The sequence below is a fragment of the Chelonia mydas genome, chromosome 25 (genome assembly GCF_015237465.2).
Source record: "Chelonia mydas isolate rCheMyd1 chromosome 25, rCheMyd1.pri.v2, whole genome shotgun sequence".
Lineage (NCBI taxonomy): Eukaryota > Metazoa > Chordata > Testudines > Cheloniidae > Chelonia > Chelonia mydas.
Genome location: NC_057858.1, coordinates 12,491,585 through 12,763,110, shown reverse-complemented (window position 1 = coordinate 12,763,110; position 271,526 = coordinate 12,491,585). Strand labels below are relative to the sequence as shown.

The 271,526-nt window shown below is 51.1% G+C and overlaps 6 protein-coding genes and 1 long non-coding RNA gene across 23 annotated transcripts; 3 read left to right on the top strand and 4 right to left on the bottom strand.

Moving 5' to 3' along the window:
• Positions 1-2,051: 2,051 nt before the first annotated feature.
• MAP1S (microtubule associated protein 1S) lies at positions 2,052-26,110 on the bottom strand. Of its 3 annotated transcripts, none has more exons than XM_037885565.2 (7): positions 25,918-26,110; positions 17,657-17,758; positions 11,554-11,636; positions 11,031-11,171; positions 6,524-9,881; positions 5,350-5,567; positions 2,052-4,440 (listed from the first exon to the last, which is right to left on the bottom strand). In XM_037885565.2, the coding sequence occupies exons 1-7, from the start codon at positions 26,069-26,071 to the stop codon at positions 4,285-4,287; spliced, it is 4,212 nt and encodes a 1,403-aa protein (XP_037741493.1). In that variant the 5' UTR covers positions 26,072-26,110; the 3' UTR covers positions 2,052-4,284. The 3 variants fall into 3 exon arrangements, with proteins under 3 accessions (XP_037741493.1, XP_043391919.1, XP_027690154.2); XM_043535984.1 differs by lacking the exon at positions 25,918-26,110 and adding an exon at positions 24,725-24,857; XM_027834353.3 differs by lacking the exon at positions 25,918-26,110 and having other exon boundaries at positions 17,657-21,991.
• Positions 26,111-33,125: 7,015 nt separating this feature from the next.
• Positions 33,126-41,572, top strand: LOC102945012 (zona pellucida sperm-binding protein 4). Of its 2 annotated transcripts, none has more exons than XM_043535994.1 (12): positions 33,126-33,360; positions 34,280-34,401; positions 35,527-35,603; positions 35,996-36,156; positions 36,503-36,690; positions 37,507-37,604; positions 37,930-38,057; positions 39,080-39,269; positions 39,353-39,500; positions 40,014-40,101; positions 40,701-40,817; positions 41,397-41,572. In XM_043535994.1, the coding sequence occupies exons 1-12, from the start codon at positions 33,177-33,179 to the stop codon at positions 41,549-41,551; spliced, it is 1,656 nt and encodes a 551-aa protein (XP_043391929.1). In that variant the 5' UTR covers positions 33,126-33,176; the 3' UTR covers positions 41,552-41,572. The 2 variants fall into 2 exon arrangements, with proteins under 2 accessions (XP_043391929.1, XP_043391928.1); XM_043535993.1 differs by having other exon boundaries at positions 33,127-33,360; positions 35,527-35,611; positions 36,001-36,156.
• Positions 41,573-43,970: 2,398 nt separating this feature from the next.
• LOC102939826 (cocaine- and amphetamine-regulated transcript protein-like) lies at positions 43,971-51,503 on the bottom strand. The gene is made up of 3 exons (XM_007072062.3): positions 51,276-51,503; positions 48,304-48,387; positions 43,971-47,271 (listed from the first exon to the last, which is right to left on the bottom strand). Exons 1-3 carry the CDS (start codon positions 51,396-51,398, stop codon positions 47,164-47,166), a joined length of 315 nt encoding a protein of 104 aa, XP_007072124.1. The 5' UTR covers positions 51,399-51,503; the 3' UTR covers positions 43,971-47,163.
• A 6,036-nt stretch (positions 51,504-57,539) lies between these two features.
• LOC102945459 (survival motor neuron protein 1) lies at positions 57,540-64,436 on the bottom strand. 3 transcript variants are annotated; one of them, XM_027834392.3, is made up of 10 exons: positions 64,253-64,436; positions 62,637-62,708; positions 62,139-62,255; positions 61,742-61,939; positions 61,033-61,227; positions 60,414-60,539; positions 59,534-59,602; positions 58,765-58,887; positions 58,296-58,374; positions 57,540-57,830 (listed from the first exon to the last, which is right to left on the bottom strand). In XM_027834392.3, exons 1-10 carry the CDS (start codon positions 64,298-64,300, stop codon positions 57,739-57,741), a joined length of 1,119 nt encoding a protein of 372 aa, XP_027690193.2. In that variant the 5' UTR covers positions 64,301-64,436; the 3' UTR covers positions 57,540-57,738. The 3 variants fall into 3 exon arrangements, with proteins under 3 accessions (XP_027690193.2, XP_027690194.2, XP_027690195.2); XM_027834393.3 differs by having other exon boundaries at positions 58,285-58,374; positions 64,253-64,435; XM_027834394.3 differs by having other exon boundaries at positions 58,289-58,374; positions 64,253-64,435.
• A 14,441-nt stretch (positions 64,437-78,877) lies between these two features.
• GADD45B (growth arrest and DNA damage inducible beta) lies at positions 78,878-81,030 on the top strand. Its single transcript, XM_037885932.2, has 4 exons — positions 78,878-79,199; positions 79,326-79,427; positions 79,715-79,931; positions 80,213-81,030. The coding sequence occupies exons 1-4, from the start codon at positions 79,156-79,158 to the stop codon at positions 80,324-80,326; spliced, it is 477 nt and encodes a 158-aa protein (XP_037741860.1). The 5' UTR covers positions 78,878-79,155; the 3' UTR covers positions 80,327-81,030.
• A 58,859-nt stretch (positions 81,031-139,889) lies between these two features.
• GNG7 (G protein subunit gamma 7) lies at positions 139,890-263,778 on the bottom strand. Of its 12 annotated transcripts, XM_037885414.2 has the most exons (9): positions 263,580-263,704; positions 252,934-253,023; positions 252,229-252,317; positions 237,454-237,530; positions 187,959-188,053; positions 187,106-187,131; positions 164,054-164,113; positions 149,512-149,551; positions 144,723-144,771 (listed from the first exon to the last, which is right to left on the bottom strand). In XM_037885414.2, exons 3-8 carry the CDS (start codon positions 252,263-252,265, stop codon positions 149,544-149,546), a joined length of 303 nt encoding a protein of 100 aa, XP_037741342.1. In that variant the 5' UTR covers positions 252,266-252,317; positions 252,934-253,023; positions 263,580-263,704; the 3' UTR covers positions 144,723-144,771; positions 149,512-149,543. The 12 variants fall into 12 exon arrangements, with proteins under 12 accessions (XP_043391580.1, XP_043391576.1, XP_043391582.1 ...); XM_043535640.1 differs by lacking the exons at positions 252,229-252,317; positions 252,934-253,023 and adding an exon at positions 241,648-241,741 and having other exon boundaries at positions 263,580-263,661; XM_043535645.1 differs by lacking the exons at positions 164,054-164,113; positions 187,959-188,053; positions 252,229-252,317; positions 252,934-253,023 and adding exons at positions 139,890-140,480; positions 208,769-208,895 and having other exon boundaries at positions 144,653-144,771.
• Positions 263,659-270,683, top strand: LOC122463805. Its single transcript, XR_006287417.1, has 4 exons — positions 263,659-263,789; positions 264,460-264,685; positions 267,085-268,293; positions 269,532-270,683. It is a non-coding gene; the product is annotated as an uncharacterized LOC122463805 (long non-coding RNA).
• The last annotated feature ends 843 nt before the right edge of the window (positions 270,684-271,526 follow it).

The following is a 271,526-nucleotide window of genomic DNA, read 5'->3' as shown; positions in this document are numbered from 1 at the left end:
AGGCCAACTCCCCCATCCCTCTTGCTCCTGCCCCCAGACTCCCACCCCACCCCAAGCCCTACTCCCCACCACCACTGAAGCAAGAACAGGCCTGCAGCATGCAGCCCCCCCAGATGCCCTGCTCTGTGCATTGGGCCTTAAAGGGCCCCCCCCCCCAATTACTGGGGAGGGAAGCAGTTACAGCTGCAAGCCAGGCACCCCCCCCCCCTTCTTCCCCAAATGCAGGGATCTCAGCTTCAGAAGTTTCCCAGCCAGTTGCCATGGCAACTCCTCACCCCATCCCTGGCCACGTAGCCAATGGCAACGCTCAGGCCCAGGCTTCGCAGGCCTGATTTCCGCAGCTCTAAAAACAAAATAAAAAAAACCCCGAATCAGGGATTTCCACCCCCCGCCCCAAACTCCTGGAAGGGCCCGTGCTCCCCCCAACCTGCCCAGCGCCAGGGCCTCGGGGCAGTGGCCTCAGCAAGCGGCGATGACGGTGCATGCAAGGCAGAGCCCCAGCCCCGGCCCCCCACAGCGCGTGGGGAGGGCAGCTTGACCGTACAGCCCTGCCAAGATACCCAGTGCTGCCCTGCTTGGCTCCCGGCAGCCACACCAGGACGGGGGCGGGGGGGCAACACCCAGCTGGGACAGGTCCTTGGGAGAGCTAAGCCTCCCACCCAGTCTTAGCGAGCCTCGCCCCTCATTTAGCCAATGCCCCTTGCTGCTGGAGATTCACCCCACGGGCATCTCCCAGGGGGAGGTGAGGGGAGTTCACTTGAGCTGAAAGAGGAGCAGGGTTCTGGCTGCAGCTGCATCAGGCTGCTGCTGGGCCACAAGGGTCCCAGCAAGGATCCCCCACTCACTCAGCCCCTGATCTCCGACAGCCGGGGGTGCAGGCCAGGCTGGCCTCCAGCAAGGGATGCAGAGGCAGCGCCCCCTCCTGGAGTCACAGCGATTGCCCGGCCTGGTTCTAATCCAGCCCTGCCCCATGTCGCCACAGAAGAGGGACAGGGGGAAATGCTGACTGCAGGCTGCTCCTTCCCCCATCCCTCCCATCCAGGATCTACTCTTCCCCTAGGATCAGGAGAGGCAGGATGGCACCCTAGGCTGCTGAGCGGCTACATCCCCCGCCACCAACGGCTGCCCCAGAAAGGGAGCCCAGGAGTAGCCCCCAGTGCGACTGTTTGAACCCTAGATACAGACACAGGCTGGCTGGCCCCTCCCAGCGGTATGACACTGCAGGGTTTAGCATGCTCTCACAACCAGGGCTAGCGTGGGTGGCTCCTCAAGCAAGCAGCTACACCTCTAGCGCAGGGGGAGAGAGGGCCTCAGGGCTGAAGCATAGCTATGTGCACGAGGCAGGGGGGGAAATCCACAGCCATGCCCTGGCGTAGACAGTGCTACGCGGCTGGAAGAATCCTAGCTCCTGCCCCTTGGGGAGGTGGATTAGTTTACAGGGAAGGGAGAAGCCCTCCAGGCTCTGTAGTGAGCAGACACATTGAGTGGTACAGCAGTAGGGTTGCTGCATTTTCACTGTAGATGCACCCAGGGGTGAGTTTAGCACCAATGACCCCAGCTAGCTCTGGCAGCTGCATGGTACAGGCTGCTGCTAGCCGTGCTTACCTGGCCCTACCCGGGGTCCTCACATTGTGGCTTGGAATAGTTAGATCAGAGGGCAGTCGCCAAGGCTAATTCAATCCATCATCCCCCTCTGCCGAGACTGCAAAGCACAGGCCACTTCCACCAGGGTCCGACCTGAAGGACCCAGCTTGATGTCTGCACGTCCCAGGCTTCGCCCAGCGAGGGGAACTTGGTGATGTGAGAGCTGCACCCCCATAGCCTGAGGCAGGAATTTACATCAATGAAAACCAGTGCAAGAGTCTGTGTGAACAGCTGCAGCCTGCTGCACCAGTTTGAGTTCTCGGGCAGATCAGCCCCTGAACTTTCACTGGCCACCCCCAGGTCTTGCTCCAAGAACCCCCACAAACCCCACTGCCTCCCCCTCGTTGTGCATTTGGAACCAAGGCCGCCTGGCCCTGCTAGGCAGCCACAGAGCGCACGGCAATTTGTTGGGCTAGTGTTTCTTTAATGCTTGTTCAATACATTTACCAAACCATAACATCGTGTGTGCAACATCGTGGCGCGTGTGTGTCGGTGCCTAAAACTTCTAGCGAACCCACCCCCTGCCCCGGCCTGGGAGAAGTCACAAAGGGGTGGAGAAACAGGTGGTTACCACCCCCCACATTTTGAGCTATAAGAAGGTGGGGCAACCTCATGAGCTCCTTCCCTCACCCCCTCTTTAAAAACATCTTCTAGCTAAGAAAATATATAAAGCACTAAAAGGTGTAACATTCAATTCCCCTTTCCCCACCCACCCCCCCCAAACATCTCCTAGACACATAGTACAATACAATCAAATGTAAAAAGGCCTCCAAGCCCAGCCAGGCGAGCACTGAGAACAGGATTAAACCCTTCTGCCATGGATACAAGAGGGGATGAAATCTGCAAGGAGCTGCAGAGCCCCCCTTCCCAGCAGCTCGCCCGGGGGGGCGCACTGGTGCCTCACAGTGGTAAGCAGATAAATAAGAACCTTCTGTGTGTAGCAGTTTTGGTTTTTTTCTTCATTTAAAAAAAATTTACAAAAAAGGTAAGTTGCAAACTTACAGAACAGGTTAGTGTCACATTCTCTCCCCAAACTTGCTCTTCAAGATGAGTTAGAGAAAAAGAAAGATGCGAAAGCTGTGGAGAAGCTAGAACGTGGCTGGGGATTCAGGCCCCCCACAAGTTTCATGCCCAGTGGTGCCCCCTGAGATCTGCTTGGCCCACGCAGACGGCTGGGGTCAGCAGCAGGGATGCAGGGTACGGGAGACAGGAGCAGCAGGGTTTGCAGAAGGGGGATATTAGCTGAAGTCGGGAGCACCCCCGGTCAGTTTTGACACAGGGATTGGAGAAGGGGAGGGGGGACTGTTACAAGACAACTACAATTCTCCTCCTCCCCGGGAGACACTCACACCCCCCATCCCCCCACACCCAGGCCCTCTGCTCCCAGCGATCACACTTAACATGAACTTTCAAAAGGCCCGTGAAATTTGGCTTTAAAACATTTACAGCAACATTAGGGCTTCTGAGGTCCGCCATGGGGTGGGGCTGGGGTTGCCAGCCCAACCACCCCCACCAGGCAAGGGAGACTGGGCTGGCATGGGAAAGCTCTAGCAGGGTGGGGTCACAGTTCCACACCCCATGCAGGGAGAACCCACTCCATGCTCCACTGCTTTGGAAGGCAGGAAACCATCAGCCCAGTCCAGCCCCCCCGCCCCAATTCAGCTTCCAACCTCCCTTAATCTGGGTCAGAGAGATCGTGTCTACCTGAGAACCTGGCATCTCTGTGGGGGCAACAGGACAGTTGGGACTTTAGTTTTAAGGGGCACAAAAAGGAGACTAATAGCAGCTGGGGGAAGGGCAGTCAACTGGGATACAGCCCCCCCACCACTATAGCAGCCCCCCTCCCTGGCACATGGTCATGCTGTCAGGGGCATCACTGGGGTGTATGACTCACAGACTCGTTTCACTTGTGCCCTCAGCCAGAGGATGAGACTCCAACTGGTCGCCACACAACAGGGAAGCGACTGGATGCCACCAGCGATTGGAGCCCCAGTCCAGGCTGCCCTTAGGAGCCCTGGGGCGATGCTGCAGTGGGGTGGCCATTGCTGCATCACCTGACCAGTGTAAGGTACCTGCTTGACATCAGGGAGAGTAGACTGGTCCCGTTTCCATCACTGGGGCGGACAGAAGAAGGCCATGCCTGTCCCTACACAGAGGCTGTGGGGGCAGTGGCTGGGCTGGGGAGGGAGGCGAGGAACAGCTATCCTGTAGCATGCCTCGGCCCCCAGCCACAGAACCTGCTCCCCACCTCTGCCAGCAGTGGGGATTACAGACCCTGCCAACCCACGATCCAGCCCCCCCCGCCCCCTGTAGGGATACAGAGCAAGAGGCTGGGGCCTGTGTGCATGCAATAACCAGACGGTGAGTGGCTGTGGTGCACAGGATGGGAGAGGCAAGCGCTCAGTGTAACCCTTTCCAGTCCAGGGGAGATTCCCTCCTATCTTGCAGGAAGCTGGCCATGCAGAGTTCATTCCAATCTTACAGTGCCTCTTCCCAATCACCCATGGCCAACGGGGCCTTGCCAAGCCCTCCCCCCTTCCAATGGGTTGCAATGTGATGACGACTGTGGGCGATCTCCCCTCTGCAAGGTCCAAAGCACCTGCTCCAAGTCTGGCTGGAAAGGGTTAACGTGGGCTGCCTTCAGAACTCCACTTTGCATGCTGGGAAGGTCTCGTCCTGCATGGCCACTGTACTGTTGCTGCCCAGCACTGTGATGCCCAGCTCCTGCTGGCGCTCGTGGGTTTCCTGGTACCATTCGTGCATCACCAGCGAATCAAACGTTGGGATCAGGGTCACCTGAGGAGACCAATTTGAGAGTCACTCGGAGGCAGCAAGGTTTAGTGGGTCTGGCCCTGATGGAGCCAGGGCACCAGGGCTTCTATTTCTGCCACTTCCCTGCTGGGGGACCCTGGGCATGTCACATCTCTGCCTGTTTCCCCTCTCCCCTCCTTTGTCCCATCTGTTTCAGACCCCAGCTCCTTGCAGTGCATCTGTGCAGCACCTGGCCCACGGGGCTCTGATCTCACCTGGGGACGGGGCGCTGCTGTGTTAGACACTCTGGTGGGGCAGACGGAGGCCGGAGCAAGGGGAGGTTCCGCCTCCCTCAAAATATGGACACAAACAGCCTCACCACGTCTCCAGCTGCTTCTGCCCCAGCCGCCAACACTTGTGCCAAACAGGGACACTGAGGCACACCAGTGACCACCCCCGAGGTGAGGTCACAGAGTTAACAGTTCAAAGGTCAGGGCCCCTCCTGCCTCAGGAGAACCCAGCCGCCCCATCTCCAAGCCATGGCTATGTGGCCAAGCCCCCTACGTCGACATGCACAAGGCCGCGGCTTTTCCGCCGGCGTGGTACCGCCACCTCCCCCACCGAGCCGTGCCATGCTAACAGATGCAGCTGTGCCCCGAGTGTAGGGTGACCAGATGTCCTGATTTTATAGGGACAGTCCCTTTTTTGGGGTCTTTTTCTTATATAGGCTCCTATTAGGCCAGCAGCATCCACAGCCAGCTGGATGGCACAGCCCATGCAGTGGGGCAGCACTCCCGGCTCCCGCTCAAGGCAGAAACACTCCCCCCAAGCAGAGGGCTCGGGGTTGGAGCATGGGGCAGGGATATGGTTACCCGAGACCCCAACCAGGCCCCCCCGCAAGCCTGCCTGGCCATGCTCAGCGCTGCCCCCTGCTGCCCTCCTGCCAAGCCCCACCTGGACATCGCTCCCCCAGTGACGTTTGCCCGCCAGCAGCGCGTCCAGGATGGGTCGCATGACGCCCTCTTTGACGTGGTCGTCTCCGCTGATGACGTAGCAGAGGGAGCGGATCTGCCGGAAGAACTCCTCGTCCACCGTCCTGGCGCTCCGGGAGCCAGGGATGTAGGCCAGGTCCAGGTAGATCGGCGGCTCGGGGGGAGAAAGGGCCTTGGAGCCTGAAATCGCAAGACGGGGGACCTTTTAGACACAGGGGGCAGGGCCAGGGCTCCAGCAGGGAATGCCAGGCGGCCTGGTGCACGAGGGCCACACTATTGAAACACGATCAGTGATTTTGGGAACCTGGATTTCGGGCATCGCAGAAGGGCTCAATTTGTGCCCAATACTGAGCGCCAGCCCACAGCCTGGCCCTTCCAGGCATCTCCCGTTGGGACACCCAACAATGGCCAGTCACTTGACACATTCGATCCAGGATCCCAGGCTCTCTCTTGCACACCCACACCTGCTAGGGCACTTCCAGCACTGTCTCTTTATTGGAGTTTTAACTAGATTTTAAATCCAGCATCTCGCTCCCTTTGCTATTAGGGATGGTCACTCTCTGCATCTGGCTGAGCCTGGCCGTGCAGGGAATGGGTCACTAGCTCCCTGGGTCTGCAATGCAGCAGGGGGGGCTCCAGAAGCTTTGCAAGAGGCTCTTCTGGAATCCACACATCTGGGCCCTGAGTTACGTGGGACTCGGGCTCACCAGCACGCAGGAACACCAGCCTTTTAGCTCCTACGCGCTGCAGGATTCCCCAGGATCCAGACAGCCCAGGCCAAGGCCCCCCCCCACTACCGTGCTCACATGCCTCAACTCAGCCCCGAAGGAGCCAACATCTGGAGCATGGCCACCCAGTCTCTGTGGCACACTCCCCTGGAGCCAGAGCAGCTCCCACCTGGCACATGCAAACTCTGGTGGTGCCATGGGCACCGACAGCAACACAGCTCATCCCACAGGCCAACACACACCCGCAGTGACTGCCCTGGGCTGCAAGGCCCCCATCCTCCACCCCCCGAGCCAGCCAGTCCCCTCGGCCTGGGGCTGGGTTAGCATGGGCGTGACAGGCCCGGCTCCTGGCCTGGGATCAGCTGGACTCTATGCCGCGGTCACACTGAGTGGGGATGGGGCGGTTACCTGCGGGAGACGATCTGCCGGCTCCCGAGAGCGGCCTGGCCCCAGCGCTGCGGCTCTTGAGCGATGCTCTGGTGTCCCCGCCGGCCCCGAGGCGTGGGCCCTTCTCCATGGGGGTGCCCTTGGCTGGGGGAAGCGTCCTGACCTTGTCTGCTGAGCCCATGGGGCCTCTGGCCTTGCTGCCCAGGGTCGAGTGTTTGGGGTTTTCGGCTTTCTGGGACATGGGGGCCGAGCCCAGGCGGGAGGGAGTCCTCTTCACCTTGCCAGCGGGCTCCTTCTTCCCTGTGCGGGCCTGCTCTGAGGGCACAGCCTCTGGATCCACCATGCAGATGCCAGGTTGGGCAGGAAGGGGGCAGGGGTCTTTCAGGGGGCCAGGAGGAGGGTCTCTGGCCCGGGCAGGGCCCCTGGCCAGGTGCTCCGACTCCTCGTCTGAGTCCAGCCCGCCGTCGGCCGTGATGGAGGGGCAGTCGTCGGTGGCAGGAGGGATGTCTGAGTCTGAGAGCGTGGGGAGGGACTCGCTCCCAGAGGTGGGGGGGGTCTCCGCGGCATGCGGCAGCTGCAGCCGGCGGCCCTGGCTCCTCAGGCCTCTCCTCTGGGCCAGGGGCTTGGCCAGCTCCTGGGAGAGGTCGCTGTCATTGGACAGGTCCCGGGGGCTGACATTGAGGGAGGGGGGGCGCTCGGACTTGGGGTGCTCAAACTCGCAGGGCGACACCAGGCACAGGTCCACGTCGTGGGGGGAGTCGGAGCGGCGCCCGTGCTGGCGCAGCCCGTCTGCCCCGTCGCTGCCCAGCTGGGTGTGGTGGCAGGGCTGGATGGGCAGGGACAAGCCGCCTTTGCCCACCGAGGCATCTGGCTCCGGGGTCAGCCCGCCCGCCTGCGGCCGGTTCAGCTCCTCTTGGGGCGACTCGCTCACCGGGGGCAGCACCTGCTCGAAGGAGACCGACAGCGACTCATCCACCTCAGTGGAGTGGGGGGAGCCCACCTCAGCCGGCAGCGAGGGGGTGGTGATGGTGGGCGAGACGTCAGGGAGCTCGTCCTTGAAGGGGCTGAGGGACAGGCAGCCCGCCTGCTTCTCCTGGGAGGAATGACAGGAGTTGAACTGTTTGTTGTCGTTGGTGCCCGACGCCAGCTCCTCTACCATGACTGCGTTCTCCACTGGGGACTGGTGGAACGGGGTGTGCCTGGCACTGGCCGGCCCCGAGCTGGAGGGGGACATCATCTCCAGGGTCTTCTCCTCGGAGCTGCCGCATGGGTCCTCGGCGCCCTCCTGGCAGTGGTTGAGAAGCCCCGTGGGCGTCAGGTCAAAGTCCACACTGTGGTCACTCTTGGGGGTCTTGGCGAGGGGGGAAGGGGGCCAGATGGGCTTGAGTGGGCTAGTCTCTAGGTACCGGAACCCCTGGGGGCTGTCCAGCTCCTCTGGGTCGAGGCCGTTCTCCTGGCAATCCATGGGCCCCAGCCCGGCGCAGCCAGCTGGGCCCTCAGTGCCAGCACACTGCCCAGCCTCCCCGTTCTCCAGCGGGGACGGCTCCAGCTCGCTCTCCGCTGTGGTGATCCCCTCGTCTGTTGACTCCTCCTTCTGCCTGGCCTCGGTGCCCGCCCATGCCGCCTCCCGTGTCAGGGCCTCCAGGGACAGCGACTTGGAGCCTTCTGACCCACCAGCCTCAGGGCTCGGGGGCTTCTTGCCAGCTGCACCTGCCTCCTTGGCCGCTTTGGCCTTGGGCTTCTCCGGCTCCTTCTTGAGAGTGGATTTCTTAAGGCTCCCTGTCCTGAGGGCCAGCTTGCGGGGCTCCAGCCCAGGCAGCTTGTGGGCAGGCAGCTTTGCAGCCTTCCCCTCAGCCTTGCTCTCCTTGGCATCCTTCCGCAGCAGCTCGGCTTTCCCCTCCCTCTTCACGGTCTTCACCTCCTTCCTGCCATCTGCCTTCCCCTCAGCACCATCTTCCTTCTTCAGAGGCCTCTTCTCCTCCTTCCTCACTTCCTGGGGCAGGGACTCTTTCTTGGGCGGGGCCTTCTCCTTGCTCAGCTTCAGCCTCACATCTGGCTTGAGCTTCTCAGCTGAAGAGTCGAGCTTGGCTCTGGGCTCCTCGGCTCTCTCCTCCTCTGGCCTTGCCTTGGCCACCTCGCCCGGCCCTCTGGCCTTCTCCTTGGGCACTGGCTTCACCTCCCTCTTCTCTGACTTGAGGGCTTTCTCCTTGGGAGCCGGGGGCCCGGCCTCCACCAGGCTCAGTCTGGAAGCGGACCGGAGGCTCTCCTTGGACGCCGACTTGAGGCTCTCCTTGCTTTCCGCCCTCTTTGGCGTGAGCTGCTTCTCGGAACGGGGAGCAGCCAGCACCTTCAAGTCCTTCTCAGTGACCACCGGGTGTTTCAAAAACTCCAGGTGCTTCACCTTCTCCAGCCCCTCCAGGATCCTGCCCTGCGGGGTGCAGCCTGGGAACAGGACCCGGATGATCTTCTCCAAAGGGCTGGCAGGATGCCAGACCAGCAGGGCGCAGATGGAGGTCAGGCACTGCAAGGGCAGCTCCTGCTCGCTGGGGTGGCCGTTGCCGGACCAGTGCTGCAGCAGGAACTCCAGCTCCTTGCTGCCCCGCACCGGGTTCAGCACGTACATGTCCAGTCTGCCAACGCCCATCTTTTGGAACAGCACCGTGGGCCCCACCTTGGGGCCGCTGTCCCTGCAGAGTGGGTTGGGCCTGATCCCCAGCTTCTCCAGGTAGCGTAGAGTCAGGCTGGCTTCATCACAGCTCTTCAGCACCCTAGAGTTTCCCTCAATACCCTTCAGCTTCTCGGACGCGTTGAGGAACATGACGCCCAGCTCGGGGGAGATGAGGTTCTTCACCCAGTCCCCGTTGCTCTGGGAGCCCTGTGAGGAGGGGTCCTCCTCCAGCTCAGCAACCTTCCTCTGCAGCAGGCTGTTGACCCCCGGCAGGCTGTCCGTGCCGATGTGCGTCACCAGGATGGAGTCAATCCGGTCCAGGTGGCGCACCAGCTTCCAGAAGGAGGATTTGGGGTTGGAGCCCCCGTTCACCAGGACGTTGAACCCGTTGACAGCAAAGAAGGCTGTGTCCCCCCTCCCGCCGGGGAAGACGTAGCAGCACGGCTTGGAGAGCTTCAGGAAGCCCACCATGGTCGGGGGCTCCAGCAGGTCGAAGGGGGACTGTGGCTCCAGGGACTCCGAGAGGTATTCCACGAACTCCTGCAGCCCCTCCATCTCCGGCAGCGTGCAGCCCGGGTTGATCCGCAGCTCAATGAAGTCCTGGAGGTTGTACTGCTCCAGGCTGGAGTCCTGCCACTCCCCAAAGTCAGGGCAGCTGACGGTCAGGCTGGCCTTGGCCGAAGGGTCTGCAGAGCTCAGTATCTCCCCAACCTAGAGAGAGAGAACCCATGGTCAATGCCAGCACCTGGCTGAGTTCAGTGTAAAGCGACGGGCTGTTGAGTCATCCCTTGTCAGCCGATCCAGAGCTCCAGCCCGGCCATCCCAGGGGTTAGACACTCCACCTCCGACCTGGACTTAGACACGAGTTCCCAGAGGGGTGAGGCCAGTCGGCAGCCACTAGACAGCCCCACTCTGCCCTCCTTCACCAGTACGGGGAAGGCCATCCCATAGCAGGCTTGGCCGTCACACCGCAGCGTCGCTCGGCTCAGCATCGTTTCCCCTGTGGTCTGTGCTACCAGATGATTGTGCATGATTGCAGACTCTTCCCTTTGCATCCTGGGAACATGCCCCACGAGCACCGAGGGCAGCAGCCCACCTACCCTGCACCCGATCCTCCAGTTCCCACCCCTGCCACTTCCTAATTGAGCAGCCCTGGCTGCTGGTGTGATTCAGAGCGCGCTCCCTGCTGGGGAAGGAGAGATGCTACTGCCGAGCAAGGCCACGTTTGCACAGAAGCGTGGGCCTGGGATGGGGAGCAGTTCCAGGGCTGCTGGAGAAGCAAAGCCTTGGCCACGCACAGCAAGGGGACCTGAGGTTGCCAGACTTCCAACAAGACTGAAACTGCTGCTACGCCTGCTAGATGGTGGGGATGAAGAGGCCTCATATGGACAGTTCTGGATGCAGCACTGAGCAACAACCCAGCTCTATCAGCACCACTAGAGAGATGGACTCCGCCAGCCCCACGCCCTTCCCACAGGGCTTCCCTGCTGGTGCCTGGAGCTGCACATTCAGTCAGTTTACAGCCAGTCCAGCTGGGGCTCAGGATCCATGGGGCTAGTGAGAAAAGAGTGACTAGGGTCCAGAGGGGCCCACACTGGAATCACCTTCACTGCTAGCAGCCATGTCAAGGTTCTGCAATGTTTCCTCCTGCAGCCAGAGGTGGAAAGGCACACGAGCCCTGAGCCGGGAGAGAGAGACACGTCTGTCTCCGCATCAGACAGTAACGGGATTACCCAGGGCTCTCCCCCAGCCCCATTAGGAGCCAGAGCTGCCTGAAGGAAGGCGTTTCCTGGCCCAGAGCTCACGGCCACGAGGGTTAGCCACCAAGGGACGGATCACGGGCACGGTACCAGGACACACCTCTTTGTCTGTGAAGATCTGGATGAAGTCCCGCAGAGAGAAGCAGCCTGTCTGCAGCATCAGCTCCCCGGTCTCCTCCACGCAGGGCCCGGCAAACACCAGCAGCTTGTGCTGGGACACGTCCGTGATCAGGTTCCGCAGCTGGGGACCGAGGGCTCGGGGGAGTGAGAATGGTTGAGTTCAGTTGTCCCCACCCACCCCCACCCCGCTCGGGCCTGCCACCCAGGCACACCGGCCTACACCAGCTCTAGGGGATCTTTGCTGCCACACAATGGAGCAGAGACCAAGCCCCGGGGGGGGAGGAGGTATCTCGGGGGGAGGCGTTTGGGCTGGGGAGGCAGCAGGCGCCTGGCCTGATGAGGGGGAAGGGGGACAGGATGTGAGAAGATCATGGAGCGGAATGCAACCCCTACACTCCATCCCTGCAGGGTGCTCTTGTGGCCAGTGGCCTGGCACCTCCTTGCCCCCCCCACCAAGATGGTAAGGGCCTCATTGGAACCCAGTTCCCTCCCCACCGGCTCACCTCATCGCACAGGGACTTATCCGAAGGGTTGAGCAGCACCAGTGTCTCCAGGACATCCCCCCGGTGGTGGAGGGTCCGCTGACCTGTCCGGGAACAAGAGGCCTTGGCGTTGAGACCAGCTCCCCTCCAGGTTTTGGCCCCCACCCTCTTCAGAGAAGGGCCAGGCTGGCCCGAGAGCTGCACAGAGGGTGGCTGCCCAGGGCACAACGAACTCATGGAATGGCGAGAGGCCGGGCAGCAAGGAGCCTCCAGACAGGAGCCTGGCAGCATGCCATGCAGCACTCAGCTGGCACGGTCTGCCCCAACGTCTGCAACCCGTCCCAGAGCAGGGAACCCCAGGCAGCTCTTGGCTGACCCAAGAGGCTGTTCAGAGCGTGCACAGTTCACCTGCCTTCTGCACCACCGCTCCCCTCTGCAATGCCGCAGCACTGCCCCCCAGCACCTCTGGGACCCTGGGCACGGACCGCACATCCGGGTGGCGTTTCAGGGAGATGTCTGTGCCGGATAGTAGCCAAGGCTGGCTAAGGAGACAGCTGTCAGGCAGGGTGCAGGGAGGGGCAGAGGAAGGCCGGTCTTGGGGCTAAGGCCCTGGAGCCAAGAGATCTGGGTCCCTGGCTCTACCGCTGAACCCAGGTACGACGGGGAGTTTGCCCAGCACAAGCTCCGGCCATCCCCAGGCAAGACCAGTCATTCTGGCAGCAGGCAGCCTGCCCAGGCAGGGGACACAGGCCCATACACAGACCCCGCTGCTGCATGCCCCCTTCCCAGCCTCCCCCACCCCTTTCAGCCAGGCTGAGGCAGGAGTTCAAGGCTGGAGCCACGGCCGCTGCAGGACCCCACTGGCCGGAAAGCAGAGCTGCGAGCCCGGATGCCACAAGAGGCCAGCAGATCTGCTGAGTCGAAGGATGAGACACCCCTCTCCCCCACACACACACTTCCTTCCCACTGCGGGGGGAGGGAAGGAAGCGGAGGGGCTGACTCAGCCCACGAGGGACCCCCCCCCCCCACCCCTGTGCTCTGCCCCCAATATGGCAACAGCACAGGAGCCGGACAGGGATTGTTTTTAAGCTACGAACACAACCCTCTGGGCTCCCTTACCACTCCGGCTGGAATGGGAAACGTAGCAGCCTTGCTAAGTGGCCAGCTCTGCCAAGGCCCCATGGGTACCTCGGCCCCTTGCCCCCATTACTCTCAAGGCCCTGGGGGTCCACAGATGGGGGGAGGGAGGCCCTGGCCTGAAGAGCTTAAATGGAAAGCAGAAAGAACCCACATCTTACTGATGGAGCGGGGCCCGTGGAGGGGAAGTGACTGGCCAGGTCACCCAGGCATCAGCGGGAGAGCTGGGAGCCACACAGACCCCCTGGGTGATTGACCATAGCGGCCGCTCCAACCTCCCTTCCCCCACTGGCCCCCCCACCAGAAGATAGGCCAGGCCCAGAGCAGCTAGATGACTTGGCCCTGCCAGTCCACTGCAGGGTTGGGAACAGACCCTGGGAGCCCTCTCCCTAGGCACACCTGAGCGATTCTCCCCTCCACGAGGAAGGTCATGGGCCAGCAGAGACCCGGACCCACACGGGGCTGGCCCCTTGCAGCCCCAGCTGGAGGGCAGCGTTATGGCCACTAGCGTTTCCTGCTCTGTGCCCGGACGATGCGGCCCCAGCTCAGGAAGGCCAAGGGGACAGAAGCTGCCTTCCGGAGGCCATCAGCACACCACCACCTCCTCCCTGCAGGCATGGGGGGGGGCAGACTCCACCTTTATTTGCTGGGATTGTGGGGGTGGTCCAAGGCAGCACAAACTGCTCCCCCAGCCCCATTTTCCTGCCCAAGGGTAGAGCTGGGGCATGGAGCAATGCGTGTCCAGGGGCCACTGAGTACCGCTTCTAAGCCCCTCCCAGCCAGCAGTTGCATGGGTCTCAGCTCACCCGACCTCCCAACAAGCCAGAGACCCAAGCTCTGTGCCCCCGGGCATGCAGTTGGGCACCATGCAAATGGCATCTAATGCAGACAGCTGCACTGCCCTTCGCTAGAGGGCAGCAACGGGGCAGAGAAACGGCTCAGTGCGGAGGAAAGGAAAACAAGCAGGAAGCCCAGCCCTAGTGAACCGGGCCGGAGGCTCAACGGGCAGCCACGGGCACGGCTCCTGCTCCTATGTCAGCTGGGAGCTGATGTTTAGTGCCCCAGGAAGGGAACCGAATTGGCTTTAACTCCACACGTGCAGCGTACTCCCAGAGCATGGAGGGAAGTGGTTCCATTGGGCTGCTAACAATCTGCTCTGCATGCCCCAGTTCATGGGGCTCCAGGCCCACGAAGGCCAATTTACGGTCCGGGGGGGCAGGAAGACAATTAGGCCACAGGGCACCTCAGGGTGTTGGTGCCGGTGAGCTGAGTGGTTTACTGCAGCTCAGTCCCAGGAACGAAGAGAATTCACAAGCCTGCCAAGCACAGGCCTGTCGGGGGTTAAATTCTGCCTCCCTGAGCCAGCTGCCTGCTGGGCTGAGTGCCTTGGGGTCTGGAGGCCTGTACCCAACAGCACAGGGGAGCTGAGTCGCTAAGGGCTGGCCTGGGACTCAGAAACCCACGTTCAATTCTCTGCACTGCCAGAAACTGACCCTGGGCAAGTCACTGCCTCAGTTTCCCCATCTGTACAACCAGGGGGGAGTGATGATTTCCCTGCCTCACAAGGGTGGGGGATGGGCCGAGGGGCTCAGACACGAGAAAGCTGGACCCATTTAAGCCAGCCCAGTATCATTAGAGCAGTCCAACCTCCCAGTGCCGACGCAGCTGTATCGGCGTGAAGGCATTTCACACCCCGCTAGCTATTCCCACAGGAATGGTCTTAAACCTTCCTGGCACGTGGCACCTTTATAGCACCATCCCATTGTAACGGGGGCCACTGTCCATTTAGGGACGTCCCATCCCAACCCAACCCACAGTTAAATCAGAACAAAAACGGTTCAGTCCAGGCCTGAGCAGGGCTGGAAGCTGCAGCCCCCCCGGAGCGGTCCATAGTCCCTTCCACCCTTGGCCTCCCCCAGAGCAAAGGCTGATCGAGCATCTGGACTGGGAACGGGACACCCCTTGCCACACCCATGTCACAGGGCCACCGAGCAGCTGCTGGCAAGCAGCGATTCCGTTACTTCTGGTCAGTGCCGCCTCTGAACCAGCAGCCTGGGGGTGAGCGGCTCCCTATCTGGTTACCAAGCCCCCGAGCCACCCAGCCCCTGTGCACAGAAGGGGCCTCTGAGTGCAGCCGCCCTAGTTTCCAAAGAGCTCGTTTGGAAGAGCAAACAAACGAACCCTAAGGGAAGTACCCGGGGAGGCTGGTCTGGCCGGACTGGAGGAGCCAGCCGGAGACACCTGGGCAGGAGGGAGAGCAAGGCGAGCGCAGCGCTGGCTGCCGGGAGCCCATTTCACAGCCAGGGCACCCAGAAGGGATTTTAACCTCACGGCTTTGGGGTGTAAGCCAGCCCCTTAGACCTTGAGCAAGCCAGACACAGGCGGATGTGGGACACCAGCCCACAAGGGTATTTCTTCCACCTTCCTCAAACGCATCCAGGGCCAGCCGCTGCCAGAGACGGTCCCGAGGAAGGGCTCTGTGCAGGCGCCTGTATTCACAGCCCAGCTCTGTTACACGCAGGGCAGCCTGAGCTGGTCAGGAACGAAGGCATTTCTACTCTCCCATGGCCAGTCACTTCTGCAGAGAGGCCCGTAAAACCCTCAGCACTCGAGTTCCAGCAAGGAGACCCTGCGCTGGGCTGCAGGCTGTCGGGACCCCTGTGCACGGCCCAGCGGCTCTTCCCAGACCGACAGCGAGGGAACGATGCCACACAGCGCTAGCCCACGAGCCTCCTCTCCCTGCGCCGCGGTCACGAGACAGCCACACCAGCAGGGAGCAGAGCCAGGGATCTCCTGGCAGCTGCCCCAGCCCCTTTCCCCTCCCAGCCAGCAGCTGCACGGGTCTCAGCTCACCCCACCTCCCAACCGGAGCACGTGCCACAGCCCAAGTAGATCACAAGGCAACAGATGAGCCCTGACGCCCGGCCGGAGGCTGCAGCTCCCAACCCCGACCTGCAGCGAGAGCCAGCAGCTCAGCAACTAGCTGCACAGAGCCGGCCTGTTCCCCGGCGGGGGAATTTACAGGACCGGGGATCAGACACGTCCAGCCCCAGCAGCAGCCCGGGGCGGTGGGGACAATAGGGCTGATGGAGCAACCCTAGGCTCTCCCCAGGCTGGACGCGTGGAATACGGCAGTGTACGTGCTGGTCTCTCGCTCTCCGGCGCCCCATTGGTAGCCAAGGCTGGGGGAGGGTTTTACCCATAGCAGCAGCACCAGCTGGCGCCCACAGTGTTTGAACCCAGCCCAACCGGTGCCTCTGCTCTCCCTGTGCCACAGGAGAGGGATGCTACCAGCACGGGAGGCTCTTTAAGCTCCTTGGGGAAGGGGCGCTGTTCTGTCTGTACAGCGCCTAGCACCCCCCGCAACAGCCACGCTTCTCCCCACTCTGGAGCACAAGGTCTGGCTTCACCTCAGCCAGCCTCCGGGGGTTATGCTAGGAAAGCACAGCCAGGCCAACGTCCCGCTCCACCCATTGGGGTCCTCGAGCTCTTCAGCCCCCCCGGAAAGGGGATAGTCCACAGGACCCAGCTATGCCTGACAAGCAACAGGGAGCTCAGACCCTCATGCAAGAAGCTCCCTTCCTTGGATGCCTTAGAGAAGGGCATAGGGGAAGCAGTACGAAAGTGGGTTAACCCCACACAGTGGAGCAGCAGGGACACCCCCCCACGTGTGTCTAGGCACAGATGTGGTGAACCAGCGGTTCCCCCCCACAAGATGGGCAGAGGAGTATCTTGATACAGCATGGTTTTGACTTGGAGTCAAGACGTCCCACTGCGAGCGAGTTAGACGGAACAAGCCCGTCCCTCCATCTGGGAGGGCCGGCCCTGAGTCTAGGCACTGCAGCTGGAGGCGGTGGGGCAGCGCAGCCGGAAGCCAGCCTGGGTGTGACAAGGCCTCACTGGAAGGCGCGTGGAGAGGGCCGCCGGCCCATCCTCCCAGCCCGGGAACCCCTCTGCAAGCCGCTCCCCAGGAAGAATGAGCGCGTTTGTCTGCTTGGAGGGGCCAGGACAGAGGCATCAGCTGAGGGAGAGCACACGCAAGCAACTCGGCACAAAAGCAGCTTTGTAGCCCTGGCTAAATGTTTGCCCAACCCAGCAAAACACCATCAGGAGAGGACAAGGTCCGGGTCTGCAGCTGACAGGCAGCCCCCGGAGCGACCCCTCCCCACACAGCAGGAAGGACTGCGCTGCCTCCGTGTCTATTTCCAACTCCCTGGGCAGCCTGGCCTGAGATACAGATTGCAACACGAATTAAACACCCAGATCCAGGCCGGGCATGCGTGGAATGGGTCACGCGAGGTTTCTGCTGATGCCGAGCAGAACACGAGCTCCCAGACGCTGCGTCTGCTGCTGGATGTGTCCGGGCACACGTTGCCATCTGCTCCTGGTGGGCGTAGCCAGCATGGATCCGAGTGTCATACAACCCCGCCCTCCCACCGCAGCCCCCCAGAAACCAGAGCAAAGGGGACCAGCCCTATGCACCCCCTGCCTCACAGGGAGCAGTCAGGAGTTGAGATGCTCAGATACTGGGGGCACTGGAGTATCCCAGACAGGCTATTTCCAGTGCTGCTTCCACAGCAGGGTGGGTGTTTGTGAAACCCACCCCCAGCTCACGGCAGGGCCCACTCGGAGCAGAGCTGCTGCCTCACTCCAGCAACGTTCAGACAGTCAGTTGGGTTTGCAATAGATTCCCCCCGACACCAGAGCAGGGCGAGTTCTGGGCCAAGCAGCCTGGAGAGCTCCTTTAAATACTCCAGGGATGAGTGAATTCCCAGGGTGCAGGGACAGGACAGTCCCTGGAAATTCACACTGTGGAGTACCCACCTGAAAGCAGCAATGTGCAGACAGGGGGACATCTCCAGCAAGGTGCCAAGCCCACTACAGCTGGGCTGCTGTTCCCGGCAGAGGGCTCGGCCCCTCACAGCCCCCTCGGGGACTGCACAGCTGGGAAGGTGGAGACAGGAGAGGCCTGGCAGATCGCCCTTACCTTTCACGATGCTGGAGAAAGTGGCCGAGTGCCGAGACACAAACAGCTTCAGCTGCTCGTCCAGGTTGCAGGAGGCGAGGTCGATGTCCCAGCAGCGGATCCCTGGGGGGGAGAGAGAACAATCAGCACCCACAGTTCTCAAAGGGGTGCAGAGCCCACCCCACCCCAACGCTGCCAGGAGAGGTACAAGGCTCACGGAGACCAGCCACCGCTGGGATTCCCAGGGGCTGCTCTTGGCTGTGACACTAGCCCCGGCTGGGCAAATAACTTCACCCGCAGCGGCTTCTGCCTCCCTGCCCATCCGTGGAACGAGGCCAGCTGCCTTGGCACAGGGGTGAGCAATCGGTCTGCTCCGAGGGCTTCACCCCTGGGAATGCAAGCACTGGGGACCCTGCGCGAACTTGGCTACAGGGGACAGGGAGAGGACATGCCTGGCTGGCAGGGCAGATTCCTCTCCAGCAGCACGGACAGCGAGTCCTGGGGAGGAGGCAGGACCTACGGGACATCCTGGGCTATCAAATGGGTCAGCCCCCAGCCATCCCCTACTGAGCCATTTAAGAAAGAGCTTTCCCAGCCCCCGGAGCAGGCCCCTATAGGGCCCCCTTTGCCCAGGCAGCTGCAAGGCCAGGACAAGCCAGGGAAGGGGAACCAGGATCAGCAGAACTGCCCCAGGTGAGGAATATGCTGCGGGGGAATGGGTCAGAGGGAGCCACCTAGCAGTGGGTCTGCTCTTGCTCTCCTCTTGCATGTGGGGGGAGGATCAGTTACCAGCCAGGTAAGTCAGGGGAACCAAGCCCCCCTGTCAGGGTCTTTAATCCCTGGCACGGCACCGTCTTGCGGAACAATCCGGATCAGGCAGAAAGGGCTGAAAAGCAGCCGCAGGCCCTGTGACAGCCTCCGCCAGAAGGGCACGCTGCACCCAGCCCCATCCGGAGAGAATCCTGCCGCCTTACAGGGACCTTTGTGCCCCACGCCGGGGGAATGGTGCCCTACTCAGCTAGCAGCCCGAGGAGCAGGGATGGGAGCTCTGCCCAGGGGTCACTGGCCCCTCATGGCAAGTTACAGGGAATACACAAAATGGACCAGAGGGAAGAGCATGTGCCCCTGCACTGTAAGCCCTCAGGGTCACACGAGCCACTCGCACCCAAGGCGGGTGCTACCCCCCGCTCGGGGACAGAGCGGAGGGCCAGGTTACAGCACACGCAATAGAACGACCCTGCCATGCACACAGAGCCCTCCCCACCGCCATGCAGGGAGGGGAAGGGGTTATGCAGACACGTGCTGGACAATACGATGCACTTGCCATCACTTCTGCAAGAGCGCGAGGGGGAGATAAAGTGACTAGAAGCCGCAGCCCCTGTGCTAGGCCTGCCCCCAAGGGCTGATCAGAGGGAGTGGCACTAAAGGCTTGTGCTGACTCCCCCACCCCCAGCCCTGTCCTCATTCCCACAGGCAAGCATAAGCGTTCCCAGGCAGGGCCCACAACTCGTCTGGCTAGTGTCCAGCCCTGCAGGCGCGGCCTATACACGTGAGCAGCTTTTAGGAGACCAGAGAGTTCCTTCAATAAAACGCAGCATGATCCGGGCGCCCTGACAGCTCCGTGCAGTTGCCCCAGCCCAGGGCACAAGCTGCTGCCACTGGCCCCCCATTGCTGGAAGCGCTTCAGGTTCCTCAGCCTCCCTCTCGCCTGGCAGGGCGTGTCCTGGGACAGACAAGTCTGGGGGCCTACGAACAGCCACGGGGGAGGAATGGGCTTCCGGCTCTCGCAACAGGCCGTTTCCCTCTGCCACTTGGCCAGTGAAAGGGAAAAGCGCCGGCAGATACCCGCAGCGGCCGGGCTAGTGAGAGCCGCTCCCAGCCTCATGAGGGAGAGGTCAGCGCAGCGCAAAGGTAGCAGGAGCCCCCCCACGCCAATCAAGGGAGCGTTGAGTCAAGTGCTGCCCTGAACCCTTGCCAGAGAGAGAAGAGACCTGTGTCCAGCAACGGGCAACCCAGCAAGCCTGGCCTTTGGAGCAACAGCTATAAGGCTGTCCTGGTGTAACGGGGCTGTGTCGATGCTCTGCAGCAAGGAACATGGATCCCGACTCCTGGGACATTCAGCCAAAGGCAGGTTGGACCCAACAGGCCAGTGCTGTGCCACCCGACCCTGCCTCAGCGTCCTGAGAACCCAGGCCTCAAACAGGAGTCCAGTCGCTCTGGTGAGGGTCTGAGCCGCTCCCCTCCTCAGTAAGTGAGGGAGTCGGACGCTGCCGTGCTGCAGCTGACAGAGGAGGAATTGCCCAGTCACGCATGGCCCCCCAGACTGCTGCGGTCCCAGTCCACAAGGCAGCTGCACGGCCTGTGCCTGCGGGAGCTTTTGCCTCCAGCCTCTCTGCAGAACCTGTCTGGCAGAAAAGAGGTAGTGAGCAAAGGCACTTCTACCTTCCCTCCTCCCACCACCACAAGACTACCGGGCTGGCTGGCGCAAGACACAGCCTCTTCCATGTCTGCACAGACTGCCCCTCTAGTCCAGCCCAGGGCGCCTCTCGCCCCCTACCTGCAGCTGCCCCAGTGCGATTCCCAGACCGACTCTTCCTCGCAACCCAGAACTGGAGACATGAGCAACAAGGGTGGCCCAGATCCCATGCAGCCCGACCAACCAGCTCCAGCTGCGTTCCAGGCTAGGAGTCAGTTTCGCGGCCTTCTTCCAGAGTGACAGTCCCTCAGTTTCCTTCCCGGAGGTCACGGGTTCAAACCCTGGCCCAGATGAGTAGCGGCTCAGTCATTACCAGGCGCTGTTTGGTGGCCCCCATGGGAGTTCAGTTGCTCACAGGCAAGCTCCCCAGGGACAGCTGTTCACATCACAGCACCCTTGGGCCGTTCAGCCCTTGGTCTCTGCCACCAAACAGGAGCCCCCCTTGCCTCTAGTGCTGGCCCTTGCCAAGCAGGGCTACAGTGTGCTGGCAGGGCAGCTTAGGGAAGCTGGCACAGCACCAGCTGTGGCTAAGTAAAGCTCAGTGACGATGGCTGTCACTTCACCTGCATTTGGAGTCACTGACTAGTCCCTGCTCACATGCACTGACTGGGTTAACATGGGTCTCTTGCAACGAATTCAAGTCACATCCTGCTGCAAAGCAGGGTCACTCTGCAACTGGCTCCCACACCTCCTTCAAGCAGAGTCTGGAGGCCAGGCGCCACACAGCTGGGCTCTGTGCTGTTCTGCACCTCAGCATTTACCAACCCATCCGACCTGCCCATCTCTTCTCCCCAGCTCCTTACTGCCCGGAGACTTACTGGAACTGCTCTGATCTCCTGAGCAAGGCAGCAGAGCCAGGCTGCCTCATTCAGCACCTGCGATTGAGGAGGCCCCTTGGGGGCACAATACGAGGATGGCCCTGCCTTTCCCAATGAGAGCCTACGCTGCCGAGACCTGCGCAAGCCGGGGGTGACCCAGCTGCATTGCATTCTGCCTCCTCGGCCACCCATTCCAAGCAGAGAACTTGCTGGGGCAGGGTCCGGCCCAAAACTCACACCGCAATGGTTTTGCTGCTACGTGAACTCAGCCAACATGCTAGGAAACGCCCCTGACAGACTGTAGCAACAGCCCAACGGGGCAGGAACTATCGCCACCTCGGCTGTACACAACACTTGACTACAATCCCTTTGTGGCTCGCTTCCTGTTTGGTGTCAGGAGAGAGGCCTGCATGACAGGGCAGTGTGTCAGCCGGAGGCTGAGCTCATCATGGGGCCCGGAAAACGGAAAGCAACATCCATAGCAAGCCAGATAAGAACAGAGCCAGTGCTAATAGTGTCACCCAGGCTTTTAAGTAACTTAAGAGGCTTCCCCTACGTTTGCATTAGAGCTGCTGGGTGACTGCCCACCAGGCCAAAAGAGGGACAGCTGGACCACCGGCACAGTACACAATGCTAGCTAGGAGTGCTATCAGTGTGCTTGCAACAGAGAAGAGATCCGGAGTCTGCCCCCAACCCCGTCCCTGCTACTTTTGTCCATGGAACTGAGTCTCGAGGCCTGTAAATAGTCTCCGGTGAAATCATCAACCCTATTACACTGAAGGGAAACTGAGGCATGGATGTCCAGTGACATGCACTTGGGACGTGAAGGTCAGTTCCTGGCAAAGCCAGCAATACAGCCCAGGGGTCCCAACTCCCAGACTCCTGCTCTAAGCAGAGTCCCCCCACCCCTCCAGTGTGGGAACAGAACCCACTGGGATGACTGCTGAGTGAGGACAGGTCTGGCTGCCGGCGCCGGGGGCGGGCGGGGGGGGGGGGAGAGAATCTGCCATTACATGATGACGACCATACTAGGTCAGACCAAAGGTCCATCTAGCCCAGTAGCCTGTCTTCCGATAGTGGCCAGTGCCAGGTGTCCCAGAGGGAACGAACAGAACAGGGAATCAAGTTATCCATCCAGTCACCCACTCCCAGCTTCCGGCCAACAGAGGCTAGAGACACCATCCCTGCCCAGCTTGGCTAATAGCCATTGATGGACTGATCCGCCATGCATTTATCTCGCTCTTTTTTGAACCCTGTTGCTCCCGCTCGGGTAGGGGACAGGACACCAGCAGGGGAAGAGCCCATGGCAATTTGGACAGTTCTGAGGTGTGGGTCAGATGCAGGGTGACTAGGGCCCCCGGAGCAGCATGGTGGGGAGACTAGGTCCCAGTAGGCTGCCCCGTAGACAAAGGGGGACCTGATAACATATCTGGAGACAGCTACGGGCTGTTACAAAGAAGATGGTGATCAACTGTGCGCCACGTCCACTGAAGGTAGGATGGGAAGTAATGAGCTTCATCTGCAGCAAAGGAGACGTAGGTTAGATATTAGGAAAGACTCTTCAACTCTAAGGATAATTAAGCTCTGGAATAGGCTTAATTAGGCCCATAGAGTCAGAGCATCTATGGCATTTGCCACATTTCCTAGATGCCGGGACCGGTGACACAAGCCGATGCCCCAGCTGACCCCCAGCCCCAGCTGAGTAACATCCTTCTCCAATTCAGGTTTGAAAATGAAAGGTCAGAAGGGGTCACAGCCCAACTCCCTTCAGTCACTGGCTCCAGAACAATCACGGTGAGTCAGCTCGAAGACACCAGGATCAGATCCCCCTGCTGTCCACAGACAGCTTTATCCCAGGGCTCAGAACTCCTGACCCTCACCAAGCGGCTCCTCAGGGAAAGGAAGCCAACCTCTTACTGTGGATCTGCATTTACTGCATCTATATATATTTAGATATATATTCCCCCTCGGGCAGCCTCCCCAGAGAGTTCAGTGAACATTGGTTTATAGCTGCACGCTCCCTGCCCCAAAGGGCTGGTGGAAATCTTCACAATTAGACTTCTGCCCCCTTCCTTACAGGCATCCATTTTTAAGCATCCATGGCCCTCTGAGTCAGCACCAGGTGAAATGAACAGAGCAGCTCACTCCTCAGCTGCTGCTTCAAGCTCCCTTAGACGTCACATGCTGTTGGTTTCTTTGCAGACATAACTGCCTGAGGCTTTGGGGTTCAGTCTTGGCTCTCCATGCGCCCCCACTAGCCCTTCACAGCTTCCTCACCCCCTGGGGAGGACAGAGCCACCCCGCAGGTCTGGCTGGGACATGCCTGCCTCATACGGGATGTTAACGGAGGTGGGTCAGGAGCATCTTTAAAGGCAGCACCAAAGACGTGCCTTCAGGTTCCCACCACATTACAGATTCCTTGACGTTCACCACTTAAGACAGGTGCACGCTTGCTTCCCCTGGAGGCACGCACCTTGCAGGAGTGACTCAGCCGCGCCGGCCTCAGCCAGACAGAAGAGCGTTCCCTCCGGCTGCGAGCGCAGCCGCCTTCCCGGGCTGCTCTGCAAGAGGCGGCACGTACAGCCATCAGCTGCGTTAGAAGCGGTGTTCCAAAAGCCAGCGACAGTCACTGCGTGTCTCTGCGCTCTGCCGCCCCAGCTACCAGACGCCCTTGTACAGCAGCCATCTGTTCATTCCTGTCCCACGCTGGCCAGTCACACTAGCCAACTGGGCTCCCCTCCCCACCCCAGGAGAGTGGGTTTGATCCCTGCGGCCATAATGCTTCAGGAATTCTAACCCCAGCTCAGCAACAAAACACAAACCCCAGGCCCCTGTGCGGGGATTACAGAGAAGCAGCCTGTTTCACTCCCGTCATGTCGAGTCCCTGGGAAGCAGGCTCCTGAGTAGTGATTTACAAACCGGCTTAGCGGGCAGGCCTCTTGCCCATCGCATGAGCCACCAAGACAGCAAATGAGGAAAAATACCGATTCATTCTCCCACCATCCCCCAAGTCTGTGGAACGGTTAACGATCCTTCCAACCAAAGGGAGATGGTGCAAGATTAGGGCATTAGAAGCGATGGGGGGGAAAAGATGCAGAGTTGCACAAACCTTGCTCAACGTAACTGTTTTGGCCTTCTCAGGCTGCTTCCTCAGTTCATGCATGGTAGATATATATATATTTTTTTAAAGATCACTTCCAAATTTGTGCCCCCTTCCCGGCCTTGAAAGCACCTTCCGCAGAAGGAGACACGAACTCTCACCCTGCTCCCAGCACCTCAAGTCCCCAGCATTTAATACAAAAAGAAAAGGAGTACTAGTGGCACCTTAGAGACTAACCAATTTATTTGAGCATGAGCTTTCGTGAGCTACAGCTCACTTCATCGGGTGCATTCATTGGAATGCATTATGCATCCGATGAAGTGAGCTGTAGCTCACGAAAGCTTATGCTCAAATAAATTGGTTAGTCTCTAAGGTGCCACAAGTACTCCTTTTCTTTTTGCAAATACAGACTAACACGGCTGCTACTCTGAAACCTAGCATTAACACAGTTTATGTCAGTGCCATGCTAAGAACGCAGAACCCCTGCAGCCAGCCAGTTCCAAGACTGGAATTCCCTGACTCTCAGACATCCCGTTCCAGGCGAAGGTTTTAATCACCGGTTCGTTAACAGTAAATGCAGATCCACAGCAAGTCCTTGGAGGAAGCCATGAAGCAGGTTTAATTATAAGTCATCCCTTCCTAGTTTCAGCTGGCAGTTTCCTCAATCCATGCTGGCCCACTATAGCAGAACACACCCGACAGACCAGAGCTCCAGATCACTTCCCGATGCCAGACAAGCTTCTCCAGGCAGGCGGCTCCCGAGGCCCAGTGCAAGCCAGCTGCCCCATCCATCATGTCTGATACTCCCCCGCCCCGCTCTAATTTCTTGAGTTGAAAACAGGTCCCAGCCCATCCCAGCGTTAACAAAGCAACCCCCAACCTTTGTCTGTTGCTGCTACGCTCAGCACCACGGGCCTCCATGCATAGGGTGCTGAGGTGAAAGTCTAGAGGGGGAAATGGGATGGAATTATACATATGCGCTAAGCAATAAAAGCGTGCAGAATTCACGCAGTTGGGGACAGACCTGCTATCACCCCCACCCATGTTAAAAGCACCATGAACTGCCCCCCCATAGGAGAGATTCCCTTTAAACATAAGCAATAATCGGGGGGGCAGGAAGGGGGGAGAGGAGGGCTGCACTAGACCACCACAACTGGACTTTGCATACCTATCCCTCACCTAGTCTGAAGTATCAATCCCCACCCCCCCACCCCCCGACCATGCAACTCAGCAAGGAAAGGAGATGAGGTGGTGCAATGAATCGAGGGGCGCTACACCCACACACAGGGCACGGCTACATCTGGGGGTGTTGCACCTTGCAAGTACGTAAACCAAATGCAAAGGGGGAACTGCCCCAGTGCATCAATGCACACAGAACAGCAGAATATGCAGCAGGGCAAGTGTAAGATCCGGGCCACGCTGCTCAGGGGGGTGGGAAGCAGGGCCACCCACCGGCGCATAAAACAGCACCCCAGGGGAGAGCCCTTGCGGAATTAGGGCATGGGGCACCAAAGCAGACAAGAGCAGCAGAGGAATGCTGCATGGTGCACAAGTGCGGCCTTATACCCTGGCGCATGGGGGAGCCCCGGGAAAGCGGAGGGGTGCCCTGGACACAGGGGTTGCGCGCACCGGTGCAAAGGGAGCCCCGGGAAAGCAGGGGCGGGGGGTGCCCTGAACACAGGGGCTGCGCGCACCGGTGCAAAGGGAGCCCCGGGAAAGCGGGGGCGGGGGGTGCCCTGAACACAGGGGCTGCGCGCACCGGTGCATTGGGTACAAGCAGGACAATGAATGGGGCCCGCGGCGCCTCGGCCCGTGCTGCCTGGGGGCTGCAGCGGCGCCCGGCCGGGGGTGCTCGGCGCTGCGCGGGCCAGGGCGGGGCCCTGCTCACCTCTCTCCAGCGCGGCCAGCACGGCGCCCAGCAGGCCGGGCCGGTGGCAGCCGCCGCCCACGATCACCAGCAGCGAGTAGCGGCGGGGCCCGCGGGGGGGCGGTGGCGGCTCCCCCCCCCGGCTCGCGCGCTCCGCGGCTCCCGCCGCCGCCATCTTCCGGCCCGGGCTCCAGCACGACTTGCGGTGCCTGGCCCCGCCCCTCCCCGCTTTTACGTCGCCGCGGCGAAAGCCCCGCCCCGCTGATATCATCGCCGGCCAATCAGGGGGCACGGAGAGGGGCCAGGCTGGGCGGGGCTCTTAAAGGGGCCGGGCACTAGGAGGGGACAATGGGGGTGGGGGGTGTCAGAGGGGAAAGACCAGGGACCAAAGTGGGTGGGGCTGGGGGCAGCATAGATTGGGGGCTGGGGGGCTTCAGGGCTTGGGGGACCTGGGGGGTATTGGGGTTGGGGGGTATCGGGGTTTCGGATATTGGGGATGGGGCATCAGCACTGGGGGCATCCGGCCTGGGGGTATCGGGGCTGGGGGTATCAGAGGTGGGGGCATCGGGGCTGGGGGTATTGGGGGTGGGGGTATCCGGCCTGGAGGCATCGGAGGTGGGGGCATCGGAGGTGGGGGCATCCGGCCTGGGGGTATCGGGGCTGGGGGTATCGGAGGTGGGGGTATCCGGCCTGGGGGTATCAGAGGTGGGGGCATCCGGGCTGGGGAGGCATCAGGGCTGGTGGTATCAGGACTGGGAGATCAAGGGGCATTGGGGCTGGGAGGCATCAGGACTTATGGAGACTGGGGGGCATTGGGGACTGGTGGGCATCAGGGCTGGAGTTTGGGGAGTATCAGGGCTGGGAACTGGGGAGGAAGTGGCGCTGCTCCCGCAGGGTTGCCATAAGTATAGATAAAAAGCACTTAAGTCTAGATGCCAAGTACAGCATTACAGAAGTACATAGGAGTACAAGTATGCGGTGGAGATAGTATTTATGTGTTTAAAAGTATACGTGCAAGTATTTCCAACTCCTGTATTCCCTGCGATTGTCTGGTCAATATATGGACAACTACGTAAACAATAAAAGCAAATAGTGGAAGAGAAAGAAAAAGAGTAACAATGACTTTTTATTCATCTACACAAGTCAGCACGGAATAACAATGAAAAAAATCTCTTACCAATGTAAATAAATGTATAAATTTCCTTTCTGTTACTTACAGCTAGGTAGCTTCAGATGCAGTAGCTTGATCATTATGCTTCAGTAGGTTGTCACAACAATCCAGACCTTATTAAAAAACCCAGGTCCTTTACATTTTTTCTCTAATCCTGATTCTGCAGCCAACGCAACTTAAAAAATGTCTGGGATACGGAAACAGCAACAAATGACTTTGTACTTCTGTTACTCACGGCTGTATCACAGACCAAAATATTCCGAAACCGTTTTCTAAGTCCTGCCTTCATGTTTTCTACCAAGCAAGAAAAAAGCCCTGGCAGCCAGAATTCAGGGCCTGAAGCTCCCAAGCCAGGTTCTAAGGACCAAACAGAATATGGGATAGTGGGGAGGCAGTTGATTGTTTCCAAAAACTATTTTGAAAAGGTACTCAGAGATAAAAGAAAGTTATCCTTTCCGTACTTTTAGAATGTATTGAAATACAAGCACTAAGTACAGAATATGTAAAGTACTTAAGTACAAGCACGTAGAGTACTTTAAATACTTAAGTACAAATGTACTTACAAACAGGTGAACGCAGGGTTGGGAGCAGTGGGGGCGTCAGAGCAGGGAGCTGGGGGGGTGGGGGGAGCATTGGGGCAGGGACATTTGCAAAGAGCAGTACTCCCCACTGTGCCCATCCCTAATGACCTCTGACCTTCCCATAGCATCTTTCATTCCCATGCATCCTGACTGTCTACTCACAGCCCCACCAAAATGCAGCCACTTCTGGGGGAAAGAGTGGGACATGCTGCACAAGGCCGGCCCCATAGTCAAGTGAAACCAGAAAACATACAGGTGGAGTGATTTCTCTACCATCCCTTCAGAGACTTGCATTGAGTAAGTCTTGAATACAGAGCCATATTTACAGACTCAAAATCTGACTAGAGATTAAAAGTTTTGGCTTGACATTCTCCCAACCAACCCTTCATTTAAAGAGGGCCTTTCAACACCTTCTGTTTAACAGGATATGAAATTCCCATCAAGCGAAACTACCCCCTTTATTAATCACACGTCATTCATAATAATACATTACAGCCTAAGTTTACAGCCACAACTCCATGAGGGTGACTATTTCTCCTCCGCTGCTGGGGGTTGCAGCCTCGCCAAGGGAGGACCATCTGAGTGGGAGTTTGCTATGTTGGGGGTGGATTCCCCTGCCAGCCTCTTTTCTGGGAAGCAAGTTGGAGCATTCGACTTCCCATGACTCTGCTCGAGGAGCTACAGCAAAGGTCATCCGTTGTGAGCTTCCCCCCACCCTGTCATCACGTTGCCTGGCGAAGATGCCCCAGCCCTGGGAACTGCACGCTCCCCCACCTGGCTCTGTGCATTCCTCCCGGGAGGGGTGTGCAGCCCAGGTGAGCACCCACCCTCACACGCAACCTAGGCTTCCTTAATAATTCCCCTTTGCCCTACTCAGAGCACTAGACAGCGGCATCAGGACAGGCAGACAGCTGCGGCTGCCACTTCCCCCATGTTCTGCTCGTTGGGCTTTTTGCAATCAGGACAGTTGAACTGCCACTCCCTCCAGGCTGGCCCTGCTTCCCATGCCCAGGCCAGTTTGCATCTTGCATCCTCACCCTGCACAGGCTGGCCAAGGACAGGAGACAGCTTTCCTGGCTGGCAGCCAGCCCCACGCTCTGCTGGGTGTGGAAGGTGGAGAAAAGCCAGTCTGAAAAAACCACCGGCGTGCGCGTGTGTGCGTGTGCTCATGCTAGGGGTGCAAGTCAGTCTGCTCTCAAAGGTCACCTGCTCCTTGGCCACTTCTGCATTCCCAGTGGCACCCAAACCACAACGTGTTTGCAGAAGCGGGGCTGAAAGTGGGTTATCAAACCTTACCCCACACCTGCTGCTGCTCTGGTGCATTCTCCTTGGGAGGACGCCCCAGCGTGCACAGCTAGGAGCCTGTGTGGGTTTCTGCCCCGTGGCAATTGGTGGATTAGGTTATACACTCCCAATATGGATTTGGTTATCCTATAGCCCCAGCCCTAACCACAGGAGCCATTAAACACTGCACGGAAACACACCCACAGAACTGAAATACCTTTGGGGCTAATGCAGCCCCCTCTGATTTTGAGAGGGTAGCCTTCTGCTTTGGGAGCCCCGAGACCTGGGGTCAACTCCCGCTTCTGCCATCTCCCCGACTGTGTGTCCTCAGGCCAGTCGCTGAACCCCTGTGTGTCTCCGTTCCCCACCTGCTCAATGGGGATTTGTCTCTTGCACTAACAGGGAGCGTCGCTCACGATGTGAATATCCAGCATCAAGCACAACTGCTCCTTGAGTTCAGAAGGGGCCTGGAGGTGCTGCTGGAATATAAACCGTAGATGTGGCCTTGGGAGGGGCCAATGTGACGTCGTGATGCTGGTGTTGTCACAACGTGACATCCTTGTCCCAGAGGATGACATTTGAAGAGTTGCAACCCCCAAGGTCAGGCTGGCAGTGGCCAAAACTTGTGACCATCCAGTGGTTCTTTGTGAGTTAGGTGGGTCTTGGTCCAGGTGGGCACCCATGACACATGGCCCTCTGATGGCAGGCTCAGCAGAGAGGTGAGGATGAAATAGGCAGTGGAGTTAAACTCCCGCATCTGACTCTGGGGAGGAGCCATGGCACAGGGAAGGTGCTGGGGGAAATGGACGGAGCATTCATTGGGAAAGTCAGCTCCAAGTGAGTCCCCTCTGTGAGATACCTTGGCCACATTCTGTGCAATTCTATTTTAAAATCTAGCACCTGGGAAAAGGGACTTGTAGCCATTATCCCAGGGAAGTTGCCCCTGGGCAGTGAAACTGAGGAGATGAAAGCTATAGCTAGTTACAGTCCATAACTAACATCTAAAGGTCTGTGCTGAAGTGAAACTGATTTCACTGCTGCATGCTAGAGCCCTTCACTGGGAAATTACAACTGACAGCTGGCACCTGCTGATTTGACTGAGAAACGAAGCACAAGACTGGATCTCTAGTACACACATGCCCTCATGCCCACACACACACACACTCACTCAGCTGCCCAACTGCAGAGGGGATTTGGTGTGCTCTGTCCCTGTCTGATCCGTCCCATTTTACCAATGACAAAACTGAGCCACAGAGCAGGGACGTGACTTGCCTAAGTTCACCCAGAATGGGATAGGCCCCAGGTCTCCTGCAGCAGAGCATCTGCTTTCACCCATAGGCCCCACTGCTTCCTTTCAGAAGTGAATGAAAATGTTTCCTGATGTGGATTTTAGTCATTTCCCCGCACCTGTATAACCCACAGCATGAGTCAAACACCGGCTAACCTTAGGATGTAGCTCAACATCATTAGCAGAGACAGAACCATATCAGCAAGGCAAAACCCTGTATATTTTTACTGGCATGAAATGTATGCAACTTTGCATAAAATGCATAATCCGCATGGATTTACATAGCTGAATCCTGAGGTGCCAAGATGGGGTGTTATAATAAGGGAAGCTGCCTGCCAAAGGACCTCCCCTTTGGGATGGAGCTTGCAGTGGTTTAAGGGCTATAGACGATAGCCTTGGAATTATTGGAAGGTCTTTTTCCCTTGAAGAAGACTCATGGTGGGAGCTCCTGCTGGAGAATTGGGACACGGTCTGCTGGGAGCACAGGTGGGCTACTGCTGAGGTGGAGGTTATGGCTGGTTGAACACTTTCCATCAAAACTTTGAAAAATGCACCCCGTGCATCTGGAGAAGTGGGGTTTTTACCCACAAAAGTTTATGCCCAAACAAATCTGTTAGTCTTTAAAGTGCCACCGGACTCCTCCTTTTTGAAAAATTGGGTTTTCCACCACACACTTTTTCCGAACAAGTGCCTGTTTTCTACAGATAATTTTGATTTTTCATGAAAAAAGAAAAAAACCCTCCAAACACCTGACAACCAAAATATTTCAGTTTGGCTATGCTGCTGCAATGCCTCCTGGGAACTGTAGTTCAATTACTCCACATCCCCATTTTCCTCTATGGGCCAGGCTCCCTGGCTGCACTGCATCTCCCACAACGCACCATGGCTATGGAGTCCCATGATGCCTCTCCTTTCCAAGATTTTGAGTTTTGGCCGAATTTTTCAGTTTTTAAATTTTCACCCAAAAATTGAAATTTTTACAGGGGGAAAAAAAAACATTTTTGAGCAGCTCTGGCAGGTCCGGCCCAGCCTATAGGAAACATGCCTGTTTTCCAGGCAAGTCAAGGCCCTGATGCTCACGAGAAGTTGGCGTGAGAACCTTCCATCGTTGCCATGGTGGCTGATGGTGACCCATGGGTAAAGAAGGGATATAAAGGAATCCCCAGCAAGATTTGCCTTTTTCACTTTGTATGTTGGTGTCTCTCCTTTTTCTTATTTGCTGCTCTGCAGTGTGGGTCTAGTCACCATAACACCCAGATCTCATCCAGCACATTTCATCCTTTCATCTCAAAGAGCTTTACGAAGCAGGTCAACCACCATTTTACAGACTGGAAAACTGAGGCACAGAGAGCAGAAGTAACTTGCCCTAGGTCATCCAGCAGGTCACAGCTAGGAATAGAGCTGACATCTCTAGTGCCCCAGTCCAGGGTTCTGGCCAATAGGCCACACTGCTGCCAAGCCACCTGAGTTGCAAGCCCTGGTGTCTGTCAGGTTCGGGTGATGGGCCCCTGCCATCCTGCAGGAGGCTCCTGCCGGCCAAGCTCTGCTGAGCCTGTCAAGCTGACCTGCCCTCCAACCTGGCCCAAATGGCCATGAATAGAGGTGCCCCTGCCCGCCCCGGAGAAGGTGCCAGTCTACAACCAGCCACCTGTATCTGCCCATAGCAGACCACGTGTCTTTCCCTTTGCCCTCCCCCCGGCTCTTTGCCGGCTGTCTGTCTGTGTCTGCTCTTTGCGGGGTGGGGGGGATTGACCTGACAAAATCCCAGCTGTGCCAAGGAGCTGAGATCATTTCAGTCGCGACCCGCTGAATGGGATCAGCGGTGCCTCGGTGATGTTCCCCTCACAAGCTGGGCCAGGCCGGCCTGGCAGGCCGAGAGGCCCAGGTCCTTCATAAGTCGCACTTTCCCGGGAGCGCCTGGCAAAGGAGGGAGGTTTCTGTCCCCTAGGGGAGCAGAGGGGGGCCCGGTGGAGGAATTGGCGTGAGCCCATCGCAAAGTCAGGCCTGGGCTAGTGCCGTCACCACCACGGGGGTGTGGAGAGACACAGGCGCACGTGCAGGGAGGGGCAAAGCGTGGGGCCCACAGAGGGCACGTCTCCACAGACCACAGCCAGCTTTGATCTAGCTAGCGTGGGTACCAACAGCAGCAAAGCTGCCGCAGCAGGGGTCTCAGCACAGGCTAGCCCCCTGAGGAAAAACCCAGGGGCCCAGGCAGGCTTGGACAGCCCATGCCACATGGCTTCGCTGCTCCCGTCCCCGAGCTAGCTGGGGTACACCTACGTGTGCTGCAGTCACCCCCCTGGATTGCAGTGCAGACGTAACCTGAGGGGGAACAGGATGAGAGGAGAAAAGTGATCCCGTGGGGGAAGGAGAGGCTAGGTCTGGGGAAGCTGCAATTGGATTAATTTGCACAGATACTTCTCCCATGGGAGGGAGAGATAAGACGGGGGCTCAGTTTACCCCTCTATAAATAATAAAACCTCCTAGCACTTTATAGTCATCTGACTAAAGGAGTTCTCAATCTCCAAAGCATTCTGGCTTTCCTCCCTTTCCACACTTGTTTTTTTTTTTCCAGCCAATAAATAGCCCCTCACCCGCTAAGTACCTCTTCAGCCTTCAAACACTTTATTTCCCTTTTTCAATGTTTCCTTTTGAATTAGCAAAACCTGTACGGGTCTTAACAAGGGCTTGGGGATGAGAAAGAATCAATAAAACACTTTAGAAGGGGGGGTGGGATGGTTTTGATCCATTTGGAGCAAGTGCAGTGAGTTTCAAATCAAGGCCCATTGGAAGGTGTAAACTGACTGCTGGCCAGCTGGAGTCACACCTGGTCCATATGGGAATTTAGACCTCAGTGCTGGCCAATCAGAGCTCCTTGAAAGGTATAAGACCCGTGCTAATGGCTTAGAAAGCAGTGAGTAGCTGCATAGGTGGGCTAGTCTGTGAAGTGAGGCTGATGGGTACCATGATGTTTTGGCTCTTTTGTGGCCTCTTTTTTCTGATTGGGGGAGCTCAGGGTGGCTTTAGGAATGGGGGGGTTCTTTGGGATATTAGCTGGCTGACCTGTGGGCAGAGAAGCTTGGTATTCACCCTGCTCCCAAACCAGACTGAGATAGCTCCCCTTGTGCTGAGAGCTCTGGGTAAGTTGAACAAAGCTTAAAATCCTTTAGTCTCTCTAAGGTGTTGCTGGGATTCTGGGAGGGAAGTTTCCCCTAGCAGGTAAAGCTGAGGTGGCACTGTGGGTCTTTGATTACAAGTAACTTCCTGGGGTGTTGTCCTCTCTGCTTACCTCCAATGAGGGTACAAATGTAATGCTTATTGACTGTCCCCAAAGATTCTAGATGCTAGACCAGGGAATGCCTTGGGAGTAATTAGCTCAGTTACTTGGCAGAAACTGGCAAGTACCCAAAGGGGGCTAAAACCCCTGACTGCTGGTACACAAGAACATAATGGTCAGACCAGAGGTCCATCCAGCCCAGTATCCTGTCTGGCAATAGCGGCCAATGCCAGGTGCCCTGGAGGGAATGAATACACCAGGGAATCATCTGGTGATCCATCCCCTGTGTCTGCTGGAGACCTGGCTCTGGGGTGAGGTGCATTGGATGCTGAATGACTTGAGTTGGCTAATATTACTCCTTGGCTACAGCTGTAGGGGGGGAACCTCCTCCCCCCCACCCTGAATATGGAGGATGGATGCCAAGCTGCTGAGGTGGTGTGAGGAAGTGGCAGAGTGGCCTTTGTGAGGCCAAATGGAGTGAAACTAGCCCTAAACCACATGGGCTAGCCCATGGCATTGGCCTGTCTCTGAACAAACTCAGTCTGTTCCCTGTAAGGAAGGCTCCTACTCCATCCCCTCCCCAACCACACTGCTGACATTTGAGGCACTGCCAGTTAAGGTCAAGTGGTAGTAGAAGGGAGGGGTCAGTGGCTCCTCAAGGCCGGTGTGACTCCTCTGCAGAGCCTCCCTGCTCAGGGTCTGGCAATGGGGGGGGCAGTGGATCTGGGACTAGGAGGAACAGGGCTGAAGGTGCTTTGTCTGATGCTCCTCTTGGCCTCCAGATGCAGAAGGCAGGCCCCGTGTTCTGCAGAGCAACCCTGCCTGTGGGACGCGTGTCGAGCAGCAAGCCAATAGCTCCGTGGTGGTTGAAGCGTCCTATGCTGGATGTTATGTCAACGAGAGAGTAAGGCCCTGTCTGGGAACCCCCCTGGTGTGAATGGGATGGGTAGCAGTGCTTATGAAGGGGGTGTGAGGAGACCATGGTTGGATCTGTCTGCAAGGGCCTAGCCACTAGTGCACAGAACTGGGAATTGGGAGACCTGACTTCTAATCCTGCCACTAACTTCCCATATGGGGCAAGTCTCTTCACATATGTGCCTCAGTTTCCACATGCCCAAGCCTGCTCCTGAGCTTCAGGAAGGCTGAGGCTTGGCTGGTGTCCACACAGCGTCCTGAGAGCTTAGGCTGGCCAGCGCTGTGAACATGCAGTGTTACTAGCTGGGGGGACTTGACGTGTTCATGCTACTCTCCTTCCCCCACCCCTGCCTTGGAAACACTTACACTGGCCTGGCTTCCATCCCTGGAGCTGGGAGCTAGTGATCTCACTGCTTCCAGTGTGATGTCATTGCAGCTGGCTTGTCTCGCCCTTGGATCTGCTGCTCTGGCCAGCAATCCCTCTGCTGGCCTAGCTCAGAGGGTGGAGTCCCCCACACAGAGGGAGAGCTTGGCCGCAGCAATGCGGGGAGGAGGACGACCCCAGTCTGTACTAGAAGGCCTGAAATCTCCCCCTTGTTGCTTCTCTCCCCATAAAGCTGGCTCCATCTTGGTTAGACCATGGCTCAGCGCCTGCCTGTGCGGGGAGTGGCCTGGCCTAGCAGCTAGGTCAGGGCGTGAAAGTCAAATCTTGGTTTCTTGTCTGATCTGCCACTGAGATGCTGAACCCCTCCAGGCCAACTAGTGCTAGGGTCAGTGACACAGGCAATGCCAATGCTCTCCCCTCGAGGAGCCGTGGTACCAAAGGCAGAGTGTCAAGGCTGGGGAGGATGATCTTGGCTTTGCCGTACTCCCTCCCCTGAAACTGAAACCTGCTTTAGTGTTGGCTTAGTGGCTGCCTGCTCGTGTCTGCTGCCTGCAGCCCTGGTGAGACTTGTGGGCCCATGTGCCCACCCAGGGGATAGGTTGGGCTGCTGTGAATCCTGCTGTCCCCCTAAATCATTCATGCTCCTGGCTCTCCTTGAGCACATGGTGCTGGGGAGGGACTCTGAGTACTTGAACCATCACTGTGGTGTATCCTCTCCTTCCTGCCTAGGATGGCAGCTTTGTGATGACAGTCCAGATCGAAGGCCCTGTGGCTTCCTACAAGGAGGAGCTGAGGTGCCCAAACCACCTTCTAGGTAAGGGCATCCATGCCTTGGCCAGGGATGGGACTGCACCATTGCTGGGATCTTCCTGAAGGATACTACTTGGTGTGGCAGGAGGCCTTGTCTCTGGGCATGCTGTACCAGCTGCCAGGAGTTATCCACCTCCCTGAGGAGGGACTGGGCCATGGGAGATGCTGTTGTCTCCTGGTCCGTCCTTTGGGGTGGATAACTGGGGGTCCAGGCACTGACAAACCTCTCCTGCATGGCTGAAGAGAAGCAGGAGTTCCAGCCCATGGTGCTGCAGGAGGAGGCCAGGCCTCTCTCAGCCACCCCATGTGGCTTCCTCTGCCCATGGACAGGGTCTGGTGGTTTGGGGGGAGGGCAGCTGTCTGAGCAAGCACCGTCTTTGCCTCTCTCCCTAGCCCGGGATGCCCCGAGCCCTAGTGTGTGCTCTGCCATCCAGGCCTCGGCTAGGCTGCCGTGCGCTGCCCCACCCATCACACGAGGCGACTGCGAAGCGCTCGGCTGCTGCTACCAGCCCGGCGACAGGCTGACTCCCTGCTACTATGGCGACAAGGGTGAGCGGGGGCTTTCCTCTGCCCGAGGGACCTGCTGGGGATCTCCACAGCAGACCGATACTGGGTGGGGGAAGAACCCTGTTGGGGCCTAGGGCCACCCCAGGGCCTTGGTGGGCTTTAGGACCCAGTGATGGAGTTCCTGTCCCTTGGCACTCAGGCCTGTCCTGTCGCTCTCTCATCCCAGTGACTGTCGGGGCAGGACTAGTTCTAGCAAGTCTCCTCCCCTGTGTCTAGAGACTCCTGCTTCACTGGGGTGCTAGCCTGGAGTTTTTGGGGGGGTCCCCAGGCAAATGGCTCCAGCAGAGGCTGCAGCTCCCTGCTGAGAGGCTGTGTGGCTCTCCCCCAGTGACCGCACAGTGCACCCCAGATGGCCAGTTCTCAGTTGCAATCTCAAGGGATGTGACCACACCACCCCTGGACCTGAGCTCCGTGCACCTGGTCAGCGCTCACGGCAGCAGATGTGCCCCGGTGTCTAGGAATGAAGACTTTGTCGTGTACCGCTTCCCGCTCTCGGCCTGCGGGACCACTGTCCAGGTAAAGGAGGGCACCTGTTGGTCAGTCCACCCTCCGCTGGGCAAGGCACTTCATGAACTCTCATCACTCTCTGATGCCAGCTGATTGTCCTTGAGGTTATGGGGGGGGGGTGTCACTAACGGTCACCATGAGGCTGTATTTGATGTGTCCTGAGACCATCAGATTTGTCCCTTGCAGCCTGGGGTTCTGAGCCTACAGCCCCTGCTTATGGGTGGTCTCCCAAGGTTTGGGCCCTACAGCTCTGAGGTGGAGTTGTGGTGAGGCACAAGCAGCCTATCGACCCTGCTCCCCAGTGGCTGCTAATGCTTGTGGTGTAGAAAGGCCAAATAGCCTTAGAGCTAAAGGGGACCCATGGGCAGGAAAAGGAGGGACATGGCACCCATTGATCTGCCTAGGTCCTTCCATGGAACAACCTTACGGTGTCTCTGGTGTCGGCTACAGACTGGCCATGAAACCAGCCTGTTCAGTGTAGCTGGAAGTCTAGTGGCTTTTGAACACTGGGGGGTGTGCTTGTCCTGGAAGGGGGTGGGGACTGGCATATTGACTGGCTTCTGGTTGACTTGAACTTGAGCCAAGTAAAGCTGGGCTGGGTCTCTCCTATGCAGACTGGCTCCAGTCAATCCTCACAGGACATGACTCCTGCAAAAGCATGGCGGGGCAGGGAGGGGTGTAGCCTGGGCCATTAGATCTCAGACCTATTGTCTGTGGAGGTCTAAGCTGCTGACCACATGTGAATTCTCCCTTGCACAAGAACTCGGCAGCTCCAATGGGAAGGCCTTACTGATGCCTCCAGCCTCTCTTCTCCCCCCTGTGCAGGCATCTGGTGACCAGAGGGTGTATGAGAATGAGCTGGTAGCAGACCGCAAAGTGCTTACTTCCCATTCTGGCTCAATCACTCGGGACAGCACCTTCAGGTAACAGGCCTGGCAAAGCTTGGAGGCCTCTGCTGGAAACAGGGTGGGGGGGGGGGGCCTTGTCAGCCAAGCAGTGTTTGGGTCCCTCTCCTAGGGGGGCACCTCCCCTGCCAGGGAGGGCTAGGGGATGTGCACTGGCTCTGTCAGCCCACTGCTGAGCTCCCTGCCTACATCCCCCTCCTGCTGGGGGAGGCCACCTGATCCCCTGGAATTAAAGAGAGGGAGGCACTAGCCATTCACTGAGGTCTCAGGTCTCCCCTGTCATCTGAGTATGCTCTCTGGGGGAGTCCAGAGGTGACCAGCTGTCTGGCCTTTCCCCACCCAGGCTGACCATCCGCTGCAGCTACTCAGCTGAGGACTTCCTCCCTGTGAACGTCATTGTCTCCACCCTTCCTCCACCCCTGCCTGCAGTTGGGCAGGGACCCCTGGCCTTGGAGATGAGGATTGCTACAGGTGACTGCATGCAGGCCTACCAAGCACTTGAGATGCTTCTGAAATGTTGACATGTCTGGCCCACTTCCATGCCTGGCTAGCTCCAGAGCCTTGGGCTGCTGAGTGGCACTCAAGACTTGAATCACTGCTCCTTGGGAGTGGGGGGGGCCACCTACCTGGATGGTGGGGGTGACTCTGCTCCTAGAGCAGCTGGTACCCACTCGGGGGGAAGGAAGCTTGGCTTGGTCATGACCTAGCCTGGGTGGTCTCTCAGCATGGCTGCACTGGCCTCTGGCCCTTCAGGGAGATCACTGCTTTCTGAAATGACTTTCCTGGTCTGCCTCCTGTAGTGTCCGAGGGCACAACTGCCCTTGCTGATCATGGCTCTGATATTATACCAGTGGGACCTGGTCACCAGGAGACAAAAGCCTCACCCCATGCTCCTAGAGAGTGAATAGGAACCAGGGGGAAGTGGGTGATTCTGCCCCAGTACCTGCCTTGCAAAGCACCCCATGAAATCAGTGATCCTTCCCAGGGACAGGACAGAACTTGGTCATAGAATCATAGAATATCAGGGTTGGAAGGGACCTCAGGAGGCCATCTAGTCCAACCCCCTGCTCAAAGCAGGACCAATCCCCAATCAAATCATCCCAGCCAAGGCTTTGTCAAGCCTGACCTTAAACTTCCAAGGAAGGAGATTCTACCACCTCCCTAGGTAACGCATTCCAGTGTTTCACCACCCTCTTAATGAAAATTTTTCCTAATATCCAACCTAAACCTCCCCCACTGCAACTTGAGACCATTACTCCTTGTCCTGTCCTCTTCTACCACTGAGAATAGTCTAGAACCATCCTCTCTGGAACCACCTCTCAGATAGTTGAAAGCAGCTATCAAATCCCCCCTCATTCTTCTCTTCTGCAGACTAAACAATCCCAGTTGCTCAGCCTCTCTTCATAAGTCATGTGTTCCAGCCCCCTAATCATTTTTGTTGCCCTTCACTGGACTCTCTCCAATTTATCCATCTCATTTCATTCTTGCTGCAGATGAGCATTACAGCACCTACTACACAGACCGTGAGTACCCAGTGGTGAAGCTTCTCCGGGACCCAGTGTATGTGGAGGTCCGTATCCTCCAGAGAATGGACCCAAGCCTGGTTCTGGTCCTGCATCAGTGCTGGGCCACCCCAAGCACCAACCCCCTGCAGCAGCCAGAGTGGCCGATCCTTGTGGATGGGTGAGTCTGGGTGGGTGGGGATGGGAGTGGGGCAATCTCTGCCAGGTGAGAAGCCTCAACCATCACTGCTTGGCCCCTTCCAGGTGCCCTTATGAAGGCGACAACTACCAGACCCAGCTGGTGCCTGTGGGCGAGGCCTCAGAGCTGCAGTTCCCATCTCACCATCAGCGCTTCATTGTCAGCACTTTCACCTTCGTGGACATCACCTCCCAGAGAGCGCTCTCAGGCCCGGTATGGTCCCACTCCCCAGAGGATTAGCCCTGGGACTTCCCCTGGCCAAGCCAGGGGGTCAGGGATCCTCCTGCAAATGCAGCTGAGACTGACCTGAAGCTGCTTTGCAACCTCCCAATGCAATTCTGCCCCTCTCCTGATAGCTTGAGTGGGGAGCACCTGAGTGGACAGATTCTAGTCTACTGTGTGGCCTAGAGTGACCAGCACTGGCTTACCTGGCCTAAAGGAAACCCCATCCAGGGGGGCAATCATGACCCTGCTGCTGTTCTCATGGCCTTAGGCTGCAAAGCCCCATGCTGGGTCATGCCTGTGTAGCCACATGGCAAACTAAGTTTTTCTGCTCTTAACAGCTCTGCAGGAGGCAAAGAATCCCATTGCTGTAACTGGCTGGAGATGTCCCTCTCTGTGGCCTTCACAAGAGCTGGAAGCCATCTTAGGGTGGAGGGAGGCGGCAAACCTCTGGTGCAGGTCCCCTTAGTCCTTCCTTGCCAAGCATGAATTCTCTGCTTCCAGGTGTATTTCCACTGCAGTGCCTCTGCCTGCATGCCCTCTGGGCTGGAACGCTGTGTAGTCCAATGCCCCACAAACCTGCAGGGGAGAAGTAAGTCTGTTCCTCCTTGGCATCTGCCTCTGGCTCTCAACAGGTCTGAGACCCTTGGGTCTTTCCCATTCACCCCCTCCCTTGGCAAGTGCCAGCTCTAGAACCCAGCACCCCAGACCCATGGGGTGCTGGTTAAGACAGGCCATGGCAGGAAGGTCTCCACTCTGTAGGGATACACAGGGCATGAAGGCTTGGATGCAAGCTGTCAAGCTACTTGCTAGATTGAAGCCACCTTCAGGCCTCCTGCAGGTTACCCCTTCAGGGGATATGACCCTGTTGGGAGGGCACCTCTAAGACCCCCCCCACAGATTGGTCATAGGCCTCTGGCAAGGCACCCAGGCACTAGCCAAGGGACTTGAAGTGAGACCATGGATCTCCCCTTCCCTGCCTGTGTGTACAATGACCACTTGAGCCTCTTCCCCCAGCAGTGACCCTAAGAACCTGAGTGTCATCTGGACTTTCCCATGGGGGCTGGAACTGGGCCACAGGCCTTGCACTGGAGACAGCCTGCAAAACCCTAGCCCCATGGGGTTGGGGGGATTGGCTCTTCAGGGACTGGGAAGAGAACTGTATTGACAACACTTTCCTCTCTCTCCTAGTGAGAAGAGCCTCCCAGAGCCAAGCCTGGGGGGAGGAGCCCCTGAGCCTGGTGACAGCTGAGGGGCCTGTGGACTTCCAGGATGGCCAAGAAGCAGAGGATGACCTTGCCCAAGAAGGTAATGGAGCAGGTCCTGGGGGTGAAATGGGACCATGGCACCTGCCTGCCTCATGGGGTGGGTATTCATTAAACTGGGGGATTGAGTATTCTGGGAATGGGGGGGCCAGCTCAGTACCTCTCAGGTCCCCTCTCCTGGAGGGGGGGTGATGAGGATCAGTGGAAGGAGGGGCTTGTCCCTCCCTCCCTCCATCCAGTGGTGAGGCAGCTGAGCCAGGGAGGAGGCAGAGAACAGCCCCCAGGCTGCTGGTGGCACCATGAGGCAGTGCTTAAACCTGACCAGAGATATGAGGAGCCCCTCGCTTCCAGTCAGGGCCTAGTGTAAAGCCACTTCACACTTCAGCAGCTCCCAAGCAGCCAGTCACCCCTGCCCTGGAGATTATCTAAGGGAGCCCCTCAAAGCCAGTGCACCTCCTTTGGTAGAGATGGCTGAGCTCTGGCAGGCCTAGTGTGGAATGGAAGGGGGCTGTGGGGGGTGAGCCCCTGCAGGGCAGTGGGGAGGACTAGGGCAGGATCTGGCAGTGAGCACTGATGTCTGGCTTGCTGTGTCCTCACTCCTAACCAGCCCCTCCCTCCACAGGTTCCCATGGACTCAGGCCCCTGCTGGAGTGGGGAGAGGTGCTGGTGCCCCTGGCAGGGGCTGTTGCTGCTCTCACGGTTGCTGTCTTGGTGGCTCTGGGCCTGAGGAAGCACTGGGGCAGGTGGGGACATGCCAGTGGGACCGCAAGTGCCTAAGGAATAAACCAATCAAGTGAATGATGCCTCCTGTCATTACTGATGGTGCACAGTCTGCTCTGCAGTGTGGGTCTGCCGTTGTGCACTGGGGAGGGGGAGAAGCACAGAATCCAGAGGGAATCAAGGCACTGGGGACCCATAGCACTGGGCAGTCCTGGCTCATCACACCAAGAGGCAGCTCAAGGGTGCAGGCCTTGCTGATGAGGGGAGTGGTGCAGAGGGGGACCTGCAGGGCTGGTAGCAGCTAGTGCTTAAGGGAGGCAAATGCCCTGCACACAAAGCAGAGACCCGGAGGGAGAGGAGGGTGGCAGCAGGCAAGACCTTGACAAGATAAAGCAGCTGGTTCCAGAGCTCTGCTGCTGAATCTCCAGCTCCCTAGGCTCAGCAGGTCCCCCTGTGCCTGGCAGCTTGGAGGGTGGCAGAGCTGGGACCAGATTCCTGCATGCTGGTGTCAGCAACCAGGACATGTCTTCCCTCCCTAGAACACACTAATCAGCTGTTATATGGGGAAGGTTAATGGCCAGGGCACTCTGGTGGAAATTAAACCCTCCACCTACAGGAAGGCAAACAGGGGCTGCTGTGCTGGCAGAGTCAGGGACCAACCCCAATTTGTCCAGCTCTTCCTGCTGGCAGGGAAAACACTAGGTCAAAGACCCAGCAGGCCTGGGGCTGGTCTTACTGCTCTGAGCCATGTTCTGCTGTTGTGATTGCCACTACGGGAACAAGTGGACTCTGTCCCTCCCTATGGGGTGGAGGGGATGTGTGCTCTGGACTCTCAGCTATAGGTCTATGCTGGGGCCCAGTCCAGGGAAAGGGTGTTTCTACCAAAAGATAGACCCTTGTGCAGAGGGTCTGTGGTGGGAACTCCACCCTGCCACAAGGCAACCTGTAGTACAATTTAGCTCTAAGCTCCTGGTGGCAGCTGGGGCCATCCCTGTCCCCTGGGAAGGGGAAGTCAATCACCTTCCCAATTCACTGGAGTGCCTGTGAGTAGCTGCAGGGATGGTAGAGGATCAAGCATGTGCTGCCCCAGCGGCAGTGGGTTTCCCATAGAGCACTGCAGTGCCTTGGCTAGGTGTAGCACAGTGAGTAAAATAACTGGCTACAGGGGAAGTCTGGCCAAAGCCTGGCCTGTACAATCGGACAATGTGGTGCCAAGTCTCTCCCACAGCTCGGGCTTGAGCCAGGGCACAGGTAATCCACTGCTGGGCTGAGAGGAAGGGGAGCAGGCCCAAGAGGGAGTCTCTTTGGGCTGGTTCTAGGATACATCTGTCCTCTAGATCACATTGGGAGTCTCTTGTATGCATGGGTGGTGCTTTTGTGCTCATGCTGTATGATTTAAAAACAGCCTAACTAGAATTGGAAACCAAGTTGAGCAGATCATGTAGAATAACTTTACTATTATGGACCATTGACCTTCAAGAAATTCCTGTTATTTATCAGGGCCAGATCCCAGTGGTAGATGGGGCTAAAAACTTACCAGGGAACTGATCCATTTCAAGATTGCTGAACGGTCAGTTTCAGTGTCAGCAAAAAAGCATGCTGAATTTTCTGTATTAGTGTTGGGATATCTGTGGCTGTAGTTCTGGGTCCACAGAAGCAGTTTAGGCAAAGGAAGTTGTGTTTTTTATATTTGCTCTCCAATCATTCTCTAGTTTCCTGCCTTGTAGGACCATAAAATAGTTTGCATAGTTTAACAAATCATGTCTATCCTACTTGTACTGAAGGACTCTGTACCATTTTGCACAGCTCAACCTTTAGCAAGTATGTTCTTTTCAGCTGAGGCATTCTGCAGTAAAACAGTAACTATATTTAAACTTAAAAAAAGGGAGGGGGGAGCAATTCCCCTTCCTTACACCAGGCCCAGGGCTAGGCTGCTCAAGTAACCTGGCCTAGGGTCAATACCCCACTTGGCCTGCAACAAACAGCTTGCAGGGGGTGGCAGCAGAGGCTGGTAAGGGGCAGGTAATCAGTGGTTTCTCTGGCTACATGGGAGCCGGTTGAGCCTTGAGGGTGCTACATTAACACTGGGGGAGGCAAAGGCTCATGGGTAGCCCCCTGTTACTTGGTGGGGGGACCAAAGTACTAGTTGGGCAGTGGTCTGCCCATTCCACAGGCCACATGCTGGTGGGGACAGGGCTCCAGTTGCCATGTGTTGTAGGATTCTTAGGACCAGCGTGACCTAGTCTCTCACCCCACCAGCTGCTGCACGCTGTGGGGTTTCCGCCATGGTGGGACTCTGGCTCCTGGCCCATCTAACGCGCACAGCTCAGCTGCTGTATGTCACGTGACAGAGAACTGCAGCAACTGACCTGCATAGCACAAGAGCAGGTTTGTTTCTTCCCCCGGGGTGCATTAGGTCAGCTGTGTCATGCCGCTGTGAGGAAACACCCTTTCCCCTCTAGGGCTAACAACCACTGTGGGGTGTGCTGGGTCCTCTTGTGATATGACAGACAGCAGGGCCTGGGCTGAAGAGGAAGGAGAAGATGGCCGGAAATGGCTGCTCCCAGCGAGGACTGAAGGCTGGTGTGACACTCCCCCAGGAGACAGTGTGGGGATTTTTCTTTAGTGTGAATTCCCTTTGCTGCTGGTGCTGATTCTGAATCCTACCTTGGGGCTCAGGAGTGAGGCGGGGGAGAGAGAACCTTCCTTCTCCTGAGCCCAATCTAATAGTCTAGGGCCGGAGCAGGAGGCTGGCCCTGTGCATCTGGTATTTGCATGATATATTCCCTCTGTAACGGAACAGAGCTGGTGAGGGCAGGGTCCCCTGCCTCTCAAAGTGGCAGATCCCTAACGAGTTGCAGAGAGCTGGGGGGAGAGAGGATCATTAGCATTTCCTCCTCAGGCTGTCCAGACCAGCTGGTGCCTAGCCACTGAGCAGGGCAGGTCTGTGCCAGCCGCTGTGGGATGTATACTGCCAGGGCCTACACTCCCCCAAAGCCAGCTGGGCTGGAGGCCGCTCTGGGTCTGCACCCCGTTTGTTACCCCTGCTCCTCTCCCAGGCTAGGCTCTGCCAAGCTCCCTGTTCCTCTCGCGGTGTTTCCCAGCGTGTGGCCGGAGTCTGACTGGACACGCAGCCCTGTGTTGATGGGGCTAGACCCTCCCCATCCTGCAGGGGTCACTTGGAAATTCTCCACGGGCCGGGCCTGTGGCAGGGTTTGCCCTGGCCGACAAGGCCCTGATCCTGAGCAGTCCCTGTAGGAGGTGCTGCTGTAAATACCGGCTGACCTAGGAAGAGTTAGACAGAAGCTTTCAAGGGGCATGTAGGTATCATGGGCCCACTGTGGGTCAACGCCTCTGAAAAGCGCCTCACCGTGCCTCCAGGGCTGACAACGTGAAGCGGTGCCCCTGAGGCTGGTCTAAATACACGCTGTCCTGCTTTGGTGCTGTTTGTAGACACCCCTACGCCACCCCAGGGTGGAAGTGGGGCTTGTACCTTTACGGGAACAAGGTCTACGTTGTATGCTGGGTCGGCCCCACCTTGTCTCTGCTAGAGCTGTCGGTTTTACCCCCACCCATACGCTTCCACTGGTACAAACTCTGGGTAGAGCAGGCCCGGGAGGACTGGGAATCCTTCAGAGCAGGAACAGGGTCCCCTGAAAGCCCTGGGAGGTTGGCGGGCAGGGAAGCGGAAACGGCGCATCACTGAAAAGAGGAGGCTTGAGGCAGGGGCTTGAGTACAAATCATTTAATAGGAACCCCCATCCTTGTCCATTACTGTTTGGGCTCCCCACAGGCTTAATGTGCTCTGGAAAACGAAAGGGGAGCGGGGTGGAATTTCAGGGCAGATGCAGCTTTTGAAATAAACTGACCCCTTTAAGGGCCACTGTCACTATTTCTTTCCCATCCCCCTTTTCGCTCCAGTCCCTTTGGGGCCTGCCCCTTGTTTGGCCATTCACACAACCAGGCGAAGTGCACAGCAGCTGTTTTACCAGGCTGCTTCGGGAACGTTTCTCATACCCAGCTGGCACCGGGGCTAATAAACACCTGGCGAATCAGGGCCTTCAGTGTGACGGTTTTCCTTCTGCTCCGGCACTGGGAGCTCTGATGGTCATTGCAATGGGCGCGTCTATGTGCACACTTCATATTGTGTCTGGGGAGGGGGCGGGGGGCAGGTTTCTTTGCTGCCACTACAGGCGGAGAGCACAGACAGGGCAGCTGCCCCCTGTATCTCCATGGTGCACGCTGCTGATGTGGCATGTCTTGGGCTCTGTTTATTTCCCAGTGTCAGTTTGAATTGCAGAGATGGGCTAAAGCAGTTAAGATCTGGAAGCGAGACAAAATCCCCACATGCATTGACTGCTGCCTTCGGGGAATGCTAGAAGATTACCTGGAACCAAGTCTGATTCTCTAAACAGGGATGGGGGCCCTGTTTTCTGGGTGCTGCGCAAACACAGAGTCTAAACGGAGCTCACAGTCTAAACAGACATGATGGGCCAAGGAAGCGTTGTTATCCATGTTACCGGGGGTCCGCGAGGTTGAGTGATTTGCCCCGGTCACACCAGGAGTCAATAGCAGATCTGGGGCTTGAACCTGGATCCCAGCCCTGTGCCTTAACCTCCCAGGCCAGCCTTCCTCTCGTTACCTATTGCCTCCAGCTCTCCCCCTTCCCCCACCCCATTTGCTGCCATGCTGCACAGCCTGGCTCTTTGCCTAGTGCCAGGGTGAGCGGGTTTCGTGCAGGAGCCGGGGAGCAGGGAGCATGGTTGGCTGTGGGGAGGTTTTAGACATGCATGTGGGGGACGTTCCTTGGGGGTCTGCGGATCTCCAGTGTTTGCATGCAGCATGGTTTGCTCAGGTCCCCTCTTCCTGCTGCTCCTTCCTCCCCTGGAGAGACAATCCAGAGCCACCCCTACTGACGCTGCAGGGATGCCCCTGATGCTCAGATAACAGAGAACTCGGAGACCATGCCTCAGCAGCCAGCCCCTGGGAGCAAAGCTCTTTCGCCTGCTTCCCCTCCCCTGGCATGAGGGATTCCCAGAAGGTGCTGAAGTCTCCATAGCTGGCTCCTATGCTAGCCTCCTCATGGCCTCTTGTGCAGGAGCCACGGCAGGGTGAGATGGGGCAGGAGAGCAGCGTGCTCATGGCTGGTACCTCAGTGCCATGTTAGAGCAACCCCCAGGCTACTCTACCCACAGCCAGGGACCAAGCAGAGACACGAGAGGCTGCAGCCAGCAGCCTCCCCCTCTGCACTGAGCAGAGAATCTTTGGTCACGTGTCTCCAGGCAGGGAAAGCAGGAAGAAGGGATGTGGGAAATGTAAGTGAGGCTGGAGGCTGATTCTCAGAGCTGCTGAGCCCCTGCTGGCCCCACTGAGATCAGGGGCTTGGCACCTCAGAAAAGCAGGCCAGGCTGGCTTCTCCTAGCATCTTGCGGGACAGCAAGGGATCAAAGCAATTACAAACTGTGCACAGAGAGCTCCTTCCATCACAGGCACTGGAATGAGGGGGGAGCCTTAAGGGCCGTGGGGGAAGTGACGAGCTACATTTCCTAGCACAGGAGAAAAACCAAACCCACCTCCTGAAACAGGCAAGGTGGAGATATTAGGACCAGAAGCTGCTCCCCAAGCCCCCTCTCCCCCTGCCCCGTCCTGTCCTGGCGTTCCTGTCCTCCTCACAAGCACTTGAGGATGTAGAAGTTGCAGGCCGTCCCGCGGGGGCACTTGCAGAGTCTCCCGATCCGGGCTCCTTTCCTCACGGCACACGGCTCGCCAGCGTCGCACTAGGGGAGAGAAGGGCCACTTGGGTTGGAACAGCTGGTCGAATGCCCCGGCTCAAAGCTGCCGCCCGCCTGGCTGACAAGCCATTCCCAGGCACCGATCTGTCCTGTCAGGGCTTACACAGCGCTGCAGATGTGCATGGCACACAGCCCCCACCCCGAGAGCTCACAATCAACTCCCTGTAACACTAAAAAGAAAAGGAGTACTTGTGGCACCTTAGAGACTAACCAATTTATTTGAGCATAAGCTTTCGTGAGCTACAGCTCACTTCATCGGATGCTGTTACTCTGAAACCTCCCAGTAACACTGCAGCTGAGGCTGTCGGGACAGGACCTTGGAGTAAACGGAACCGTGAGACTAGAGGATCACGAGGGACCCTGCTGGCCTGAGAAACTACAAATCTAAGGCTGCTGAACAAGGAGTTTATATGGCAAAACCTTGTCTCGGGGAGCCACGTTGGATGTTGCATTGTTTGCATTTGGGTTACTGGGCGTTGTCCCTTTAAGAAGTGAGGGGGGCCCTCTGGACTGTGGAGTGTGTTTGCAGAGAGCTGGGAGATGGCTGGCCGGCTTCCAGAGCATGAGAGCGTAACCGCTGGCAAGGGCAGAATGCGTGTGTGGGGGGGGGAGGGGGTTAACCGTATCTTTCAAGGAGCCAAATACCGGGGGACATGGGGCTGGGGGAGCCCCCATTGCTCATACTGGTGGGGGAACACGGGGGGGGCCGGGGGAGCCCCCCCTTGGTCTCACTGGCAGGGGCACACAGGAAGTCTCCATTGCTCGCCATGGGAGCTGCTGGGGGCTGGGCCCTACAGAAGATTTGGCCTCGTCATTCAGGCTCCCAAGTGGGAGCTGAGCGCAGCAATCTGGCGGTGGCCGTGCCAAGGTGGCACTCGCAGCTGCAGGGAGATACTCACCACCTCCCCAGGGCAAAGCGGCCAGGTCACGTTTACCCCCAGGCCTTCGTTAAAGCCTCGGCCCTGAGCCAGGCGTGGGCGGAGCAAGCTGCGAGGGCCCGAAATAAAGGCTCCTTACCGAAGGCACTGAGCCCAGCTTCTTCTCTATGGAGGGCAGCCTCTCCGTCTTCAGTTTCTCCAGCACCTCTTGGAGAGCTTCAATCTGCGGGTGAGAAAGAGCGAGTCGGGTGGGCACCAGTCGGGTGAGCAGGGCGCCAGGGTCCTTCTCCATCCACAGCCAGCACTGCAGCCCGCCGTGCAGCGGGGAGCTGAGATTGGTCGCACCAGCTATTAGCGTGGCAAGAGGATCAGCTTGTCACAAGCACCGGAGTCTTCAGCCATGGCTACGCTATGGGTGCCATAGTGTAGATATTTCCTGCCGCGGCTGAAGGGGTTTCCCTTCCACCTCCCCGAGCCGCAGTAGCCCGGTTGATGGAAGACTTCGCCCATTACCCTAGCAGCGTCAATACAGGGGGATTGGGGGGTGCGGGGGAAGGTTGTCTTAACTCCATCACTCAGGTGTGAATTTCTCACGACTCTGACCGAAGGAGCTAGGGTGCTAAGAATTGTCCGTGTAGCCACTGTGAAAGTCAGTGGGGCTTAGGAGCTTACGTCACTGAGCTGGGCTGGAAAGCTTCACCCCGCATGGGGCTGCACAGATACGCACGGGACATCTGCATGGACAGCATGGCTTGGCATACCTGTGCCAGCTTAAATCTAGCTCGTGCTGGTAACAATGGTAGTGTGGACGTGGCAGCATGGGCTGGCAACTGGAGTACAAGCCCACAGGGGAGCCTGGGTAGTCTAGCTGCCCCGGCTACCCTCCTGTTGTTACCCACCCTAGCTAGATCAAGGCTAGTCCGGGTGTGCCGACCTGCGCTGTAATCACATTTCATTGGCAGTGTGGATGGACCCTGAGCGAGGGATGGTCCCTGCCCCAAAGACTATTTGCACCCTGAGAGATTCAGTGAGTCCCCCGAGGGACTGACCCCGAAGTGCCAGCCCTGCGCCATGGCCACAAGCCCGACCGCTTTACTTTCAAAGCCCCTGAGTCAGTGTCTCGAGGGGGTCGTTTGGGTGACTGGAGCAGCCAGCGGCACCAACAAACCAGGACTCGCGCTGCCTGTGTTCTCTTGATGCTTTAGCCTCAACCCCCCTGTCCCAGCAGGGAGGCACATTTATTCTGCGGGTCCACTGGAGTTTTCCTGTCGCTTAGGATTTTAGCCATTGCTCCACAGAGGAGGACAGTGAAGGGCATGTAATCAGAATGCCTTCTGGGGTCTTTTATGGAGAGAGGTTGTTCCATCTTCCACCCTCTGCGACCCCTTTACTTTAAACACCGCTGGGCATCTCATGTATCTGTGCAACCTTGGGCAAGTCGCGTGGCAAGGCCCAGATTTTAAGAGCCACTTAGGCAGCTAAGGATGGAGTTACAGGTGAAAACCCCACTAGTCACCTGTCTGCACCTTTGCAAAGCTGGGCCTCACTTTGTAAAAGGGAGAGGATGAATTGTCTTTTCACCTCCCCGTTCTCTGTCTTGGCTGCTTAGACTGGGAGCCCTTTCGAGCGAGGACTGTTCTCAGGGCACATCTGTGCGGCGTGTGGCCCAATGGGGCCCTGACCTTCGTTCCGGATTCTAGATGCTGTGACAACACAGTAAGTACCCTCCCTCTCGCTCAGTACTTTGACGGTCCCTATTACTGCAGTATCCAAGCGCCTCTCCAAGTCATATTTCCCATTCTACTACCCAGGACAAGCCGGGACCTCCGTAGAGCTCTCTCAGGTGGTGAGGAGGGATCTTCGTATCTTTCCGGCCCTGTCCACTATTGTTACGGTAACTCCTTGAAGCTCTACCGCCTCTTGCTACTGCAACCCTGGATAAAAGGTGGCCCAAAAAGGTGCGTTAGATTCACATGCACTAGAACTGCCGTTTGCTGACAAACTTTAAAAAGGGAGACCCGATAAACAGCATGAAAGCTCAGAAATTCAGAGCCCTGGTCCATATTTCTTGTTCCAATAGCCCACCTCGAGCACTGGACTGCTAGTTAAAAAGTTTAAAACATTCATTAAAATACCAGACCCAGAAAAAAATCACCCACTCCGATACATTTGCATCCAGGTCAAGAAACAAAAGGACAGTAAAGCAGTGGGATCCATTCTGTTTCTTTATACACCAATCTGTACGCAGAGGCTGGGTGTGTTTTAATCTAATCATACCGGCATATTTAGGGTTTGTTTCATGTTGCTTTTAACCAAACAACATCTCTAAATCCGTGCCATAAAAACCAATCAGCTTTTTAAAGAAAGTGCCTGGTTCTCATTGGACAAACCTTTAGCAAACCAACAGCCGTGACTGATCTCTGGCTGGGCGAGAGCGGAGTCCGGTTGTCACTGTTACTTCGCTAGACCCTCTTCCTAGACTCTTGCTGGCCCGTTTGTTCTGGACGTAGGAAGCCCCTTTCTAGCTAGCTGAGCTGATTGCAGTAAGTGGCATGCCAGCGCCTCCCGAGCATCGGTGACTTTATCCTTGCAATACCCAAGCGTCACCCTGGCTCAGCAAAGGACCTGCGCCCATGCGATTGACCTGGGGCGTGAAAGAGACCAGAGCACAGCTACCCTTGGAGCGGGAGCTGTGGTTGCCAGCTGGGGTAGAGGTGCAGAGGCGAGCACCGATGGAACTAGCATGCTAAAACCAGGGGTGTTGCATACAGAAAGCTACCTCGGGTCCCCGGCAGGGCGGTGCTCGGGGCAGCTGGCCCGATCAGAGCTAGCGCGCCTAGGGCCGCGGGAGCTGGAAATAACACCTCCAGGGGCGGGGGCGGCGGGACCCACTGCCAGGGGTTTTCAGTGGGAGCTGGGCAGGGCAGCAGGAAAAAAATCTCAGCCTAAGCGACTTGCCCAAGGGCACACGGTGTCAGCGGCAGAGCCGGGCAATGAGCCCAGAGGCCCAGCTGAGTGTCTGAGGCACGCGTCCACCCTCCCACCTAGCCCTTGAGGAGACGGGCAGCCCCTTGCACGCTGCCCCCAGTCCCAGCGTCCTTCACCCCTTACCAGCTCCTTTTCTTCTTGGCTCTTGCTCGCCGGGCTGCCCGCAGCCCTGGGCCCCAGGGTCTCCTGGCCGGCGGCCAGCAGGGAGAGCAGGGCGCAGAGCAGGCAGAGCCGGGAGCTGGCCATGGTCCTGAAGTTCAGGCGTGACCCCCTTGGCTCGCCCCGGTGCGGCAGCTCCCCGGCTGCTCCATCGGCTGCGCGCGGGGGGCGGCCGGCTTTATGCAGCGTGTCGCCGGCTCTTTGAATGCGGAGCGACACCTCCGCAGGCGCCGGATTGGTGGAGACGGGGCGGGGGCGGCCTTGGGGGGCTGGCCGGGGAGCTGGAGCTGGCTGGTAGCAGCAGGCCTCCTGTGATGGATTTTGGCCTCCTGGCCCCAGGGCGCCCCCCCTTGGCCTGCCACCAGCCAGCTCCCCGCAGGGCGCAGTGACCCTGAGTGCCAGGAGCACCCTGCCAAGGGCTGAAAGGCAGCAACACCGCAGTGCCCCTGGGCCCCGGGCCCGGCCCTGGGCTGCCAGCACACCGCCAGGCAGGGGCCCTTCCGGGGGCTAAAGCTAGCCCTGGCAGCAGGGTAATTAGGCCTGGCTCAGCGGGAGCAGCACAAGCCAAGGGGCTCTGGACCAGCTGGGTTCTAATCCCGTTACCACCAGGTAACTGAGCCAGTCCCACTTTTCCTGCCTCAGTTTCCCCAGTCTGTACAATAGTTAATGATGCTTGAGCTGCCTTTGCGAAGAGCTGGAGCCTTGCAGCCGGGAACCCCGAGCGCCAGAGCCAATTGTGGGGAGGCAAAACCCCTGTTTCATTTAGGCCCTAAGCTCTGCAAGGAACCCGGCTCGACAGAGAACCGAGTGGAAGGGGCAAAGGCTGCTTGAGAGACAGGCAATAACTCAGGCTGCCTGGCTCAGAGAGTCTTAAGTAGGTGGAGACAAGGCCCAAGAGCTGCGCTTAGCAGCTTAACTCCAAAGGGTGGAAAATCAATGGATGAAACGGGCCAGGGCTGGGACCCCGAGAGCCTCATCACAAAGCAATTCCGCCTTGTCAAGAAGCATCAGGGCTGATCCGCCAGGACGCTGCGTCCCTGCCGGTAAATCACTGGAACTGTCCAGCCCACACACACTAATGGGCCTGTGGGGACCAGCCAGCCCCTGGGCGGCCGTATGAGGCCGGAGCCCGGGATTTCCTCGGTGCATGGTGGGGGCTGGAAAGTGGCAGACAGGCCGGTGAAGGGATTTCTCTTTGAAGGCTACATCCTGGCTCATCCCTCAGCGCTGAGTGATGGGGCTCTGGCTGTGTGACGTCACCCTTCAGGGGCTCACAGACGTTAAGGTCCGAAGAGACCATTGTGATCATCTAGTCTGACCTCCAGCACATCGCAAGCCACAGAACCTCGCCCACCCACTGCTGTAATAGACCCCTGGCCCCTGGTTGAGTCACTGACGTCCTCAAATCACAGTTTAAAGACGTCAAGTGACAGAGAATCCACCATTTACACTGGTTTAAACCTGCAAGTGACCCGTGTCCCATGCTGCGGAGGAAGGCGAAAAAAACCCCAGGGTCTCTGCCAATATGACCAGGGGAAAATTCCTTCCCAACCCCACATACGGCGATTAGTTAGACCATGAGCATGTGGGCAAGTCCCACCGGCCAGACACCTGGGAGAGAATTCTCTGTAGTAACTCAGAGAGTAACTCAGAGAGTGTCCCCAGCTAGTGTCCCATCTCCGACCATTGGAGATATTTGCTGCTAGCAGTCGCTGATCGGCTACACGCCATTGTAGGCCGTCCCAGCAGACCATTAGACTGGGATCTAGGGGGAAACTGTGAAAGGGCTAGGACATCCTGTCCCCAGGGGCTAGACATACTCCTGCTTGGACCACAATAGGTGCGTCTTCACTAGAGGGGGAAAGGGCTTGCAGGACTCACATTAACACCTGCAAAGTAAAATCCGAGGACTGATATGGCAGGTTATAGTTTTTACATGAATTAGTAGGTTGAAGTACAGACACTGCGGGAGTGAAAGGCCTCTCCCTTCAAGGGCTCTGGGCCAGCTAGTCCTGTTTAGTCAGCCCAGCCTGCCACCTCTGCTGGGCAGAGGCCTCAGGAGGCAGCCCGGTGTACGGGCTGGCTGCAGAGGGGAGCCATGGGGCCAGACTTGGCTGGAGAGCTGAGCTGCCAGAGTGGCACTAACTCCTGGGCAGGGCCTTCCAAGAAGGGGCCAGGCCAGTGCTCGGTGTCCCCAGGAGGAGAGAGACCGTCATGGTCCATGTTGTACTTGGTGTCCCAGCGGGGAAAAGCCCAGGGAGTCAGAGCCCCACCTGGAGCAAGACCCATGAGCTGAGTCCAGGAGGGCCAAAAGACCTTTGGTTTGTTGACTGTGGACTAATGGCAAAGTCGGGGTTTGCTTTGGGAGCTAGACAGTCCATCCCTTCCAGGTACTACAACGCTCCTTCTACACTACGAGTGAGGGGTGAATCCCCTGCTCGGGGGCACATGCTCTCTCCATGCTGATCACGCAAGCTGACGAGCTAGCGTGAGTATAAATAACCGCGTAGCTGCGGTGAGCCATGCTAAGCGTGTATCTACCGGTGCCAGGTGGACCTGTCCCTGGCATGGCTCACACACTGTGACTTATACTCCTGTTTGCTCCACGAGTGCATCCGCACACGAGCAGGGGGATCACGCCGTAGCGTAGATGGAGCCTGAGCCACCTGGGCCAAGGGTGAGACCAGGGAAGCCCCAAGAAGGTGCAGGCCAGGGAATCGGTTCTGTGCACGCGGGGCTTGAGCCGGGGCTGCCAGGGAGCCGAGCGTCAGCCTAGACCTGCAGAAAGAACGAGGAGGACTTGTGGCACCTTAGAGACTAACAAATTTATTTGAGCATAAGTTTTCGTGGGCTACAGCCAGACCTGCTAACTGAGGAACTACAAACCTATCAGGCCTCACTAGGATTTTGCCTTGTGTAGTTCCCACGGGTGAAGACAAGGCCCAGCAGCCCGGCGGGAGGAGAAACGTTCCTCCAAGGCGGCTGGTGCCGGGCTCTGCTCCAGGCTGAGTCCCGGGTTCCTATCACACCTCGCGGGCGCTGAGGATGTACGTAAACAGCCCGTGTGCGGCCACCGAGCCGGTCACCCCGCAAAGGGCCCTGGTGCTGCAATGAAATTAACCAGCCAGGCTCCCCCGCCCCAGGACATCCCGCAAGGAGCGAGCAGCATCCGCCCCGCACCTGGGACTGGGCAAACAGTGAGGCAGGCTTTCTGTGCAGCCGGCAGCCACGGGAGCAGCCAGGTCTGCGCACACCCCCTCAGCCGCCGTCACCCTCCCAGGGCAGGGGCAGCCAATTCACTGAGCCAACATTACTCCCCACTCCCCAACACACGACTTCTCAGCCTCCTGCCCCCTCCCCAACCAGGCACAGAGCTGAGCCCAGCAGGTCCCCGCAAACAGCAGATGGCTGCAAGCTTCAGCCATGCTGCGGCCAGGGAGACCGCGGCTGAGTAACTGTGTTTCTCAGATGCTGGCAGCGCTGCCTCGTCTCCCCTGCCCCAGGGAGACCTGTGCCGAGAGCTGTGCTTGGCCCTCTGCTCTGGCTGGGCAGATCAGCCCAACCTAGTGGCAAGGAGTTCCCCACACCCAGCTGGTTTCACCCAGGCCAGTGTTCGGGAAAGGCCGGCTGGAGAGCAAGGCAGCCCTTTGTGTAGCTAGGACAGTTACTTTGCAAGTGGGCCTGGGTGGGCGTCTTCCAAGGGGGAGCTGGTGAGACTCAAGCAGCTGCGGGTTTCGGTTCCTTTGCAATAGATTTGATGATATTTTGTTTCACTCTTCGGGGGCAGGGGTGGGGACTAGCGGCTGGGGTTACAAGGCCTGAGTGCGGAGCAGGGAGAGCAGGCTCCTGCAGGGCCAGGCCCCGTGAGTCATGGGCAGGCACGCCCAGCCCCCCGGCCGGCTGTAAACACGATTTGTTTTGCTGAGTCCTTATTGGCACCTGCAGCCGGGCCCCGAGCCATAAATCCTGGCAGCAGGAATAACAGCAGTTAGCCGCTGAGCGCCGGAGGAATCAACTGGCCATCCCCGAGGGGGGCGGCTCCGTCAGCCTCTCACGGCTCCAGCCCCCGTGTTGTGGCTGAAGGAACCGGGGCAGCAAGCAGGGGCTGAGGGCAGATTCCCTGCTGGGCCCGCAAGCTAGAGCAGCATTGAAGGGGAGCGACCCAAGGCTGCTGCTTGCCAGTGAGGATGCGAGGCTGGGAGCGGGGAGGACGTCACCTGTCAGCTCTGTGACTTGGGGAACCAGGGCGCAGTATCCAGCCTGTCTGACTCACGAAGGACACCCCCGCCCCCCCACAGCCTGTTGAACCAAAACCCATCACAAGAAAAAGACTTACCAAAAGCAACGACAAGGCCGTGGGAGACACCTAAACCCCTGGGACAAGGGTGACAGGATTAAGGGAGCTCCCCTAGCCTCATTTGCATCCAAGATGGGACAGGGAGGGATCACCATTAGCGCACAGACTGGAGAACAGAGATTCCAAGGCAAGAACCGCTTGGAACTCAGGGACCAGAAAGGCAGGGAAGCAGTGCATGATGGGGGAATCTCTGCTCCAGATGTTAACGAACCCACCTCTGCACACACCCAGCTCCCTAGTTATCAGACCAATTCCAGCAATAAGTCCTTTATTGGCATCCAGAATACTGAAGTTGCCGAATTGCATTGTGAGCTCCCTGGAAGGAACACCGCCCATAGCCAGGAATGAGCAGTTCCTATTGTCTAGCCTGAACAAAACTTTGGTATTCTCCCTTGAGCCATCAGTTTACCCACAAACAAATCTAGTGTTCTCCCCTGAACCATTGTTCTTTCCCGACAAAAACCCTGACCTACGCTCAAGTTCTCTGATGCCTGGATCCAAAATCTGTATCAGTTCCATTGGGACTTCATCTTCTCCTGAGTGATCGTGCTGGGGGCTCTGCCTGTCTCCACCCCTCCAGACCCTCAGCTACCGCCACCAACTTGGACCCCCGACCGATTCCAAGGAGTGGTGAGAACCCAGCTCTCTCGCTCTCTCTTGGTGCAGCCTTCTGACCCTGACTTGTGGGATCAGTTATAGTTTTCTAAACCTGATTTTGTAATCAAATTTCAGCTAGATTTACTATTGTAACTGTTTTGTTTGTTTGGCTCCCCTTGTAGGATTATTACCTGGCAATAAATAACTTTTATGGTTAAACTGGTTGCTTCCCTCCCTCCCTCCCTCACTCTCGTGTTTTTGGCTTCCCCATTTGCTCTGCAGCAACTCTCCTCGTACCTAAACTAAGATCCCTGCAGCGCCCAAAAATCCTGTGGGGTTTGCTCATCAGTGGGTTATGACCAGAACAACTGTAACGTGGAAGTGGGGATACGGACGTGCCGAACCTGGGGCATAGGAGGGCGGCAGCCTGGAAGTGCTGCTCGGCGGAGCCTGCTGAGTCCAGGGACGTATAAGGGGTCAGTCAGCTTGAGAGTGCTGCCCGACACACTCAGACACGCGCTGTAAATGTGTGCGTGTGTTCGTCTGATTTGGGGCTGCAGGACCCAGCCCTGGGGGCCCTAGGCCCTGCAGGATACCTCCGCTGGGAGGGAACTTGCAGCAAGAAGAAGCAGAGCTCAGTACGAAAACACAAGTGACGCAAGCAGGACACTGATAGAATTACAGAACCCCGCCACCCTCCAGAAGAGTAACCCTAATAAAGGAGCATAGCCCAAAGTAACAGGCAAATCTGGTAACAGGGAGATTTAAGGCACCAGGGCAAATCCTTGCATCTTCTAAGGGCTCATGACTGTACAGGCAGGACAGGGACTTTGGCTTCACCTCCAAGCCAGGCGCAGAGAGCGTGCGGCCCAGGCCTAGGCTCACAGGCCCTAGCGGGGCGAGGGGCCCGGATCTGACCCTGTGCTGATGCGGAGTTGCACCACGGCAGCTCCTTGAGGCACTGTGGCCAGGACTCGAACCCAGGACTCACAGGGACCATCTGATCGTCTAGCCTGCTCCTTGTGTGTGTCACAGGCTCGAGAACTTGTACCCAGTGACCCCCCCATGGCCTCTCCCCCGAAAAGCCACCCAGCCTTGGAGGGGTGCGAACTCCTACGGGCGTAGGGCACAGCCCAGCACCTTAGCCCATCTCGGTCACAGTGAGCGTCTTTCAAACACGGGAGTCCACTGCCATCCACCGCCCCCGGTCCCGCTGATGGGAAAACCCCTCTCCCTCCACCCGTCCAGAGCAATAACCTCCCTGGAGCCCAGGGTCTGACAAACACCTTTTATTGGAAACCACCGACGGGCACCAGCCCTCCCGTCTGCACACGCCTGCCGCTGGGGAGCTGTGCCTCCACACCCAGGACTCCAGCCAGGCTCGGAGCCAGCGCGGGACCAAGGCTGCCTCCGTCCTCTCCCTCCCTGGGGTGCACGGTGAGCTGGTACCCAGCACTGCAGAGTCCCGGTCCTCTAAGCATGAGCGCCGGCGCCAGCGTGGAAACCTCTGGCCGACGGTGCCGCTGTCTCCAGCCTGCCGGGGCGGAGCAAGGAGCCAGAGCCAGCTGCAAGGAGGAACGGGGGAGGGATGAGGGGGAGGAGACGAGGTGACGCTCCTACCTCCTGCTGGGGGGCTCCCCCAGAGCTTCCCCGCTGACGGGAGGAGCCTGTGAAGGCAGCAGAGGGATGGATTGCCCTGGAGATCCCTGGGGTGCAGGGGCTGCCGTGCGTGGGGCAGAGCGGGCCACAAGGACTCTTCCGCTCCCAGGGGTCTCGGGGGAGGTTTATCCACATCACGGCGCAGCTTGGCACAACTGGCCACGTCCGCAGGCACCTGGTGGAATAGCCAGCTGGGGGGGAGGGATAACGACTGAGGGGCACTGGCGGATCGGGGGGCGAGGAAGAGCCCTGTGCCACACGGACCCGCTCACTTCCTGCCCCACAGCCAGGAGCCAGTGCCTGGTAAACACCCCCAGCATCTCAGCTCCCCCCCCGATGTCTGCACAGTGCAAACCCAACCTGCCCCTAACTGCGCGGGGATGACTTCTTCCACCGTGGTCCCTGCTTTGCAGGGGGGACTGCCGCCTCCGCCCGGCCTTGTCTGAGTCCCTGCAAGGCACAAAAGGGTTAATGTGTAGCACTCAAAGGCTGCCAGTTCGAATCCAGCCCCAGGCACGCGCCAGCTCAGCACCTGGACGCACCCCCGTTCCTCTGCCCACCAGCCCCACCCCAAAAAGCCCCCTACAGTGAGGGGAGCCCCTGAGGACATCCAGCCCGTGTCCCAGCAAGCCGCTCCCCCATTTAGCTCCGTCCCAGGAGGCTAAACGCAGAGCTGCAGGCCGCACGGCTCACGCCCAGCACCGCCCGCCACCCTCCGCAGCGAGGGGGGGTGGTACCGCAAGTGGCCGGTGCAGCCCGGCCCCCACCCTGCAGCACCGGGGAGACGGGCAAGACAGCCCCACTGTCCAGGGGGCAGATCCCCACCCGGCCAGGCCTTACCATGTAGAAGCCAGTGTGGTACCCGCTCATGTACCAGGCCAGGAGCATGCAGGCCAGGGCGCCCCCCTCATCGTCCTCCGCGCACAGCGGGTCCAGAAGCAGCGGGGGAGGGGGAGGGACGACCTGGAAAAGCAGCAGCAGAGTTCCTGGTCAGGGACCTTCCCTAGCAATAAAGATGCTTGCAGAGATCCCCCCTCCCCTGGGGGGGAGGAGGGGGGGGCCCACTCACCCGGGATGCACAGGGACCTAGGAGCTTTACCTGACCCCGCCCCGCCAGGTGTGGGCTCTGCCCCCCCCCGCCAGGAATCCTTCCCACAGTGATGCACAAATCAACAGCCCGCTGGCGCCACCTAGTGGCTTCTTTGTGCTCCAGCCTGCGGGGGCTCCCCGCCTCCCAGAGAGGGCAGGGAGAGCCTGGGCAAAGCTGGGGGTGCCGCAGCGCTGGGCTCCTATGCCAGGCTCAGGGGGGTGGGCTCTGGCTTCATAGCTCATGGGGCTGGCAACCCTGAGATCGGACGCTGCAGGATGGCAGCTCGCCCTGGAAGTCTGGCCAGAGCATGGACTACCAGAGATGGCAGTGGGCTACCAATACTGCCCTTTAACAGCCACCAGGCTTTGGGTTCTGCACTGGTTTGCCCCCTCCTCCAGCCCCGGGGGGAGGGCTGGGGCAGGAGATCAACAGCCAGGGCCCTTTCCCGCAGGGCGGGAGTCGCGGAGGCTCTGGGTTTGCCATAGAAACAGGTCCCCGACGAGGAGCGTGTACACTCACCGGGGGGCAGGCGGATCTGCGGGGCCGGGGGCCGAAGGGCAGCAAGGGACCAGGCCACCAGGAGCCGCTCTGAAAGGGAGGCAGAGAGAGCGCCCAGCGGGCATGAGCCCAGAGAGAGGACGGGGATGCGACCGCAGCGAGCCAGGGAGGGAGACGGCCCCATGGTGTGATCCCAGCATCTCCCGCCAGCTGTTCCAAAACCCCAGCAGGACATGGGTCACTAGCCCCCAGACCTTAATGGGCTGCCCCTGTCCTTCCCCTCCCCTCCCCCCACTCCCCTGGGTCTGGGCTAAGCGGGGAGGGGACCCTGTTACAGGGCCATGACATTTAAAGGGCAACCAGGGCGCTCGAAGGGACTAATCCCACTAGTCCCCGCTCGAAGGGCCATGGGCCCAGGCCCTCCATCGCGCTGCTCCTCTGTGATGGCAACACTGACACAGCGCCCCCTACTGCACGGGAACAGGAATGACTCCCAGGGACAGTGACCCCCCCCGCCCACCTACCACCAGCACAGCACCCCCCAGCTCCACCCTGACTGCCAGGGGAGAGCGCCCCCTAGTGCCATGTTGGGCACTGGAGTCAGCACCCACTCCAAAGGGACCATGCCCCCTACTGGGCCCCCTGCCCTGCTTCCTGCAGCCCAGTGCCCCCTAGCACCACCCTGGGGTAGTGGGGTCAGCACTGACCCCCGGGGAGAGCTCCCCCCTCTGAGACACCTCGTTCCCATGCAGCAGCCAGGGCTTTCCCCACAGACTCCCCCACAGTCTCCCATTCAAGGCCTGAGCAGACCAAACCCTGCTTAGAGAGGACACGTGGGGTGGGGGCTGCGGCTGAAGCTCCCCCAGGTCACTGTCCCGCTGGGGCAAGCCCAGGCACTCACCTTGGGCGGCGGGGGGAAGTAATGAGCCCACTCCCCTTTCGTGCTCTGCCTCCTCCAGCTGTGGGGCGGCTCGCGGGGGAAGCTGGGGCTGCATCCCCTGGGCACTCCAGGGGCGAACGCTTCAGCCTTGCCAAGGAGACACAAGGATCAGAGCAGAGCGTGCCCCTGGCAGTCAGGGTGCCCCTGACAGTGCCAGACCTGCAACCCCCCTCGCCTGCCCCAGGGGACCCCACAGAGAAAGGGGGAGGCACAGAGCTGGCAGGGGATCAGACAAGGGAGAGAAGAGGGGACACTAACTGCCGGGGAGAGCGCCCCCTACTGAGCCCCCCCCACCCCCTGCAGCACACCACCCCCTAGCATTGAGCTTTGGGGGTAATCAGGGGGGACAAAGGGAAGGGAAGAGAAAAACGGGGTGGGGGAGGGCGGATCAATGGGCAGAGTTAAGGGGAAGGGAAGTTAATGAGGGATTCGGGGCTTCTGCAATGATTACAGCCAAGACCTCCCCTCCCCCAAATCAGTCCCTCACTAACAGAGTCCCCTTTACCCCCCCAGCCACTCAGTCTTGGGGTGGGGGCTCCTTTAATGGCCCTCCCTCCCTGTCCCATGGGGGGCCACTCACCCTCCAGCTGCCCAGGTCCCCATCCATGGCCCCGCACGGGGGCAGCAGCTCCTCCAGCGCCTGCTGTTCCTTGTTCCCGTAGCCGACAAACTCCACCAGGCACGTCCCCGCCGCGGCGTCCACCGACCGCACAGTGGCCGGGTAGAGCAGCCCGTCCTCCGACCAGATGGCGCTGCAGGCGTCGCCCGCCTTCCACTGGGGAGCGGCACCAACCGTGGCTCACACAAGAGCCCATCACACAGAGAGCCCGGCTGCTAGGGACCCCACGAGGCCCCAGAGTCTGTGTCTGCCCTGGGGTCCCGACCAAACCCCAGCTCGGGACAGCACCTTCCACCTCCCCCTGCAGCGTCAGAGGGAGGCAGAGCTCTGCTGTGTGTCGGGAATCGGACCCAGGTGTCCTGAATCCCAGACCCGGGCTCTGGTCATGAGGCCCCGTTCCCCTTCCCACACTGGGAACAGAACCCAGGCATCCTGACGCTCTCCCCTGCTCTAACCATTCAACCACACTCCCCCCACCCGAGAACAATCCTGGCTCCCAGTCCTGTGCTCTAACCACCACACCACACCACCTCCCATTGAGACGGGTGAATCTGAGAGCAGACAGCTCCCCCGTAGGGCGGGCCAAGTGCCCAGGTTAAGGGGAGTGAGCCAGGCCCCTCTGGCTAACCCTGCCAGCACCCCCCCGCAGCCCCACCCCACAGCATCTCACCATTCTCCGGGGCTCCAGTGAGTCGTCCGGGCTCTCGTCGGGGGGGAAGAGGTCCCGCAGCCTCTGCTCCTCCCGATTGCCGTAGAGCTCGTACTCCACCACGCAGGCGTCCCCCTCCTCGCTCAGGGAGACGACGTGAGCCGGGTAGAGAAGCCCGTCTCCGGACCAGACGGCGCAGCACGTGTCACCCACCTTCCACTGCGGAGACAGAGGAACAGGGCCTCAGGGCTGCAGCGGGGACACGCGCCAGCACGGGTAATGGACGGGCCGTAGCCCACGCTACCCAGCATGAACCATCATTGTGCAACGCACGTGCTAGTGCGGCATTTGCACTATTCCACGCGCCGCCCCGACTCCAGCGTTGGATCCCGCAGATCTCTTCTTGTTCTGTACTCACCTGGGAGCCTTCCTCCTCCTCCTCCTCCTCCTCATCTCCTTCACTCTCGGCCCCGCTGGAGGCTGAAGACTCAGAGCTCTTGGATGCCTGGTCCTTGTCGCCAGCTCCCAGGGTGTCCTGCAATGTTGGAGATACTGAGGCAGCTGAGAGAAGGAGGGGGATTTGGGAGGAGCAGCTGCTCTGTCCCCCCGCCCCGCTGAGACAGGCTGGAAGGACCAACCTTTCCCCGCAGGGCTGGGGGAGCATCAGACACGGAGAGGGAGGGGACATCCCAGAGCAGGAGGGTGAAGGCAGCTCCCAGACCTGTGCAAGCAGCCAGGTCATTGCCCCATAGGCAGCACAGACTGCAGCCTCTGCCCCAATCCCCAGGGGGCTGGGGTCAGCAAGACCTGGAGCAGGTGGCTCGTGGGGCACATCCAACAGGCAGGGAACAGGGGGAAGCATCCCCAGAAGTTCAGTTTGGAGAGGGGCTCAGCACAGCCCCCCCGAGTGCCTCACCTTACAGGAGCGGACGGCTCGGTCGTAGGAGCGGATCAGAGCGCGGTCGTCGGACGCTGTGCAGTCGGCATTCTGCAAACAGCAAGCACCCCGTCACGGAGGGTCGTCTACACACACGACATGGGGCTGCATCCTTCAGCTGAGCCCAGCCACCAGAATCAGCTATCCCGAGAGCATGACATACGCTGGCAGGCAGAGGGGCAACTGCGAGCCCCGATCCTGTACCGGGACCTGGTCACGCCGACCCACGCAGAATCGGGCCCTTAGCACAGCAAGTAGGGACGTTCTCTTTGTTCCCTGGCACGCTGCTCGGGCGTAACTGTCCGGCCAATTCGCATGATTGGTTTGAAAGCTCCCAAGCTTTTGAGATCCTGGGATCACAGGAGCATCTTGGCTTCCATTTAAAAATCCAAACCGTTTCTAGCCCACCGAGTTACAGAGAAAAGCTTGAAAACATGACCCTAGAAATCTCAAGCCTCAGAAAGCCAAAAAAAAAGGACCCCAAATCTTATTATTTTTAAGGCAATCACACGCTTTCTGATCCATGATTGTGCATGCTTGGGGTTGGCGATGCTGAGATAAGAAAGTAAAGGCATGCCAGTGGAAGTTCACCCAAACCAGCCGGCACCTCCCTCAGTTCTTACCCTGAAAAGCTACAGTCCTGATTAGCCTGGACACATTAAACCATCCCCCCCGGAGAAACTCTGATCCACAGCCGGAAGTGGATTAATGACCCCTCACGCTTCGGCATGCGGTACAAGGCAGGGCTGTGTTTCCCCTTTTACAGATGGGAAAAGTCCAAAGTCACACAGCGTGAAACCGGTAGCGCTAGGAATAAAAGCCCAGTCCGCTGCTCTTCCCACTAGGCCATGCTGTTTCCCAATCAAGGTAAATACGAATGCTGCCCGAACTCAGCAGGGGCTACTCACAGGCTTAAAGTTAAGCACCTGCTTAGTTCTGTGCAGGATCAGGGCCTCCTGTAAACAAATCACAAAGCAAGCAGAGCTGCAGTCGCCCCCCACCCCTACCCCATAATATGGGGCAGGGGCTCATTCACCCCTCTAAAACCCAAGAGAGGGAAAACCCCACAAGTAAGGAGGTTTGGCACTGCTGAAACCTTTGTAACAAACCAATCACTCTCTCTGCTGTAGTATTAAAACCCAAAAAAGTATCCGGGCATGTCTACGTCGTACCCAATCCTGGGGGTAGGAAATAAATACTAAAATGACACTCACAAAAGCCACCAGACTTCTGCAGCGGCTGGTTTCCCACTTCTCCAGGGGGTGCTAGCACCCCACAGCTGGGGCTGGATTGCAGGGTATTCTAGCCAGCCCCCCCGCCGCTAACACCCCCTTGAGGGGAGGGGGCAGCCCCCGGGCTCTCATTTCCCCCCTTTGAACTTAGTGTAAAGCAGGGAAATGAACCACTCCAGCTTTTAAGTGCAGATTCTTCACCTGGTTTTGCAAGTGGGGGGGGAGCCACAGTGAGTCCTATCCCCCCAAAAAAGGCCTGGGGAGGAAGCCCCCCCCCCCCGGGGATTTTAGAGGCCCAGTGGGGTCCTCCAGCAGCTCCGGAGCCGGATGCATCTGGGTTGCAACCTGCCCCCCATGGCTCACCTGGTGCCCCTCCTTCTGGTACACGATCTCCCCCGCACAGTCGGCCATTGCACGCGGAGCCTGCACCCCCTAAGGCGCCATCGCAGGGCAGGCGCAGCCCGCAGCCCGCACCCCGCACACAACTTCTCGCACCGAGCCCAGGCACGCACGCGGGGCCCGTCTCCAGGCTCCCTGGGAAATGTAGTTTTCTTCGCCCTCACCCCTGGCTGCGTGCTACTGCGCAGCCGGGAGGCTTGGACTACAGCCCCCAGAAGGCATTGCTCTCCAGCCACAGAGTGGGGGGGCTGGCAGGCGGAGCGCCGCTCTGCTCTGCACAGCGCCCTCTGCGGGTAGGAGGTACAGGGCGCCGCCTAAGGGTGGCAAATCTTCACAGGCTGGGCAGTGGGGAGAGGGTCCACCGGTGTGACAAGCTGTGTCGGGGCTCAGCTCAGGCTGGGTTAGCCGGATTAGGACGTGATCTCAGGCTCCACACAGGGAGGCTGAAAAACAGAGTTCCCCCTGGGATGCAGGCTCCTTTGTGGTTCGGAGACTAGACGGAACCCAAGAGACTGGAGCCCAGGTCTGCTCCGGATTTCCTGGGCAAGTCACTGCATCTCTTTGTGCCTCAATTCCCCCTCTGTGAAGCGGGGATCATGATCCTGTCCTGTCTAGTTAGATAGCAACCTCTTTGGGGCAGAGATTCTCACTCACTCCGTGTCTGTGCAGCACCCAGGACGACGGGGCCCCGGTGGACTCTCTAGACCCTCCTGGAAAGGTAAATAAAAATACTAAACAAATTCTAGCTGCCGTGAAACAGGACAACTATTTAATACCATGCAGCTGTGACCACTGCAGCCCCTCCGCAAGGAGAAGGAAAAGCTCTGGCAAACAACGGTTAAAGCTGCCAAAACTCTGCAACACCCAAGGCTGCGTGGACAATTTCTCCAGGAACTAAGGCACCTCTGTGTGGCCTTCGGTCCACTGCTCCCTGGGATGGTTTGTGCCGGGGGGGGGGGGGGGGTGCCTCCCTTTCTCCTTGTCTGAGCAGCACCGCCTGCTATCGGCGGGCCACGGACGGGGCTCCCAGACGGCTGTAACACTGACCCTCTTGGTGGTCTGTTCTTCTGAGCGACCGCTGAGCTCTGAATTCCTCAGGAGTGAAAGGTCCACAGCCCTGATGAAAATCAGGCCCCAGGTACCTCAGCGCTTCCCACCGTTCGAGTGGCTAAAGCAGGATGCCTTTAAAAAAAAATCAGTCGAGTAATTCCATTCTGGGGAAGGTTTGGTAGAGCAGCTATTATAACAACATGTTCAAAATAGCAAAAGAAACTAAGCCCAACAAAGGTCTTTCATAGATTCATAGATATTTAGGTCAGAAGGGACCATTATGATCATCTAGTCCAACCTCCTGCACAACGCAGGCCACAGAATTTCACCCACCACTCCTACAAAAAACCTCACACCTATATCTGTGCTATTGAAGTCCTCAAATCATAGTTTAAAGACCTCAAGGAGCAGAGAATCCTCCAGCAAGTGACCCGTGCTCCATGCTACAGAGGAAGGCGAAAAACCTCCAGGGCCTTCCAATCTGCCCTGGAGGAAAATTCCTTCCCGACCCCAAATATGGCGATCAGCTAAACCCTGAGCATATGGGCAAGATTCATCAGCCAGATACTACAGAAAATTCTTTCCTGGGTAACTTGGATCTCACCCCATCTAAAACCCATCACAGGCCATTGGGCCTATTTACCATGAATATTTAATTACCAAAACCATGTTATCCCATCATACCATCTCCTCCATGAACTTATCGAGTTTAATCTTAAAGCAAAATAGATCTTTTGCCCCCACTACTTCCCTCGGAAGGCTATTCCAAAACTTCACTCCTCTGATGGTTAGAAACCTTCGTCTAATTTCTAATCTAAATTTCCTAGTGGCCAGTTTATATCCATTTGTTCTTGTGTCCACATTGGTACTGAGTTTAAATAATTCCTCTCCCTCTCTGGTATTTATCCCTCTGATATATTTATAGAGAGCAATCATATCTCCCCTCAGCCTTCTTTCTGTCTGTCTTCACCCCTGGCAAATTCTGAAACGACCGTCAGCACCCAGATTGATTTTGTTAATGAATTTTACAGCCTGTTTTGCTAGAACAAAAGTAAGTGTTCACCCCAGCAAAAGAGCAGCTTCTGTTCCTCTGCAGAGTGTTCCCGGCGGGGGGACAAACTGATCCATGCGGCAGGTTTTGCAGCTCAGGTGAAGGCTGCTGCTGCTGGCACTTCATATGGGAAAAGATATTTAGTTTAGCACAGAATGGAAAATACGTCTCGCCCTCGTCCGAACTAGCATCCAAAGCACCATATCAAAGGCCTTCGATCGCACAAGGTTCATTTGCAAGTGCTCTAGGTGTGACTGTCCCTTGTATAACAGGGGTCGCTTCTGTGGACGCACATGCCTAGCTCTCAGCAACTGGGGAGTCTGGGAGCAGCGTTTTAAAGAAAGGACTAACATGGTCACTGCTAGCACGAGGGACGTTATGCTCCAAAAGACATTCTGTAAATCAAATTTCAGCGTTGGTGATGCGATCACTCGTTTTTGACCCAGCAGATGGGAGCAAAGTTGCCCATGATTTTGACTGTCACAGCCTTGGCACCGCTCGCATGTTTCTCCACAGCAATATGTCTTGAAGTATCTTTGTATTCGCCATGACTAGCAGAAAAATCAGATCTGCAACGCTCACGAAAAGCAGACGTTCGCCCTCACCTAGATTTTTGTAGAAAAGGGTGCCGGGCCTGCCAAGTGTCTTTAAACAGACAAAGACTTTCACTTTTGTCTTGGGCCAACCCTCAGTGTCTTCATCAGTTATGGCTGTTGCTGAGTCTTTTGGGGGGTAATTTTATTTTTATTTATTTATTTGATAATCCTGCAATTTCTGGCCTATGCTCAAGTTTCAGTTTTAATCATGCGAGACTCTGCTACCGATACGATAACCCAATCCTGGCTCTGACTCATTTTAACACTCGCGCGGTGTGGCCAGCTGTGGCTCTCTGAATTCCTTCTCACATTACAACTCAACTCCTCCTGGGCATGGCGTTCCTGGCGGAAGTGGGGGGTTTAATGACTCAGGGAGGGTGAGAGTCATAAAAAGAAACATGAGCGTAACCACCCAGTAGAAACACGTGGAGTTGTGACTTTGCACAAGCGAAATACCGCTTTGCGGCTACGATTGCACACTCAGTTTTACTTGTATTTTCATTCAGTCATAGTAACTGATTCTACTTTAACGTAGCAAGCTTAATGCAGGAAAGGTTCTGCTTCAACCAGGAGAGAGGGTTGTGGGGGTCAAAGTGGGACAATCCCTCAAAACCCAGGACTGGTGGGAGGAACGGTGTCTCAAGTAAGGCTCCCTGAAATCAGCAAACAAAAATGTCTCTGTACTTGTACACTAGAGACAGGCCTAAAATGTGACCCGCTAAACTCATTGCACTTGTGACCCAGACAGGATCTGAATCCAGAGCTTTAGAGAGTAACTACCCCATCACATTACCGACGCCTCACCTGTCTCACACCGATGGATGATGAGATGATGAGGACATTTGGGGATCGCTAGCTAGATTGGGGCCTCTTTCTCAATTTCCTTACACCTTGTGTAGTCACTTACATTAGTGCAAACTGGCTCACTGCCAGCGTGTCACCTCCGTTTTGCAATCGTGTAAATACTCGCCCAAGGTGCAGGTCATCGGAGAACCAGGCCCAATAGCTCTGATTTGTTTGGTCTCCTGTCTCCACAGGAGCCCATATTTTAGATGAGCTTTCCAGACATACACAGAAACTGCAAAATTTGAAACGACTGCTCCTCATTAAACTCCACTCCATGTGCTAGTCAACAACTAATTTCCTTTAACGAGCCGGGGACAGGTTTTTCACTCTTCCCTGCCAAAAAATAATAAGTCATAAATATTTATTTCAAGTGTAATTGATTAGAGTCATGATTTTATCCTTGCCTGCCAGGTTCTGAGCAATGAGAATAACTGCAGATACAGCCAGGAGACAGCTTATGGAGCACATGGCGCTGTCCCAGTCTTTCACCCTGGAAAGAACAAGACACAAGGACTGAAAAGTGACGGTTTTTCAAATGCGGGAAGTTTCTAAGTCCATATTTGGCCACCTGAATAAATGGCCAGATCTGTCGAGGCCCTTTAGAAGCAACCTCAGTGGAAATCCTGGTGAGCAGCCGACTTATCTCAATCCCTAAATCTAGTCTCAAAGGCGCCTAAGGGAATTCGCTACTCAGCCCCCAGGGGGATCTGGGCACCCAACTCCTTTCGGAAAACCCCAGCCTTAAGTGCCTATTCATTTTAGGCATCTTTTGAAGTGATGGTTTCTGAAATTCCAACCCATCAGCCGAGCTGCCCCCACGGCCTTTGCATGAGACACCTTGATTCCAGTCTCACCCCCTTCCCCAGATCAGCAATATCCAGATCAGCAATACTGCCCAGTGCCTCGGTGTGTCTAGTTTTCAACCGACTGGCAGGAGCTGGATTGTCCCCATGTTCCGAGGACTCACTGAAGTTCCTGGAGTGCCACCCAAGGTCCTCAGCGTGATCTTCCCCAGGCAGCTGCAGGTTGCTCCCACTGGTCTCACAGCTGGCTGTGCCCGTCTGGCTTTGACATGGAATCCGCAGACGGCCACACTGATTTGCTCTCCAGTCGTTCAGTCCTTTGGGCCAGATGCTAATCTCAGTTAGGCTGGACTCCCTCCAGGGGGGTCAGGGGGTGACTCTGGCTTTGCACCATTGTAACTGAGATCAGCCTCCGGCCCTTTACCAAGCTGCCATGCGAGCCGTGAATGATATTTTCAGTTCCTCTCTGAACAATGAGTGTTCGGCTCAGGAGGGCCTGGAAGAGGTGTGGAACCAGCCTTACTTTCCTGGAGACAAGAGGACGCTTTCTGCCAGACACACTCGGAAACTGGAACTGAGGCAGCCCCGCGCTGCAGGCAGATTGTTCTTTCTGCCAATATTAGCAAAGCTGAACGCAATGAAGAGAGGGTGGCTCTGGCTCTAGGCTGGGACCCAGGGTAGCTGGGTTCCCTTCCTGGGTCTGCCTGCATGACTTTGGCCAAATCCCTTTGTCTCCGCTTCCTTTCTTGGAACTGGGGATAATAATCCATCCTTTCCCCCCACGCTTTGTCCGTCTTGGCTAGTTAGATCACAAACTCCTCAGGGCAGAAACTGTCTCTTACCATGGATCTGTGTAGGGCCAGGCACACCGGGGCCCTGATCCCAATCAGGGCCTCTCCACCCGGCTCCAAGATAAACAATAATGACTGAAACTTTGACACGTGCTGAAAATGCCTTCTGGGGCGCTGGCCCGTTCCACAATCGACACCCAGGGGAGGGAGACGTCAGTTCTGCTGGATTTCAGGCCCACCTGAAAAGCTTAGGGTGAGAAGCTTGGAAATGTGGGTCCCAATCAGCTCTCACAAAATACAAGAGACCAAGCTGCTGCTTTTAAAAATCCTGGGCAGGGTCCACAGCGGGAGGAATTCGCCAGCGCTCTGGGGGTGTCAATGTTGCTATGCTGGTGGTTTGCACTGATTGGTCCATTTCCCCGGCTGCCCTTGCAACCAGATGGAAATGATTTGCATCCACATCACAGAAGAGAATCATAGACATGCAGGGCTGGAAGGGACCTCAAGGCAGCATCAAATCCAGCCCCCTGCGCTGAGGCAGGACCAAGGAAACCCAGACCATCCTTGAGGGTGTTTGTCCAACCTGGTCTTAAAATCCTCCAATGATGGGGATTCCACAACCTCTCTAATGCTTAACTAGCCTTCTAGCTAGAAAGATTTTCCTAATACCAAACCTAAATCTCCCTTGCTGCAAAATAAACGAATGACTTCTTGTCCTGCTCTCGGCGGACATAGAGAACGGTTGATCCCCACCCTCTTTATCACAGCCCTCAGCATAATCGGGATGCCCTTTCCCATTTGCATGGAACAAACTGCCTGTGGGATATTGTGATGATTAAAGTATTACTGGGTTCAAACAAGAGCTCCATCAATGGCTATTAGCCCCGGGGGTCAGGGATGATCCCATGCCGGGGGTGACCCTCAACCTCTGACTGCCCGAAATCAGGAGGGGAATTCAGGGGTGGATCTCTCCAAAATTGCCCTGTTCTGTACACTCCCCAGGAAGCTCTGGTACTGGCCGCTCTAGGAAACAGGAGACCGGGCTAGATGGACCATGGGTCTGACCTAGTACGGCAGCTCTTATGTTCTTATGAGTCAGAAATTCCCTTTCCCTTGGAAACCAAAGTCAAAAATGAAGCAAATAAGTCTGAGACCCTGGAAAACCCCTCAGCTCTAGTCTTTTTTAAGGTGCCGGTGTTTTTCCATTCATGAGCTCTTCTGGGCCCAAGATTTATCTTCTAGTCCGGCCTCGGGACAGCTTTATGAATGGCAGCGTGTACCGTGCAGCATCCTCAGCACCCCGTGATGTGCCGTGGAGAATGCTCATGTGGAGGAGCCGGGGGCTGAGAGAGAGGAGCAGAGACAGAGAGGGAGAGACGTGGTTACAAGAAGAGACGTTAAGGTGGAGCTGCAGTCAGAAAAGTGGCTGTAAAACTGGTCCCTTCTTACCCAGCGGAGACCTTGGTGATGTGTAAATGAAATAAATATAATGGTCAAAAAGACGTGCCTTCCTGCCACAGACACACTCCCTTGTACACTCGCGGTGTGCACTGTCCCCGGCACACTCACTCTGTGCACCACCACACTGCACACACTCACCCCGTGCAGCCTGGCCCAGCACAGCCCCTCGCACACGCATGCTATGCACCACTGCACAGCACACCCTCCTGACACATCCACACGCTGCAGAAACACATCTACAGTCCTCCCACCCTCAGTCCTCCCATTCTCGCACCTTCTCACATGCACACTCCATGCCCTCACACAGCACACCCTTGCACACTCGCACCCCCCCATCCTCCACCGCACGCTCTCCCCTTGCACACCGTCACCACACACATACATGTAACCGGAGAGAGAACCAGCCCTGCCGCCTCCCCCAGACACCTATAAATACCCACGACTCATAACCTGTGCTTTGCCAGCAGGTGCTTCCCGCACAATGGAGCACGTCTGTGCCTCGTGTCCGGGCTGGACGCGCACACCCAGCCCGGCAGCCTTGTCATCACAGCCTCCCCCCTTCCCCGCAGCTGCTCACACTCCTGCCACGCTGCTCCTTGGAGGCGCTGGGGAGTGAGCAGCTGCCTGTCGCTGCCCGTGGAGCCCATGTGCTCGTTTGTCCCTTCTGGCACATGGCAGCAAGCATGGCTGGCCACGTGACCCCAGCAGCCCCCCCCCGCCGGGAGGCCTAGCTCAGAGCGAAGGACTCAGGTGGGGGGGGACATGCTCTCTGTCTCCATAGCAAGAGGTAGCGGGTCCATGCAGCTGCTCCCAATCCCATCTCCAGCCAATCAGCCCCGGGAGCCCTCTGGCCTGGAATCCCATCCCCAAAGCTCTCCTCCCTGTAATGCCCCTAATTCCGCAGCTCCATACGCTGATGGGCGGGAGGAAGTTCCTTCCTGAGCCCTGCCTGCCCCCATCTCACACCCTGACTGGTGAGCACCGAGAGCCCACAGCTGCAAACATTCTGGCCCCCAGCCAAGGACCCCTCTTCTCCAGGGCTGTTTGCCTGGCTCAACCCCTGCAGCAGCGAGTTCCACAGGTGAAAGCGACAGCATGGAGCTGAAAGTCACGATCCACCTGGTGTCAAGATGGGGGAAGCCTGCTGGGAGCGGCTTGTTTCATTCCTGCACCTCACTTGGCTGGGGTGCCGAGCAGACTGGTGGCCTTTCGCTCCAGGTTGTGGGGTGGCAGACACAAGTTCCTTCCGGGGCTAGCATCTGTTTCTGCCAAACTCCTCTTCCTCTTACACCAGCTAAATGGGCCGGGCCTGATCTCCCAGCCCAAGGTTACTGTCAGCAAGGCTGAGCTGGTGCCCGCGGGGTCTGGCTGATGGAGCCGCGCTGAGATGGCGAATAGGATCCGTTCGGGGCCTGGCTGGCCCATGACTCCTCGGCAGGATGGCCACTGCAGCAGCTCATCTCAGTGCCGAGCCGGGCAGCCAGGGTCAGACACCCAGGTGAAGGTGTTTCTCTGAGACGTTCTCTGATGCCAGCATCTGCAGACATGTAACACGTGGACATCCAGGAATACGAGAGGCATGTACAGAGCAGACACAACACACACAGCTGCACCCTGACCCACAAACAACACAAACGCGCCCATGCACACCCACAACACACACAGCCTGCACAGACAACACCCAGAGCGCACACAACACATACACCTGCCTCCAGCCATGTGCACCCCGCACACAGCTGCCCACCCAATGTGTACACAGCCCCGAGTACACATAACACACACACGACGTGCCTACTCGGCAACTGCCCACACCAACACACCTGCATGCAAGCATGCACGCTCCCCCACCCACCCACGTGCATGCGTGTAAACACTGCCTGCCCCCCACCTCCCTGACCATTCCCCAGATCAGCCCCTCAGTCCCTGGCCCTGGCAGCCCACATGGGCGCCACCTGGCAGCCCAGAGACACGTGTTTCCGGCAGGCACCTCAAATCCAGGGATTAAGAACAAGAATGAAGCAGCCACAGCAGAGCCGGTTGCCTAGAAAATCTGGGCGGGGTCAAGAGGAGAGCGGGGAGGGGGCTTCCCCCACATGCCCCACACATCACCTGGTCCCAACACATGCCGCAGCTGGGACTGACACATGCCCAGCACGATGCAGTCACTCAGGCAGCACCAGCTGCCACTCAGCCAGACACGCATGCTGCTAATCAGCCCCTGCAGCTGGAACAAAGCCAAGTGAATGGCCCCGGGGCTGGATCCACCGCTGGGGTCAGCCAGCCTCGCTCCGATCCCCCAGATGTTCCCAGCTGCTGGCTCTGAAGTCCCCTCTGTTAATCTCCCAGGGCCACTGGCTCGAAGGTGTTTGCTGCTCTGGGCAAGCCAGGAAACAGCCGCACCTCTCCCTGGTGCACCCCGGCTTCCCACGCAGGGAACTGACAGGTTCCAGGGCACCCCTTCCCTCGCCAAGCCCCACCTGCAGCTACAGCAGAGCCAGCCCTGGGCTGCCCCCCTGGCTGAGCTGGGTAAAGGCTGCCCTGGGGTCCAGCCCACCCTCACCTGCCAGCCAGGCACATTCACGCTGGTTCTACCTGCACCATGGAGCCAGAGCTGCCTGGCTGGCGAAGCTCGGGGGCTTTTGCATGTGTGTGTCTCCTGCAGGCGAGGGCCAGGTGTCTGGGGGTCGCTAGTTTCACGTACTGCAGTGATCAGAGATAGCGAGAAATGTGGGGGCCGGAGAGAGGGTGGGGTGTATATGGAGAGTAGATGGGGGGGGTGGACAGGGATAGTGGGAGGGGTGACATGCTCCAGCCTCTGTCCTGACCTGCAGAGGACATGGCTGGAGCTGGGGGTGTCTCAGTAATTACCCCCCTTCCCCAGCATTGCCATGGCAGTAGCTGCCTCCAGGCCCATCTGGCTGCCCAGACCAAGTGGCAGCCTCCCACGGAAGGCAGGTGAATGGAAACTCTGTCGCCCTGGCAACCAGGTAGGAGCCCCAGATGCCACCTGAACGCCGCATGCAGGGAGCACCGGGGCCTCCGGCACCAGGGGAGCAGGCCCTGCAGAGCAGGCCTCACGCAGGGCTGGTGGGAGCCAGGCCAAGGCCTGGGAGGAGCGAAGGGTTCTGATGCGCCGGGATCAGAGTCTGTCGCAGCACCCCAAGCCTGTGGAAGCAGCTGCCCGGAGCTGCCTCCTCGCAGGAGCTGGGCTCTGGCTCCAGACAGCACCTCCCAGGGAGGGCTGAGGGCCTCCTGCCGCGGCCAAAGTCCCCTGCTCACGTGGTCCCCACCTGGCTGTTGATGGCAGCTGCATGCGCTGACATCCCAGTGCCCACGACCCGGCAGGCCCACTGCAGCATGCCTGCACCCACCACTACCCTGCCCCCCGCCATCCCTCTGCACCCAACACCGGGTCCCAGCCCAAAGCCCTAGCCACAAGACCAGGCTGCACCCCTGGCATCCTGGGGAACCATTGGCTGACGTCAGACACACGCACCTCCTGCAGCCCCAGAAACACGCCAGCTGCAAACTGCGTCCCCAGCCCCGTCTCTGCAGCTCCCGGGCCGAGTTTGCTGCAGGATAAATCCCAATCAGTGTACAGAAAACCACTGTGCTGGCCAAGCCAGAGCACGGCTGGCCTGTGGCAGGGAACAGGGACCTGGCAGGGTGCCCTGCTCCTACCCTGGGCCGACACAGAACGTTCTCTGACTGCAGCCGGAGGGAACAGAGAACAACAGGATGGGGAGGCTGGGCCTTAAAAACAAGCCGAGCAGAGAGGGAAATCGGATCCGCCTGGGGCATGCAAGTAGAGGCGGTTTCAGTGGGTCGCTGCCTGCCTGCAGCTCGTATTAACCAGATAATACAAACACCCGGACATGGCTCGAGCCAAGCCCTTCGATTGTTCCACCACCAGATCCCAGCGCGCTTTGCAGAGCCAGTTTCATCCACCCCGTTGCACAGAGGGGGAAGCCCTCGGATACTCTGGCAAGCAGTGCGGTACCCAGGCCTGCACAGAAGAGAACTGCACCGAGAGCAAAGGTGAGGCCAACAAGGGAGGCTTTCTGAGTCCCGCAGTTCTGAGGGTCACACCTCAAGACACCTTGAAGAGGGGCACCTCTGAAAATCAGGCCCCTTTCAGCTGTCTCAAGTTGCACCCCCACAATCAGCACCCTCTTTCTGTCACCGTATCTTGCCGTGACCGTCTGTGAGCTGTCACCAAACCGGGTCAGCGGGTGGCAGCAACCGACCACAGTTCCATCCCGGTGAAATGCCCTACCCGGGCACCCAGCCCCCCCACTGCAGAGGATGGCGCTGTCGGGGTGGGGGTCGGGACCGACACACGGAGATGCGTGGCAAACTAACAATACATGGAAACAACAGGAGGTTTAAACTGGAACACGGCCTGGAGCCTTCGCTGTTTAATAGACCTGGGGCTTGAAGACTCAGGGACGCACAGATCCCAAGGTGAGGAGGGACCGGCTTGATCCACTAGTCTGACCTCCTGCACATCGCAGGGCACAGAACCTCCCCAGCCCACACCTGGAACCGCCCTCAAATAATTCCCGTTGGAACCAGAGCAGATCTTTTAGGAAAACAGACAGTGTGGATTTTAAAATGGCCAGCGATGGAAAACCCACCATGATGCTTTGCGAATTGCCCCGATGGCTACGCTCCCAGTACAAGATGCATGTCTTATGTCCAGGCCGACTCTATCCGGCTACACCTGACAGCCATGCGACCTCGCGATACCATTGTCTGCGAGAGGGGAAAGCCCATTAGCAAAGGTTTGTTCCCCGGGTCGGTACTCGCAGACTGTGATCAAGTCACCCCTGAGCCACGGGAAGGAGGCTTGTCGTGCTCAGGGCAGGGGGAGCGTTCCGAAAGCTCCCATCGGCAGGAACCACCTGGTCACCTGAGAGTCTCAGCTTGGACCTTCGTAGCCCAGAGAAAAACTCAAACACGTGGCCCCTGCAGGCTCCCAGACCAGGAGCCAGACAAAAAGGATCTTGTGATTTTTAAGTTAATCTCGTGATTTGTGGGGGGTGACTCTGATTTTGGAACGCTTGGAGATGGCGGTACTCTGTGTCTGCCCAGCGCCTAGCGCAACAGCGGCCTGGCTCAGGAAAGCAGAGGAAGAATGCTAACGAGGAGCATGGCTCATCAGCAGGGGTAGCCATCCCCGAGCTAGGATTTAGGGTGACTTTCCCCTATGCCCACTACAGCCCAGCATACCAGCGGGGCTGTCTGCAGGGCCGGGGATGGCCAGCGTGAGCCCCGTGGGACCTGCTGTTAGCTCCTATCCTTGCAACCTCCTTATTCACATGACCCAAAATGCTACAGCCTTCAGCTAGGGCCACTCCCTACCGCCTAGGATCTCACAGCCTCAGTTTCCCCGAGGGCAGCAGTACTTATCCCACCGGGGGAGGGGTTGATTAGTTAATGTCTCTAAGGCACTTTCAGAATAAAAGCACCATGTTAAGGGCTACATGTGATTAACTTATTGTTATAATTGCTGCAGTACGGTTACTACGGCGTCTGGCTCGATCACCGTATTTAGCTACCTTATCTATCCATCCCATATACTTCCCTCTGTCTATCCATCCAGCCCTATACGCACCCCTCTATCTATCCGTCCATCCATAACCCCATACGCACCCATCTATCCCCATATACTCCCCTCCGTCTATGTATCCATCCATCCATCTCCATATACACACATCTACGTATCTATCCCCATTCACACCCTTTGTCTATCCATTGATCTCCATACGCACCCCTCTATCTACCCCTATACACACCCAGCTATCTATCCGTCCATCCATAATCCCATACACCCCCATTGATCCCCATATACACCCCTCTATGTATCCATCCATCCATCCATCTCCATATACACCCCTCTACGTATCTATCCCCATGCACACCCTTTGTCTATCCATTGATCTCCATACACACCCCTCTATCTATCCCCCCACACCCATCCAGCCCCCTACACACCCTGTTATCCCTCCAGCATACTTCTAGAGTTCCCATCCCAGCTGTCTCTCAGGCCCAGAGCCTCCAAGGTACTTAGGGGCCTCCCCAGCCTGGGGGCTATGGGCGGATGCCCGCGGAACTCCCACCGAGATCAAGGGAGGGGGTTTGGGGGGGTTGCAAAGCCCCAGAGCCGTTTGCACTTCAGCTCACAAGCCGAGCCGCCAGCCTGCTGTGCACGCCGGGCCCGCTAGGCGGCGGCCTTGCCCGCCGCGAGCGGCCTCCGCCGGCTGGTTTGGCCGCTGGCCTGCCCGGGGCTGCTGGGCGCCGCCCGGCAGCTACCGGCCGGGTTTGCAACGACAACACACGACCGCAGGGTGCAAAGCAGCCACGCCCGAGCGCCCCGGGCAGGAAGGGTCAGAGGGGGGAGAAACTCGGCCCTCTGCAGCCTGAACCCCAGGTCCTGAGCACCGCCCCCCTGCAATGCAGAAATGTCATTCATTGCACCCCCCTCGGCGCTGAGCTGGGGGCGCTCCCAGGAGCCAGGTGACGCGCCCCCCTGCCCTGGGCCTGCGTCTCCGGAGAGACCAGCCGGGCAGCAAGCTGCCACTTGCACTTTCTGGTTTTTTGCAAATCCACCTGGGGCTAATCTCCCCCGAAACGTGAGCCTCGAGCAAGCCTATTGCAACACGCCCTGCTTTGCACCGGGGACCTTTTACCTCTGCAAAAGTTCAGGCTCCAAGCTCGACCTCCCACGTGCTTTGCAGAGCGGGGCGTTATGCGAACCTTGCAGCTCCCCCCCCCCCCCCCCCCCCGCCCGGTGCTCGCTTTGGAAAATGCATTCAAACCCAAGCTGAAGGCCAGCCCAGCAGCGCTCCCTGCAAGTCCCCTGGCAGCTCCGCTGCTCGGGAAAGTACACGGTGTCTTGTTTGCGTTCCCGGGTTTGTGAGGGACCCGGAGATTTGGAGGTTGGTTAATTCTCGGCCTGAAATCAATCTTGCCACCCAGGCAGCTCCCATCACGAGCGCGAGTCTGAAGCGAGTATTGTCTGCAGCTAGCAGCGTGTGTATCCCAGTAAAGACTGAACGCTTCCCCCCCCACACACCCCCTGGGGTCTAAGGTGCGTTGCAGAAGAAGAGAAGAGAGGACCCCTAGAAGGTCCAAGCCAAGGAAACATGATGCACGCTGCAGGGGTTGTTGTGAAACGAGTCACCAAGTTTTTGCAAGCTGCAGAAACCATGACTGGCTCTAAAACCTCATGATTAACTCACCCTTTCCCCTCCGCCGCCTACACAACACTACACTTGGTGCGCTTCGTTTTCTGCCTACGAGGTGGAATGGGTACCGCCCTGATCAAATGGGGGTGCGGGGAGGCAACGTACCCCTGCATAGCAGGGAATTCACCAGACAAGCTTGCTTTTTGCAGCTCCAGAGCTCAGTCCTGGGAATATATACACCTCCTCCCCTCCCACCCCCCAGCATCTCGGAGTTTGCTCCGGAGTGGAAGAGAATACTTGTTTTCCCTTTGCATAATGTCCCTGCTTTTCCTTTGCCAAATGCATCCTCGCCTGGACGTGGCTTTTTGGTCCCTGAACAGACCCAGCGCGGGGCAGGGTGGCCGGGGGCTTCCTGGGAAAGCGGCGCGGGGAGGGGGGGGGGATTTCCAGGGGCATGCATTTCCATGTAAACCCTTGGGATAGTTATCTCCTCTGAACATAGCACGGCTTCCAGCCCTGCCCCCACGGCTGCAAGCCCAGGGCTCTGTGGAAATCCCACGCCTCTGCCCAGCACAGGAACAAAACCTGCTGAGAAATGTCTATCGAAACTCTCGCTCGTGTGCTGTGTGTTTTGTGTGTGTTTTTTTAAGCAAATCCCTCCCTTGGAAAACTTCCCCCGCCCCACGTGGGGCTACTCGCTATTTTCCCCCAGCGGGAGAACCAATCAGCTGGCACCGGGTTTTTTCCCTTTGTGGCCGAGGAACCAATAGGAAAGGAGACGCCCCGCCCCTTCTGCAAGGCTATAAAAGGCGCCCGCAGCGGCTGCTGTCCCTGAAACTGTTTGGAGGAGCCGGGGTGTTGGATTCGGAGTGGCGCCGGATTGACTCGCAGCTGGAGCGTCTGACGTCGCGGGGAGATTGCCGCCGGGAGGAGCGAGCCTGGTTTCTCCAGTGGATTATTGCACGGCTCCCGCCGGCCCTCTGCGCTGCGGCTGGGGCCCTTGGGCTGAGGGTTGCTGCTTCTCCCCCCCCCCCCCCGTCTGCTCCTGACTCCAAGCCGCTGTGGATTATAATTGCAACATGACCCTGGAAGAGCTGGTGGCTTGCGACAACGCTGCCCAAAAGTAAGTGTCCCCCTCCTCGGCGGCACTGCCGGAGCATGCGGCGCTCCCCGCTGGCCCTGCGCCGGCCGGGCTTTGCGAAGCGGCTCCGCATTAACGCCGTCCCCCCCCTTGTGCCCTCTCCCCAAGGATGCAGACCGTCAGCGGAGCGGTGGAGCAGCTGCTGGTGGCGGCCCAGCGGCAGGACTGCCTGACCGTCGGCGTCTATGAGTCGGCCAAGCTCATGAATGTGTAAGTGGCGCTGGCCTGACGCGTGCAGGGTCTGATCAGCTGATGGGGCGGGGGGGGGGGGGTGCCCAGGTTTGGGGGGGGGTTGCTCAGCTCACTTAACTCTGCTGGGGGGGGGGGGGGGTCTGGGTGTGACAGATGCAAGAGAGACGCACTCCGGCATCAGGAGCAGCTGGGAGGTAGGGGGGGTATGGCTGAGACTCATTTCCTTAGATGGAGAGTCGATTTGTGGGGCCTGTCTCCCCCCCCCCCCGATCCTGACCGGTCTGCTTCCTCCCCGTGCCCTGCAGGGATCCCGACAGCGTGGTGCTTTGCCTCCTTGCCATTGATGAAGAAGATGAGGGTGACATCGCCTTGCAAATCCACTTCACCCTCATCCAGGCTTTCTGCTGCGACAATGACATCAACATCCTGCGGGTGTCCGGCATGCAGCGGCTGGCCAAGGTCCTCGGGGAGAGTTTGGAGGACAACAGCGAACCCCGGGACCTGCACTGCATCCTAGTGACGGTAAGTCCCCTGTGGTGCTGGGGGCGAGGGGTTGGGGAGGGTGGCCATCACCTGGGAGTCAGTCCCATCCCTGGAGGGGAGGGCTTGTATTATTCAGTGGTGCTGATGCAGGGCCATGTGACCTGGGGCTGAGCCAAGGTGCTTCAGTGATGTGTATGTTACCGAACAGCAGGGGTGTGGGTCACCGCTCAAGTATGTCTCGTGAATGGGCTGGGGTGACGTCCAGGAGGTTTGCGTTTTGTTGTTGCTAACGGTTGGATCTGTGTGTCCTCTCCCACCAGAATCCCCACACCGATTCCTGGAAGAGCCAAGGGTTGGCGGAAGTGGCCAGTTACTGCGAAGAAAGCCGCTGTAACAACCAGTGGGTCCCCTATGTCTCGCTGCTGGAGCGTTGAGCCGGGCACTGCCTTCTCGTTTTGTGCTGAATTCATGTTTTTTAACAAAAACGACAACATTTTAAAAAATAAAAAACCACCCCATCAAAATAAAAGCTAAGGAGTAACGGAGAGGAGAGAGCCTGGGCCGGCAGCGACAGTGTGCGTGGAAAGGGAGGAGCGCCGGGGGACTGGCGATGGCAAAGGGGCTGTGACAGCAAAGGGGCTGTGACTGCGTGGAGACCGTTAAAGGAGGAGCAGGCGGGCAGGAGACATGCTTGGGGGAATGGCTGAGTCAAGGCGACTGACTCCTCAGATGTGAAGAGCGCTCGAATCCTGTACGCAAGGCACGACGTGTTTCTCTGACGTGTTTCTCTGTCTGCGTGGGGTGTGGATGCCACTGATCCATGGCAAAAGACTGGATTTCCCTCCGCTCCCTTTCTCTGCAGCAGGAGGGGGCATGACCACATTTTGCTAAGGACTTAATGTGGCAGGGTGGGGAAGAGACTGGATTTTTATTACATTTTTTGCATCTGCTTTGTGTTGTGGATGGAAGACGCGAGGACTGAAAAGGACAGTTGCAAATGAACTCTTTATTTTTCAATGGACAGAATGTCTTATATTTATAAACTCAAGATTGCAATTTTTTTTCTTTGCACTCAAGCCACTAAGTGAGTCTATATATTCTTGTACAATGAACTTGCAATAAATTTCTGAAAGCTAAATATCACTTCCTCTTGCATACTTTTTTATTTTTTTTCCCCGTCCAGCTGTGACACTTCCCGGTCGCTGCGTGTTGCATCACGGCACGTCCTGTACTCTGTGATCGGATCAGGATGTAGCTGTGTTCTTAAACCAGCCTCCGGGAGCCAGCCCTGTTCTCGCTCTTTGCAAAACACGGTGGCTTTCTGGCTCGATGGCGCCACCACTTCTGTAAATTGACAAAGAGGCTTAAACAAGCAGCAATTAAGGGCTGGCCTGTTGCAAAATGCCATGTGAGCTCCTGGCTGGTGCAGCCTCCTGCCTACTTGCAGCTAAACAGGATTTTGTCTGGTTTCGGGGTGTGGAGGAAGGAGCATGGGCCAAGTTTGGAGAGTGGGGGGCTAAAGAGAAGTGCTAATTAGGTCCTTAAATTGACTCACTCAAAGGCCCCCCCCTCCCATTCAGGATCATGGATCATCAGTGTGTAGGTTTGACTAGTCTTACTGAAGTGCATAAAGTTTGTTTTTTTTCCTGGCATCTCCCAGCCCCTCCCTTTCAGCTCAGCCTTGTGGGGGGCACCACCATTGAAAGCCCCCCTTGTTGGGTGTGCGTTTCCTGGGCCTAGCTGCCCCTGGGCAGTGTTTGCCAGCACAGCTGCTGCTGCAGACCCATTTCGACCTACAAGTTCTTTTGACAGGAGCCTGGTTCTGCCCGACCCCAAGAAGCAGGGAGCACCGACAGAACAAGCCCCTAACTCATGCTAGCCCCTTTCTGTTGAGCCTATCAGGGCGGCTTACCCTGCGCGTGGCACTACCGGGGGCGAGTGCTGGCTTAGCACAGGCTAGCTGGGCTGTGGCAGGGGGTCCACACTATGCTCTGGGCCCTCATGGGGCAGGGTTAGATGGGGCTCCAAGTGTCGGTGGCAGGGTTGGTTCTAGGGCAAGACCATTCCCCTGCATCCAACCCCTCTGGGGCATGCAGAGTCCTTATGCCTGAGGCTTGCCTAGGCTGGGGCATTCCTAGCCTGGGATCGAAGCGTATTTTCCCCTCCAATCTGCATGCCTCTCTTCCTCCTCTGAGCCTTGTGGGCAGAAAAGCCCCCCATGGCCCTGCTGCAGGATGGGGGCACCAGCTGTCCTGTGCTAAACCAGCCCCTGCCTGTGTAGTATAAACAGGGAACTAGACATGGGGGGGGGGGGGGGTTTAGATGCCAGGTATTTAAAAGGGCATGAGCCACAATTGTGGGCTACAGCCAGCAATGACTGGCTGGCAAAAGTAGCCTTTAATTCGCACCAGCCATGCAGGCAGGCTCAGCTAATGGGAGATCTTGCCTAACAGCACCGGCTGCGTCAGCATAATGGGGGGGGGGGGGACCATCCCACCCGTTCAAGATCACTCTACTGCTTTAAATCTAGTCTGCTGGATTGCTGGTGTCCCATTTTACAGAGGGAGAAGGGGGGAAACTGAGGCGCAGAAAGGGGCTTGCCCAAGGTCGCACAGCAAGATTGTGGCAAGTGGAGCCTGGGTCTCCTGAGCCTCACGCTAGCTCCTCCTGACTGGCTGAGGTAATCGGTCAGGAGGACATACAGGAGTGACCTGCCCCATGCTTTGGGGGCTTGTTTGACCCAGGGGTTAGTGGGGTGGAGGAGACACTAGGGTTGGCTGCCCGGTGGCATCCGCCTTGCAGGTAATCCCCTTGGCTACCAGTCAGCGGCTTTGCACTTGCAAGCACTCCTGGGGCTGCAGAAAATACGCAAGTATGGAGAGGTGGGCCTGATTCTTCCCATGGGGGTAGGGAGCCCATGCCCTGGACACTCTACACCCAGTGGAAGGTGCAGAGTCCGGGCTGCTGAGAGCTGCCTTCAAGTCCCATCTCCTATTACGGTGAAGCCGACCCGCGCAGAGCTATCGCTTTCAATTCTGGAGGGTGACCTGCCTCCCGAGAGCGAAATAGAGGCTGAACAGCTGATTTCCTGTGGTCAGGGCTCCCCCTGAGAGCCCTGCCGCAGGGAGTCAGGTGCCGGCTGTGGGCTTGATGGGAAATCCTGTTGTTTCTGCAGGGAGCAAAGCGTCTGAGAAGACCTAAGACAAGAGGAGGCTTTTTGGGAAGCCGACATGAGAGAATCTAATGGAGTCAGGGTTCTTCTGCCCAAATAATACGCTTCCTGCAGCTCCCCCCCCCCCCCCCGCAACCTGCAAAATTTGCAACCCCCCCATCCTTGCAGCTTTGTGCCAGAGCTTGAAAATCTGGAAATGCAGCTGAGTGGGAACTGCAAGAAACAAACATGAAACTGATGAATCTCCCCAAACTGGAAGAATGTAAATAAATAATATGGAAGAAGGGTGCGGGGGGGGGGGGCTGTTTGGGGAAAAAGGGCAGGTGTATAAATTGCACATGCAGATAGCCGGGGGGGGAGGGGTCATTGCACACACACACAGCAGTGGCAAGTGTGCATGACGCACCTGTTTGCAGCCAGAGGCGGGGGGGGGGGGCATCCTGTATGTGTCTGTCCCTGTGTGTGCTGGCCCATGCATGTTCCTGTGGGCACACGTGTGGGTGGGTGTCCATGGGCGGGGGGGCTCACCTTGTGTGTCATTGGCCTTCAGTCTCCACTGCACCTGCACTCCTGTTATCAAGGCCCCAGTCTGTTCTCCCAGCTCCACCCCCTCCCCAGGGGCTGGGAGGGTTGGGAATGGGAGATGGAGCCTTGCCCCCCTCTTAGCCTGCTGGTTAGAATCCAGCCAGGGGGACTCCAGAGGGTGACCTCCCAAGCTGTCACCAACCTCCCCACCAGAGAGCTGCCCATGGTCCCGGCAGGGCAGCCCCCGGCTCGTGGGTGTGGGGAATGAGGGGGTGGCATGATGGGCGCTGCTGGGGATTTCGCTGACATGTAGGAAGCTGCCCTTTGAGCACAACCTCTCCCCCCTTCCCCAGGTTGCGGGGGCGGGGGGGTTCCTTAGCCTTGCCAGGAGCAGGCTGCCTCAGCCTCCCTGGGCCAGGGAACCCCCCCGGCTCGTGGCAGACCTGCTGTCTGCTGGGCAGCCACATGCCCACCCCCTCCACGCCCACGCTCTGTGCTGCGGGGGGTCTTCTCACAGCCACACGGGCTCAGCAGAAATCCCCTGAGCCGCCTCCAGCCGGAGGGACTCGGAGCCCAGTGTCTCCGTGATGAAGTCACCACAACCACCAACCACACAGGAGGCAGCTGAGCGGGGAGTGATGCTCACAACCCAGAGGGACAGAGCGGAGGCCGGGGGCTGACACCCAGGCTCCATCTGATCCTCAGGGGCCAAGCGAGGGAGGGACAGAGGAGAGGGGGATTCGGCACCCCCCTTACAAGAGACACATCCCCGCAGCCTTATGCCCGTCCTAGGCACCTGACCCAAAACCCATCACGGCAGCCGACAGGAATCTTTCCACCCGGGATCAGGCCCCCTTAGGGAAGCAGCCACTCAGGAGCTGTGCATCCTCCGGCCCTGCCCGGGGTCTTGTTAGAAACAGGGCGGGGAGCTTTGTTGGGGGTGGGGAGCTGAGCCCTGGAGCCAGAGCCCCTCCCCCCTGCCTTGGCCCTACGGTGGGGCGTGGCGGGGGGAGGTGTGCTGGCATGCGGGGCTGAGATCCACCAGCACCGAGCAGGCTATGAGGGATATCTGACCCGTCACTGCCCGTGCCACACCCATTCTGGGCCTAAAGAGAGGATTTGGGGGGAGGGGGAAGTATTTTCTAGTGGTCAGAGCAGGGGCCTGGGAGTCAGGAATCCTGGGTTCCAGGCTCAGCTCTGCCACTGACTCACTGTGTAACCTTTGGGGATGTCCCAGCCCTGCTCCGTGCCTCAGTTTCCCCATATCTGACATGGGAGTGATAACCCTACCTAACCCATACACCCTCCCTTCTTGCTGGGGAAGGAGCAAAAGCTGCTCGCTGCTCGGAGAGCCTCAGGCTCAAGGCGCTGGCAGCCCGGGCAGTGTAGCTATTTAATGACTCAGCCACCAGGGCTGCCGGTTTCCCAGAACAAACTCCATGGCCAAGGCCGGGTTGGAAGCATTCAGGAAGGGGGAAGAGCTGGGGATTCCCCTGGGAGAACGCAACAGCCGTGAAGCATTCTGCGTCTGGCCTGCCAGCCGCTGCCGAACAGGTGTAAAGGGCTATGCAAATAAAGCCAGGTGGCCAAACAAGCCAATGAGGAAGTGACGCAGGTGATTCCAGCTTAGCTCTCACCCGGGAGGCCCCTCTGGGTTCCAGCCCCACTCTTTCTGTTCAGACACTAAATCCTCACTCACACGTGTAACTAGGTTTGGTGGGTCTCAGCCTATCCCCCCTGGTGGACACATGCCCACAGCAACTGGCCTGATTAGCCAGCTCCCCCCGGGGACTATCTTGGGAGCCGGGGTGGGTGCTGTGGGTCAGGAGCGTGGTGCAGCGGGGAGCCCGGGACTGGACAATCCCAGGGTGGGTGGGTCAGGAGTGAGGTGCAGCGGGAAGCCCGGGACTGGACAATCCCAGGATGGGTGGGTCAGGAGTGAGGTGCAGCGGGGAGCCCGGGACTGGACAATCCCAGGGTGGGTGGGTCAGGAGTGAGGTGCAGCAGGGAGCCCGGGACTGGACAATCCCAGGGTGGGTGGGTCAGGAGTGAGGTGCAGCGGGGAGCCCGGGACTGGACAATCCCAGGGTGGGTGGGTCAGGAGTGAGGTGCAGCGGGGAGCCCGGGACTGGACAATCCCAGGGTGGGTGGGTCAGGAGTGAGGTGCAGCGGGGAGCCCGGGACTGGACAATCCCAGGGTGGGTGGGTCAGGAGTGAGGTGCAGCGGGGAGCCCGGGACTGGACAATCCCAGGGTGGGTGGGTCAGGAGTGAGGTGCAGCGGGGAGCCTGGGACTGGACAATCCCAGGGTGGGTGGGTCAGGAGTGAGGTGCAGCGGGAAGCCCAGGGTGAGGCCTAGGATAGCAGCTCAGAAGCTAGGTCTCTGGGGAGGCCCAGTGGCCCCACAGCCAGCACATCCGATAGCGCTGCTCACGCATGCTCCTAGCCCTGCTAAAGGAAGGGTCATCTCCTATTCATGGGGTGTCCTTGCCCCTGGGACCCCGCTCTCCTTTGGAGCAGGGCACAGGGCAGCCGGCTCGTCACATACCGCCTCAGAGAGCCCTGGTGGACTGAGATGGGGGGTGAGAGCAGGCGGTAGTGTGCAGAGGCACGAGCCTAGGCGTGCACACATTTTCACGTGCACCTCCGCCTGCCGTCTCCCCTTGCACATGCACAGAACATGCATGTGCATCCCCAGTTTGTGCACAAGCCTCAGGGGCTTGCACACCTGTGCAGGCTGCATGCACGAGTGTGTGTGTGTGTGTAGGCTTCTGCCCTTGTCCCTGGGGCTGTCCCCTCCTGCAGGGGACGGCAGTGAACAAATGCCGCTGGCATTTCCGGGGGGTAGGGAGATCGGCAGCTTGGATGACATGAGTTTGGTTGGGTCTCAGCCCAAGTCCGAGCAGCCATGTCATTGAGCCTTGTCGCCACTTTGGCCCCCGTCATTGGCAGCCTTGGCAGAGACCCCGAGGACTGAGTGGGCCATGGGGGCTGAAGTCCCGTTTCACCTCTAGTCCTTCCAGGGCAGGGGTAGGGGGCAACCTTTCCCTGCTGCCGCCCATACTTACAGGGACTGCCGGTTACTGGCTGCCCATTGCCGGGGCATCAAGCCAGCCCCTGTTGTCAATACCCTGCGGAAAGAGATGGGTTAAATAACCTAACAACCCTTGAGCCACGTCCCCTTATTTCACAGGAACAGAGGTATCCAAAGCTTTGAAGCAGTCAATGGAGCGACACCGATTTTGTCCTCTGGTGATCTGGACCATTGACTCCAATGGAGCTGGGCCGATTTACACCATCTGCGGTTCTGGCCCCAAGGTCGGTTTCCAGGGGTATTCCAAACACCAGTCTTCCTTAGGGAGCAGCTGTGCACTTAATGGCATGTTCGCATTTGCAAAGGCAGTAACAGCTTGCACGAGCAACAACATGTCACACGTTTGCACCATGGCTCTCAGAGCAACTGACAAAGGTGCCATTAGCCTTAACTTAAATGGGGAAACTGAGGCATGGGGTAGGATTTGTCCAACATCACACAAGGAGTCAGTAGGAAAGCCAGGAAGAGAACTCTCCCTGCTCCAATCTCTAGGCAACATCATCCTCCCAGCATCCGGGGGCGAACCCAGGATTCCTGGCTCCCCATCCCCTGCTCTCCCTCTGAGAGCCAGGAATAGCACATGGGAATCATGAATTCTAGTTCCCCTGCTCTAACTATTCACGCTCATTCTTCTACCAGAACCCAGGTGTCCTGAAGCCCACCCCTCCCCCGCGCTAGTTATTAGACTAGGTGTCTGAGCTATAACGGCCCGTTTGCCACTTGTCCACCTGCAGGAAACACGCAGCTTAAAAACCCTGCCCAGCTCCAGCTCTGAGCTGGCTCTAAAGTGTAGCACGCGAGGTCAGCACTTCCTCCTCCTTGGTTTCACTCCTGCATGCACAGCTTCCCTGCTCACCCCCCCCCACCCCCCGCCACACACACACTCACACTCACACCTTCCCTTCCTTGCTTGGAACGCTGTCTTGCCACCCTCAGTGCTGCTGATGACAATCACCCTCATCAGCAAACAGCGTGAAAGTTTGGTGTGGGAGGAGGGAGAGCGGGGTCCGACAGATACTGACGAGGCATGTTCGTTAATGACACCCCCACCCCTAGCACCTTCCAGCCAAGGATCTCCAAGCACTTCCCCAATAGCAACAAATGAAGCCTCACAGCACCACTCAAGAAGTATTTCACCTTTTTTTTGCAGATGGGGAAACTGAGGCGCAGAGCAGTGACGTGCACAAGGCCACACAGAGAAGCAGAGCTGGGCATAGAACTCAGGAGTTCGGACTCCCAGTCTCCCCCTCCAGCCGCCCCAGATGTGGCGGCATTTCAGCGCTGTGGGGGTGCATTTATTTTGGGCTCCTCACCCCCGGTGCACAGCAAATTGGGAATGCAGGATTTCAGTGAACGCCCGGAAACAGAGCCAGCTTTCTCTCTGCGTCTCTCCACTGTGCACCATGTCCCACAGCCAGCCTGCTCTCCGCCACCTGCCGCTCCTCGCTTCCACCACACTCGCTGCCTCTGTCACCCCCACACCGACCCGTGATGACCCCGGGCCCTTGGGAGGGAAGAACATTGTGTTCCAAAGGTGGCACTAACCAGCATCTCTGCAGCTTCCAAAGGCAGGGGCTGGAGCGCTGATAAGGACTCACACCCTGCAAGCTGCTGCAATCAGCTTTCGCCAAAGCAGAGGGGCGAATCTAGGAGCCTGCAAAGAGCTCTGCTGGTTGGGCCTCTCGGAGCCGCATGGAACCAGCTCTGGCTTCCCCCAGGACCTTGTTTTTGGGGTGGGGGGTGAAGCTGGTGCTGCTAGGATAGGCCATGCGGTGCATGTCAGCTTCACCCAGGGGCAGGGAGTTAGTCCCAGCTGATCAGTATGCCCCCCTCCTTAGCCCTGTTTTGAGGACAGAAGGGCTGCAGGAACTCTTGGGTGAATTTCACCTCCAGTGGCTAAGCGCCAGGGGCACGCGAGGCCCTGCAGCGAGCCCTCGCTGTTCAGGAGACTCCCTGTCTCGCTGCCGGTTAATGATTAGTTACGCACTGGTAAGGCGTTGGTCCTGCTCGTCCCGTTCCTCCCCCTTCTTGGTTCACTGTTCAGCACAGAAGCTGCCTCTGCCAGGTTCAAGCCAGCCGGGAGGGGTCCCGGTGGCGGGCGACGGGCACGTCCTGGGGCCGGGATGCAAGCAGCCTTGGCAGGCCATAGCCTGCCAAAGGAAAAGGAAAAATCTGGTCACCAGGCTTGGTGCAAAGTGGATGGGCCCCGGCACAGCGCCATCCCCAGAGCCCCGCCAGGTGGGACCCAGGACTTCTGGCCCAGCCCGTGACCTTAGCAAGCAGGTTGGTGGAGAGGAGAGTGTGATCCTGCTCCCAGCACAGGGCAATGGCAAAGACCTGGTCACCCTGCCGCCTGGCAGAGCGGGCAGCGGCTGTTTGCATGGAATTCCTGGCTGCCTGGGCACAGAGCTGAGCAGCCCCACCCCCAGAATAGAGGACCCCCCCCAGCAGAGAACAATGGAGAATTCCCCCCCTGGCTCCATCAAGAACAGGGGGAGCCTGCAGGGTGCTGGGCACCTTGGGACTCTGTTGGAGGGGAGGGGTCCATGGTTTTTGCACGTACATGGTTGTGCTGGGCTCTGGGTGTGTCTGTGCATGCACGGGTTTGCGTATGCGTGTGTGCACGGGGGTTGCACATCTTGGCTAGCTCAAGCCCTGAGCCTCCATTGCTCCCCACGAGCTCAGCTCCCAGTTCAAGCAGCAGAGAGGGAGACGCTGTTGGCGCCCTGACCTGATTTAACCGGCTGCTCTGTTCCAGCTTCACCCCAGGGCTGGGCTGGGAGCAGAGGCAGCTTTGCACATCCACTTGATCACAGGCCCATGGCACCTCTCTGCATCAGCCCCACCAGGCCACATGCACAATACAGCCCCTCAGCGGGGGGAGGAACTGGTCTGCAGTCGTGTCAGTGGGAGGAAAGCGCCTTCCTGGCCCGTGGGTTCAGCTCCGAGGTCCCTGAAAACTGAGGGCTGCATCCTCAGCTTGTCCTGGAATCTGAGCAGGCAGCTTGGCTTGGGCCCATTCCACGCTGCACGGCCTGCGCCTACCTGAATGTGGCTGGCTCCTGGTCACGCTCAAACGCTGGCACGCCCCGGGCGCGTGAACACTGCGTGCCGCTGGCATTGCACACCCTGGGTGCTGCACAGACCCGGCCCTGGCACACCTGGGCTCTGACACCCCCGGGTGCTGCAGCCACTCTGCTAACCCACAGCCCAGGACTCTGCTTGCTGCCTGGACTGCGGCGCCCCCCTGGAGCTTCCCGGGCGTGTGCACCCCTCTGTGCCTCTCAGGGCCCACCGCACACTTTGTTCCCCTGAGCGCCGGGGCTCAGGCCTGGACAGTGCCGGCCCACCACTCAGCTGCAGAAGCTCCACGGCCAGAGAGGCCAACCCATTGGCAGTGCCCCGGAGACCGGCTCTGGGGTCCCCTCCCCGGGCCTCGGCCCCAGCAGACGGATGCAGCCCTGAGTGCCTTGTTGTGGCTGCTGCTTTTCCTGCCCTGGGACGGATTCTTTCCCATACAAGGGTAAGAGGCTGGCCCTGGGACAGATAAATAGATAGCAGCAGGGTGATTCGTCTGGGACAGGAGGTAGCATGTCAGCTCTGCCAAGCCTGAGGCAACGTTCTGGGGCCTGGCCTGGATGTCCCGAGTTGCCAAGGAGGTGGAGGAATCCCGAGGAGGTCACAGAGCCCGGGGGATGCTGCCTTGTGCCCTTCACTCTCCAGGCTCCCACACTGCCCCAGAGCCAGCTGAGGAGAAAGGGCTTTGGGAGACGGAGGGGCCAGTCAGCAGGACCTGGACTGGACTTTGTCTCCCAGTCCCCCCTGCGCTAACCCCTAGACCCTTCTGTCCTCCCAGAACTGGGGCCAGAACCCAGGATGCCTGAATCCCAGCCCCTCGCTCTACCCACCAGATGAGTTTAGTGCTCTCGCACGTTTCACTTTAGTTACCCCATGATTACAGACATTCTGGGGGATCCCTGTGCTTAGTAGAATTGCCCCCTCTTTCCCCCCACCTCGGCAGCCCTGGCTCCCAGCCTAAGCCTGTTCGCGTTCCAGCCCCGAGCAGGGTCCCACATGGTTCCACATCTTGTATCTAGCCCAGTTTGCAACCGTTCCAGGTGGCTACAAACTCCCCATCCTCCCCATGCCAGGCGCGGCGGGTTGGAACCATCCCCGGCCCACTGCCAAGTTAAACCCAGCTGTGATTTCTTCTTTGTCTCAGAGGCTAGGGGCTGGCGTCCCTGTGAGACGGGCTCTGCAAACACCCCAGCGGGAACACAAACACTGAGGGCTCACCAAACCCGGCTGCCAGGAGAACAGAGGCAGGGTGCACGTAGCCGGGGTTGTGTGGGGTGAAGAAGGGGAGTGGCTGCACGCGCTGTACAGGGACAGGTGCCCCAGGGAAAGTGGGGGACCGGCACGCAGAAGAAAACACCGTGTCCTGTCTGCCAGTGAACCATGCTGCACACACACATGCACATGCATCCATGGGCACAACCTGTGTACACGCTATTGATACCTGGATCCCCCCCCTGCACATCCCCTGCAGCCCTGCCCCCAGCGTCCCGTCCCTGGCCCTCCACACCCCCGCCTGGCCCGCCCGCCCCCCTGCCCTGGGCATGGCAGGTTGGCACTCCCCTGTAATTAGGCTGCATCGTGCCTCGGTGCCGTTTGGCAGGCGGGGCGCCGTGCTGGCTCAGCCATTACTCAGCCCCACTTGGCTCCTGAGCAAGCGGGCGACTCGCACCCACCACAGACAGAAAAGGGCTTCACGGGCCGCAGGCACTTCCGGCTGCCCCGCCCTGCCCTCTGTGATGGGGCGATGGAGCAGGAATCGGGGGCTTTTGCCCTGGCTGATTGCTAGGGAGGCCCCGGACCATGGAGTCAGAGCCGGGCAGGAGTGCATGGGAGGGGCTGCTCGTGACCGGCTGCCTCAGTTACCCCAGAAGCAGTGACCCGGCAGCCGGTGGGGGTGGAGTCGAGTGGGGGTGGGGAGAGAGGGCCTGATTCTCCTCCCGCTTACACTAGGAAACCTGACTCACTACCCCTTCCCGCCCCCAACCACTAGCCACACACTCCTTGCTGAGCTGGAAGCAGAACCCAGGAGTCCTGACTCCCAGGCCCCTGCTCCAACCACTAGACCCCACCCCCCTCCCAGAGTCAGGTGTATTACCCAGGCAAGAAGTGGCTTGGACACCGCACAGGAGTGCCCGGGGGTGCCAGCTGCAGGGCAGTGAGAAACCAAGCCCGTCTTGGCTCAGCTGGGGGCTTTTCACCAGTCCAAAGCAGGGGTAAACGCCACTGTTCGGATCTGCCGTGGCAGGTAGGGGGGAGCCAGGCCCCTAGCACCTGCAGGGAACCACTGCTGCTTCACACCGTGGGGCGTGTGAGAAGAGAGCCAGAAAGCCAGGGTGCGTGTGAACGCCCGCGCTGGCTGTTTCATGCTGCAGGAAAAGCGGGTCAGTGCGGGAGGGTCAGCCCAGCCTGAGTAAAGGGAGAGCACGCTGGCTTTTGCAGAAGTCAGCTCGGAGGCAGCGTGGACTGGTGGGTAGGGGGCCAGGCCAGGACTCAGGACACCTGGGCTTTTTTCCCCCACCATGCCTCAGTTTCCCCTCCTGCCCTTTGTCTGTTTAGACTGGCAGCTCTTTGAGGCAAGGCCTGGCTCTGACTGTGTCTGTGCAGCACCTGGCACAATGGGATCGTGACTTTGGCTGGGGCCTCTTGGTGCTTCCAGAATAACAGGGGGCAGGGGGTTTCAATGTGCCGGGCCCTGGCCACTGGAATTCTAGTCAATGACAAACCAGCAAGCAGCCCTCCCCCGCCTTCTGGGGCTGAAAATTCCCATTTATTTAAAAAATGAGGAACCCCCTTCCCTCCCCCACCCCACGCGGTGCCCCTGTCCTCTGCTGCCCCCCTGGATCTGCCCAACGGGCAGGGGAGACGGGGCTCCGGCCCAGCAGGCGTGAGATCAGGCCACGGCGGGGGGAAGGAGGGGAGCAGTAAGGTGGGCTCCAGATAAACCAAAAAAGGGCAGGAATGCCGGGCCAGATCTGCCTCTTCCTGTCCCTGACAATGTCTCCGTCCTTATCTCAGCCTCTCAGGAGCGAGGGGGCCGCAGCTGGAGAGGCGCTCGGGGCAGCTCCTCCTGAGATGTTTCCAAAGCATGGGGCTCTGAGCTGCGGGGCACAGCTCGCCCCAGGGAGGAATCCCCTTCAGCCTGCCCTTTGCTGAGCCACTGACACTAGTGCAAAGTGAGTGTGAAATGCCGGAGGCAGCCCCATTTTGCACTAGTGCCACCGACTGCGCCCAGTGCAGGGCCCTGCAGCCACGCCACGCAGGATTTGCTGGGCCTGACGCTGACTTGCGTGGAAATGCTCCTGATTTGCACTGCCACAGTCAGGCCCATGAATCCGTCCCGCCTCTGGGCCTGAGTCTCCAGCGCCCTGCACCTCCTGCTGCTGCACCAGTGCACAGTGAGCCCAGGGTGGGTGTGAAACACCACGGAACGGGAGCGGCAATTTCGCCACCGGGGGCAAAGAGCGGGAGAGCCGGGTCCCTCTAGCCAATGCGCTGACCTAGGCCAGAGGGCCTGAATTTCCACCGCCCGGCCTCGTGTCATCATACACACTTGTGCAAAGTGAGTATGAACCACTCTCCACTGGTGCAAAGCACACTTCTCACTTGACAGCCTTCACAGCCCCCATGTATGTCGCAATGACCCCCCCTGCATGGTAGCTGCGTGAGCTCACTCCCTGCTTCATACCTCCAGGCCGCTGAGGAGGGGGCTGGGCTGTGAAGCCAGCACGTAAGACCCCACCCGGCTGCTACTCTTGGGATGCCATTCCCTGAGGACGCCTTGCTAAGCTCATCCCTGGCACAAGGCGTGCCCCTGTCCCTACAGGCAGCAGCCATCATTTCTATGGGACCTTACAAAGGGGGGAAACTGAGGCAGAGAAGGGCTGCGACATGCCCAAGGTCACTCGATGAACTAAAATCCAGCTGAACCTGCTCTAACCACTAGCCACCACTCCCCTCCCAGAGCTGGGGATAGACGCAGGAGTCCTGACTCCCAGCCCTATCGGCTCCAACATGTTCTTAAATCCCTGGGGCTGGAATACTTCACTTGGGTGCTGACTCATGTACCAGGTACCTGCCAACAAAATCTACACCCCCTCCCCCCACGGCAGCCCTTGGTACCAGGTAGGTCACGACCCAGGGTTTGTAGGGTGTTGCTGAAAGAAGGGGCTCAGCAGCGAAGGGGTTAAAAGGGGCCAGGGGCTGCGGCGAAAGGGGGAGCGGAGCCCGTGTCCGAGCCCGGGGCCACGTGACGCTCGGCTGGGGAGCTGGCAGCCACGCGCCCCGGCTGACAGGTTCTGTGGCCTCGTCCCTTTGAAGCGGCACCTCCCAGGGGTGGGGAGGCCCATTAGCTGGAGGATGCCGGGGGCAACGGTGGGCTGCCGGATTTCCGGCTGCGGTGGGAGCGTGCAGAGGCGTACGGGCCAATCCCGGCAGCCGTGGGCAGCGCCAGGGCAGCCGCCGCGGGGGGGGGGGTGTTATTCTCTGCAGTGTTACTCCTGGTTTCCTCGCCCCGGCTCTGAGCAGCTGCCAGGCGCAACGGAACCAGCTGGGGCTGCAGATCAGCAAGCTCCCGGCGTGGCCGCGGCCCGTCAGCTGGTGCAGCACATGGGCACTTGTTGACAGCCTCTCCCAGCTGCACCCGGGGCGCTGGGGCTGCTCGGTTGTTTACCTGGGCCAAGAGCACGAGGCATGTTCCGGCCTGATGCTCTACTCAGCCACTGCAATCAATGGGCCAGATCCTCCACGTAAGCCCTGTGAGGTCCCAAGACAAAAGGTGCTAACGAAGCCCCAGTGAGGAATTCATTGTCCTTGAGCTGCTGTCCACCACACAAAGGGGCTGGTCAAATAGACTTGGAGGCTAGGTCTGGGGCAGGCGGTTGAGAAGGGCATGAAGACACTCAGCCTGGTGGAGGGGGCAGAGGGACTGCGCTGTGTTCAAAGCGGAAAGGAATAATTAGACTCTGAAATAGGTCACCTGGTTTTCACAGGAGCTCAGCACCTTGCACTTCTGCTTCTCCCCACCCCCATGCAGTCAAAACTCACAAATACAGCCAACAAAAATCACAAGATTGGCTGAAAAATCACGAGATCTTAAAAAGAGTCACACATTCGGGTTTCACGTTCTTTGCCTTCTGGTTCCTGAGCCTTTAGGGCTGCATTTCTCCATGCCCAAGACGGCTAGAAACTTTTTTTTTTTTTTGGTTCTCAGTGGAAGCTGAGAGTCAGGTCATCCCAGGACTCTAGGGGCTGGTGATTTAAGAGAAAACACCCAAGCATTGCAAGACTCTCAGTAAAATAACTAGAATAAAATTGTGTGGTGAACACTTGAGAAACCTCTGGCCCTGAGCGGAGGCTCGCCTTGAAAAATCTGCCTTTTCAGTTATTCCCATTCCCCCGCATCCTATTTACACGCTACTCGGCCCATAAAGCTACCCAATGCTAAGTGTCTGCAGGCTGGGGCGGAGGGGAGAGGGGGGGTCCTTACAAAACACCAGTGGGAGCCAATTAGACTGTGCTGCAAACCCGGCTGCAGATTGGTAATTTAGCCGTGAGTGAGTTGCGTAATCCAGCACCCTGGGGCCCGCCAAGGGGCTTGTGCAAACGAACCGCAGCCTTTGCTAACAGCCTGGTTATTGTTCAGCAGTGCAACAGTAGGAAGGCTTTCCCAAAAGAGAATTACGTCCTCGGGGACACAGTGTTGTCTCCTAGAGCACCACGTCGGGACTCACAAGACCTGAGTTCTAATCCCAGCTCTGCCGGCTGACTGTGGGCAAATTGTTTCCCCAGGCCATGCCTCGGTTTCCCCTCCCACTCTATTGAGACGGAGTTTGTCAGAGTGAGGTCTGTCTCTCATCATGTGTCTGTGCAGCACCTGACACAAAGGGGGTCACTAGATGCTACTGTAATAAGAGGAACTATGTGAAACATTGGAGGCTCAGGGAGCAGGGAAAATTACCTCCTTCCTGAGGATGAAATGCTAGTGGGCGTCCAAGCTGGTGTGAAGCTGGGGGGCCAACAGGTGGCAGCTTCCCCAAATTTCAGATGGGCCCTGAGCAGTGAGTTCTTTGCCACCGGGAGGCAAATGACGAATTCTCACTTATTCCACCTGAGCAGCGCTCCATCCAAGTAGGGTTTTCTTGGCGCTGTTTCATCTAAACTCCCCAGTTCTGCAGCGTTCCCAGCCGCAGAAGCCAAACACAAGCCCTCTGCTGCCGTTCTAGGATACGCGTCGGAAAGGTTCTGTCCACGTGGCCTGGAGAGCCAGGCCTCGGTCTTGTGGGGTCACGGCCGTCCCCATCCTAAATGGAAAAGGCAAGAGCTCAGAAGTTAACAAAACCTGACCAGATTCTTTCCACGGGGATGGGCACCCATCGCCGATGGCATGAAGTGGCCCCTCACTGGCAACCACAGCAGAGGAGGTGAGGGCTGAACTGGCCATGAGGGTCCCTCTCCGCTCCCCGGGCGAGTTCCCTGCCTTCACTAGGCAAAGAGGCAGTGTAGCCTAGGGGATAGAGTACTGGATACAGAACACCTGGCTTCTACCTGCATCTGTGCTCCTTGCATTGCTGGGGAACTCTGGGCAAGCCACTGCCCTGCCCTCTGCCTCAGTTTCCCCATCTGAGGCGAAGGAGGCTAGAAAGCGCTTTGAGATCTATGGATGAAAAGCACTGTGCAAGCCCTAGGTATTATTATTAATTTCTCACTGACTATAAAACCACTGTGCCCCAGCTTCTGATGGCAACAACAAACCCGGCTTAACCTCGACTTTTCCCAGCCCCCCCATCCCAGTCGTCCCGCACGGATCAAGTGTTGCTCATTTCAGTCCTTCTGTGTAAACATGAAACCGTCAGCTGATTCCTGGTAAGTTACAAGGAACCCAAGAGCCATCTGGCAAGCAGCACCCGGCTGGGGACGTCGATCCTCTCCCTCTGGCGTCACGGCCGCCCTCCCCGCTGTCAGAGAACAGGCTGGAGGTCAGAGCCCTGCAGCCGGACCAATGGGGAGCGGAGCGAGGCTTTCTTGGCAAGGCCTGGTCAACTGCACAGAGCTGGGGTCCGTGCACTGAGAACACAGCGAGTTCCTTCCCATGGAGGGAGCAACCCCGGGTCCCCCCTGCGCGGCTGGGAACCCGCATCCAGGCCTGGCCTGCTCCGGCACATGCCCCTGACCTGCCGGGAATTGCAGCGTAAAAATGACTCTGCAGCATTCCCAGTGCCCTGCCAGTGACCTTGGGAAGGGCCCTCGCCTGCTTCCTTGGTGCAGCGTGGGAAACTGCCTGGCTCCACCTGCACAAGGAGGCTGCCTGGCTGGGCATCTCCACGGGGAGACGCGCCCTGGGCTGCCGAGGACCCCGCAAGCTCTGGGGGTCTCTCCGCCTCCCCCCTCGCTCGGGGCCCCCAGCTCCCATCCCTGGTGCAGCTCCTCCTGCTTTACGTAGCACCCCATCCCTAGTGCAGACCCCCCTTTCTGCCACTCAGCCCCCTGCATCCTACTCAGCGTTCTCCCATCCCCCACTCAGCTCACCCAGCACAGGAGCCAGACAGACACTTTCTGTTTTGCTTTTTAAAAAAAAAAAATCGGCTGAAAAAAACACATTGAACGTCAGCTGGAGCCGCCCCTCCAAAATACAAACAAACAGAGAGAGAGAGATGGACCCTCCCCTGCCCCACAGCCAGACACCGGGCCCTGCAAAAATGAAAAGAAAGAAAGAAAAGAAAAGATGCAAAGGATGGTGCAAAATTTCCTTGCATTTCATTTTGGTTAAGAGTTGGATATGCCTTTGCCCTTTGTGGAGTAAAGAGAGACAGAGAGAGAGAGAGAGAGAGCACTTGGAACTAGGTCTGGGATAGATAGATAGATAGATAGATAGATAGATAGATAGATAGATAGATAGATAGATAGAGGGGGTATATGGGGATAGATAGATAGATAGATAGATAGATAGATAGATAGATAGATAGATAGAGGGGGTATATGGGGATAGATAGATAGATAGATAGATAGATAGATAGATAGATAGAGGGGGTGTATGGGGGTAGATAGATAGATAGATAGACAGACAGACAGACAGACAGAGGGGGTATATGGGGATAGATAGATAGATAGATAGATAGATAGATAGATAGATAGATAGAGGGGGTATATGGGGATAGATAGATAGATAGATAGATAGATAGATGGGGTATATGGGGATAGATAGATAGATAGATAGACAGACAGACAGACAGACAGAGGGGGTATATGGGGATAGATAGATAGATAGATAGATAGATAGAGGGGGGTATATGGGGATAGATAGATAGATAGATAGATAGATAGATAGAGGGGGTATATGGGGATAGATAGATAGATAGATAGATAGATAGATAGATAGAGGGGGTATATGGGGATAGATAGATAGATAGATAGATAGATAGATAGATAGATAGATAGATAGATAGATAGACAGAGGGGGTGTATGGGGATAGATATAGGAGGGGATTGCATGGAGATTGATTCAGATCCAACATTCCTCTTGCAGAACGTCTCTTGGGGGCTGTTGCTGGGTCTGTGGCTCTGGTTTGGGGCTCTCTGGGGGACCCGTTAAAGAAAGGACACCTGGTACGCCAATGCTGGGGCTCTGTTGTGATCCGTGCTCCAGGCCCTCGTCGGGTGCTGATGGCATGGGGCACTGGTGCCGTGCAGGATCAGGCCCAAAGGCCAAGTTCGCCTCCTCTTGGTCTCCCCCGTCTGTGCTGTGCAGCCAGAATGGGCATGGCAGCATCCCGAGCCGAGCCCTGCTAGACACACCAGCGGTGCCCAGGCCGTCCAGCCGCTTCGCTGCCTCCCACTCTGCCCTGGCAGGCGGTTCCCTGGTGCTTCTCCCTGCTCCCGCCAGCAGCCCGGTGAGGTCCCCGCTGCTCTCCTCTGCCACAGAGCTCCCCAGGGACACAGGCCTGCTCCTCTCCAGAGCTCTCCCTGCTGACAGCCTCGGCCCGGTGGCAGGATGGGCTGTCAGAGCTAAGCTGGGCCCTGGCGTATTCGGGAGGTGCCTGCCTGGAGATGCAGAAACTCATGAGCCCCCAGGCTGCCCTAGCATAACCTCCCTGCCACCCTGTCCTGACGCTCTGCCGTTGGCCAGCGCCTCCACTCCCCGCCCCACGCTGTCTTCTGCACAGATAGCCGCCTCTCTCGCTCTGTGGGCTTCAGGATCCAACGCCAGTCAGATGGCCCTGTCCTAGCCAGTTGCCTGGCAGGGAAGACGGCTGGTTGGAGACACATGGCACCATTGTTATTTACATTACAACAACTCTTAGAGACCCCAGCTGAGATCAGGGCCCCATTGTGCCAAATGCTGCCCACATATGGTAACCGAGACCAGGGCCCAGTCGTTCCAGGTGATGCCCGCACACGGTAACTCAGATCAGGGCCCCGTTGTACCAGGTGCTCCAAAGAGCTCTCAGCCTATACAGACAAGGACTGGGAGGATTACTAACCCCATCCTACAGGTAGGGAAACTGAGGCAGAGAGTGATTAAGTGACTTGACTGAGGTCACATGGGTATTCTGTAGCAGAGCCAGGAACTGAAACCTGACTTGAGGCCCAGCTCACAGCCCTAGCCTGAAAGCCAATTCAAATTGCTCTGCACTAAGCCAGATCAGACTTCTGGGATTCTGTGATCCCCAATGCCCTGGCTGGCTCCAGGCTCGTTCCTGCCCCCAATGTCCCATAACACTGGCCACAAAGCCCCAGTCTAACAGCTTCTCTTACTGCAGAGGTAACTGTTATAACTCGTGCTGGCCCAAACTCGAGTCCTGTCCGCACACGACTCCTTCGCTCGAACGTGACGTGCCGCTTCGCTGTGTGGCTGGTCTCACTCGAGTGACCTCTGCAGGGCAGATCCCCAGTGAGAGCGACTCCGCCTGTAGGAGTGCAGTGGCCGTCTCTCGTGGCTTTGCTAACCCCGCTGCCCTCCAGTCCTCTGGATCTACCCCCGAACTCTACAGCCCAGGGCTAGCTGCGTCACTGCGATGTTGCTTTAACCCAGTTTCATAAGAGCAAGCAGGGAAGGAAGGGTGAGAACATCACTCCGTGCAAAGAGGGGAAAAAATACGACACCTGCTGCTAGCAGGGGCTAATTTATTCCCCTCTCCGGAGAGCGGAGAGCTGTGATCTCCCCAGGACATTGCCTTAAATCAGCCGTTTTTTGACATTATCATGGGAATCTGTCTGGCCCGGAGCCAAGCTTGTCTCTGAACCCGGATGCAGGTCCCACGTAGGCCTCAGTGAGAGCAGCTGCAAAGGCCTGATGGGGGGTTCTCAAAGCTCCGTGGTGCAAACGGGCAGGGATCCGGGTCCCCAGGGCAGGGGCTTGGCGGGGCGGATCCTCCAGTGTCCTGCCGTCATCGACACCAGTGCAACGTGATGTGAATCGTCACTGCTGGGTCGGTGGCGTTTGCCCTGGTGAGGGGCAGGGCAATTTGGCCCCAGACGATTAACCCCACAAGGGCCCAGTCTGACCTGCTGCAGAACACAGGTCATGGACAGTCACCCAGTGCTTCCTTTATTGAGCCCAATGGGGCCGGCGAGGGAGGAGACCGGGGGAGGGAAGGGTTAACAGAACCTTCGCTGAATTCACACGCCCTCACCCAGTGCCCACCTGCTGTCCCATGCCCATGGCATGAGGAGATGCGGGCACAGTGGGCTAAGGCCACCCAACTCACTTCACTTGTGATCTGGTGCATTCACTCAGTCATTCCTGCCAGCCGCATCATGCCCCAAGGTGGCGAGAACATTCTGTGCTAGCGCTGAGCTGTGGATGGATGTAACAGCTGGAAAATTCACCTGTGTGATGAGCTCGTCAGGCATGAATGACTCATTGCTGCGGCTGGCTCAGAACGCCTGGTTCCCAAGCTGTCAGGGCGTTATATAAATAATAACAACCCGTCTGCTGCCAGCTGGACTCTTGGAAGGCCAGGCCAGGTTTAGTAGGTGATGCACTTAATTCCCCATGAACCACACAGGAGTGGAGGAGCCTGGGGCTGAACCTTTGACCAAAGCTCTAACCAACCCTCAAACTCCATTGCTATTAATTATAGTCCAGTAACATCTGGAGACCCCCAACTGAGATCAGGGCCCCCATTGTGCCGGGCGCTGCACATGCACAATAAGAGCCAGACCCTGCCCCAAAGAGCTCACAGGCAGAACAGACAAAAGGTGGGAGGGGAAACCGAGGCACAGAGCAGAGGTGGGACTAGAACCCAGAGCTGCTGCCTCCTATCCCAGAGCCATGTCTACTGGACTAAGTTGCCTCTTAGTTACAGCACTTCAAAGGTCAGGTCTAGGAAAGTTGGGTTCCTGTGTGTCAGGGCTAGACCTGGCCAAGCACAGCAAGGCTGATCCCAGGAAACGGCAGCACAAGTCCCGCGGCGCTGCCAGCTCGCTAGTCTCTTGGGGTTTGGTGGTCGGCGTTTTCTGGAAAGCTCCTGTTCTGGAGTTGGGCAATGCCGCACGCAGCTCAGGACGTTTCCGGCTCTGGTGGCTAAGGAGAAAACCGGTCTGGAGGGACCTGCCCAGAAACCACAGAGAAACCACCCAGACTGATGATGTTAACACGAGGGGGGGGTCAATAAGATTCAATAAGAACAAACTGGACAGATTATTCATTAGGACAATTACAATTTATTATTTGTAGCACAGGAGCAGCCGGAAGACCTATTAATGGCCCATTGTGCCAGCTGCTGCAGAAACACAGACCAAAAGCCAGTCCCTGCCCCAGAGCACTTCCAATTTAAGATGCGAGGCTACAGATGGAGCCAATCAGACGGGAGAGTAAAAGGAAACAATGAGACCATATTGGTCAGCATCAGAGGCAGGTCTCAAGCAAATGTTGGCTCCAGATTTTGCATGAAAATTCCCATACGTTTCTATTTCAGGCCGTTTCTCAACGCAGAATTTTTTGCGGCACTGGCCCCAAAACAGCCACTTGTCTTGCAGAAACCGGTGGCTTTCCAAAGGCCACCAGCGCTCCCAGGATTGTCAGCCCCAAACCCAAAGAGATTATTCTTAAAAATGTCCTGACAAACTAGCGCGGCTTGTGAGGGGGAATCGGACTCGGTTTCACTCCAGACCTGGCCGGCATCTTCCCCCCCCCGCCCCCCCGTGAAACTGGACCTTTTTTGAAAAAAACAACCCAACCATCACAAGCCATGTAGGATTTTGAAGCTCTTCAGACGGATTTTTTATTTTTTGCCCCAGTAATAACCAGCTTCGGGGGCGGCTGGATCTCAAAGGGGCTTTGCGAGGGTCATCCAGCCAGTTTGATCATCTCCCAGAATACAGCCCAAGACCCAGCGAGGGGAGGCGGTTTGGCTGATGGCGCTCGGTGGCAGGAGAACCCAGGAGTCCTGATGCCCCATCGCATGCTTTGGCCACTAGATCTGAGTGTGAGCAGATGCCTACATTTCAGTGGGGTTCAAATTCCAGCCTCGGTCATGCTCTCTCATCCACGGCCCTTCTTAAATTCCTCAGCTGACTTTGATCCGCCTCATCCTTGAAATAGCCTGGGGGAGGGGTGGAAACCTCTGACTGGTGCAAAGGAATCTAAATAGAAAGCAGAGTTGCATGGGGTTGCATCATGGCTGCTGTGGTCTTGGTGAAATCCTGCTGAGTCCAGGGTTATTACAGTCCAGGGCCCGGAAGGGGGTAGGGTCTGGGAAGCCCTGGAACCGGGTGGGCTGCAGAAGGGGCCAGACACAGGCTGGGGTCTGACCTCAGGCCCTGATCCTGCCAAGCCCCGTTCACCACCTCGCCCTACAAAGCCCGAGGGCATTAACGGGGCTGAGTCAGCGTTTGCAGGATCAGGCCCGCTGTGGCTCCCAAGCGTTGGGCCCCCTCCCAACCCCACACCCCCTCCCTTCCCCACCCCAACTCTGGGTGCCCCCTTCCCCTCCCTCCCCCACCGCATCTCTGAGTGCCCCCCCGTGCAGCCTCACACCCTCCCTCTCCCCCGTGCAGCCCCTCGCTCCCCTGCTCCCCCCCTCCGGAGCAGTGCCCCCGGCTGGCGGAGCAGCCCCTTGCCAAAGGCGTTATCAGCTGCCCCATTGTGCAGGGACCCGCAAGGCTCCTGGGAAAGCTCACCGGGGGCTGCTGAGCATTGAAATCCAGACACAATGAGGAACGCCCTGGCCCTGCCAAGGCCAAGCCTGGGCCGAGGAGGAAAGGAGCAGGAGGGGAGGGGGCCGGGAGCATGGAGGATCCCACCGCGGCCGCTGTGCTGGGAAGGGCTCTGGATTTCCTGTCCTGTTGCCCTCCCATGCAGGAAGAGCACCGGGGTTTGTTCTCAGCCCCTGCCTTAGCTGGGCTGGCCCACCGGGCTCTGGCTTGATGGCACCTGGAGTGTAAGGGGCAGCACAGAGCCTGTGGGACTGGGGGCAAATGATAAGCTGCTCCTGTGAGAGAGCAGGGGGCTGGGAGCAGGGACTCCTGGGTTCTACCCCTGACCCGGGAGGGGGGTCTGGTGGGTTAGAGCAGAGGGGCTGGGAGCCAGGACTCCTGGGTTCTACCTCTGGTCCAGGGAGGAGAGGGGGTCTGGTGGGTTAGAGCGGTGGGCTGGGAGCCAGGACTCCTGGGTTCTGTTCCTGGCTCTAGGTGGGGGAGGGGAATAGCATCTAGTAGTTCAGAGCAGGCGGGTGGGGTGGGAGCCAGAAGTCAGGACTCCTGGGTTCTAGTTGTCTATTCCCTCCTTTGGGAGGGGAGTGGGGACTAGTGGTTGTGGGGGTTGACTGGGGTCTATACTTGGCACTGTCACTGACTTGCCATGTGCCTCAGTTTCCCCCCACTCTATAGAACAGGGATGATGATACCGACCCACCTCCCCCGCCCACAGGGATTAAACAGGTGGGCCCTGGCTGCATCTCTGGGCCCCTGTCAGAGCAACCCTCCCGCACTGGCAGCCAGGCCCCGCCCAGCTCCCCTTCCCCTGAAGGGGCATGAGAGGGGAGCCTGTCACTGACACCCCTCTGAACAGCAGCACCAAGGCCCCAGCTGCAGCAGCTTGGTGCTCAGTGGGAGGAGGGCGCCGAGGCTACGTATGGGCATCTCGGATGGCGCCGGGAGCCGCACTCAGGCTGGTGGGCACATGCCAAGCAGCGTGCCAGCTGTACACCCCCAGGCGGACCGTGTGTGCAGCGTTACCATGGTCCCCATCCAGTAACACACGCAGGGAAAAAGCTCACCATCGCTGAAACACGGGCAGCCCTGAATAGAAGCACAGCTGGGTACAGGGCCGATTGCAAACACCTGCCCCCCCTGGCGCCCCAATTACAGACAGGCATGACGACCTACCTGGGCTCGTGCACGCGCACTCACACCACAGACAAGCACAACGGGACGCGTGGTGTTGCGCGCACATACGCGCATTACTAGACGCACACACCTGTGCAATTCGACAACGCACGCCACCACAAAGAGAGGCAGAGACTCCTAGCCTAGTGCACACAGTCATCGGTACAGCCAGGCGCAGAATGTAACACGCTCACAGACCCCACACTTATAACACAGACACACAAGCCTAATTATAGCCATGGCCATGCGAACGTATCCACAGGCACATACACAATCATCTCACACACACACAGCCACCATCATGATTTTCACTCACACGCAAAATCAATCACAGCCCTCAAACCTCCTCTACATCCCCCCACAGGACCATGCATTGTTCACGTCACACACACACTCACACACACTCACACACACACTTACTTTCCCAGGGTCTGCGGAGCCGCTCTGTGATCTCTTCTCCCTCCATTTAGGGTTGGTAACCACCATCCTTTGTTCTTTTTTAATTGTTCATTGTTCCTTCTCTCCCCCCCCCCCCCAACCATCCCAACCCCTGAGGAACCAGGCCAAAAATAACCCTCTCCCTAACCCGTCCCTGCGCACACACCCTTTGGATTTTGAACGCCAGGGGCTGCAGCCAGCCAGCCTGCACTGGCTGCCCTGGATGGTAGAGGAGTAGGGGGGAGGTTGGGAAGTCCCAGCAGCCCCTGCAGGGTCTGATCCTCCAATCGCTCCCTTTGGCGTAAATCAGGAGCAACAGCCTGAGTTACTCCACCTGGAGGAAGAGGGGATCTGGACCCTAAGTCATCCTTGGGGAGGGGGTGGGGGGAAGGAGGGTTGGTTCATTAAGGCCTTGTCTAGACTGGGACAAAAGGTGGTTTCTGAACGCATTAGCTAGCAAGGCTCACGGCCCGATGGGCCGGGTGAGCTCGGCTGCCAGGGTGAGCCAGATAGGTAGGTAGGTGTGTCTGGGGATAGACAGGTAGATAAAACTCCCAGCATTTAGACAGTACTTCTTAGCCCTAGATCAGATGAAACAGCCGGCCCGCAATGGCTGCATCCCCCGGTCCTGACCCAGTGCCCATCCCCAGCCCTGCCCGGGAAGTGGCTCAGCCTCTCGGATCCCAGGGCCGTGGCAGGCTGCCCTGAGCCAGCCGGGCGTGCAGACAGACACTGTGAGAACGCAGCCGTTTCCCAGGGTGGAGGCTGCGTGTGGCTTGGCCAGCAGCAGCAGAGCAGAGCCCCCCTTCCCCACTCCCGGCTGGGCCTTGCCCCTCCTCCCCGGTGGGGAAACCACATGAGAAAGTGACATCAGGTGGGGTCCCCCCCATGTTCCCTGCGGGCCCCACGGGACGGGGGAGTGCTCGGCAGGGACGTGGGAAACGGCAGCTGCCCTCATCCTCCAGGGGTTGGAGGGTCAGGAAATGATCTAATGGCACATGGGATCCAGGAGTCCTGAGTCCTGTCCTGGTTCCCCATGGGAGTCTCGGGGGGGGGAATGGGGTTCATTGCCCTCCTTTCAGGGGGTCTCCCTGATGCTCTTGGCCTTGGCCTCTGGTCTGGGATGTGAGCCCCCCAACCAGCCCCCTGCACTGGGTGACTGATGCTCCCCCAGGCTGGGAGGAGGGTGGGGGGGTCAGGAAAGGGATAGGAAGGGGGGCTGGGACCCTGGTGCAGGCTGGTCTTCACAGGGATGTTAAAGGGGGACAATTCCCTCCTGCAGAATCACAGGGCTCAGGGGAGGGGGGCGATGAGCCAGCCCGACAAGCCACGCACCCTCCCAGACCCCCACTCAATAGCAGGGTGAGGTGGTAGATGCCTGCCCTGCCCCCCAAAATAGCTCCAGCCCCTGATTCAGTAGCGGGCACCCAGCCCTGAGTCCCTCACTCCAGCTCTGTACACTACACAGGGGGGCTGCTCTGGGGGTGTTCACCGCAGCTCAGGAGGGGGCCCCTCCCGGGCCATCCCTCAGACATGCCCCTTCCCCCCACCCCAACCTCCGGTTGGTCCCTGCTGTCTCCCTTGCCGTCTGGCTTGGAAGCGTCTGACTCAGCGGCTTTTGGTGGGTCCTTGCCAGGCGGTGGGGCGGGACGCGGAGGGTATCCCTGCTGGCCTGTGAGCTGGATTTTCCAAGCAGGGCCTGCTGGCCCAGACAGTGATTCTGCTTCATGGCTTGTCTGGAGGCTTTTCTGGTCTGGGGCACGTTAGCCAGATCTTCCCTGCATGGATTCCCCCTCCCCTCTGGGTCCATGCACCACCCACCGGGCCCGGAGCTCACCCCAGGGTGGAGAAAGGGAGCGGGGCCGGTGGCTCAGCAGGGGAGGGATGGAAAACAGATGGCAGAGGAAGAGAGAGGAGAGTGAAATAGAGGGGATGGGGTTAGAGGCAATGCCAGTTCCCATGTCCCACACACAGCCTGCCAGAGTCCTGTGCTGTACACACACACACACACAGAGCCATGCCAGAGCCCTGTGCTGCACACACACACACACACACACACACACACACACACACACACAGAGCCATGCCAGAGCCCTGTGCTGTACACACACACACACACACACACACACACAGCCATGCCAGAGCCCTGTGCTGTACACACACACACACACACACACACACACACAGAGCCATGCCAGAGTCCTGTGCTGTACACACACACACACACACAGCCATGCCAGAGCCCTGTGCTGTACACACACACACACACACACACACACACACAGCCATGCCAGAGCCCTGTGCTGTACACACACACACACACACACACACACACAGAGCCATGCCAGAGCCCTGTGCTGTACACACACACACACACACACACACACAGAGCCATGCCAGAGCCCTGTGCTGTACACACACACACACACACACACACAGCCATGCCAGAGCCCTGTGCTGTACACACACACACACACACACAGAGCCATGCCAGAGCCCTGTGCTGTACACACACACACACACAGAGCCATGCCAGAGCCCTGTGCTGTACACACACACACACACACACTCACAGCCATGCCAGAGCCCTGTGCTGTACACACACACACACACACACACACAGCCATGCCAGTGCAAATGCCACACACACACACACACAGTTCCCCTGCCAGTCCTGCTGCACCCTCTGCCAGGCGCTGGGCAGGGGAGGGGGGCCCTTGCCTGGGGCCAGCTGAGGGGCAGATGGGGAAATTTGCAAACAGACTGCGCAACGTGCTGGAACCAGAACCCCCAGCTCCCAACCCTGGGGCGACCCAGCGGTTTACAGACTGTTCCCTTTCCCAGGCAGGGATCCCCTATACTTGGGATCCCCCCGATCTGCCTGTGACCCCTGCCCCACTCAGCAACCTGGGCAGGCCAGAGTGCTTGTGACCCCCTGGGGGAGCCCATGCACGGTGCCTGTTGTGACCCCTGTGCTTTATGCCTTTCCTTTGAGGCTCTCAAAGCTTTGGGGGGTTCAGTGAAGAGCTGGGAGGAGCAGGTTCAGACTGGGTGATGCTCTGTCTGAACTGGTTGGCCCCATCCCTAACCATAACCACGGGAGCCCCAGCCAGCCCCGGAGCGCCGCTCCAGTGAACGCCAGACAGACGGCTCAGTGACTGTCCCAGCCACAGCGCTGCCCACCCCGTAACAGACGTCCCCCGGGCCAAGAGAACAGGCCTGACCCACACATGGCTCACCTGACCCCACACCCCTCCCACCGCGTGGCCACTGACTCCTCCAGCCAGCCAGTGCTGAGTCAGAGCTTCCTGGCACTCAGGAAACCAGTGCATGCTCGAAATTCACTCCCTGGCCAGGCTGGCTGACAGGGCTGGGGGGGGCGGAGCAGGGGAAGGGCCTCGCCTGGGGTTGCCCAGGCCCGGTGCTCCTGGCACCACTCCAGTTCCCACAAGCAGAGGGCACCAGGCTGGAATCTCAGCTCAGCCTGATGCAATGGGGCACCGTACCACGGGCGAGGGGCTCACCGGGGAGAGGTGGTGGCCCGGGCAGCAGGACGGTGACCCCAACGCACGCTGGACGGGGCAGCCGTTGAAAGGCTTTGGGCGACATAGCTTATGGCAGCATTTGCCAAGTGGTGGGGCATGCCCTGCTGCTGGGGGGGGAGGGCAAAAAGCACTGGCTGGGGGCACAGAGACCCCCCCCCACGCAGCCCTTATTCTCCACTTTCATGGTGAAACGTCTCCAGCTGTTCTGATTGCAGAGCGCAGCGGGTGGGCCCTGCCTGGGGCTGCGAGAGCTGCATGGATAGCGCCGCGCGACGGACCCCGGCCTCCTCCTTTCTGTGGGTGCCAGCGTGGACCCTACATTCTTGGGCAGCAATGTTAACCCTTTCACTGCCTGCCAGCAAGGAGGGGAAGCTTTGCCTACCCCACCGACTGCAGCCGGGCGAGAGGCTCTAGCGCCTCATGGCGGGGCTGCCTGCTCCGTTTCAGCTTCCTGGACGGGGGGAGCTCAGCCTGGGGTAGGTCAGCTGGCTCCCGCTGCTCCCCACCAAGCCTCATGCAAACCCCCATCCTCCTCCTGGCCCACCCCCTGCCTGCTGAGAGCCATCGCAACGGGGGTCAGCCCTGGGACGCCACCAGGCTCCTGAGGGCAGCAGCTCGTGTGGGGGCTCCATTTGCAAAGGACACCCCTGGAGCAGTCAGGGGAGGGGAGGATCCCTCCAGACAGGCTTGGCAGCCCACCCTCCGCTCTCTCTCTCTCACATCCCCAGGCGGAGGAAGGCTGCCGAAAAGCCCCCGTCTGAAGCACACAGGCAGCTCCCGCCCGCCCCCTCAGGATCTCCTCTCCTGGCCTTTCCAATCTTTCCATGTCTGTCCTGGCCCAGACGCGGGGCGGTTGGAAGGAGCCGGTTGCAGACACACACCTTTTATAAACAGCGCGGCTCACAGAGGCCCACTGTCTGCACCTCCCGCTCAGACGCCGGGAGCCGAGCCAGCTGCCGAGCAGCCGCCAGGCGTCGGTCGCGCTCGGTGACAGTTACGGGGCGGTAGGCCCTCGGGGACCCAAGTCAGTCAGGATCGGGGCCCGCTGTGCCGGGCTCTGTACGTACTGCCAGGGCTCCTCGCCTGGAGGGCGCCTCTGGCACCGATCCACCCCCCCACCCCACCCCCAGCAGAGGAGCGGGGTTCGGCGCTTGTGGTCCCAGCTCGGGCAGGAGAACAGAGGGGAAGGGGCAACGTCCAGGCAGTAAGGAGCGGATTCTGCCCTCCCTTATTCTGGGTAAATCAGGAGTGTCTCCGCTGAGAATCAGGCCCTGGCTGGTTAATCTCTCAGAGGTCGGGGCGGGGAACGTCACACCAACACTGACACTTCTATTGCACGTGCTCACACGGGTGCATGCAAACCCTGGCGTGTCCGCACACACGGACCTGGGAACACACGCGTGCTGCGGATACCTGCGCTCACATGCACCACACAAATGCAGGCCACGGAGCTAAAGCTGGGTATATGGATACATACGCGCGGGGGGCACATCAGTGACACACATGCCCATTTCCACACGGGAACATGTTCGCAGGGACCTGAATCGTACCATGGAGCGCAGATACCTGTAACCACACGCACACGCACACGCACACGCATCCCCCATCTCCTTGGAGCCCATCTCTCTGTTGTCAGGGCCCTGCCCACCCATCCCTGCACTCGCCGGTGAACCTCCCTGTTGTCACCACCCCCTTGCCAGGTGGCTTCTCCCCCCCACTCCCACGCATGCTGCGAAGGCCCCAACAGGTAACTCCGGGCACCGCCTGCATCCCGCAGCCGGGCAACTGCCAGGATTACTCACCGAGCCGGCCTGCTCCTTCCCGCAGCGTCTGGGGAGCCGGTGCCCCGGTGGGGGTTCTCCTGGGATGAGCCAACCCGCCCGCTGAGTCATTTCACAGGCGGGACGGTGCCCTAGCTGGGCAGGCACAAAGCCCCTGAGCCCGGGCACAGAACACGCAGTCCCGTCCCCGACCGCGCAGCGCCGGCTCCATCCCCCCACTCCCAGCTCCAGGCTGGGACCTCCCACTCTCTCGGGGTGGGGGGGGGCCTGGATGTTGCTCCCCGCCCGTCTCCATCTGTCAGTGGGGAAGCAAAAGTCCAGCAGACGGGAGGATCCCGGGTTCCAGTCTAAGAACCGCCCGACTCACTAGGTGACCCTGGGGCAGGGGGGCGTCTGGTGCGGTCCCAGCTGCAGCGTCTGGTTGTCCTGCTCTAGTCAGAGGGGCCCTGGCCCCCGGGTCCGATCCTGCTGCCGCTGGGGAGGAGATGGAGGGGTCCAGAGTAGAGAGGCCTCAGCTGGGAATGCCCCCCCTTCCCCCCCAGCTGTGTAACCCCTGCACATGCCCCTGTCCCAGTGGAAGCCAGCACAGCCAGGCGAGTGTCCCCTGTGGGGAGGGGGCCTCATCTGGGACCCAGATGTTACAGGGCTCAGTTCCCCCACAGACACACACTGGGCGGGGGTGGGAGAAGGGAGGGGAGAATGAAGAGCGTCTGCTCCGGCACAGGACCCCCCTGGGCCAGCCCAGCTTTGGGGCAGGAGGGGAGGGCTGGCATCACCCCTAACCAGGACGATTGGTTCCCCCCACCCCGCTCCCAGTGCGGCTCAGGCCAATGCGGACGCCGAGAGCTGGGCGGCGGGGGGGGGGGGGGGGGTCACTGCCCCAGCAAGACACTCCATCTCCATGGCACCGTCCCGTAGCGGCTCCCTCCAGGCCCGGGTGGCTGCGCAGGGACCAGCCTGCTAGCCGGCTGGGTTGCCACCTGTCTAGGATTCCCCAGGATGGTCCCTCTTTGGAGGGAAGCGTCCTGAGAAATCTGTCCAGATGCTCAGGCCCTGCTGCCCGCTGGCCAGGGGGATGGGCTCAAGGTGGCCCGGCGTTCTGTACCTCATGGGTAGCAGCCCCAGTCCAGTTCTGTCCTGGAGAGGATCAGGACAAGGCCCCCGCCCCAAAGGACAGCTGGGAGCCCTGCCTCCGCTCCATCGACCCCCAGGCTGAGCCTCCCACCCCCAGAGCAGCTGCAAGCCAAGCTTTCCGAAGCCCATCATGGTCATGCAGAGAGACAGTCACATGTGCATCCCCAATCACCTTGCCAAAGGGCACGAGTCTCATGATCCCCCCTTTCATACATGGGGAAACCGAGGCACGGAGCAGGGGCTTGACTCAGCTGAGGTCACACCCAGTGAGTCAGTCACAGAGGCAGGAAGAGAACCCAGGCATCCTGCCTCCCTGTCCTTGGATTTCTCCACTCAACCACACAGTGCTCACAGAGGGGGCACCAGACGCCAGGCACCCTGGCTGCCAATCCTCAGCCCATACGCCCCTGTGAGTGCTGGCCCCAGGTGCCCTGACCCCCAGGCCTCAGCTCTCTCCCTTAAACCATGTTACCCCCCTAGAGCTGGGAAATGGAACCCAGGAGTCCTGGCTCCCAGTCCTGAGCTCACTCCGGTGCGCCCCAATTAGTGTCCCTACAACGCCGTGGGTGCTCCAGGTGCCCACCGGGGAGGCAAAGGGAAGCAGCTGCCTTTGTCTCCTCAGGGACCCACCTTCCTAGGACAGCTCCGGCCAGGAGCAGGGCTGGGGAAAGCACACGCCCTACGGAGAGCGTGTTAGCGAGAACAGTAAACATCGGGAGCAGGCCCCGCTCGCGTGACAGCCCAGGGCAGGGCCCAGCTGCCTTCCAGGGCTCAGCGCTAGGGGATGGGGTGAGCCATCCCGGTGGCCACTCGATTCTGGGGCATGGCCTGGGGGCAGGAGGGTGCGGCGGTTACGAAAGAGGAAATGGGAAACTTAGCAACAAGAGCAGGGAGAAATGGGAACAGCGGGCGGGGAAAGCGGGCACCGTCCCATCCCTAGACTCATGCCAGACCTTGCCAGGGGCAGGCACCCTGCTGGCTCCCAGCCACAGCCTCCTGAATTCTCACAAGACTCCTTTGCCCTCTTCCAGAGGCTTTCGATTCAGAGCCCCGCCCCACCCGCAGGTGCCAACTTCCTGTGGCTCCCAGCGACGTCCATGCCAAAGGTGGTACCTGGCCCCGTCCACGAGAGGGGAAACAAAGGCACAGACTGGGGAAGGGACTTGACAGAAAATCAAGGGCACACTCGTGAATAGAAGTCAGGGCCCCCCACAACTCCTAGGGCTCCCTGCTCTAACCTAGACCCCTCCCCCCCTCCACACCTTCCAGAGCAGGACTAGAACCCAGGAGTCCTGGCTCCCAGCCCCACTCTAACCCCACTATCTTTGCAGGCACAAGTTCACCCTGATCTATTCCCCCGGGCATATCAACCCTTACTGCACTGGGTTAATGTGGTGGGCATTGGGGGCACCCAGAGAACAGCTAGTCCCATAACCAGGACAGCGACCAGAAGGGCCCCTGCTCTGACCCACAGCAGCTATAGGGGCTTTCCTGCCACCATCCAGGCAGAGAAACTGAGGCACAGAGCCGGGAAGCAACTTGCCCAAGGGGACAGTGGCTTGAACCCGGGCCAGCGCGGTCAGCTGCAGCCCTGGGGCACGCAGCAGAGTTTGCGGCCCAGGCAGGAGATCCCATGGGCAGCCTCGGCCTGCAGCAGGGAGCAGTTTCCACCTGGAGCAGGAGCTCTTGGCCCAGGTGTGGGCCACACGCCGCAGAAGGCGGCTCTTCAGTAACGCGCTCGTGACGCTGACTCATGCTCCCGGCCCCTTGGGCACGGCGGCTCCAGCTCCGCCCGTTGCCCCAGGGCGCCCTGTGGAACACACTATCCCAGTGGCGGGCAGCAGGAAGGCAGCGGTGCCCAGTGCAGGGGCGCAGACCGGGGCAGGGCTGTTTGTCTCTCTAGCTGGGTGCAAGGTGGCTGCCTTGAGCAGAGGGCCTCACCCTGCTGAGCAGGTGCAGGAATGTCTGGTGGGCGGGAACCCGGCTTCCCTGAAACCTGCTGAGTCAGTGGCCCGGCTGGCGTGTGTCCCGGGGCACTCTCGGCATCCCAGCGAGCCACGTGGCTGGCTCCTCCTGAGCTGGGGCATGTGCAGCAAGCATGGTGGGCATCAGCCATTGGGCACCCACCCCAGTGTTTTACCTTGTTAACGGAGCCTCATCACCCCCCTGCCAGCTGGGGAAGTGAGTGCTAAGTATGCCACAGGTAGGGAAACTGAGGCAGAGGAAAAAGACTTCCCCAAAAGTCAAACCGCCAATGACAGAGCTGGGGACACAGCCAAGAGACCTGACTCCCAGCGTCCCACCCTGCTCTAACCACTAGACCCCACCTCCTCCCCAAGCTGGGACCAGCCTCCCCTGCTCTAGCCATCACTCCCCTGCCAGAACTGGGGCTGGAGCCTGAGTCCTGAACCCCCACCCTCCCCTGCTCTTACTACTAGACCCTACTCCTCTCCCAGAGGCGACTTGAGCGGCCCAGACTCAGCTGGTGCCTTGGCACTCCCTTCGAGGCTTGGCCTCTGGCTCTCAGCCCTGGGTACCAGGAAAGAGGCCTTGGGGCAGAGATTAGACAAGCCTGGTTCTCCCTGAGATCAGGCTGCCCCAGTCCCATCACGCTCTCTGCGTGCCCTTGGCCAGGCGGCCCATCCCATCCCGCTGCGGGAGATGCTGCTGCAGGGGGACCTGGGCCCCCTCGACTGCCCACTGCCCCGAGAGCCAGCGCAGCAGCCTTGGAACACGGAGCCGGCTTTGCCGCAGGCGCCAGGCTGGCCGGAGATTAACAGGAATGCGGGTCACGGAGATCAGCTGCACCCAGGGCAGTGCAGGACAAAGGACAGCGGCGTCCTGGCAGCAGCTTGGCGCGGGCCCCTGGCACAAGGTCCAGCAGAGATAGGGGCAGGAGTGGCCTAGAGAATGGAAAACAGATTAAGGGGACGTCACCTGGAAACGCTGTGCATGCTGGCCAGGCACCAGGATCTGGATTTCGGGGGTGGGGGGGGAACAAGGGGTTGTTAGACAGGGAGCAATAGACAGACGTCTGAGGCTGGAGACAGACAGGATCTAGGGATGGACAGACAGACAGAAAGTTTAGACACCACCCCTCCCTCAACCTGTCTGAGAAGTTCACCATGTTTTTGGTAGGCCCCACAGAAACACATTGTTTCTCCCTCTCGTGCGCCCCCCAGCTGGGAGGGGTGGGCCAAGCCTGCTGCGGGTTTGGAGACTCGCTGGGGCATTCCCAGCACTGTGCCCCTGAGCGTGCATGTGTGTGTACGTGTGCACCGCACGGGGCTTTCCTCAACTCTCCCACCCCCACTGAGTCCCCGTCCCAATCGAAGCCGGGCCGGTATCTGAGCTCCCTGGTTGGATGCGACATCAGCAGGTGATTCCTGTTCAGAGAGTCACGTAGCAGAGGCCACGCATTCTGGGAAGGACTAGGAGTCAGGACCCCTGGGCTCCATGTCCAGCTCTGGCAGGGAAGGAGGGTCTAGTGGTTAGAGCAAACATTGGGAGCCAGGACACCTGGGTTCTCCTCCCAGCTCTGGGTTCATTCTCCAGCTACAGCCACACACACACACACACACACACAAAGTTCAGATGTGATCCAGTCTCTAGAATGGGGCTAAACCAGGACCACAATTCCCACCCCCCGCCAACGCTCTGGGGACTTGGAGCTTCCGGCATGAGAGATGCTGCAGGAACCAGGATCTCTCTGGACCGTCCCGCCTGCCCCTGCAGGTTGCTCCTATCGGAGGAAGCGGGCCAGCCAGCACCAGAGGCTGCCGGAGGCTGCTCCCAGCCCTGGCTGGCCCAGCCCAGCTGCTTGTTTATTTGTCCTTTTGCAGCTGCGACGGGAGCGGAGCAGGGCTGGGATGAAAGGGCCCCGCTTCCCAGAACGCAGCGCTTGGAAAACAACCCCTCTCCCCGGCCCACCCATGCCTGGCATCACACCCGGGCTGGGGCGGAAGGAGTGGGCGGGGGCTGTGCTCACATCAACAACAGCACACAGCAAAAGCTGGCTTCCGGAGCGACTCGGCCACTCAGCACCGAGTCCGGCTGGTGGTTGGAGCAGGAGCGAAGCAAACCAGGTGCCAACCATGCACCGCTTGGGCTGGAAGCCCGGGGCCAGGCGTGCCCCAACCCAGAGGGCTGGTAAAAGCCTTCCTCGGCAGGCCACTTCCCCAGCAGTGGGGAGAAGCAGAGACTTCAGGTTACTGCGGCCCCAGGCACAAGCAGGGACAGGTCTGGGCTGGCGCATTGTGCGGGCACGCTGCACGGGGGCGCAGGCCAACTCAAATCAGGCGGCTCAGGGGGCAGGCGGAATGGGTCAGTTCCGGGGGCCCAGCCAAGAATCACTCTCCATGACAGAGCTTTGAGTTGGCAACAGCCCTGGAGTGCCAGGTCCCTGCGTTCACCTGGTCTAACAGCCCCCAGCTTCCTTGGGTAGCTTCTGCCCCTGAAGGATCCCAAACGTAGACTGCAGTACCCAATATCCACAGGGAGGGCTTCTGCCTGCCACTGAAGTGCAGCCACCTCTGGCTTGTAACACAGCAGCTGGTGAACAGGAAACAATGAACGACCACCAGCGGTTTAGCTGAATGGTAAGAATGTGCGCTTCTGGCACGGCCCTCGGGGCACAGTGGGAATTAACAGCTCCCTCGCATTTGCCCCCAGAGCAGTGCTGGTTGCTGTACAGACGGACTGAAAAGACAGGCCCCACCTCAGACCGTGCCCAGCGCAGAGGCCTCGGCTCGTAGCGAGCGAGGAGGGGACGGAAAGCAGGGCCATGATACCTAAGCCCATCAACTGGGACTGCTCAGGGCAACCTGCTTTATTGGGGGTCGCCTCCCTCGCCCCTCCGGCCTGGCCTGGCCGCCCCTCTGGAAAAGGGACTGATCATTCCCTGCCAATGAGACGGGACAGGCTAACTCTCTTCCCCCATTTGCAGATCTCATAGTGAATTCATCCCAACCCTCCCCCACCCCATTAAAACCCCTTTCACCAAGGCGGACTGATTTGCATTGTTATTAGTCAAGATAATATCAAATAGCAGCTTCTGCTGAGCTGCCCAGGGCATCTTTTAACCCAAGGCCTCTCTCGGGCCAAGTACAGGAAAACCACTTCCTCCCAGCCGCTGCAATGCAGCCGCCTCTGGGGTGGAGCTGCTTAACAACGCACAACAACAGTGAAGAAAGGTAGATCCTGGCCCCAGAGGAAGGGAAAGTTTAAGGTCCTGGAGGGTTTAATCTCTCCCAAGGCTGAAAAAAATCCCCAGAGTAGCACCCCCAAAGAGCAGGATTTACAGCGGCAGCTCAGCCCGGGGCAAGAGACCTTTGAAGAAGGGGCACAAGGCAGGCAGGACTCCGGGGTCCGCTTCCCTCTGCAGAGCTGCAGCCTGAGCCGCCTCCCACTCCGCACTCCCCTCCCCCGTGCGTGCTGGCACACTGCAGGGTTGTTCCCGGGGCTGGGGAAGCCGCGTGTCTCAGCGTGGTGCTGCCCATGCCTTGGGTTAGCGTTGTTCTGTCTGCCAGGGGCTGGTGCCAAAGAATGACGAACTAAGACGCTAGCAGGTTTTGGCTGAGTTTTCTCTCTGGTTTTCAAAGAGGGGGAGGCACCGGCTTGGCAGCCCCAAAGTGTGCAGGAGCCTGAGCCTCGGTGACCCCATTCCTGGCTAGGGGGCAGAGGTGGCAGTGAGCTAAGGTGGCTTTAAGCCCCCTTTATGCAGGGACCTGCTTTGTCACTGGTGTAAGTTAGAGCTGCCCCGATGCTGTTCTAATTCACACTCTGTTCCCCATGGACCCTGGGCAGAGCTGGTAAAAATGGCACAGGGCATTACCTGGCAAGAACCACTGCACCAGCCTTCTTTGCTACGTTTAACTGGACCTGACAACCAGAGGCTGCTCCAGCTATGGGCAAGCTGGGGGGGGCACCGCAGGTGGGATCACGCAGCAGTGGGGTGACAGAAGTTCTGTCTTTGGGAAGTTTCCCCAGGGGCACGCAGCCCTGAATCTGGGCATCCCAGGGATTGGGGTGACAGACAACCTGGCTGTACAGTACGTCTGGGCAACAGCTCCAGGGATTATGGGGTGGGGGAACGGGGCTGGAGAATGAGATGCCAGGCCTGGGCCGCATCTGCGGGGACTATGGGGGCGTGTATCATTCAGTGCTTGGGCTGCAAGTTGGAAAACTTCCTGACCCCAATTGCCCCTCCCTGCGCTGCTGCCATTCCCTTGCCCCGAGCCATGGCCAGGCCTGACGGCTGCACCCACGCAAGGCCTGGGGAGATCCCTACTGTGCCAACCCCCGGGGAGAGGCGTAGGGTGACCCAGAGCAGGCTGGCAGGCGTTGGTGCCACAGGGTAGCCACTCCTCAGCCTGGACTCTCAGGGGGAAACTGAATCCAAATCTGGCAGAGGACCTTAGAGAGATTCCCAGCCCAGGACCCTGGCACTGAGCCAGTGCAGCCTGCCCACTGCCCCCGCTCCGGGGCTGGTGTCTCCAGACCCACGCCGGCGTCGGCAGGGAGAGGGGGCGAGGAACCATGCAAGCAGCTCTGCCAGCCCCTCAGGCTGTGGCATGGAGCCACAATTCCTGGCCGCCAGCCCCTCAGCGCACACAGAGCCCGCGGGGCTGGGGCCGGGATTTTTCCAGCCGCTCCAGCCCGCTCAGGTTCAAAGAGAAGGGCTGTAGTGTCAGGGAAGGGCGGGCCACAGGTGCCCTGCCCTGCTCGGAGACAGGCTGTGATCTAACTGCCTGTTTTCATCTCCGACTGCCCCGGCACACCCCACAGGGGCTGACCCACCTACCAGAGCGCAGGGCCCCTCCTGCCTTTCCCATCCTGTCCATCCCGGGTCGCCCAGGGGCAGGCGTGTTTGGGGAGGGAGTTTCCACTGAAAACATCCGACCCCTCGGCCCGGGTGATGCGAGAGCACGTGCCAGCTTTGACCAGCGCTGGGCGGGACCTGCACCCCCCTCATGAACCCCATCAGTCCCGCTGGGGTCAGAGCGGCCTGCTGCTGGAGGGGGCTGCGGGGTGAGAGAGACGGGGGGCCTGGGGGCCTGTGCGCTTGGGAGGCTGGGCTCTTTCCTGCCTGGGAGCACAGGATGAGCCATTCCCGACCCCGGCTCTGGAAAGCTGCTTCCAGCCGCAGGGACCGTATTTCACTGCCCAGGCCTAGCTGCCCCCACCGGCCCTGGGGCTCAGGGCACAGGCCCAGCGCTGCACCCTAAGACCACAGCGGCGGCCGGCTGAGCCTTGATCCCACGAAACCCCCTGGGGGCAGGGGTGGCTGGCTGGGCCCGCTCCCATGTCACCTCTGCTCTGCCCAGGCAGGTGCTGCGACCCCACATGGCCCACTGGGGTGGTGCGCCAGGGGGCTGAGACCGGGGCAGGAACAGCAAAGCCAATAGCTGGGCACTGGGAGGGGGCCGCACCCCCAGGCATGCACCCTCGGGGCCCTGCAAAGAGCCTTCAGCTCCCTCCTGGGGCTTGCATTAGCCACCAAGAACAAGAGACCTCCCCCTGCCCCCTTTGGGGAGGGGGCACATCTCATTTACTGGCTCCTTTCACAGGGTACAACCCCCTAACCGCCGGTCAGCCCCTCCAGCCCACCCATCTTCCGGCCCCAGCGCAATGCCGAGAGTCCTCTCCCGCAGGCAGGGCCCCAGATTCTCAGGCAAAACAAATTCACATGCCTCAGAGCAGGAGCCCCCAGCTGTCCTGCTAGGGCAGGGCCAGCGGTAGCCCTCGGCTAGCTTCTGCCAGGCCAGCCCCCTTCCACTCACTCCTTTCTCCCGAAAGCTTGGCAGGGCCACAATAACTTCGGAGCCACCCACCGCCCCCCCTCTACAGGCATCTCCTCCAATGCCACCCTGGCCCAGGGGCTCTCCGTCAATTAGCTGCCAAGCAGCCGCCTAGACAGTTAATTGCTTACAGGTGGACAGAGATGGGCTCCTTGTCCTTAACACAGCCCCTCGCAGGTGGACTGGGGCCACAGCTCCCCTTAAAGGGACCACACACACCGGGGCAGTAGCCAACTCTCAGGCTTTTGGGGATTTTTTCCTCTAAGTCAGGTGAATATGTGAGACTCTCAGCTTGCGTTTAAAAACCGACACCAACAAAACCAGGACTGCGAGCTCGAGCGGCTCCGAGGAGGACTCGACAGTCATGTTCTCAGGATATCTAAGTCACGCTCAGGGGAAGGCCTGCTGGGGTCATTCCCGGGCACTTGGGGGTGGCCGAACAACAGTAGAAACAACAGCCGATGAGCACAACAAACCAGACCTAAGCTGCAGGGACGACGAGGCTGCTCCTGCACTGCCAAACTCCACCCAGGATGCAAAGTGTTAACAGCACTGAGGCAATGACTTGGCGGGAAGGGAGACTGTGGGGCTAAGGGCACTAAGCTGGGACTCAGGTGACCTGGGCACAGATCCTGGTTCTGCCACTGACTCATGTGACCTTGGTCAAGTCTCTCTGGGCGTCACTTCTCCAGCTGTAGGATGGGAGAGAAAGATCCTTCCTGCATCTGCTTAGACTGGGAGCTCTTTGGGGCAGAGCCCACTCCCCTGCCAGCGCTGGGGCTAAAACCCAGGAGTCCTGGCTCCCAGCCCCCTCTGTTCCAACCACTAGACCCTACTTCCTGCCAGAGCTGGTGCTAGATCACAGGCGTCTTGACTCCCAGCTTGCTGTTCAAGCGACTACATCCGATTATATTCTCTCTCCCATATAAACTGTTGTGGATGCAAATAGAAACACCCCCTGAACCAAACCCAAATGAAATGTTCAGTGGGTTCAGAAAGTGTCTTATTTGTTTTTAACTGGGGTCACTTTTGCTGCTGCTTCTGCCCCCCCCCGCCCCCAGACCAGAGAGGCTGTTAGCATGTGGCTCGCAGGCCGGATTGGCACAGCAGAGAAGGTGTATGGGGGCTCCACTAATGCAAACCCAGAGCCCTTTGTACATTCTCACCACACACACACACACACACACACACAGACCTCTGCGAGTAGTGCTAGAAGAGAATCCTCATTAGCTGTCAGCAGTATAGGGCATATGACACATAGCTGAACACTTCTGATTACATCCTGCAGAGGGCAATGGTGTGCACTCACACACACACACACACACACACACACACAAATGTGCACATCCACAGACATGCATCTACAGGTGCACACACATGCACGGCCATTGCACATACAAGCTACGCAGCTACATTCCTGTTGGAAAATCCCAAATCCCCTGTCCTCCTGACTGGCACGGACCCCCCACCCTGCAACTGATCAGTCATGCCCACGAGGATGGGGATAGGGGTTATAACAATTGTTTATAGTCACGTTTTCTCCCCTTTTTAAACTCCCTTTCCTTTCTCTTCAGCCAGGAGAAGGGCGGAGGGGTTCCGGGGGCTGGCGCGTGTGCTGGGGCCTGGCTGCGTTGCCCTGCACAATGCAGGCCCCACAAACAGCTGTCAGAGCGGGGAGCAGGGTGGGGGTGGGGTAGTGGGTAGCTGCCTTTTGTATGACAATGCGGGGGAGGGCAAGGCACAAGCTGCTCCGGATGGGCTGGGATCTCCCTGGGTCATGGGTGGGGGGAAGGGGCATATCACAGGGAATTCATGGGGAGTGAGTGAAGTGACAAAGGGCTCAGGGGGACAGTGCCCAGCGTGGGGACCCCCCCCCAACAGAGCCCAGGGCACTTGGGGGCTAGAGAAAGATGCCCATCTGGGAGCGGGCAGCCCTGCCAGACACAGAGAGGCAATGGGGGGGCAGGGATGGGATCAGAACCGGTCCAGAAGCCTGGGCCTTGGCCCCATGGGGGGGGGGGGGGGGAGATGGGGAGATGGGTCCCTGGCTTATTTCCACTGCAAAGGACTGATCTGGCCAGACATAAAGGCCCTGTTGAGGACCCCCCCCCAATCACACAGATGTCCCCCCACCCCACCCCCATCTGGCGTGTGCAGCGTTTAATGTGCTTCCAGCCCGGGGCACCAGCTGTACGGGGTCAGGGGGCCCAGTGCCTGGCGGCAGCGGGAGGACCCAGGGGCTCATTCTCATGGAGACGGCAGCACAGGCCACCCGGCCCGGGGCGCTGGGCAGATGGCTGCAGGCAGCCGACAATGGGAGCCGTGACCTGCCTCGCAAACACCCCCAGCTGCAGCTGAAATGGCAGGCGCAGCAGCTGGGCCAGGGACTCCCCTCGCCACGAGCCGTGGCTCCCACTCGCCCCAGGAACGGGCAGGGGCCAGGCTGGAGCCACACTGGGCTGGCACATCTCCATTCCCAGCCAGGGAAACGAGGGCGGGTGGCTAGGACCTAAGGCTGGGAGCTAGGACTCCTGGGTCCCATTCCTGGCTCTGATGCCAAGTTGCTGGGTGAGCCGGAGCTCGTCACGGCCACGCGCCGTGCCTCAGTTTCCCTGTCTAATACATCGCAAAGCATGTTGTCATTACGGTCGTGCCTAGTGACTCCCTGTTGTGCCTGCCCAAAGAGAACAGAAGGGGAAACGGCGGGACAGCACCAGCACGGGAACCCAGGCGTCCAGAGCCCTCCAGGCCCTGCTCTGAGCCACGGGAGGCCAAAGGAGGTGGAGAAGCACTGAGCAGGGCTAGATCTCAGGCTCTGAGGCCCAGAGGCTCAGTTCAGGTGCCTAAACCCCCTGGCTCTCAGTGCGAGGTGGTCTTGAGGCTCTCGCTCTCCCACCCCTCTGCCCTCCCCCTCTCAACTCACACCCCACCCCCACAGGGCCGGCTCCACGGGGTGTCTTACGGGGTGATTGAACCCTGGCTCCCCGATGGTGGCTCCCTGGGCAGATTTACTCACCACATTCCTCAGGGCCCGGGGCTCGATTAGGGCTTGTCGCGTCCCGCTGCACCGATGCTCTGTTCTCCCATCCCCTGCCGGCCAGGAGCGCAGGACACAGGATGCTGCTCCCTGGGTCCCGGGCTGAGCAGGGCCAGGTCTGGGGGAAGATTAGGGCACTGGGGACAGAAGCAAATGATGGGTTAAAACATACGAAATAAACTGGAGAAAGAGGTGAAGGACCTATCCTGGCTGGAAACAGGAGCCTTTGTAGGAGCCTTGGGAGATGGGGGGGCTGTGCCCTGGCTTCACACACCCCCTTCTCCTCCCGCCATTAACAGTGGGTATTGGCTAGTTGTTACACCAGGAAGGCTGAGAGGCAGGACTCCTAAGTTCTATGCACGGCTCTGTGAGGGAAGTGGGGTCTAGTGAGTTGGGGGGGGGGGGTTGGGAGCCAGGACTCCTGGGTTCTGTCCACGGCTCTGTGAGGGGAGTGGGGTCTAGGGAAATAGAAGGGGATGCTGGGAGCCAGGGCGCTGCAGCTGTCATTGGGTGGGTAGAGCCATGGCCCAGCCCCCATTGTGCTCGATGCTGTACGAACGCAGAGATGGTCCCTGCCCCAAATCTCGCACACTGAGTAGGAATCTCTTTGCTGCACTGGAGTGTCTGGCTGCTGCTCCAGCTCTACCCTGGCTCTACCCTTTCGGCATTTGAGTGTCCCCCCCGCCCCCTGTCCCCCCCGTCCTAACTGGTGCGCTTTGGGTGGGTTTCATTAGCCGGCAGACATCTGCCCTCCCCCTTCCCACAGCTCCAGCTCCGGCCTTCGATGGCTCTCCAGGCCCCTTGCCAGGCCGGGGGAGCAGATCTGGGCTGTTCTCTCCACTTACAAGGGAGGTGAAGAGCCTGGCCCAAGGCGACGTGGCAGAGGTAGAAAGTGAACCCAGGCATCCTGACTCCCAGTCCCCTGTTCCAAACGCCAGTCCTGCTTCAGACCTCTGGGGGGACTTTGCTACACTGAAGCTTTGAACCAAGGGCTGAAAGACCCCTCCCAGCTGGGGATGGACTCCAGAGATGGGATTTGAACCTACCGTTTATGCCATCACTGCCGCAAGCCTGAACCAAGAACTTGGCCATTCCTGGATGTAATCGATTCCATTTAACCAGTTCCCGCTCTCAGCCATGTCTTTTCCCTTTATGAATAAACCTGTAGATTTTAGATTAAAAAACCCCCTTGTTCTGAACGCAGGACTCCTGACTCCCAGTTCTTACGCTCTCGTCCAGAGGCTACTCCCCTCTCAGAGCCAGACCTCCTGACTCCCTGTCCCTTGTTCTATCCACCAGGCCACTAGAATATGTGGCTCCGGGAGGGGGGGCACGTCCCTGGGAGCACGCAGGGGCTGGCAGATTCCCCCAGGGCTCCCTTCACAAGCCGGAGCAGGAGGGGGACCATTGGCGTTCCTGCACCCCAGCCGGGCTGGGGGGGCTCTCCCGGCTGCTGGTGAGAGGCGCCCGTCTGGCCCATTAAGATGGAGATTTGGCACACGCTGGCGGGGGAGCAGATGTGCGCAATGGAGACACAAAAGGCAACATGGGGATGTGTGGTCACAACCTGCCCCCCCGCCCCCATTCCCTAAACACAGAGGCATGGGCTGGGGGGCTAAGGGCAGCTCCCTCCCTGGGGGCTGAGTGGGCCCAGCCTTCCCCCAGCGACAGGGTGTCAGAGGGGGGGAGGAAGGGGATGGGAGGTAGCAGGGCTCAGAAGGGTTTGCTCATCCCACAGGAGGGGAGGTTTGGGGTGTTTGGATCCCCTCGCCCCGGGCAGGCAGAGAGCAAACCCAAACTTGCTGGCTTTTGTGGACCTGAGCATCTGCAAGGCCTGGAGAAGGCGATGGGAGCTTGGCATCAGGGGAGTTGGGCAGCACCTTTGCAAACCAGGCCCCTAATCCTTCCCCCGATTTGCCTCACCCTGCCCTGGCTAATCAGTTAACCTCCCCCCGGGCCCAGTCTAGCAATGTTTGTAGCTCTGCCTGGCATTTCTTCTAGGAAAGGGAGATTACAAACTCATCTAATTACCAAGCTCATGCCCAAAATAACCACCACTGAAATGCAACCACCTCTGGGGCAGCACATGGCAACTGCTTCTATAGGGCTCCCTTGCCCATTGCTGAAATGCAGCTGTCTCTGGTGTAAGGCCTGGAGGCTGTTTATACCAAAATCCCTTGTCCAGTGCTGAAATGCAGCTCTCTGGGGTAGGGAGCAGGGGCTGTTTATAGGGGTGCGGAAATGCAGCAGCCTCTGGGGTGCAGCACGGCAGCTGTTTAACAGGGCACAGGTCCAAGGCACAGCAGTGTGGGCCAGGCTGTGAAGGAGAGCAGTGTGCTGGTTGTAACGGCAGGGTGGGACATGAGGGTTACAGCGACTGCTCCTGCCCTGGTGGGAATCCCAGCTTTCCCCACAAGGCAGGGCCTCGGGGGCTTTGCCCCACATTGGAGAGGGTCCCTGCAGCCGCACAGCACCCCGCACCCCTCGCGGCTCAGCACCGATGCTGAGCGGTCCCAGAGGAGTCACCCACATCACTCCCTGCAGCACCTGGCGCGGCCGGCAGCCTCCCGTCCATGCACTGGCCCTGGACTGGCTCGGCAACTCAGGCACTGAGCTACAGACTTAGCCTTAGGGGATTCCCTGGCCAGGGCCCATCTCCTGGGGCTTCCCCCATGGGGGTGGGGGGGTCTCTCCCTATCTGCCCCAGGGAGTGCTCAGGCCCTGGGCTAGAAATGAGCTCAGCAGAAACCTCCCCGGCACGGCTCCCAAGGGCCAGCGCTGCAAAGGACTTCCCCCCGGGGGGTTTCTGGAAGGAGGGAGAGCCCAGAACTTGAGGCAGGGAAGTTCCTTTAATCAGCCCTGACGGGGGGGACCCCGACACCCACCTCTGGCCACTGCAGCCTCAGATGCCCAGGGCACTGTGACTAGGACCCCACCAGCCTGCACCCTGACGCCTTCTTTGGGACTGGTCGTTTTCATAGAGCAGCCATTCAAATGAGGGGCATTTGGTACCTCGGTATGGGAGGAACCCAGGGATCCTGGCTTCCAGTCCTCTGCTCTGACCACTAGCCCACGCTGCCGCTGAGTGGGCAGACACACAAGCTTCACTCAGCAACCAGCCTGAGAGCTGCTTCCACCCCAGAGCTCGGGCCCCATGCTGCCCAGCCTGGGGGGGCGCGGACACAGATTGGTGGGTGGTGTGTGTAGGGGGAGAAGGGGGCTGTTTATGGCCCCGATCCCAGGTGGGGATGAACTGGGCAGGATCAGGCCCCAGGTGGGTGTCTCTCTGCAGCATGACTGTCGCTGTCACACGCCCACTGAGCCCTCCCCGCCCCCAGCAGGAAGTACAGTGCGCACGGGGAGGGGGGGTGACAACTGGAAGTCCCCAGCCTTCGGTGGCGTCACGGGTTTCACCAGCCCTGAGCTGTTCCAGTGCGTCGTGGGAGCAGCCTCACGCCAAGGAGACCCGGCCCCTGACGGCCACACAGCGTCACCCCGGGGGAACGGACGTGATCCCCTCACCACTGCTGGGGGCAGCTCCGACCGCGGCCTCCCCCACACCCATGTGTGGTTCCCGGGCCCCAGGGATCCCCCTTTCCGCAGCATGTGGGTGATTCACAAGCTCCCGTCCCTCGGGGATACCAGGGGAGGAGAAGGGGTTGCCCAGAAAAAGAGGGTGGATCAAGATATGCTGCCCCCCATGCAAGGGCAGGCGATGCCCCACCCCCGAGGATCTCACCCCTCCCGAGCTCTGGAGATGCCCCCATCCCGCCCCTGATAAAGCCTGATCCTTCTTGCACAGAAATGGCCCCGAGTAACATGCTGCCAGCCCCGTGGCACCAGATGTATGCCCAACGCTCCTTAACAAGCTGCAGGAAGCTGGTGGAGATGGCATCACGTGTGCTGGCGATCCCCCCCGCACAGCCCCCTGTTCCAGGGCCCAGGCGCCTGCAGCAGCCCCGGTGCCTGCCCGTGTGCGCCGTGCCCCCGCCCGGCTGGTGGCCTCTCGCCCGCTGGGCAATGCAGGGCACAGAGGGCAGATTGTCTGCAATGCAGGGCACGTGCCCGAGAGACAAGGCCGCAGCCTAGGGCGCGTGTGTGTTAAAAGACTGCACATGCCGCACCCAGACCTGCCCAAACACGAACCCGTCTGCCCAGGGCTGCAGATACACACACGCACACACCAGGATATGCTGATGCAGGCACAGAAATACACCTGCCCAGGCAGCGTGTGTGTGCGTGCACACACACGCACGCACACACACGCACACGCACACACACACGCACACACACACACATGCACGCACACACGCACGCACATGCACACGCACGCACAGACACACATACAGTCATGTGCTAAACATGGACACCAGCAGCTGTGGACAAATATCTGGGATTAGGGAGCATCAGCAGCGTTTGTGGGTGGGGGGCAGGTAGAAATCCCAGGGCTGGAATAGCAAGCGGGGGGCATGACTGGGGACGGGTGCAGAAGGGGGGCTGGAATAGCAGAGGACTACGCCTGGGAACTGAGGGCCAGGCACAGAGCTGGCGGGGGGGGGGCGGGCAGGGCTGGAAGGGCAGGGGGCTGTGGGCCAGGCACAGAGCTGGGGGGTGGGCAGGGCTGGAAGGGCAGGGGTCTGTGGGCCAGGCACAGAGCTGGGGGGGGGGGCAGGGCTGGAAGGGCAGGGGGCTGTGGGCCGTGGGCCATGCACAGAGCTGGGGGGGCAGGGCTGGAAGGGCAGGGGGCTGTGGGCCAGGCACAGAGCTGGGCGGCAGGGCTGGAAGGGCAGAGGACTATACCTGGGGGCCAGGCACAGAGCTGGGGGAAGGGGAGCCGTTTGCCCGCGTTTCTTTCCCCCATCAGCCCTGGGGCAGCAGAGCGGGATTTGGCCCCTTCCAAGAGGTGACCTGGGGCTCCCCACAACCCAGCAGGGCTGGGAAATAAGCGGGCGGTTGCTGGCAGGGCTCCCTGCACGTGCCCCCCCATCCCCGTCCCTCTGCAGCCCGGGGCGCGGCTAGTTGCAGAGCAGCCCGGGGTGCGCCGAGGCTCCTGCCTCGGGCAGGCCGGGGTGCCCGGAGTTTCCTGGCCTCTGACGCCAAGGGCCGATCACTCTAGCCCCGGCACAGCTAAAAATACCTCCTGGGGGGAAAGGGAGGGTTATTTTTAGCAGCAGCTCAGAGGTTTTTTCCATCAGCAACTTTCCCGACCACGCAGCGGCCAGTGCTGGGGTGGCTGCCAGGTGGGCCCGCCTGGCCCCTCGCTCTTGGCCACGCGGCACCCAGATGAGCCACCCAGGCATGGGGCTGGGATCCCTGAGCCACCCAGCTCCCCCAGGCTGGGTTCCCCTGGCGCCCCGCGGGGCGGGAGGGGGGCCGGAGTTTCTGTCATACTTTGCCAGCTCGGGCTGTGGCTTTTTTTTGCCTTGCCTTGCGGTTTCCTTTGAAGAGGGGTTCCAGGAATCCGGGAGCTGAGCCGGGGCCGGGGGAGGAGGGGGATAAAAGCAGCAGGGTCGGCCCCCGGGGCCAGTCTGGGTTTTATCGGAGAAAGATTTTTTCATTTGAAGTGTTTTTCAGAACGAAAAAAGAAGGAGGGTTGAGCGGGAGGGGGTCTAGTGGGACTGAGAGCCAGGACTCCTGGGTTCTCACCCCGGTTCCGGGAGCGGGGTCTGTTGGAGCAGGGGGGGAAGCGGCTGGGACTCCTGGGTTCTCACCCCAGTTCTGGGAGTGGAGTCTAGTGGACAGAGCCAGGATTCCTGGGTTCTATTCTTTGTTCTCACTCAGTTTACCTGTGTAGAGCATGGAGTTGATTGCACCCCACGCCTTTTCCTGGTTATTTGTAGCATCCTCTGGCTCTCAGGCCTCCCCCTCCCTCCCAGGTGTGGGCACAGCCCCTCCCAGCAGCAGGGCAGAAGCAGCACTAGCCGCGGGCACAGGGCCGCTGGCAGACGCTTGGGTTGGGCCCTTCCTGCGCCTTTCCCCTGCGTGGCCCCCGGCAGGGCCCCGGCCCCTCGGCTGTCTCAGCGTAGCCCTAGGGGTCAGTTGAGGCTCCCCCCAGACCTACTGAGGGTCAGCAGCTCCTTAGCCCCGGGAAGCCCCACGGGGGCAGATGAGCTGAGGCTCCTGCTTGTTGCTCCATGGCAGCCTGGACCAGCTGGCGGCTCCTTGGCCAGCAAGTCCCAGCCCAGGGATCTTGGTGAGCACTAGCCACTTAGCAGATGCTGGTAGCCCAGCTGCTATTTTTAGAAAGGCCCTAGGGAGACGGCCAGGCGGGTAAAGATGCTGATTCCCGCAGAACCAAACCCAGTCCCCATTGCCCACTTGTTACTCAGCAATAATGCACCGCTGCCGGGCTTGGCCACAAAGACACCGGTCACACAAGGAGCCTGTTCCAAACCCATGGGCTCCCTGCCAGGGCTCCCTCCACCGGGCCGCCAGGCAGCGTGAGCGCCTCCTGCTGGCCAGGCCCCAGCGCGGCTTCGCTGGAATTCCTGGGTGTTGTGTGTGCGGGAGAGAAAAACCTGCCCAGCACCCCGGGGGCAGGGCCAGATGCTCAGAGAGATTCAGGGGCCTGCGCCACTTATGGCCAGCTCGTCAGGGCCCTGGGTACGGGACACAACCAATGCCCCCGCTTCTCTCTCACATCAGGTACTTCCCAGTTGGCCCCTGCCCCACCAACCGTGTCATTTTATTCATACCCAAACCCACTGTGCCCAGCTCCCTGGGGCCAGCCCTGCCGGATCAACCCTCCCCAGAGCCTCTGCCGCCCTAAGGGTCAAAGGCTGGGTGTCAAAATAGCCTTTGCGAGCCCTCTCTTCCCCCCCAGTGCCGAGCTTTGTGCTGGGTTCCCCCAGGAGGGGGTGGGAGGGGGAGCAGATGCAGACACAGCTGGCCCCAGAGCTAGCCCAGCTGCCTGTGATTTGCAGCAGGACACGGCCCTTGCTAGGCGAGAGCAGGTCACGGCTGCTGCGACCCTGGCTGGAGCCACTGCAGAGGGGCCCCTGCCCCCAGCAAGGGTGACTGGTGCTTGCAGCCAGCCGGCCTCTGGCCTCGCCTGGGAGGAGCTCCACCGTTTCACGCTAGATCCAGGAAAGGGCCAGGCTGCATTGGCTGAGCGGCTGCAAGCTGCTCCGGCCCCACTGAATCACTGCCAGGCGCTGCTTCATGGCATCCCGCGCGCGGGAGCTGGGGAAACAAGCTTGTTAAATGAGGCAAACGGCTTCCCAAACGCGCCTGGCTCGGGGCCTGAATTCCTGCCGGTGCTGGTGAGCGCCCAGCAGAGAGAGCAGGACTGGACAGTCACCCTCATCCACCAGCCTTTGGGCCTGCTGTGCAGATGGGGGGACAGGGGCACCCCACTGTGCAAAGAGACCCCCCCACCCCAGCTCCGGTTCATGCAATCTAGGGTGGATGCTGAAGCCCTCGGCCACAGACGCAGGGGGACGACCGCAACCAGGCTCCGAGCACATCTTCACGATAGCTGTTCAGCCAGGCTTGGAAAGCAATGACAGGGCCCCCAACCCTGCTCTGCCCAGCCTGGGCCAGCCCTCTGTGGGGACGTGGGGCAAGCTCGGGGGGGCTCCCCCTTCCAAGCTAGGTTTCGTATAAGCAGACAGGCAGGTTTAGCTGGACACGGGCCGAGGGTGAGGCAGCTAAGCCTGGCATGGATGCAGTGGCCAGGGCCCTGTCTGTGCATCTGGGCTCCAGCAGGTGGGTCCCTCTCAAGCCCGGCTGCATTTGAGACCTTTGCTTTGTCATGCAGCGGGCGGTTGGCTCCAGCTCTCCCTCCAACCCTCCCTGCTCCGTTTCCAGCTCAGCAGTTCCGGGCAGACACTGAAAAATCCCAGCTATTCCAAGCATCTGCAGGAAGCTCCAGCCCCAGACTGCCTGTTCGCAAGACACATTCCTGCCTGGGCCGGGCGGGCGGGAATCCGCTCCAAGTTTTTCCCCACACCCGCCGGCTGAGACTTGGCTTCCTTCCAGGAACTCAACCTGGCTTCACCTTGGCAGGCGTGGCCAGCAGGAGGCCTCCTGCCACACGAGGGGCGATTGGCCAGAGGAGCAGCGAAGGGGAACCGAAGGCAGAGCCAGGCCAGGGAGCATCACACGCCCAGCAAGCGGCCCCACGGTGCACAGAGCAGCCGGCACGGGCCGGGGAGAGGTGCTAAGGGGACCTCTGAGACCAAGGAAGCCAGTGGGGGTAGCGGGCTGCACTGCATCACCCCAAAGGCCAGCCCCACCGTGGCTCAACAGCTGGGGGGAGAGGGGGGTGTCTCCCCCTTCCCAGCCCCACTCAGGACGAGATGTGCAAACCTGCCTACAAGCCGAAACCACACGCAGCTGGGTGGTTTGTACGCGATGCAGCCCACAAACCAGGCCCACCGTGAGACAGCTGCAGCCATCTCGCTTTGACTTGAGCGAGCGGGGACACACAGGGAGCCCCGGGGCAGAGCTGGGGGCAGCGCCCCCCACTGGCTCCAGGAGGCCTGATCCTGAGCGGAGCCGAGCGCACACAGTGAAGGCAAAGGGGGGAGGCGTCGGGAAGCAGCAGGCAATGGCCCTCTCCTCCTCGGGGTGCCAGCATTGCACTCAGTGAGATGAGCCAGTGCTCGGGGTGGGGGGGCCTTAGCACACACCTTCGGGGGGAGGTTGCAGTGCACGGGGCTGCCAGGGTTCCAGACAGAGGCTTGTTTAAGGAGGCACCAATGAGCGAAGCAGCCCCTGGGGTCTGACTGCCACTTAGGGTCCGTCCCTGCTGCAAACCTCAGCAGCAAGGCCCGAGCCTGGCTCATCTGGCTGGCACTGGTGGGGATCATGGTACTGGACTGAAAACAGCCATGTAGGGGACCCACCCCCGTCACCGGGCACCGCCCGGGCAGGCAGGTCCGTACCCCAGGCCCTGAGAGCTGCTGATCTGGGGCTGGTTGGTTATGCAGTGTAGACACACCCTGGCAGGGCAGAGGGCGCCCCCTGCTCGGGCGGTGCTGCTGAAGGCGGGGGAGACCGGTGCAGGGGAGGCCTAGCTGTGCCCTGGAGCTCCTCCGCCAAGGGGGCTGCAGCTGGAGGCTCTGCCAAGGGAGATAAGGCCTAGCAGCCGCCCGTGCCCAAGCAAGTTCCCTGCAGCCTGCGCCCCCAGCAGGCAGCACCCGCTGCACCCCAAGCCTGGCTAGGCGGGTTTAAAGCCAACACATACTTCCGGTGCGGCAGCCAGGCGGAGATCGGAGCCTGCCGGTAAATGCAGCTGGTGCTAACAGGAAGGGGGAGCTCAGCCCAGAGTCCACTTCCCCTTTCGGAGAAGAGGAAAGGAACCGCGTCAGCCCTGGGAAGAAACGAGGCTCTCGCTTCCACTCCGGCTCACGCAGGGCTCTGCCTGCAGCCTCCTGGCCCCAGCTTCCCAGGAACGCATCCAGCTCAGCTGGTGCAAGCGGCGGGCAGCACGAGGCTTTTATCTGACTCGGCCACCACGGGGCTCTCTTCCAGGCTGCCCCGCCACCAAACCACCCTCGACCCTGGCCCGTGGCTGCAAATGGAGCAGAACACGAGCCCTTTGCACCCATGGCCTAGCCACCCACCCTGGTGGTGTGGATGTTTGTGTGTGTGTGGGGGGGGGGGGGGGGGCAGATGTGATAATTGGTGAGTCTTGTCACTGCAGGAGAGCTGCACACCAGAGCTGCATGCAGCCATCCCCACCTCCATGGCAGGAGAAAGGGACCATCGCTGTTACGCTGGCTGGAGCCGGCGGGGACTAACACAGGCCATGTCCTTTGCACTATAGCAGCATGAGAGCCGTGCCCCAAGATCGGGGTGGGGGGGGCCTGCCCTGAGGGGTGTGCAATAGAAAGAGACGAGCCAGGAAGGATCCTCATCCCCATGTGACTGCTGAGGCCCAGGGAGTTTTGCTGGAAGGCCACAGCAAAGGCAGGTGCAGACTGCAGGTCCAGGCCAGAGCCAGGCTGCCCCTCCCAACCTAGCCCTTCCCGGACTTGGATGACCAGCGCGAGGGGGATTTTCCATATCATGTGCTGGGAATCCTGAAGCTTGAGGAGTGAAACAACACGCGTTTGGGGGGGGAGTGGGGGGGATTTCCAGAGCTGGCGTATGGCATGTGGCTATTCCTGGACGCCAGGAAAGGTGCCAAGACGGCCGGTCCTAGGGAACACAGAGTGGCAGCGACAGAGAGGGAGAGGAGCAACGGGCAGGGCAGCTTTCGGAGCCCAGACTCACCCCAGAGCTAAGGCGCCCGAGGCTCACCAGAGATCCGTGGGTGGGACCCTTCGTTTGCAGGAGCTTTCCCTACTTGCAGCTCGGCTTTAGCCTTCTGCTGGCTGGGTGCTCTGGCTCGGCCACCCACTGGGACCTTGGTGCAGCCGCGATGCAGATTCCCAGGGAGCACCTGTCCGGGACCAGGGGGAGGTAGAACTCGACTGCAGCAGCCGGTGATGAGCCAGCGGAGAAGACGGCAGGAAGAACTGCCCTTCGTTCCCTGCTTCAGTGGCATCCCTGCTCCAGCTCTGATCCATCTTTACTTAGGAAAGGGTCGGGGGGGGCGGTGGAAGATGGGACGCTTCAAAGCTTTAGCCATCCTTGCCAGCTGAACAAACCGCCACCCTGCTCTACTGGAGCAAAACAGCTGGGATTCACCCTGGTGATGTGTCACCCCTGGGACACGGTTTCCACTGTATCACCTCCCTTACGTGCTCTGTAACCTGCACACTAGAAACCTGCTCCCTTTGTAATTGCCTCATAAGGGCAATTTCTCCCTTACAGGTTACAACATTGAGAGGTGCAAGTGAACGTAGGAGATCTTCGAGAATTCTTGCTCAGATGCAGTATAATCTAGGGAGAGTCAGGACGCCTGGGTCCAACTCCCGCTTCTGGGAAACCAGCTTTGCCTAGCAGACCAAGTGGGGGCTGGGAATCAGGATTCTTGGGGGTGTGCTCCCAGCTCTGAGAGGGGCAAGGTTCTCTGGCCGTGTTCTCACCCCTGTTCCAGAGACGCATTGCTGGGGCAAGTCACTTCACTGTAACTTTCCATTTCCACGGTGGTAAGAAGTGGGTTCAACCTATCACTGCCTCCCAGGAACTGGGTGGGAAGGGGTTGGAGGCTCCCTGCGTGAAAGGTGCTAAGCACAAGTCAGGCATATTCTGCAAGGAAGTCAATCAGTAACGGGACTCAATTGCTTTGATTTGCGGTTATTGAATATACTCTCCAAATGCTCCAACTCTTGAAGGACCCTGACTTCAGAACTGGGCACAAGTGGGAGGGGTTGGCTACCATGCTCCAGCTGTTTCTCCCCCAGGGAAACACACACTTGGTGTGGATTATGTTGTTCGACGATAATCTGACAAGTGACTTTATAAAAGAAGGAAGCCCAAACCAATTAAAAGTAGGTTAAAACCTGCATTTAGCAGCATCCAAACATTTTGCCCTGGTGTAAATGATTGCAGAAGGTGCAGATCTGGCCTAGTGTCAGCCCCTTTTGGGAATGTCTCATCTCAGTAATGCCTGGTTATTGGAGAATCCCAAGTAAGTCTGATTAGCTGCAGTGGCTTTGGAAAACTTACAAGTCATTGCAGGCCATGCTGGGCCCCTCTGGACAATCCTGGGAGGTCTGCAGAGTAGGAACCAGCGTTTATAAGAGAAGGAAATGCCTGACACTATTTGGTTTTTAAGCCATTTGCTGCGGGGAAGGTGCTTAACCAGAAATAAAACCCGATTATTTTTCTCTAGAGAAACTGAATCAAATCCTGGCTCGCACCACAAACAAGCACTAGCCCAGTAGTTGAAGTCTCTCCTGGGGATACACCCACACCAGAGCATTCGGCACAACGTAGCCCTCCCAAAGAAAACTGGGGGCTGGAATAGCAAGGGATTGAGATGCAGTGTCACACTGGTTCTTGGATCTCTGGACAAGAACAGGAAGAAGTATTGGAAATCAGGGCAGAGGCGCTGTGATCCAAGACTGCACTAGTTGTGGGGGCCGGGGGGAGATGAACTATACGATGGAGTTCAGGTCGCCTTTGCTCTCTCCAGTTTCAGGGATGCTAGGAATAGTGCAGCAGAGGGTTGCTGCAGGGAGCTCAGCACTGGAGTGCAGGGACGCAGCAGGGTCTGAGGAACCTCCCACTGCACTTTCTAGGCTATTGCCAACCCACATTTCTCCTGCCATTTCAGTTAGAAGATGCGGTTTCACTTCCGCCCAGAGCTGCTGCGATTCCACAGCAGGGGAAGAGATTCCTGCATGTAAAGCACTTTGGGAATTTGGGGCTAAAACCACCACAATACAAATGCAAAATCGTACTGGCTAGCCATAGCCAATAGTAGCCCTCTCTTCAATTTTGTTCATACTGGGCCAGATCCTCAGCTGGCGAAAACTGGGACTGAAGTCAATGGAGCTGCTCTAATTTTCACCAGTTGCAGATCTAGCCGGCTGTGTTTAGTCGCTGGCACTCGGGCATTCAAGAGAATACTCTGCTCAGTCTTCAGGAACTGCAGCTGGCTAGCAGAAATGGCTTCTCAGTGCAGGTGGCTGTACGAAGGATAAACAGCATGCCAGGTAAAATGAAAAGTGAGCCTCTTTATTGTGTTATCAATTCACTTTTTAACAACAATTCCACAAAATATTAAACACTGTGCAAGAAATTGGTCTATGGCACACCAGAAATAAAAACCAGAGATCCAAAAATGCAGACATTCTGAAGAACCTACATTACAGACACTGATTACTTCCTAAAATACAGTTTTTACAACTCTTGATTTGCATTTGGCAACAATATCAGAGTTTGGCAAAAAAATTAATCAGAAGAAGAAACCAGAGAGAGAAATGAGGAGCGCAAAGTGCCAGATGCGTGGCTTCCCGTTTTGATGACGGAAATGCGTTATTTTTACTCTAGTTAAATAAAGTTGACTTTTTAAGTTCTCGTAAAAGGAAGAGGGATTTTTGTTTCTCAGAACTGGGCAAAGAGTGATGAGTTCCCCATTAGCACTTCCAAAGAGCAACGTGGAACACCTTAAAGCCCCTCCTCACACAGCTGGAAGGTGAATTGAAGGATATGGACACAGTGCTTGAGGCCCAGAGATCACTACAGTATCAAAGGGGTTGGCTTTTTAGAAGCACCTAGAGCACAGTGCTCTTGTTGGTCACTGGGGCTGCTGCGTGCCAGTGCACCAGAGTGCAAAGGGGACATGGAAGCAAGCACTGCTGCTCTGTCTTGTTGCCACGTGCTCAGCTGCCCTGCTCTCCTAATGGATAAGCCTGGCTCAAACAGGTAAGGATGCTGGTCAGAGCTAGGTAAGGAAAGCTGCCTTTATTCTAAGAGGAACAGGACCAAAGATGCCTCCTGGAGAGGCAGAGCACTGGAGTTACATTTATAACGAGGGGGCTGTTTAAGGGGGGGTTGGATGGGAAATACTCCCAAATCCTAGGCAACCATATACCTGGTTTCAAGTACAGAGACCATCTATGGGGAAGGCTGTAAGTAACGTGATCTTTCCAGCTAGAGGCATCATGCAGCCTTTGTCCTTGTGTAACCTGTTTGTTGGGGCCCAGATACTTGGCATGCAGCAGGATAGCCTCCTGGCTACTTGCTAGCCCAGCTGGAAGCTCTCCAAGAGCAGGGGGAATAGGCTGGCCTAGAGATTACATCCCTCACCTTTCTATTTTGGGCAACAGCTTCACCACATGCTAAAGAAACCTCAGACAAATTTGGACATGTGTTTGCCACCCAAAAAGGTCTTTGTGGAGTAAATGCTGAGCTGGCACTGGCTGTCTGGCCACCGATTCAGCTCATAATAGAGGCACCACTACCTTCCTCCCCCCTTTACATTTTGGAGCACTTAAAAAGTCCTGAAAGTGTCTTTTTTTTTTTTTTTTTTTTTTTGGGCAAATGCACTAACAAAGGACAAGCAGCTACTGTAATTTGCACTTATATTTATGCTATACAAAAACATCTACAATACGATCACCCATTTACTCAGACAAGGAAAAACTAAAAAAGGTTGAGGATTTTTCCACCTAGAGGCAAGTCACCAGTTGAAGATACATCAGATACCCAAGTGGCAAGGCTCCTTCCAATTCTCCCGCCCCACTCGGAAATAGCTGTTCAGACCCAGCTGCCTTCACCCCACCCATTCCCCTTATATAGCGCCAAGGACTTCCATTCGCCTCTATCTGCATCCGTGGAGACCAAGGAGAGGCAGGGACTCCAGACAGCACATGGCATGCATTTGTGAAAGGTTCATGAAAACATGGTCTGGATCAGTGGGGCCTGAGCTGCCAGCTGCCCCCAGCTTCCCTCCTCCCCATATTCTTTGCATAGCTCTTGTGGGGAAACCACAAAAGCATCAACTGTATGAATCAAAGGAATTGGCTCTTGCTTGGCACATGGATCCTGTCCCCTCTCCCCTGACCTTCTCAAATTGTGTCCTGCACCAGAAGACCATTCCACCCCCAGCCCCTCTCCACATGTTGGATAATATGGCACAGTCTAAACTCCACTACCGGTTCATAGTGTAAAGGACCACCCTCCCCGGTTATCAAACCGGCTGGCATGTTAGAGGGATTCAGACAGAGAGAGATTAGGTGAAGGTGCCGAACTGGATATGCCAGGCAGAAAAAAAGAAAAGGAAGATCGACACCAATTTGCTAAACTATTAAGTGACTGGCTGGTGGAATTCAACAATAGAATGACCTGTGGGGGAACCAAGTGTCTGGAGTTTATATGATTACTAAAGACTAACCCTGCAGACACGGTACAGGGGGTGAGAGCTTGACCCAGGGACAATTCAAAAGAGCTTTGGGCAGGAGATGGCAGTTGGCGTGGGACACGAAAGGGCTGCTGGAAGTAGAGAGAGGGATGGCATCAACCTCAGAGGGGTAGGTTTTGGGAGACTCCTTAGGCTGTGCGAGCTAATGACACTGGCCTGTCCTTCGCTTGGGTCTGGAGTGGAGTAGAAGTGGATAGCTTCTGCAGTAACCTCTGCCACTAGCTTTCTCCTATGCACGTGAAGAACCCAGGTCTTCTGGCTGACCTGGAAATTCATGCATCTGCCTAGATTGCCCACCATAGCACCATGCACTGTTCTCTAACGTAAAGGAAGAATCAGCAATGTGGAGTAGAAAAATAAGGCTGGAACCACACTAGGTTAAGAACAGAAGGAATCCTTAATCTACAAGAGAAAGCCCCTGGGGAGAAACCCAGACACCCCTTGGGACAGCGTTAATTTCCCACGACAGGAGTAACTTTCGACAGAGTTTTAAATCACATTGGACAAAAGAGAACAAAGGTATTGCTTGCCAATTTTATGGGAATAGCTCAGCCTACAGGAAACCCCAAAGGCAGCTAGCTGCCTCGGGAGAGGCCCATTGGGTTTCTTGGCTGACAGATCAAGTTTAACACTGCGCACTGGATGGCCTACAGCAAGCCAGCAGTTCACAGTGCAAAGGAGAGGAGCGCGAATGCCGTGCCGGCCCAGAGGCGTTTAATGAGCATGCCCTGGGGAAGGCTCATCGCAGAGGGAAGCAACACTCTCCCCTCTGCCACCCACTTCCTGTGGCGCACAAGCAAAGGCAGGGCAGGAAAGGGAGTTGGCAACTAGTTATGAGGCTCCTGGCTGATTTCAGGATTGGAACCCAGGACCCTTGGAAAGGCCAGTGGAAGGTCGAAGCTCCCTCAGCTCAGCACAGGGCCCCAGAAAGCCAGGTGAAAGCGGCAGCCCGACGTATGGTATGTGCGGCAGTTTGCAGTAGTGTTTACAAATGTGATTGTTTTAAAAAATGGTTTAAAAAGGCAAATGATCATGTAATAAAAAGCTGCCGGCAAAATATCTGGAACCCACGAGATCAACAGAGCGTGTCCCTCCTGCATAACAGGCACTCTCGTCCTGTCAAAAGCAGCCCTGTCAATCAGCTGCATGAGCAGGTAGAGTGGAGTGGCATTTAAGAGAGGCAGACTCAGATTATTAGGTCCCCTCCCCGCCCTCCATCTGCCACCCCAGTAATAAATCTCACGCTGAATGGATAAAGATCGAGTGTTACTCCCCATGCAGATAGGCACTGTGCGTGCACTGAGCTGGAAAGAATCGAAGCTAGGTTTCTGTCAAAGGGCCGGTGTCAATGACTCAGCTATTATCCCTATACATTTTAGCCTGGATTGTGGCACTAGCTCCCCCTTCCCCCACCTTTCATTTCACTCAAAGTAACTGCTGTTGGATGGCATGCCAGGATCACGAATCCGGACAGAGAGCACAGCCTGGGCTCCAGAACCGCCTTCGAGAGTGTCACACTGCAACACTTTTCCCTTACGGGAGCGCCAGGAACGTAACCGGGGAGCAGTGCCTGCCTGCCTGCCTAGGCTGGGCTCCAGGCAGATCCCCCATTGCTCATTTTACTATTAAAAGGTGTGTATAGTCTCCATTATTGATATGCAAGTCTTCCCTCCCCCAAACTGCACCTCAGAAGAGCCCAAATCCTCAGAGTTCCCATGAAAGCTCAAACCCAGGTTCTCCTCTAGCTTTTCTTGTCTACAGCACAGAGATCGACCTGGCGACAGGAAGCATTCTCTGGCTTTGAGGGTGCCGAAAGTGCAAAGCACTGGGCTTCTATTAAAGGCCTAGACATTTCAAACAGACCCAAAACGCTGGGGAAATGGCTCAGTGTGGCAGGCTTCCTAGGATTCCATATTGGAGGCTTTTGTCCTTCTCATCCTGAACACAATCTGGACCCAAACGTGGCAAGAATATGTACAAATGGACACCCTGTGTGTCAAGTGAAAACGATTAGTACTTGCACCTTGAATTTGCCAGTATTCAACTCCCATTTTACCTCAGAAATGAGAAATTACTAACTGTTCTGCTGCCTCAGAAGCTTGCTCGTCCCTCAGAAGCGGGCCACTCCCTGGCTTCTCCATGTTCTCCGTAGAAAGCTGGGTATTCTCTTGTAGGAAGAGATCTAGGCCTGACCGTTTAGATCAAGTGGACAGTATTGGACAGGTTCTCTTATAAGCTGGTACGCAAATCTGCGGCGGTGCCAGAGGACTGTTCAGAATTCTGCGTTCTTATAAAATGTTCCCAGGATGCACCCCATGGTGATAGATCTAACTACCAGGGAGAGGCACCAGTACTTCCCTGAGCTCTGACCTTTCTCCCAAGCACCATTTGGGTTGCATTGCAGGGGAGGGGGTGCTCAGAACCTGCATGCTGCAGCAAGGATCCACAAAGTAGATTAAAAGGCCCTGCACTACCTTCAGTCCACCAAGGAGCTGTTATTACTGTCGCTTACATCCTGCAGCAAGTGACACAGGCAAAGAAGAAGCGACTACCTCCCTTCCCCCTTGCCTGCTGCTGTGTGTCGTTTGTTCCCAAATGTGCAGTGCCCGTAGTTATTTTGGTAAATGAAAAATTAGTTAATTTTCTTATTTCCAAGGGATGGGAACTGTTGGGAGTTAATACTTCTTCCTGACAGCCTTAAACCACCCCCCACTCCCAATGAATAGGTTTGAATGCAACAGATCCACGTTAATGACTAATGAGAGGGAAGGAGAGCTGGGAGGTTAATGGTGGCCAGTTCTAGTGTTTTGGACCTAGAATCTCGGAAAAGCCAGGATAGAAAAGTGTCAACAGGATACTGCAGAACAGAGCGAATCCCACCACCCATCAGAAAAAGGCAGAACAAACCCAACTCGATGCCTTCAACATCGCAATTCTGCTAGGAAAATAGTGGTAACAACACACAGAACTAAAAATCCAAATTGTGACCGGAGGGTGTAAACACCCACATCTCCTTTGCCTTGGGGCCAAGCACGACTTAAGGAGAGTCATTTCAGTTTTCATGGCTGATGGGTTACTCTACGAAGTATACTCCCCACAATTGGATTCATTTGTAACAAATACCGTAAGATCATATGATGCTTCAGAACCACATGCCACATTTCATGGAGAGAGAAAGTTTCATGATTTCGTTACACATTACAATGCAGCTGCCAAACACTTTGCTCTCCCTCCCCCACCACTAATTCTGAATTTACTAATTTGTAATATCCACTTTTAATGTGTTTGTTTAAAAAAAAAAACAAAAAAAAAAACAGCCACCACCACCACCCCTCCCCAAGAAACAGAGCAATCAGACTGAAATTCTTTGAATACGTCAACTGGAATAACTAATTGAATCAAAAGCACACCCAAAAGCTTTGCCCAAATACTTTAAAAGGTCAAAACTCCATCTTTTTAAGAGGCCATGAATCCCATTGGCAAATGCAATTAAATTCTTGTTTCTCCCACCACCCTTGAAAACAGAATTAGTATTAATAATGCGCCCGCCCTCCCCGATGGTTTTGTAAATTGAAACCCCACTCAGTATGCAAACTGCCCAGGAGCACCCGAGCCCCTTTCTGAACACTTCCAATTTGAGATTTTAAGTTCTATTTGAATCCAACATTTAGTGTTTATCCCTCTGCGCAGTTTTAAGTTTGGGACTTGGTTTAAATCGATACAGAACGGTGCCCTGCCTGAGAGAGAGTGTGCACGCGAGAGCGAAGAAAGCTATAGGATGATACAAGGCTTTTTGTCCTTAAAAGGATTCTCCGAGGCGGGTACTCCAACCAGCAGTGGGTCATTCCTGGCATTTTGCTCACAGTAATTCATTAGTTCAGAAGATGCTTTGGAGACCTAAATGTTCAGAGAGAAAGAACAGGTTTAGTGAGAATGCCTTGGATATCCCCACAAATTCCCCTCATGGCCAGCACTCAACCCACGCGGCCTGCACCAGACCAGCTGCTTTTAAACGTTTTTGAGTTATACAGATGTGCAGCAAGTGTTCTAAGGAGGGGACAGAGACTGGAATTTTAGGGGTGGTGAAGTTACAAGTCCAATGTTTCACAATGGGAACTCTACAAAACTGATCACCAGAAATAAAAAGGGGAAATGAGCGTGGAAAGATATGCTTAAGACTCAGGTATAAAAATAAACTGAAGCGCAAGGGAAAACTCTCTCTTTACTAGAACGAGAGCGCTTTTAAAATTATATTCCCCCACCCCATAAGTAATTTCTGTCATCTTTCAGGACTTTAGGAGAGAATGCATGCCTGGAAGTGGTGATTCTCTGCTGCTAAAAATGGAGGTTTTGAAAACCACAGCACTGAAAGCATTAGAAGCTGTTACTTAGGGTCCTGCTTATTTTAGTTCAAAGATTTATTCTGAGAACTTGGAACCCAGAGTAACAACCCAACCAAGACACTAGATGGAAGGGGAGGCTAACTTGGATGCACCTTTTAGTAATTAGAAGCCTGGTACACATGGTTAGGTTAGGTTTAAGTCAGGGAGGTTTCGCTAGCTTTGGAGACTGTACTTAACGCTGTATCCTTTGCTACTGATTTAACAGCTGGTTGTACATAAGGGCTAACACACAACATACAGAATCCTCATATCACAGGGAGGTCTCTTCTGGTCCCAGATGTGAATTATTCATATTTAATAGTTTTATTCTAGGTTTCTATTTCAGCATCAGATCCTGCCACTGCAAACCCTACCTACAATCACAGACTTAAGAATGAAAAGACCTATTCAATTTAATTCCATCCCACACCCTTGGGTAGCACAGAATGGTCCTTTAATTTGCTTTCTAGTGCTTTGTCCACACCATGTACAATTGACCTAAGCAAAGGGGCTTCCACTATTGCCCTTGAGAGAAGATTTCAGTCAATTACTCCTACCAGTGAGATCTATTAAAGTAAATAATGAGGAGGAGGAGGAAGACAGCCTACACGATACCCTCACTCCAGGATGCAGTCAGGATGCAGTACAGCCTGCAGAAGGAGAGCTTACATTGGAAGATTCAGCAATTTGGTGCATTTCAGTTTCTGAACCTTCTAGCAACAACGCAGTATACAAAGAGCCAGAGGAAGGCTGGCCTGGTGCTGGAGGCACTGGGCTGGGATTCGGGAGATCTGGGTTCAGTTCCGGGCTCTGCCACAGACTCGGACTTTGGGCAACTCACTTAATCTGTGCCTCACTTCTCCCGCTATACTTTCTCCCACCCTCTGTCTTACTATAAGCTCTTGAGGGCAGGGACCATCACTGTTTATTTGCACAGCACCAGTACCCAGCCATGGCTGGAGTCTCGGAGACTAGTGCAATAATACAAAAAGCACTGAAACCCTAGGAGTCATGGCAGGTTTCTAACACCAACTGTCACTAGCCACCCTGACCAAATATGTGGAGGGGACAGTAACTCTCTCTCCTGCAATCAGTGACAAGGTCAAACCTCCAGCTGAAACCAACTACTCACACGTGAAGCTCTAAGGAACAGTAATGACTCCTAATTCCAGAGCAAAGGGAGGGGAGAGAGATTATCTTGACAGGAGTCTGACAGTAGGTGGCTTGAAAGTCCTGGCAGTGATCCTAAACCTTTCAGCTGATCTATAAACAGTTTAAGTGAACTGAATAAGGAGGAGGACGAGAGACAACGGGGATAATACTTAGTCCTGCCACGAGTACAGGGGACTGGACTAGATGATCTCTTGAGGTCCCTTCCAGTTCTATGATGCTGTGTGATATTCTGTACTAGAGGTGTGCAAACTATTGAGGCTGGATGCCTCAGTGAGTTATTCATGAACAGGAGAGACATGTGCAGTCGATCAACATTGTGATGCACTGGTGGAGCATAAAACTTGCAGTGTCAGGTCCAGCTGAAGTCATTCACTGCCCAATTCTCTGAGCCCAATTCTAATCCTCCATCCTGCCATTCTCCTCTCCTAACTTGTTCAACAAAACGTTGGCAGTGGAGCGTCAGAGGACTGGCATAGGATTTGCATTTATTTTCACAGCTGACGTTTTAGTAGTCACTCCTCTAGGAAGCCCACCTTTTTCTCCCATAATAGAAACAGGAGTTCACCCACGTTTATTTGCAATGCAGAGAGACATTTCACTCATTTTAGCTGTGAAACATCCAGAGAAGAAAGGAGGATGTAGAAGGAAAAAAAAAAAAAAAAAAAAAGACATGGGGGAGGCGTCTGACCCACTATCTCACAGGACCAGGAGATCGATTGCTTGGACAGGGCTTGGCTCGTGGCTTTAAAAACCAAACAAACCAAAGCTGACCTAGACAGCACATCTTCTCCATACATGCTACATAGTGGTGTGGTTGCAGTCCCGCCGTTGTTGTTCTTTCCCCCAGCAAAGGCTCTACAATAAGCACAAAGATAGGTAACTATACCCACACCCTTCTTGCTCTTCACCACACATGGTTTTGGATCTGAAAGTTAGAGATGCTTAGTAATACTTGGAGACTCAGCAATGCCTGTGCAAGGGAGACCTGTAATTTGTTGCGTCTTCCCCAAACTGGCCTCTCAGATCAGTGCATCACTGGAGTCTGGAAAGTGGTGCCCCTAAAAACAGCTACAAAACCTCAGGCTGGATTTAAAAAAGAAATTCCAAAGTAGTAGCAGCTCCCCCTGCCCATCAAAAGCTCAAGATGATGAATCTATCCCTGCAAGCGTTGCTGAAACTGGCCGTCAAAGAAAACATTCTTCAACCAGGAAGCATTTAAATCTTAAACCAGGAGGAATTAATGTATATTTAACCAATATTTTAGTTTTTGGATGGTGATGAAAGACACAGTAAAGGCTTTTTTTTGCTCTGCTTGCTGACAGGAAGTGATTTTTCATGAACACTTCTTTGCAGTTACCCAGCCACCCACCCACTTTCCCTCCACTCCCAGGGAGCTTCACTTCAAGCCACCAACAGCAGAAACATTACAACCTTCCTGCCCCTAAAAACCAGTGCATACAAAGCAAGTCTTTTTCCAGATTAGAGCAACACTGCTGGCCTTCTGGCCAAGTGCAGTTCTTCCAGGGCACAAGAGCCCAGGGTTCTAAGAATGACCTTGTGTGTCTTGTTCTTTGGGGTGGAAAGGTCAGGAGAGTCACAGGAGATGACTGAGTTTGTAGGCAACGAGAAGGAATGACTGCCCAGTGGGGCCAGTTAGTACAAGATGCTAATGCACAAACTAGCACCTGTACCCTTCAGCAGAAGCTGCCCACTGGAAATCACATGCTCAATGGAGATACTGCACCTCCTGGAGGGCTAACAGGAGCATGGATCCCAGAACAGAGTAAAATCCTTAAGGATCCACTCTCCAATTTTCAGGAGGCATGGTGGGTGTGAAAGAGGGCGCAAAGGATATATTCCCTGTGCCCAGAACAAACTCTTCAAGAATGCCATGATAAAATGCCTCAAATCAGAGCGTAACGTGCGTGTGTGTACAGAGATGTTGCATTTATTTTGTATTCTAAGACACAGCAATGACAGAGAAGCAGCAGTACACCAGAGACCCTTTGGCGGAGGTTGTGAACGGTGTTCAGGCAGGGTAGGGAGAAATAAAAGTTGAGATGGTTTGTGGGGTACTCATTTAGGAAGCAAAATTCACTTAACAGGTGCTGCAAAACCCAAGTCCACTAGAGAGGTTACAGCAGCATGTGCCTCTGCTACAGGGTACTTTTAGTGCAGAGTTGAGAGAACTGGTTCTGCCCACAGCATGACTGTAAAGGTGACTGAATGTTTTTCCAAACAAGCATTAACAGAGCAGTCTATAAAGCATACAGCACTTTATCCAGAGGGGCAATATGCAGCCGTTCCGAAACAGTGTCTGTCCACAGGAGTTAAAGGAAGCTTGACAGCAAAAGGCCATGATTCAATAGCAACATGGAGAGGGCCTAATTTATGTTTTCGTAGCCCATTCCGGCACAGGTGAACAAGCATTGTACATAGAGGCCCTCTCTTCCCCTCCTCATAACCACTGAGAGAAAGGTTACTCGTGCATGCTACTCCTGATCCCCTTCTCACCTTGATCCTCTCAATTCCAGCCTCGATACGGAGTTGCTCCACCAGCTTCCGGGCCTGTGCTATGTTGTTAGTCGTTGACATTGTCTGCCATCAGTTCTAGCCCCCAGCACTTGAGAACGCTACAACAAAGCAAAACGAGAGAGAGAAAAGTTGGATTTAAGAATCGAAAGGTTCACTCTGCGCTACATCCTCTTGGAAAGCTGGACAGGGAGAGTCCTAAAACAGCAGAATTTCACCTTCTTGTCCACTTCTTGTCTTCTTCACACTGACCCTAATGCAACACATAAGATGTCATTGTTCAGAACTGCAACAAGACACCCATGTAACCATTCTGGAAGAGATCCCATGTAATATGTTCTGATTTTTTCCCAAGTTCCCTTTATTCAATACCTTTTATTCAAAACGTAATTCCTGTGCTCCTATTTATATATTATAAGGGTCTTTTCAGCAAGGGAGAAGCTTACTAACTACAGAGGAAAGTGAAAAGACTATACAGAAAGTGCTGCCAGATGCACAAATTAAACAGACTGAAAAATTAACAGGAATATTTTTCTGTTATCTTAGGTGAAACATTTTTAGTTAGACGAGTCTCATTGTTTCCTGAGGTTCCCACTCTTCTTGTCTGTTTGTTGTATTTACCAGTTGTCTCATCACACACTGCCTCAGAGCTTCCAGTCTAAGTAACTGTTTCTCTGCTCGGTGTGTATGGTGCCTTGCACAGTGGGGCCCTGATCCATGATTAGGGCCCCTTGGCACTAGTACAATACAAAACAACATACATTACCACCACCACCTCACCCCCTGCAATTTTTAAATGGGTGTCTTTGAAAAGCAGAGTAAGATGCTCAAATGGCTCCATAAGGGAGAAGTCTCCAGTGGGATCTGAATTTAGATGGATAGTCAAGGAGCAGAGGAGACCCAAGGAGGTTCTTCCAGATTGCAGGAACAACAAAGGAAAAGGCTCTCACACCAGAAAGGAGGCCAGTGCTAGACAAGGAGCAGAGAAGTCAATCAGATGAGCTGATGCAAGGCAATTACAAGGATATTTAGAGCATGCGTCTCAGATGAGGTCTTGCAAAATAAGGACATGAGTGCACGTGAAAGCCATGGCAGCATGGTTCAGAGTCACAGACAGCAACATGAAGGGATTTTATTGTCTGTTTTCTGAAGTATGATCTGCTCAGCTGCCCTGGATGGAGGGTCCAGTGCAGAAGGGACTGAGACCTGGGTACCATCAATGCTGCAGAAAGTCAAATGCACTGGGGGACTCTTATGACATGGCGAGGCTCCACCACAGCTCATAGTGTTTAGCTGTGCAGTGCAGACACAAGCAAGGTTCCAACCATGCGACCGCCTTGGATTTTAAGAAGGCTGTAGCCTGGCTCAGAACAAACATGGTTCCAAGTTGCACAGCAAAGCAGAGGCAACAATTTAACACTGTCCAGGACTACTACATTTGTCCCGTGAATGAATTTGCAGAGCAGAGGCCAGTAAAATTCAGGGCAATCAAAGCAGAGTAACTGAATGCCATTTCTTAATGGCCAGAAAGTAACAAAAACAATGTTGGGTGCGATCTACTTATCGGCAGGTTTATTCAAATTAAAATAAACCTCTGCTACTGCCTTCCACGTCTGTTGCTGATGAGCAACTTGGCAGTCCCCTGGTGTACACTCATGGACGCAGCATGTGATATGCAGTAGTGTTAGCCTCTGCCACAGTTTCAGCCTGACCCATTTGGCAAATTCTGCTCCCTGATACCAGCCGCTGAAAGGTCCCACAGAGTGCTGCTACATTTGTATTATAGAGGGGTCATCCGAAAGAGCCTCCTGGGCATCTCCTGACCGTGACTTACCCATGACCTGAAGGAAACTGTAGAGAACTGAGACAAGAGGGAAGGATGGTGTCAACGCTACCTCCCCTCTTGCAACTCCCATGCCGATTGCCAAACCCCCGATAATTGCAACTGAACTTAAAATCAGACCAAACACCAGGCTGGAGATGAACCACACTCCCAGATCTCTAGTCAGCCACGTACGGGAATCCTGGTGTCCTAGCTTTAATCCACAATTTTTCCAACTCAGACAGCTTCAAAGCAGACACTAAAGTGCTCTTTTTAAGAGGGGAAAACAGGCATCTGTCCTGCTTAAAAATATCTCTCTCAGTCTAAATATAGACATTAAAAGGGTGTATTCTAGACCAGAATGGCATGCTCTGGGCATGTTTTGTTTGGCAGAATTGTGCAATCCTCATTGAACTTTTAGATCCATGACAAATTCTACTCATGAATTTCGTTTTGTAACATCGAACGCTGAAGAAAAACAAATGGTGTTTCAGCCAACATTACTAATTCTATTATTAGACTACTCCCTAACGCAGTAGGGAGGAATTTATTTGGAAGTTTCCTTCCCTATACACTGGAACATGTTATCATTATCAGGGCAAGGTACCAACCCTTAACATACGGTTACTGGAGGATCTGTAGTCAACAACATTTTAAAAGGGCAGGCAAAGCTTTTTTTTTTTTTTTTTTAAGCTGGTGGAGGCAAGTCGGCTCCTGGAGAATTTCTGGTTTCTCAAGAAAAGAAAAAGCCGCAGAGAAAATCCAGGTGGTTTACAACAGAAAGTAGGTCTTGCCCGAAACTGGTGGCTCCTGCAACTACTCAAATCCAAACTCAGAGAACTCTGCAGATCAGGGCATAATGGTATCTGGAATTAAAAAGGGATGGGATCCTACAAAAATCTTAATCAGCTGTCTCAGCACACTACCCTCACGAGACCCAAATGTCACAATCTTAAAACCTTTGCTTCCCCGCAGTACAATCTGCCTGCTTGAGATTGCCTCTAAGGGTGCTTGGCACAGCATTAACTTCTATGACTCAGCACTTTTCTAGACCCAGTCTGACTAGGGAGAGCGCGTGCGTAGGACGGCTCCAAGATTTGATCTTTTCCCATGATAAAGCAACCACGGTTCCACCCCCCGCTCACACATACAGAGTTTTGAAAATAGTTGCTTTAAAAAGTAGCGTTTCTAGATTGTACCAACATAAGCTGGTAGCTGCAAAGGGCAGCTTACCTTGAACAAAGTTTGCTATTGTCGTGTGAAGAGCTACACAAGAACTGCTAGTCTCCCTAACAAATACTGACAAATTCAGAAGAGGAATGCCAGTGGCCTGTGATGTGACCTTGTATCATTTATAGGAAGCAAAACTTATTTAGCACTGAGCTCTTATACGAAATTAAGCCAGAGTTAGGTATTAATTAGTAGACTGCCAACGTGTCTGTGGCATTAACAGTGCAAAAGGCAGGCTAGTTTTCTCCTGCCCCTTGCTGGTTTTAGTGCAGCCAACAGTGTGTCTGGATCAGTGATGTCTCATTTACATATCTAAAGAAAGTAAGTTATAGCCTGGTGAAATAGCCTATTAGGCAGCAGGACCATTATTAAAAAGGCAGCTACAGCGGAGTACTTCCTACAGCATATGCAATGGTATTAGGACCAGGGAAGAGAACTGGCAAGACCTTATTGCAAATAAAGTAGCCAAATAGTCATTGTTAAAATATTAATTGTTCATCCGGATAGGACTTATCACAGAGTTGGAGGGGGAAAATACAAGCAAACAGCACAAGTCACCTGCTTGTATCTTTACAGCTTTCTGTTTATGGAACGCCACCGGTGAATCAGCCAAAGCCTGTTTAATGAAATTATAGCAATACCCTGAGCAGTGCATTGTACTAAGAAGTGCAAGATCATGCACAAATTTGAGCTTATTTACATAACATTCAGCTTAGTTTCCAGATGAGGGACATAAATCTGACACAGCAAAGGACAGATGCACCGCACCGCAGAGTTATCTGCCTCTCATGCTAGCTTTACAATTCCTAAGCCAATAGTCTAAACCTTTTGCAAAGGGTAAGAGTCCTCACTCCTCCCTCGCCCTGGCTTAAGAGGGTCTATCTGCAGGTACACACTGTCCATCGACAGCAATAGTTTGCAACACAGAATTAATGAGTGTATGTCCTTCACTTTTAACCCATAAATGATGTTTCATTTAGTCACTCAGGAAGTGCAGAAGAAATCCCTCTAATGGTTAATTTGGGAAAAGCCCACAAATAACTCATTCTTTTGAAGGTAGGCAGATTTCCTTCCACTGCACTGTACTATTTTGTGACAAAAAACTCCCCCAACTGATGGGTATAGTAATAGGACATACCAAACAAACAACATTAAAGAGCAACGTACTCCACGTGCTACCAATTTCAAAGCAGACCATCACTAAGAGCCATTGCTGGTATGTTTATTAATTTTATTGCAACAAAAAGATGAGGTAGGCAAAACAGCCCTGCCCTAGAGTTTCCAATCTAAGTTTTAGATGGGACACCAAGCAGGGAGGAAGGAATACAATCATAAGGATATTCTGCTTAGATAAGTACATGAAGTACTGGCCCATACCAACATCTGCATTCTTCTGCGATTTAATGGTTTGAGAAAGTGCAGCCTAAAGGTTCCCTTAAAATAAAGAATGGAGAGCAATATAAACCCATCTTTGAAACTATTCAACACCAGAAGGCAGCAGGCTAGGCATGAACTATGTTACTGTAACACTGTTGAGAAACTGATGCTGAAGATCATATTTCCCTGGGAACGTTCTTCTGGTAAGTCCCAAATAGAGGAACAGTTGCTAAAGATGGAGAACACCCTAATGAATATGGTAAACCTTGCTTTGCTTATTCAAGCAATAAAGACACTGAAATAATAACTAGAAAAGGACATGAAAAAAAGACCTGAAGAGCTCTGTGTTGCTCGAAAGCTTGTCTCTCTCACCAACAGAAATTGGTTCAATAGAAGACGTTATTTCACCCACCTTGTCACTCTAGAATCCTGGGACCAACACGGCTACAACACTGCAAAAGAAAAATAAAGATCAAGCATCTTGAAGATCAATACAATGCATGCAACCAAAGGACCCTGTATATTTCTGCGCTGCGATGGCACCTTGCAGCGTTCTTACGGCTGGGCTGTGAAACGGTCCATGTTGCCTCGGTACACCCAGGAATGCAAGCTCAAACAGACTGGCGTTTGAACCAAGTTAACCCATGTTTAAATGACAAGCCTGGTTTACAGTTATCATGGTAGAAAGATCATTTTTGCAAGTCACTTTACACCACCTTTTTATTTTGCATCTTTTCTGCTTCACCTGTTTTTTCATAGTCTAACTGCATTCCTGTGAATGAAAGTAAATCCATATGCCTCTCTACGTGCAATGAAACCAGTTGCCTATTGTAATGGGATACAATTGCCATCTTAACTGGGATTATGCAGCTTCAGGGCTGAAAGGAGGATGCTGAGATATAATCTGCTCTGTTTTGGGGGGAGGGGGGTACAGTATCTTTGTATTGTGAAATGTATATGACAGAACTAAGACATGATTCCAACAGCAATAACCACGAATAGCAACATTTCAGTGCCCAAGAAACATAAGTCAGAGTAGAGACGATGCATTATATGCCACCAGTGATAAAATGTTTACAGATCAAACTACATTTCTATACAGCTTTTCAGCATAAAGGCTTCCAAAGTGCATAATAAAATAAACGCTTACCATGACTAGAGTACTTTGGAAACAAAAAGTGCTATGAAAATATCAACTAGGCCTCACAAGAGGACTGTCGACCAAGAGTCAAATTGGGGGGGGGGGGGGGGGAAGGAGTGGGACAACTTCTCTATCTAAAATAATTCCAGAATAGCTGAATGGTTCTGCTAAAATGATCAAGGTAGCACAGTTGATCGTTACTGTACATTTGTCATAATGAGGCTTCAGTGTTAACTGAGATTAATTGTCTTGCTTTATCATCTGCAGAGTCAAAATGACAAGTATTGCATGAGGTCACATTTGGAGAGTTTTCTTCACGGTCATAGAGGCTAGGAAGCTTTTTTAAATGAAAGCTTAAATTCTGCACAAACTAGCGGGGCCCAGAGAAGTGCTGGCAAAGCAACTACACCAGACCAGACCAATGTTGCTCAGGTCTTGGTCAAATAGATGATAGCCCCATGTTTCAGATGGGGAAACTGATGTACAGAAAAGGGACTTGTCCAAGGTCACACACAAAGTGACAGAGCATGGATTAGAAATCTGACGTTCCCTGGTTCCCAGTCCTGAGTACAGTTCACTGCCTTAATATATAGGGATTACAATCTACCACTGAAATTCTCTGCAATGGAACGTGGCAGTTGCTTGACAGTGCAGATCAATGATTCACAACTGTCTGGACAAGATGACAGTGAAATTTATATACAGCAAGGAAGTCCAGGCCTAATATGCAGTGGCACAGATTGTGAATTAGTGTAATAGATCTTGATGCTCTTTGTACTGACAAGGTGTGCAAGGCAAGCAGCGCTCCTAAGTCAAAATAATGGTCTCTTGAGAAAGCTAGCACTTGTCTAAGGAAGAAAACCTACCCACAAAATGCCAAGGACCAGTCTGATTACTTTAGTAGCTTCAAAGAGTATTCCAGGTACTTATGATTGTTATATTGTTTAAACAGACTGAGAAGCAGCCTGTCTTGTCAAATGATAGTAGTGAAGGAAATATGTCCACGCATAAGGGTATGGGAGCTTACAGTTGCATAGTAAAGGAGATAAAACCTTTGCCTTGTTACAGAGCAGTTCTTATAGTAGTTTGACACGTCATATGAAGCTATATCCGAAATGGAGGTGCTGTAAACATAAAAAACGTTGGTGACATTCACCAAGTAGGAATAGTAAGAACTACCGTTCCCCAGCAGCATTTGCAACCCAAACACGACAGTGCTGAGCTACTGCATGAGAACCAGAAAGTGACTCAGCTAGTTTGACTGTCCAAGCTGAGAACGAACACACACATGTAAGTCACATGATTAGTGAAAAACAAGTTAGATTTTTAAAAGTTGTGATGTTTTTCTGTAGCTTGAATACTAAAATTAGGTAGAAAATGGGCTTCACCTATGATTTTGTCACTTGAATCTGTCCCTTTATCTTTTGTTTTCTGGAGAACAGAGTGGCTACTTTTGGCTAGGAACATGGCATGAAAAGTGAAAGAACACAGTCTCTGTGCTCTACAGTCATTAAAGCCTGATCCTGAAATCACTGACGTCTGCAGGAACTGTGTATGCACAATGGGTATATCAGGTAGATAAGGGTGCAAGACTGGCCCATAGTTTTTATAGAGGGGCATTCAAATAATTGTTCCCCTCCCCCATCACCGCCATACAGACCTCCTTTACATACAAAACTAACTCAGCCATGTTTGGTTTAGCTTGAGTTTTGGACCCTAGTAAACTGAAGTTTTCACACATGTTTACAACAGAGTTGCACTAAACTCATCACCACAGGTTGACAGTGCAGTGACTGAGCTTTGAACCCCCCAGATTGCTGCCCCCTGTATCTCTTAATGCACTGTGGTCATGTATTAACAAAGAAGGGGTAGATAGTTATATCTAGTAGGACCATGGGTGAAAAACTACAATCCTAGTTTCACTTGGGATTATCTACAGATAATCTGATCAAAGAGTTGCTTTGTAATTCTCATCAGATCAGTGCAGAACATTTAGGACCCAACTCTGCAAAGGGTCAAGAGTCCTCAACTCCCATTTTATGAGCATGGGCTCCAGTTTGTAGAAACCCAGCTAGGTTTCCTTAATACGAGTATGCAAAGGGACTTTTTGAAGCTATTTGCCATCCTAATTTCTGTTAACTTTTGCCAGTTTCTGGGGTTTGACATCACTACTTGGAACAAACACACCCACTGGAGCTCTGACATGCATAACAAAGGGAGACAGGCATCGTTCATGCCTTTGAGTGTTGATTGTGTAATTCTTCAAAGCCCAGATTCTTTTTGTTTTAAAAATACACATTTCCACCATCAGAGTCTCCTCCCCAACCCTCAAAAGAGTAACCATTGAATATTTCTATTATATAAAACTACTTCAGATGCTACCTCTGGCCTTCGTGCACAACATGCATCGAACGTTTCCAAGTGCACTTAATACCTGTACTGTATCTGAATAAAATGTTCAGATTAGCCTCACCTGAAAGCTCAATATGTTCTGGTTCACTCAAGAAGGTACATTTGAAGTACACTTGAGAAGCAAAGGCCCCTCTACATTTTACTTTCACAGCCAGAAGAAAGGGAAAGTTAAATTTCACTGACCATTTTCAGTTATCCTGCATTTAGCTTCCTTCTAAATTAACTTCATTTTCATTTCTAACCTAGCAATTGGAGTCATGGGGACGGGATGATGAAACTTCATCTCAAAGACCCAGCCGGTATTCTAAGCCTGGATGGCATTTCAGTGCAGGTGCACCAAGCCATTGTTAAGATATGGAGGTATGAAACTGAATACCTTGCTTCTCTTGTCAAGGGAACTACATGCCTTGTTATAATCTAGCATGCTTTACATGAAAAGGCTGACAAATGCAAAAATTCAACACAGCCTATGGAAGAACTGGAACTCTGGGAGCTATGCTGTAGATCAAGATATCCAGGGGTTGTGTACACTAGACCGATTTTTCTGATTTCCTACCATTGCTACCACTGGACGTGGCACTGAGAGAGCATAGACAAGGTGCTGGCAGTCAGCGTGTTGTCTAGACCTGCTCTGGGGAGGGTTAAAGGACAGTTGTTAGAAGGCTGGCAGCCCCAGTTGACAGTAGCACTCCCACCAGCCAACGTTACCAAATAGCGTAGCTGCTAGGGGCGGGGAGCTTGTATGGACTCTCCTCTACGATTAGAAAGAACTCGGTGGGACCACAGGCAAGTCACTTAACCTGCCCAGGCCTGTTTCTTCATCTATAAAGTGGAAATGGAAATACCTGCCCATCTCATAGGGATATTGAGGGTTAGTTAAATTTTTTTAATGTGCTAGGATGATAAAGCCATATTAACCCACCTCCGTAAAGCCCTCAGAGCTATGGAGAAAAGGTGCTGTAGAGAAGGCCAATGATGATTTCTTACTGCTGATTCATTCTAAGTGTAGGGAAGAAATAATTGCTTAGACATTCGTTGTTTGCTTCCAGACTTTATGGTCAGCCAGCAGCTGCTCACCTGGGCTCCTCTGCAGGAACAACTACAGCTGCTGGAGAAGCAGCAGCAGCACTGGAAGTTAAATGAAAAGGAGCTTTGGAGGGAAAAGAGGCAGCCTAAGAAACAAGCACTGCAGCTGGGTGCATTTCCTCGGCTGCATTGCATGGCTTCCAAGCCCAATTTCTAGTACGGCATTGTAAACAATTCAATGAGACAGCTAGTATTTATTTCCACATCAGGTAGACTTACATTGGAGATTTAGCCAAATAAAAAATCCCTCAGCTACTGGAGCATACAGCAGTTATGCAACTCAGATTATTACAACGCATATGTGCTGCTCTTCCATTGACCCAACATGCACCCATTCAACACACACATTGCACCCACCAATTGCAGTCCCCTTTTGTTAAGCAAGCTAAAAAGGCTGCTATAACTACAGATCTGGTCATGCATACTTCCAGTCTGAGCTGCATGGTAGCAGTGTGCTCCCAGGCTTTAAGAACATCTCAATTAGTTTCTTTGAAAAGGTGGAGGATAGTTAAATTGCCTCTCAAATTGAGATTGCTGGAATGTTTCAGGTAGCCAAGCTATAATACCGGTCACATTCCAGGACTGATTTGCCAGACAAGTATTGAAAAAAAGATTTCCGTTACCCTGGTAAATAATTGACTAAACGCGTCATTAGCAACTGGAAACCATGAACACAAAAGATCCAGCAGCTTGCTGCATAGCACATGAAAGGCTTGGATTACTGTTTCAGGACCTTTAAGAAGCCCAAATAAACTTTTGAAGATGTCATCCATAGATTTATAATGGATATGTAAACTCCCAGCGTGAAATCCTTTGGAAGAGGACCTTATGGAAGTATGTTTGAGCAAAGCACTTTTGATCCTATGATAGTTCATATCAGAATGAGGTTTAGGCCACATCTGATCCTCCCTCTTTTTCCCCCAAGGAGAACATTTTTAAAGTGTTGTGTACTTGGGAATACAATTTTAAAGAGAATAAAGGGAACACAAAACAGTCAGGACACCTGGGCTGTTCTCAGATCTCTGCCACTGATTTGTGGTATGACCTTGGGCAAATAATTCTCCCACCCAACGTTCCTCACCTGTAGGTCAGGGATGATACATTACAAGAATATAGATAGAGGCACGAAAGAATATTTAGACTTGTCTAGGAAGACCTTTCCTTTCTGTGTCATCTCTATTCATGACTCTGCAAAGGCAGAACAGAACTGAAGACTGTTCACATTCCATAGACTGTTTTGCTTTTGCTGAGAAACAAGGTAGAGGAGGGAATATCTTTTATTGGACCAACTTCTGTATCAGGTTTTCTGACTTCCCGTGTATGGGAGCATGTGGTGATTTCTTATTTGAAGGGGTCCCTTCTGAAGTATGTAAGGTGCAGGAGATGGTTCCTCAGTTTTTCTGAAGTCCTCCTGCAGAGCTGTGCAGCATATTTGAAGTTGTATCGAGTGGTCAGAGGGATACAGACGGTAAGTCCTCTGGGGATGATGTTTTGTTTCTTGCATCAGGAAGCAGATGTTTCTGTTTACTCTGACTTCCTTCTTCATGTTGTGAAGTTTCCATTTTAAACAGCAAAATTCAGTATCTTTCATGTTGTTTGCAGCACTGTAGCTGTGTCGGTCCCAGGATATGACACACACAAGGTAGGTGAGGTAATATATCTTATTACTACTACAAAGGCAGCCATTGAGAGAGATGGCAATCAATGCAATTAATAACGTGTATGTAAATACAATGTAAGTATTGCACCAATAGAAGATATGACCTCACCTACCTTGTTTTTGATAACCTGGGACCAACAAGGCTACAACACTGCAAACTGCTTTCCATTCTGTTTTTCCATTACATTCATGACTCAGCAAAGCGATGCTATTGGAAAGAAATCTCTTGCCTCATTCCCCCTTTGCCTAGGCAGGTTTTAACTCTTTGGAGTCCTGGGTCAGAGAAGGGAGAGATGGAGTCGGAAGACAGTGCTTCTGCAGGGAAACAGCCTGAGTTTCAGAAACGTTGCATTAGTACATGCAAAGTTAAAACACTCCTATATGTATATTCACGTGGTCATGTGAGCAATTACAGCACGATTAGAGTCATAAGCTTCAGAAAGTTAGGCAGCCTTGAAGTTCTCTGCCTATCTCCACATTCCTCTTCCAACAGCACAGCACTCTGAAGACTTGAGAAAGGGAACAAACTACAGGTCATGATCACCCGGTCATTGAAAACTCCACGTTGACGAGGTGATGTAAGCATAGGACACATGCTACAGCAACAAGGTAATAACACTTCCCACATAGCAGCAGCAGGACAGACCTGTGGAAAGAACAGCATTGCTGCACACTCCTGAATGCAAGCAAAATACTACAAAGGCAGCTGCTGGGAGAGAAGGCGATCAACGAAATTAAGAATGTGTACGCAAACACAACACAGGTATTGTACTAACTGGCAATGTTTGGAATCTCTTTAAGGAAAGAAGTGTTGAAAGCAGTGAGGAAGGACTGCACAGTTTTGCAGCAACCAGGCAGTAAATCGAGAATGGGGGTGAGGGACAGAGCAGCAATAAGTAAGAAGCAGGAACAGAGCAGGCAAGCAGAAAGAATTTTGATATGGGGAGGGTTGCATGAATTCCAGGCAAAAGATAACAGCAAAACTGATCATGAAAAACAAAGAGCAAGTCCCAACAGCAAAGCTAGATTGAGTTGTGGGAAGGCCAGAATCCTCTGTTTTCAATTAACAAAATATGCAGATCAGTTAACTGAAACCCATCTCTCACACAGGATATAAAACAATCTCATTGGTGTATAGAGGCATGTGATAGTCTGACACCTCTGCCCCACAAACCAGTTCTTTTGATCTAATGACTGGCTAGCAGTTAGCTGGAGAAATCCTTGCAGAAACGTTCCCATGTAATTGTGACAGAAAATCAAGTTCCATCAATAAATCAAACAAAGTAAAGGCTCTAAATAAGGCTGATCTAAAAGCAGGTTTCTCTATTTAAAATACATAAATTCCCTTTAAAGGGTTCAAAAACCTAACAGTTTCTTCAGAGTTTAAGTTCTGATCAAATGCTTTGCACAATGTTTATTACTGCTTACACACTAACATACATGTTGATTTGTGATCCATAAGTTGCAATGCAACAAACATCTGAAAAATGATATTTAGTCATGAAAAAACAAGAGTCCCCAAAGCCTGGGATCATTTCAAATTTGTTTGGTTTGTTATTCCCATGAACTATAGAGAATCCTCTGAGTTTCTCACTACAGTTTCCCTATTCCCAAAGCAATTTTTCATGCCCAAGGTAGTTTACAATTCTAATGATTTCAGAGTTTATAGCAGAATGATTGCTTTGCTGAGTCACAAACAATGCAGGGATACCAGTGATTATTGCACTCAGCTGTGAGAAATCGTGACTCAGTACATTAGAGTACTGGAGTAGAACACAAGATTCAAAAAACACCCTCGGACTCCATCTTAATTTGGCTTTTAAGGATTATTTGCCCACTTTCATACCCCCGACTCCTTTCCATCAAAACACCCTGCCTGTCTGAATATAGTCTTCAAAATTAGCTCAGGAGCAAGAGACCTGAGTTCAGTTCTCTGTTCAGTACTGTAACATCACTGTGGTGGCAAACGTGTTAAGTGGCAAATTTTTCTGCATATCTTGGAGTCTAGTTTTCCCATTCCTCCCCCAACATCAAGAGCATTCAAAGTGATGCACAATCCTCCTGCCAATCCTCCTGGCATTCTCTTGATGTAGTGCAGTGTTTAATATACAGCATCCAAATTAAGAGGATGAGCTGCAACACTCAGAAGCATACACCGAAAAACTACAGAGAAACCTGACTTGTCCTGACATGTTTTTGTCTGCAAGGTATGAGGTGACATTCAAAGCAGTTTAATCATTTACCTTGTATAAAATGGAATGCTCAACAACAAATCCCTTTCTCTTCTATGCAATCAGTGCCACCTCCACCCTCCCACCCACAGGGTGCTCTCAAGCTAAGGACAGGAAGTATTACAGTAGGAAATAAATATGCATTGATCCCTCTGGTTTCGGAATTCTTCCCATACTTCTCATAGCTGGGAAGTAGCCACTCCTAGCTGGCTACATAAACAAGTTAACATCTGAGTTAACTGCTGAAGCTATGTTGGGGTTTTGTTTTTTTTAAATATTAAATAAAAATAACTTAATTCTGATAGATGTTTCTGGATGTCACAGAGTTCAACATGCTACATGAAAAGCATCTCAAGAATGCACTTTGTGATGCTGAGGAAGCTTTGCTTTGGTTTCACATCCCAAATCTCTGAAACTGACTGAACTGTCTCCCACACATCCTACCATCGAGAGCTGATGGAACTGGCCAGGGCATAAGCTCAGCATTTGCACCCTGGGGAGTCTATTTATGAAGTAGATGTCTAGAGAAAGAGGTTTGAGAGAGAAGAACATATCGCTCCTTCAGGATCTCCTTTGGCTACTGCCTCTAATTTACTGCAATTTGTAAGCCAGCTGCTGCATGTAAGTATTACAGCAGAGTGTGTAATTCCACCTCAGGATAGGAAAACTCTTCAGTACAAAGAAAAGGAGGACTTGTGGCACCTTAGAGACTAACCAATTTATTTGAGCATAATGCATCCGATGAAGTGAGCTGTAGCTCACGAAAGCCTATGCTCAAATAAATTGGTTAGTCTCTAAGGTGCCACAAGTCCTCCTTTTCTTTTTGCGAATACAGACTAACACGGCTGCTACTCTGAAACCTATTTAGTACAGGTAAGACACTATTACCAAGTTGTGGAGCTATGTAGAAGTGTGCACACTCACACACTCAGACATAAAAGCCAGTCCCCCATGTGAACATCTTTCTGCATCAGTGACCTAGCACTGCTTTCATCATCAGCACTGCACTATAAAAGCAATCTTGTCTGGGAGTCTGAAGTAGGTTCTATACTTCATTTGTGCCCAGCAGGGGACAACCATCAGGGAATTACAGAAAAAGGGTACCTGCAAATTCAGCCCTGTTCCCTCCCTTTCCCTCTCACATTCTAATTGCAGATAAAAAGGGCACAAGCTAAAAAGGCATCAAGACTATAGGGAAGCATATAGCTTAGTAGTTTAACAGCTAGGTTGGGGAAGCCTCTGACTCAGTGGCTAGTTAGGATTGACACCCTGAAAAGACTAATTCTCATTTTAAAACATCTTAATTTTGCAGTGTTCAATAGAGGGGACAGGCCAGTTTTATAGCTCAGAACAAGTCTGAGACGAGGCACCATCAAATAATGCTACAGCATGTACATACACCCACCCACTTTTACCTTCTTAACACATTCTTAGGGCCAAGCTTTTCAATAGCAGAGCCCCCACAACCAGGGCCAGATTTTCAAGAGCTCAGCTTCCATTTAGATACAAATATAAGTGGATAGATTAGTTGAGCTCTTGAAAATGTGGCCCTTAATAAGGGCCAAACAGGAGTTTAACTCTGGAAAATCTGCCCCATAGTTGAGGATATGGGGCACTTGAAAGTCTGGCCCTGATTGCTGCTTGCTGGGACTACTGTGGAGAATTTGAAAATCCTCTCACATCTAGGAATGGTTTCCTCAGAACGTTGTTTAGAGCACATTACTCCTACCTACAATTCAAGCTAGGAGAAGGGTAGCACATAGAGTGAACACAACGCTCCTTCCAGACAAAAACAAAATAATCCACAGATCTATGGTTCAGGAAGAGCATACTGAATCACTGGATTCTGAAGTTCCCGTAGTTCAGTGTAGATACTAGAGCAAGGAGTACTTGTGGCACCTTAGAGACTAACAGTAGAGACTGGGAGTGGCTAAGTCATTATGCAAGGTAGCCTATTTCCCCTTGTTTTTTCCTACCCCCCCCCCCCCCCAGACGTTCTGGTTAAACTTGGATTTATGGTCTCTGTGTATATAATGTCTTCTGCAGTTTCCACAGTATGAGCTGTAGCTCACGAAAGCTCATGCTCAAATAAATTTGTTAGTCTCTAAGGTGCCACAAGTACTCCTTTTCTTTTAGTGTAGATACTGTGTCCTGCATCTCTTGAAAGATAGCCAAAGCACTAGGTTATCCACCAATCCTTCCCTATACACCACCACCACTCAGAATGACAGCATAGCTACCTGCCTCAAATATTTACAAGACAATGGACAGCCCTCAGATATCTACCCCAAACACACTGCCAAACTCATCCATTTCATCCTTGCCCATAACCATTTTAAATTCAACAACAAAACACTTTGTCCAAACCATGGGAACAGCCACCGGTACTAGGATGGTTCCCCAATATACCAGCCTCTTCCTGGCCACCTTGAATAGGAATTTCTCGCCAAATGCACCACAAAACCAATTATATACCTGAGATACATCAATGGTATTTTCATCCTCTTCACAGGTGTTAAACTCTCATAGATTTTCACCACAACTTCAACTACCACCACCTGTCCATTAAACTCTCTCTAGAACACTCCCACACCAGCATCAACTTCCTGGACATCACAATCAGCTTCAACAATGGAACACTACAGACAACTATATACACAAGAAACCCACGGATCACCACACCTACCTTCATAGATCCAATAACCGCCACAAACACACCAAGAAATCTGTTATCTACAGCCACGCACTCAGATACCACAGAATATGCTCTGAGGAGAAGGTCTCGGATATACACCTTAACACACTCAAAACTGCCTTCGCCCCTAGTTGTCATTTACCACCCTACACAGGAACCCATACAGGATATCAAACAATTACAATCCATACTCGATGGGGACCCCATCCTGAACAAAATCTTTCCTGAATCCCCTCTTCTGGGCTTCAAATAACCCCCCAACCTCATCATCAGAAACAAGCTCCCCACAGACCAGGACACACCAACTCATAGCAGCAACAGACCCCGCCAGAACAGATGCAAAACCTGTGGACATATCTCCATGGGTCCTACACATGGGTCCTACACCCAAGATCCATGGGTCCTACACATGCCTGTCAACATGTGGTGTACCTCATGCAGTGCACTAACTGCCCCAACAACTATGTGGGTGAAACCAGACAATCACTACGCTCTCTAGAATAATCCTAACACAGGAAGATGATAAAAGACAAACACCGTATCACCTGTGGGTGAGCACTTTTCACAAAGCGATCACTCTGTATCTGACCTACCCATCCTCAAAGAAAACCTGCGCAACACTTTCAAAAGGAAAGGAGTACTTGTGGCACCTTAGCAACTAACCAATTTATTTGAGCATAAGCTTTCGTGAGCTACAGCTCACTTCATCGGATGCATACTGTGGAAAGTATGCATCCGATGAAGTGAGCTGTAGCTCACGAAAGCGGATGCTCAAATAAATTGGTTAGTCTCTAAGGTGCCACAAGTCCTCCTTTTCTTTTTGCGAATACAGACTAACACGGCTGTTACTCTGAAACACTTCCAAAGGATGAGCCTGGAAGCTTAAATTCATAACTTTGCTAGACACTAAAAATCATGGTCTTAAGAAAGACACTGGATTTATGTCTTATTACAACACTCTATAACCCACTAACCCACCTTTTGTCCTGGGACTACAGAGGTGTTAACGAGCCACTTCACCCTAAATGGTCCCTTAGAATATGTGCTAACTTCTTATGCTAAACGATCTGTTTGAACTTGTCTTTAGCTGTGACTCTCTTCCTCAGGACCTGAGGAAGAGCTCTATGTAGCTTGAAAGCTTGTCTCTCTCACCAACAGAAGTTGGTTCAGTAAAAGGTATTACCTCACCTACCTCTTCTCTCTAATAACAACAGGGATTCAATCTGCTTTTCTTATACATGTTAAAACTATTTTTAATCACAGTGTCTCCTAACATGGTTTTTTTTTTTAAAAAGTGAGGACAGGTCTCCAAAGAAAATCCTTGCTTGCAGATCACTGACCTGCACTGACCCTGGAGGAAAAAAGTGCTCTTCCCACACTGCTCCTGGATGACAGCCAGGAGTGCACTGGCAGCAACTAGAGAAGCAGAGCGGGACTTGACATGAGGTAATGCACATGTTACTGAACTGATTCTTAGCACCAGTCTTAACCCAAAGCAAGGCTGGTGTTTCAGGAAAGGAGGAGGGGGATGGAGACTGGTAACCGAGTGTACACTCATTTGGTGGTTATTTCTTTTAACAATGACCTCATGCTTTTTTGGAACAGAGAGTGGCTGTTGGGTGATGGCTTTTACTTCTTGTCTCGGGAGAACAAAGCAGGCTCCATTTTTCTTTTACACTTCCTGCATCAGTAGCTCAACAGCTGAATGAGCTATTGAAATTTTTCCTGAGTGCTGTAATTTTTTTTAAACCTCCAAATTTCTATGGTGTGACAAACAATACACGGTGAGAGCACTGCAAGAATCTCTGCAGACAGAGCCATATTTTGGGTTGGAGCACATAGCCTTAAAGGGACAGTGTCAGGTAAAGATAAGCCCCACCTCACCCCCCCCCCCCTTTTCACTTTTGTTTGTTAAGAGGATTTAACAAATGCAAGAGACGTGCCTGCATTTTGGTTTGGGCTTAAACATTTCCCCGCAGCGTTTACAGCCCAAACGCTGCAGCACAGTGCTCATGCATGAGGACTAGCAAGTGAAATTAACCTAGTCTATTTTCCTAATAGCAAATATTTTATATTCTAACCAAGTGTTCCATCTAGGGTGAGGTTTCAGAGTAGCAGCCGTGTTAGTCTGTATCCGCAGAAAGAAAAGGAGGACTTGTGGCACCTTAGAGACTAACCGATTTATTTGAGCATAAGTTTCATGAGCTACAGCTCTTCAAATAAATTGGTTAGTCTCTAAGGTGCCACAAGTCCTCCTTTTCATCTAGGGTTAGGGCTCCATGGCACTGGGCACTGAACACCTCCTAGAGCAGGGGTTCTCAAACTTGGGGTCGGGACCCCTCAGGGGGTCGTGAGGTTATTACATGGGGGGGTTGCGAGCTATCAGCCTCCACCCCAAACCCTGCTTTTCCTCCAGCATTTATAATAGTGTTAAATATATTAAAATGTGTTTTTAATTTATAAGGGGGGTCGCACTGAGAGGCTTGCTTTGTGAAAGAGGTCACCAGTACAAAAGTTTGAGAACCACTGTCCTAGAGAATCCCATCCCAGAAGACTTGCAATTTAGAACTTGCAATTCAGAGCAGCTACACAGGAGACCTTACAGCAGGGCCTAAATTCAATAGCCGAGCCACAGGAGCTCGGCTATTGAATTTAGGCTCTGCTGTGCCCCTGTAAGGTCTCCTGTGTAGCTGCTCTTTGCTGGCAGGAGAGAGATCTCCTGCCGACATAGCACTGTCCACACCAGCACTTTTGCTGGTAAAAAGTATGTCAGTCGGGGTGTGTTTTTTTACACCCCTGACCAACAAGAGTTTCAAGATGAGTGGAATCCAAGCAATAACTGAGTATCTGAGGCTGGCTATCACTTTTCCTTTTGGGGTTGATGGGTATATGGTCTGACACACAGTTCTTGGATTAAAATAGAGGCTAGAACACGGACTATAGTTTGAGGACCCCTGCCTTTGGTATTTGCTTTCCATCATGATCCCCCAGATCCAGACACTAGTGAATTTCAGCCATCATTTATTTTGTTGCTTTGAGTTTGATTTTTTGGGTTTAGTTATGATTTCGATTAGTAGATCAGCAAAATAAAATAAGCAAGTGACTTTTAGGATCGATAGGATGAAAAAATAGCTTTCTAAGGATTTAGTCAATATGCTGAAGATATGTGACTTCACATATAGCAAGCTGGAAAAATATCATTTCCTGTTATTCTAGAAAGCAAATAAGGGCTTGCAATGCTGAACTGAGGAGTCAAGGACTTCAGTGAGTAAGGGGCAGACAGCAAACTGACTATTTTATACACTTCCCCCGTAAACACGTGGCTAGCGGGAGAGGAGCTTGTAGAACCATCTTTGCAGTGAAAGTGTGTACTAACATGGTTGCCAAGTTACAACTGTGCAACCCCTGTAAAAATGCCAAACAGCTTTCTCTGATGTAAACAAGAGCTTCTGTGTTGAGGGAAAGGGAGCGTTAATTGATACAAGACTGTTGAAAGGTGTACAGATGGGCATTGTAGTTTACAGATAAAGCCCAAAGTGTTAGAATGGCACTACCCCAGTCTGACATGAGAGATCAGAGGCTAGTCTACTGCTGACATCAGAGATCTCAATGTAGCTACTGACTGAAATGAATGCTCATTGCCTGATTTAATCAGCCAGTAAGCACAGGTGAGGTCATGCTAAAAATACAGGACTGAGTGCCATTATGCAAGGTCACTAGAATATTTACCCAAAAACATGTGTTTCTCTCCTCTTCTGGGAAGCAGTATAAGCTCTGTTCCTGGCAGCACTGCCCATGGAGAAAAGGGGGATTAGCACATTTACAAGATGGGGAGGGGAATACAATTACACAAATCAGACCTATTCTCTAGCTTCAGCTCCATGGAGTTCCTTTTAAGCTATCCAGTGGATTTTTTTCCTCTTTCAGGGCACTAATTTACACATCAGCATCAATTTAAGTGATAATATGTGGAAAAAGCCCATGTGGATCAATAGCAACTGCCCCATCTATAAGATCCATTACTTGCATAAATGTTTAGAAACTGGAGCAGCTCAAGAGACTGGCAAAGGATTCTGGGAGGACATTACATCTTAAGAGGTCTATAGCTCCATTTCCTTCCCATTAAAGATGTTACTTGCTAGAGAGAATATGAAATTCTTTAAGACAGCATCAGGGCACTTAAGACACAAGAATTAAAAGGACTCCTTTTCTTTTTGGGGATACAGACTAACACGGCTGCTACTCTGAAACAAGAATTAAAAAAAACACAGATTTGGAATTGTACTAGAATATGATTATTTGCAAAATTACATGGTAAACTTGAAGATTCCACAGAAAAGAGTAAGATTAATGCACATATGCTACTGCAGATAGGCCTGGTGTTAAAAGTAACACTCCCTCCCTTTTCATTTTATCATTAAAAAGCCCTGGGTGTCAGGTAGGTGGGGACTTCTGGTGACAATGCATTTTCACACAATCATAACCTTTGTACTATTGAACTCAGTGCCACCAGGTACTTCTCAGTGTTACAGCAGTTATACTTCTATCCAATATATATATATTTTTAAAATCAGCAGGAGCAGCAAAAGCATGAAGCTGAATACGTGCACAAGTCACTACCTGGTTTCACCACCCAGGAGCTCTTTTGTAACTAATCACGTAAATGCAAGAACAGAAGCAACTGCTGGCTTCCGTTTTGCATGCATGTTCAACATGGGCTGCCTATTTCAGCCACCTCCCAGATACCTACAAGTCCTCCCATGCATGAAAGCCACACAATTAGAGTGACAGGTTTCAGAGTAGCAGCCGTGTTAGTCTGTATTTGCAAAAAGAAAAGGAGGATTTGTGGCACCATAGAGACTTACAAATTTATTTGAGCATAAGCTTTCGTGAGCTACAGCTCACTTCATCGGATGAAGTGAACAATTAGAGTGGTTATCATCATATCTACTCCTTTCCTGAAACCAGCCAACACAGTTCCCTCATCTGAGTAGATAAATTTGATTGTTTTTCTAAAAGATCTGAAGCTACCCCCCAGGGTTTTTAATATTAGTCCATGGTGTAAGAGCTAGTTATATTATAAATGCTCCACTACATAATTTAGGCTAGACTAATACCTAACCTGTGCTAAAAGTCTTTGATTTCAAGAAGTTGAAGGATTCGGATTTTGGAAGAGGTATAGTCAGGATCTGAGAGCAGAGCAAGACTTTCAACATTAACATCTTCCCTTGTGTGCATTTTAGTTCATTTCAGTCAAGGGATATGTATGCTGAAAATCAGGCCACTTGTGCACAAAGTGCTAAGTACCTGCAGCTCCCACTAATTTTAATAGGAGCTGCATGTGCTCAGAGCCTTTGAAAATCAGGCCACAGCATTCCTCCTCATTCTCCTTGTCCTTTGGAACAACTGCAGAACTAGAGGGTCTTGGTCAGTATTAATTACATTTTTCTCTGGGAGGGAAGGGAGAAGAGCAAAAAGAATATGCTAGAGAGGCCTGTGAGTTGAGTGGTAATGGCTATAACGTGGCAGCTCAGCAGTAACAGGTGCCTTGCAGATCAGAGAAAACTACAACATGGCTATGGCCACACAGTCTGCAATGCTGTGTAACCAGACATAAAAAAGGCTTCACCTCTAGTAACGGAGTAACTCCTGCTTTAAATCTTCTTACTTTTGATCGCTTGTGGTTTATTCTCAGCTACTTTCCCTGTGCCTTATACAATCAGATTTTGGGGTGAAATTCGCCCATGTGCAGAGGGCCATTACAAGGAATATGAATCACTTATGTCCCACTTAGAAGTACTATTTTGAGGGCTTATTAGCGTCTAGGGCTGAATTTCATCCATGGTGCTCAAGAATCCATACCACAGAGAGGAGCAGGATAGTTTCTCCTTTTCCCTCTGATTCAGTAAATTCCCTGAATTATGCTTACAGACTTGCTCATGGGATATAATAAACTGCACAACTGCTCGGTAGTTCTGTCTGCTAAATATTAAACCGTCTTTTGCATAAGGGCTTTTAAAGCTAAGGACATTTATGACCTTTGAGCAATACATACGGTAACAGCATGTGTAACCTGTAACCAAAGAAATCTGTGACTCTGCCTAAAGGAAAAGGGTAATAGTCTTTATGAAAATAGATACACTGTACAAAGAAGGTTGGGTAGTTATTTTTAAACGTTGAAGAGGAGCAGTAATTTTTAAGTAAAGGAACATTTGTACAGGTTTCAGAGTAGCAGCCGTGTTAGTCTGTATTCACAAAAAGAAAAGGAGGACTTGTGGCACCTTAGAGACTAACCAATTTATCTGAGCATGAGCTTTCGTGAGCTACAGGTGTTCATGCTATTGTTAAGAGCAGTGCTTGCCAGATACCAGAGTGTTAGCATTAGCCAATTACCACACTGTAATATACTCTGAACAGGAAGTAACAATGAATTAGTGTTGATTTTTTAATAACCTGTCCTAGATACATGTTGCAAAACATTTTATTAGGACAGTTCTATACAATGGCATAACTAAATGATGTATTGGATCTTTCTTTGAAAGTCCTACAAAAACTTAGTCTTCGTGTTCTGCAATGACATTTGGAGGTACAGCAAAACACAGAAGTGGATAATAGTATATACAGAAAAGAATCCATTTTAGGAAGAAGGCAACAATCCATGTTAGGAAGAAGAAATAGTACTGCATCCCAGAAAGGCAGCTCTATACTATTTAGCCTATTACATTCAAGCAGACTTCTCACTTTGATGCACCACAGTTACAAAAATGATCCTGCATAAGTCATTATACCTTGATTTAGGAAAGCAACCCTGTTCAAGATCGTAATTAAGCACATGCTTAAATACTGTCCTGAATTGGAGCCCAAAAGGAGGGACTGATTTAAGTGGACAGATTGAGAGCTGAATATGTACAGCTTGGCTCAGCCACCATGGAGGTTGAAAATTGGGGGAGGGAAGAGGAGAGGGGCACTTGATAGTAACTCTGCAACTATCTATCTGTCATGTGTAAACATTAAGCAGGGAGACAGAGAATTTGGGAATTTTTAGAGTGGTACAAGGGGGTATTGCTAGAGTTATAGGACGAGATTAAGGAAAAGGAAGTTTAGGCTGAACATCAGGAAACTTCCCTTGGCTTTTTCATAGTCTACTTGACCTGAGTCGGGAAATAGTGGAAGTACCTCTGAGACACTAAAAGAAAAGTGGTAAGAACAAAGCTTTGAACAATGTGCTGGACTGAACATGTCTACATACAATGCTGCGTTAGGAGAATCAAGAGGTCTGTGATTTGTACAGAAGGGAGGCAAGTTAAAAAAGTGTACTATGCAAAGAGAAAAGTAGGAGATTTTACAAAGCCATTAAAAATACAAAGCTGCCACCACCTACTAAAATTAATAATTCTGCTCCACGCTGCTCTTAGAGTCTTTTGTCCCAGATCTAAATTGGCACCAGCTCAAAAACAAAATTTCATCTTTCCTTCGCTGCTCTGCAGCTCCTGTGCATGCTCCGAGTGGGTGGAGAGGTTTTGAAATGAATCTTGTTTTCTGAAGATGAGCAAGTGCACCAGGAGGGGAAAACCCCGCCAAACCTAGTAGCCACATTTGTTTTTCTTCCCTAAAAGGAAGGTCTTAAATGGAGGCCAATGTTAAATGTCATGCATTTGCAAAATTCTCACCTTCAGCAGCCAAGCAGCAGCCTAGCACTACATTGCACCTGAACTTGTGTACAATGTAAAACTGGACAGAAACATACACCAGGCATAACATCAACAAGACCATTCTCTATCCACCAAGAATGTGATGGATCCAAAATGGCATAAGACTGAACATCACATTTTGAAGCCAAACCCTTACGGAAGAAGGGCAATGCCCGCCTGCACTATTCTTTAGATGCTAACACATCATTACTCGTGAGCCCTTAGAATAGCTGGCGTTTGGGAGATTAAGAAAAGTTTGGCATCATTTTACCAATTGGAGGGGAGAGGGAATGTATGGATGAAGGCAGTGATTCAAGACACTGAATAAGATTGCTGTTCTTCAGGTGTTTTTTTGGTGGACTTGATGCAGGAGTGAAGAGAAATACCCAGGTAAGTAACATGCCATTTATAGTAACAGAGCAAAAACTAAGCTATATCTGTTTATGTCACTGTAGCTGGAAGATAAAGGTTATCTATGGTCTGTAAAACACATCTTTCCTTATATCAAACTAATTTGGCTTATCAGAAAAAGCAGCTACCCTCATATATAGCAGATCTATGCAAAAAATATTTTACATGGTACGTAGGCATTGAAGAATTAAATGTCAAGTATCTTTGCTCAGCATCTGTAAGCTGAATGCTTTGCTTCTCACAAAAAAAGCTCCACAAATTTATTCTCTCCTAGAAATAGGATCATACTGTTACAAAGCAAGTTAGCCACATATTAAAGAGAGAATATAAAAATACCCTGTACAACACTCAAATAAGTCAGAGCAACTACTGTGAGGAATACACCAGAGCGCATCATTCTTATTATAGCACTGATTTACAAATGGCACGGACAGTCAGAGCTCTGGAGAATAAATATACCACAAGAAAAAAAAAGGGAGGGGGCATATTTACTGAAACTTTGCACAGCTCTGTATGAGAGGAATGGAAAGGCTAAGGCGTTTGGTTTCATAGGATTTTAAGTTGACTGTGGAAAGTGAGTTTGCTGGGAATGACATCAGAATCACAAGTTATAATATCCTCATTGTATGATTAGGCATAACAATCTTTTGTTCAGTCATTGCTACGTGAGATGCTAAGACTACTGGTAAATACTCGAGGTAACGTAACCATTAAAACTTTCACTGGCACAATATGCCTATAAAAGCTTTTTTTTTTTTTTTTTTTTTAAATAGTTACTGGAAGAAACCTTGGCTTCTGTATTATATTGCACTACAGGTACTAGGCCAGAAATACCCTTACTCTGTTTTCTAAGTATCAATTCAGGAGGAGCATAGCTGTGATAAAATGTTACTGAAATCCCAGGATAGCTGACCCTCTCAGAAAGACTTCAAAGTAGCAAAAACATGTTTTTTCCAACTACTCTGTTACAGTAAAATGTTAGTAGTACCCAAAAGCTTATTTGTTCTCTACTAGCCTGAAGTTATTGTGCTTTCAGTAGTGATCTATTAGGATATCCCACTCTAATCAGGATCAGGCTTGGTCAGTACCGAGATTAGAGATATCCAGGGTGCTACATGAATCAATACTGGTGGCTTAGTGAGCAACAGTGTTCCCTCCAGATCAGTGCTGAACCAAAGTCCCTATGTGGTACTGGATTGCTGTAGGTACCGTCTACATACAGCCCTCCAAAGCATCTAGGAGGGCTGGTTCCTCTGGACAAGGTACCAGGAGCCTGATCTGCAGAAGTACCCACAGATCCACAGTTGAAGTCAGTGGGAACTGTGGAGGCTTAACCATTTAATAAAAGACAGGTCCCATAAACTTAAGAACAAGCCACGTGACTGCTGGTTGCCTTCACTTGAAATCGGAGCCAGATACTTCTTACTGCAAGAATATTTTCCATTTACTTTGTAGGCAAGTCTACAAACTGATCTATAAAGACTTAAGTGGTTAAGAACCAGGAAGTCATCATCTCTGAGTTGTCCCAGAAGTTGGCCATCTACCAGTTTTAAGATTAGGCAAACAGATGCTTGGTGACAAGATACTCTTCACAGAGGAGTTCGCTACATCTGGTCCAGCACCGCTTTAACTTGTTAACCTTTAGGGCACAGTTCAAGACATGTCTTTTTTCAGGTGTTTGTCTATAAGTGAGCTGAGGGTAGCCTGCTCTGGGACTTGTCCTTCGCACGACTAGTGTGCACAGAGATGTGCAACTGAACATATTTTAGTAAGTAAAGAGTCAGTGCAGGGTGGAGTCTTCCCCCTTTAACACATTTTCTGCAGCTTCCAAAATAAAAATGTAAGCAACAGCCTCCTCTATAAAATCATGACAATCCCATACAGTACACAGATTAGATAGATAAACATAATCCACTATAAAACCGTTTGGACATCACAGATTCAGTCTTTTACAAATACCTGTGCAAGGAGGCTTCTGGCTTAGACATCTACCAGCAAAAAGTTTTCAAAAATTGATGTTATGACAAATATTTATTTCATATGAAAAGCCCTATGTCTCAGTTTAGGGCAAAATAAACTACCAGCTTGACACAATTGTTCTCAGTCAAGCTTCACATTATTGGGAACCAGCATTCAGCTGATGCTACGCAAACAAAATACCGACAAGCCCTTGGATGTGCCTTGGTGAAGTACACGCCCATAAAAAAGTTCTCCAAGAACATGAGTACCAAACATACACTAACCTCTTCCATGTGCTTTGACAAACCTGATATACAGTCAGCTACACCAGCTCTAAACGGACTTTTTTTTTGGGAGGAGAGAAGAATATAAATCACAGCATGTTTTCTGCTGGTCACAGATAATCCTTTGAACGTTGTATGTTCGTAAGGAGTATTTATGACCACAACACTACATTTAAAATACGAAGTCTGAACACTTTGCTCCTAATGACAGAGTGCTTGCCAGGAGTACAGTGATGTGGAAGGTCAGACCGGCCAAACCAGCCAACATGGTTTGCACAATCATAGCAGCTAGAAACTTTTTCCTTTTGTTTTCTCTCTACTCCATTTTAACACCAAGTGGGGTTTCTCATTTACTGCTTCTTCGGAAAATGTTTGTCAGTTGCAGCAGATAAAAGCAGACTCTAAAGTGCAGAGCTGGGACCAGCCAACCCAGAACTATCAGAATTACTAGAATTGCTTCCCCTGTTCTGCTTCACAGGAAGAATCCAAGGAGATGTCTGTCTTGGAATGTGCAGCTATGGCCCTTCGCTGCCAAGCAATCTAGTGCACATCAGTGTAATCTGATGTCAACATTTTTACCAGACTAAGTGATATCTATAGTGGGCGGATGTACCTAGGAGTCAGACAATCTTCCAAAAGGGCCTTTTTGGTATTAATTCCCAATACCTTTCAATTGAACAGAATATTTAATGTGCCCGTGTGAATTGGCATTTGCTTTAATCTGGCACAAGCACAGAAAAGCTAGTTTTCCAGTTTCATACAAGAGATATTAAAGTGTGAACTCTGACCCTTCATGAGAACATTTTCCGTTGCTTTACAATGCAGCTGTAGTCAGAGAAGTGACTATAAAAACGGCACCTCCTTATTAATCATATCTGCTATATGCGCGTCTGGGTCACATCTGCCAGCAGCACTGCCAAGCATACAAAGTTTTGCTGCAGATCCACTACAGTTTTGGAAGAATGAGCTGCTGAATTCTATTGTTAGCTCACAGCTTTGTGTGTGGGTAAATTCCCATTAGAGAACCTTTATTACTGGTAACAATGAGAGAGGCAGAATGAGACCAGTTTGGTTTGAAGATCCAGGGTTGAATTTGCAATACTGACTGTTAGAGAAATCTCTTGAGTCAGGGTGAGCAAGTTAGATGCAGAAGTGTGTGTGTTGTTCTGAAAGTCACTGACTAACTGCACTTTCACCCACGTCAGTGGAAGAGGGAGACAGCAGTAACAGACCATGCACTCAGGCCCCTCTAGAGTTACATCACAAGTACTGCAGGGGGTTAAAGAACAAAAGGCTGTTCCTGGGACAAGTAGCCCAGAGTGTTTTTCTCTCCTTCACTGAGCATGCATCAGAATGCACTTCACACGAAATGTGGGACAAAAACCTGACTAACTGCAGAGGACAAAATCCTTTTTGTTGAAATCAAGTGTCTGATATGACAATCTCTACTGAACCATTGAACGGTGGCTGAATTCTCACACAAAGAAGTTTCTATGAATTTAAATGCGGAGTGTGTATTTGCCCACAGATTACATGATTTAATTTGGCGACACCCACATTTCTTCACATTCTAAAGGACAAATGTTTCACAGTTAATATTGACAGCCTCTATTTTTAGAAGTAGATTTCATTCTGACCAGTCAAACTTACACAACCACCAGGAGTATATTTCTTTTCTCAGAATCTTTGACTTAGATTTCTCATACAGAAAGGGTCCTTTTTCTTCATCTCACGGACTGCAGTGCCTGATTAGAACAGTCTAAGCGCTCAGCCTCAAGTTATATTACAAAAGTCTTTGAACAAATGTCACCAATTCTTGTCCCGTCACTGCTCAGCCATTATGTTCTTGTGTCTCATTGTCCTGCTTTAGCAAGACGATCACTTACAGGACCAAAAAGGAGAACAGAACATTGTGAACACTTAGCATTTGATGCTTCCTACAAGAGTAGGCACAGGGATTTTGATGCCACTGTGCATTGCAGTTATGGAATTTAATATGTTTGACATGATGGAGGAAGGACATTACCATTGGTAAGTAACTGTCTCCAACTCACATCCTGCTACCCAAGGTAATGCTAGCCTAGGAAGTGCGGCCTGTGAGATTTTGGGACTTCATTTCCCAGCATGCTATGCTCCCTGCTGCTCCTCCTATTTGGTAGATGGCAGGGTGGATTAAGGGAAGATCCATGAGCTCCACCATTTGACACTGCTGGGTCTGCCATGAGGCCAGGGGAGAAGGAAGCATTGGCAAGGTATGGAGCCAGTTGTGCTATGAGCTCTTTTGCCGGATTCAGGCCCCATTCAGCCTTAAGCCATGCATGGCAGCTGATGGCCGCCTGGAATAAAAGATGGGGAGAAGAAGAAATGGAATTAAGAATGGATCAGGGTAGGAAAGAGTGCAGACATGGGGAAGGAGAGAAGAGGGGATAGAAAGTAAAGGCATGTAAAGAACTGAAGTGGGAGAAGCAAACTAAAGCCAGGACACAACATTCTCTATCTGTACAGGTTTCAGAGTAGCAGCCGTGTTAGTCTGTATCCGCCAAAAGGAAAGGAGGACTTGTGGCACCTTAGAGACGAACCGATTTATTTGAGCATCAGCTCTAAGGTGCCACAAGTCCTCCTTTTTTGTCTGTACGGTTTATCCATTCACACAGGGTGTGACATTTCCCGTTCAGAAGAGGGGAGCTGGAAAAAAACGGTGCTGTCCTCGGGGCTCTGGAAAGGTGCCACGTGTCCCTGTGCCCTGCAATGTTTGGGCACCTCTGCACAGTATAATTAAGGTAATTTCCCCTTCCATTAACACCACCTTCCCTGTTAATTACAACTCCTTGGACGTTTGCAATGTGAGCTGTTCCCTTACATTATGTGTGGTTACTTTGTTCTTGTGAGCTGCTCTCATGCGTGTGGCATTGACTTCACTAAGAAAAGAACAAGGAAGGATTTTCCCTCCCCAACAAATAAGTACATGTTTTTTCTGATCAAGGAAACCAGAAAAAAAAAAAAAAAGCAAGCAAGATTTTGGGGCCAGAAACCTTGATGCTGTATCTTTAATATCACACCTTTTAGACCAGCGGTTCTCAAACTTTTTGTATTGGTGACCCTTTTCACACAGCAAGCCTCTAAGTGTGAGCATCCCCCATAAAATAAAAATGGGGGAGAATTTTAATGGGGACTCAGGGCTGTCAGCCCCATGGAGCCGACAGCTCGCAAGCACCATGTAGCCACGTTGCGACCTCCCTGAGGGGTCATGACCCCCAGTTTGAGAACCCCTGGTTTAGGCACTGGCCAGACTACCATGTTATGGGATTTTGAGTTCGTTGAAAGGAGGTTTGTATGAGAAACTAAGGAGAGCATGTATAGTATACATAGGAATTAGGGCTGTCAAGCCATTAAAAAAATTAATCAAGATTAATCATGTGATTAATCGCGCTGTTAAACAATAGAATATCATTTATTTCAATATTTTTGGGTGTTTCCTACATTTTCAAATATATTGATTTCAATTACAACACAGAATACAAAATGTACAGTGCTCACGTTAGATTTAAGATTACAAATATTTGTATTGTAAAGACAAATAGTATTTTTCAATTCTCCCATTACAAGTACTGTAGTGCAATCTCTTTATCATGAAAGTTGAATTTACAAATATAGAATTATGTACAAAAAAACCTGCATTCAAAAATAAGTATGCATCCGATGAAGTGAGCTGTAGCTCACGAAAGCTCATGCTCAAATAAATTGGTTAGTCTCTCAGGTGCCACAAGTACTACTCTTTTTTTTAAAAAATAAAGCAGGCATTTCGCATAGCACTGTTGTAGCCAGCATGGCAAGATATTAACATGCCAGATGTGCTAAAGATTCATATGTCCCTTCATGCTTCAATCACCATTCCAAAGGACATGCTTCCATGACGTTGACTGGTTATGTTCGATAACTATCCAAAACAGTGCGGACTGACGCATGTTCATTATCATCATCTAAGTCAGATGCCACCAGCAGAAGGTTGATTTTCTTTGTTGGTGGTTTGGGTTCTGTAGCTTCCACATCAGAGTGTTGCTCCTTTAAGACTTCTGAAAGCATGCTCCATACCTTGTCCCTCTCAGATTTTGGACAGCACTTCAGATTCTTAAACCTTGGGTCGAGTGCTGTATCTACCTTTAGAAATCTCACATTGGTACCTTCTTTGCATTTTGTCAAATCTGCAGTTAAAGTGTTCTTAAAAATGAACAACATATGCTGGGTCATCATCCGAGACTGCTAGAACATGAAATGTATGGCAGAACGCGGGTAAAACAGAAGGGGACATACAGTTCTCCCCCAAGGAGTTCAGTCACAAATTTAACTAAACGCATTTTTTTTTTAAACGAGCATCATCAGCATGGAAGAACGTCTTCTGGAATGGTGGCCGAAGCATGAAGGTGTATACGAATGTTTAGCATATCTGGCATGTAAACAACTTGCAATACTGGCTACAAAAGTACCATGAGAACAGCTGTTCTCACTTTCAGGTGACATTGTAAATAAGCAGCGGGCAGCATTATCTCCTGTAAATGTAAACAAACTTGCTTGTCTTAGCAATTGGCTTAACAAGAAGTAGGACTGAGTGGTCTTTTAGGCTCTAAAGTTTTACATTGTTTTGTTTGAGTGCAGTTATGTAACAAAAAAAATTTACATTTGTAATTTGCTCTTTCATGATAAAGAGATTGCACTATTGAAAAATACTATCTTTTATCATTTTTACAGTGCAAATATTTGTAATAAAAAATGTAAAGTGAACACTATGCACTTTGTATTCCTTGTTGTAATCGAAATCAATAGATATGAAATGTAGAAAAACATCCAAAAATATTTAATTTCAATTGGTATTCTATTATTTAACAGTGCGATTAAAACAACGATGAATCACAATTTTTTTGAGTTAATCTCATGAGTTAACTGCCCTAACAGGAATCCTTTTGATAAAATCGACTGCTTCAGAAGAGTTTCCTAGAAGAGCACATAGAGCAAATGTCACTGATTTCTCCAGAAGGGCACTGATTTCAAACTTAAGAACAGTCTCTTCATACAACACACTGTTTCTATGACAGCTGTGCTTGTTTAAGTTCACAGCATTGCTCAGTTAAAATACATGGACTGTTTCCTTAATATTGACCTCCTATGCAACACGGGACACTCCCATATTTTCAGGTGTTCACTTCACAGGCAGTGAAACTAAACTAAGAGGGTGGTAGAATCATATCAGAAGGCATTAAGAAAAAAGACTAATTGCTCAACTAATGGAGACTTCTAGCTTAAGCCAGAACAGTTACACGTATATCCCATGTGCCCTTTGGGTGCCGTCATCCCCCTCCCCCACCCCTTGACATGTAGACACGAGCTCTTTTTCAATCTATGTGAAGCAAAGACAAAGAAGACGGGGATATGTGAGCGCACAAAAAATTCTCTGAAATTCTCGCAGATTTCTAGACAAGCAATTTCCAAGAGGAGCAACATACTAACCTTCAGGGAACCATAAGAATCAATTAAAAAAAAAAGACCAGAGCAATATTCTCTCTGTGAACACTGCTGTGCCATTGACAATGTATGCAGCATGAATTGAGGTGACCATGTCCTTGAAAATAGGATACCAAGACAGTCTGTTTGCTAAAGAAAGCTAAATATTGCAAAACAGAATAAGTAAAATACCAGACATTACTGCAAAGCCATGGGCAAGACATCCGGACACCAACTAAAATTACTTTGAGCAGTGAGTTAGGCAGTTTCTACTTTCTAACCTAACCCTGAGAATCCCTCAGTGACCCTGTGTCAAGACAATTGCAATCCCTGGTAGATTCAGCATCTCATCTGGTGGCAGAGTGCTATTTAAAGCTCTTAATTAGGAAGACAGTGATTCAAGAGAGAATTAAGCAACCAGCCTGCTCTGGAAATCATTAAGGCTCTGTGCACACTGACAGGGAAACTGTGTTAGCACCTCTAACAAACCATATTTGAATACTTCTTTTGCTAACCTATTTCCCTGACTTGTGCAGCTGACAGGGCTTTACAAAGGCAAGAGAGAGAGTCTTCATAAACCAGAGACTGGGGCCTTGTCTACACTGGGAAAAGTAGGATCCATAATTCCCCATGGATGCTTTTGAAAAGCCCAACCTATAGCACAGTAAAATTCCTAAACACCTTCCCCAGTATGAATTCAACAGCTGTCTGCCCAAAAGAAGCTAGGAAAGGAGGAGTGGCGCTCAGCATGCCAGAGAGGAAACATCATTTTGCAGGAGAACATATTAAAACGGCTACAGACTTAAATAAAAAGGAAGACAAAGGATGACTGAATGGGCACTTTTGCACACCAATGACTATTACCTACAGTGAGGCAGAGCCACACAGTGACATGTCTGAGTAGTGCCAATAACCTTTTATTGCTCGTAAGCCGAACCAAGTGAAGCAGAAAGGAAGAAAGTCTTAATGCTAGTTTCTTATAAATATTTCATTTGTGATGCCATCTTTGCGAGGTGACCTTTGCTTATCAGGTTTCAGTCTCACTCAGCAGTAATCATTACTAGAGTAAAGTTCACACAGCAACAGCAATCAAGATGTACTAAAATATCCTTTTCAATCCATCTGCTCTTGTTCCTTTATGTGCTCTCTTTTCACCCTTGCAGATCTGACTTCCCTCTTAATCCATGCTTAAGCCTCCTACAGTTGATTCCACTCCAGGCCAACACAACACTCCTGAAGCCCTTATATTAAAATTAAGATCTTACAAGGAAAAAAGTGAAGCTTGTATAAGTAAAGCTAAGCAAAGGAGAGCAGCACCTATCCTAAAGATGCAGTTCAGATTGTGTTTTACCTTTCCCCCACCCAGCGTCTGTCTTGTTTAGACGGCAGGCTCTTTGGGACAGGGACCATCTACTACTCTGTTTGTACTGCACCTTGCGCAGCTGGGTGCCATTCTTCGTTGGCCCATAGGTAGTACAGCAATAATAATAGCAGTAATTGCCCATGTCATAGGAAAGTGCATTTATTAACGACACTGAAAAACCAGATCACCGATAAACTTAAGTTCCTATGCATGTTATTTCTTTGGAAGTGGCTGGAGATTTATGGTATCTATGACATCTTTAAGGAGAAGCAGTGGTTGGCATCTCCCCCAAATCATATGACAGGGATTCCAAGAGATTTCTTTTAATATTTGTGTTCCGGTCGTGCCTACAGGTCCAAGCTGATACCAGGGCCCCACTATTCTACAAACATACTAAAATGACGGTCCCTGCCACCAGCAGCTTACAATTTAAATGAAAAAAGAAAAGGTGGGCGGGGACATGGAGGGGGAGTGACCTGGCCATGGTCACCCACCAGGTCAGTGGCAGAGCTGGGAAAAGAACCCAAGGACTCCTGAATCCCAATCCAGTGCCATAGCCACTAAATTGTTTTGACATGCCCCAATTAATACTGCTTCAATAATGGAAAAGCAAGTTTAAAATGAATGGTAAGCAAGATGCCCCAGAAGCCTGGCAATAAGTTGCCAGCGGAATAAAACAACTCTTTCACATGCTAACTCCTCTGCCAGGTTCAATTACTAACATAAATTGACTGCAGAAAAGATTTCTCATTCATATTTTGAAACTGCTTCACTCCCATGCATAGACAGCTCCTGGTAATTTCACTATAAATGTGCTTGACCTTTTGTAGTGGTCACATCACATGAGGACAGTAAGCGCTAATGGCTTTGTTCACGTTACATAAAACAAAACATACTGGTATGAGAGCAGTCTTGTGACTATCGCTCTCACTCCCTTTCCATACACTAACCTTGTTTTCATTAGGGCTATGTCTGCAGAGGGCAAAAATGAGGTGCCCACAAGGGACTCAAAATAGATTAGCAGTGAAACCAAGATCCCTTAATTAAGTTAGCAGCATGCAAGTAAAAATGAGGATACTTGTTCCCTAAACCAGATTAAAATGCAGCTTGATTGACTCGATGACTACTTTCCACTTGTTTCATCTATCAAAGTAATTACACTCCAGCATGTGACTGCAGTGTCTGTGTAGATGTTTTCACGGAAGCCTGGGTCTTTCAGTAATGCTGATGACTGCACCATCATGTGAGGATTTGCAACTGAGGAGCGACTCCCACATGGGCCATGGAATCTGTTAGGCAGGGAAAGGAAGCAGAAGGTCGCTTTCTTTTGTCTCTTTTACAGGAAGTCAAGTCACGTTGGCTTGGAATAAGTTCAGGAGTTGAGCTAAGGACTGGGTAGTTGTTACTAATTTGAAAGAGTTCCAGGCTAGAAAGATAGGGAGACCAAAAAAAGAAAAGTAACTGACGAATTACACAACAGGCTATACAATTACTAATTTTTGTAGAGCTACACGTTTTAGACGATTAGTACAGACTAGAATATAAATCCATTCAAATTTCTCCCAGTTTAGACAACGTATGTTGTAACAGCTGCTGTTTTAGTCGTTTGTCCCACAAAACTAAAAAATGAAGAAACAGTCATATTGATCTGACCTATAAACTAGTAGTTTTAGAGATTTGCTTTTATAACACACTGTGCCTTAGACTTCAGCAATTTATCTGTATATACAGAAGTGCATGTCGCAAATGAGACGTTTCATACAGCACTAGATATAGAACAGCTGCCAGCAGCAGCATGATAAAAAGGCCAGCAGGATGTTATCCTGGAAACAAACAACAGACCTCATTCCCCCTCCCACCCCCAATTTCCTCCCCCGCACAACCTAACCTGAAAGCACTTAATAGGATGCTCTAGATTAGCACTATTTCCTTATTTCCCAGCATTGCATCTAACTCAGGTGAATGCTCAGTTTCAGGTAGAAAGAGAAAGAAGGTGGGGGGGAGGGGGAAGAGAGAGAGAGAGCAAGAGAGAAGATAAAGGAATAACTAGGGTGACTAAAGCAGGGGAGATTGAAATCAAATTTAAATCAGTTTTCTGTTTACTGATTTAAATCATGATCAGAATTGCTGATTTAAAAAAAATCCATCTAGTTCTGCATTTGTACTTTTAAGTCTCCTAAATAAAGACTCATTCCCATTGGTCAGTAACCATTAAAAAAAAAAATGGTTAGTCTCTAAGGTGCCACAAGTCCTCCTTTTCTTTTTGCGAATACAGACTAACACGGCTGCTACTCTGAAACCTGTCATTAAAACATGTTTTATTTGCAACCAGCTAAATTTGGTATTTTTTGCTGACACCATCTATACACATTTATTTATGCAATTACATGCCTGGAATAAATTGATACATTTATCAATTACATGCCTGGAATAGGTCACCAGGACCATGGTATTCACCCAAGAGTTCTGAAAGAACTCAAACATGAAATTGTAGAACTATTAGCTGTGGTATGTAACCTATCACTTAAATCACCATCTGTACCAGATGACTGGAGGGTAGCTAATGTGATGCCAATTTTTTTCAAAAAGGTTCCAGAGGCGATCCTGGTAATTACAGGCCAGTGAGCCTAACTTCAGTACCAGGCAAATTGGTTGGAACTATAGTAAAGAACAGAATCATCAGACACAGATGAACAAGATTTGTTGGGGAAGAGTCAACACAGCTTTTAAAAAAGGAAATCATGCCTCACCAGTCTACTAGAATTCTTTGAGGAGGGTCAACAAATATGTGGACAAAGATGATCCAGTGGATAGAGTGTACTTGGACTGTCAGAAAGCCTTGACTAGGTCCCTCACCAAAGGCTATTAAGCAAACTATGTAGTCATGGGATAAGAGGGAAGGTCCTCTCACGGATCAGTATCTCGTTAAAAGACAGGAAAAGAGAGGTAGCAATAAATAGTCAGTTTCAGAATGGAGAGATGTAAATAGCAGTGTCCCCTCAGAATCTGTACTGGGATCAGTTTTGTTAAACATATTCATAAATGATCTGCAAAAAGGGGTGGAGAGAGAGGTGGGAAAGTTTGCAGATGGTACAAAATTACTCGAGATTCCAGTCTGCTTTGGACTTAACTAAGAGTTACAAAGGAATCTCACAAAACTAGATGACTGAATTCCATCTGCCATTTTACTGCAAAGTAATGCATACTGGAAAACATAATCCCAACTCTACATACAAAATAATGGGCTTTAAATTAGCTGTTATTAGTCAAGAAAGATCTTGGAGTCATCATGGATAGTTCTCTGGAAACATCCGCTCAATATTCAGCAGCAAACAAAAAAGCTAACGTTGTTAGGAATCAGGTAGGAAAGGGATAGATAAAACAGAAAATATCATAATACCACTATATAAATCAATGTTACGGCCACACCTTGAATACTGCGTGCAGTTCTTGTTGCCCCGTCTCAAAAAAGATTTTAGAAATGGAAAAGGTACAGAGAAGGGCAACAAAAATGATTAAGGGTATGGAAGAGCTTCCATATGAGGACTTCTCAGCAGGAAGAGACACAACTAAGGGGGAATATGATAGATATCTATAAAATCTTGACTGGTGTGAAGACAGCCAATAAGGAAGCGTTATTTACCCCTTCATATAACACCAGAATCAGAGGTTACCCAATGAAATTAATAGGCAGCAGGTTTAAAACAAACAAAAAGAAATATTCCCGTCACACAACACACAGTCAACCTGTGGAACTCATTGCCAGGGGATGTTGTGAAGGCCAAAACTATATCTGGATTCAAAAAAGAATTAGGTAAGTTCATGGAGAATAGGGCCACCAATGACTTAACTAAGATGGCCAGGGATGCAAACCCATGCTCTGTGTCTCTCTAAGCCTCTAACTGCCAGATGCTGGGACAGGTGATAGATCACTTGACTATTGCCCTGTTCTTTCTGTTCATTCCTTTTGAAGTATCTGGCATTAGCCACTGCCAGGAGACTGGGTACTGGGCTAGATGGACCACTGGTCTGACCCAGCATGGCTATTCTTATGTAGCTTAATATGTTTATTCAGATTCTTAATTTTTACATTATGTCAGTAAATAATGCATTTCTTATTTCATAGATTATTTTACTTGGGATTTGTGTCAAGTTGCATTTGGATGCAAATTGGAATTCAATTAAAATGTACAAAAACAGGCCTTTTAAAATTGTATTAATTAGTTAAAGAAATCTATTTTAAGTGTGCAGGATACATAAAAAGTTTATCAAAACATGTCTTGTATTTAAAGAAAAGAAATATTAACTTTAGTAAGTGAACTGAAGATTGTTTCTGTTCCCAGTGGGGTCAGATTTTCAAAGGTATTTAAGCGCCTAAAGCTGCGGATAGAGGCCTAGTGGGATTTTTAAAAGTGCTTAAGTATAGGTACTTTATAAAACCCACTAGGTCCCTATTCTGCATCTTCAGGTGCCTTTGAAAATCTGGCCCCAATGTCCTTCAAGATCTTAGAATTAGAAGACCTCTTCCTCTCGCCCCTGATTTTAATTCCTAGATTTGAAGAGGGAAAACGAGCTCTCCTGCTTCAAGTCCCACTCTGTTTCTTAACTTTGAATGAATTAGTCCAAGTGAAGGAAATATTCTCTCCACACCCATTAGCAGCCAAAAGTAATTAAGATAAAAGCTTTTCTGCACTTCAGAAACTCAAAGTACTTAAGTTTGAAAAAATGTTAATACCAGCGTTCACTCCATTGTAACAACTGAAGCTATAGATGCTTAATGCAGTATGTGACATTGTGACATTATTTACAATGCTTGAGTTGACCTCAAAAGTTAAAGATGCCCCCCAAGCACATATTCTGTATAGAGGAGCAGCACACTAACTTATTTTAGCAGAAAAAAGAAAAGGAGGACTTGTGGCACCTTAGGGACTCACAAATTTATTTGAGGATAAGCTTTTGTGAGCTACAGCTCACTTCGATGAAGCTCATGAAAGCTTAGGCTCAAATAAATCGGTTCGTCTCTAAGGTGCCACAAGTCCTCCTGTTCTTTTTGCAGATACAGACTAACACGGCTGCTACCCTGAAACCTGCTATTTTAGGAGGGCTCACTGATGCAGCACATTTACATTATTTTGTTGAAGTAAATTTAGGCCTTAACAGCGCTGTCATAATTTCAAATTGAGTTTTAAACAGGTTTACTTTTTTTTTTTTTTAAATCTCATTTAAATAAAAAAATCTGATTCAAATAAAACTCACGGATTGATTTAAACAGATTTTTATCCACCTTGGACCAAAACACTTCAAGCCTCCTACACCTTTTCTGGGAAACCTGTATCTCTCAAATATACATATTCACATGACAACCACTGTAGAAAATCTAGGCATCCAGTCTAGCCCTTGGTAAGAAACAGTGACGCATGACCTCATGTCAGTGTCACAACCCAGTGCCACAGTACGGTTTCTACTGAAGACTCAGTGTTGAACTACCAGAAAAAGGACTGCCCTCCGCCTTGGAAAGGTGAGCCTTTCAGTACAAATAAGACTGATCAGCTGCAAATGAGTTAATTAATACAAGCTTGTCTAAACATGGAGTTGTTTCAGATTCACTGTTTCTGATTAACCCCATGTGTGAACATTTATTCCAAAATCAATCTATTTCACTTTAAATTCACATGCTACCTTAGTAAGAAACAATTTTCAAATTTAGCTAAGCCCTTGGACTCTGCCTACCCATCCTTAAATCTGCTGAAAATAATTATGTCCCACTGCCTCAACTCCAAAGAAAGTTTACATAAGAACAGACTGATGTAGATTTAAATGTGTTCCAAAAATTTAAAATAGCTCTCTTAAGAAGTTACTACAAACCCACCAAATGTAGATCCTACTTTGCCTAGCAAGTGACTGGCTTGAGGCAAAACAATTAATTCTGCATTATATTTGTGTTGCAATCACTTCCAGTTTAAGTAAAACCTGCCACAATGGTCCAATTCCAAGGCTGCAGGCTCACATTTATAGCATTGTTACCTTGATCCAGTTTGCAGGGAGTACGTTTCACATCATGATCAATGCCCCCAGTTTCAAAAACAGACACTTTAGACTGGTACAAGTGTAGGGTAACCACCCAGTGCACACAGAATCCTGTGCTTATCTAGAGATATTCCCAGATGAGTGCACATTTGGATGTACTACCAGAAGGTTTTTCAGTTTGAATTTTAACCAGTCCTCCTACGCAAGATGCATTTTTGTAAACTATTTATATATAATTGAACTTCTCTACATCTCTGGAGGTGGATGTCAGAATCTTATTATGTTACAAATGTGAATGTAAAATGCAAGGAAAATCTGGTTAAAAAAGCCTTAAGCAAGTTAGCTTTTCTTTTGATCTTTGCCCTGCCTGTTAGGAATAAGGAAGGAAGTTCCAATTTTCATGTATTCAATATTGTGTTGATTAAGGAAGCTTATTTCTTTATAAAATGCCTCTGCTGTTTGAGCAAAATATGCAAATCATGACAAAGGCATGGTACCTGCCCCTTTGCTGGCTTGAAGAGATCATGCGCATTTCAGGACACCACAGTGGAAGATGCATTTTCAGAAATTGTAAATAATGAATGAATGGCTAAAAAAAAGATACTGAAAAATGTACAGAATACACCGCGTCATATCTTATACAAAGGATGATCAGTATTTAAAAATGGGCAACCTACAATCACCAATCCACATTCATTCACTTCATATTAGAAAACTTTGAGTGTATTTGTAATTTACTTTTTCTGTTCTGTTCCATCCTCTCTCAAGGGTTTCAGTGCCTCTATCATTCATTTTAAGACAGGGAAATGACTGATCATGCTGTTTCTACTCATCCCTGTTCCGCACTTGGAACGCCAATTCTTTAGATTTCACAATAAACCTGATTCGAAGTTGGAGAGTCACTCCTTTGTACTGTGGTTTATAGATTGCCCCATCAGGGCAGTGGTTTATATTCTGAAGTCTGGCAATTGTCCTGAGAGAAATGTAAGCTTTATTCAAGTATAAATACAAACATATTGGCCTTTTTTTTTTTTAAAAAAAAAACAACACTAATTCTAGCAACTAAGCCCAGCCAAAAAAAAAAAAAAAAAAAAAAAGCGTGCACTTCAAGGTGTAGAAATCAATTATTAGGGGACAACCTTATTCGAAATCACACCCAGGAATATTCTGAATGGCATATTTACATGAGCCAGGAATACCAATCCCATTAGAATTCTGTGCTTTGTGCCACAGAGAATGCTGTATGCTAGCATGCTTACAGTGTTAATGACAGAGTCCGAGCAAGAGAAGTGCTTGTGTTTTCACGTTGGTTGGTTTGCTAATGGAAGACAAGGATGTTTTTAGGTTTCACTAATAGGAGTCAGAGTTCTGGTATGTAGAGCACTTTAAACTTAGTGCCACCTTCCAAAGACACCTAGGACAGGGACTCTCAAATTCTTCCACAGTGTGGACCACATGTAGTACAGAGCACTGGCTTACAGCACCTGCCTTTCCAGTCATAATTACACGACAGCCTGTGGAACACAGAACTACGGAAACTGCCACACACAGCAAGCTAGTGGCTTATCAAATAAAAATGATCAGTACCAGATGTTTCAGTGCTTCAGAAGTAGAAGGGAAGAAAGATTTATAACCTGCTTTGGCGGGGCGGGGCGGGGGGAGGGGGGAAGGTTTCTTACTGATCCTTGTAATTTAATTGTTGGTTTAAGAGCTGACACACAAGAGTGTATTTATCCTTTCTGAAATATCTTTTCCTTTTCCCAAAGGGACTGCATACATTCTTGTCGTCAGATCTTTTTCTGAATCTACTATGCCAGGGATGGACAAACTTCTTGGCCTGAGGGCCACATTTGGGTAGGTAAATTATATGCAGGGCCATGAATGTAGGGCTGGGGCAGGGGCTTGGGTATGGGAGGGAGTGCAGGGTGCAGGAGGGGGCTCAGGGCAGGGGGTTGGGGTGTGGCCCGGCGCCGCTTACCTCGAGCAGCTCCGGGGTGGCAGAGGTGCGCAGCAGGGCTAAGGCAGGTTCCCTACCTGCCCTGATCCTGTACTGCTCCCGGAAGTGGCCAGCATGTCTGGCAGTGGCTCCTTGGGGTGGGGTGGGGCAAGCGGCTCTGCCGTGCGTTGCCCTCACCTGTGGGTACCACCCCCGAAGCTCCCATTGACCGCAGTTCCCCATTCTCGGCCAGTGGGAGCTGCAAGGGGGGGGGGGCAGTGCCTGCAGGTGAGGGCAGTGCATGGAGCCCTCTGCCCCCACCCCCCCAGGGACGTGGTGCTGTCCACTTCCGGGAGTGGCATGGGGCCAGGGCAGGCAGGGAGCCTGCCTTAGCCCCGCTGCACCATAGGGCTGGCAATCCCACGGGCCGGATTGAAAGCCCTGATGAGCCAGATCCGGCCTGTGGGCCATAGTTTGCCCTCCCCTGTACTATGCTCTTGGCTTCAATGACAGCCAGGGGCAGCAAGTTCTTCAGGTGAAGTGCGTGGTGTAGAAAAGGAGTTCCTTTCATTTGTTTTAAGTTTGTGGTCATTCAGCATCCTTGGACATCTCCTTGTTTGTGAATTTGTGGGAGAGGATAATTAGGAGCCCCCATTTGCACTCTCTACGTTTCTTCATTTTGTATACCTATCGTGTACTACCCCCACCGAATACCAGTCTTCTCTTTTCATATGGAGCTTTCCCATGCCTCTAATCATTCTTCTTATTCAACCCTAACACTCTTCTATATTCTTTTTGAGGCAGGGAGATCAGATACCCACACAGTATTTCAGGCAAGGACACGCTATTACTTATATTTGTGCTTTCTGGCATGTACTGCAATGTCTGGGAATTTGGCAAGATCTAAAAAAGCTATTTCAGTGTGCACTGCTCGTCCTGCTCAACTTCTTACTGCAACCTAATGAATTCTAAAGATTTCTACAAGAATTTAGCCAGCCTGTGGCCAATAAGAGATTTTGTGCAATATGGATCTTTTGCAATTCAGCAGGCATAACCACAAAGGTAACTTGACGGAAAGGAGATAAGAGACAGCTTGGTCATAAAGGCTCAGAAGTGCCACATCCGGGGTGCTATGGATGTGAAGGGAGATAAGGGGAAAGCAGATACCCTGCAATATAAAATATGAGCCAAATAAATTTAGACCCAGTCCCACAATGTGCATTATGTGCCACAAGCAAGACTAGGGCGCCAGTGAGCTGCCTCCCTTTCCTCTTGCAGGAGGAGGAAAATAGCTGATCCATGCAGTTTACATGTGAGGCAGGACCACTCAGCAGTAACCTGCTCTGCTTGTTAAGAATAGTCCTTTCAAGACCTCTTTTGAAGAGAGCTGTGTATGGGGCACAGAGCAATTCAGCGAAGGCTTGTCCTATAGGTGTAATGATATGGTCAGTTTAAGGTTCAGTTCTGTTTGAACTATCAGAGTGGTTAATGCTGAGCAGTACTACAGACCAGAAACCATTCCTATCAGACAGAGCTGTATGCCATGGAACAGCATGCCAATTTTAGTTACATAGTTTTTAAGGAAAGGGCTCAAAATGGCCAGTGTGTACATACCTTTCCTCACTGTTCCTGGATTATTCCTGAAAGAAAAAACATTGGACATTAGTTCTGTGTGATCATTTCAAGATAACACTCGTTAGCATCTAGTGCGCACTTACACCCTTCACAATGGAACTCAGAATGTTGCAAAATGTTGCAGTCTGCAACATCAGATACTGGAAGTCCCTGAGGTTATAGAAGCCTAATGGTATCTGACAACACAAACTAAAACTTCCATGAAGAAGGGTCACTTCAGTTGTACAGCATTCAGTAAATCACTTTCTAGCCAGGGGCTGAAAGTCAAAATGATAGAAGTGATGACCAAAGCTGAAGGCAGGAATGAGACATCCAAGGGCAAGAAGGTATTTGGGCATACAGCAGGGCCTATGCCTGAGGCACTCCATGTTGGCAGGGATAAGGGGGCAGATAAAGGACGTCACCAGCATGGCTCTGTAGTACTGTGCATTTTTCACATAACCAGCATTCTTTAAGGAGTCAGTCTTTTTAAAAATTTATTCTGCTTCATAGTTTTAAAAACACAAGGGGGAGAAGAATGAATCAAGTTTATTTACCCACAGCTCCGAGTAAGATATTTAAGCAAACTCAGGTTGGCTTTGCATGGCATTAAAGATGCTTAATGAGACTGTACTATAACTTCTAAGCAAAACTTTTAAACCAGAAATTTCCACTTGTCAACAATGACTGTGTCAGATACCTTTACAAGCTAAAAAGCTTTGTGTACTTCCAACTTTGGGCTCTAGTGTTAAAAAAGGAGGAGCAGAGGACCTGGAGCAAGCTGAAAGCTGGAAAACCATAACCTCCCTATCAAGCAAATTAACCGAAAACGGAACAAGTGACAGGAAACCACCTGATTTTCTGGCATGCTGTTTTATCACAGAGAGTAGTGGGGGCAATGAGGGCAACAGGAAATTCATATCCCACGATCAGCTCACTTGTCATGACCTAGGAAAAGGGTGGCCGTAGAAGGGTTTAATGGAATTTTACCAGTTTACTCAAATCATTTACACAAAATACATTTCAGAAACACACCTGTATTACTGAACCTTATGAACTTATGTCAGAAAACCTTAGCTTGCCATCCTGCTACAGGTTCAGTAGGTGCAGGAGCAAGTTTAATACCCCATGCATTCTCGTACATCCTTTTATGTGCATCTTACATTAAAGCATCTAATTTATCTTTCCATCATTTTTACCGGTCTCTCTTTTAAATTAGGAAAATCTAACTGACTGATCAGTTTCATCTGAGCTGCACATTCTCATGCACTAGCTGAATTCTATAAAGTTTAGGTTGTACACACGGCACAAGTGTCACTTAAAAAACCTTTTCAATATAAAACGTGTTATGGAAAGATTTCTATTGGCTGTAGGCTTTGCAAAAAAAACCCCACCTAATTTCAAAAGAAAAAAGTTTGAGACCAAATTTGACCTGGCCATGTCCCTTTAATCCCCAATTTGCACTCTTGAAATTTAAAGTTCTAATTTAACTTGTTAAAAAAGAGCAAAACAGACAGGGTTTCTATCCCATGGAACAGAATTTTGCAATTGTCACAGTGTTGCTAAAGTGACAAACTGAAGGCAACCAATGGTCTATCTACTACAACAGTGTCTAAGAGCAAGCAGTGCTGGGTAAATTGCCGAGGAAGGCACGAACTCCCCCAGAATTCACCTAGCTTTGTAATGCTCCAAGACAAATGAGCATGATCATTGGCTACTGAATTTTTTCATCCGGGAGAGCAAATTACAATGCAAAAAGTTACCAGTGCATTTTTACAACTGAAGTACTACTGCCATCTGCCAAGATGATTTCAACTAGTGTAATGAACTCTTTGTTCTCACAGCTGATGGAAAATACAATCAATACCGGCTGTTACAAGAATACAAGATATGGACAGTCCAGCATTTTCTCAGGAACTTTAAAATCATTTTGATTCTATAATCCCACCCACCCTATTGCAGCTTACATCTTAAAACCTGATGCACAAGCATATGAGAAACACAGCCAGCAGTGTCAGGTACATGTGCTAGTACTCAATATTTTAAAACCCTCTGCAGTCCAGTTTCAAGGAAGAGCAGCTGTTCATTTCTTGAGGATACACCTTCAACAATTCAGCAGGTTGAGAGTGGTTGGAGATGAGGAAAATGTATTACATTAGGTAAAAACAGCCAGATATATGTTTAATTTCTGTGTGGTTCAGTGTCAAAGTTAATTTGTAGCACTGAAGTTAGTTGATCAAGATTGCTCAGCCTCTGCCAGTGAGATGAGGTTTCAGTTCTCTGGAGAACTACTGTAAATCTCTGAAGAGAAGGGTGGAGGGGGGAAACAAAAAGATTTGTAAAAATTAATGGAATTCTTTCCACAACTGCTAGAGAACGTTTTTCAGGCATTTAGCCAACACTGCTTCAGAGGGTAAAAAAGCATGTGGGCTTTTCACAGCTCTGTACTTGAACATTAAAACAAAAAAAGGCAGGCTCAGTGAGGCACCTAGGCAACAGTCACTCTGATGCAGGAAAAACTACGTCAGTGGGCTGCATCACTGCTGAGGCTCTGGGGTTGGGGAACCCTCCTACAGCATATCACTACCCACACAGTGAGTTCAGTTTACTGTTCTTGTCCTCAGTTCTATAGGCTCAGCGAGGAGGAGGAGGAGGAAGAGCAAAAGCAAAGCACCACTTTTCACTTGAGTGAAAGGACAAAACTGACTCACACACTTACACACACGAGTAATAAGGCAAACCAGTGTGTTTGTAAGGTTAAATAAAAAGATAACACTGCAAAGGACTGAACTGTCACATGCTAAGTTAAACAGAAGTTGAACACACTGCAAGTTATCATTATGTACAGGTTCTTCTGAATTCCACTTTGAGACCCCAGGGGGTGGCCACTGAACAAAAGATACAACAAATCCCACATCCCCTTCTGCGTCTACACAATACAGTGGCAACTCTGTTGAGACTCCTGGTTTAGTGTATTAAAATTAGGCAGGATGATTTTGGTCCTCATGCTGGTCTGTCCCCCCCCCCCGAGATTTCGCCAACTTGCACTCACAGGTGACTATTTCTATTCAAACAGAGCAAGCCAGAAAAGCACATTTACAGCATAAATACTTGCTTTAACACCAAGCTTTTCCATACAATTTCATTTTACTATAGGACATTAACTACCTGTTAGAGACTTGTTTTGCAACTGGCTCCTGACTGTCTGCAGAACTTAACTTAAGCATACAAAAAAGACAGCACTTAACTAAACCAGAAGTGCAATTTCTAGCAATCATGTTTTACTCAGAAAACTGATTCTCAGTGCCTCAAATTTCAATAATTAGTTAAAACAGGAGTTAAGTCTCATTTCCCCCCCTCTATTTTAACCCTTTCCGATCTCCAGAATGAGTCTGGGGATAGCCTCATGGACGCAGATCTAAAGTTCACCCCACTAGTGTCATAATGCAGTAATGACTTACACTGAGTCATTCCAGGACAGACTTTTTTCTTATTCATCCTGGGAAAATGAAGAAGAACAGCAGGAGAAAGAGCAACCACTCAGACAAGCAGTGTGTCACCACTCAGAATACTGCTGCACCTTAATTTGCTACAGGTACCCGTATCCGATGTATCCGATTCCAGAGTATGGACCATGTTGATTTGTTAGTGGCGTTTTTTCAATAGGCCAGAAAATCTGAGGTTGCTAAATGGTGCCATAGGAGATTATTACTGAGAAATTCACAAGTTATTTACATCTGTTCAAGGAGTTTTGCTATGAGAACATACAGATGACTTTAGTCTTTGTCTGTGTGGCCACTGGTCTCATGCAACAGATCCCTTACATTAAAAAAATGTGATCCTGACAGCAGAATTGCTTAACTCCCAAAGCACATGGACTCTTCTATGCCACTGTTTTGTTCCCAAGAGTAAGCTAGAATCAATGTTGGTATCTACAGCACAAATAGCATAATTAGTTCTGAATATAGTCCCCAGAGTGGAGAAAGCTTGAATTTAATTTAGGGACATTTAAGGTATTTTTCCTACCACAGTTCAAAACAAAGAACTTTGTTTCTATAGTAATTGGAAACTGTACTAAAACAATTTCCTCTCTATTGGTTGCACAGTAGTTTATTGCTGTAGGGTGGGTCGTTGATGTTTAGTGATTAAAAAGACATCTGTTTAGGGAAAATATCTGCTTATAAAACATTATTCTGGACCCTGCAAACAGGCTAATCTTAGCAGTGTCTTACTGAAGAAAGTTAATTCATAAGATTCAGATTGCACTTGTTTTAACTAGAACTGTTTAGAGAAGACAATGCAATATCAGCTGGTCTCTTCAACATGTGTTTTTAAACAGCTTTAGACAGTGAGCTCTTCAGGGTAGGGACTGTGCATTGCTCTACCCAGTACCTAGCACAAGCTGGCCCTGATCATGCTTGATCCATAGGCACTACTGTAACCATGATTAATAATATCTGACATGCTTACAGAATGCTAGAATGAGAAGTGCACAGTTGTTAGCAGCAGTAGTTCATCTCAGAAAGAAAGGATTCCTTTATATTTAGAGATAAAAGCAGGGCAGCCTCTGTGGTTATTTGCTCCGTCACAAAGCATTACATAACAGTCTCTGGAGAACAGCCATCTTTTCAAAATAAGAATAATTATGAATGTGTGAAAGCTTAGGGGTGCGCCGTCTTGTCGGTACCGAGTGGAGATTATGGTCAGCAGCTTGCAGAAGCAACAGTACACAGAGGAGCCATCATTTAAAAAAAAAAGTAAGTAACTGCACAGGAACCAATCATAACACTGCAATTTTAGACTGGATGCAAAAATGGGCATTCGCATTTCACCTCAATTTGAGTCTTAACTAGATTATACTTTGAACGTCCAATGTCTGCAACATTAAAATTAAAACAAAGGGTCAGCAAAGGGGCAGACTGTGTGTTTTGAAAAGATCCTGTATATAGGTGCATTGGAGGTGGCTGACAGCTATTTTGACATTAAGTATTTCTAGGGCTAAAAACCATCAGGAAGAACATGCATAAGTCTTCAGTGTCTTGCTCCCTTCCTCCACACTCCCACTTTATCCACCCCCTCTACAAAGTCACCATCCTGCTCAACTTCAGAGTAAAACTGCCACACATTCCACTCAGAGTGGGCTGTTTGTCAAACTTTGCCTACATTTGTCAGCTGAGCAGCTGAGGCTAGTGAGTCGCACTGCCTACTCCCCTGGCGTGGAGGAATCAGTGCCCTGTGTGCAAGCCTCTCTCCACTGCACGTGAGGTTTTGTTTTTGCAGCAAAAGGTTCAGAGAAATAAGAAAATACATCCTCTGAGATTCATATTTAATACACCCGCAGACAACAAGTGCGTGGCAGAGCTGAGGGGAAGATTTAAAAAAATCCACTGGGATGTGCTTCTAAATCCACTAGGTGCCTTTGAAAATCTAATCTTAATCCATGAAGCTACTCTCCTAAATCAGACTCATTCAGATCTCAGAATCCTGAAGGAGCAAGTTCATACAAAAAGCTACTTAAGTCTTTTCAGGGAATGCTGTATTCTGACCATTTACAGAGTGCTGTAACTGTTGTGGGTTATGAACTATAGGGTTCAGCATCCAAACTTGAGGCAAAATCCTGTGGGGGCACTGAGTGCCTTCAACTCCCGCTGAGGTCAGTGTGGGAGGAGGGTACTTGGCATCTCACAGGATCAGGCCTTTGGGCTCATCCAATGATTTTAAAGAGCAATTACAAGCAGGGTGGAGGAGAAAGGTTAAAAGGAGAAAAAGGATGCTATGCGTATGGTAGTTTAGGGTAATTCTGGATTAAAAGAGCAAAAGGATTTTACCTGAAAGAACAGAATAGGTCACAGCAAGGGGTAACTTTCAATTAAGTTTAAGTATTACTTAGACACACTGATGATCTTTCAGGGAATCGTTTAAGATTAGTTAAATTCTTTGCCTGGGATGACAGATAAGGCAGCAGGATGCTGTAGCTCCTCCCTGCTTCCACCCTGTGTCAACACCTAATTTAGGACAGAAACAAGTGCTGTAATTTAAAGTGTGGGTAATTGCGATGGAGGGGATGTAATGTGAATGCCCCAGATACCATTCCTTACTCTTACACAACTAGCTTGTAGAAAAGGTAAAAGGAGACGCAGAAAGCTAGGATGAGAAGCCAGGTGGGATTAGTCACTGAAGACTTAAAACACAATCAAAATATATTTAGTGCATGCATCCATTCGCCCCCCTCCTTCACCATGTTCACACAAGGGATTTCAATATTCCACAGACATTAAGTGCATAGCAGCCCAGCATTAAAGTAAATGAAGTAAAACTAATTCTCTGCTGGAGAATGTAATTGCTCTAACAACAGACAAGCAGCTTCCATAGAATGGAATTGACGATATGAAGGCAGATGATCAGGTCACTAGGAAACTGCTCCCCAGCATGGTAGGAAGAGAATAATGGCCTCACAGCAAACAAAATTTTCAATCTGGAATAATGGTTAAACTCCAATGATAGGAATATTGGTCTGTTTTTATTTGCCAAGAAGGAAGGAAGCCCTAGCCAGAAATAAAAGGCAAGTTACAAAAATCAGTAGTAATGAGATGTGTCTGTTCTGACCCCTAGTGTTTTGTCATCAAATGTAAACATCCTTCAATTTTGCCACTAATGGGCGAAACAGCCCCTGAAGCTCCCTCTGTGCAAGGTCAGTTTCCCCTTGCCACACTAAAGGTAGGAAGATCCTTCCATAACCTCCTAAGAAACAAAGTGAGCTATGTTAATTTCCTCATAGAAATATTCTGGGTTTGAACATTGGTTTTGAGCACAATTATCAGATCCACAGCTCAACTCCCGAAAGAGTTCAAGGCATCTAATACGGGAAGTTACTACTAGTTCCAGGCCAACAGTTCAATGGCCAGCCTGGAAGGGTTAACAAGGCTGCTCTTAATCCTCCTCTTCAGTTTTCTGCAAAAACAAATTGTCGCTTGTAACAGATATTTAGACTAAAGGTGCCCTATGCACCAACTGCCTCCTTTCAACCATACTTCAAAGAGATTCTAGATGCACCAGACCACCAGCTGCAGAGAAGTTACTATATTAAAAAGGCTTGAGCACCTCCCCCTCCTCTTCCCATTCAGTAATTCTAGGCAAATAAAAGATCAGAAATTCCAGCCTTATCTACACTGGGGATTTACCTTTGTTACACTCAGTGAAGGACAGCAACAGTTGGGTTTACACTGGTACAGCTCTCTTATGTAGGCCTGGTCTACACTGGCGGGGGGGCGGGGGGCGGCGCGCGGATCGATCTAAGATACGCAACTTCAGCTACGAGAATAGTGTAGCTGAAGTCGACGTATCTTAGATCGACCTCTCACCGTAGTGGAGTTCCAGAGTCGACGGCAGAGCGATCGGGGATCGATTTATTATGTCTACACTAGACGCAATAAATCGATCCCCAATAGATTGATCACTGCCCGCCAATCCGGTGGGTAGTGTAGACATGGCCATAGAGAGGCTATAAACCACTTATGAGCACCAGAGTAAGCTTATGTCAGTTTCAAGTAGGGGTAAACTGCCTCTGAGGCAAGTTGTGGCCTACAGCATCTTAGCCTTTCTACACCAAGGGTTTGCCCCAGAAGAAGCTATGGCTAAAATTCCCAGCATATACAAGGGCTCTGTAGAATACTAGTTGCTCCAATTATGGTAACATCTGCAGCTATTTCTAGGGTGCTTGCCCATAACATTAGCTACTGAGAGCTACAGGTGATGGCTAGTAATCTGTAAAGAATTCTGACAGTAGCAAATTTGCTGCTTACAAATGCTCAGAGAGCATTATGCATTCTTTGGCCTCATTAGTTTACAGATTCTGCAAGAGTGACTAATTACACAATCCCCCACACTTAAAAATACCACAGGCTAGTCCATCTGTAGCATCACAAGCTTGGGCACGAGACAGACTGGGATCAAGACTGGGCACAAGACCATAGCACAGTGAGATAGCTAGGAAGCAGTGGATGTTGAGCTGGGCAATCATGAGGAGTCATGTGACATCTAAAGTGGCCTCCAGTTGCCGTGCATTGCTTCTCCTGTTGAAGATCTGTTCGAGGGGGACAGCTGAATAGCAGGATTTCTGACTCAATGCTCCTGCAAGCTCATTTTATGCTGTGGATTGTTCTACAGCTGAACCTTGTGGGAAAATACACACCATTTGCAAATAAACACCCATTAGTACCAGATGAATCAGTGTCAGTCAGCTCAGTCCCTGACTACTCCGATGCAGCAGAAATCTGATTTTCTGAAATGTCAGAGTAGGAGTTTGAAGCTTATTAATGCCTCATCAAGTGCTCGAATAGTCAGAAGAGCGAGGTAGTGTGCCATGTGTAAGTCATGTCAGTGCCAAATTTAGAGGCTGGGTGAGGATTCTGTTAGAGTCTCTAAAAGAGGATTTGTTAAAAATAAAAGTTCATTTGGTTACAGCATAATAAGGCACAGTGCACTGTTCGGAGCCTTCCCTTAGGTCCAGTTCTACACTATTTTGTGTCATGCTATGAAAAAGAAAGACAGAAAGCGTCAGCTAACCCCATTCCAGTGGGATGCATGGGGCTAGATGACGGAAAGATCAGCAACCCACTGGCTGAGAGGTCAATTCAAAACATGATTTAACAGAAAAAACATAGGGCAGAGAAGGCTTCAACGGGGAGTTCATGGCAAACCATGCAGCAGCAGTGATTGTTTAAATACTACAACTAAACTGAGTCACTGAAATGTAGCAATGGACAGCTGAGTCCAGGTTTGGTTTTACTGGGGGGACCCTGTCAATGTGCCCCCCCCCATACACACACTCCCTCTAAAATCAGAACTAGACCCAGGCACCCTCTCCCAAACTCAGCAGATTAAACAAAAACAAAAGCCTATTTATTTAAAAGTCACTTTAGAGGTAGGTATCTCACTTCAAATGGGGCGTACTCTAAACCTGCAAGAAGTGAATCATCACTGAAAGCAGAAGAACGCTTCTGTACTCCTCACCAAAAACAAGTCAAGATCTGATGCCAACTAAAATTGGGGGAAATTTAGGACCTGTGCTGCAACAGTAAAATAAGATGCATATTTAAACCCACACCTGCGTGGCTCAGAACTGCAGACCAGCAGTAAAGATATTCTGCTGCAAAACTAAACACTCAGCTTTATATGATACACTTGCTGGCAGAGTGAATCAAAGCCAAAAAAAAATCTGATAGAAGCTGAAGATCTCCTCACACCATTGCCAAAAAAAAAAAAAAAATCATCCAAGCAAAACCAAGCACTGCATGAAGCTCTGGGCTTCCGAATGGTCTACAACAGGGGCAGGCAAACTTTTTGGGCCAAGGGCCACATCTGGGTGGGGAAATTGTATGCAAGGCTGGGGCAGAGGGTTGGGGTGCAGGAGGGAGTGCGGTGTGCAGGAATGGGCTTAGGGCAAGGGATTGGGGCAGAGGAGGGGTGAGGGGGCTCAGGGAAGGAGGCTGGGATGCAGGAGGGATGCAGAGTGCAGCAGAGAGCTCAAGGCAGGGGATTGGGGTGTGAGGTGCAGGCAGGGGGCTTAGGGCAGGGAGTTGGGGATTGGGGTGCAGGAGGGGTTTGGGCTCCAGCCTGGCACTGTTTACCTAAAGCGGCTCTGGGGTGGCAGCGACACGCACCAGGGCCAGGGCAGGCTCCGTGCCTGCCTGCCCCCATGCTGCTCTGGGAAGCAGCCAGAACCACGTCTCTGCGCAGCCCTGGTGGGGTGGGGTGGGGAGCCACAGGGCTCGGCACGCTGCCCTTGCCACACCTCCAGGTACCTCCCCTGAAGCTCCCATTGGCTGCAGTTCCCGGTTCCCAGCCAATGGGAGCTGCGGGGGGTGGTGCCTGGAGGCAAGGGCAAAGCACAGAGCCCTCTGCCCCCCCGGGCCGTGGTGCCGGCCACTTCTGAGAGCAGCACGGGATCTGCAGCACTACTGGGGGCAATCCTGCAGGCCAGATCCAAAACCCTGAGGGGCCGGATCTAGGCTGCAGGCCATAGTTTGCCCACCCCCGCCACACAGCATGCTAGAGTCCAGACATTTAATTAAGAGAGCGAGCAGCCATGGGACAAGAGGGAAGGTCCTCTCATGGATCAGAAACGGGTTAAAAGACAGGAAACAATGGGTAGGAATAAATGGTCAGTTTTCACAATGGAAAGAGATAAATAACGGCATCTCCCAAGGATCTATACTGGGACCAGTGTGGTTCAACATATTCATAAATGATCTAGAAAAGGAGATAAACAGTGAGGTGGCAATGTTTGCAGATGATGCAAAATTATTCAAGCTAGTTAAGGCCAAAGCTGACTATAAAGAGTTACAAACGGATCTCACAAAACTGGGTGACTGGGCAGCAAAATGGCAGATGAAATTCAATGTGGATAAGTGCAAAGAAATGCACACTGGAAAACATAATCCCCACTACACACACACAGAAAGATCTGGAGTTACTGTGAATAGTTCTCTGAAAACATCTGCTCAATTTACAGCAGCAGTCAAAAAAGCTAATCATGTTAGGAGCCGTTAGGAAAGGGACAGATAACGACAGAAAATATAGCACCACTATGCAAATCCATGGTACACGCACACCTTGAATACTGCGTGCAGTTCTGGTCACCCAATCTCAAAAAAGGGCATATTAGAATTGGAAAAAGTACAGCAAAGAGCAACAAAAACGATGAGGGGAATGGAACAGCTTCCGTATGAGGAGAGATTCAAAAGACTGGGCCTGTACATCTTGGAAAAAAGAGATGATGGGGGGGGGAGGGGGGATAACTTTTACAAAGGTCAATAAAATCGTGACTGGTGAGGAGAAAATGAATAAGGACGTGTTATTTACCCCTTCACATACCACAAGAACCAGGGGTCACCCAATGAAATTAACAGGCAGCAGGTTTAAAACAAACGTAAGGAAGCCCTTCTTAACACAATGCACAGTCAACCCATGGAACTCGTTGCCAAGGGATGCTGTAAAGGCCAAAAGTATAACTGGGTTCAAAAAATAATTCGATAAGTTCAGAGGATAGGTCCATCAATAGCTATTAGCCAAGATGGTCAGGGACTCGATCTCATGTTCTGGGTCCCTAAACCTCTAACTGCCAGAAGCTGGGACTGGGCGATAGGAGAATGGATCACTCGATAATTGCCCTATTCTGTTTCTTCCCTCTGAAGCATCTGGCACAGGCCACTGTCAGAAAACAGGCTACTAGACTACATGGCCCGTTGGTTAAACCCACTATTGTCATTCTTATTCTTATGAAATTACTGTAGGGAAAAAAAATTATGCCACTTCATAGCTGGAGCCGCTAAAGTGAAGCAGAGTTCACTGCTCCAACTTTGTTTTCCTTAGTGTGTTCCACATTCCTTTGACAACTGCAGTCCATTAAAGTAAATGGAACATTCCACTGAACCATTCCCCAGCATGTAAAAATAAAATTGACACAAAGGGTGGCCATAGTAACTGTTAAAGGTGGAAAAAAAACCAGAGTCAGTCTGCCTTCCCTTTGTTTTCAGATTTTTTTTCCAATTAAAGGACTACTGTTAGTGAATGGTAAGAAATTAACACTCAGATTGTGGCAGGCTCAGATGTGCATTTATACAGACAGATTTTTTTTTAAAGCCTTCAGAATGCTTGGGGCTAAGGTGCTATTCAATGCAAAGTGTCTAATATACCATGCTTTAATCAAGCCTTGTATCATCATTGGGTTAGGTATTATCACTATTTCACAAAGGGGTAAAACTGAGGCCAGTTACTCAAGGCCTCATGAAAGTCAATAGCAGAGGAATGAAACATGCACGTCCTGTTTCTCAGGCCTCTAGTCCCTCACCTCCAAGCCAGATAAACACGGTGCTGTTCAGTGTGCATGGTGTCAAAAAGACTAGGCACTCAGCCCTTTTTAAACAAAGTGCCAATACACAGGCGCACCAAGCCTATCTTTAGCACATAAAAATGTACTAAGCCACTTAAAGCTGAAACTTTGCAGGAGTTGCTAACGACACGCGCATGGTTTGTCAATGTTAAGGTCATAGAATCATAGAATATCAGGGTTGGAAGGGACCTCAGGAGGTCATCTAGTCCAACCCCCTGCTCAAAGCAGGACCAATCCCCAACTAAATCATCCCAGCCAGGGCATTGTCAACCCTGACCTTAAAAATATCTAAGGAAGGAGATTCCACCACCTCCCTAGGTAACGCATTCCAGTGTTTCACCACCCTCCTAGTGAAAAAGTTTTGCCTAATATCCAAACTAAACCTCCCCCACTGCAACTTGAGACCATTACTCCTTGTTCTGTCATCTGCTACCACTGAGAACAGTCTAGATCCAACCTCTTTGGAACCCCCTTTCAGGTAGTTGAAAGCAGCTATCAAATCCCCCCTCATTCTTCTCTTCCGCAGACTAAACAATCCCAGTTCCGTCAGCCTCTCCTCATAAGTCATGTGTTCCAGTCCCCTAATCATTTTTGTTGCCCTCCGCTGGACTCTTTCCAATTTTCCCACATCCTTCTTGTAGTGTGGGACCCAAAACTGGACACAGTACTCCAGATGAGGCCTCACCGATGTCGAATAGAGGAGAACGATCACGTCCCTCGATCTGCTGGCAATGCCCTTACTTATACATCCCAAAATGCCATTGGCCTTCTTAGCAACAAGAGCACACTGACTCATATCCAGCTTCTCGTCCACTGTAACCCCTAAGTCCTTTTCTGCAGAACTGCTGCCGAGCCATTCGGTCCCTAGTCTGTAGCGGTGCATGGGATTCTTCCGTCCTAAGTGCAGGACTCTGCACTTGTCCTTGTTGAACCTCATCAGATTTCTTTTGGCCCAATCCTCTAATTTGTCTAGGGCCCTCTATATCCTATCCCTACCCTCCAGCGTATCTACCTCTCCTCCCAGTTTAGTGTCATCTGCATCCTTACTGAGGATGCAATCCATGCCATCCTCCAGATCATTTATGAAGATATTGAACAAAACCAGCCCGAGGATCGATCCTTGGGGCACTCCACTTGATACCAGCTGCCAACTAGACATGGAGCCATTGATCACTACCCGTTGAGCCCGACAATCTAGCCAACTTTCTATCCACCTTATAGTCCATTCATCCAGCCCATACTACTTTAACTTACTGGCAAGAATACTGTGGGAGACCATGTCAAAAGCTTTGCTAAAGTCAAGGAACAACACGTCCACTGCTTTCCCCTCATCCACAGAGCCAGTTATCTCGTCATAGAAGGCAATTAGATTAGTCAGGCATGACTTGCCCTTGGTGAATCCATGCTAGCTGTTCCTGATCACTTTCCTCTCCTTTAAGTGCTTCAGAATGGATTCCTTGAGGACCTGCTCCATGATTTTTCCAGGGACTGAGGTGAGGCTGACTGGCCTGTAGTTCCCAGGATCCTCCTTCTTCCCTTTTTTAAAGATGGGCACTACATTAGCCTTTTTCCAGTCATCCGGGACCTCCCCCGATTGCCATGAGTTTTCAAAGATAATGGCCAATGGCTCTGCAATCACATCCGCCAACTCCTTTAGCACTCTCCGATGCAGCACATCCGGCCCCATGGACTTGTGCTCGTCCAGCTTTTCTAAATAGTCCCATGCTGGAGTTAGTACAGAATATGGGCAGGGGAAAGAATGCTGCCCTGGGATTCTAGTTAACACTAAGGCCTTGTCTAGACTAGGATATGAACGTGAGATAACATGTTACTGACAGCTTTCTCTAGATGAGGATTGTCTAGTTTAGTCTCCTGGGGTTGGTAATAGTTTGGCCTGATTCTGGCTGTTGAGTGTTGTGTGGTAGTGGCTGGCGTTTGACCTCCAGTATAGCACAGCCCACTAGACAATGAGCTGGTGGTCCCTTCTGGCCTTAAACTCTATGACTTAAACATGTGTTAGGATATGTCTTCATGGCAGAGTGTAGCTAACTGGAGTTAAGAGAAGGAACTCAAGTTGAGTTAGCCTAGCTCAAGTGAGAGCACCCACACCGTGAACAACACTCGGGCTGCTGTGTCCATCCTGGAGTGATCTCCACTCATGTGTGGGTGCCAAGACTTCTAAGGGCATATCCAGTGGTTCTTTGCACTGCGGTAAACTGAGCCCCTCTATGAATTATCTTTCCCAGTGAATTATGGGATAAACTGTCTGAACTTTCTGGGCACAGAGGGGAAATTGTTGGAAGGAACTGGAGAACTAGCGGCACTCAGGTAGAGCTGGCCTGCGTCCACACTGCAGAGTGGTCATGTTAGCAGCTGACTTGTGCTAACTCAAGCTTTTAGCCCATGCCTCCTGATGGGCCAGCCAACACGAGTTAATAGCAGCACCACTAGAGTGAAGAGTGTGTGTGTGTTAGGACAGGACTCCAGAATTATAATTCAGGTTAACTTTGCAGTGAAGACAGACCATTAGACTAGTCAAAGTTAAATTTCAAATCCACCTTCACTCCACCCTCCCAGGTTTAAAACTTGTGCCTTTTTAAGGCACATTAAACTGGTCACTATCTTGCTTACTTCTATAGAAGCAGAGGAACAAAGACACTGAAAAGTGGTACAAGGTTTGAGAACATTTCTCATATCCCAAGGCCTTAGGATAGAAGGCAAATGGACACTAAAACAACAGGTTTATGGATTGGAAAATCCAATTCCACTGTAAAGACTTAATCCCCGTTTTCACTTCTGCTGAAGTCACACAAATGCTTGTATATTCTTAACTCCTATGAGTCCTAGTATTAACTAATTTCACATTAGTGGCTTTTAAGTTTAACAGCCATATCATCATGCATTTCTTGAATTCAGCATTCCAAAGAAGATTTCACTTGCTCAGCGTGATATTCAGCCACAAGACTAGAGAAGACTTTCTATTAAAGTCCACAATTCATAAAAGAAAACTATTCTAAAGAGAGACTGAAATTCAACATCTTCAAAAGTGAAACTGAATAGCTTGATTTCATGCTATCTATTCCTAGAAGGGTCACCTGTGGGTAAATCCCCCTTAAGCAAACACCAGAATTAATATTTCACTTTCCCAGAAACATACTATAGACCCCCTTCTGGTGCTTTATTCCCCACCCACATCCAACAAGGCTGTTAGATACTCAACTTCAGCTCAGAATATGAATCAATATGGAAACTCCCCTGTCTGTCCCCCATTCTCTTCTGGAGGCTTTTAAGTTTCAAAAGTTGGCCACCTAAGTGCTATTTAACACAATGGGTTCCTGTAGGGGCAAAGATGTACTCTCCATGTGCCTAACTACAGACTGTTGCAGCAGATTCACTGTACTCCTTTGGCAACAAGAGCTCACCTGGAAAGTGGCTGTCTGCAGAGAATTTTCAGCAATTCTTTACCATTTGTCTGGAATCTGAGCAGTATTAAAATGCTAGTGCAATGGTGGAAGACTGGATAAAAAATTTCTGTGCAGAGATGATCAAAGTGATAAAAGCTTATTCATGAATAATTAGTCACTGCATTGGGACTTTGTAACATACTGTTATCTTGCCAAGATCTCAGATCATAGCATTAAAGAACTTGTTTCCAAGTTGTCCTATTCTTCCTAGCCCCCATATATAAAAGCTACCTGAAAGCAGAACAGCATTTGTGAATGCTGTTGTACTTAACATGGCCACATTTCCACAATGTGGAAGTTGGCTATAAAAATTTTCTCCCAAAGTGAAAACTTCGGCTCCACAGCGTTCTGTTTTGAAAGATCACAGCTCGAAGATCAATGCACCAGATCCTCAGCTGGTGTAAATCTGTAGAGCTCTACATACATGACATCAATGGAGGAACATCAATGTGTGTCAGTTAAGGACTCATTCTGGTGTGTTTACCATTCAAAGTAGAAGGCAAACCGCCATTATACTTTCTGGCAGTGGCTAAACAACAATTCTCTGCCCAACAGGTATGAAGAGCGTCTCAGATTTATGCCACAGTGTGTAGAACAGAGGATCAATTTAAGACCAAACTGAATATTTAGGAAGATTTCCAATGCATCAAGAGCATAAACATGTCAAGATCACCAGCTCCAGGCCTTTGCTGTCAGGTGTTCCGAGCGCCCATACCATGATAAGTGATGGGAGAAGAAGAGACATTTAACCAAAAGGACTGGGTAACCAAATTGCAAGGATGTAAAGCCATGATTAGAATCAGCAGAATTAAATTCTGCATATTCCACACATTAATATATTTGAGTGAAAATATCATACATCTCACTTATAGGAGGACACCAGGCAAGTAATTGAGATGTGTGGTTCAAGAACCCCCACACTTCAAAACTTGTCATATCTGAGAAGTGTGTCCAGCCTTGCTTAGATTTTCTAGGCGAGGTTTACCATCCTTCAGACATCAGACATCAAAAAGGTCTGATTTTAATTTGATCTTTGGAACAGACAGAGCTCAACTGCAGGGTGGTGGGACTGATACACCTGAAAGGTAATTTAGCAGCTCATTTGCCTAGTGCAAGCCTCTTCACCCTAATAATGGAAAAAGCTGCCTCCAGGTCCTAGCAACTTAAAGAAAGGACACTTGCACCTAAGGCGTCACAGCTGAGAAATACAGCCCTCCAGCCACAGCACTGCTATGGAATCTGACTTGATATCCGGCAATTAAAATGCTGTTCAAATACATAGGCACTGCACAGGGCAGGTGCATTGCAGGAATTTCAGCTAATAAACTGACTGACAATCTTTGATGTATTGGGCTGGGAAGCAGAGACTCTCTATAGCCTCTTAACAGAAGTAACGTATTTAAGAGATCAGTAATCTGTATCTTCTATTTATACCTGACCTGGTGCCACTGACTGAAGTAGTTTGGTGCCAAAGGGGTATTCCCCTTTCTGTCAGTACCTCTGCTGGAAGAACAGGAATGGTCTGTGGGCTGAATCGTTTGATGTGCTACTTGCTACAGTGTGGTACATTAAAATTCTGAGCTGAGAGAATCAGCCAAGTAAGGACACAGAGCACACAGGATATCCTCAGTTACACTAAGAACATTTCAGAGGGTGCTGAAAAGAACATGTGGTGCTTCACAAACATTCAAAGAAAGGTCCCTGGGCCAATTTCCGATCAATTCCCCCTCTGCAAACTACCAGCCTCTACTAAGTGGGACCTCAACCCCATAGGGTTTTCCATCAACGAACAGGATGGTCGTCATCAACTCCCGTCCCCTACCACACAGGCTGCAGAATCTAAATGAGTGAAAAAACTCATTCCTCCACTTCAGGGTGGTAATTATTAAGAGTACTGCTAAAAAGGTCCTTCCAAGATGACCACTGTCTCCTTCCCCCTCTGTAGAGTGCTCATTGAGCCAAGGGAGTTGTTTGTCTTTGCTCTCCTTGTGTCATTCTCACTCAAAGAGCACATGAGTCAGAGGCTGTGCACCACAGATGCCACTGATAAAAGCATACTGCATTTGGGAATATTAGCAACCCCGCAGAACAAAGAGGCAGCTCAAAAACCAAACCAAACCTCCATCGACTCCCAATCAGCTTCTCCAGTAAGTGCCTGGTAAATGTCACTGGCTTTAATCTTCACATAAACATCAATTTCTAGTTGTTCCAGATTAACTCCTAAACTCCTGTGCATTAAAGCAGCACCAGCAAAAATTAAAGGTCATCAGCAATGCAAGCTGTGAAATACCTTTGACATTAAATTGTGTTCTTGTCAGCTCAGCCCATGTCGTTATTGTGAACAGAAAAAGTAAGATTTAAATTCTTCTCTTTTCCTTTTTTTCTCCTAAGCAATATTAAATAGCCTACTCAACACTGCTCCACCGGATTTTTTCCAGGGGAAGGAAAAGTCACTTATTCGTAACAGAACAGCTAGTAAAAACAGAACAGCTAAGAAAAGTAGAACACTCACCAAAAAAAAAGGCTTTCATCCAATTTTGAGGAGTCAGTAGGTTGAAAGCTTGACCTAGTAACAGAAAATTGGCCTTCTAATCTAACACTTAACTGGGCTGACTTTGTTCTGTGTGTGGTGGAACAAGGGGTGTTATTTGTACCTTACAAAAGTCCAATATTGTTACTGTATAAGGTGCAATGGGGAGTCCAAGTTTCTAGCTAGAATAATGTAGCAGGTTGTCTCTATACAATTTGCACCAATTTAGCAAAAATCTGTTTACAAAAATAGATTAAGTCTGTGCAAAGCCATTGTGTGCATATTCTTAAAAACAGTTTAAAAGTGGCTCTTTAATTAAGTTGGAAGCAACCCTACCGCTTAATCCCACAAACACTTAAGCACACGTGTAATTTTGCTCAATGGGGCTACTAGCATGATTAAAGTCAGCCACAAGCTGTGTTTACACATTCAGATTCTTAATGAAGCTGCCACCTCTCTAAGCTACTGGACAATACAGTGCAGGCAGTTTTTAATGTGGTTTATAGATCTGCGTCTTTTTGACCAGAGATGTTCCAGAGCTGTGAGTGTTTGAGCCCCTCTAGTAAATCAGACAGACAGTGTGACCCACTTTGAATGAGAAGTACAACGTGTCTATTTTGGTACAGAAGAGAGACAGCTGCAGAGCAGCCTGTGTTCTGACCAAGGACAGAACGGAAGTCTTCCTTTGCAGGCACACAACGCTGTGAGTAGGGCTGTAGTATAGCCAGGCAGTTCACAATGAGCAACTGCTAACCCAACAAGCTTTGCTTCTGCAGCAAAGCCATATTTTGTATAGCATTAACACTACTCATGAAATGGTCAAAAAAATCTTATACACAGATTAGTGAAGAAGGATCAGATATAGCATCACTGCAGGAAGTTACTTCACTAAGTCTGCGAACACTAGTTTATTTAGCCCTGGCAGTTTTAAAACATTTATTCTGATTGGGGGGTTGCAATGAGTATACCTGAAAGAAGAGTTCTATGAGGGAAGGGGCAAAAACTTAACAAAAAGGTAGCAAGAAGCATGGAAGACATGCAAAAGCATGCTGTGCGCTTACTAGGCCGCATGCAGCCCACGGGTTGAGAACCGCTGCTCTGGACATAGATAAAACCCAGTTTGCGCTTGCAGTGTATAAAGGACTGGACTATACTTTGTATATTTTGTATCCGATGAAGTGAGCTGTAGCTCACGAAAGCTTATGCTCAAATAAATTTGTTAGTCTCTAAGGTGTCACAAGTACTTCTTTTCTTTTTGCGAATACAGACTAACACGGCTGCTACTCTGAAAACAGTCTCCCTAGGACCTTTGTAGCTCCCACAGCAGAGAGGAATGCAAAGAAGTCCACAGCAGATTTGCAGTTTTGTGACAGACCGACCAAGGTCAGGACAATTTTCATCCACGCAATTAACTGGAGAGATGGGCTGTAAATCCAGAAACTTAACTGCTTGTTTGAAAGCGTGCACAGCTGAGACTTTAACTTAGTGTAAATGGATAAACTTAAAAAACCCAGCAGCAGACTAATTATAAACTTTATCACTTGGATCGTGGGAACAACTAGAGACCCCATCAGGATTGGGACCCCAGTGTGCTAAGTCTAACAAAGAGCAACAGACGATCCAAGCCTCGATGAGCTTACATTAATGCATATTTCTCTTTGCAGACTCTGGCAGGAGAATAAATCTCTCTCTACATTACAAAATAACTCCATGATTTTGGTAAATTGAGCTCCTCTGCGAATTTATGGCCCTGCTAACAATGTGGGGAACTCGTTACCAGAAACAAACAAATGAGGTGTTGGGTGTCATTAGCCACCTCTTGCCTACCCCAACAAGCGGCTGTGCTAAGCAACTTTCCAGCTGACTCCTGCCTTATGTGGAAGGTGCTAGTTTGGCTCCAAGCCTGAGAAACACAAAGGTGTGTTCAGACTAGGTCAGCAGTCTGCTCCCAAAATATACCCTATGGACTTGTCTTGTTGCATAGACAGTGACTGGATTTATGAAGGCAAGCCCATCTATATGAACAAGAACAAAAATGCTTTATCTAGTCCCTTACTGCTGCTCAGCCTTAATGATCCACTAGCTCCTCACATTAAAAACCTAGAAGCAAAACTTTGCAGCCGTGAATCTGTTTGGCTGATTTAAGTGAAAGCACATAGCACAGTATTTGGAAAGCCAAAAGGTGATCATGCACCACTTCTGCCTACCCAAAATGATTGGAATTCTTCTCTCCCCCCGCCACCCCACTCACACAAGTACCAGAAAAGAACCTTGTACTTTCTGGTACACCAGTGCCAAAACATGCCATCAAATGCAAATGATTTTCTCCCCTTCCTCAATAGGCCTAACCTGTAAATTTTAGGTAAGTTAGTTTGTAGCTGACCATTCAGCAGTACACTGTAGTTCTATTTCTTGCATGCCAATCTGCAGACAGTAGGGCAACGTTTGGAGAGCATATAACAAACATCACGCTCTATCTGGGTTCCTGGAAAGCTGCCTTCAGAGTCCTTCAGGAAGCGAGGACACATCAGCTGCGCCTTTTTGCAGTACTAGAAGAAAAACTGCACTTAAGTTCGGAACTTGCCACCAGAACTAGTGTAACTAACTTACATTCAGGCTAATTAAAAGGCAAAAACAGCACCTGTCCTTGTTGAAATAAGAATTTTGTTTATTCTCCCCCACACCCACTGGGTTGTGAGCAGATGTGAACACACTGGCACAGGACAGACTACGGTTATCCAAATGTCACATGCTTAGCACTTCCATTTGTCAGCAGCAAAAGCAACAGGCCACAGCAGAAAGCCATTTCTCAGGCCCTTCTTGGAAGCCCATCCATTTGCTTTATTTGTTGGTGCTAAGCTGAGAACAGCAGCCAATGTATACAGGCCTGGCTCTGAACTGTTCAGCAGTGGCTGTGATGCCGAATATTTTTGCTCCACTTGGGACTGCTCATGTACTATATTTGTTTGCCATTAATTCTTTTGTACCTGCAGTTCCCAGAGTTACCACTGATGGGAATAGACTTGAGCATCTTTTTGAAAACCCGAAGGATTTTCCACCCCCAAAGACCCAAGGGCAATGCTGAATGCAAAAAAAAAAAAAAAACCAGTCTAGAAAATAACCACATAATGTCGCTGGAAGGACACTAGACACGGTGAAGGCATCCAAGGTTATGGAGAGGAACCAAAAGGAAAGAGCGACAGGAGACAAACTATTGCAAGGCTCTGGGTCTGGACAGGGATAATCTTTCCAACAAACAGAGCTTTGTGGCTTATTTATTTACAAGCCACAGGCTAAAAAAAGATTCAATGGGCTTCTTTTGCATTAAGACAGTCTCTGCAAATCACAGAGATGCTCAGTGCTACAAGTTTTGCTCAGGTGTGTACTCCTCAGAGAATGGGGACCAGCAGCAGACAGAATCTTGTAAGCATGAACTTAGCATATTAGTGCTATAAACATGTTAATTTAGCTACTGAAATAGCTGGAGGAAAAAAGTTTAAAAAGGGGGGTGGGGCGGGGACTACTGTGCTTGATTAGCTCTATCCCTGGGTATCCTCTGCCCATTTAACTGCCAACTGAAGTATTAAGACAAAGCATGCTCAGAGCAATACCACTCCAACAGAAGTGAAGCCCTGAAAAGAACCTTTACAATGTAATTCTAAACTAAGAACAAGGTAACAAAGGAAGAGAGGGATGCGGGTTAAAACAAAGATAACATTAGCTGAACTGTATCATGCACAAACCTTATTAGTTCTATTACTTGTTAAATTTCTTACCTCCTTGTTAAAGGAAAGAACTAGACAGCACAAAGGGGACATCAGTGGAAAGCAAAGCTCAAGTAGTGCATTTCTGGAGAACAGATGTCATACTTTATGAGTACTGAGAAGAGGCTGCTGGCATTACCTAGTGGGAAAGACCGAACAGTAAGCTTATTTCTTTTAAACACAGTGGACCAAAGCATGGTCAAGGGATACTCTAATACCTGAAAGGAAACTAACTATTAGCATTGGATCCAATTTTAAAGCCAGAAGCAACTGGCCTAAGTTCAAACAGGGTAAAATTTGCTTTGATTAGGAAAAACTGACAGCAAAGATAATTGCACAGTGGAACAGTTTTCAATCAAGACAGTTGTGGCATATTCTCAGCTATCATAAGGACAGGAAGCATTTTGTCTTCAATTTCCAAGCTTGCCAGAAACTCAGAGTAGCACTCCACTGCTAGAAAAGCCTATCTGTGTGTGCTCCTCCAGCCCAGCTCTGTACACCAGCATCTTTAAAAGAGAGGGCATAAGCCAGAATTAGTGAGTGACAGCACAGTGAGCATTGGTATTATGACTGAGTGTATTAACGGTGTCACTTAACTACCAAAAAGAGGGAGGAGAATGGGTTAGACAATTATATTTTTCTGTATGTCCCAAATGGCTAATCACAAATTCATAGCCATAGAGGTTCTGCTCTGTGGGGCTGCTCTTACCAGGAGGGCCCGATTGGCACATTCAGGGTAACAATAGCTAGCCTGACAGATGTAAGGAGGCTAGAGTACACAGACCAGAGGCTGGCCTTAGCTGCAGTGATGTGCCTATAAATGTCTAGATAAGAAGTTTATCTTTTGTTTCAGAAGGTTTGTGTGTACTGAGCAATATTCGTTCTGTACTGTACATTTCTATTTCTATCTCCCATTCTCTAAGAATGCTTGCCATGTGATCACGCTGGCGAGTCCTCCACAACTGCGCTTCCTAGACCACTGGAATTTTAGACTGCTCAACACCTGTTCATATATGTACATCGAATCAGAGTTTGCCAGTTAACCATACTTCCTCAAGATGCTTGTATCTATGACTGAAATTGGCAAACTGACCCCCCCCCACACACACACACGCTCTCTTCCCTCCACCCCAACAGGCCAAATTAACAGCACAGAGATTAACAAAAAGAATCCATATTTTCTTTGAATTATGCATCCACTTCCCCTGAAAGGATGTTCCATAAAGGCAACTAAAACAGAAGCCAGGCAGGAACTGTGAGGAGACACTTGCTCCCCCTCGAACTGAAAACATTGAATGTATTTTCAGTCCACAGAGCGTTACGGTAGGTGGTGTAAAAGAAATTCATTTCACCACCGGTGGTGACATTAGGCTCCACCCCTGGCATTCATTCTTAGAGTCCAGGAGACTCATGGTTTATACTCAGATGTTTTGGCACACGTCAAATCTTGTGTGTCTCATTCACAAAATAAGCCACGCTGGCCAGATGTTTACATTGCAGCAAAAGTTTGTTGCTTCACATTAAAGGAAGAGTGCTAGCTCAAGACTCACTGTAGAAAGTGTTGCTCCTTCAAAAGTTCTGTGCATAAAATCTCTTGCATCACAACTTTGCTAGCTGCCTGATCTCTAGAATTGTATGCTAAACTTTTTTGTTGAAGTCTCCCATTGTTACAACCCCCCACTGGCAGAAGACATGTCAGGAGTGATAGTATAGCCAAGGCGCTGGTGTTCATAACCAGCGCATCATTTAACCCCGCTCAGAAGAGGTCTGGCGAGTATGGTGGTTAAATGCTGGTGGCTGCTTAAGGCCTCCCTAGTCATTGCTACTGGAACTGCAGCAGTGGGGGCACAATGATGGGCAATTTCCCCCAAAAGCGGTGTAGACAAGGCCATGGAGAAGGTCTTTTACTCTATGTCTACACTGCATACCGCTGACGACAGGGTGTAGGATACCTGTAGCTGCGTGCCATAGCGAAAAGCTGGTTGTGTCCACACTGCGGTATGTAACCTTTCCTGCTGCCAGTCTCTCCCCACTGCTGGAATCTTTCTCTGTGGCGGGGAAAGACCCCTGCAGCACGATGCTACACTGCAGTGGGGGAGACACTGTTTGGCAGAGTGCGGTCCATACTGAGGTACATCCCCACACGGTTTAGGAATGTCCTTACTCTAGTCACCAAAGCAGTGCCTCAGTGTCTACACTGCTATTTACACCTTTTGTGGGGAGGGGTGGTTTAGTGTACGTACTCTACACACTGCCAAAAGAAGAGTACGTCTACACTGCACACTGGTAACCATTTTAAAGATACCTCCACTACTGAAGTGCTACATGAAGCCAAAATCTGCAAAGACGATTGTTTACAACATAGCTTGGAAGTGGCCCTTTTAGCCAAGGGTTATGCTAGTTTTAGTCTGGGAGTAAACCCTTTCCCATTAATGCATTTTCCAGATGCAAAGTTCATGATGGTAAGGGGCTGGGAAACGGCTATGGTGAAAAGAGAACTGTCAAATTTAGCACCTTGCTGTGGGAAAGAAGGGCCATTTTCCAAAGCTAGTGAAAACAGAAAGGTGTAAACTCATTTGAAGAGGTGAGTAGATGGCCTGCACATACTAAAAGGATAGACTGATGGACAGCGTCACTTCTGGGAGGTTCTAGAAGGTAATGATCCCACCAGATAAATGCCAGCTTTGAAAACATTCCCACGTACAAATAAATGCACTGCATGGATTTCCCATACGGAGTCCAACAGTGTAATACACACACCCTTACCACTGGAATTCGGTACCCTTCCAGCATCTGGTTTTGTGTCTGCCGATTTCCCCATAACACAGATTTTTGATTAATGTTCAGTTGTGCTAAGTGCTTCACAGAACACACACACAGAAGATGGGTCTCTGCCTGAAAGGTCTTACAATAGAAAAGCAGGTCTACAACTGTTCCAGCGTGTAGAGTACAGACACCGTACACCCACCTAGCAAGGGTAAATAGCTGTTTAGATGCTAAGGCCCTGCTTACGCGAGTAGAGATACAGCAGAACCTAGTGTATATACTCTACACGGCTCTCTACATGCCCAAGAAGCACCTCCCATGTCTACACTGCTATTTTTAGGAGCATAGCTCCAGCAGCAGGACACCTTTCCTCACTACAGGGAAAGACTCCAGCAGCAGGGAACCGGCAGAGCATTTCTCTGCAGCCTCCCCATCACGGCCAGAGCCTTGCACTGCAGTGGGGACACAGCCCGCCTTTCACTGCGGTGCACAGTTACACATACACTACATACCACAATAAGAGCAGACAAGTACCTCCCTACGTTTATTTTAAACCTGCTGCCTGTTAATTTCATTGGGTGATCCCTGGTCCTTGTGCTCTGTGAAGGGGTAAATAACATGTCCTTATTCACTCTCTCCACTCCAATCAATTTTTATAGATGTCTATAAAATCATCTCCCCTCTTTAGTCGTCTCTCTTCTAAGCTGAACAGTCCCAGTCTTTTGAATCTCTCCTCATACGGAAGCTGTTCCATTCCCCTCATCATTTCTGTTGCCCTTCGCTGTACTTTTTCCAATTCTAATATGCCCTTTTTTGAGATTGGGCGACCAGAACTGCAAGCAGTATTCAAGGTGTGCATGTATTATGGATTTACATAGTGGAGCTATGATATTTTCTGTTGTTATCTATCCCTTTCCTAACGGCTCCTAACATGATTAGCTTTTTTGACTGCTGCTGTAAATTGAGCAGATGTTTTCAGAGAACTATTCACAGTAACACCAGATCTTTCTGTGTCTGTGTGTGTGTAGTTGGGATTATGTTTTCCAATGTGCATTTCTTTGCACTTACCACATTGAATTTCATCTGCCATTTTGTTGCCCAGTCGCCCAGTTTTGTGAGATCCCTTTGTGTAGTGGCCTAAGGGATGAGCACAATCTCCCATAGCTCCAGATCCCAAGAGGGGTTAGAAACACTGAATTCAAAGCACAACTAAACTTCCCAAAGCTCACATCAACCTCATCCCAGAGTCATTAAACAAAGTAAATTACGTTTTGGAGCCCTTTGGTTCTTGCATCTGGTTTGTACTCAACACGATTCAACAGTAAAAGAAAAAAATGTATTTCTTTGGCGCTGAAGGGATAGTTGCTTGGATGCTAGGTTGTCCTACAATCAGAAGAATTGTTTGAGACATTTTTCTCAACTAGTGAAAGACAGAGTTAAGTAGTACAGAAGCATGCCTTAGTTTGCTTTTACAATCCTTTGCTTCTGCAATGTAAGTGACCCTAGGCTTCTTTATATTGAGGATGGCAAAAGGGGTGTTAAAAGACGCTGCCTCAAAGGTTCTCAGGAATCATGTCGTTTTGTTTTAGGGCTGTCTGAAAAGCTACTTCTGTTGCTGCTCTGAATGGCTACATGGTGGGTGACATGCACCCTTTGATAAAACATTTTTGTTCTGCAAAATCCTGGTGTTATTCTTGAGTTTGTAGACATGAGTTACAGAATCTGCATCTTGCAGACATCTCAGCAATCTCCACACAAACCTTACTGCCAAGGGTGTGTACTTCACGTAAACCAAGTCTTTACTGCCACAGAGAAAGGAAAAAGGAGGGGGAATTACTGGCAGTACGGACCACTCATGCTGGCAGTGTTCTGCAGCCCCACCAACACTTTATAAGGAAATATCTTGGATGATCTGATTACTGCTCCTGTTGCTAAGTTTTCTGCGTTCTATGTCAGAGGCTCTCTAATGAAGTGACTTTAGTCGGCATTTCTGAGGACAATTTGCAGAAATATTTATCCAAACCAGCACCTCTGAGGAGCAGTTCTCAGCACTACACCCACCATTCACTTTGATGGGAGTTGGGAGGTAGTGAGGGGGGTTACGCTTCCTGTCTCTGCTATGTGCCATTCATAAATGCAGAACCACTGCCCTAATTAACAGGAAAAAGGAAAAGCAGGCAAAACCTGGGGATTCATCAACATGGCTGCAGCCAGACTCTGACCAACCTTTGTTTATTAATGGCCAGAAATCTGTTGGAATCTACCAAGTGCTGTGATCCAGTTAGATCATGGCAAAGGGGCCTTCGAGGAAAGTGAGGTGCTGCAGAAAGCAGCACTCATGTGGGAGGCACTACTTCCTCAGAATCAGGACCAGCATGGCACTGAAGGGATTAACGACACTGAGGAAATGCCATCTTTCTTCAATAGAGTGGTCCTGATTACTTGTGAGAATGGGTTGAGCTTGCAGAGACTTTATAGTCGGCTTGACAGCATTTCTCTGTCTGTAACTCGGTAACTTTTGAAGGTCAGTCAATCAATTCCAAAGTTTCAGGGAACATTCTAGGAATCAATGGCCAGAATCCTCTTGATTTTGGGGAAAAACTAAAAAAACAGAAGGGGATGGGGGCAATCAGGAACACATGAAGTCGCAACAAACTCTTTAGCACAGCCACAGCCTCAAGCACCTCTGTAGCTGTCTATAGATCAAACACCTGGTTAATGGCCCCCATGAACACCTTCCACAATAACAATACCTCATCTCATCCCTGCTCATCCTCCCAACAGAGTGTAACATGTTGGTGCTCTGAATGAAGAGCAATGGGGGCATGCACATATACCATCATATTGGGCTGAAATGTGGGACCCTGGTATGGGGATGGGGGAATAGGGCACAGAAGAGGGAGGGAAGGTGTGAACAGGGAGCAGAGCGCGCTCTGGCATGGAGGGAGAATGGGGAACACAACACCTGATGGGGGAGATTGTGCCCCCATTAGCTAGTCCTCACAGAGCCTCTGCAATGGTGCTGGTATGGCAGAGAATGGGAGACCCTGGTGTATCACTCTGGCTGGCATAATGGTCCTTAGTAGACTGTGGGGAGGAGAGGGAATGAGGGGCAAACAGAGCCCCTAGCTGGGGGAGACTGGGGAGTTGCAGGGAGTCCCTGAAAAAGAGGGGGCTGGGAGGGTGGCACCCCAGGGAGCTTTTGGGGTGGGAAATGGAGTGGACAAGGAGCTCCTAGGTGCGTGCAAGAAGCTTGGCTAACAACAAGCGACCAAGTGTGTGACCCCCCCTTGTTAAAAACATCTCCTCGTGCTTTTTAGAGGAGCAGAAGGTGTTAACATCAGTGAGCTGGTCAAGCTCCCGCTCAGGTAATTATGGCTCTCTGAAGCCTCATTGTACTGACCTCCTGCTGTGAACTGTTGTGCAGTGTTTTACCCAGTTTAGATCCAAAAAAAAGCACCCACCCTGGGCTCAAGGCGCCTGTGACAATTTAAAGTCACAGAGAAGGGTTGCTGTGCTCTATTAGACACCTGCTGCATTTATTAGTTAATTTTGTAGACCACTTGGTGTCCTTCAGAATGAGAAATGCTAGAAAATGCAATTAAAGAAAGTCAGACAGAACCAAATGGCTTATCTCACCCAAAAAGAGAGAGGTAAAATACAAAGTTTGCTTCTACTGAATATATAAACTACTAAAAAACAAAAACAAATCAATCTTCAATCCCACTGAAAAAATAAAAACCAGCATGTTGGGAGGAACATCAAGGAAGACTGGCAGAACAGGATGTACTGTAATCTTTTGAATCAGGAGAGGAGTTGCACTTGTTCGGGACTTATCTGGCCTCAGAGCAACATGTGTACCAGAGGACAACTTTTTTCTCCCAAGTTATCAGCAATGATAAACACTGGTGCTGGGTGGAAAACTGAGGAGCCCCAGAGATTTAAAAGCCTACTGTTCAAACAATTTCTGTGAAGTGTTAACCACAGAGCTGGTCTTGCACACACTTTTCTCGTGACCTTCCACAGCTACAAGGCATGTAATAATAATATAGTGAGTTCCTCTGGTTAGGACTGGCTGTGAAGCAAAGTTCTTCTCACAGGAAAGAAGAGCTCATGCATGAGGTCTTGTATACACAATATGAGGAGGAAAAATTCAAGACATGGTTGATTTCTCCAGTCAAAGCTGCCATCGGTCATAAAAAAAAAAGTAACTTTCCCTTGAGACCTTTAACTGAAAGAGCTGGCTGCCTAATAAGCAAACTGCAACAGCACTTAATCAGATGGTATTTTGGGATTCAAAATTAATTCCACACTGAACTATAGCAACAAGCAACTTAAAGTTGCCAAAAATCAACTTTTTTTTAGTAAGTAGGAAGGAGACTTAAAATGCCACAGGGAAAAAAGTTTGAATGTAACTAACAAAGGTGTCTGGTAGTTTAAGTGATTTGGAGACCGTTCCTAGGATTCAAAATTTAAACAGATCCTAAACAAATGATCCAGTGTAGAGGAAAGGAGGAATGCTATTCTAAGGGTTGTGGAATGCAAGTGCGTAGAGACAGGAGCGAGCGGGGGGGGGGGGGGGGGGGGCTGTATAATGCACCCTGAACAGAGATAGGAGACCGACTGAAAATATGCAAAGTTAACACTGCTGAAGCATTTTTACATGCATCTATATTTAGAGAAATCAAACAGTTAGAGAATGTAAGCAAGCGGCCCTGTCAAACTCGAGTATTCTATGCACCACAGTTTACAACTTAAACAAAAATAAGAGTATGACATTTGATAGGGGGCTTTCACACCAGGTATTACTAGGACAAATATAAAAACAGCGCAATGGCTAGATTATTCAGTTAAATACACCAGTAAAACCTCACCGAAGATTTGCATTTTAAAACAGACCAAAAGTTTACAGCCGGACAAAGTCTTCTTGTCTTGACTACAAGTTCAGACAGGACTGTAAACTAGGTGAAAGAGAGCAACTCAGCCATGTTTCCTAACCCTCTTTGCAACGATGGGCTTAGTTTACGCCTGAAGTCTGCATTTTGCACAATAAAAACGTGGACCAGGTTTTAGAGAACTCCTATGCCACAAGAATTAAGGAATTTATTGGCATTCGGACAAAAAAAAATCAAATCTGTTTTAATATAGGCCAACTGAACAGCGTACTAGCTGCATGGTGGTGTTGGAAGCAATGCCAACAGACCGATCGTTTATTTTTTGGACAATTCAGACATGTACGTCCAACATCACACAACACACCATTTCAAGTAAGTAAGAAATGAGTTGCTATTAATGTTCCACAGGAAAAGCAGAAATCAAATGTATTCCAGAGTGATCTAGGACTCTCCTACTATTACTGAGCTAAGTTATCTTGAAGTCCATTAGATAACACTGACCCAATTCTGTAGGCTCTGCACATTATGTTGTAGGGTAGTGAAGTATCAGCCTGGTAATTAGGCTGCCTCTGGAATATAAATGCATTCACATTTGCAAGGAGTTTAGATGTTTCAAAGGAAAGACGTGTTTGGATTATTCTGGCTGTTTGCCAACACAGAGACACCCCGGTAGGCTAACTGCTCATGTGTTAAAAAAAAAAAAAGCACGCAAGCCATTTCTCCTTGTGAAAAAAACCAAACTGTATTTGTGGTGGGAGGATGATCGTTTAGGCAAAAGGAAAACAAAGATTACTTGACTGTTACCCATTGCACAGAGAAAAACCACATCAAGATTTCAGCTGCTAAAGGTTAGACCAGCATGCAGGTGGAGTGTGTAGGAGGGCTGGAGGGCAAAAACAAGAGGCAGTAAAGACTGACTCAGCAGACAGCTCATCCCCTCACATTATCTCTGATCTCAAAGAGGAGACATTAAACACACTTGCAAATTAAAATACGAGCTGAAGATGGTTTATATAACAGGTCTAGAATAGGACAAATATTTTACTGTGTGCAGAGTTTACAGAGTACTTATGTCAGTCGTGTCTGCAGATGTCAGTCATGTTAGGAAGCCAGCACCACAGAGTGATTAGAAATTGTGTTCCGAGTCATGGGTGTAACAGGGGCACTTTATTTAATAAGCAATATCACACACATTATTTGTTTCAGGGTTTTAGTGCTACAGACTACTGAAAGACATCCTTCCCACACGGTATTTTGGGAGGCTAAATAAGATAGTGGTATACCTGAGATAAGGTTGCCAGGCATCCAGAATGCCCAGCAGCTCTGGTCAGCACCATCGACCGGGCTGTTAAAAGTCTGGTCGGTGGCACAGCGGGGCTAAGGCAGGCTCCCTGCCTGCCCTGGCTCCACACAGCTCCCAGAAGCGACCGGCATGTACCTGTGACCCCTAGGTGCAGAGGCGGCCAAGAGAGCTCCACATACTATAGTGAATCTAATATGTTTACAAGACTCTTCCCAATCTTTTCTTGGGAAGAGACTTGATCATCACATGGCAGCAACCGTTTCACCTTGTTGGTGAGCTGCCAAATACTGACCAGTTAAGCAATGTTTTATTAAATCTCCACTTATCTCTCATTCCAGCTCACTGTGTCAAGTTAATGCTGTAAGGTCTTCAGCAAGAGTTGGGAGTAATTTCTATGGGAACGATCAGGTTTCGGTTCTGACACTTAAGCAGATGCTGCACCTCTATACCACACAAGTGTGGCATAAACTTTTAGATTCAATGATGCTGACTTTTAAGAGAGTGGCATAGAGAGATCCATCTAACAGTTAACTAAATCAGTGGTTTTCAAAAGGCGGGTCGCGACCCCGTAGTGGGTCACAGAACGTGAGGCACTGGGTGGTGGCGGCTCTGGTCAGCACTGCTGCCCAGGCTGTTAAGAGTCCCGTCGGCGGTGCTGCCCAGCTAAGGCAGGCTAGTCCCTACCTGCTCGGACACTGCTTGCGCACCTCTGCCTAGGAGGCAGACCTGCTGCTGGCTGCTTCTGGGGCGCAGCGCGCTCCGCGGTGCCAAGGGAGGCACAAAGCCTGCCTTAGCACCTCCACCTCATCGCTGACTGGAGCTGCCCGAGGTAAGCCTGCGCCCCAACCCTGAGCCCCCCCAAACCCAGAGCCCCTTCCTGCACCCCAAACCCCTCGTCCCCTGCCCCACACCACAGCCTGCACCCCCAGCCCAGAGCCCTGACCCTCATTCCTGACCTCAGCCCTGCACCCCAACCCTCTGTCCCAGCCCTGATCCCCTCCCGCACCCCAAAGCCCTCATCCCCCGCTCTGTTAGGTCGCGGGCATCAACAAGTTTCTTCAACGGGGTCACGAGAAAAAAAAAAGGTTGAAAATCACTGAACTAGATAATGCACATAACAGTCTTTGTACCGCAAGAAAAACTTCCTTAGATAAAAAAGGCAAACATGTAAAGGATTCAATTTATGAGGAAATATTAAGATTTAATCAAAGAGCAGGAATAGGGAATGTGCTACAGGGGACAAGTGATGGCAGAAAGTTTAAAAATGAGTGCTGGAGAAGTGTGGTGAACGAACTAAGTGGCGTGACAGATTTCCACGTATAAGGATAGAAATACCCAGAGCAGCTCAGCCCTAGGTGGCCAATTTTATTCCTCTAGAGAGGGATGGGCAAACTTTTTGGCCCAAGGGCCACATCCAGAAATAGAAATTGTATGGTGGGCCATGAATACTCACATAATTGGGGTTGGGATGAGGGAGAGGGTGAGGGCTCTGGTTGGGGGTGTGGATTCCAGGGTGGAGACAGAAATGAGAAGTTCAGGGTGCAAGAGGGGGCTCTGGTCTGGGGGGGGGAGGGGGGCGGGAGGTGAGGGCTCCAGGGTGTAGGAGGGGGCTCCGGGCTGGGACCAAGGGGTTCAGAGGATGAGAGGGGGATTAGAGCTGAGGCAGAAGGCTGGGGTGCAGGCTCTGGCTGGGGGTGCGGACTCTGGGGTGAGGCTAGGGATGAGAGGTTTGGGGTGCAGGAGGGTGCTCCAGGCTGGGATCGAAGGGTTTGGAGGACTGGAGGGGGATCTGGCTGAGGCGGGGGTTGGGGCGTGAGGGGACGCTCAGGGGTGCAGGCTCCAGGCGGCGCTTACTTCAAGCAGCTCCCAGAAGCAGCAGCAGCAGCAGGTCCCTTCTCCGGCTCCTACACGAAGGCATGGCTCCCCAGTGGGAGCTCGAGCGCCTGATTAAAATGGCTGGCGGGCCGAATCCTGCCCGTGGGCCGTAGTTTGCCCACCTCTGCTCAAGAGCAAATAAGTGAATTAAGTGTTCGTGGTTACTCTAGACTATCAACTGCAATAGGTTCCCCACACACACACAAAGAAATTCATTTCACAGAGGCCACAGAATAGTCAAATGCTAACTGAAGATTTTCAACTCAGTACAGATTCAGTAGCCTAGATGTAAAAAGCTCTGCACACTGTTCCTGAGTCACTCCCAGTATTAGTATACAAGAGCACAAACAATACTATGTCTATTCATTATCATGTGAATAACGCTTTAGTATTTAATAGCATCCCTATGTATACTTCAGCATCACTGCACAGCTAATCAGCATTACATAAAATCCATTAGCTACGAGGGTTTTCTTAAAATTAATTGCCGTATTATATTGCTACCCATTTTTCAATCCCACCTCCTTCTCAGCAGACACTCAACACCAAGAGCAAAAATGCCCAGCATGCAGTGACTAAGACACCTTTAAAACATAACCAACCCACAAAGGCAGTGCAGCTGCGAGCTACTCTAGTTTCTGGGTCTGAATTTCACTGTATGAGAAGGCAGCTTCCTTATTTAGACAGTTTGAAAAATGTAAATTTAAAAAGGAAGACTATGGCTGAGAATCTGCATAATTGGTGTCTACTCCTTGCTTACCTAACAGGAGAGGAATTCTGTCTGTCAGTTAGTCTAGACTGTGGTGTTCAGTCCATGGGACTCTGGAATCTGGGGGCCAGAAACAACACAACAGCTGAGATGCACCAGAACAAAGAACTGCCACCTGGTGGCTTCCTCATTTTATTGAAAATTTAAGTCTAAATATATTGCTTCATTCATATTCATTCTGGCATCCAAACAGTTATAAAGCAACTCCCACACATGCCAATTAGATTCAGTGCACAGTGGCAACGTCTGATGCAATTTGCACCTCAAGTCAAAAGCAAGTTAGGTGTATATTCTCAGTAAGGCTTTTTAAAAAGCTTGCATACTTTACTTAAGGTTAGATAAAATGCCGGTATCAATAGTTTTTGAATTCAAAAGAGCAGCATTTCTACCCCTGAAACCAGTTAAGTGGTTTAACAGCGACATCTGCAGATCAAATAGGTACACTGCATGCAGCTGCCTTTTCCTTCTTTCCTACCTAAATGAGTTGTGTGTAAAGACAGGAAATTTTCAAAGGCACGAGAGAAACCTGGGTGCCTGGCTGCCATGTGTGTCTTTGAAATTCTCCCCCGTGGTACATTTTATGGTCCATCTCATGTAGCTCTATGAACTCTGAACACCTTAAAAACGATTTTATGGTGCTCTGCATGTTTCATGCATGAATTTCTCAAATGCTTCAGTTTCATTGGACATACCTACAAGAAAAGTGGACTGGTGCTCAGAGGATACCAGTGGGTTACCCCAACACTACATTGCTGATGAAAAGCAAACCAATCAGCTTAAGGGACAGGACTGGGAAAGCTAGTCTCTATTCCCAGCTCTGCCACAGGTTCCCTGTCTAAGCTTACAGAAGTCCCTTCACTTGTGCCTCAGTAAGAAGGGGGAACACTTGCCTCTTTCAGAGCTAATGCAAGGCTTAAGTAATATCTGAAAAGTCCTTTGTGACTCCTATATAGAAGGAACTATCTAGTTAAATGCAAAGTATTAAAACATTGATCCAAACAAGAGAGCACATCTTAGCCCATAACGAAAGGAACAGGAACTACTGGAGTTCCACTTGCACATTGCAGTCAGTTACCCTGCTGTAGAACTCTTAATAGCCACAAATTCCATATTAGGTGGCCCCCAGAGGAGTAGTATTTGACATTTACATAGAGCCTATCATCCCCAAAGGGATCTCAGCACTTTATTTGTAAAGGCAAACACCAATGAAAGGTCATGACATCTAGATGTACAGCACTGCAGCTGTGTGTATGTGGGCCGGGGGGAGGAGAGATGATTTTGGACTGGATACCTGACATGCTGAGTCCCAGGGAATCTTCAGCACCCACACAAAATAGACAGAGCCTCTTGGGTCTTGGTGGAGAGATCCACACAGGACAGGACTGCATGAAACTCAACTGATCTACTTCAGGGGGATAGACAGCTTGAGTCTATCCTGTTGGGATTCAACCGACTCCAGGGAGTCTATATAGTGTGAGCCCAATGCTTAATCTCTGTTATCTCCTTTAAAGTGGCTGCAAATTCACTTACCTAGTTCTGCCAATCTCTCAATGTAATGAATTCTCATTGGTAGTTTAGCACCAGGAATAAATTGCAGCTGTAGACACTGTTCCAGTTTAAGAGTTAAAAACACAAGAAAGATTTTATTTTGAAGAGGGAAAACTCTCTGCAAGAAAAGCCATGTCAGAGTCTGAAGAGTTTGGAGTGAGACCGCAGAGGCTGTAAAATTGAGTAGAGTGACCCCAGACCACCATCATCATACCAAATTACAGGAGGATTCAACAATGTTACTGATACATAACTTGTTATTCCACCTTATATAAAAGGCATGGGATTTTAATTACAACAGTGCTTCATTATATTAATTGGAGTTTGCTTATTTCAGGATTAGTCAGCACAACAAGGCAATACTTTAACACTGAATGTGTACACAGAAGATTGGAATTGGTGGTTTAATAATTTTGACAGAATATATGGTGCTAACACCATGCTCAGCAGGAGGAGAACAATGGAACAAATGGCAGTTTGCTTTGCTAGACACTTCCCAGAAAGAGAGACTTAAGTGCAATACCATCAATGTTCAGAGAAGCTCAGCACTTAAATCATTTATTGAGGTGCTGCCTCCGCTGCAGCCATTCTGCTTAATTAAAAGTGATGGGGAAGGTCTGGTATTTCCAGTTTGTCTCATGTAGCCTAGTGCAGAGTAATGAATCCTGCAACACTAAAGCTGAAAGTCCCTGTGCTCAATAGCTGCTGTTCCGGTACTACTGGTTAATCAAATACCAGGTTCCAAAGAGGACTGGATTAGACTGATTTTTTTTTTTTTTTTTTTTTTTTTAAAGTGACCCTGCTACCCAGTTACAGTAATTCCCCAAAAGCACTGGAGACGACTGAACTCCGTAAGTGTTACTTAGAGATCTTAGTAAAAAAGATCCAATATGCAGGGCACATTTTGAGAGCGGCAGCCGGCAATGCACATTTACAAGCACTGAGAGGGAACAAAAGGCAGAAAGCGACCTTGGATGGATGCTGTGGTATCCTGGATGGATCAAAATGACTATACTCATCCACAAAAAGATTAGCAAAAGGACCATTAAAAAAAAAAAAAAAAAAGGAAGGACTACCAAGGCTGCAAACCTCCAGTATTGAAGATGCCACATAAGAAGAATTCCCCATCTCCCTTTGCTCCTGCATGGAAGCGTAGAGCTCTTTTGCACCCCGTGAAGTAAGACTTCTGGCTAAGAGGGATGAACATCCTTTGGAGCCTATCCAGCTTGATCCCTAATCAACCAGCATGATCACTGTTGCACAATTCCACATGAGCCAACAGTACTGTCTCAAGTCAGCAGCAATCCCAGCTTGAAGGATGCTGGAAAAGTCAAGCAGTAGACACAAGAGTCAAGAACTGCTCAGAACATGACCAAAAGGCTGGCAATGCTAGAGCGGACAGCACACCTGCATGCTGAAGCACCTTCAACTGCAAGCAGACAAACCTTAGTGCCAATTTTCAGAGTAACAGCTGTGTTAGTCTGTATTCGCAAAAAGTACTTGTGGCACCTTAGAGACTAACCAATTTATTTGAGCATAAGCTTTCGTGAGGTACAGCTCATTCATCAGATGCATACTGTGGAAAGTGCAGAAGATCTTTTTATACACACAAAGCATGAAAAAATTCCTCCCCCCACCCCACTCTCCTGCTGGTAATAGCTTATCTAAAGTGATCACTCTCCTTACAATGTGTATGATAATCAAGTTGGGCCATTTCCAGCACAAATCCAGGGTTTAACAAGAACGTCTGGGGGTGGGGGGGGGGGCGGGGGTAGGAAAAAAGAAGGGGAAATAGGTTACCTTGCATAATGACTTAGCCACTCCCAGTCTCTATTTAAGCCTAAGTTAATTGTATCCAATTTGCAAATGAATTCCAAATTCAACAGTTTCTCGCTGGAGTCTGGATTTGACTTTTTTTGTTGTAATATCGCAACTTTCATGTCTGTAATCGCATGACCAGAGAGATTGAAGTGTTCTCCGACTGGTTTATGAATGTTATAATTCTTGACATCTGATGTGTGTCCATTTATTCTTTTACGTAGAGACTGTCCAGTTTGACCAGTGTACATGACAGAGGGGCATTGCTGGCACATGATGGCATATCACATTGGTGGATGTGCAGGTGAACGAGTCTCTGATAGCGTGACTGATGTTATTAGGCCCTGTGATGGTGTCCCCTGAATAGATATGTGGGCACAGTTGGCAACGGGCTTTGTTGCAAGGATAGGTTCCTGGGTTAGTGGTTCTGTTGTGTGGTATGTGGTTGCTGGTGAGTATTTGCTTCAGGTTGGGGGGCTGTCTGTAGGCAAGGACTGGCCTGTCTCCCAAGATTTGTGAGAGTGTTGGGTCATCCTTCAGGATAGGTTGTAGATCCTTAATAATGCGTTGGAGGGGTTTTAGTTGGGGGCTGAAGGTGACGGCAAGTGGCAGGAGAGTGGGTTTGTGGGGGGGGGGGGTGAGAAAACCTGGATTTGTGCTGGAAATGGCCCAACTTGATTATCATACACATTGTAAGGAGAGTGATCACTTTAGATAAGCTATTACCAGCAGGAGAGTGGGGTGGGGGGAGGAATTTTTTCATGCTTTGTGTGTATAAAAAGATCTTCTACACTTTCCACAGTATGCATCCGACGAAGTGAGCTGTAGCTCACGAAAGCTTATGCTCAAATAAATTGGTTAGTCTCTAAGGTGCCACAAGTACTCCTTTTCTTAGTGCCAATGCAATCTAGAATACAGCTAAATAGCCACTCAGAGGTCTGAAAGATTAGAGAGTCCCCCTGTTTGTCATCCAGGCAACAATAAACCTCTTCCAGCTTTCCTGCGACATAGCAGGTGTCAATGTTTGTGAGCTCAAAGTTATGATTCACTTTGTAAAATGAATTGGAATTCACAAGCTTAACAGTCACTTAATGCATCATCAGATGTTACAAACTGGGGCAATATATTTTCCCCTATTTACACAGTGATTTTATTGTAGTCATACTTCAACCAAAGTGAATGTAGGGCCTTGTTTATTACAACAATGAAAACAGCTTGTTCACAACGAATATGAATTTTGTATACCGAGGTACATGTTGATTCATTTGAATGTTTAAGTATTTCTGATCAGGGCTCCTGTTGAATATGCCAGAAAAACATTGGCAACGGATTTTTTTTTTAAAAAATACATAATGTACGTGCATGCCCTAGAGGTCAAGCTGTGTTCTTGTGATGCTCAGTCTGACTTGGCAGCATCTGAAACATCAGATCAGTCATCTCCAATTTCAACTACTGGATGAGTGAGTTCAGTTAGAAATAGCAATCTGCTCTCAAATTCTCTGCAGTCTGGTTAGCTGATCACATTCAATGGCTGATTAAGTTATTTGTGCACCAACACCAGGCTTGGTGCTTTACAAGCTCCGACACTGTCCCGCCCCCATTACAAGGGAATCCAAACAAATAATAGAATCTGCACCCACATAATGCTGATAGGGGAATTCTACACTATAGCGCTTTTACATTGAAGCCCCTTAGTATCTTTAGTCACGATGGCTAAAAACAGCTCTGGTGGCAAGTCTAACTTTCTCAAGCAGCAAGGACAAAAGACATTCTAGGCCTGGAAGCAACTTGTATTTTAACAGAACATTAAAAGTCAGAGAGGAAGCATTAAAGGCACAATTAGTTTTTATATGTAGAAGCTCCCCTCCTGCATCACCTTCCGACTCTCCTCAGGAAGAGACTTCCTGCTTACCAGTAAGACATTGCTCAATCTTTTTCCGGTCAACCCTGCTTACTGCACTAAACACAAAGGTGATGTGTGTGTGTTTTCTGGATCAATTCCAAGAATCCAGCTGAGCTGAAATCTAAGTCAGCTTGTTTCCCCCACTTACTGTTTGAACACAAACAAAAATGTTTTGTAGAGTGAAAACATGTCACTTATCCTTATCTCTCTACTGGGATCTGGGCCCATGAGTGCCTGGCTCCTTTCACCAATATTTTCCTCCGATTTATTTAAACCTTGGTCAATGTGACATACCTTCTGTACTCTGGCTGGAGGGAAATGTTCTAATCAAACGTCATTTTACTGTGATGCAATAGTAATTGCTGCAAGTTCTTTATCACAGGCAAAACTGCCAGCTATCACTACAGATACTTAGGAATTGCAAAGAACTTTGCATATGCCTAAATAATATGTATTATCTCCCCTTCTGTTTGCTTGAATTCTAAGTTAAAATAGGGATGAAGAGAAAAACTTGAGACTTTGATAATCGTTCAGAGATCTACTGTAACAGTTTAGTACTGTTTTGTGAGCTTGTAGAAAAGCTCCTTTAGAATTAAATGCAGTCACCTTTTTGCTATTAATAGGCATATCTGCATGTATGTCAATGATCAATAGGTTCCCCTTCCTGTTCTCTGGACACTTAAGTTATTCATTCATTGCAGGAAAATCTGTTTATGTGCAAAGTAAATGTAAAATCCTCAAGCCCCAGAAAGAACTCCAGTCCTCAGACCATGCCTTCCTCAAAAAGAACCTTGCATTAGATCTGAAAGATTAACAAAACCTGGTTCTGGATGACTCAGGGGTCAGGAGAGCAAGTTTAGAACAGAGGGTTCTCATTGTTACAGACAGCTCCTCTGCCCTTTTAGAGAGGGAATTCCAGCTCAGCACCTCCACTGATAACAGTGTAACCTATGACAGGAGAAGAGGCAGAGTCAAGAAATCAGGCCCCAAACCACTAAGTACTAAGCAAAGCAATTAGGCTTTAGACAAAGCTGAGACAAAGGTCATGTCACAACACAAAAAGCTTGCTTGTAGAGATCAGGGTCAGGAGCAACAGCACAGAGACTGGGAGATCCAGCAGAGAGATGGGATATAACTAAATGCTACCACCAGGACAGCTATTGTAGGTAAAGGGCAAACGGCAGTAGTTAAGATATCACACTGGCTCCTTTCAAAAGCCTTGTTTTTGGACCACCACTGGGGACCTAGATATTCTTCAGAGTACAAGGTCAAGACACCATCTTGTCACTTTCATGTGCTCCACTTGTACCCACATTTCTTACTCAGTTAAACTTTCCGTAACATTGGCCATGTGTTCCTTTCTGAGGCAACCTTGGACTCAGTGACCCTCCGAAGAATTAACCGGAGTAATGCTAGCAGGGGGAGAACAGGTGGTTAGAATTCCCCTCATTCTTCCTTCTTCGGAACAGATGGCAACGTTTGAGCTGGCTGGTGCATCAGATTCTCACTGAAGCAACAAGGACTTGCTTGATTTGATGCAAGTTCAAATCTCAGCTATGAATATGCACCAACGATTGAGTTTCAAGAAGCTTCCTTCGCAATGTCAGGTGAGCACTTACGTCAAAGCCAAGGAGAGAGAGTGACAGAGGCAATGGGTTGTGTAACACATCACATTAATTCAACTATGCAGGAGCTGCCTGCTACCTCTGCACTGCCTCTACCTCCAGGAAGGACCAAGTTAAAGATCAGAGACTCAAGAAGTGTCTTCACCCATTTAGGATGTTGAGAAACAAGTTCTTGAAGACAGTGCTATCTACTAATCATTGTGCATTACCATTAGAGAGGCAATTTCAACATCCAGTACCGAAGGCCGCAGACCTAAACACACCTTTAGTTAAACTTTAATTAAAATCACTATAAAGGGAGAGAGGGTGTTATACTAGTTTACCATAGTTTAAACTATCAATAACCAACTGTGTACTTAGGCTATTTCTATGAAATAACTAGAGGGTGGTTGTTGTTGTTTTATAAGGGAAGGGCATGAACTGCTTTCCCAGATGTCCTGCCAGCTCTTACTAGTTAGTGTCTCTGTACAACATGAAGTCAAAGAACTTACCCTCTTAACTCTCAGGCTATACTAGAGTCAGAGTTCACTTGTATTGCCCACCCCAAATTGCAAAGCTTTTAACCAGCCCACTACTATGAACCGCCACTTCCCTAAGCAAAAACCAAACTATCATCTCTCTAAGCCCCAGTTCAACAGCACAATACATTTGAAGTGATAACGGTCAAAGCAGCTCAGTCAGCAGAGATACAGACTTCAGCCATCCCTCCAAGAACAAAGCCCCAGAGGGACAATATCATAATTCAATACCTGGATTCCTAGAAAACCCTCACTAGGCTCCCAACCTACCCAATCTTTTATAACTGTACCACAGAGTTTGGTTCACAGTGATATAGGGCCACAGCAAGGCACTGCTTTTCAGCTTTTCCTGAGGAGATTGAAATGAAAAAGTTAGCATCCATTCCAAAGCTGGCTCAGAACTACTGCATGCAGTTTTACACCATGGAACAGCAGAGAACATTAGGGGCTTCTAATCTGCAAACAGATTTAAATAGTAAGTTACTTGGACCCTGCAAAGTATGCACAGTTGTTTAAATACTTCTGGTGTTCAGTAAGAGGTGATAAATAGTGAAGTGATAAATAGCAAGCTGCTGAAGGAGTCAACCACAATTTTCAAACTGCAGAAGAAAGCGCAAGGGTTGGTTTATTGGACAACTTAACTCTCTCAGCGGAACACATCTACCTTTTGGCTAGATGAAGCTGTGCTGAGTAGAACCAACTGGTCCCCGCATGGGATGTGACCATAACAAGAGACGTGAGGCTCCCTGTGCGGTGACTTTTTTGAAATTTCAACAAGTGAATGTGAACAAGCACTGTACCCCCCTCTGCAGGTATGTTAAATAAAGCACATATGCTCTTCTATGTTTGCATTCAAGTTATGAACACCAAACACCAACTTCCTAAAGTGTTTACACCTAATTAATGGAAAAACTGAAGTGACATAAACAAGTGTTCACCTAAGGTTTACTCTTCCATCAGTGATTATCAGAGCTTCCTTAACGTGCCATTTTGAAAAGAAACGTACCTTACCCCGCGGCTGATGAACAGTTCAGGCATAAGGAGCGCACATCAGAATGAATAGCATTACCCAGCTCACAAAACTCTTAGGATTCCAACAGGCACCCGTAATCTTTTAACAGTTATAAAGCTCATTTATTTTACAATCACCAGGTCCATGTTCTCCATCATAATGGAGTACCAGGCCAGCTTATTACAAAAGCCCTAGAGCAAATTTCAGAGGCTGTTCCTTTCTGCAGTCCATCTTTTGGACAAGTATAATTGTTACTTACTTTCCACTAATCTAGTGAACAGCAGATGCATAAGCTATTCAGAAATCTTTGACTGGCAGAAGGGAGGTGACCCCAAAGTTTACGCAGGAAGGGCAAAGCAGGCAGATGCAATTGTGGTATGGATTCACTTATTGGACCAGCTGGCTGAATGTAGGGAATAGTTCAACTGTAACAACCTCCCCCATACACCAAGTGGCATGTTAAGGGTTTTAAATCAGCTGCTCTAGCTCCAGTTTCCAGTCCCAGAAAATACATTTCCAAAATCCAGAGCCTTCCAAAAAATGTTAAACCTCTTATTACATATCAATTGCAGCAAGCCATATTGAGAGAAGAGGGGCAGTGGAAAGATTTGGTTAATATTTCCCTATGGTAGTTTAAAAAGGAACAGGGTCAGATTCTTGGCAATATTTTCAAATGCTTTTGTAAGGGTTTAAAATTAGTCCCTTAGATTGTGAGCTCTTCAGGGCTGGTACCATTTATACAGCAGCTAGCACTGTGGGGTCCCAAACGTGACTGAAGCCACTGGGCTCCTCAGTATAGAGGTTATATTCATTATTCGTGAGGAAGAGGGAAGGCAGCACATGCCTACAATCAGCTGGCAAATCATATGTTTGGACTACTAGCTTCATGTGTCCTTTCAAGATACTTCAACCAGGTAACACACATCTAGCAAAGTCAAATTCTTGTAAGTGGGCCTTAAGAGTCACAAACTGCTGTTTTGTTTACTCTGAATAAAAGCTCGCTCACTGGCTTGTAAACAGTGCAAGCACTGTCAGATACTAAACACAGGGCTGATTAATAACATGTGTGGCTGCTGTAATCTTCATGCATATTCAGTCCAAAAGCCTACACAAAAATCTAGGGGTGAGAGAGTTAGCATAATTTGGAACAATTCTCAGAAATACTAACCCCTCTTCAAATCTTCCTGATAAACAGAGCGCCACCTTTGGGGTTTTCCATAGAAATAAGCCTTTTGTTTACAGGGCTTGCAGAATTCCACTCCAGGGGCTAGCCTGTTCCTGCTCAGAAAGAGAGAAAACAAGCCTGACCTCGGATTGCTGAAACAATCCCTCCCTCCCTGCCCACACCATCACTCCCAGTGCAAAGGTAAAAAAAGCACGAGACATCATGCAATGTGACCAAGCTGACTAAGAACAGAATGAATGACAGCAAGAAATCCTGTTTATTGCCAATATCCCTGCAGGGAAAAACAAAAATCCCAGAGCGAAGAGGATGAACTGCACTGGGTGCACTCCTGGTTTAGTTCGTCAGGCTATGTTGGTTGTTCTCATAATTTCTTAGCTGGTGAAAGAGAGGCAGGAAGGCAAATGGACCACCAGTATATGAACTGCAGCACTCCCTGTTTAATCACAGCCCTCACACTGAATGCATGGAACAGACATTCCATCGTTCACTCGTTACCAGTCGGCTTTGAAAGACCCTTAATGCCACATTACGAGAGCTCTTGGGAGGGAGATTAGCAGGAGATCTCTGTTGCAAAGTCTTGAGATTTTATTGATTTTTATCTTGGGATTTTGTTAAGCCTCAATATTTGCAATTTATTTATTTATTATTTTTTAAAGCCTCAGCCTTCTGGAATCTTGTGATGAAAGAATCTTGGGGGTTTGGTTTAAGTTTCTAGCCCTTGTGGATTCAAAAAAAAGCTTGAAAATGGGCCTGAACGTAACCTAAAAGACCAAAAAGGCCGACAGGAAAAAAAAACCTCCCACCATCCCCTTTTATTTTTATATCTCACAATTGGGGGGGGGGGGGGGGGAGGAAAGGGGAAAATAGGGCTGACATTCTTTTTGACCATGCGAAATTGGTAATATATCCTTTGCACTGACTCCAGCTACAGGCACTCCACCCAGCCCCGTGGCAGGACAGCTTGTTTCACAACAGCAAAACAGCTCGACAGCAGTATTATGAATTGAAGTTTTAGTGCTTATGTTTTAGTGCAAATTCAGATTGTATACAATGGCCATTTGCACAGATGGTGAATCAGTTTATTATTTGCACCACAATCGCATCAAGTGCCAATCCAAATCAAAGGCCCACTGCACTAGGCACAGTACGTGCCCCCAAAGAATTTACAGTAGACAGAGTGGAGGGGAAACAGGGGTGAAGTAACTTCCCCAAGTTCACAGCAGGAAATGGAACCTAGGTCTCCCAACTCCCTAGTGCTCCAGCCACTGGACAATGCTGCAGGCATTGAGATGTAATAGGTACCAGCTCATGGAAGATGAAGATGTCAGATGGCAAGAGGTTTACTTGTTAGTTGCAAATAGGATTCACTTGCTACATCACTAATCAAGTAACTTACAGACATGTTACATAGTGTACCAATAGGCTAATTAAAGCACCACTAATATTAATTAATTGACTCAGACACCAGGACACATTCTCACATGATTTTGATTCACGGTAATACTGCAATTTTGTATGTGAGGTAACCATTTGGATGTCAGTATGGCTCACCTTGGAATATTCACTTCTGGGCTAGAAGGTCACTAGCCCAAGGCTCATACCAGGACTTTGTACTCCATGGTTACATCAGCATTACATAAGCTTAAAGGCTGGGGATGCATTACTGAAGGAGTAGTTGCTCAGGAGAGATATTCCACGTACAATTGTCTTAATTGGACAATAAGAATGCTCTTTTTAATCCTGGTATGTAGTGCCTGGATAGCAATCTAGGGGCCAACCAAGTTACAAATCATGTCCCTTTTCTAAGCAGCCCAGTCGATTAAAATCAGCAGTGTCAGACAGGTTTGGACGGGCAGCCAACACTGCGTGGCTGGTGCGCTTACCCCGATTACAGGGGAGCTGAACCGCCCACCGCCACATTCCCCAAAAGAGCAGCAACTTTTGAATCTCTCCTCATCCCCAGAAGTCTTCACATTTTCCAAAGCCAAGCGTGTGACCCAGAATTCTCAGTAAGCAGCAGCTGCCACAGCCATTCTGCACACGTCAGATCCTAGAGCAAGTTGCCATTTGTGAAGTTGTTAGGGAGCTTGTTCTGGGAACTGGCTCGTACGATAACGGATTCCTGAAAATGGAAGGCTTAGGGATTGAGGAAAACAAAAAGGTGGCCTTCTCTCTCCTCTTCTACTGCTCTGTAGTAATCCATACATCAAGGGATCAATATTCAGAGATGGAAATCTGCAGGAACCAAACAACCAAGAAATATGCTACTAAGCTCCAGTCACACCTGCTTTTGTAGACTCACTCAGCTGCTTGTGGGCTTCTCAGCAAGCCAGTGGGAAACATTCTAAATAGGGCAGCTGCTGGAAGACAGGGAGAGCAGCCTGATGAGCCTGTGCTCCCTGCATCTAGGAGAAAGGGATCTCTGCATGCATAGTGGTTCCAACAGGGGTCCTAGTGGGAAGGTGCACAGAGTAACAAGTAACAGAAGCTATAAAGAAGTTGCCTGGAGACTGAATAGCTATGGGGAAAGAGATTTAAGTAGCCTGGAGCTCCTGCAGAAAGGAGAAGAGGTGAAAAAAGAGAGATAGCCAGCATACCCCTTCAGAAAGACCACCCTCTCTGATGCTCAAGGCAAGCACATGATGGCAACCACATTTGCTTATCAGTCATTTCACTGCTAGTATCTTAGTAGTTTCTTTGTAAAGCATTCTGGGATACTGAGAATGAGAGACAGCATACAACCATGAAACCATGCTCCTAGGCTGTGTCTTTCTATTAATGAGCAACAGGGAAAAAAGTTTACACACAATAAACCCTGCAGACAGCCACATTCTATCTGCAAGAGTTCATTCTTTAAAGAAACAAGACAAGCTAATTCCATGGTAAATACTTGGAGTTATATACCCTGCTTAATAATATCTTGTTACGCTCTTTCCCAAGGCTTTAAATAGCTAACACTGCAGATCACTCAGGAGAGCACAGCATCCATGGAAAGAACAGAACTTATGTTTCACTGGTAACGCCGAAAACTATTTTCAGAAACATTAACAGGGATGCCAGTTTCCTCAAATTGGTTGGAAAACTAACTAGGGGAAGAAGTGTGTTACAGTAATATTCCTTTCCTTGGCTAAGAGATGTACTAGATGATTTCCAGATCTTTTCAGTCTCTAACATCATCATCAAAAGCAACCTTTTTCTTTCCCCTTTTAGGGGAAAAGTGGGTTGTGGGGAGGAGAGAAGATAGAGAGAAACACACTAAAAACATGCCCAGGTTATAAAACAGTAAAAGACAGTCCACTATTTGGCAAAATAGCTTCAGTCTAAAGTCTTTTGCAATTTCCGTCGTAAAAAAGTGTTTAACTCACCATTGTATTTGGCACACGTTCAAGCTCAGAGTGCATTTTCAACTAGTTAATTTTATGTCTATTTAGCTTTTCATTAATAGAGTGAAAAAATGTCTGCTGTGTAATGGATGAGATTTAAATTAAAATTTTATTCATAAAAAATACTTCAGAAAGAAAAGGAGGACTTGTGGCACCTTAGAGACTAATAAATTTATTTGAGCATAAGCTTTTGTGATCATGCATCTGATGAAGTGAGCTGTAGCTCATGCAAGCTTATGCTCAAATAAATTTGTTAGTCTCTAAGGTGCCACAAGTACTCCTTTTCTTTTTAAAAGATACACTGTAAATTCCAGGGCTGAAACCTAGATGGGACAATGAAGTTAACAATTCTTAAAGCATCATGTGATCTTTACTTACAAGTGGTCAGGTTTTATATCTCATCTAATGACTGGCTGTATATACAGTGCTCTCCATTGTGACCACTCCAGACTAAGACTGGCAAATATTAGGCCAAATGGAAAGGCACACAGGTTCCTGTAATGAAATTAATGAACCAGAGGTAAGTGTTTTGCCTCCAAACCATTGTCAAACTACGCCTAAAGTAAGGCGCCCCTCCCTTAGTCCATCATTAGAGAAACTAAAAATTCAGTCTTTAATATAGAATTGAGGGATTACAAGAGAGATTGAGAAGGAAAAAACAATATCTTTAGCAAATAGAGAAAGACATGGAAACAAGGTTAACAGTATTGTATTAGATTTGCACGTTTCTCCCAAGACAGGGCTTCTGAGGTTTCATTTCAATGTGCTTTCATATTATTCAAGTGCCCTAAATTCTAGAAACTGATCTGAAGTCAATGAGCTATTTCAGAGAGTCAATTAATAAGGAAACTAGATAAATGCCTTAATGAATCTTGGGAACACACAATACTCCAGATACAACAGTGATAACTGGAACAGGGCAACATAATTTCTGCTGGATCTAGGTCAGCAACAGAGCAATCTTCATTTAACTCCAGGAAGAGGACAAGAATCACCAGAATTTAAAAAAAAAAAGTTATATTTTAAAGACCTACTCATAGCGCAGAGCGCTCTGAATGAGTCCATTGATGAAGCACTGGTTATTCATCTAGGAGAGATGAATGGAACAAAAGGGTTCTCTTAAATGCATCCTGAAAACAGAAGCCAAATCTAGCAGTGACATTTCAAACATGTGCCCTACTTCAGGAATAAATTCAAGAGGGGGAAAAAAACGCCACACAGCAGAGGTAGGAATCTAAGCTACAGAAAGAGTACGAGCCCCCCCCCAAACTCACCACTCTAGTGAATATGTAATTTTTATTTCACTGTGCAGGGGTTTACATAGACAGTGTCTATACATTGAAATATACCTCTCATTTGGAATTATAAAATTAGCACCTACTAGGGAGATTACCAGTTAACAATACGTTAACCTCTGGGCCAGACAAGCCGATACTAATGCAACATGCAGTGATCAACAGAAAATTAATCCATGAATGTTTTCATTACATTTTTTCAGTTTCATTATGCTTTGACTCAATCAAGCATTTCATTATGGCTCACAGGAGGGCACTCTCCTCCAATTCTGTGAATGCTGCATGGGATACATTTTCTGCACAGCAAAATCAGTTCTAGCACAGTAGGTGGCCAATAGAGAAATGGAGGGGGAAAACAAAAAAAGAAAAGTGTTGATTTACATTCTGCCCTTGAAGTGAAGCAGGTTAGGGGGACATTTTGGTTGTTAACACACAGCAACAGGAAGTTACTCCATTTCTGCTACCATTTGGAGAAAGCAGGGGGAATTGCCAGTCATACAAACATTGACAGCTCTAACCAAACTTAGTTGGTACAACCATCACTTGGGCCTCATTTTAGCAAGCGAATGCCTGCTAACATATCCAGGGACCAATGATCTTTCTTAGATAATTGGCAAATGACTGATTCTGCTAGTTTAAAAGCACTAAACAGAAGCTTTCCTGTATGCTGCAAAGCACAAGTCTCATGGACACACTGCCCTCTTGTGGCAATTCAAGAAGTCTTAAGCCAGAATCTATTACCAGTGGCAGGAAAAGACAGTGTGCTTGTCCCCACCGATGGCATTGTTCTCTTAAAAGTATTGGAATGTGCAAGTCAGAACCAGCAAACTGTTTTGTGAAAGCGCCTCTCCAACTTCCTTGCTGACAAGCTCAATCTATTTGATTTCTAGTTTATGTTTGGCTTTCAGTTCCATGAGGACTTAGTTTGGAAGAAAGACAGTATGAGGATAGGTCACCTGAATGAAGGGGACAGGTTTAAAGAGGAATCACCCACAAGGCAGGTCAGTTTTACTTAATAACCTTAACAGTATTTTAAGTCACCATATCACTACTTTATGATCCAAGGGATAAAAACATTCATTGCTTGACAAAGTGACCACAAAGGAGTAATCTATATAGAAATATTTGAAGCGGGTACACATCAAGAAAGGCAAATCAAATATTTAGTATTTGAAAACAGTCTTCCCTGTATTTCCCAACAAAAACCCACCAGAGAATGGATAGATTGGCTTCTGAGGGAGCACTACAAACTATCCAAAGCTTGGCTAAGCGATGAAAAAAAATGCGTGGAAGGCAAAGGGGACACATGAACATCAAGGAGGAAGAGGAATTTAGGAGGATACAACCCCCGGGGGTCGCAACCAAGCACAATGGGATAAAATACAATGGAAAATTTAGGCTGAACAGGAAAATAATCTGAAAGCACAATCCAGTAGCCTGTTGAACAATCTGCCAGAGAAATCACCCCATAAACAGAGATTTTAACACTAGACTACAAAGCACGAGAAAGGGTTCAACAATCCTGCATTGTCTCTTGGGTATGGACTAGATGACTTAACAAGCAAGCAGTCAGGTATGGGAAAGCATTATTGTTTTATGAACCATCATTTTTCATTTTCTATGGAACAATAAGGGGAAGGATGGTGCAGGGGCTAGGGCACTAGCGTGGGATTTGGGAAACCTTGTTTTGACTTCCTGCTCTACCAGACTCTTTTGTGTGACCTTGGGAAAGTTACTGAGTCTTTTCATGCCTCAGTTTCCTGTCTGTAAAACCCAGGTAGCAACATTTCCCTGCTTGCAACAGTGTGGTGAGGCATTCAGATACAATGGTCAAGGGGGCCATGTAGACACCTTGTAGAGACAGAAGTTGGCCTTTTTGTAATGTTTCACATTAAGGGGCTGTTTGTGCACTGTGCCCTTCAACAAGTCTCTACAACCTATTCTTATAGGCTTCACAGACAACAAATTCTAAATCTGTAGATGTGACCTAAACATTTATACTGATCAATTATCCTTGTGACGCTAAATTCAGGCTGCTGCTTGGTGTTCTCTAGAAGACCCAATATCTATCATAGTCATACTATTATCCAAAAGTTAGAAAATTGTAACAATCCTTTCTGACTAAAAGATGCCTGAAGTGCAGCCACAACTCGTCTTTGGATGATGCATTTTGTAGGACGTCAGCAAATGGCTGCTCCAGCATTTTAGGGTGCGGCCCGAGCACAATGCATGAAGATTTAGTGTTTAACTGCTATTAGCACAAAAGGTAGTTGTTCAAATAAACCGCTGTGCAGAGTATTGAAAAGTTTACTTTTAGGGATAGATACAGCTTTCTGCAACAAAGATGCTGCAACAATCGGCTGGATACACAACTATGTAAAGTTTGCAACAAGTGTCTCACAGAGCATCTGGATTAGGGCAGCAGGCAAATAACCCTTTAAGGGAACTGGCACTCCCCAATCTCACACATACATTCCTCCCCAGCTCCTCCCTGCCCGATATCCCCTAGTATCTTTCCATCTAAACCCATATCCTTTACAGGGAGAAGAACAAAATCCAGAACAGAACATACGATCACCGTTTGACAAACCTGCGGCAAGTCTTATCCGCCCTGGTGGTCTCTCTGATTGGATTCTAAGCATATTGCTACCACTCTCCTCAAGCCACTGGGAGGAGTAATTAAAACAGCTACTCAGTTTTTGAAACTCCAGGATCCACAGATTAAAGAAACTGACAAGTCATTAAGAGGCACAGCAGTTATGTTAGGTGTGTGTTGTGATGTACTGTAACACAAAATGTACCTGTTTAGAGGATGTGAAAACTACAGTTTTCAGCACCAAGATAGCGGATTTCTCTGGCTTGACTGAAGACACTTTTCCTTGAAAAACAAAACAAAAAACAGAAGAGAGGAGAATTTATAATGATCAAGACATGGTTACTGTGTTTGACAAGAAACATCATTTGCACTGAATATACTTTGTAGCTGTCATTGCTCCCTGAACAGTGGATGTCCTGTGCAGTACTAAAAGCATAAAGATGCTGAGCCCAACCAGATACTGTATTTCCTACTTGGCAGGCATTTATTATATGAAGGACACAAACAGATTAGCTACTAGCCAAGTGGGTAAGAGAGCGCCTCTTTGCATAGATAGAGCAGAGATTGTGTGGGATAGATGATATTTTCCCCCTCTATTAAATCATTTAAGTTTCGATGATGCAAAAATATTTAAATAACTATGATGTACATTTTAGCTTACTGTTTCATGGTGGTTGGCTGAGACTTTGATCATTGGCATCAATGCAGGCTGGAGCTCTGTGACAAAGTAATTCTCACTTATGCCTGCAGATGGCTACCTCACCAAAACAACTATCATTCATAAATACAGGGTTTGTTTGTTGTTTAAATCTATTGTTAGGGATGTACGGAATGAAGAAATATTCCAAGTGCTTAGTCAGCCATTAACTGAGGTATCACAGAGAACTTCTCTCCTGCTGACGAAAGTGATATAGAATGGAATTATGGAATTGGTCACGTTCACATTATGCTTTTCTAAAGACGTAAGACAGAAGATTTCAGAGAAACAGACCAGAGAAATCAGCCAAAACTATTAACGCAAAGCCTGTTCTGAAGACAAACATTGTCCTAAAAAGAAAAGAAGAAGAATTTAGAAAGATTTAGCCACAGGCCACGCCTACAGCAGTATTCCTGTTTGCTTCCTCACCAGAGCAAACATACTAAGTGCATATTTGATTTAAGCCTAATAAATCATAGAAAAGAACTTGCAAATAAAACCTTTCAGAATGTTTTCAGGTAGGGAAAGTTGCTGAAATGCATGTCTCTTTTGTTGTTCTCTTGCCACAGAGGGCAGGACAAGAAGCAATGGGTTCAAACTACAGCATAGCAGATAGGTTTTTCCTGAGATTTAATCAAATTGAAAGAACAGTAGGACAATGGAACAAATTGCCTAGGGAAGTTGTGGAAGCTTTTTCACTGGAGGTTTTCAAAAAGAGGCTAGATAGCTATTTGTCTTGGGTGGTTTAGACACAACAAATCCTGCATCTTGCAAGGGGGTTAGACCAGATGACCCTTGCATCCCTTCGACCCCTATGGTTCTTTGATTCAGTATGACAAAGAAATATAGCGTACCCTATAAAGTGAGCTGTCTAGATACTTCTCAAACGCAAATCAGACTGGTTGAGGCAACACTATGTCTACCATGTTTTCAAAATACAGCCAGCGAAGCGGAGACCCCAGAATTATTAGTTATATAAATCACAGATATGTTTAATATTTTACAAACATTTAGCTCCATATCTGCTTTTGCAGGAGAAAAAAAGTTTTTGCACAAGAAATGAGGTTAACAGTGTTTAATTTATTACCTACTACAATGAAAAACCTTTAGCAAAATCCTGGCTCTTTTGTAGTCAACAGGAGTTGTGTCATTGCCTTCAATGGGGCCAGAATTTCATTCCTTGCATTTACACTGTGTCCACAGCTTCAAGTGTTATTGAAGTCGTTTAATACATGATGACAGGAAGTTGCCTCAACATTTCCATGACAGCCCTATGTTCCCAGGGAATAGTTAGCCAACAAGACTCCTCCTGGGCTGGAACCCTCCGGAGAGGTTAAATTTTCTGAGATATTGAGGGGCAAAGGGAGAACAAGACACCGAAACTGGATTCTTGAATGAAGAAAAGCATTTAAGAGAAGATGCTATTTTTAGCCTTACCATTCTGGACAGTGTGGCTTTAAACTATCCACCGTCTTAAATGAAATATCTAAAACGGAGAGAAGTCAGGGAGAGTAATAATTTTATTAAGATAATGTTGAAGTAAAAAGAAAATGGTACAGAGTGTAAGCATAGAAGGTTCTGGTTATCAGGGAATAAGGTACAGATTATCAAGGGGTGCGAAATTCGGTTTAGGAACGGGTGGCGTAAGGAATACATAATCTGCAGTCTCCCCGATTGGGGGTGAAAGTTTAACCAGTCAAAGTAGATATTGAGATATGGGGGTATGTTGTCCATATAATGGCTATGTTCAGGTGTGGAGTATAATGAGCGGATACAATGATAGGGATGGATCTACCCTCATTTGGTGGGATTTAATGTTCAGTGACAGGTTTCAGAGTAGCAGCCATGTTAGTCTGTATTCGCAAAAAGAAAAGGAGTACTAGTGGCACCTTAGAGACTAACCAATTTATTTGAGCATCCGATGAAGTGAGCTGTAGCTCACGAAAGCTTATGCTCAAATAAATTGGTTAGTCTCTAAGGTGCCACTAGTACTCCTTTTCTTTTTGCGAATGTTCAGTGAGTTTATGGTTCCAGTTCATATGGTCCAATGGAAAGTCTCTCAGTCCCTATCCCACAGTGGATGCACGATGTCGTACCGGCTCACACCTCCTTGTGCTGTCGGTGGCCAGTGATGTGTTCAATGTAGATGTGCCTGGACCATCAGATGGTGTCCGAGACCATGAGGCGTCACATGAGCCGTGCGTAGCGTCGACCGATCCCACAGGTCCGCAGCACACGCTCGTTGCAGGGGTCCCAAGTGCCCAGGGCTCCGACGATCAGGGCATCCATCTGCACCTCGTAGCCCTTCGCTCTCAGGGTGTCGGCCAGAGGGGTGTATTTTTCCAGCTTACGAGCTCAGGCTTCGCGGAAGGCCCGGGTCCTGTTCTCGAAGGAGATCTTGATGTCGACAAGGATGATCTTTTTCTGGGCCTCGTCGGTGACTACCACGTCAGGTTGCAACTGGCTGTCAGTCCCAGGAATGGCGCAGTTCACAGCGACCTCCCCCAGGCACGGTGCGATGGCTTTCATTAGGCGGTTCTGGATGGCGCTATGGCGCAGCTGCCAGGCTCTGGAGTGGGGCTTGCAGCTGCACAGGACGTGGGGCAGGGTCTCGTTGGAGTAGCCGCACTTCCTGTAACACTTGTCTCGGTTCCCGTGGCGGATGGCTCTGTTGAGCGGGACGCAGTTGAGCCGGGCGCAGTGGATGAACCGCCAGTCGGTGAAACAGGTGAAGCTGCCCCCGGCGAGGAAGTGGTTGCTGGCTTCCCACTTGCTGGTCAGTTCGAAGGCTTTACCCTCGTCCGGTTTACGCTTCAGGATTTCCATGTACAGCGAGTGGATGGCTGCCTTCAGGGTCCTCTCCAGCATGCCCCTGGCACCTGGGGTGACGATGGTGTTGTCATCGGACCTGATCTGCGGCACCAGGACTCCCAGCTCCTGCCGCTCCTCGCACCACTCCCAGCGGCAGCCGATGCGCTTCCCCAGGCAACGCGTGGCATTGCGAGCATGGGACCACAGTGAAGGGATGTCGCGCCCGTCCCGTCCAAATTCGCCATCCAGGGAACGGCTCAGGAAGCTGGCGGTGTCTTGGTTGGAGGGGGCTCTGCCGATCTGCTTCTTTGTTGCGTCATGGAGGGCATTTGCTGAATATATTCTCAACTCAGCCCTCCTCATCCATGTCTCAGTATTGCAGCATGATTGGCCAGGTCTCATGGCTGACACATCTAAGCACAACAGGGCCTGAGTCAAGAATTAAAGTATTACTGCAGTAAGACGGGAAAAAAGCCAGGAAGCTGTGTGTGATAGTTTAAAGGGAGGGAAGGGAATCTGCTGTAATAAAACAGGGTCAGCAATTCTGACTCCCAGGCTCTGTTCCCAGTTGTGCTGCTGATTTGTGTGACCTGTGACCTTGGACCTCAATTCATCTCCTCTGTAAAATAGGTGCTAAAATGTCCTCCTCCCTGGGGTAATGCAGTTCAATGTTTGTCAACTAAACTGACACCTTCTGCTGAAGAGGGGCACCCTATTACATGTGTGAACAAATGAATTAAAGTGTAGTTGTCTGCTCCTCCAAGGCTGTGTCAGCAAGTCTCCTTTTACACTGGTATTGATGCTGCTCCACCAGGGGTGACATAGGTGGGAATGCTCATGTTAACAGGGCAATTGCATTTTTACCACTTTAGACATCTAGACTATGCTTACTCTGAGCAGGTCTAGAGAACATGGTGACAAAAAAATGCTGCTGACTTTCTGAGCCCCCTCTAAAACTCCTATAGTTGTGGGGAGGTTTTGGTGGCTGGAAGGAGAGAAGAGGAGGAATATCAGACAAAGGAGAGAGATATCTACTGGTTAAAACACATGTTAACTGTAGCCAAAGGAGAGTACGATAGAGTGCCAAGCTCTCATTTTATTGGGGGGAGGGGGGAGAGCAGATGACAAAACTCTGAGTTTCTCAAGTCTCTTCAAGTTTTGCTTTCTGTTGTCCTGGCTCAAAAAAAACAACCCACATTATCAATGGCCTGCTAGGCCACAATGTAACAATACCATTCTTTATGGTTAGGCTCTCAGTCTTCATGGCAACAGTTCAGAAAATACAGATGCTGTGAGCTCATGCGATAGCAAGTACTACAGCTCCTGCCTCCTAGGCAGACGCCTTGTTTACGACTTTAATCATTAACAGTTTAAAAAAACAAAAAAATCACCTCTCAATGTGCAGCCAGTGAGGTGGCTGGACATAGTAAAACAGTGATGCATTTCAAGTTTTAGAAAGTCAGAGGAGTCATTAGTGATAATCACCAGGAAGCTAAGGAAGTTTACTTATTCCTGTTATGAATCTTCCATGTTTCTACTGCAGGGGAGGAAGGTTCTCCGGAAACAATTTCAAGAGTTGGAAACAGTCACAGGTCTGGATAGAGATCACTGCCATGGTTTAAAATGGAGAGAGGACATTACAAGAATACTGCTTTCCTCAGGGTGCTAAGGTAAACACGGTCATGTGTCATTAACAGTTATCTGAGGTCCAAGGGAAAGTAATTCCAGAGAAGCTTTGGAGGAAAAGGAGTCAACAAACCACTGTACTAAAATCGAAAAATAGGGTTTTTGTATCCTTTCATCTGTACCCTAATCTCTCAAAATTATGGTCTAGAGATAAATCAAAAGTAAAATCCACCAAAGATCATATGGAATCCTGAGGTAAGCAGGAGCTTCAAGTTGACTCCCAAATATCTGGAAAGAAAGAATGGGGTACCTATGTTGAACTCTCTACTGTGGGATCTTCAAAAGGATATAGCTACAGATAATCGGAGGGGAGGCAAATTGCTTTTGGAGATTGCAAAAACAACAAAGCATGAACTGGAACAGAGCTAACAAGCTAACAATGCAATTTTGCTCGCAGTGAACTGCTGCTCTGTGCCTCCAAGAATATATGGAAAATCCATAAAGTTTCATGTAATAGGCAGAGGAACGGAAGTTGCGTCAGGAGTACCACATGTATCATCCTCCTTTGGTTTTTCCACTTGACTCCCTTTATGACTTTACTTCCAAACAGGAGCAAAAACTGACTTAATGGTCACTAAAAGCAGCCACGAAATGAATTAAAGGAGCATTAACCCAACAGAAGTGTAAAATCTCTTTAATAAAACACAGAAAAGTAACATGATACTAACATAACAACAACCCAACTCAGGTTCACTTCCAGAAAATGAAACACTGTACAACTAGCCTCATTCTGGCCATTAAACAATAAACTAAGAAACTCACTGGCCAAGGCCCTTCATTCATCTGTAAACATATTATTATTTGCCAGGAGATGCCTCTAGAATACTGAGCATCTTTCCTTGGCCATAAAGAACCTGCTTTATTTTCTTTAATGCAATAACAAAAGCCTATATAATGCAGTAAGGCATACCACAGCACTATCCATTTCCATTCGATTTACAGTCCTGTGCAATGAAATGTCAATGACAACTACAGAGCACTGACTTAGGCATCCCAGGTTATTCCAGTATTTCACTCCTTGTAATATTAAAGGATAAATCACATAGCATTAGAGGATACTACCATATAATGCATTGCTAAAGCAGATATATATGAAGTGCATTTAAAGTGATCACATAATCTAAGTCTTGCATATGTAGTGAAAATACCTGGATAAAAATAAACCTGCATTGTGTGAGAGCGCCTTGTAGAAATAAACTGGCTAATGACCCTTTCTGAACATGCAAAAAGCCTATTTATAAAATAGTCATACCCTGCCCTTCGATAGTATTTTTCATCCAAGGCTCTCAAGCTCTTTACACATTAAGTAATCACTGTTCTCCCCACGGTTCTGGGTTTTGGAAGTCTCAGCTGCCTGACGATCCAATCAAGTTTTAGTGATCATAAACAGATATTATATTGATCATTATGATCAGTGAATGGTGTAGTAGAAATGCATCTATAAGTGAGGGCCCAGGAAGAACTTGGAAGACAATCAGAGCTTAAGGCAGCTCTTGAAATTAGTTGCCTTTGTGACAGAATCCTATAGAAAAGTGGTTCTCAAACAACTTCTGTAGTGATGACCCCTTTCACACAGCAAACCTTGGAGGGCAACCCCCCCTTATAAATTAAAAACACTGTTTAAAAATATTTAACACTATTATAAATGCTGGAGGGGAAGCACGGTTTTGGGTGGAGGCTGACAGCTCACAACCACCCAGGTAATAACCTCACGACCCCCAGTTTGAAAACCCCTGCTATAGAAATTCTTGATCAACAACTTGAACTATAAAGTACAACAAGCAGCAGACAGGTTTTAGCATCTTTTTACTCCATCCACAGGTGTGAAATGAGGACCCTTGCAGTACAATGAAACAGAAGCATTAGGAGTCTATTTCTTTATCAGAACCACTGACGGTATTAAAAAAACTACTGAGGTGGCTGGAGGGAACAAATCAGTATGTTGACAAGAGCTCTAACAATAGGATCTGGTGGCAATGCAAGTTATAACACCACCATTTAACAACAGAAATCCCTAGAACTGTTAAATATTTAACAAACAAGATTTTTCCCTGTAATCTTAGTGACGGTCTTGAGAAGAAAGCCATATACTTCACCCAGAGAATTAAAGAACTCTGCTTTCCAAAGCCATCTTCTAATAAAAGCTAGCCTGTTAGAAACTTTACTGGTGTCTCTTCTGCAGCGTTTGCCCAAAATACTTAACCCCTCCCCACCACACACACAAAACTGGCATTTCCCCACTTCCTACATAAACTGGAGTTTAGCTGTTTGTTTAGTAATTCTCTTGTGTTTTCACTTGCCTTTGCTAGGAGCTCCAGTTGACCTGCAATTTTGCAGTAAGTTTTGGTGTTACGTAAACTAAAGGAGTTAGAAGTGGGTTTTGTCCAGATTAGACATGAATACACTGTTTAAAGTAGTGACAAATGAGATCAGCTATGTTCTTAGGAAGATAACCCAGAGGTAATGGGATTATTTCTGAAATCATTGCTCCCCATGCCAAACTACCTACTGATAGCAACACTTTCATTGGACACCTTTTCTAGAATGACCACTCACATTGCAGTAGTTTGGGGAACATTGCAGGACAATAACTAGATGCCACCTGGCTACAGGTTTTCCCCTTTCAGAAGGGGCCCATGATCTATGTTAGCCTTCAGCCTAATGCCAAGAATCAAAACCGTGTGCTACAGTCAGTCTAGATTCTGGAACAGATAATGGTTAGTCTGCAATACCCCAAGAAACCAGATGATTATGGGCAAGCTATTTCTTCTTCAACTCTGTCCATCTCACTAGGATAACATTACAGTAATCACATATACTGGCAAATAAAACTGGAATTAACTTCACAATCCCCATAAAAAATAGGAGCAACAGCTGCCACTGGGGAAAAAAAACAACCTGGGATTTCTCTAGCATTTGAAAGCATTTCCTTCCTTAATTTGATCTGTTTACAATGTCAGATTACAGACAAAGTAAACTAATATTTATAAAGCAGCTTAGCAATGGATCTTTGTAAATCTAATTTTGCAAATAAACATCTTTCTATGAACATGAAGCTTATTTTTTGGATACTGGTAGCAAGGACAAGAGACGGGCCATAAATTCACAAGCAGTTTTCTTCTATTTATAAATAAATAAGATTTTTCTGGCAAAGTTATCTGGTAAGAAAATACACCGACAGCTCACAGAAAACCCTGAAAAGAGTAGTTAGAAACAAATCTGGTAATGCTACATATTCTCTATTTTTCTTCCATCATTCTTTATAGTACATATTTCTTCTGTTGCAAGTCACAAGATTTGCAGACATTAGGGACATTTAAGACAATGTTTTGTAAAAGGTCACCTGCTCCTAGGTTTTCCTCCTTGTCAGTCATTTCCACAACAATCACCTACAGCAGAATGTAAGGGACAGTAACCTGACATTATAGAGGAGGAATAAGCATCACAGTGTTGCCAGCCCCACAAAATACTCTGCTTTTTCTTAAAGGCCCAGCTCATGGAGTTAGGAGATTACATGAAAATATCTGCTTTCACTACAGAAATTAAATATTTATCTTAGCTCATAAGGCTGCACAGAAAATAACTGAAAACGTAAGCCTTCAGGGCTCAAAATACAGAAGGCAAATAAAACAAATGTTTAAAATCTCATGATTTAAGTCAATCTCCCAATTTCTGAATGCTTGACAATAGTGAGAACAGGTAAATTCTCATGAAACATTATTTGCATGTAAATGCCTCATGAATATCCCAAATAGAGGGAGGGATATACTGAAGATATGCACAGACTGGTGAGGGGGAGACTCAGGGATGCAGGCTCTGGGCGGCGCTTACCTCAAGCGGGTCCCGGAAGCAACAGCATGTCCCTTCTCCAGCTCCTACACGGAGGCATGGCCAGGCAGCTCTGCACACTGCCCCGTCCACAGATGCCGCCCCTGCAGCTCCCATTGGCTGTGATTCCTGGCCAATGGGAGCTGAAGGGGTGGCGTTTGGGGCAGGGGCAGCATGCAAAGCGGAGCCCCTTGGCTGCCCCTATGTGTAGGAGCCGGAGAAGTGTTGGATCATATTAAAGAAGTTCTGTATTAAAATCACAAATGAGTTTGATTCCCCATAGTTTAAATTCCAGGATATTACTAATTAAGAGGTCTCTTGGTTCTTGGTACTGTTTCTCTCCCTCTATGTGTGAAACTTGCAAGCTGCTAATTGTGTTAGGCCCACCTTGATTATCATGCACATTGTAAGGAGAGTGATCACTTTAGATAAGCTACTACCAACAGGAGAGTGGGTTTCTGTTGGAAATGGCCCAACTTGATTATCATACACATTGTAAGGAGAAAGGAAAGGAGTACTTGTGGCACCTTAGAGACTAACCAATTTATTTGAGCATAAGCTTTCGTGAGCTACAGCTCACTTCATCGGATGTAAGGAGAGTGATCACTTTACATAAGCTATTACCAGCAGGAGAGTGGGGTGGGGGGGGGGGGGGGAGAGAAAACCTTTTGTAGTGGTAAATACCCATTTTTTCATGCTTTGTGTGTATAAAAAGATCTTCGATACTTTCCACAGTATGCATCCGATGAAGTGAGCTGTAGCTCACGAAAGCTTATGCTCAAATAAATTGGTTAGTCTCTAAGGTGCCACAAGTACTCCTTTTCTTTTTGCGGATACAGACTAACACGGCTGCTACTCTGATAACTGCTTACTATGATTCTTTCTGTATTCACAATAAATGTGGCATTTTGCCTTTTCCCCTTTAATAAGATCCTGCTGGTTTTTATTTTATTGGTATAACAGGAGGGCCATGCCGCTGCTTCCAGGAGCCACATGGAGTGGCTCCCAATCCTGTTCCCCGACTGGAGTGCCAGAGCAGGGCCAGCCTCAGACTCCACTCCCCAGCAGGAGCTCGAGGGCCAGATTAAAACGGCTGGTGGGCCATAGTTTGCCCACCCCTGATTTACACCCTGCTCCTGAGGGTTAATCCAACCCACTGACGTCAATCCCACAAGTCTGAGCCCGCATAAAGCTTGCGGCATTGAGGCCTTATTTACATAGAGGACAATAGCTAAAATGACCCTGTAGTGCAACAATAAACAACACTTAAATACATAAAGTTACCTAAAACAGGAAGTTCACATGAAAAGCCAGAATTCCACTAGAGATTCTCTGCCTTCTCGGATACATTTTGTAGCTCTTGTTTCTGTAGTTAGTGTATATAAATAACTAAAACTTCGTATGGATACTTTGAGCCAAAAGTTCTTCAGAAACAGTGGTAATCAGAATGTACATGGTTAAATTTAGAAAGGCACTGAACTTTAATACTTTTGTCAGTCACAGCCTAACTGATTCAGCTGAAACCACACCCTCATATCATGCTGTAGTGCCAGTGTCAACTTCAACTTTGAATTTCCTATAGCGGTTGGCTTTTTGGTAAGCTTAACAAAATTTCCTGTCCTTCAACAAATTTTCTTCAGATTGTGTCTTCCTGGTCATTGTGGAGAGATTTTAATCTTTCTAATGCTAGCATAATTTCCATCTGAAAACATTAGAAAGTTTGGTAATAAGCACTTCCTTTAATACTATTAAACATGGTAACTGCAAGGAATGGCTTGAGCTGCAAAGAGATCGTATTTCACCTGCAAAGTAACAGCATATACAGTATTATCCAAACAATCTCTCCCAGGTGTTACTCTCAAACTAGAGCTAAATCGCAGCAACTTTTTACAAGAGACTAGAGAGTGGAGTAACTTGGCATCTTATACCAGCAATAAGCAACCTAAGAGCAACTAATCTCTTAGGATATTAGGTGATACACCTATTTTTCTAGATTAGTGAGATTCTAGAAAAGTTACAGGTACCATGGCCCTGGTACTGTGAAAACTATTCCCACAATGTAGCACCCTCCTGACCGATAACAGTTGTTGCTATTCCAAGTCCTGGGCCTCTCCAACAGAGCCTGACAAAGTTGTACTGAAGTTGTGCAATATATTCAGATGTGCGCTAGGACAAACTACCAAAACACAAACCCATTTCCCCATCAGTTAAAGACTGATGAACTTATCCAAGGCAACACCAAGCCCTCCCTTCCTAGTTCAAAGGAAAAAATAATAGAAAATTTGTGGCTATCCACCCTATTTTAAAATAAACCCTTAAGTGTTTAATACTGAAATGGGTGCCAGTTCCAAAACAAAAAGAATGGGAGAGGCACATGAAACTATTTGCCAGTAATGTAAATTATGTTTGTTTATTTCACATACTGAAATGTAAGATGATACTATTGGCTATCAGGTGCTTCAAAAAGGCATAGGTCTAATCAGTCTACTTGACCTATCCCCCAAAATATTCATAAGCATAGGATGTTTAACCAAATGGACTATGGAAGCACCAATATGATTCAACAGAGAGATATGCAGGGACGACAGGGGAGGAGATCAAATGTTCTCAAACAAAATTTTCTGATTATATCCAGAACTTGTACCGTAGAACCTCAGAGTTACGAACACCTCGAGAGCAGAAGTTACTCGTAACTCTAAAATGTTTGTAACGCTGAACAAAACATTATGGTGGTTCTTTCAAAAGTTTACAGCTGAACACCGACTTAATACAGCTTTGAAACTTTACTATGCAGAAGAAAAATTCTGCTTTCCCTTAATTTTTTTGAGTAGTTTACATTTAACACAGTCCTATATTGTATTTGCTTTTTTCGTCTCTGTTGCTGCGTAATTGTGTACTTCCAATTTCAAATGAGGTGTGGGGTTGACTGGTCAGTTGGTAACTCTGGTGTTCATAACTCCGAGGGTTCTAGTGTAACTCCAAGGTCATTAGAAATCTGAACCACTTGTGTTAGTCTAGGTGTAACGTTTTCAAAAGCACTCAAGTGACTTAGGAGCTTTTTGAAATTTTTGCCCTAGATCCATCCCTATAAAGAAAGGCAGAGCATGTGGTGATATGACAATGGATGTCAGATACCTAATTAGCACCTAGTCCAAAGTGCAGATCTTTTTGGTAGAGCACAGAAGACAGTTGCTTATTTACATTCATTCTTGGCAAGTACAGACACCACAATTAAATAAGGGTCCTTTTCTCTTCCCAACCATAGATTTGTTTAGGGTCCATAATGAGAAGAACCTGTAAATCCTGTAGCAATGAGCTCTTAGACTCACAGACTAAGGTCAGAAGGGACCATTATGATCGTCTAGTCTGACCTCCTGCACAACGAAGTCAACAGAATCTCACCCATCCACTCCTGTAATAAACCCCTAACCTATGTCTGAGCTACTGAAGCCCTCAAATCATGGTTTGAAGACTTCAAGGTGCAGAGAATCCTCCAGCAAGTGACCTGTGCCCCACGCTGCAGAGGAAGGCGAAAACCCGCCAGGGCCTCTGCCAATCTGCCCTGGAGGAAAATTCCTTCCCGACCCCAAATATGGCGATCAGCTAAACCCTGAGCATGTGGTCAAGACTCACCAGCCAGACACCCACGAAAGAATTCTCTGTAGTAACTCAGATCCCATCCCATCACAGGCCATTGGGCATATTTACCGCTAATGGTCAAAGATCAATTAATTGCCAAAATTAGGCTATCCCATCATACCCTCCCCTCCATAAACTTATCAAGCTTAGTCTTGAAGCCAGATATGTCTTTTGCCCCTACTACTCCCCTTGGAAGGCTGTTCCAGAACTTCACTCCTCCAAGGGTTACGACCTTCATCTAATTACAAGTCTAAACTTCCTGATGGCCAGTTTATATCCATTTGTTCTTGTTATTCACATTGGTACTGAGCTTAAATAATTCCTCTCCCTCCCTGGTATTTACCCCTCTGATATATTTATAGAGAGCGCCCTTCTTGAAGAAGGGCTCTACCAAATCACTTACGACACCACAACAAAGGCTGAAGTTTTCCAAAGCAATTTGCTGCTTCTGTACATGGGCAGTTCCTAGTGGCGCCAAGGGTTTGCAGACTGCACCCTGCAGTTGCTCGTGACCCAAGTTCCACCACACTTTTAGCCAAAAAGATAGGTTCTTCAGCATACAGGTTCAGATTCAGGAAGATTGCAGCCTCCACTGTGTGTGTAAAGAATTCTGCAGAGCCAAATTATATTCTAATCAGTCACCCACTGCAGCTCACATGCAAACATTTTTATACTAATATTCTGGAGCAAGCTTTTCCTTGTCCTCCATAAACTCTCTGAATAGCTTTTGCTCCACAGGGCTGTTAGAAAATAATTACTACTCTAAACTCATAGGCCGCTTTTCCAGAGCAGGTCTGCCATATGAACAACATTTGGCAAACATTTGGTTCATCTGCATTGGTATGTTGCAAGCATGGAGCCACTGCTGTCACTTAGATCCTATTCTATCTGTACTAACAATGTAGCGTCCTTTTTAGGACTCACTGCAGCAGTCTATGCTCAAAACCCTGCATGTTACTCAACCTTGAAGCTGACAAACTTCTGTAAAAGGCAGCAGCTAGGACCCCTGTAAATAATCCCATGTTTAAGAAACAGAATCTAATCCTTAATCAGGTTTTACAAAGTTCCTTCATTATAGGTGTATATTTAGGCAAATGCCAAACATTTATTGAAAAAACTGCATGGGACCCCTGTAGCGTGTTTCCACTGGAAAGCACAGAATCATAGAAATGTAGGACTGCAAGGGATCTCAAGAGGTCATCTAGTCCAGCCTCTTGCGCTAAGGTAGCACCAAATATACCTAGACCACCCCAACAGAGGTTTGCCTAGCCTGTTCTTAAAAACCTCCAATGACAGCGATCCCACAACCTCCCTTGCAAGTGGATTCCAGAGCTCAACTACGCTTATAGTTAGAAAGTTTTTCCGAATATCTAACCTAAATCAGATTAGCACAATTACTTCTAGTCCTACCTTCAGTGGGCATGGAGAACAATTGATCCCTGTCCTCTAACAGCCCTTAACATATCTGAAGATTGATCAGGTCCCACCTCAGTCTCCTCTTCTCAAGACTAAACGTGCCCAGGTTTTTGTTGTTTTTTTTTAAATTTTCTCAAAGGTCAGATTTGCTAAAACCTTTTATCATTTTTGTTGCTTTCATTTGGACTCTCTCCAATTTGTCCACATCTTTCCTAAAGTGTGATACCAAGAACTGGACATAGTATTCCAACTGAGGCACCATCAAGATGATGAGACCTGGACAATTACCTCTCATGTCTTACAAGAAAAACTCTTATTAATACACTCCAGAATGACACTCGCCTTTTTTGCTACTATATCACATTGCTGACTCACTCAATTTGTGATCCACTATAACCCTGAGATCCTTTTCAGCAGTACTATGCCTAGCCAGTTATTTCCCATTTTGTAGTTGTGCATTTGATTTTTTTTCCTAAGTGAATTACTTTGCATTTGTCTTTATTGAATTTCATCTTGTTGAATTGCAACAATTCTCTAATTTGTCAAGATCGTTTTGAATTCCAATCCTGTCCGTCAAGTGCAAGCAACCCCTCTCAGCTTAGTGTCATCTACAAATTTTATAATCAAATTCTCCACTCCATTATCCAGGTTCTTAATGAAAATATTGACTAGGACTAGACCCAGTACAGAGCCCTATGGGACCTAACTAGTTATTTCCCGCGTTTGACAGCAAACCTTCGATAACTACTCGGAGTATGGTCTTTCACCAGTTGTGCACCCACCCTGTAGTAATTTCATCTAGACCACATTTCTCTGGTTTGCTTATGAGAATGCCATGTGGCACTGCGCCAAAAGCATTACTAAAATCAGGATCTCACATCTACATGTCTGCAGAAGAGTTACCTTTCCCAGAAGAACATCTGCAAGTGAGTCTCTTCATTCAGAATGCAGAATTTACGTACCCTCAGTAGAACGAGACATAATTGCACAGGCTGCAGAGGAGTTGAAATTAAAACTTTAAAAATAATTCTGTTGCAATTCCTACTCTGGACGTTCTTTCTACAGCTTACTTGCAAACATACATAGCACTGCAGCAGCAGCAAACGTAGGTCTTCATACAAACGAGCAGGATACACGAAGTACAATCTGAGGGACACTATTCTTTGTGACGGACATAATAGCCCTACAGACTGACCTCAGTCTAGTTGGATCGTCTTCCATGGAAATTTGAATCTGGGGTATCCGAGAAAATAGAATTTGGTTTGATCTTCACTTTGTCTACTGAAACCCCAGAATGCCCTTTTTCTCAGTATCTAGCCCTGCCTACTAGATTTAAAACAGCTGAAAAGCCAAAATACCTGGTCTTGAATCTGAACTAACAAAGTGAAAATTCAGTCAGAGCAGCCCAACTCCTAAAGAGGGCCAAAAGAAATCAGAACCACCTAATGACAATGTCAAGAAAAAACTCAGCATATAAACTGCTTAGTACCTAAACATCTGTAATTTCAGATTGTTAAAGTACAAAAAAGAAAATACAAACTTGCCAGTTTTAGAAAGCTCTGGGGGAAAGGCAAAATAAACCAGAATACACAAAAAAGACTGTTTTACCTCAAGGGTGTCAGGAGAAGGTAAACACCATGTTGCAATTAGATCTGGAATCCTAATTTTGTCCAAACATGGTAAACACAGAATTAAAACCTGTTTCATCACAAGAGGAAGAGAAGCAATCAGCAAAATTTATCATCCAGCCCATAAAGGTAAAAGAATGATTAAAAAAAAAAAAACCACCACCAAACTTTAAAATGATTACCCAGGTCCTCTCCCCAATCACACCCCCACCTCCCAAAAAAACCCTAAATCATAAAATTAAGCATCTACATGATGTACTTACCTATATGTGACAAGGGAACAGCTTTCCATTAGCGCAATGATACATTTGACTAACCCCTTCCCTGCTTAGAAAGGGTTTGCAACACAGACAAAAGGCTGCGTTCATCAACCCTAGAATGCCTCCTTCCAAAAGACAGGGGGAGTATAGTCTATCAATGACAACCTACTGTGCTCATGAAGGAAAGGAAACCCTTGGGTATTTACTGCAGTCCTTCTGGCTGGACTGGTGTTTTCTGTTCCCTTTGACTAAAGTAAAGCTTTAATGCTCCCTTTTGTTCCTTAACTCAAAGCAAATATTTGTGCTCTCACACCCTTACCTACTATCTACATGAAAATTAAAGGTTTCAGAGTAGCAGCAGTGTTTTGCTTTTGTGAGCTACAGCTAGCTCACGAAAGCTTATGCTCAAATAAATTTGTTAGTCTCTAAGGTGCCACAAGTACTCCTTTTCTTTTTATGAAAATTAAAGCATCTACCAGAAAGGGTTCCTCTCACCCACCCTGCATGTCTTTGCCATGAATTAAAATAAATAAATAAATCTAGTTACTATTTCACCAGCAGCCACCAACAGAATTGCCTTCCCCACAAAAATATAGGAATTACAGGACGTTTTGTACTTCAGCCTGTGCAACAATGCACTTCTTTAAAAACACATCAGCCGCTTTTAATACATACCCTTGCTGCAGAGAGCCATTAGTTTATTCTCATGTAAGGTTAGATCCAAGCCCCACCCTCCAAGACTTAGTTAAAAATCTAGTTATGTGGTGGATTTTGGTTATGATAAATTGAGATTAAGTGGAGAGCCCTGGTTTCAGCACAGTTAGTGCCCTAAAGTGCATTCTTGGAGCCTGCCAGCTGCCTGACTTCCCAAACTAAATGGCAATATACTGCAAAGAATGCAACAACGCATGTTCTTAGAAATACATGAGACACTCTAGAGTAGACCCTCCAAACTAATGGCATGGGGGTGAAAAGAAGTGTTTTATATACAAACATTCTGCTGAAAGCATAATGACTGCTCCAGACTAACAGGTTTTATGCTCAAATAAATTTGTTAGTCTCTAAGGTGCCACAAGTCCTCCTTTTCTTTTTGAGGTTTTAGAGATTAAGCAATGGAGAGAGAGGCACCTGACTTTGCAAAATAGCAGTTTATAGAAACTGCTTGCGAAGTGTTAAACACAGTGCAACAGATTTGTAAACTGGAAGAGTGTGGGAAAAGCCAGAAGCCAACTGCCAATTAGGGTTTTGTTTGTTTGGTTGGGTTTTTTTGCACCAGGTCTGTCCAGGCTCCAACTTAATGTTTGACAGAAACTATCGAGAAACAGAAAGAAAAGGAGTATTTGTGGCACCTTAGAGACTAACAAATTTATTTGAGCATAAGCTTTCATGAGCTACAGCTAGCTCATGAAAGCTTATGCTCAAATAAATTTGTTGGTCTCTAAGGTGCCACAAGTACTCCTTTTCTTTTTGCGGACACAGACTAACACGGCTGCTACTCTGAAACCTACTGAGAAACAATTTCTGAGCTATCTGATATCAGAGCCAGTGGCTTTCTTATCATAAAGAGAGAGACAGTATCAAGATTTTAAAGAACTGTGAAGAAATGGAGTCATTTAGACTTGAGTTACTACACACACATCCTTGACAAAAAAACAACAGAGTTTTAAGCATATCAACACAACACATTAGATTACTGCAATTAAAAACTATTTGAAATCCAGAAATTTAGAATTAAGGTTCCATACTAAATGAACCATAGTTCAGACCCTGAATCTTCACGCTCGGTTCACAGCAGTGACACAGAACTTTTCCTTACCCTCACTACACTTCTTCATGATGTTCAACACTCATTCTTCCCACTCACCCTCCAATAACTTTTACATTACAAAAGACAGATTTAGGTCTGGTCTACACTAGACAGGTTTTGCCAGTATAGCTAATCAGCATGGCTATCGGCAGAGGCTCGTAGTGTAGACAGCATATGCTGATACAAGGAGTTTCTGTCACTATAGTAACACCACCTTCCCATACACATTAGTTATGCCAACAGAAGCACTCTGTCAACATAGCTGCTTTTACAACTGGAGGGGTTTGCAGAAATAACCTGTGTCAGCTGGGGGTATGGTTTTTTCACACCCCTGGCCAACAGCTATACCTACAAATCTTTGTAGCATAAACCTGGCCTTATACAGGATACAAGAGAAGCTTCTGTCTGCATAGTTTACGGTACATGATGTCTTTGTTAATTTCATCACGATTTCCGAGGCTACTTCTGCCACTGTCTGTTAGCAACAATTTAAGCAAGTTATAAGAAACTTCAACAAAACCACATTGACAGATTCCCAAAACCACGTGAATTAAATGAGCTTCCAAACTATTGGACTTGTTTTCAGTTGTGGTCTCAGTGTTCTACAGCTTTCCTTCCAAACTTGACTCCATTGTCTTTCCTATTCCTGTTAGGCTAGCCCTCTCCAAGACTGCTCAACCATTATTCCTTTGGTTCAGCATGTTCTTCTGATCCCTACTAGCTTTTCGCCACTTCATTTAAATAAACAAATTAAAAAAAGAATATTTATAGAACACTTGTTTCCCCATTTCCAAGCAACATGGCTTTACTTCTCCTCAAGCAAAAAACATCCCCAGTGCCAAAAGATTTGTTCCACTTTTATTTCCTAGATCTAACAGGTACTGTACAATGGTATTCTTTTTTAATATACAACCCACTGAAAAAAAAAAAAAAGCCTTTTGTTTCAAGATTTAAAATTTTATAACAATAGGAAGCTATGGGTCAAGATTAACAGCATAAATCCATATATGATTCAACGATTGGAATGATGACAATGTTTAATCTGGATTAGCTGGCAATTAAATCTGTCTGATTGTATTAGCTTAGCACAAAACTTTCTGTTGAATGCCCCCACAGAGGCGCTCAGTACATTCATAGGTCACAGGAAAAACGATCTGCCAACATTTTGTTCTAGATACACTATGAACTTCCTATTGTGATGAGGCTGGAAGAAAGGAGCACTGATCCTCTTGAAAGATTGATCCTACCTCCACCGATTGTCCTCTTCAAAGGAATAAACAGACGTTTGCTCTTAAACATCCAAGCAATACGGCCTGTTTGAGTGGTTGATACCACCAAAGCAAAATGTTGTCATTATTAAATTTAGGCAGTCATACTATCAGAGAAGGGATTGTATTCATTCACCTTAACTAAGGATTTTTAAAAGGTTTATATTTAAATTCTGTAACTATTTGCCCTCAAAACTGTTTTTAAATAAAGAATTACATAGTAATCTTAAAGTTAACAGAATTTGTGTTTGGGAATATTCAAGTGGTGTACCACAGCCAGTATCACAGCTCTCGTTTTCAATAATCCTAGTTAGTTTTCACTAACAGTCATGACCTACAGAGCAAAAACATCATTCTGTTGCCAGCTAAAACAGAAATTTCACCACCAGCACATTGCAGGGATCATGATATCACCCACCAAACGAGGAACAAAATATTACTTTCTGTAAAACCAATTTCTGAATGACATCTGAAGAGAAACATTTGTCTGATTTTAGAGGAAAAGTATCAGAAAATAAGCACTTAGCTGGGAAAAGGTTAAAACACATGGGGGGGGGGGGGGGAAGAGTAGGAGGAAAGAACAGAAAACACCCAAGGACTAAATTGTAAGAGCAAAGCAAGCAGAAATGGACAAAAATCCCCCAGGGCTTTGGGAAAAAAAAACAAAAAAAACAAAACCACCATCACCATCAACTCTTCTATATGTTTAAAAATAGACCTTAAGCCCTCTGAATGGGATAAGTTGAAAAACCATTTGAAGAACTTTAATAGAATGCCAATTTCTCATGCTGATTGTTCCAGGAGGTCTAATGGAAAGGAGAGGGCCGTCATTTCTCTACAGCGACCAGAGCACGACTGGGCAAGGTATCGAGTATGATGAACAACACATCCTGCAACTGTCATAGGCCCTGTATTCATAACACTAGCTTCAGGACTGAAAATGAAGGAAATCCTGCTTGCACTAAGACCTCTGGTTCAGTTACTGTCATATTCACACTAAAAGGGGTGGGTTATTTTCAGAGAGTACACACTCACACAAATCCATTTTCTACCTTTTTCCTCCTACTATAGGAATGACAAAGTAAAACAGTACATGGGTGACTCAAGAGTTCTCAGATTTTACACCTTTTAATATTTTAAACAAAAGTAATTATTTCCAAGTACATGTCTGAACACTTAAAATTTTGCAAAACAATATATAATAGGACAGGTCAGGATAAGGCAGACACACTTGTCTCTGTTCGAGTGGATGGGGGAAGGGCAAGTTATGAGACAGCCTTAACTAAGTTTCCTGGTTTGTGTCTCAACACTAACAGTTTGCCTGAGTTTCCTCTTTTTTTGTAAACAGTAGTTTTAAAAATCTGTTCATAGAAAGTATTTAGAACAAGTTTAGACCAAAGATAATAATGAGTTATTGGAGCTATTTCGGTCACAAACACTTATTTAAGATCAGTAGCATACATGTAGCCCAATTCAGGAAAAAAAATAATCTGGTTTCCATGTTAAAAAACAAAAACACACATGCTTTAAATATTGCTTCCACTCTGCACAAGCAAGACATTTGTATTGAAGAAAGCCAAGAGACAATTCTAAGATTTCTATTTACTAAAATAAATCAGTGTAGTGAATATTGAACTTTTTCAAAATTAAGAAGATTTTCTCTTGATTTTCCTGACCACTTGTAGTCTCTTCTCTTGACTTAAAATAATTTTGATTCTAATCTCTTTGGAGGATAAAGAAATAGAAGATTTACAAAATACAGGTAATACTAAAAATAAGGCTAAACGAAGACACCCCTTTCCCATGATAATCTTTCCCATAATATAAGAAGTTTAAATACTAGAAACCTCAAAAACTCATGCATGAAATAAAGGTGCATAACTGGTGTATTTAAAGAAAATGCAACATATACATCCAAGTTTATCAGTCTATTCTTGTATATTTTGTTAAGCTACTGTGATGGGATATACAAACCCCACACTGGTCAGGAACAGGTTAATGAGCTGCATGGAGCCCCCACCAGCCCCCCTACACCCGTGCTGGGCCTCAGGCATGGAAGGAGGAGTTAAAAGGAGGGAGCACAGCTCAGTTTGGCCCTGACTGGGAAGGAAAGCAGACTGGCAGTCCCCACATTCAGAAAGAAGCCTGGGTGGGGCCCCGGAGGTGACTGAAGACTACAGTCTGCCAGAGCCTTCCTGCGGAAGGGTAGGTCAGACAGTGTGATTTGTTACCAGGAACTGGCTGGTAGTCATTAAGCCAAGCCGCTGAGGACCACCTGAGAGGAAGGGAGCTGAAAGTTGAAGCCACCAGGCCCAAAGATTCTCTTTTTGTTTGTTGGTCTTAGACTTCTGGGGTACTGAAGTCCCCACATCAAAGCCACATCCATGAACAAAGTGTCCTGAAGACTTCATAGGGTAAACAGAGGCAGAGCTGCTGCAGTACCACAGCACCTCTCCCACAGGTGCCTATTTAGCTGACCTGGAGCAAATAGAAAGGTGAAATGCTTACATGATAGCAATAAAACCTAAAGCACTCAGTTCAATATTGTAGGCTAGCCCAGAGTAATTTGGTACAAGTTCTACCATCAGATATGCATATGCAATGCACATGCAACTCCCACTGGAGTCAAAAGTTTCATGCATGAATCCAAGGGCAGAACTTGGCACTTTGAATCTTATTTATGCTGCAAAAGTTTGGGTAATTTTTTTTTTTAACAAGCGGAGGATACCAGCATGAAGACGTGGGTAAAAATTATGCCCTCTTCAGCTTTGCTGGTGATCCTCTAACAGGCTTAGGTTATTAACCGGGTGAGACCACAGAGCAGTGTGGGAAGGAACATTACTTACATTTTTCTTAATCTTCATTTCCCTCCCCCCTTTAATATCTTCTCTTAGTTTGATGTGCAAAATGTCAGACCCATAAAGGAGGAGGAGAACATAACATCACCTTGGCAACATAGTATTTACCACCTGTTAGGTCTCTTAACCTATCAGGAGGGTTACAAAACCGTCATACTAGCAATTTTCAAATTCAACACTTTCTGACAACCAACTGGTCAGGGTACCACCCAATTTAAAAAAAAGCATTTCAAAACACATTAGACAAGGCAAATGATAATTTAACACCTTACACTTCAAAGTACCTGTTCAAACAGTAGCCAGTCAAGCCTCAACCCTTTTATCTGTTTTAGAGATGGGGAAACCGAAACTTTGTCCAGACAAAGGATTTCAAGCATTCATAGCTAGCCACCACTCTAGTTAGATTGGTGCAAACCTCTAGCATTGACAGGCAAAAAAACATGGACTGGAGCAAGCTGCTGTTTATAGCTTCTTATCCTAGAACGCTGCTTGAAACTCTGCAAGGGGTTCACTTCTCATATCACTATCTTCTTAGCAGGGGTCTGATAAAATTAAGTCCCCCTACAGCTCTTAAAAAGGAGTTCTCTTCCTACCCCTCAGCCACCCTAACCCCAGAATACCTCATCTGTTGTGGACTGTTTCTCTACAATTCTTGCAACCACCATTTTTGGGCCATCTTCCCCCAGAGCCTGCCTTTTTCCAAGCAGCAATACAGTGAAACTGTCATGATTGTTTTTCAGCTTTACTGCTACCCCCAGGGTTCTGATAGCAGCAGTGAAATTGATCAGTTGTCAATTCTACACAGCACCAGGGTCTGCAAATTCAGTAAGATAGCACTACACAGGCCCACATTTCTTCACAACTGAAAGGACAAGAAGGTTTTTTTTTTTTTTTAAATGGCAGCTTAAATTCTGCTTCTCTCCACCCCCTCCTGAACACATTAGGGAAAACTTCCCACTAGTTACTGGTAAGTGGACAAGTGACTATTTCAAGCCTTGCACAAAGCATAAACTATTCTAATGACAACCAGTTAAGCCGAGGCATTTTGCCAGCACCAAGGCTCAAAGGACCAGCCACTGTGCTAATGAGATGTCTTTCAGTATGAGGAATCATGATTCCCCCTATTACTAAAAGTGACAAATTCAGTTATGTGATTTTCATTTTACAAAGTAGTGGGCTACTTTAACCAGCGGGGGAAAAATGGCATTTAATACTTTCTGAAGGCCAGAGAGTCTGCTCAAGTTTGAGGAGAACAGTGTCTAGTAGTTAGAGCATGAGTTTGGGAGTCAGGAGCTAGAACTGCCCAAATTCTCAACAGTCCTGACACTATTTTCCCATATCTTTAGAACTTATCCAGCCCCCCATTACAGCAGTATCTAAGCACCTCATAATCTTTACTGTATTTATCCTCAGTACCCCTGTGAGATAGTAACATTGCCCCATCTCCATTTTACAGATGAGCAACTATGACCCAGAGAGATTAAATTATTTGCCCAAGGTCACAGAGGAAGTCTGTGTAGGGTAAGGAACTGACCCTGGGTCTCCCAAGTCCCAAACTAGTGCCTAACCACTGCGTCATCCTTTCTGCTTGTCCTAGACTAGAACAAGTCATTGTGTGCCTCAGTTTCCTCACCTGTAAAACTCCCTCTATGTTGCAAGCATCTAGTTAATGCTTTTAAAATATTTTGAAGTTCTATGAGTATAAACACTACATCAAGGGGGAAAATAAGGAACATTACAAATGGAACACGAGGTACATTTAAAAACTGCTTCCTATGGACGTTGTAACATGTTACAACACTGGGAAGACCACAAACAAAAAAAGTGTTATTCTTGTTTGGTTTAGAGCTACAAAATGCATGAGAGAAACTTAAACACAAAAAGCTATACTTAAGTATTTAACTAGTGTTATTTTGTGTAATATATTTTATATTGGCCATAAATACGGTTGAAGTAATCTAGGTAACACCATGAAGTTAAACTGCAGCAGATAGCACACCTTCATAAAGCAAACAGATTTAGGCCCCAATACCTACAAAAAAAATACCCACTTGGAACTACGCACAGTGCATAAAGTTAAGAATATGCTTTAAGTCTGCAGAATGAGTGTTAGTTCACTGCCATGCTGTTGTAAGGCTAAGAATGTTCTGAAAGCTAATATGCTTCAAAAGAAAAACACAAGAACAGTTACTTGAAGTTCTCTTATAGAGTTGGATGGACTCAGATTAAATATCAAATTACTGCTTCCTGTGGCCTATGAGGAAGTCAGCTCCTCTACTGGTAAAGTCACCAGAGTTGTATTTGTCAGAGTACATTTTTTAAATACCTACACCTATAAACAAATAGGTCTAGGTTGTCAGTTTCACCAAGAACCATCCATCAAGTGCAATTCCACCCTATTTTTTTAAAAAGCTGTACTGACAGGGAATTTGAATAATTCAAAACAATCACTAATATAAAAAGATACAAAGAACAAAATAAATCTAACACTAGACTATAATCTAATTAGTTATTTCCCTCTTTGTTTCTATTTTAAAATCACATCTGCTAGCAATGGCCTAGTACAAAAAACATGAGGGTTTAAGACCCTCCAACACAGCCTAATGAAACAACTTTGAGAGGAAATCCACTGCCTCCAGAATGAGCCATAACACCCCCCTCCCACAAACTCTTCCCTTCCTAATCCCCCCTGCTCCCCCAGAAAACCTGCTAGTATTTGGCTTCCCCATTCTATACCACCTCAGCCTGAAATTCAACAAGGAGATGGAGAAAGAGAGAATTTCCCTCCCTTGTTGCCTGCAACACCGACATTATCTGTCTAGCCCCCACCTCATAAAAATGAAAAGCCTTGATCAGCACAATTACTCCTCCCTAAACTAGCCTGTGATTTACAATCCATCACACACCCCTCCAAAATACTCCCCAAAAGAACAGGAAAGCTACCAGTACCACCTTCAACCAGCCATCAACTCCTTGCCAGTGATATACCCCACCCACATCTTTAACAGCTCCCCAATACGCCACACTTGCTACCTCCCAACCCCTACCTCCCAACACACTATAACCATGTATATATATATGCATGTTACCAGTCCCACATACAACTCGTATTACCCCCATGCTCTCCAGCTGTCCCCGATAACCATGTTATACCCTCAAGAACCTGCTCCCCAGTTATCTAAAAATGGTCCTATCCAACTCCCCACATTCCTCCATTAATTACCCTGACATTCCTCTTTATTCCCCCACTCCACAGACCTATTGTCTTATTACCCCAGAACCCCCACATGCCCCTTTATTACCCCAAACTCACCCATCCACATGCCAACACCCCCTTATTCCCCCCAGGATTCCAACATGCCCCTCATTACCCTCCGCTCCCCTTTATTCCTCCAGTATCCTCACATGCCCCCTACTCCTCCATTCTCCCCTGATGCATATACCCTTATTACCCAGTACCCCCCTATTCCTCTCACTCATTACCCCAGGACTTCCACATGTCCCCTTATCCCCCTACATGGCCATCCCCTTATTACCCCAGTACCCCTTGTTACCCTCTTATCCCCGTAATGTCCACACATGCCCCATTACCCCTTAACCCCCAACTGCCATCCCAACCCTGTCTGCCCACTCCACTCCCCACCCCCGTATCCCCCACCTCCCCCCGTATCCCCTCCCCACTCCTGTACCCCCTCCCCCCAACCTCCCCCACCCCCCACCGTACCCCCCTCCCCCAACCTCCCCACTCCACTCCCCATCCCTCTCCCCCACACCCCACTCCCCTCCCCCATATCCCCCACCTCCCCCCAACCTCCCCACCGTACCCCCCTCCCCCAACCTCCCCACCCCACTCCCCATCCCTCTCCCCCCCACTCCACTCCCCACCCCCGTATCCCCCCGTATCCCCTCCCCCACTCCTGTACCCCCTCCCCCCAACCTCCCCAACCCCCCACCGTACCCCCCTCCCCCAACCTCCCCACTCCACTCCCCATCCCTCTCCCCCACACCCCACTCCCCTCCCCCATATCCCCCACCTCCCCCACCCCCCACCGTACCCCCCTCCCCCAACCTCCCCACCCCACTCCCCATCCCTCTCCCCCCCACTCCACTCCCCACCCCCGTATCCCCCACCTCCCCCCGTATCCCCTCCCCCACTCCTGTACCCCCTCCCCCCAACCTCCCCAACCCCCCACCGTACCCCCCTCCCCCAACCTCCCCACTCCACTCCCCCCCACCCCTGTACCCCTCCTCCCCCACCACCCCACTCCCCTCCCCCTCCCCTTACGCCCGCCCCTCTTCCGGCCCGGCCGGGCCCCGAGGGGGTCCCTGGGGCGGGGGCTCCGCCAGGCCGCGGCCTGCGCCGTGGTTTCCCGTCGCTCCCTCCCCGGGCTGGGCGAGAACCCCACCCGCCCCGGGGCCCGGCCCCTCCTCACCCTCCGCGGGGCGCGGGGCACCGAGGGGGCGGAGGAGGGGAGCCCGCCGCCGCGGCCGCCTCAGACACCAACCTCCGCCGCGCAACCCAACCTGCTGCCGAGCCCCAGCCGGGGACGGGGTGGGGGCCCCGCGGCGTGACTGACAGCACGGGAGGACCAATCGGCGCCCAGCACCCCAACGAGGAAGGCGGGGCCCGGCACAGCCGCCGGGTTAGGCTGCAACCTTCTTAGCGGGGCCTCCAAGTAACGGGGAGCAAGAGAGGAGGGGCCGGGCGGCGGGCCAGGGAGTGACAAAGGAACTAGCCAATCAGAGCACAAGGAGCCAAAAGAAGGCGGGACATTCAAATGAAGTTCATGAATATTGATCCGCAAGGTGGTGGTGGGGGGGATGTGATCATTTCACTGGTGTTTTTGCGGGCGGGTTATTTACATTTATTTAAATGAGCCCCTATGTGAGCCCTGATTAGTTATTCACTGTTAAGGGTTCATGCAATTAACATCTGTTGGTTGGCCTGGCTTGAGCTCTTAGCAATCACCGGGATCCGTTCTGGATCATTATCTCCACTGGCCCCCGGGGGGGCCCCTTGCGCCCCTCTCCGGCAGGGCCCCCCGGAACCGCACAACGCGGCGTCTACACGGGGGCTTTTGCCGGGATGGAAAGGTCCCTCGCCCACCCAGCCACCCCGACCTGACGCCGTGGCTGCCGGCGCAGGCCTGGCCCAAACCATGAGCCTCTGACCCTGGGCTAGGCCACCGGCGTTTAGCTGTCGTCGACCTGAAATAGATCAGTTGGGCCATTAGAAAAACATCCAGCCATGAAGCCAAAATCTACATTCACCTTTATTTTGTTGTCCATCTTTCATGCGATCTGTGTCCCCAGATCCTTTCCAGAGCGAAATCATGCAGGCAGAGCGCTGATGAGTGACAGCAGAGGGGAAAGAGGTGGCAAGAGCTTGCGAAAGAGAGGAAACACATGCCGTCTGAGCTTCGGAGTCAGATGGAGAGTAAAAGAGGTGGAGGTACCTAAAATCTATCCCAGATGCCAGAAGCTACGGGGGAGGAGGCCCTTGCACCTGCAGTGACCAGACTGTGCGAAAGGAATGCAGGTGTGTTAGGCCATGAACCGATCTTCTCCTTACCGTGCCTGTTTAGGAAAAAAACATCTAGTGCTTGACAAGAGTACAGATTAGAAAGTTTAGGATAGTGTAGTGCAGCCCCTTGCTCTCTAGTGTGCTCATTGTTCCCTCTAGTGGTCCCTTTGCTGAAAACATAGCTCATTTAGAAAGTCTGTGTTGAACATTTCAGTGTGTCCCGGCTGGGCACAAAGGGTTTGCAGTCTGGGGTGCTGGCCCTATGCACAGGGGTGAATTTCAGCCCCAATAAATAACTGATTTTGAAGTTTACTAATTTATTTTTTGGTCCCCCCGCCCAACGCTGTGGATGGCAGACTCCTGCCCTATGACATATCCCAGCACAAGAAAACCCGCACAGACACCCCCCCACACACCCCTCACTGATTCCTGGAGTGAACAATAAAGCACTGCCACTAAAATCCTTGGCCCTAGCATTGCTGTGCTTTTCAGTTGAGGTTCTCCAAGCGCTCCATGAAGGTAGATAAATATAACCCCACTCCACAGACTGGGGAAACCAAGACAGGGAGCTGAGGTGACACAGCCAACCTCACACCCAAAGTCAGCAGCAGAGTCGGGAACAATGACTTTCCTAACTCCCAGTCCCCTGCTCTAACCACTAGACTCAGCTGCCTCCCAAAGGAGGGGCCCAGAAGGTGGCATTTCAGAGACACCTGGCAAGTGCTCATGGTTCATGCAACTAGAAGACAGGCGCTCATGCTGCTATAAAGCGTCTCTGGAGACCAGAAAACCAAACCCATTTGCATCCGAGCCTTCTGGCTGCAACTTTGTTTGTAACCGACTTAGTTCCTCTCCAACAGCAAGATGCCTGGGCTCTGCCTTGCAGCTTCTGTACCTTTCTGTGAATCCACTCATCTCATCAGCTTTGTTTCCCCAGTGTCTGAGAGGCCCTCTCAGAGACAGCCAGCAGGATAGAGCAAGAGCTCAGGGTTCAGTGGAGGATTTTTGATATTTCACTTCTTTGTGCTTTTAAATATCAGCAACGGCTGGTGTGAAATTTACCAGCATTTCACCCACACATAGCCCCACCGTGGTTGGTGAGGAAAGGGACCGTCCCACACATGTGCCAATAAAACCTTTATTCCTCCTCCACCCTTCCCTAGTCTAGCTCTCTAGCTAGGCGAGGGGGGATGTTATTGACAGCAGTCAGAGAGCTGGTGGAAGATGCCCTTTTTACAGCCCCAGAGAGGCTGAAGCCCTCTGATTATCCACTGAACAAGCATAGCAGGGCAAAGCTTCCCCCTCCGCACACAGCCCCACAGACAAAGACACACCACCAAGGTGCCTTATCCTAACCCAGGCAGGACACTCCTTAAGAGGGTCAGGGGAAACAGAGGTAAGTTTAGAGCAGCCCCTGAGGCTGCTCTAACTTACACCCAGGCTCAGGTAGGCTCCTGCACAGCCCCAGTGTATAAGGAGCACAAATGTGGCTTAAAGGCTCCCTGCCCCTACCCAAGGAATTTAGAATCAGGCCCTTGGTTCTTATTTAGATCTCTGCTTACTTTCTCCTTTGGGCCTGGCCCTTTGGTCATGGACACAGGTGTCACCTCATTGGCTCCAGTGAAACAGATCTTGTTTTGGGTGAGAGAGGGAGGATCTGGCCCTGTGAATCAGACCAGGGGCTGGGAGGATCACTCAGCTGCCTGTCTCCTCTGCCTGCTCAGGAGCAGGAAGTCATGCTCCCTGGGGCTCCCAGGCTGGAGAATGAATCAAGGCTTTATATAACATTCCCCCATCCCCTGGCCAGTTGCCAACATCATGACTGAGTGAGGGCGACTGAGGCACTGCAGATCCAGAGTCACTAGGTGGGTGGCAGCCTTCCTTTGTCTCCCTGACTCACGGGTCACATTTGGACCTCGGACTGTGGAAGGCTGAGTGCTAGGGAGCACAGTGATTCCCGCCCTGGAACCCTGACGTGGATCAAGCAATGGTCTCATGAGAGGCTGTCTGCCCTTAGAGAGCATGTCCTGGGAGGTGGGAAGCCAGCTACACGCACACAGAGAGAAATCTGAATGGGTTAGGGCTTATCCCAGCCCAGAGCAGTCTGGCAATTGCAGCAGGAGGTAGGACCCCTGGTTTCTATGCCCAGCTCTGGCAAGGAAGGATGGTATAATGGTTGCAGCAGGCAACTGGGATCTGGGCCTCCTGGGGTCTCTTCCCAACTCTGTCACTGTCTTGCTGGGTGACCTAGAGCCCCTCACTTAACTTTCCTGTGACTCAGTTTCCCCTTCTGAGAAGCAGGCCTGATACAGTGAGTTACCCAGCTCATCCACAGGGGCATGGTGAGACTTCCAGTAAATGCTCACATAGCCCTTTGAGATCCCCACAGACAGCATCGCTCTTCTTCTCCTCAGGCTGTGGAGGAGGAGCGGCTCCTGGGACAGGCTGTCGGTCCACCCATCAGTCAGTCACAGGAGGCTCTGGAGCTCGCCAAGCTGTGAATCTCAGACAGGGACCATTAATCAACCGACAGGAGACGACTGCAGCCCTGAGCCCACTGTGACTGATCCAGAAAGCAGACGATTATCGCTAAGGAGGAGACAGCATCCCTCAGGCACGTCTATCCGCTGGCCTGGGGACTCGCTGCGTGTGCTGGCTGCAGGCCAATTCTGGCCCTGCTCAGGCTCCTCTGGGCTACTCCCACGGTGCCCAGGGCAGAACATCACCCCAGGCCACGCTCCTGGGGCAAAGGGGTCTTCCCTCTGGTGTGGGACTAGCAGAGCAGCCCAAAGCCACCCCCATCTCCTGGTGGAGCAGCGTGCCCAGGCCATGAGAGGCACCCACGCTGGGCATGTGGTTGGGCCACACTGCATTCCAGGGAGCAGCTCAGAGCTCCGAGGGCATAAGGATGAGGTGACGCCCCCTGTCGTCCCTGCCTGGTTTGCACCTCCTGCAAAATGTGGCCCAGAATCGAGCCCTGGGTTCTGGAAGAGCCACCTGGGGCAGGAGCAGAGGGGCTGGATCAGCGCGGCCCACCTCACGCTTCGCCAGCCTCCAATGGCTGCTCCTCCCAGCTTGGCTAGAGGGAGGCAACCCCCAGGCCAGCCCAGCCCCTGCAACCAGGAGTGTGGCTCCTACCTGCTGTGCTGGGGCAAGCTCAGTCCAACTCGCCTGACGGAGCTGCTGCCCACAGGCCCCCAAGGATCCTGTGCGTGCAGGGCAAACACCGAGCAAGCCCCCCCGATGTAGGACATGTCTAATCGATTAGGTCCATGCTGGTGTCTGGCCACCAGCTGGCAAATAGACACAACAACTGGAGCCCCCAAGAGTCAGGCCCCTCCCTGGATCTAGACTCCCATCCGCTTCCCCGCACCACTCAAAGCCAAGAGGAGGAATAGTCTCCCCCCCCCCCCCCCCCGCCTCAACGCCATGTTTATTCCCCAGCACGCATGGGACGGTTCCCATTTTGCTCGGCTCAGCCATGTGCACCGTCCCCCAGGAGAGGAGCTCTCCTTGCCGTACAGTCGCTGGGAAACCTATTGGAAAATTGAGTCTTTAATTGCATCTGGCATGTCCCAGGCTCCCTGACGGCAGCAGCCACCAGGCTCCAAAGTGACATCACGGTAAGTGGGAGGAGGCAGCCCAGACAGTCTCACACATGTGCCTGTGCTAGGCAAGCTGCTATCTCCCTGCCCCAGAGCTTGACCCATGGCCTCTGGAGGGAAATGGGTCTATCAATGGCTGAGAGCCAGATTCCACTCGGGTGGACTCCCAAACTAACCTAAGAAATAGCAATGACAATGTACTGCGCCTAGCACACAGGGGTCCTGGTCCACAGCGGTGGGTCCCAGGCGCTACTGTAATACAAATGGATAATAAGAATAAGAAGAACAAAGAATGCACCTGCCAGTGACCATAAGAAATGTCCCCAGAAAATAAAAAAGCATCCCCAGTGGTTTACAAGTTCCCCACAGCCAGGCCTGGGGAGCAGAGAGATTCCCCAGCAACGCAATAGGCAGGGAAGGTTCGATAGCTCACCCCTATGCCAGGATGAGGGGCAGGGAGCTCCAAGGTCAGAGGAGAGGAAAGGGGAGAAGCAGGCAGGCAGGTGAGGGAATTGACCACAGCTGCTGGGGCAGGAGACGGTGACTGGGGGACAGAGCAGCTGTTTTCCCCCAGCCATGCTGCTGCAGTCTCCTCTTTTGTCTTCCTCTGAGGAGTCGCTGGAGAGGGAGGTTAACACAGGTGGCCAAGGGGCATGGCAGGGGCTTCCAGCAGGGAGGGGTATTTCAGGGAGCAGCAGCAATCACCAGAGTCCCCATTTCTGTTGCTAACATGCTATTCTGCTACAGTGCGGAACACAACTCCGGGAGCCTGGGTCAAAGTGCCGCCCTGCACAGAGCGGGCACCACCACGCGCGGCGGACGGCAACAGCCGGGCTTCACAGCTCGCTGCTTAGAACAAAACTGGGCCAGACACTGAGCCAGCCCCCCATGCTGGTGTCAATCAGCAGAGACTGACTTCCACCGAGTTATACTGATTGACACCAGCTGAGGATCTGCCTGTTGGTGGGAACAGATCCAGCCAAACCAAGGGCCTGATCCTACAAACAATGTGGCCAGCTGCAGTACTTACTGCCAGGAGTAATTCCAGTCGCACTCCCATTAGTTAACATGTGTTTGCAGGATTGGGCTCCATCTTATAGTTTATATATATATGGAGTCCAGGTAGAGAACTGGGCTGGAAGACAGATTTTCTTTCTTCTTAACCCCAGCTTTAATCCAGTTTGGCTCCATCTGCACTGGCCAAACAGTGTTATAATCTGCTTCAGCCACAAATGAGTTTAAATCATCCTTCACAGCTGTTGCTAAGCCCAAGGCCAGATGCCACTCCGGCTTTGCAGGATATTGGATTGGACTGAGAAGGGATAACAGACATGGCATCATCGCACGAGGGAAATGAACGAGAACCATGACCAGGCCAGTTTTACTCTTCCACCCCGAGAGCATTGGAGCCTAATCAACAGAAGAGTCAATTAGATTTGTAACAAGAGCCCTTTCGCTGTACTCTTTCCCTGCCTGCAATTTAATATTATTCCAGTGTAGCAAAGGGAGAGTCGATAGATTTGCAAAAAACAACCCCACCCTGTAAAAATTAAAATAATTCAAGCCCCACATCCAGCAGAGTGCTTAAATATTTGCTTCACTTTGACATCCCTGGGATGATCTACGTGCTTAAAGTTAAGCAGGTGCTTAAACATTGTGCTGGATCAAGGCTTAACTGCTGGATTTCCAACTCTGAACCCCTAGAATCCTTGGGGCTTCCCAGTTAAACTCTTCTGGACAGCCTGCGTGTTACTCCTGATGAGCTGGTATTTTCAGAAGTGCCTAAGGGATTTAGGAGCCAGGCTTTTCGGTAAACCACAGCCATAATTCTGTGTAGGAAAAGGAAGAGAAATAAGCGTGTTGCTTCTGGTCTCCGGAGTCCCCCACCAGCCTGCTTGGTAAAGCGTGCCCATGCCATCTGCCAGCAGAGGCCAGATTAGCTTTGCTTGGAGGGAGGGGCAGCCCCCATCTCCCACATCTATTGCTTCCTATTATCCATAGCCACTCTCCAGTTAGGAAATGAATTCAACACCACCCAGGAAAAGTGGCCATCCCTTTGCATCAAACACGGTGCTTTTCCAGCCCCAGCTGTGCTTCGTTATTCTGCTACTCTAAGCTGGAGGTGAATTAACGTGCCAATGAAGCTACAATTAGTTCTCAGCCAAAATAAACGACGTTAAGATGGAGAGCCCCCCATCAGCAACTGAAGGATAAAAACATGAGAGGGACGTTATCATTGTCCTCAAAGCAAGCACTAGAAACCCAGGAAAATCAGAGTGAAGGCTGTGCTGAAAAGCAATCCAAACACGTTACCGTACAGAAACTCCCCGCAAAGCACCCGAGCCAACCACAGCGATGCCATGCAAGCACCACACGATTATGAGTAAGGCATGTGAGCTCCAATTCAATTAAACTGGTTTTTAAAACCATATTAGCTTTCGCTCCATATTTTCCCCCTTGTGATGTCACTACAGGGCAGAGTTAAGGTTGTTTATTCAGCGAGGAGGGGGAACAAGAGGCAGAGGTATTCCCTTTGTGTATTCCCGTTAAGTAAGAGGGAGGGAGGGAGAAAGAAAGATCCATGCACAATTTCTCCCGCAAATCCATTTCCCCACGTGCCAACTTGGTTCTTTACGTGTCAGAAGGCCAAATAGTTTTCAAAGTGGGACTAATGGAAAGCACGAACGGCCTGATTTGCAAAGGTGCTGAGCACCTGCTGCTCTTGCTAACCATGCTGGGAGTAGAGATTGCTCAGCAGGTCTGAAAATTCAGGCTGCCAGCTATCCAGGGAACGGCACCTCGGGGCCCTCTTGGCCTTGTCAGAGCAGCCTCTGCCAGAGCCGCCCCCTGGCTTCAGGTGGAATCACACAATTCTCCCCCTCTCGGAGCAGCCCCTGGATTGCATTCACCAGGGATTAACTCAGCAGACCTGACCTACGCTCAGACCCTGCCGCCCTGCTGCCTCCAAGAGCAATGTCAGTGGTTGACAGGTGCTGGAACTAGGGATGCTGGGGGCTGCCACACTCCCGGCTTGAAGTGGTTTCCATCATATGCAGTGTTTACAGTTTCGTTCAATGGTTCTTAGCACCCCCACTGTACAAGTTCTTCCAGCTCCCCTGGGCTGACACAGTAACCAGACGCCCTCCTTAAGAGAAGTGTCACTGACGTAAGAACAAAAGGATTTCCGAGAATGCAAATGTTAAAGCAATACAGCAGCCAGTCCGCATTCCCTCAGGCTTCCCATTCCCTGC

Bases quoted from the DNA above. Each gene is read 5' to 3' on its own strand.
- MAP1S (XM_027834353.3), bottom strand. From the start codon at position 17,957: ATGGGCAGGGAGGCAGAAGCCGCTGCGGGTGAAGTTATTTGCCCAGCC. The intron at 11,637-17,656 runs GTAAGGGCGATC...GTTCCCGGACAG, and splicing joins TTTCTCCAGCATCGTGAAAG to GTCAGCGGACCCTCCACCAC. The intron at 11,172-11,553 runs GTGAGCCGGTGG...CTCGGTCCCCAG, and splicing joins ATAAGTCCCTGTGCGATGAG to CTGCGGAACCTGATCACGGA.
- LOC102945012 (XM_043535993.1), top strand. From the start codon at position 33,177: ATGGGTACCATGATGTTTTGGCTCTTTTGTGGCCTCTTTTTTCTGATT. The intron at 40,102-40,700 runs GTAAGTCTGTTC...TCTCTCTCCTAG, and splicing joins CACAAACCTGCAGGGGAGAA to TGAGAAGAGCCTCCCAGAGC. The intron at 40,818-41,396 runs GTAATGGAGCAG...CTCCCTCCACAG, and splicing joins GGATGACCTTGCCCAAGAAG to GTTCCCATGGACTCAGGCCC.
- LOC102939826 (XM_007072062.3), bottom strand. From the start codon at position 51,398: ATGGCCAGCTCCCGGCTCTGCCTGCTCTGCGCCCTGCTCTCCCTGCTG. The intron at 48,388-51,275 runs GTAAGGGGTGAA...TCTCACCCGCAG, and splicing joins GCCAAGAAGAAAAGGAGCTG to ATTGAAGCTCTCCAAGAGGT. The intron at 47,272-48,303 runs GTAAGGAGCCTT...TCTCTCCCCTAG, and splicing joins AGCTGGGCTCAGTGCCTTCG to TGCGACGCTGGCGAGCCGTG.
- LOC102945459 (XM_027834392.3), bottom strand. From the start codon at position 64,300: ATGGCCGACTGTGCGGGGGAGATCGTGTACCAGAAGGAGGGGCACCAG. The intron at 62,709-64,252 runs GTGAGCCATGGG...TGCTGTTTGCAG, and splicing joins ACCAGAAGGAGGGGCACCAG to AATGCCGACTGCACAGCGTC. The intron at 61,228-61,741 runs GTGAGATGCTGT...GCCGCTCCCCAG, and splicing joins CACTGGAGCCCCGGAGAATG to TGGAAGGCGGGCGACGCCTG.
- GADD45B (XM_037885932.2), top strand. From the start codon at position 79,156: ATGACCCTGGAAGAGCTGGTGGCTTGCGACAACGCTGCCCAAAA. The intron at 79,200-79,325 runs GTAAGTGTCCCC...CCTCTCCCCAAG, and splicing joins TGCGACAACGCTGCCCAAAA to GATGCAGACCGTCAGCGGAG. The intron at 79,428-79,714 runs GTAAGTGGCGCT...CGTGCCCTGCAG, and splicing joins TCGGCCAAGCTCATGAATGT to GGATCCCGACAGCGTGGTGC.
- GNG7 (XM_037885414.2), bottom strand. From the start codon at position 252,265: ATGAAGAGACTCACTTGCAGATGTTCTTCTGGGAAAG. The intron at 188,054-237,453 runs GTACATTTTGTG...CCCTTTTCCTAG, and splicing joins TTTTCACATCCTCTAAACAG to GTCATGACAAGTGAGCTGAT. The intron at 164,114-187,105 runs GTATGTACACAC...CTCCATGGGCAG, and splicing joins TCCAGGAACAGTGAGGAAAG to TGCTGCCAGGAACAGAGCTT.